The following is a 288,358-nucleotide window of genomic DNA, read 5'->3' on the forward strand; positions in this document are numbered from 1 at the left end:
CACAACAACAGAGATGGGTTTAACTAGGATGTAATAGCGGGGGCAAAATAATAGTAATTATGATAGTAATTATGATAGCATTTTAAAAAAGTGTCCTGAAAGTTAGTGCCTAACCCACAGTTTGGTAGAACAACGGGAAAAACAGGAATTCATTCCTTGGCGTTCTAGGTGAGCTTCATCTTTTCACTTATTATTTCTTCAGTATAAATTTCTAGTATAGCTTTTCTGGAGTATATGTTCATATTGGACCATCTTGATAACCAATAAATTATATATAATACTCTAATGATCATTGGATCATAATCAATAAACAGTGATCAAATATGGTGGTGTAACAGATAGTATTGCTGCTTACAGCTCCAGGGTCCACGCTTCGATCCGGAGGTCGGTTTACTGTCTGTGCAGAGTTTTGCATGTTCTCCATGTGTGGGTTTGTTCTGGGATCTCCAGTTTCCTCCCACCTCCCAAAAATATGCCGGTAGGTAGATTGGCTATGTTAAATTGCCTCCAAATCCACCACAACCCTGACCAGGATAAAGCGGCTACCAAAGATGAACGAATGAATGAGTGAATGGTCAAATGAATGAATGAACTATTTTTAAAACCATTAAATTATTTATACTCTAACAATCATATCACTTCAATCTTATCCGCAAACGGCCGGTGTGGCTGCAGGCTTTCATTACCGGTAAATTGGAGGCACACTTGATAGTTGATTGGAGACTAAGATGAACTGATTAAACAAGTGAAAACAAGTGAAATCAGAATGCCCCAACCACACTGGCACTTTGAAGATTGAAGACTCCTGATTTAAATATCATCAATACACAGTGTTGAAACAACTGGCTATCTGGACTTTATCCCTATGGTAACACTGAACTAGCCCAGGTTCAGTAATACCCAGAAATGATTATCTGAAATCTATTAGAAGTCATTATTATATTTATATTTAACTATGAATCTATTCAATCTTGTACACTTTGTAATGATGTAACTCATTAAATGTAACTCATTAAATGTTCTTCCAAATATTCAATATGAATTCTCCAATAGCTGTTGATATGTTACAGTGACAATCTAACACATTTTTTTCTACTAGTCAAAGGATATCATCAAGCCAGCGTCTTAATATGCATTGTTTCATATAAAATCTGAGATGGCACCCAGTCAATCACTCATAAGACTTTTATCATTGATGAAAACATGACTCTAAGCGTTTTGAACTTTTCACACAACTTAATCCCCCATTAATTCCAAATTCCGGTCCTACATGCTGACCACAGCTCTGAACACATGAGTAGCCAGAGAAGCTATGAAATTTTATTTACGTCTGCAATAAGGCTACAGATTTAGAAGGAAAAAATAATTAAGGAAAAGGGGAAAATTACAAGCAGGCCTGCCATGTGATTTTTTTTCTAACAACAGATGTTTGGGAACATGATAGAAAAGGAACTGAACTGAAAAAAGCTCCGAGCGAATGGAAATATGTTCATGGTAATAAAACAGCAGTGGAGTTTTATAAACATAAATGCCTTTCACCATTTCCCATGTTCTGTTGCTACTGTAGATTATCACACTATGAAGACCACAACTGAGAGTCTGAGGTGATGTTTCTAGAAATCAGTCATAAAATAGATTTTATGGCCATGTGTAGACAGCTGAAATCTCTCAAACATCTCAAATCAATCTCAAATCACAGGTTTTTCATATAGGAAAGTTTTTGTATAGGAAATAATGTTGCTCAAGGGATTTATCTGTCATATTAACTGACTTCTCTGTTCTTACAGTAAGCTGAGCCATAATAACTGTGTCATGTCAACATACTGTTTGCTTTTACTTTACTCAACTCATCATGTAATACTTTGAAGACATTAAAGCCAACATTCTACAGATATATTATCATGTGTAATCTTGTTTCAAGAGAAGCACAAGTCTTTGTCTTAATTGCCCAATTTTTATACATAATTGCCTAACTTAGTATAATTTGCCCCAATTTAATGATTACTGTTTCATCCTGGAATTCGTCTACTGTCAAACAATGTCATTAAGACTGCAGACCCATTACATCACCTTCATTTCAGCCTTTCATTCCTCTTCACATTTTAAACCTTCACCATCCCCTGTGTTGATTTTGGTGAATTATATACGCTGACTGATCAGAAAAAAGGATCGTGTCACAGCGTCACATAGTCTGTAACGAAATCCAACACAAGGCCCATGCATAGAGAAAAGGAAGAGGTTTTTCCATCAGTGAGAATGAGTTTTCAAGACTACACAACCTGGCCAGAATAATGTCAATCCTATGCCTTCCAATGAGAGGACTTTTCAGTCTTTTTCACTCTACTCAACAGCGGATAGCCGTAATCCATGGCAACTAAATGAACCCTGGAGGACTCTGGGTGCTGTTTTAATGAAAAGGCCTCCCAAGGACTTACAAAGGGGTTTCTTTGAACGTCCTTAGTTGATATCCACAGCAAGTCAACACACCACTGTTGATCACATTTGTAAAGTAACAAAGCATGAAAAGATGTGTGGATTAAATATTCAAAGCAAGTAGCCTAAAGCTGGGCAGAAATGGGAAATACTGCAAGTTACCTGGAGACTGTAATTCTGTGGGTGTTTACCCCAGTGCATGAGACCTTCAGGGCAATATATATACTATGTTAAACATTTAAAAAATGTAAATCTAGCACCATAAAGTGTTTTAAATTCCTCTAGGGGAACCCTTCAAGGCTCCATGTAGAACAGAGAGGTTTTGCCTTTTATGTAAGTTCCAAATGCAACCCATTTAAAAGCTAGAACCATTCACTATGCAAAGAATCCTTAAGAAACCCTTTTTCTAAGAATGTAGACTTTAATGACTGTAGGCCATTTTTCAGTGCACAAAGTATCAGAACTTTTGGCACCAGAAAACCGGAATATTGCAGTTTCCAATGGCCAAGGGCATCTTCACTTGTATTACTGCATGCTATGATGATGACGTAGTTAATTTTACTGTCACCAGTGTGATCTTTTCAGTTGTATCCTAAGTTGGTGAAACATGAATTAAAACCAGAACCCCAGATTCTGTTCGTTCCCAAATTCTGTTGTAGAAACAACTAATCCCTTCAAATCCCAATGACGTCACAGCCATCCATGGCTGGAAGTCCTGTGCACTCTGCCATTATAATGCCAGGGATGGAATTACTCTTATGCCCCTGTCAATCATAGTGACACTAGCCAATCATGGATCTCTGTCAGCTCATGTATGTGGAAGAGGGCAGATTGCTTTCCTGAGTGTGTTCAGTGCTGTCCTGTGATGCAGCATGAGAAGCAGTTAAAAAAAAAAAAAAGATGAGGTGGCTGGCTTCACATGTCTTGGAGGAAGAACATACTAGCCTGCACCCTCCCAGTTTAGTAGCTGTCACATCAGAGGGAAGAGCTGACCTGATCCTGACCCCTTCTGTTCCTCCTCGCTGCCTGACCCATCCTGATGCCCTACTTCTGGTTGGAGTTCTTATCGGTTGAGCTCGCTCACTGCTGCTGGGGGTGGCCCCATATGGACGGCCTGAAGAACCATTTGGTTTGCTGGGGATGGTGCCACCTGGGGGCTGTGGAGATGGCTTGGGGATCACATATGGGGAGCTGTACTGTAATGGCTTGGGACTGTGATTGTTGTAGTAGCTTTGGGGCTGCAGTTGCCACGAGCAGCTTCGTACTCAGGACTCCATCGGTGGACAGTGGATAGATTTCAACCAACCGGACTTCTTGCAAAAACTGTGATTAACTTATTGGTTGCACAATTGCACTATTTGTCCATATAGTACACAATAATAGAAGTAATAATAATAGATTCATTTATAATTGCACTATCCATTGCACCCAGATGAGGATGGGTTCCCTTTTGAACCTGGTTCCTCTCAAGGTTTCTTCCCCATATCATCTCAGGGAGTTTTTCCTTGCCACCATCGCCTCTGGCTTGCTCATTAGGGATAAATTCACAGGGATAAATTCACATATTTACAATATTTTTTTTGTGAATCCATTTATTTCTGTAAAGCTGCTTTGTGACAGTCCATTGTTAAAAGCACTATACAAATAAAATTGAATTGAATTGAATTGAAGAGCTAGTTAATGGGTGGGAATTGGCAAATGACCAAATTGGGTTTAAATAGGGTTAACAAAAAATATATGCACTCTATAAGTATTTGAGCCTTTGAGGAAAACCTGTTAAAGAATTTGTGTAGATGCTACAACAGTACATCCATGGAGAACCTCTATATAAAGTAATGAACTCTTATGAACTATTAAAAGAACCATTCAGGAACCCTTCAGGAAGTAGTCAATCTTAATGGTACTTCTTCTCAAATATGCAGTTGTCTAGCCTTTTTGTCACAGTGAACTATAGTCACAGTGGGACTGTCACAGTGAACTATGAAATGAGTGATCTCACTTTCAGGGAAAATCCCTTCAATGAAAATAGGATCTGTTGTAATGTTTTTGCTGCTGTGTAACATTCTAACAAATCAGCACACTCAGCTGCAGGGGCAGTTTATTTTAGTGACAAGCTTGACCAAATCCTCTATAGCAGCATTGTCTAATTCTCTTTGCAAAGCGCCAGTGTGCTAGCATGGTTTTAAGCAGCATCCAAGCCGAAGCACCTGATCCCACTTGTGTAATAATTTGGATGTGGTGTTAAAGTGACTAATGTGTTGTATTTGTTGAGCTCCTGATTTGTTGTGATAATAACTTGCAGCCACACTGGCGCTTTGCAGATAATATTGAAAACTACCTCTTGGCTACCTCTCATGTAGCAATGTACCTGTTATGAAATAATGAAGCAATATGATTGTTGCTCAAAGAAAATAATAACTGCTTATGAAATTTAGAAAAAAAAAATAGCTTGAATAACGTGTGTATTTGACAAATTTTAATGTGTTTTAGGCCAGCATGTAGTATTTTTATAAAAGTAATATGAAAAAAAGAAGTTCTGTTCTGTGTAGTCTCTTTTAACGTATTCTCTACTTGTGACTGCACTCAGGGACGTTTGGACAACACGTGATAGCTCGGTTTCCATATAATCATTCAGGTTTATGCATTCGAGGGGTTCTCCTTAGGATCTACATATAATACTTCCTCCAGAAGAACCTCCAAGTCTTCTAGATTTAACCTTGTATAAAGAGAAAGGTGCAGCTTCTTACCCTCTTCACATCAGACAGTGGACTTCCTCTACTTTCTTTCTCATATTTGTGTTTTATTTCCCGCTCTGCAGATTGCCAGCAAAAAAGGTTTTCATCCAGATTGCGTCTCTACAAAAGATATTTTGATCACAGATTCTCTTTAATAAACTGTAACTCTCACCCTTTTTCACTACAGTCACTCATTGCATTACAAACCACAATGTTTGGTGACTCTGTAAAATGTTGACTTAAAATAGTTTTCAAAATATTTCGTACGAATGATTTCCCAGATGCAAGATTTCTACAGTATGCCAAAGAATTTTTTTTTTTTATCTATGACTCTGGAATGAGGTTTGATGGTCCAGCAGGCTTCATGTTCAGAACCTTTGCTGTGGCTAATTTTCCCTGATTTCTCATCTATAATCCACTTTCCTTTCCCAGACCTCTTTAATTTTGTAACCCCTTATTATATGGACATTACATCTAGCCTGATTAACACTTTCAGCAAAATGAGACCAAGTCTATTAAAAGTTGTAGGGCTGTGAGTGACAGAGAATATTTAAATTTTGTTTGGTTTCCTTTTTTGTGGACAACTTCTCTTATTTATTTTGGTAAATGTTATGTAATACTTCAAATTCTGTGTTTTCCCTTATATCTTCACTGCGCAGTTATTCGCGTCTCTCCCTATATGTCCTCGCTCCATCTTTCAGTTTGAGGCATAGACAGAGAGTTGCCGCTGTCTGTTGGCTTGCTAACCGAAGCAGCTCTATTTATATGCACTAGCTGGGGTGGAAAGCGCAGGGCTGAACGCTCCAGGATCTCCAAAGCCGCCCGCCAAAGCTGAGTGGCAGGGAGTGTGCCACCCATCCCTGCTAAATCAGACCTGCAGCTGGGCGAAACACTCCGACTCGCTCCAAACCCCACAAAATTAAAAGCGTTTGATGCATATCAAGTTCATTTCATTTTTAAACTCCATCCTCCTTCACCAGGCTTACAACATGTGGCTTAAACAGATGTCTCAGAAACTAATTTTACTCAAAGCAAAAATGTTTGGCGGCGGCTGTCTAGTCAAAGTTTGAGACCGTAATCATGAATCGAAATGTTCTCAGGCTTTTTCCTTTGAAATCAAAGTATTTGAATAGAGTGAATATATACCGAGTGTAATAAGTTCTACTGCTCTCCTGTGTATTGGATCCGAAATTTACAATGTCGGTCTGCTAATACAGTTGGAGAGCAATGTGCAACCAAACACAAAAGCAGAATACGGGCTGCCAGAAGCATATTTGTACAGGTGGTTTGCATTGCATTCTTGTGATTGAACATGAGAGAGTCTGAGCCATCTGCATGGGAGGGCCTGATCTAATGTCCATTTCACAGCACAACCCAGAAGTCCTTCAGGAGAAGCACTGCTATAAAAGGAAATGGTATGCATCACAAACCACTGGCCATTTGGTGCACATGCCACAAATTGTTTTGCCTATATTTGTATACATTGATACCATTATATCAGTAAAGCACCAATAAACTCAACTTTAGATGATATATTATGAAGTTATGAAGATTATTCAGTAGCTTATCATCCAAATTATAGTGACATACATGAAATCGAATGCTAAGCTAAGGAGAGGGACCGATTTTTCAACAGTGCCTTACGTAATTGCTGAAGCTACAGTTACAATAAGTAAACAATAAGTTTGTTTATACAATGTTAGCTGAATGCAGTCTATCCAGTATTGTCTATTCTGGTGCCTCAGTTTGTATGCGTATTGAATAAAAGTCATGTCAACGCATTTGTTGGGCGTAGAATATAAATCTGATATGTCTGATTTTATTCAGTCATCTAAAGATTTTGGAAAATATAGATTCACACCCACATTCACCCTTACTGATTTAAAGGATTGTGATTTCAATTTAAACTCCATCCTGCAAAGCATAAACTAAGTTTATATTGAAATATTTTGTGATGTGTGTAGTGATTCTGGTGCTAACTTGTTGCTTGTTATTCCCATAAGTCAGCGGGCGTCTGATGCTCTGACATCACAGGAGGACATTGCTAGTGCAGTTACAATGGTGCTTATTATGAGAAAAAATTTTAACCATTTCAAATATTAGTGATAACGATCAGGTCTCTGTTAGTTTCTAAAAAAAAGACCAAGAGCTTATTTTCTCACTTATCATTTTTCATTGACATTCAACATTACACTAATGAGCAAATCCAATGTAGATAGAGTGGAGACAGCAAACACTGGACGGAAAGCCCCAGAATGCAATGAAGTGAGAGGACGCAGTTGTGCTGAGTTAGGGTAGAGACACAGCTTGGCTAGTTAGCGATTTGTGCAATGGCATTGATGGCGCTATTAGAATGAAAGTTGAAGCTTTGCAACCTTATCTGTTTGAGCAGAGTGTATAGATGAGAAGGTGAGTGAGCTTGACAGACTAAAGCACTAAAGTGCTGCTGCATCGATCTCTTTAGGTAGAGATAAAACGAGTAATATTTTCACTGGTGCTGCTATCAGCCTGTAGTCCAAGTTATCTATGTAGTTGTGGGTGATGCAGGAAACCAGTAACCAAAGTGAAAATAGAAAATTAGACCAAACCTGTAAATCAACTCAGAATTTCATTACCAAATAAATCTTGGGTGCCAAGATCAGCTGAAGATTATAAAGATTAATATGCAAGCAGTTCAGGGTGGATTTTTCCATTAATACTGTGAATTTAGTCCTCTTTCTTACACGTGTCCACTACCCTGGTGGCAAGAGAATGTGCTGATTTCATACCGCAAAAGCCCATCCACTTTGTGGCCTCTTTTGAAATACCACAATAACACATCCAGGCAGACTATGTTACTCACTCAGCAGCACAATGAAAGCTCACAGCTATGGTCTAGACCGCCATGCCGCTGGGACACCAAGCAGGACTGTCCTTCTTTGAGTGGAGTGACGATAGGTCATGACTTTCCGACACACGTCATCCGAAAGCTCTGTCATCATGGTTTAGATGAAAGACGGTGGCCAGGGAAGTCACCACTAGGAAACATTGACCACCCGCAATTTAAGACACCAACTCAGAGAATTAATGACAGAGCATCCGTAAAAACACTGGGACAACAAAAACTCTATAATGTGTGTATATGAGCAATCATTTTCTCCTGCTCTGTAATATAGAAGTGTTTATAAGACAGAGGCTTATTCTGCCTATTTGAAGGGTGGAGGAAGCTCGGTTTCATGCTGGATTGATTAGGATACAACCTCAGAAGCTCTGTGAAGATGCACAGTGAGTGCTTGGAACCATTAGGGTCAATATATTTTCCAAAACCTACACTTGATCTAGGTTCTGTGCCTCATATGTACCTCATATTTATACTTTGAAACATGCTTTTATTTTGCTTAATAGTAGTCTTAATGGCCATCATGCAGTTTTACTTTCCCACTGCTTTTGTCTTGTTTATTGTGTGGATTACTAAACGAGGGTTCATGTTTTCCATCACACCGCATTAATAGGAATCCATGAATGTGGTGCTAATAAGAGCCCCGCACAAAAACACAACATGCTCCAAATGACTTACGGCGAAACCCAGTTAATCAAATTCTTCAGTGTAGCTGTGTCTTTGCCAGTCTATAACCAGGAGCACAACGCTAAACTAAAAAAAAAAAAAACTTGGCACAGGTAGCTGAACAAACGAGTTTGTTCTTCCCCATGGCTGTCTGAGAGCCCAGTGTTCTTGCTTGCCTTGGTTCATTTCAACTTTAAGGGTTATCCAGAGTACATTTTCTGGTTAGTCTAATAATCCACTGATTAAAATGGAAATATAAGCTTACTACAACATGTAGATGGATTTAACCATCACCTTCGATTTATGTTCTTTTGCAAATTGACTAAAGTATGAGTCATCAGAAGGCGTTTCTATGGCAATCTTTTTTTTTCCCCATTAAATGTGAAGCATTCTTTTTTAGTGAAATGTGAATACAAACTTCTGTGAATGGCAGATTCAATTAAATTACTACACTCTTGATGTTTTCAGTCACGTAATTGTTTTGCTATGAGACAATTGTGTGGCTTGGTTCCCTGGTTCCAAGCCACAGGCACGGTAGCCTGCAGGTGAAAAAAACACTGAGACGAGACCTCTGAAATGAGATCTGATACCTGCTATGAGAGCCTATAAAACTGTAAGAACAGCTTCATTTCTGAATGACAGCCTAATGAAGGCAGATTAAAATGGAGAGGAAAAACCTGACACCGACTGAGCCGAAAGTTGTCACAAGTCACAAGTTGTTGTGACAAGTCCTTTCATGTGGGACAGTCTCGCACCATCATGCATAGCGAATCTCACAATACCTTGTTCAGTCAGTCAGCACTACCTGGAAGACGTGTGGCATTCCATACTACTGATTCACATCACAAACTGAAAAGGACAGTACAAACAGCATACGCGTTTCACTTGCACTTTGTGCATAGGGAAATATTTCCACAGATTAGCCTGTTGAAGAAACCATACACTTTGTACGTATCATTTTTCTCCAGAGGTGCTAAAATTACCCAAATTCTTTACTCATGTCAACATGCAATTACTCATCTCAATTAAACTTCATATTCTTCATTCAAGTTAAAGTAGAAAAGTATAGCTTAAATTTACCCAAAGTGTGAAAGTAAAAGAAAAGCATAAGAAATATTTGAGAAATTGCCTTTTTAGTTACTGATGATAAATTAGTGGCCCTTTCACCAAGGAAAGCTGAACAACTAACCTAACAACTAACAACAAGTGTTATTCCTAATCTCCAGAACATCAGCTAGCATGATACTAACTCTGATGATACCAACTAGATGAATGCTAATCGCTAAGTGCTAAGTGTATATAGCAACAAATAGATTACACACACTTTGTATTTATCAAGGGAGTTTGTATTGTCACAGCTAGTTATAAGCATTCAACTAGTTTATATTGTTTATATTGTTTATATTTAGAAGTATTATCATGCTAGCTAACATTTGAGAGATTAGGACTAAAGCTGCTGTTAGTTAGCATGATAATCTGCATGATAGATACAAAGTGTATGTAGCAGCAGACAGGTTTAAGGAGTTGATCTAAATTCCTAACAAATCTAAACTTCAGCATCTAAACTTCAGCTTAGATCTAAACTTCAAGAGTGAGACCTGTATACCATCACAGTTCTCTATCTGTTGCTATGTACACTTTATTGATCAAGGTAGTTCATTTAGTGACATGTATGTATTAGTATTCAACTGTCAGAGTTAGTGTAATGCATCTGAAAAATTAGGAATAAATTTTTTTTTAGTTAGTATATACAGTATAGTAGATAATTACTCTGCTGATACACACTAGCTAAATTATAATAGCTAGCTATCAGAAAATAAACTGCCTTGATAAATTCAAAGTGTATATAGCAACAGATAGATTATATTGATTGACATTACATCTGTTAAAGTTAAGATTTTTTAGGAATTTAAAGAAACTCTGAAGAAAAAACTCTGAAGTACGTTTCTGTTGAAATGTATTAAGTAAAAGCCAAAAGTATTAGGTGAAAGAAAAACTCAAATAAAATACAGATACTTATAAAAACAGACTTTAGTCATTGTAATTGGACTTTGCTACTTCCCACCTCTGATTTCGCTATATGAAGGTGAATGATTAAAGTAGGAAAGAAAAATAGAATGGTTAAAGTGAATGTGTCTGAATGATGTATTATTGGGAAAAGTGTGTTTTGCTTGGTCATGAACAGAAGCACTGTTTTTTTTCTGCCAATGCTTTCAGAAATGCCACATAACTTCATGCCACACTGTGTGTGGTTCTCAGGGTGTTGCGACACACATGGATGCAGAACTGCAGAATGATCAGTGCCAGAAATATAAAGTGGCATCTGGATATCAAATACAAATGCATTCTGATCTCAGCCAAAAATCCCATAGTGACAGGTTTCGGAAATTTGTAGATGCTGGAATCAGGCGATGATAATACTGCCATAAAATCGAGAATTTCCATCTGTATGGTTCAGTGTATACTTCAATTCTCATCTTGTCCTAGGGAATATTTTAGCTCAACCTCCTCTCTTTTTAAAGAAAAGGCTTTAAATATTTGCTTTGAGCAATTAGTAATCACGTGGCACTTCTGCACCAGAGTGTAAAATTGAGACTTTTAAGTATAATTAAAGATTTATTCCTAAGTGGAAGAGTCTAAGTTGAAACCTGAGTGCACCCACACAGATACGGACCTACACGCTCTCAGAGCAGTGATAAAGGCACAGTGAAGTGAAACATTAAGACACAGTAATAAGCATTTTACTGTACAATCTGGTACCGTTGTGGCAAACCACACACCACATCATAATTTAGTCCAACTTAACTAATATGGTACAACTGGGTGTAGCTCCCTATATAGCATGCTATTTCTGGAAAGAACTTAACATTCTAGGAAAATCTCCACACTAATACTGAAAGTATATGTCTCTGGTCATGCCTCGTAACCTTGTGGCTAAAGAAAATGTAGCATATACTGTCTACCGTAGTGAGATGTCGTTAGTGTTGGTCCCATGTGTATTCTGGGTGTATGTTTTGTAAGTTATACTTACGTCTATTTCAACCAGACTATAAATGTTTTACAGTCACCTGCAGCTGATGCTCTGTACCATACTCACTCATACACAAATGTACAACATATTCTAGTTTTTTTCTACAAATATGAGGTTGATGGTTGGCAGTCTATGGTACAGACTTACATTCCTCACTTTTGTAACTACAAAACTTTCCTAACAGTTACTGGATCAGTCAGTATTTGCTGAACAATATGTTTAAGACAAATGAAAGTAGAAAGAATCTTAAAGGTTGTAAAAGAAAACAATGGATTGCAACCGTACTATGGTGTGTCTGTCATACTGTTACTATTACTAACATAACGGTTAACAAAGTACCACATTAAAGCAATGGGAATAACATGGTCAAAAATATAACAACCACAGTTACCGTACCACATATACACCTATCAGTGTGGCAGGGTGTATTATCCTGCTGAAAGAGGCCACCGCCATTAGGGAATACCGTTGCCATGAAGGGGTGTACTTGGTCTGCAAGAACGTTTAGGTAGGTGGTACCTGTAATATCCATATGAATGCCAGGACCCAAGGTTTCCCAGCAGAACATTGCCCAGAGCATCACACTGCCTCCGTTGGCCTGCCTTCTTCCCATACTGCATCCTGGTGCCATCTCTTCCCCAGGTAAGTGACGCACACGCGCCCGGCCGTCCACATGATGTAAAAGAAAGCATGATTCATCAGACCAGGCCACCTTCGTCCATTGCTCCATGGTCCAGTTCTGATGCTCATGTGCCCATTGTAGGTGCTTTTAGCAGTGGACAGGTCAGCATGGGCACTCTGACTGGTCTGCAGCTATGCAGCCCCATAGCCAACATTAACTTTTTCAACAATTTGTGCTACAGTAGCTCTTCTGTGGGATAGGAGCAGACGGGCTAGCCTTCGCTCCCCACGTGCATCAGTTGTGCCTTGGGCGCCCATGACCCTGTCGTTGGTTCACCGGTTTTCCTTCCTTGGCCACTTTTGGTAGGTGCTAACCACTGCATACTGGGAACACCCCACAAGACCTGCTGTTTTGGAGATGCTCTGACCTAGTTGTCTAGCCATCACAATTTGGCCCTTGTCAAAGTCACTCAGATCCTTTAATGTTATGGCTGATCGGTGTAAAACTCGTGCAGTGTCATATTTGAGAATTCAACAGCACTAAGGTATAAGTACAGTATATAGCAACCAAAGGAAGTCGTGGTAATATTACCAATGTACTAAAAATAGTTACCAGGAAGTATTCACATTTACATTTACAGCATTTAGCACACACCCTTATCAAGATCAACTTACAGGAATGCTTTATAGTCTCCATCAAAAATACTAGGTCAGGGTTTAAGAATAGCATCAAGCTAAAACCCTAAATTCACTGTAGTATCATGATTCAGAATAATTGATAAGTTACATTAAGGTAGATTAGTAAAAGCACACAGTATACTAGGAGAACCACAGTAAATTATCATGATTTTTTTAGGTTAGTGATTAAGTAATTTATTCTCCTGACTCATGGCTTTGTTACCTGTAAGCATAACAAAAGGACTGAAATCACAATGCCTAAAACTAAGTAACCTACCTGATACCTTCAGAGTTTGATTTGATCTTCTTTCCTTGTTTCTGGCGCTTTAATTTATACCGTCTCTCCCACAGTTAAGACAATAGCGTTAAACTGTCGTTATAGATGCATACTTACTTACAAGATGTGGAAGGACATCCTATCCTCACTCCATTCAATAATCCAGTGCTCTAAACTGAGCAGCAGATGTACAGCACTCTCTCTCTCTCTGTGGCAGTCTCTGTCTCTCTCTCTCTCTCTCTCTGTGCCAGTCTCTGTCTTTCTCTCTCTTTCTCTCTCTCTCTCTCTCTCTCTCTGTGCCAGTCTCTGTATCTCTCTCTCTCTCTCTCTCTCTCTGTGGCAGTCTTTATCTCCCCCCCTCCCCTCTCTGTCTGTCTCTCATCTCTCTCTTTCTGTGGAAGTCTCTGTCTCTTTCGCTCTCTGTCCTTCTGTGGAAGTCTCTGTCTCTTTCACTCTCTGTCCTTCTGTGACAGTCTCTGTCTCTGTCTCTTTCTCTCTGTCTCTCCCACTCTGTATTCTATTTCTTTCTGTTTTTCTCTCTCTTTTCCCAATTTTTTGTATACTAGTACATCAGCAGTAGATCAGATAGTCAGATAGGCTTTAGGCATCTATAATCAGATGCCATCCAGCCCATGAGGCCAAAGAACTGCTGTTTGATATGGTTATTTCACAATATATTGTGTTTTTTTTAACGTGTAAATGTTGACTATAGACAAATATTGTGTCACTTAGTGGATAAAGTTTTAGGGTTACATTTTGATCCATTATGGTCAGACGGATTGACTATACTGTGCTATTTAGTGGTCATACAGGAGTGCCAAAGTTTGCATGGGTTCTGAGTGGAAAAGGGGGGGGAAATGTGGGTGTATCCTACAGTAAGACAATAATCCAAAACTAAATAGTTTAAAAAGAATAAAAAAGAAGGGAGAGAATGTCGCTGAAAAAGATATCAGGAAGGGAGTAGGAAAGGGGGTTCAAATATTACAACTGAGAGAATCCATAACCTGCACAGTATATGAAGAAATATGTCTTTATCTTCTTGATTTTATCTCGATGGTGCACAAATGTTCTGGATTCAGCTGTAACTAAGCAATGATTGTGGTGTAATTTAGCCCTTATAACTTTTTTTAACGAGGTTTCTTTGCTGACAGTGGCTGAATTTTGTTTTTAAAGGAGTATCAGAGATGAAAGTAAAAAAGATTGAGTGTTTTAGCAGAGAATTAGCAAATGCACACAATACAAATGCATCCATGTTACTGGACACAAATATATAATAAGGTTATTCTAATTATTCACTTAATTTTTTAAATAATCATAATAGCTTGTTTTCATAATATCTATAATATCTGTAATTTGGGTAACATTGTTGTACCTTCTCATTTCATCAGTCAATATAATAATATTACTGGAAATAATATAAAAAATAAATAAAAAATTACTGAGAAAAATTACTTTTCTTCTTCCTATGATCTTCAGGAAAACCAGATGATGTCATTTCCTGTTGAACATGTGACTTGTGGAAGATTCCAGCTATTTCACAGGGGTGCATGTGTTCAGGTTAAAGGGCTGTTGTGGGACTGTTGCACGACTAAAGTGTACATTTTTCATAACCTATAATGAAGCATAGATTCACACACAAACATAAAAACAATAAGATGTTTGAAGTAATTTCATTTCATTTCATTTCAAGGTAAAGTGAAGTTAGTGTGGGCTAGAAGAGGCAAAAAACCCAAAATTTTTAGCCAAAATTAGCATTAACATGCTGTCTACAAAGAATAAATACCGTCTAAAAAGAATAAATAAAGAATAAAAAAGAAAAAACAAACGTATTTTACTCGTATTGCCGCTTTGTCCACACTTTTTTTTTTTGAATGGAATATGTGACCATTCTGTTAGCCGTCTTATAGCCAATCACCTGTGAATGCCACGCCCCCATTTAGGAGCAAGCCAATCATCTGTCACGTACTGAGCACGTGATGCTCCATCGCTTAGCAACCCGTACAAACAGAGGAAGTGGTCACGCAGTCGGAGAGGAGAGCTAATTAGCGTGCTTTATTTAATTTCTTAATTATTTATTTTTATTTAAATGGTGAGAATGGTGAAGCAGACCATACAGATATTTGCTCGCATTAAACCGACCAACAAAACAACCGCGGTGAGTAACGTGACCTGGTTGCGAAGAAACAGAAAAGTAAATGAAATAACATAATGGTTGCAGTAAACAGCTTTGCAGTTGTTTACATCAGTGTGCTAACTCTAAAGTTTAAACAGCTTATAAAACTGTCTCTAAATCTACTTACAAGTTGTGTTGTGCCTCTCCAGAAAACACACAAGTCCAACATTTATTCATTTGTTTATCAAAAGCATTGCACAATTCAGTCAATCCAAATACACAGAATAATCCATCAGTCACTGGCTGGGAAATGGAGAGATTAACAAGACAGAGTGAAAACTGCATACATATTCTGAAGTAGGTTATGTGTATAGCATCATGCACCTCTTTTCTCTTCATATAACATCTGTGCATACACAAATTTAAATATTTAAGCTGAGTAATATTGGAACCTTACACACCACAGCCACAGGAATTTATTATTATTATTATTATTATTAATTTTTTTTAAAATAGCTGTTTCATTTTATTTTATATATGTGATGTACGAAGTAACTGACTTATAGTGTCTTATTCTCTGTATACGTTCAGCATCATTAATGCAGGTTGCATATCTTGTCATGTGAGGTTTCCAGGAGAAAACAGAGGAACACCGAAAATCAGAATAATTATTCAAAGTGCCTTAAATAAGTATTCACACCCCTTGAACTTTCCCACATTTCCCAAGAACTGTAATGGACTTGCCAGGAATCTACACAACGTTGCCCCTAATATTGAAGTGCGAGATCATCATGATTACCTCCTATTATATCAAATTACTTTCAAATTAAAACAGTAAATGTTGTGATGCAATTGTGAAGTATTGGAATTGGTTGCTTCTCTGACTCTGACCCTCTTTACCCAGTCACTGACTTTTGGTGGATGGCTTCCTCTAGGCAGAATCGCAGTTATGCCATATTCGTTCCATAATGTATTTAATGGTGTTCCACTGGCTGTTCAGCGTCTGGGGTATTTTTTAACTCCAAACCCTGAGTGATAGGGTGACCTACATTTCCAGAATTTTGTCCCAGATTTGTTTGGATAGCTATTTGGTCTTCATGATGCTGTTTGTTTAGGTATCTTCTCTAACAAACTCTGTGGCCTTCCAGGAACAGGTGTGTTTTTATTAAGATCATGTGACACTTAATATTATTTGCAACTTCATTCAAGTAATTATCCAACTTGTGATAGCATCTGGTTGCACCAGCACTACTTAGGCATTTCACAGCAAAGAGGGTCAATACTTATGCACTCACAACTTATGTTTTTTATTTGTAAATAATTTTGAAAAATCTGTAGACTTTCTTCCTCTGACTTCGATATGGGTTATTTTTGTATAGATACATGACAAATAATCCTAAATAAGTCCATTTCAATTCCAGGTTGTAACACCACAAAATATGGGCAAATTCAAGAGGGGTGAATACTTATGCAAAGAAGTTTATCCGTGTCAGGGATACCAGCATGCTTATGGGAGATGGCAATTTTTTAAACAAATGCCGTGAATTTTAAAGAAAACATGATGGATAATTATATGAACATGAAGTATTTGTTGTTTTAGTGTATAAAGTATAATTTTCCTATTCCCACAACGTTATTTCTACAGTGTAACATCGATATTTTCAGATATTAGCAAACACAAGCAGGCTCTCTGATAGTCATATCAGATAGAAATGACCTCAAAACCACAAATCTGTGTAGTTCGTACAAAATCTATTATGTCCTGAGCTAGCCGAGTTAGGTGTATTAGCAGCGAAAGCACAAAAATGTGCACAGTGTCCTCAGTACAGACGGCCATTGATGTGTAGCATGTGTGAAATTGTTCTGTTCTCTTGAATGATGAAGCTTTGCGTGTCCTGCTCTTGCCAGGTGTACTCTGTGGATAATGAGGAGCAGAGCGGAGGCAGCTTGGAGTTCATACTTCCAAGGGATCTTGCAGATGGCTTCATCAATAACAAGAGGGAGAGCTACAGATTCAGGTGAAAAATGGAAATACTCACATTGCAGATAGCATAATATAAATTCAGTGCACATCCATGAATCTAGGGTCACGAGTACAATTAAATAAGTTGCAGTCCTAAACATTGAGGCTATCACGTTTTAGTGAGCTAACACTGACATCTGTGTATAGCTGGACCATTGACAGACACTCTTTAACTTACACAGTGAGATTTACAGTCAGACATTCGGAGTGGTTGTCAAGTTACACGATTTGAATTGATTTCCCAAATCCCCTCTGCTCATGGACGATTAAATTATAGGATTGAGAGTTTATTCCCATTTTAATCCCAGTAACATCTGAGATTCTCTTCATTTAAACGCAGTGAGACACGGTCAGACTCTTGTCCAATATCAACATGCTCTCACACGAAATTGGCTCAAGTCATATTGAAAAGTTACAGGGAGAAAATTATGGTTAGCATTTGTTCCTTTTCATAGAACTCCATTAATATCTATAAAAACCGAATAAAATCCAGCCTCTTGATTGTTTGAATTTGTATGGATTTGTTAAGAGATCAGTTGCAAATATGTAAGGATAAAACACAACAGGACATGCTGTTATAAGAAAAATAATGAACAACAGAGTGATGTGGCCTAATGTGAAGCAGAATTATTGATTGTTTTCCAATAACAGCATGTCCTAAGGTGTTTTATTCCTCTTATACCACAGCAATTTGCCTTTTTTTTTCATTAGTTAATGGATGAAACATCTTTTCTTTTTCTCAGTTTATAGTTACATTAACCGTTGTGGAATGTATGCAAAACAAGTTCATTCCTGTTATCACTTATGTTATAGCAGGTATAAACAGTCATTGTTGCAAAGACTGACTGTTACAAAGCTCTGACACTGGAGACTCCTTCCAAAAAATCTTAAATTAAACGACTCCTTACTTAAAAACGTCACGCTTACACTCTGTTACTATAGAAACAATAAGCAATTAGAGCAAGTGGATTAATATAAACCTTGCAGCTGGAAATAACATCAGAGCTACTGTTATAGGAAATTATACCACAGTTAGTTCTGGTCCACTGATCTGATTGGACAAGCGACATTTCACTGTTTGTATCGCTCCGCTTGTCTGTGTTCGCTCAATAAAATTCCAGTTCTAGCAATAATTCATTACACTGAAACTACACTATATGTTACTACACTTACTATAGGCTATCAGTCAGTCCGTGTGTTGGAATGGCAACAGTCAACACTCTATGCAGCTTTGGCTTCTTTGGGAACTATTTTACTCATGCTTTAGTGAGCAACATTAAAAAAGAAAAAAATTGCCATATTGCTTTTGAAATGTCAGTAAATAAATATTAATTTCTTGTTTATAGAACAGTTGTATAAATTAATTTCACACTCACAATCGTGCTCTTGTACTGAATATCAGCGCTCTTGCTTGTACTATATTGCTAAATTAATAAACTTCTCCTGTCCAGTCAGATTCAAGAATTCAGCAGCACCGTGATTCAAAATTTGATTCCAAATTTTTCAATTTTACTTCGAAGTAGTCTTCCTCCTTTCTAGAATTCTTGATCCTAACAGTCCTAGTGGATATTTTATTATGAGGACTCACGTAAAATCTGTAAAAACGGGACTCTAGTAACATCAGGCATTTTATATTTACTTGTTTTCTTAAATCACAACCTGAATGAAAATGGGTTTAGGTGTTATCAAGTGTGGTTTTTCAAAACTTTTTCTTTAATTCTGTAGGTTTCAGAAAGTTTTTGATCAAACAACCAATCAAGAGGGAATCTTTGAGGCAATTGCAAAGCCTGTGGCTGATACGTAAGTAGAGCTTGTTCTTTAGTTATACAGACATTATGTTTGCTGTTTGCATCATTATCATTAAACTCTAAGCCACAATAGTCATATTTGCATGTTAATGTAAATGTACACAGACAATAGCAATAGTTTGCAAGTTTAAGAAGAGAAATTAAGCCTGGATTGAGCATTACAGCCTGCTTAAGCTCAAGTGTCTGTTTTTGAATCTGATGAATCTAAAAATGTTACACATAATAACTTTTTGTATATTGTTTAAAAACCTAGTCGCATAGAGATTTTGGAATTATTGTATATGTACAACTTTATATACAATGCTTGATTATATATAGGTTGTAAATTTAGTATTTATTATTTTATCATTGTGTTGTTGACCGATTCAGCTTCGTCAGTGATGAATATTTCTGATGTATAAAATCTGCCTTTTTATACAATAGGGAATAAACATGTCTGCATAAGCAGTACAATGAAATAATACTTTGTCATGGAAGCTAGAAAGCTGTGAAAAGATCATCACTAACTTAGATTCAGGCAGGTCCGGAGAAGAAAAGGGGTCAGGATCACTGGCATCTCAGGAATGAGGCAATCGAACAATTAGATGAACAATTCAGTGGAAAATAAATAATAAATTATTTAGTGAGTATCCATGGAACCTGCATGAATTAGCAACTTGAGCCTATGATTTTTTTTTCCACATACCCGTAGAATCAGAAATGTAACATTAGGTTTTGGCCAAAATTTGGTTTATCTGCCTATAACAAACTTTGACACTTCAGCTTTAAGAAACCATGAATATATTTCAGCTGAACAATTTTGAAATGATTTGTCTACTTTTTACCCTCAGGCTTACCCAACCTAACATTGGTTAAGAAGCCAGTTGAACAAATGTGGTGGCAAACAGTCAGTCTGTCTAAAACATTGCTAGATAAGTGAGATTTCCTCACACAGTTACACTTTGATCAAGTTTGTCGGATAACTACATGTCATAGGGAAATGGATGTAATCAGTTCAGTTTGTAATCTGATACAGAAAAGTCAAAATGTCTGTGATGCTACTGTGCCACAGTCAGAATGAACTCTTCAGATGGTAATGCATTAGTGAGATCTAGCACTGATGTTGGGAAAGGGGGTCTGGGGCACCGTCAGTGTTCCAGTTCATCCCAAAGGTGTTCAGTGGGGTTAAGGTCAGGGCTCGAGTTCTTCCACTTCAGAAGAACTTGGCAAACCATATCTTCATGGAGTTCTCTTTGTGCACAGTGGCATTGTCTGCTCCAGAGAAGGGAAATCATAACGCTACAGCATACCAAGATATTCTATACGATTATGTGCTTCCAACTTTGTGGCAACAGTTTATGGAATGGATGTGATGGTGAGGTGTCCACATACTTTTGGCCATATAGTATATTATAAGCAGTATCCTGAGAGGTCCTTGCTGTGCAATAATTAGTTGCTGGTTGTAAATGACGCATTTTGCCTTAGAGGTAAGACAAATATGTTCATCTGTGTATCCATTAAAGATGCATTTTGTAAAATCTAAAATCTTTCATTAATTCGTAGCTGTATGATTCCACTGCAGAGCTTTGCCTTTGGGAAAGTGTATATCATTTCTCAGTTTCTCCATAGCAAAACTCCATTTCTGTTCAACTGAGATTTAAATGGAGGTCTCTTTTCTGCTTTTCTGCTTTTACCTTCACAGACCAGATCCATTTTTCATCAAGTGTTGGCCAGGTGTTACTCACACACTAGATCAATAGATCATTTAAAAAAAAAAAAATATATATATATATATATATATATATATATATATATATATATATTTATATATATATATAAAATGATATGCTACAATCTTGTGAATAGTTCTGGCTTGGGGTTGGACCACACAAGCTTCATGACTCACATCATGGGCTGACTCGGTGCATGGACAGTAATGATGGAAAGCTGTGATTCTTGGCCTGTCTCTGTTCTCCAACCACTACATGAAACATTTACACCACATGCAGTGCCATGCCAGCCATCCATTTGGCATTTCCATCTTTTCATCATATTGACAGACTTGGAATTTCAAAGCGCATTGAAGTGTCTGATGATGGAAAATACCATTTGTTGATGATGATGATGATGATGAACTAGTTTTATGATGTAGGCCCAAGGTTTTGGATTCAGTGCTTTGGAGATGTAAGATGACTAGTTTTCATATATTTGGTAGCCGTGATTATGACAAAAGGTCTAGGAAAACCTTCATGTTTAATTTACTTTTTTTTTCCACTTTAATTTGTCCTCTTGCATCTTAAAGCACAAGAACACCATTAGGTACAATACATGGGAATAAACTCTATAATACTAGACTATATTGTATATACTGTGCAAAATTTGACCAGATGAGGCAGATAAATGTATTTAATGTGTGTAGTGCAGTGTGTGTCTTCATTATACAAGAAATAAATACAAGAAGTCTATGTTTATGTAATAATAGTGAAAAAATATTCAGTTCAAAAGTTTTCCTGATAAGTTTTATTCTCCCAGCTTTCGTCTCTTAGTTAGTAGTATTCACCTCAGATTCTTCTCAATATCTCTGTTCTCACTGATATCTCTGCCAGGCATTGGCAAGTTTTCTTTAACATACGTATCTGTTAAAACTAAACTCAGTAATACATTGCCTTTTTTAAAAGTCTGGAGACCGAGAGGGTCATGACATTACTGCGACTTTTTTCTTTTGGTTCTATTTTTCTGCTGATGTTCCCGTATTGCTGTCTTGTCGGCAATACACCCACATTTCATTTTTAACTTTTTTTTTTGGAAACTTTTTATTTGTTGATAAATTGCAAGTTTGAAGAACATTTTTATTTTTTCCTTTAAAAAAAACCATAGAGGATGCAAACTTTTGCCAGCAACCAAATGCGTGATGGAAAAACATGACATTAAGAAGCAAATTCTGTTCCTCTTACTATAATAAAAGTAGTTCTCCCTTGCATTACTCATAATCTCAGTTTGGAGTATTCTTAAAACTCCACCCTTCATGTGGTTTGAAAGACCTTTAATTAACATGACGACATAGGATAAGGACAAAGCAGCAGGACTTCGCCCTTCGATCTTACCAGAGAGGGTTTTTTTATGGACTTGTGCATTTATAAATTTCCATTAAGAAGGGAGGGACACACTTTATGAGGAATGTCTCAAGGCAGAGCTTTATTTGACTGATTTTTGAGGATTAGCATACTTAAAACCTGAAATAACCCATGACCTTTTGGTGTCTAGGCTTTCCAAAAGGCAATTACATGTGTTTATTTGTCAGCGAGCACCAAAAATGCACCAATAATTGAATAACTTTCCTTACCAAGAATATTGGATAATATTTTAAGTCTTTTTAATTCTTGAGCCTGTTTTATAGCTAGACATGGCCATAATGAGAGATTTACTTTTACGATATGTAACGATTACGATCTGCAAATAGGCTTTGGTCTAAGAATATCCTAAGGCTAAACCCTGTTACATAGGAGTTAATGTGAGAGTTATTACAGCAAAGACGATATTTTAAAATAAGGACATTATGTGGATTTAGTGCTCATTTGGTGAAGTTCTTGGTGAAGAGGAAGGTCTTCCAGTGACTCAGCTGGTCGGACAGCCAAGGGAAGTTCAGTCCACCATCTGGGTGCCAGGACAAAGAAAGAACCTTGATGAATGTCTTCCTTGTATCTTGAGGGATGGTGAGTTCAGTTGACTGTGGCTCGTGCTTGTGGCTCGAAGGGAGTGTGGTACAGAGCGGGCTTTGATGAGTGATTGCAGATTGGAGGGCTCTGGTATTTTTTTTTTTTTGCCTGTGTAGGCATGTCTCAGTGTTTTTCAATTCAATTCAGTTCTATACAAATAAAATTGAATTGAACTGAATTGAATTTTAACAGTGTCTTTTAACAATGGACATTGTCACAAAGCAGCTTTACAGAAATTAAATTCAGGATATAAATTTTAAGTTCATGAATTTATCCCTAATGAGCAAGCCAGAGGCGACGGTGGCAAGGAAAAACTCCCTGAAACAACATGAAGGAGAAACCTTAAGAGGAACCAGACTCAAAGGGGAACCCATCCTCATCTAGGTGACACCGGATAGTGAGATTGTAATTAATTCCCTTCTGTGACTTTATACTATATGGTCAAAAGTGCAGTTGTGTAACCATGAAAGTTCATTATAGTTTACACATGAAGTCTGTATTGTTGAAGTTATCAGCTATTCACTGATGAAGACTTGAGTGCAAAACTGTTCATGAGAATTGCAGTCCTAAAGCTATCAAAGCAATTGTATCCCTAAGCCATCGTAGCAAACTTTTCATATCCATTGAAGTCCAAAGCCATCTTCATGGTTTCTAAGTGGTACCATCCACAGTGACCTCATGTAACTTTAGGCTGTCCATGTGGGGCCATCCTCAGCAGCAGTGAGTGGTTTCCAAGTGATGAAAAATCCAACCAGTGGTAGGGCATAAGGATGGAAGTTGTTGAAGGATGTTTAAATTCTGAAGTAGGCAGCTACAAGGAGCCAGTGGAGGGAATGCAGCAACAGTGTGATGTGGGAGAACTTGGAGAGGCTGAGTTCAAGTCTGCACGAGATAGAGCCTCACCCTGGTCTGAATGTTGTTCTAGTTGTTTCTTGAGGGCAGTGCCGGTCTTTTGCCATTGCCTGTCACCAGTCCCAGCTCCTGCTATGATTATTGCCTCCCGTTTCTCTGGCTCCCGTGTACTCTGTCTGTGAAGCTGTCTGTAAGCACTTAGGACAAGACCTACCTAGAGGAAGAGAGACTTATATATTAAATAATAAAAAACTGTTTTCCTGCTTTACTGACTCAGGGTTTTAGCTAGACAGCATTCTCAGACCCTGACCTATTTGTACTAACAGGATTAGATGCTTCTGGAGGAGACTACAAAGCACTTCTGTAAATCTCTCTGGATAAGGATGTCACTTGTTAAATTTAAATGCTGTAAATGTAAAATTCATGTGTAACACATATTTGCTGATTTGTGGTATGCATTATCTCTGGCCTTACAATATCAAGCACATGGCTTTTGTAAACTCTAAAGTCTTCATGGAATTCAGCATGTCAGTCTGATTACCCCACGTTTTCATTCTTTATGGCCCAGACCAAGCTGGATTCAATGATTTGTGGATGAGTAGCGTGATGACCATTTGCTCCATAAAGACAAACAGCTTCCATTAAGCTTCCAAGTGGCTGTTTATGCATGTTTATGAGGAATACTTGCAACACATAAGACATTCCTGAGTTTAGTTTTTCCACTTGTGTCAAGTTATTCCAATCTGGTTGACATTAAACCAAAGATGATGGTTCTACGAATCAGGCTCACTAAAATAGTGCTAACTTCCAAACTGCCAAACCGCATTATGACCTTTAATGGGATTTGGTGAAAAATAACATGTTTGACATACAGTAGTTCATTTAAAAAAAAAAGAAACAAAACATATCATTCTCACTGTATTTAGTTCCACAGTGAAGCATCACAGCACCACAATAGCAGTGGCTAGAATGACGATTATAGAGCAAGGGCGTCAAACTCATTTTTAGGTAACAGGCTTGATTATACGTAGTCCAGTGTCAGGTGGGCCAGACCAAAATCAGCTGAGTAGAGCAAGAACACATCAACATGCCACCTAAAACCATGCTTCTCAATATGGGGATTATATGTCATGAATCTACACAAAATAGCCCATAATACTGAAGTGGGGTAGTATATAATATAATAAATCAATATAGTGTGTGAAATTATTTACAAGTAAAAAACATTAAAAAGTGCATAAGTATTCACCCCCATTACTGTGAAACCCCCTAAATTAGAAAAAGAGACGATTACGGGGTCAATTTTTAGCTTCTAATGAAGAATTACATCTAATTAGCACATTTTCTCAGTAGCTGTCCCTATGTTTATTGCTCTCTTTCGCCCCCTAGTGGAATAGGACAGTGACTAGATCTTACTCAATTCAATTACAGTCCATAAGATAATTTTAATTTTGAACACAGATTCTAAATTCATTTGGTGAACTAGATTACAACTTTCTTCAGGCCAGTCCTATTCCATGGGCCGTATGTTTGTCACCCATGATATAGAGGAATTCATTTGTTTCATAGTGAGAAAGAAGTGGCATTTTAAGGGCAGTACAGTACAAGACAGTTAGTAATATGATGATTCAGACAAGGCATATTATTTTTTCCTCTGAGGAAATAGCATATTTATTTCCAAATGTCATTCTGCCTATATTGGTTTCATGTCATTCATGATCAAGAAGATGTGATGATATTTTAGTAATAGAGGTTCCAGGATAAAAGCCAAGATTCTTGGAGCTCTCCTTGTATAGTTCCTCCAAGAGCTCTGTGAAACATCATTATGTGATCCAAAACCAAATTCTGTCACCCACAAGGTAATCGTTACACCACCTATACAGATACTAATCACGAAAATCATGAGGTGTTTTTTTGCCACATTGTTTGAGAGAACTCGCTGTATGTTGGAAGGGGTGTGTGGTGCTCTGGGAAGAAAGTGTGACTGCTTGTAATTTCTTTGACTCTTCAGCAGTGTGCCTTCAAGTGCAGTTCAGATTTCCAGAACGGCTGTTGCAGCGCCAAAGCAAAAACCGCTCTCTGCAATCCATGATTGTTTCTGACATGACGGCTTCTGCTTACGTTCATACGTTTGTCTCTGGGAGCTCAGGCTCTTTTCCTTTCCTCGGGTCATTTGGAATGTCAGGTTTCATTCAGTCAAGGTTTACAGACACTGTGTGAAGTTGTAAGCAATTTCCGAGGTCCACGTCAGCTAGTCATGGAAAACACTGCATTTTTGGGCTGATTGAGAACTGGTTGTCTTTTTTTTTTTTTTCATTTTTAAATGTTCCATGTTGTTTGTCTCAGTGTGCTGGCAGGGTACAATGGTACAATCTTCGCCTATGGACAGACTGGCAGTGGAAAGACGTTCACCATCACAGGTGGCCCTGAGCGCTACAGTGACCGTGGAATCATCCCCAGAACTCTGTCCTACCTGTACCAGCATTTCAGCCGGGTTAGCGAATACATCAGCACTGTTATATATTTTTAACACAACTATCTATGGTTTTCTAGACTCCAGACATTATATCTTACAGAGTTTATTACCAAGGTTTATAAAATGGAGTTTGGATTTAAAGATGAAGCTGATATAAAAGATGTAGCCCAGCCTATATTATACAGTCCATTATTTGTACTCTACTTTCTACCATTCTACCTTGGTTTATCTCACAGCTAGATATTTAAACCTTATTTAAATTCAGTGTGTCCTTTCTCACTTCATGGATGCAATTATTTGCCAATTGTATAGAAGCATATACTGTAGCTGATGTGACTGGTTTAGCTATAGACAACTTGCAAGTTGTCCTCTTTTTTTATGAATTTATCACACTTATTACTTAACTAAATTATTAGTAATATTAACAAAAATAACTAAATTGTTTAACTAGAATTTATTTAACACCCAGGGCCATGGCCAGTTTTCTAAAAACATTGGGAATTTAAGGTTGTCTTAACTGCAGAGAAAGTGTTCAGTGTGATGCTTTCTCTACTATTACATAATGATCTTTTTGTTCCAGTGCCTTTGGAAAAAAATAATGCAGTTTAGCAGAACTGAAAACGGCAAATACTCCTTACAGTAATTAACTGCTGCATGTTTGTACCAATGACACATAATAAATTTTGTAAGGAATACAACACAATAGGGCGTGCTGTTATTGGAAAATAATCACTGACAGGGTGGTGTGATGCGGCCCAAGGCAAAGCGGAGTTGCTGTTAGCCCCCTAAAGTTGATTATTTTTCTATGAAAGCACATCTTGAAGTGTTTTATTCCTTATTCCACAGCAGTTTGACAACAATTACATTTTTTTTATTTATTAAAGAACAACATGTTGTACTTTGGACCCATTTATAGTTGAAACAAGTTATTTCTTTACAATATAGCAGCTATAAACAGTCATTCCCTCACTTTCACTTGAATAAGACATGCAGCTTATAACCAAGAAACTGCAAAACATAAAGTTTCCCGTGGCAGAAAACATAAAGTTACACTTTTACCTCTTACTACAAAGCACTGACACTGGACACTCCTTCCAAAATATTAAACATCTCCTTACAGAAAAGTTCACCATATCAGCAATTACATATAAATATCTTTCTTAAATAGCGATTTTAAATCTGTTTATTATTACTCTTAGATTATGTGGAGTGTCACAAGTCCTTGTGAATAACTTGTTACTACGGAAATGATAACGTATTAGAAACAGCACGTTAATAGAAACCTTGAATCCATAGCAACCATTGTTACAGAAAATTAATCAGATTTGAGAATTCAAAAGGGCTGTGTGTAATAATAATTAATAACAACATGATTTATCAAGACAAAAAAGTCAGTTTTATACCAATAATATATTTAACGTGTCGCGTATATGAAATGTAGTGTATGTTAAAAAAGATTTATAGTGCAAAAATCAAAATGATAGTGTAAAAGTTTGCATTTCCCTTTCTGAATGTGATATAAATATTCTCTAATAACTTGTATGTCAAGCCCTTGCCTTTCTAACTGCTTCCAACATCTGAAAAGCTGAACAGCTTTTTCATTCTTTCAGTTGTAAAATTCCCCTTTTCTTCCTGCCATCTCTGTACTAAGTCTGCCAGATTGCTTGGCAAATCATTGCCCATTTTTCTTGACATGGCTGTTAAAACTCTGCCAGATGTCATACAAATGTCCTTCCTTCTTCAAATCAGGTCTGGGGAATGAAAGGGACATGAAAAAATGTCTTTTCAGACTAATTTACTGTTGATTTTGCCATATGATTTGGATTTTCATTTTCATTTGGTCATCCAGAAACCATGGGAGATACAAACTTTTGCATTCAGCTGTATACATTTGTGGTGGCAATGTTTTGGCTAGTCTAATGTTTTGTCTACAGATCTAAACTGAAGCTGTGGTATAAACCTTTTGTCTTTTTATACGTTTATAAGTTACTACATTTCCAAGTTATTAAAGGTATCATAAAACTTGAAACCATACTGAAAAACTTTGATCCTTGTTTTCAGGACAGCAGCATGGTGTACACCACGCACATATCCTACCTGGAGATCTACAATGAGGTGGGATACGACCTTCTAGATCCACGACATGAAGCATCCAATCTGGAGGACTTACCGTTAGTATCTCCCTGTGTTTCACTTTATACAAATACTGCATAGGACAATTACTGTATAATGGTAGCGTCCAGTCTTATCACAAAGAGCCGTTGTGGCTGCAGGTTTTCACTCCAACCAACAGATCTACGCCTGATACTTGACTGAAGACCAAGATCAGCTGATGAAACGGGTAGAAACAGGTGGCTCCTGTGTGGTTGCAATAAAAACCTGCAGTCACACTGGCCCAATGAGGGTCAGTTTGTACACCACTGCTTTACGTTATATAATAATTTAGTTAGATGGACTAAAACCCATTATATCACAGCAATGTTGAATTCCCCAATCTGATTGGTCAGAAGGTGTTGATTAATTTTCTATAAAAGAAGCTCTGACAAACCACAGTTTTTTTTAATTAATATATTTGTTCTTCTAATACATTATCATTTCTATAACAACCACTGATTCACCTGGACACAGGAACTCTAAGCCTAATAATAAACAGATTTGAAGAACGTGTTGTTATTTAGCAGACAAAAATATTGTTGAGATGGTGAAGCTTTCTTCACGGAGCTTTCTTCAAGGAGTCTCTAGTGTCTCCAGATGTAAGATTGGTCCTTTAAGTTTTCCACCAGGACAGAAGACTTTGCACTTTATTGTCTCTCTGTAACATGACAAGCCGCATTTTGTCTGTCTTATTAGCTTCAAGAGAAAGTGAGGGACTGATTATTGATAGCTGTTATAATATACAGTAAGTGATAACAACAAATATCTTGTTTTGTGACACTAAATGTAACCTATAACCTGATAAAAAATAGTATGATATCAATCTTTAATAAATAAGAAAATGTAATCATTGGCAAATTGCTGTGGTATAAGTAGAATCAAATACTTCAGGATGTGCTGCTATTGGAAAATTATTAACTTTTGGATGGTAACAGTAGCTCTGCTTTACATTGTGCTGCTTCACACCTCCCTATCACTGATTATTTTCCTAAAACAGCATGTCCTGTTGTGTTTTATGTTTTACGTATAGCAGTGGTTGTCCTAAAGACCTCAAATGTTTTATTAAAGGAAACATATTTTTTGTATTTGCATATTTTTTTTACCTTTGGGTTTTACAACAGTGTCCCAAATGAACAGTAAATACAGTAGTTGCTCTTATTACTTCAGCATATGTAATATTTGAGTGAAGTCACATCTTTAAACAGGATTGTAGAATAACACCACACTTCAGGGACTGAAAGAGACGATACTTGTGTCAACTGTAGGTCAGAAGATTTCATTTAGATGTGCCTGTGGGCTGTAATACACATAGCAAGAGCTGCTTCTCAATATATCTGCTGTCTTCTTTTCCTTTTATTGAAGTCTTTCTGAGTTATGTTACCTCTCTGCTGTAGCCCTTTATTTTCATTCTCTGTCTCTTATTTTCTTTTGGCCTTAATTTATCTTTTTGATTTATTAGTTAATAAACACAGACCTTTTTGTAGTTAACTTGGATCCATGTGTGTTACTGTTGGTCCTCTATTTTTCTTTCATTTTAACTCTCGTTCTTCTCCCTGTCTTCTCTCATTGGGGATCCAGCTCAAGGCCTTGCGTCCCGCTAATTACATGCTGCTGAAAATAGACAATGCCCACTCCTGACCACACAAGCTAAACTTTCATGGAGCTATTTGAAATTCACTGTCACAAGTAGACTGTTTTCTCTTTTTCTTCCTTTTCTCTCCATGTCTTTATTCATACTGCTGTTGAGCCATCAGAAGCTGTGGGTGTTAACAGTTTAGACTACAGTGTGGATGGACCCACTGACAGAATCCCCTTACGGAAATTGAGCAGCGGTGGCGCATTTTATCGCTTACTGTTAAAAGCAGACCTCATTTGTCATATATGTTTAACTCCTATTTGGGTTTTCCTATTCCAGCTTTCCAGATTTTCCAGGCTCACAATTCAATGATAAACCAACACAATTATGATTGCAATATGCAAACATTCAGGCATCTGCCATTTTTCATCAAGCAGTTGGATGCCACTAAAGCCATAAGTTCAAAGCCACTTTCTATCATCTGTACAAACTATCACTCAGCACTGAGCTACTGCACAAGAGCAGGAATTTATTTGTCTGTTTCGACAAAGCTAGTCAGTTTATTATCACACTGTATAAGCCTTCCAGTTGATACATATGGGTGATTCCATGATTCGGGTGCTGTATGTGTGATATTCATATTACATTTTACAAATATATTTGTAAAGTAAAGGTAAAAGATATTTTAAACAAAGGTAAAGTGTGCTTCACAACAACATATGTGCATGTCTCAGATAAATAACTTAAAACATTAATAAAACCTCTACGGCACTTAGAAATAAAAAAAAAAAAAAAACATTTTTTTTGCTTCCACTATATCTACACTTTACCTTGAAATATAATCAATAAAATACTCCAAAAATCATATTTTATATCAATGTGTAAATCCATGTAATAACTCATTATTTATTTATTTATTTATTTATTTTTGCATGCACCATCCATTATATGTTATGAAAAACCACATTCACCCCTATAAAATATTTGGAATATTCCACAAGTTTTGAGTTTTGAGAGCAATTGTAACATGGCAAAGCAGTTTCCCCCAGGGATTAATAAAGTTCTTTGAATCTCGAATCTTGAATCTTGAAAGTCATATGTGGAAGTTGCACTAGCTGAATTTCCTGGAGATCATGAGAAGAAGAAAATATCAATAAGATGGTGATATTAAAATTAAATTGAGTAAGTGAGAAAGTAAATTAAGAAAGTAAAAGAAAAAAAAGGAAAAAAGCAGTTTAAGTAAATAATCAGAATGTTTCAAAAATTACATTTTTAAGAGTTGCAAGCCCACGTGGTGCCCCAGTACTGGAGTCACCACGAAGCATGTGTGTTGTAAGTTGCGCACTTGGGGTTTGCTTGAGCTGAGTTTTATCTTTACACCCCTGTTAAAATGGCAGGTTTTTGTGATGTAAAAAAAGGAAACCAAGATAAATCATGTCAGAACTTTACAACATCTAAAAATGAAGTGAAAAAACAGACAGAAACACTTTAGGGGAAAATAGGAAAAATAAAAAAACTCATAATAAGCTAATTGAATAAGTGCACACCCTTTAACTAATACTTTGTTGACGCACCTTTTGATTTTATTACACCATGCAGTCTTTTTGGGTAAGAGTCTATCAGTGTGGCACATCTTGACTTGGCAATATTTTCCCACTCTTTCTTGCAAAAACATTCTAGATCCATCAGATTGTAAGGGCATCTCCTGTCCACAGCCTGCTTCAGGTCACTCCACAGACTTTTAGTTGGATTTAGGTCTGGGCTCTGGCTAGGCCATTCAGAAACATTGATCTTCTTTTGGTTAAGCCATTCCTCTGTTGATTTGGATGTATGCTTTGGGTCACATGCTGAAAGGTGAAATTCCTTATTATCTTCAGCTTACTAGCAGACACCTGAAGGTTTTGAACTAAAATCGCCTGGTATTAGTAGCTATTCATGATTCCCTCCACCTTGATAAAAGACCCAGTTCTTCCTGAAGAAAATCAGCCCTAAAGCATGATGCTGCCACCACCATGCTTCACCATGGGTATGGTGTTCTTTTGTTGATTTTTATTTTTTTTTTTTTGGACCAAACATACCTTTTAGAATTATTTAATTATTAAACCTTTTGGAATTGGAAGCATCAGACCATAACACATTTTGCCACATGGTCTAGGGTGATTTAGTTGATCTTGGATGTTTTTTGTGAGAAAGGGCTTCTGTCTAGCTACCCTACCCGATAGCCCAGACATGTGAAGAATATGAGAGATTGCTGTCACATGCAGAGATTAAGCAGTACTTGTCAGATATTCCTGCAGCTCCTTTAATGTTGCTGTTGGTCTCTTGGCAGCTTCCCTGGTAAGATTTTGTCTTGTCCTTTTATAAAATTTGGAGGGACGCCCTGTTCTCGGTGATGTCACCGTGGTGCTCCATTTTCTCTATTTGTTGATGATGGCCTTTACGGTGTTCTGTGGTACATCTAATGTTTTGGAAATTCTTTTATACCCCTCTCCTGATCGATCTCTTTCAACAAGTGAGATACAGTAAATGCTTTGTAATGGCTTCAGCAGTCGGATGAAACCAAGAAAATGTGAAGGAAAGAAACAGCTGATCTTTATTTGGGGTTAATCAGAACAATTTCATTAATGACAGCTGTATGATAATTACTTTTAACACGAGACTGAATGTGATTGGTTCATTTTGGACACAGCCACATCCCCAATTATAAAAGGGTGTGCACACTTACGCAACCATGTTATTGTAACTTTTTTAGTTTTCCTATTTTTCTCTAAAATATTTCTGATGTTTCTAAAATGTTTCTGATGTTTCTAAAATGTTTCTGATTGTTTTTCACTTAATTTTTATACATTGTAATTTCACACTGAGGGTGGAAAATGTTCTGACATTATTTATCTTGGTTTCATTTTTTTACATTACAAAAACCTGCCATTTTAACAGAGGTGTGTAGACTTTTTATATCCATTGTACTTCATGACTCACACCGTTCTACGTTTTGTCCTTGACAAGGAAGGTGACAATAATGGAAGATCCTGAGCAGAACATTCACCTCAAGAATCTGTCATTACAACCATCAGCCAATGAAGAAGATGCTCTGAATCTGCTTTTCCTGGGCGACACCAATCGCATGATTGCAGAGGTAAAGACTACCAAGAAATGCAGTGTTTTTCCTCAATGAGTGCCAGAGAATCTAGGGATATATATTAAATGTACTGTCTGTACTTACTGCTGCTGTAGCCTGGAGCAAAGCACTGAAAGCTGAACTATCACAGCACTGTTACATTATGTCTGGCAGTAAGTTGCAACATTCTCCAGCATGGTGGCCTCAGAAGAGACAAGTGCTCATTGGTTCTTCTATGACTATAGTTAAGCCTCCCTCCCTCACTCACTTACTCACTTCCTCTTTCACTTATTCACTCACTCACATTCTCACTCACTCATTCAGTTATACTCACTCACTCACCCACACACTCTCACTGACTCAATCAGTTACACTTACTCTGTCAGTCACACTCACTTACTCCTTCCTTCCTCCTTCCCTGATACTTGCTCACTCACTCAGTCCTCACTTGTTCCCTCCCTCCCTCACCCACTCATTCACTCACTCATACTTGCCAAAGGACATTTGAACATATTTTTGTCATTCAGGTGACACCAACAGTTTACTACGCTGATTAAACAAATGCGCACAGCCAGGATAATTTCTCACGTTATACCTACAGAGCTGTCAATCTTCTAAAACTATCTATAAGCTTCCTTGTAATGGTGCAATTATTGTATTATCATTGTTGTGCTTTCTTTATAACATAATGAAGCAGTGCTACAAGCTCTACAGCAGGCTTCACTAAAAAGTAGTCTAATATAAGACACACAGGGATTTCTTTTCATGCATTAATTCGGCTCGGCATACGCCTCTGATCAATCTTGAAATGAAACTTTTATAAACGTCTTATGATGGGTGAATACATTTAATGCTAAAACTCCCAGGATCCATGGGTGGGTCTAGACTTAGATTCCTCAATCTTATAACTACATTTTATGTTAGTTCACTTACTACTGAGTGAATAATATGCTTTAGTACTCCAGCAATGCTGAATTCCTGATTCTGATTGATTCATTTTCTATAACAGCAGCTCTGGCAGTGGTTCCAGCTATAAGCTTGGTTTATATTAATGTGTTTGTTTCGGTATGTTACATTTTTATAGCAACAACCATACAGGGACCGAATTCTAGGTAAAATGACAAGCTGCATTTTTTTGTCTTATTAACTTCAAGAGAGAAAAAAAGAGAGACTGATAAAGTGATAATAGGAAGTAATTTCTATAAATGGATAAAAAGTACCATGTGTTGTTCATTAATTAAATAAAAAAGGTTAATACTGGCAAGTTGATGTGGTTTAAGAGTTATAAAACACTTGGATGTGTTGTTATTGAAAAATAATCAACTTTATAGTAATGGTCCTCAGATCACATGATGATCACATCACCCTGTTGTTGATTATTTTTTTATAATAGCGTGCAGCACTGTTTTATTCCTTACTTATGAGGCATTTGAGCGGTGTTGATTGGGCGCTTAAGCGGTGTCTGGAAGCTCCTTCAGCATTTTTTATTTAATTCCAGCTAAACCCAACAGCTGCAGTCTCATGTGAATGTGTTAACAACACAAATAGTGACCCCATAGTGCAATGATTTCAGCATACTGAGAGGATGTATGATGAAAGTTGGCCAATTTTGAAGCATTTGTGTTTTTTTTTATTCTGACTTTGTACTTGTTTCAATACCTTAAGGATACCAAAACATCTTCGATACCAAAGGATCTTTGTTGCAAAATTCCTTCAGGCCTTTTTGTTTCCAGAATCACTGTACTATAAGGACCTGTGGTGCTCCTTCAGTCACCCCCCTGTTATCTAACCCTTCACTTTGATGAGGAAGCGATGAGCTCATGAGCCTCAAGGCTTAGCCACCCACTTCTTACCAGGTCAGGGAACGACCCCCTGTTCAGGCTGTGAATGCAATCTTTTCTCTTCTTCTCCCACCTGGTTGGAAACGTCCAGGGCCAGCTCCACACGCAGTCCCCTCTGTTCACCCCTGATCTTTTGTCCGGTGTCAGCTGATTGCTGTGGCTCGTTGGGGTTCTTGCTGAATCAGGAGCTGCTCTTGGTGTGTGGCCTGGTGGGCTGGCCAGGGTCAGGCTTTTTTTTTAAAGTGTAAACAAGAACTGTGGTTTAAACCTCTGAACTTCATAGGATTATCCAGAAAAATTGAGGATAATAAAACCATTGCGCAAATAAATGTTCCTGTCAGCTCAGATTGATGTCTGCTGTTTTCTTCATGATTTGGTCAGTGTTTATTCAGATGTTTGTGGTGTAAAAAGCCACAAGGCTGTCGGTCTGTGGAGTGCAGAAAGTTGATGTGGAGTACATAAATGGTATATAGGATATGGGCTAAATATGTTTTCTGAAAAATTATATTATGGAAACACATTTTGTTCAGTGCTTAAAGCAGTACAGTTACAAGGTTAGCTTTGATTAGATGTGGGTGTACATAAACTGTATATACAATTTCATTGAAAAAAGGCAGTTTGTTTTCTTAAAAACAAGAAGAGAGTTCAAAAAGTGCGTTGAGTGCCAAATTAATTTGATTCAATTTAATTCTAATATTGTACATGCTGCATAAAATGAAAATGTTTGAAAGATTTTGTTATACAAGGCAAAAATGGGACAACATCTGTGGTGGTTTGGGAAATCGTGTAAGATGTTGCTGAGGCCAAATTCAACAGCCAAAAAGATGAAAAATCAGGTTTTGACTAAAATTGGGTGCATACTTTGACACCTCAACTTTGAGAAAGTATAAATATACAGTTTTTCACCAAATCAATGTGGAAATATTTTTATTAACTTTCTAACCTTGCCTAGACTTTCTGCAAAGATCATGTTGTACAGATGTTAATATTTACATGTTCAATATTATTGTATTTCATTTGTTTTTCAATGGATTTGGGTGACTTTCTATGGGGTTTATGCTTCCCATAGGGGGTTTATGCACATGCATTTTTAGACCAAACACAAAATGAGAAAATTGAACTTGTACCCAACTACAATAGCAGCACATTGGTTCAAAAATAGAGACTACTGAGGACAATATTAAACATATATGACACTATGATAATCATTTTCATCCCTCCCTAAGATTTACACTTTCTGCTACTGTTTGTACCAAACAGTCCTTGCAGTGCTTACTGGACATTTTGCTGGTTGGACTTCTAGTTCACGTGAAAAAAATTGTTTTCTTTCCTCGATCAGCCTATATCTTTTACTAACATGGTAATATTTAATAGACTGGTCAGTAGGTAATTTAAGTGAAGCTTAAATGGTAAAATTGAGACAAATGTACAAAGATGACTGAAGTGTCTGACTCACATCACCAGCTCAGAATACGGCCCTAAATCAACAAGGCATTGAATCAGTGGAGATGTGTGCTGAAAGTCTTGTGAGCATGTCAGCAAGCACGAACTTCATCAGCAGAGTGCTGTGTGTCATCACACTGCAAATATAGCAGGCCTTTATCTGATTTAGCTGTGGGGTTTCCCTTTGCTTTAATGTGTCATTTGAGGCTACACACAGTCTCTCATCTTTTACTCATTGAAGAAAAGATCCCGTTGAGTTGGCGCAGGACCAGGCCGCTGTCTCTGTGGTTTGGCCTGATGTGACCTGGTTATTTTTGGCTCTTGTGAAAGAACCTCATTCAGATTACTATAGTTTACCAGTCATTAGTCACACATGTTGCCTATCGATTCTAATCTGTAAGGATACTCACACATGGTTCTGTTTTTTTTTTTTTTTTTTTTTAAGATGTGAAGCACCTCATTAACTTTGCTTGTCTCTCTCACTCAATCCACTCACACAGTCATCTACTGATAAGCCGATGTCTTAGCTTCCTTTCCTCCAAGCTCCACTTTGTGGAATTGAAAATATGATATAGTCCAACTTTTCTTTTTCTGTTTAGCTGGACTTTGAGTTTAGGTAGCTGTCAGCCTAGGTTTCAGTTCCCTTCTTGATAAATCAATCGTGAGACAGGACAAAAGAGGGAAAATTAAGCAATTAAATTTACTAAATATGCAGCAATCACTTCCAGCAACACAGCTGCTGAACCCAGAACAAGGTCCACATGTTAGGAAGGACAGGGTCCAAGGCTGGAATACAACCTGGGTGGGATGCCAGTCAATCTCAGAGCACCATTCACACACATTCACACACTCACTCACACCTAAGGGCAAGTTTTTATCCACCATACATGTTTTTGGGGTGTCAGAAAAAAAAAAAAAACAGAGAACCCAGAAGAAACCCACATGGACACAGGGAGAGCTCTGTATAGACAGTGACCTGAGTTCAGGGTTAAAATGGTGACCCTGGAGCTGTGAGACAGCAATGCTACACACTGCATACCACCATGTGATTTACAATTAGTACATCCAATTAGTGTTTATTAGTTCTTAATAATGAGCAATATAACTTTCTATACATTGACTTGAAAGTTTAATTGAAACTACACTTGATCCTCATTTAAATATATAAATATTACTTGTACATCTAAAATCAAAATAACATGTTGCTTGGCACCACATGGACATCTCTTATAGTATACCTTGTATACCTCGATGTGGTAATATATAAAAGTAAACATACAATAAAACTTAGTGGACTTCTTTCCTATGGACAAACCAATATATTAATGGTACACTGTAGGCAGTTATACTTCATATTTATTGCACTTCTCCATTGATATGTTTACTAATATGAATTCAGATTACTATAGTTTACCAGTCATTAGTCACACATGTTGCCTGTCGATTCTAATCTGGGAAACTTTTTTTTTTTAAAGATGTGAAGCACCTCATTAACTTTGCTTGTCTCTCTCACTCACTCTCCACTCACAGTGTCATCTTCTGATAAGCCGATATCTTAGCTTCCTTTTCTTGAGATTGGGTTCTCAATCTGAATAGTAAGGGGTAAGAGTGTCCATGATTTATCTTAAATTTTTTCACACTTGCTTTGATCTGTGAACTTTTGTCCTCATATAGCCTTGATCCTCAACCTAATACAAAAGACCTACAGTATAACTGAATTACTGATGGCCATATCTACTGCACTTTACAAACAAAATATTGTTCACACTTCACGTATATATGTTTAGTGTCATGCTCTTCTTTTCACCTGCACTGTTTGTGTTTTCTGGCTGTCATCTCTCAGACCCCAATGAATCAGGCCTCCACACGCTCTCACTGCATCTTCACAATTCACCTGTGCAGCCGTGAGCCAGGATCAGCCACGTTACGTCGCTCCAAGCTACACCTGGTGGACCTGGCCGGCTCCGAGAGGGTGGGAAAGACCGGTGTGGGGGGCCAGACACTCACCGAGGCCAAGTACATCAACTTGTCTCTGCACTACCTTGAGCAGGTCAGAGGGAACACTGCTGTGTTTCTAATGGTTTCTGCGATAATGTCTGTCAAAATTTTTAAACCTGTTGAATTTCTTGCCGTGGATCGTAAGTGCGAAACTCATTAACAAACCAAAAACACAACAGCAAATCTGAAAAGATAACAACAGAACCAAATTCATAAACACAAAAGCACAACCAAACACACAACAACAAATTCAGAAACAACAGCATCAACTGAAAACAGAAATGGTTGGTCCTTACTTGATGCTTGGTGCTGATTGGACATGGTGTATAACTATCTCAAAGTATTGTAAAGTAAAAGTATGGAGCTTTTTCTGATTGTTATATATTTAGCTTAGAAAAAATGACTTACTGTGAATTTTATATTATTATAGTGAGAAATAATTCTTTTTTTTGAATAACCAGGCTTCTTTTAGGTGAGTTTTCAGCCTTCTCATACTCATATTAATGCAGTGCAAAGTTTACTGTATAACTAAATTAACATTATATGAATGCCCTTGATTAAAAATAAGTATGAATAAAAGCATCAATAGATTCATTTCTGCTTGTACATCCTCCAGATCTCAGTTTTCTACAGTCTCTCTGCCTGACACACGCTGTAGCCAATCAGCTAGGAGCATGTGATATGAATAAGGACATACCATTTCCGCTTTGAGTAAATTTTGTTGTGTTTTCAAATTTGTGGTTGTGTTTCTCAATTAGCTGTTGTGTTTTTGGTTTGGTAACATGTTTTACACTTATGGCTCCCCATAGTTTTTATGATTTATTACAATATATTCACTATTGGTATAATACACTCTACAAAAGGTACACAGTGACATTTAAATAGGGAAAAATGTTGAAAAGGAAGTGTTCCACTAAGACCTAAATCTAGTATGTTTTTTTTAAGGGAAGTTGTTCTTGGAGAGTAAATCAGTTAAGATTACAGTGTTGTTATCATTATAATATTAGTAGGATTGATCAAGATCTAGACCTTTTCGGTTTAAATCTACATTGTTTCCAATCAAGTCAAAATGCATGAACATATCCGTCAAAAGGCATGAACATATCTCAATTCACTCACACCTATTCATATTTTTTCTAATTATAGAATATTTTAAGAAATCCCATAACTTGAGGTTTAACCAAAAATGTTAGCATGGGGTGTTCCTTTTTATAGGCAGTGTAGACTGTGAGCAAAATTTGCACAGTCCCTTTAATCCAAATAGAGAATGTTAATTAAAGATAAAGGTGTGACAGAGTGCTGAAAATAGACACTGCCTACAGTGATGTCCCTATTAATGGCTTTATTACAGGTCATCACAGCTCTGTCAGAGAAGAATCGCTCTCACATTCCTTACCGAAACTCCATGATGACCTCTGTGCTCAGAGACAGTCTCGGGGGCAACTGCATGACCACCATGATCGCCATGGTGTCAGTGGATAAGAGGAATGTCGATGTAATGCTTTATGACATTTAACACCTACTCACTGTTTGCCTTTTTTTTTTTTTGACTTACAGCCCATTATAAATACAAATACTGCAGTGTCTCTAGAATCTCTTGGTAGTCCTAATTTATAAGAGGAAACTGATTTGATAGAAGAAGAAAGCATGTCTGTAAATGGTTTCAGTTATACAGGTCATTCTGAATTTCTAGTAGCAGCATGGGAAGGTATGCATAGGTTGGATCTACACTCTTTGGTCATTTTGTCATCTCTGATGTAGGTGCACTTTGTAGCTTTACAATTACTGACTAGTCCGTGTCATTGTCACTACTGGGTTTTCGACAGCCCAGTAACCAAAAATATCCAGTCATCATTGGTCCTGTGGTCAGAAACTGACACTTCTAAAGGACTATAATATGATTAACATAGTATGCACTGGAAAATGAGCTATAGTCTATAACTGTTCAAGTATAATAGGCAGGTGTGAACAACTCTGCTGCCCCAGATACACATCTAACAGCCCTTCCATGATGAGGGACAAGCAGGGAAGTTGCCCAGGCCAGGTTGAGATCCATAAGCTTATTTGATCCAAATATAAACCCAGGCAGGGTCCGCTACCATGTTAGTCATGAACTGAGAATGTTTGGGGTGAAGATGGGAGGGGGGGAGATGGGGCCCACAAACCACACATAGCAATAGATGAGCTGCAGTCAGTAATTATATACCTACAAAGTGACCTATATAGTAGGCACCTTGATAAAAATGGTCAGTGAAAGTAGATGCAATGTACCTTAATAATCTGGATCTCAAAGTAAAAGAATGTATCGTCTCAAATCTCATGTGTTAACATCTGGCTCTATCTCAGGAGTCAATCTCTACCTGCCGTTTTGCTCAGAGAGTGGCCATGATTAAAAATGAAGCTCTCCTCAACGAGGAGCTAGACCCATCACTGGTGAGTCTGAATGCCTGTCCTTTTTCCACTTTGTCAGTATATTTTTCTCCTGTGTTTTGTACTTGCACGTCATTTCAGATGCTGTGTGCATCACATTTCCCTCATTACCTAACATTTGCTTAGAAATGAATCATAAATCTGGAACTCGAAACTGGCAAATAGATGGTGCTTGGCTGAGTGGGTGGAACTGGAATAGAGTCCTCTTCTCCTTCACACCTGTGCTTACATGGTCCTCATACCATCATGTCAGCAGGACTGGCTGCAAGTCTTTGCACATAGAGAAAACGAGGAAAAACAACATTTGAATGTTTTCAATAGCTTGCATCATACTTTCATTTCATTTTGAAAGAAAACAGAAATTTTGTTATGGCATTTCACTCATTGGCATATATTGTGCCGCAGGCACGCTTACTAAATAACACGAAACCACCATATAGCAAAGACGGCTTGCTGTTGATGCTGGTTTAAATGGTAAACAGCTGCTTGTTAAGTGGATATAGTACTCTTTAGAGAGCCAGATATTTGCAAAACCAAACCCACTTGGCTTGTGTGGTTCCCCAAATTAGCGTGAAGCTGATCTCTAAACCCTGGCTGCGTTTAGGGATACAGTGGGCTTCCCCAGCCTGCCTGCATCTCATCCATCATCTCCTGAGTGTGACTGTTGACTCTATTGAGAGCGAAAGTAAACATTCCGCAATGAGCGAATGCTCCTGATTTGTTTTCACTGGAGGAAAACTATTGAATCTTCTCTTATGGAACATTTTGTGGGGAGGTTAAGGCAGGAAAATCTTTTTTTTGCATCAGAGCTGATAGAGCTTGTTATCCAGTTTAGCATAGAGACTTTCCACATGAAGGCATATAGACAGAATGTACCTTTCTCACCTATGGCCAGTAATCATCTCCACTCTGAGCTACCCTCTTTCTCCTAGTTCTTTTCCATTGGTACAGCTTTTAGAACTTGGCTGCCCAGTTTCGAACCCCAGAGAGGTATTTTTAAGAGAGTCTGCGGTTGCCTGTTAATTGAACTGGTGTCTGCCTGGGAGAGATTGAGGCACAGCTCATATCCTGCAGCTACCGTTTGACTCAGAAGCTACTACCCAGTCACCCACTCGTCATAAAACAGCCATGTAGTTAAAAAGAAGGATGCTAAAGCAAATTCAGGAACAAAGAGACTATTTTCCCCAGACTAGAGCCCATTTAAAGCATGTCTTACGAATGATGAATCTACTCAGTTTATCTTTCTCACCTATAAGAACTTATCTCTCAGTTTATCTTTATCGCATATAAGAGCTTCATGCTTCACAGTTATTTATACTAAAGTAAAGCACATATGAGCAGCTGCTCTTTTTCATGGTCTGCTGCTTTTCATTGTTCTTAGGCATAAACCTACATCTCCTCAAGGAGTCAATACATGGATCAGTGCTCACTAAGCACTTACTGATCCTCCTTGATCCTTTCCTGCAGAGGATCATGACTCTTCAAAGCCCTGAAGGACCAGAACAATTAGATTTGTACAGATATTTTGACTTGACCAGACAGCCAAGGGCTTGTTTTGGATTCGTTTATTTAGCTAAAGACTAGTGCAGTGAACCCTAGATAGTCCATTATTCCTATTCAAAAGAGTGCTTACACATAAACATAAATGATATCTGTTTTACCCTTAATCTTGTTTGCCTAACCTCATTTATTTGCCATTTATTTACTTAGGATCAGCTATCTTTAAATCTACAATTGAAAACTAAGTAAACCTATAAATCAAGTCAGCCTTGTCAGTGTTTTGGGACCATTTCAATTCTGTAAATGAAGACCATGAAATCAGAATCTACCACAGTCCTTTTTGTACAGATATTGATGTCATTGGTCGTTTGCAGTGCCTCACTCTGCATGCACCGCTAGTTTATTCTCAGACACTTGGAGCTGATGCTGCTCCTGTGGTTCCTGTGTGGTTTCACAGTCCAGAATAAAACTCCTGGCTCACTGGACCCGGAGCCTCATCTTGCATGAGCCTCAGGGCGTGATGTATGCTGGTTGCCGAGATGTAGTTTCTGGGTTCGGGTAGAGCCAGACACCCAGAGGCGTGACCATAAAAAGTCCTCAAAACCACTGAGCAACACACACAGCTGCGTTAGTGGAATCTGGAATCCAATTTCTTTATGATTGACCATAATCAACTCAAAATGTAAATTTAAATGACTGACTCTGGCAAAGTGGATGGGCGTACTTGTCTTCTGTATGCCACAAAGTCTATCTAGTTTGACAAAGTGTGACCTTTAACCTTTATCACCTATGTGGCAAGAATTGTCTGGATGCTAGTATATAGTTGTTTCTCTCAGCGGAATTTCTCCATCCACTTTGATTCGGTCTGCGTCAGTGTCCATCTGCCTGACTGTATGTTTATGCAGATCTTTCAGATGTGGAAACACAGGGAAGGGAAAGTTGAAACGTTTAAGGACACGGTGAAAAATGTAAATACAAGAAAATATGCGAGCACCCCGTCTCCTGACGCCACTGATGCTGTCCACTATTCCATTTATAGTAATGACTCTCGGCTCCCCCATCAGCAGGGGCTTTTCCCTGTTTAGCTTCCAAAACACACACAAAGTATCAAGTTCAGTCTGCAGAGCCCAGGAGACTTTCAATCCCCGGCCATGACCGTCCATGATCAAAGTTAAGAGGATGTCTGGATGGATGACCTGGGACCCTGGCTTGGGAACCCCATAGATTTAGCTTGATCCTCTTTGGATGTTTACGATGAAAGCAAGCCATAAGCTGTAGTGGGGTCATACCTAAGCTGACCTTTTGACCCTGTTTCAGAGAGGCTGTCTGGATATTAGTGGTAACCTGGTAGTGTGTCTTTGAAGACTTTACTTTGCTTGTCCTTTCTTTTATGGCTTTGTGAGATGTCTGGGAATTGGGTGACTATGTGAAGTCCCTCTGAGTTTGGAATGACAGTTTTAGATTCTCCCTTGGCTAAACTAAATTTCCAAGTGAAAATGTTTGTTTCATGTTAGTGTAGCAATATGGGGTTCCTGTTTCATCAAGAGATCTATCATTCACCACCAGCTTTGTGGCTCCTTATCTACAAGCTGTATGTAGCTTGGGCCTGAGGTCATGTGTTGTTTAGGGGTGATTTGAAACTATGTCTACATGTTTTCACTGTAAAGAATATGTACAATATGTGTTTATGTAATTAATTCTTTTTTAAAATAAAACCTAGTCTAAAAATGGCTCCTGATTTACTAAGATCCCAAACAGGGCTTATTTACATGTGCAATCTGATAAATTGTGTGCAGAATTAGAATGAATTTTGTACCTGCCCTCCGGTTATATTAATTTACAAAGAGATTTTCAGTTTGCACGTTTTTAAAATTTTTTTTGTGAAGCTGTTATCAAGTTTGCATGTGTTTTTATACAAGCAATCGTTTAGTAAATTAGGGCTTCAAGTATATTCCTTGACCTAGCATGACTTGTTTTGTTTTATTTTCAGAGACTAGACAAATCCTATAATAATGGCACAGCAGTCCTTCCCCTAGGTATATATTAGGTTTCTCTTTATTTCTTGATCCGTGAGTAATGAATTGTGCTTCTGCTGGGAAACTGCTTAAACCAACATGAATTCCATGCTGGCCTAAGCTGGTTTGCACTGGTTTGTGATGGTCTGGTGCTGATTTAGCCAGTTAACCAGTATAGCCTTCTGACTGTCTAGCAAACTGGTAGAAAAGCTGATCTTGTTGGTTGGTTATGTTAAGGACAGTCCATCTTTTTTGGGGGGTCTGGTTTTGCTGTATTATATGGCCAAAAGTCAGGACACCTGAACATCATACTGTATGTGCTTGTACGTTGAACATCCCATTCTAAAGTTGGTCCCCTTTGCTACTATAACAGCCTCCACTCTTTTAGGAAGGCTTTCCACTAGATTTTGGAGTGTGACTGTGGGAATTTATACCCATTCAGCCACAAGAGCATTAGCAAGGTCAGGCACTGATGTTGTGTGTGAAGACCTGGTGCAAAGTTGGCATCCCAAAGGTGTTCATTGGGGTTGAGGTCAGGGCTCTGTGCAGGTCACCTGAGTTCAACACCATCCTTGGCAAACCATGTCCAATGGACCTCGCTTTAAGCACAGGGGGCATTGTCATGCTGGAACAGGTTTGGGTGCCTTAGTTCCAGTGAAGATCTTAATTCTGCAGCATACAGAGACATTCTAGACAATTGTGTGCTTTCAGCTTTGTGGCAAATTTGGGGAAGGCCCACATATGGGTGTAATGGTCAAGTGTTCATATACTTTTGGCCATATGGTGTAGATGGATGGGTGGATGGATGGATGGATGGATGAATGGATGGCTCGATCCCACAGAGGGGAAATTTGGGACACAAATTGTGGTAGCTGTCATTACAATAGGGAGACAATTGGCTAACAAAGGAATAGGCTATATCAGAATTTGAGGAAAAATCTGTCAATTGCCCTTTGCTATATCATGAGTAGCAAGGCAGTTATAGTAAAGGACACACACACCTTGTTGGCTAATAATGCAGAAAAGAAGGACAGGGGCCCACATGAATCATTGCTCTCTCTGTCTTTACAGTTGATCATTCGTTTGAAGAAGGAGATCCAGGGCTTAAAAGAAGAGCTTGCTATGGTGACTGGAGAGCAAAGAAGTGATGACCTGACTCAAGAAGAGATCCAGAGGTACTGACTGACCTAATTAGATGCTTCACACAGTAAGGCAGTCTTCTGTCCAATGATACTAATAAGTCCAAAATTTGATAGTTCAAATTATAAATATCTCAAAAGAAATATATTATTATGGTCTTTTCTCTCTACATAAAAAAGACTTGTTCTCCACAGTCAAACTGACTTTATGTTTTCCTAAGTGGAAAGGCTGCTGTACTGATATGCCATTATTTTTAATTCAGTTAACGCTTACTATCTTCCAGTAACCCGTTTTGGCATGTGGGTTTAAATTAAAATTAGCAGCCGTGACATGCCGCAAGTCAGATTCAGCAGTTCAGCAGGTTCATGTGGCCAGCGGCCGCTGTGTGTGTATTCTGAGCCTGAGGAAATGTGTGTAATGGTCAGAGCAGCAGCGTGCTTGGATGCAGTCATCTCAGGTCAGCGGGGAATCTTGATCTGCTTAAGGCTGTTTATCACTAAGAGCTAATAGAGGATGGAGATAAAACAGCTCCAGGATATGTGATATGTTTGTTGTTATTTCTAGGCAGTCAGCATTAAATCATGATAATGAGACTGTATCTGTAGTGCATTTTTTCCTAATTTTGTTATTACAGTCTCACTGTTAAATTCATTTTCTCAACCAATTCTCATCTATTTGCAAAAAAGACCCATAATTTTAAAAAGCATAAAAACGGTTTTCGCAAATATTTGTAAATTTATTCCAAATAAAACATTAAAATATCACTTTTGCACAAGTATTCAGTTCCTTTGCTATGATACTGCTATGAAAATAAGCTCAGGTGAATGCCACATTCACACCTAGGGGAAATTTAGAGGCACCAGTCCACCTACGGGCATGTTTTGTGTGATGTGGGAGGAAACCCACACAGACATAGGGATAACATGCAAAACCCCAGGCAGACAGTAACCGAAGCTCGAGATCAAACCAGGGACCCTGGAACTGTGAGATGGCAATGCTAGCTGTTCCACCGCTGTGCCACTCCAAGTGTTATTTTCTATTATTTTTTCAATAAAGTTGGTTAGCTCTATTAAAAATATAAACAAATAAGTAATTTAAACCACAGTAACCATGACCAAGATGAGGTCATTACTGGTGAGTGAGTGAGTGAATGCGTAAAGTACACACCTATGGTCCTGAGATTTGTATCAGTAATTAAAAACGTTTCTATATTAGTTATTCCTTGATATCTGAGCCAGCAACCACTAAAAATGTAGAAGAAATGTCCAATTTACTTTTTATTATGATAGCTTTTTGCACATGTGCCAGATTCATGCTTCTGCGCTGTTACTGGGAAATAACCATAAAACCATAAGCCATAAAAACAACACTATTAAGATGGGCCTTTAAAAATTCCTTCATAATAAAAATAACACCAATACAATGGGCTTTTTTTTTTTTTTTTTAAATTTAAAATTACTACCGAATCAAGGCAAAATTTACAGCTCAGTATTTCTTCCAATTAAAGTAAGTTTAAAGTAAGACTGTTGCTGGAAAAGTGCTTTTTCTCTGTGTCTCACTGTCTCTGTATCTAGCTCCCAGCTCTTATGATGTTTTTGTTGGGTCCTGCAGGATCCCAGTCCCATTACATACCCACAGCTGATGGTACATATTAGTGAAAAAGTGACAAGCTGCAAGGTAAAAGGAAATGTCCATGACCTCAAAGATGAACATAGCAAATGTTCATCTGTAGCAAATGGTCACGAAGTCAGAAGAAAATAAATAAAGGGAGAAATGCATGGCAGATATTTTCCATAGGGTTGTGTCAATGCACAGATCTGGAAAAGGGCATTGAAGAACCAAAATTCTTCCAGAAGTAGACCTAGCTATGTAGTTACATAGCTATGCAGCTATGGAGATGAGTGCACAGGCCAAAAATAGTCTGAGAACAGAGGGTGTATTTGGAGGTGCTTTGAATATATTAAACATAAAGATAAGTATAAATGAGGAACTTACCCACCTTTGCTTTACACAAGACTTTTAGCTTATGTCATAATTTTATAGCTTCTTTTGACACTAATTTTTTGTGTCAGCATTTTAAGTCGGATTAGATTTCTACACATACTGTGTCTAGAATTAACTGTGAAAAACAGTTGCGTGCTTAGGTTGGCCAGGAACCCGCCCTCAAAAGTCTTGATTCCCCATTACATTCTTCCCACTCCTTGGACTGGTAGAAGTGCTGGCATGTGTTAGGGAACATGTGGGCCTCAGAAATGCTTGCCTCACCTCTTTCTAGTGCTCTGATGTCTTTACCTGTGGCTGTATCTCGATTTTAAGGTTTCCTCTCTCCTCACTGATGATGACTCCCATTTTCCCCATCACACCACACATTAACTTGTCCTCCTGACCATGCATGTTGTCCCACTGAATGTGCCAGTAGCAGACAGATTTGATGACGGTCGTGATGGATATTTTCTTTATGAGGTGGCGCTGTCCGGTGGCCAAGCGTACAGGACTGCTGAAGCAGAAAAACGGTGGTCTGGACACAGCACGCTTATACCTGTCATAGTCATACACCATGTACACCATCCGAATATTTAGAATACCTTGAAAAAACACAGCTATAGGCACAGAAGTCAGCGGCTATTCACTCCAACACCCCGCGTGAAGATGTATTGGATTCGGATTCCAGCTGAATGAACTTGATGACTTCCAGGAGACTGAAATCCAAGCACGGGCTTTTGTTTAAAGTTTTCATTTGTGTAAACTTTGTTCCTATTGACACGAGACATGCTGGAGTGGAAATCTGGAGAGAGCTCGTTCATGTCTGTGTTTGGAGCAGTCTGGCCTCTCAGCCGTCTTTGATTCCAGTGGCTCTGTCCAGGCCACAGAACGCTATTGTTTGGAGGGTCTTCATGCAGTAGTTTATCAACAGGTCATCTCTGTGGAAGCCATGATCATGCTAAAGTAAATAGTTTTGCTTTTACACAAAGCAGAATTTAAACATTTTGTAGCATAGAGCTAAACATTCGTGTTGGCTGATTAAACTTATGTGTTAAAGGGTAGGAAGAGGGAGCGTGCAGTCTTTCGTTTTGTGTATTTGTTTTAGAGCCCTTTTCGTGACAGGGGTTTAGGTTTTGAGCTGATACTCGATGGACGTGGTGATAAATCAATCACCGAAACCGCAAGTATTTGTGTTTAGTGCATGGAGTAGAAATGTGTTTGCCTTTGTGTATCTTGTTAGTTTTTATATCTTGGTGTGGACCAAATGTCCCTACTAGGATAGGAATATGTGACAGTTTTTAGAAAAGGTTTTAATAAGTTTGTGTGTGTGTGTTGCTGTAGGATTGAAAACCAGCTTAAGGTGTTTCTCGATGATCCTGACCCTGAAGTGACTCTGGAACTAGGACCAGATATGAGAAAAATCCAGCACTGCTTTTCTTTCTTAAAGGTATGCCTTCTCCAAGTTTGTTCCAAGTGCTTTTTGTATCCTGCTGTTTGGTTATTGTTCTAGCTTTCAATTCCTTAACTGAACGTGAGTGACTTGTTTGAGTCTTATTTTCCAAAACTATAAAAAATGACATTCAGTTAATAGAGGAATGCCAATTATTGTCAGCATTTTCCCTCTTTTTCTCAGTAGAAGGCGAAAACAAAAAGAAACATTTTTCACTAGATTACACTTCAGCTTTGCCAAAACCAGGTTATTGTTCCTTGTTTGCTGTCTTTGTGGGGCATTTTGGAAATAATAAGCATAAACTGAATGTACATATGAAGTGAATAACATTCATCCTCAGCCCATCCACTGACCAGCAACCCCTCCTCTATGACAGATAAACCAGGGTAAGTGCATCTGGCTGACCTTACAGCTGCACTGGATTCCTATCCTGCCATAAAAACCACTGCATGTCCAGTTTGTGGTGGAAAACTGGACTTCGCTGGACCTCACATTCTAGCACTTGTGTATTGTTTACTTGACCAATTAGAAGGGAGGAGTTAAGTATTTGAAACACTTAAACTCAAAAAAGACATCTGCTTAAGCTAAAACTCAAGAATTGCAGTAATGGTCAGCAGATTATTCCCTCTGGTTTCACAATGGTGAAGAATTTGGATAACATGCTTGAGGTCTGGGTTTCAGATGCCTGTAGTTTTTTTGACACTTTGACACTCAGATCTGACTCATAGTTTCTCTTCTATTGGTAGTCTTGTTTTTTGTGATATATATATCACATTCTGTGCTGTCTTCATGTTTCCACTCACCCCATGGCTGCACCTTCCCAGCACCACGTTTTGCTACCTGCTACTTTTCCTCTCATAGCCAAAAACAGGAACTCTTCTCCTGTGAAAGTCCGTATCCATAATGCACTCTCACAAACGCTATTCAGTGTTCTTAATGTTAGTCAAGAATACACAACACTAGCTGGCAGGTTAAGCTGCATGTTTGCACACACACTGAGACTCTAATTAACGCTCTGGTTGGCTATAGTCTGCGTTTCCCTGACCACATCGTCCCTTACACAGTTTAAATTAGACATGTCTGCTTTCACTGCGGACCAAGCACAAGGCATTGGGCCAAGCAGTTTCCATTTTTAATGAACACTAAAAATGGGTCATATAAGTTGAGATTATCTGTGTTTATATATCCTCTGTCACAGCCAAGGCTAGTTATTATCCGAATGTGTTTTATGGTTCTTGTTCCTTCTTTTAAAGAAAAGATTAGGTCTTGTTACAGAAGAACATGTATACAGACGTGAGGGATTTGGCACGTCCAGTAGCCATGATTAGGAGTTCCCTCTGTGTATTCCATTGTTTGTCCAGACTAGCAATGTGTGCTTTGAGTTATTTTGTAGTACTTTTTTGTAGCACAAAAAAAAGAGTAATCAATTACTTGGTATTTAAAATAAACATCCAGATGCATTAATTAAATTAATTCCTTTATTTAACAACAAATTAATAACATAAGCACAACATTTCCCTTTTTTAGGCTGATGAATCTAGAGAGCTAGTTGAAGAAATTAGCATTGGAATATTATTTAGCCTATAAGTTTATACTGCCACAGACAGATTAGCAGGAGTGCTACACTTTGTATTCATGCAAACTATACAAGGTGAAAACTGTGTCACTTTCTTAAGAAAAGAAAATAATGAGGAGGAAATGTCATAATTTTTTCATAAATGTTACTGTTTCATATTTGTTTTTTATTTATTTACGAATGGTAATGTTTACTTGTTGCTAGGTTTTGGCATTTCTTAGGTCACCCAGGATCCACATAACTTCAGGTCATCTTTGTACAGGAGTCTTTTTTTTTTTTTTTTATGCCTCCACCGCACAATTGTGTGAAATCCTGAATGGCCCTCTATTCACACTATGTGTGCTTACTTCATAGGGTATAATATAATTGAGTTGTAGAATCTATGATCTTAGGGGGAAAAAGTGTTCTTTGTATAGTTGAGGGTTCTACTTGGAACCCTTTCTGAAAGAGAAACGTTTGTCTGGCTCTTGATAATAGAACCTTTAATAGTTAGAATTGCATGGAATGACACACGAATAATACACAACGGACCATGCTGTGAAATGAAAATCATAAACACCGGGGAGTACAATGCACAAGCAAAGTGCTGCTAACCCCCAAAGTGCATTATTTTTGTGTATCTGCACGCTCTGGAGTGTGTTATTCTGCTTATACCACAGTGATTTGCGAACAATTACAGTGTTTAATTTATTAACAAATGACACATTGTGCATTTTACTGATGTATGGATTAATTGTTGTGGAACGTCTGAGAGACGTTAAGTTAGTTCCTGTTATCACTTATGTTATAGCTGCAATTAAACAGTCTTTCCCTCACCAGCTCAATCCATCTTTATCTCTCTCTCTCTCTCTTTCTCTCTCTCTCTCTCTCTCATAGCCTCCCATTTTACTGAGAAACCAGATAGCATAAACTCCACTGTCCTGAAGACTTTACTGAGCTGGAAAACTTTGACTATTACAAAGCACTTACAATCAAGCCTCCTTCCATAAATGTTAAATAAATATCTCCTAACAAAACTTCACCACTTCAATGATTATAGGTTTTACTTTGTTAAATAAAACATTTTTAAATCTGTTTATTATTAGTCGTAGATTACGTGAAGCGTCTGCCATACAAGTCCCTGTGTATCAGCTGTTACTATAGAGACAATAATGTACTACAAAGAGCGCATTAATATTATCCTGTCATTCATGTTACATCCGGAACTACTGTCCGAGCCGCGCTATTGTACGAAATAATCCACACCTCCTGACCAATCAGCTTCGAGCATTCAACCTCACTGGTTTAAACTAGTCACTATTTGACATTCATATGGCATGTGATTATACTTAACTATTGCTAAAGATCTTGCATTGTTGTTGTTCTTTACTTCATCTGACACTTACATGCACACATTCTCTATTTTTATTAAGAATAAAGTATTGGCACACTCGGGTTCGAATGGGTCACTTAGTGCTTGTACTGCAGGCCAACACACTTTCTATGCCTAATACTATATCTATTAATTAACTACTTGTGCTCATTACTAGTTCAGACAGTATCACTGATGCATCTTACATATTGAGGTTCAGATGCTTTCAATATTAAACATCACTGTATATTTTGTCAATGAGAAACAAATATAAAGCTATTTTTGTTAACCTTTCTCTCATTGTTTATGCGTTTATATGTTTTTTCATAGTAAAAAAAATGAAGTAACACAAAAGGCTAACAGGTGCTTTGCTGTTTGCAGGCGAGGCTGCGGGAGGAACCGAGTACTCAGAAGGGATCTGATGATATTAGTCCTCTCCCATCATCAAGCATCACAGACAGGCCAGACAGCCAAGCCAACAGAGAGCTTCTCAAACTGAAGGACATGCTAACCCAGCGTGACAATGAGATCAGTATCCTTCATTCAAATTACATATCCCTGTTGAGTGTGGTTTGAGTACAATTCATCCTGTTGTATGTGCTGGATACTTACAGGTGCAAATTAAAAGAATAAACCAACATAAAGTGTCCTAGTAAGGTGTCACCACAAGCCTCCAGAATGGCTTCAATACACTTTGGGATAAATTCCAAAGGTTCTGGAACTATGCTGGAAAGATGAACCCCATTCTTCCAAAAGATATTCCCTCAGTCAGTGCAGAGTGCTGTCTAAGATATTGCTTCATAGGTGTTTAATTAGGTTGCAATCTGGTGAGTGTGAAGGCCACAGCATTTGATTTACAACATTTTCATACGCATGAAACCATTCAGTGATCCCTCAGGCCCTGTGGATGGGGGCGGGGTCATCCTGGAAGAGATGAGTCCCATCAGGATAGAAATGTTTCATCAGTCAGAAGAAGTTTTTATAGATTTGCAGTGACCCTTCATTCTAAAGTAACAGGGGGCCCCAAACCATGCCAGAAAACTAAATGCACAGAATAACAGAGCCACTGATTTTCCTTTAATTTGTCTCCATCTGTGTAGTCTCTACCATTCATCACACAGTAATTACATCTAAGTGTGTAAAAATGCAAGGTACACTCTTAGGAAATCCTCAGGCTTATTTGGATCAATCTAGCTCCATCGAATGTTTAGGAGTTCCCCCAGAGGGACAAATTGAAGAACCCTTTAAGATGTGAGATTCAACCTTTGTTTCTAAGGGTGTATTGAATGGCAGATTAATGGTTCAGTATGTACATTATAAATGACTGGGGTTCTGACATGGTCTAGGTGACGATAGTAAATATTTTGAACAAGATCAACATAAAAATCCCCCCAAAATGACTTTCTTTTTGCTGCTGTAAACTGGCCAAACCATGCTCCTTCTGCAAGACCTCAAAAAGCACCATGGGATGTCTGTATTTCATGAGAGAATAATGAATGGAATATAGGAAGCAGTTTCATGAAGTTAAACCATGAATTATAAAATATAACGTGGTGTGATTTATGTGTAAATAATCAGGGCTACATAAAATTCCAACATTACATCTCCTTCCTGTTGAAAGTTCTTATACCTAGTTAACCATAATTTTGCTTGTTTAAGGGTGAAATTTCACATATTTGGGGTTTTGGGGGAAATTAGCATGTCAACCGCATCGCCCTGTGTCGTTACGTCTGCCTCCGTACGGTGGAAAATTCAGACGGCGACTCGATCGTCTGTTGGTGCAAGTTTATCTCCAAAGTAAACAGCAGGTTATCGTGCTGACATTTCAGATTTGTGTATTTTGGATGGAGAGAGGTAATCTGAAGTTCATCTTCTGCTGCTATAGTGTGGCCTTGTCAAAATGACACACTAGTATTCGAAAACATCTGCATCAGTTTCAGCCGCACTGAACCGAATGATAAAACCATCAGTCTGCTTCTTTGTGATTTTATGATATTATCATGCACGCTTTCTGGAACAACTTAAACAAGCTAAATGAAAGTAGAGACAAGACAAATTTAACCTCTTGTATATGTTGTGAAGTTCTCATCAGGAAGTCCTAATATACCTTTAAAAACATTTTAGAGCTGTTTCCTCTAGCTATTTGACAAGATTTTTAAGGACCTTGGCATCAATTTTCATGTTACTGGTGCAGTCATAGTAATTTGAACATATTGGCAGGGCTCTGAGACTTGCATGTCCCCTGATGCAGACCTTGCTGAGGGATATACTGTACTTGCAAAAACATTTGCCCACTTACTCTATAGTTGGAGTACATCATCACTACCAGTCACTACCAGAACATGTGTCCGAATGTTCTGATTTTTTAAAATTTATTTTTATTATTTTATTTTTTTTTTTTAATTATTCTGGTCCACCAAAATTAAAAAAATATATATACTTTCATAATCTTATATAAATATAAATTGCAATAAATGTGTTGCAGCATGTTTGACTTAATAAAGAAGCAGTCAGATGACCTCACTGTCCCAGGATTTTGTTTCCACAGAAGACATATGAAAATGTTTTCTGCCCTAAAAATACTGAGTCATTTATCTTAATGTTGAGAGGCAAGCTGTCTTACAGACATGGGGAATTATGAGTTTGTGTTTGCTGACCAGCTTCGTTTTTTGGGAGCCTAAACTAGATGCTGTCGTGTCCCACATGATAAAATAAGAAAAGAATGTGGAAGCCATAAAACAAGTGGTTTCTATAAGAGTCGTGATTAAATATCTCCTTCTATGGTATAAAAATGAAAAAGTTGTCCCTTGGCTTATTTTACAGCTTTTTCTGCTGTTTCTGTAGAGACTTTCGTCTCTCAAAATATTCCATGTAAGATTGACCGAGGCAGCGGTGTTCAATCTTATCCACAACAGGCCAGTGTGGCTGCAGCTTTTCATTCCAGCTAAGCACCTGATACAACAGAACAGTTATTTGAAGATGAGGACATTGTATCTGTGTGGATATGACTGAAAATATCTGGTCTATGGCAGGACTTGCGTCCCATCCAGGGTGTATTCCCACTTTGTTTCCTGGGATAAGCTCAGGATTCACCATGACGCTGAGCAGGATAAAACAATTACAATGAAAAAATCTGTTTCCTGTTAACATTTTTCCAGAGTATGATTCTTAACCAAAGCTTTTTAGGTATTCTAGTGAGCATGCTGAAGAAAGAGAAGCGGAAGGTTCAAGAAGCCAACGCTCAATTGGCAAAATTCAGCGGCTCACAAAGCTCACTCCAATCATCATCCTCTAGCATGCACGCTGAGAAAACATTAAAGCGTGAAGCTTCACAGGACTCCATACATGCTGAACATGTAAAGTGCAAGCAAAATGGTGAGCGATCAAACACACTTCTACAAAGTTTCTCTGCATTACATCACTACATTTACATTTAGCTAACCCAAAAGCTCACTAAATGTCATTGTGTTTAATCTGAAGGCCTGATGACACATTTGGTGTGAATTATAAGAGTAGGGTTCATTGCTTGACCTGACTGATCTTCTGTGTATTGTTTGGTAATTGTTCATGCTCGAACAGTCTATTCTCTCTGAGCCACAGTCATGCTCTACATCTTCTTGCAATGATTCTGGCCACCCAGTCGTACTCATAAACAAAAAAGTTCCATGATCATAATGAAAACTTAATGGAATGTTCACAGCTTCATGGATTTCAGTTTAGAGCACAATAGATTAAAAGAAGGGAAGCAAATGGTCCGGAAATATTTCAAAAGGAAGTCCCAGTGCGTCGTCTCAGGATTGTGAATGCCACGGCATTCTTCTGGTGTTAGTTTGCATTTGCTTATTTTCAGTGAACACATGCAGGCCGTCTTTGTGAAAAAAAAAAAAAGCCTTTGTCTTCAAATTTATTATTTTTTGTGTATGATGGACAACGCCACAAAGGCAGCACACTGAACCTCTGCTTCTGCTGTTGATACCAGGGCCTGAAAATTCCTACTACATGACAATGCAAGGGTTCCTTTCATTGTGTTAACTGCTGTGAGAAGCAATAGACTTGAAGAATTTACCCAGAAACCTGACGGTTGCTTAACAGAGCCATTTGCTCAAAGCTAAAGCCTGCCCAGCTAACAATTTTAGGTTAGGAGAACGTTTTCTTGGTGTTATGGTTTTAGAAACTTAGGAAGTTTGTCGTTTATTCCAGGTGTTCTGAGAAGAAGTAAACATTTCCATTTTGTATGAAGTTTATTAACACTAACATTGTGTGAGCAATATTCTAAATATTGTGAAGCAAACCATTAGATATTGTTAGAACTAGTGTTATTTCTGGATTCTGATTGGTCATAAGGTGATTCATTATCTATAACAGCATCTCTGACATTAGTGTCAGCTGTAAATCAAATCGCAGGTTTATATTAATGTGCTCATTCTAATACTCTATCTTTTCTATAGTAACAAGATACAGGGAGACTTGTATGATGGACTTAATCACATAAATGGATTTAAAAAAATGTGTTTATATGCTGAGGTTTTCTCTGAGGAGACATTTATTTAGGATTTTTGGAAGGAGTCTCCAGTGTCAGTGCTTTGTCATAGTCCAAAGTAAACTTGTTACTTTAAGTATTCTGATACAGGGAAGGTCTTCAGGATGGAGGGCTTTGTGGTTTCTTGGCAACATGACAAGATATATTTTGTTGTCTTACTAGCTTCAAGAGGGAGACAAAAGAGGCTGGTGAGGGAATGACGCTTTATAGCTGCGACAACATTAAATATAACTGTAAATAGACTAAAAATAGTGTGAATAAATTTTTAAAAACTGTTAACAAATTGCTGTAGTATAAGGTGAATAAAATACCTCAGGGCATACTTTGATCAACTTTGGGGTGGTGTCAGCGTCACACTGCCCAGTCGTGTTTTATTCCTTACTTATTAGAGGCTAACCTTCTAAGAACCTGTCGACATTTTCCATTAGCTGGGTGGAGTATGAAATTGGAACAGCAGATCTTCCTGCTTTTCAGAACTGCAGTGAAAGGAGCCAGAGGCATAGATCCTCTTCATCAACTGCCATGTGTTTGGCTCTCCTTCTTTCAGTGTGGTTTGGTAGAGCCTTTAAAATAATGATAAACCTCAGCTCTGATAATTACCATGATCATGGCTTTGGGGATTCAGTGCAAGCCAGCAACTCCAGAACCGAGCCGTTGCTCCTGTGTGCTCCACCACAGGCCCTGGATCACCCAGTTTTTCCTGGACATTTTTGGCTAATGATGCCCAGTTCGGTAATAGGACCAGTAATTGCAAGCAGGGCTCAGAAAGAGGAGATTATTAACAAACAAACACATGCTTGGATGCTGTCCAGTTCTAGTTAGGAGAGAATCAGTCACTCATCAAGCTGTGATGCATGGCAGCTAACGGACAACGCTGAAGTGCTGTGTTTATAAAGATATATGTGTGGACATTGTGTGTGTGTGTGTGTGTGTGCATTCTGCTTTCTGCTGCACATTTGTCTCAGATTTCTCTCAAGAAAACTGTGCTTGCGTTATCAGATATCATATCATGTCATTTCATAGTTACCCAAGTTTGCTTTAAACATTCCTCCTCTGACTGCATTCCAGCTGTTGTCCAATGCATCACAGCTAATACAGAGGTGATCTTTACAGTGCAGCTGTTCAGTAATTTGCTTAGGAATTTCTAGGTTTTCTTTGGGTTTTTTTTTTCCCTTTACACAAAGCCCTCTGCTTCTGTACACACAACCTTATGACACATCATGAATTAGCAATGGGTTGCAGTCTAAACGTTTTTGACAACAGTGGTTTATTATTGAACGTACTGACCAGGTTTCCCCTGAAATGTATCAGCCATATTTCTTTCTAGTTTCCGCCAACACGTGCAGTAATAAATCGCAGTGAGGCCAGTGTGGCCAACTATAAACACACTTGTGCCGACAGAGGAAGAGCGAATGGTCGAGACTTGAAAGTATAGCCTTATTTGACATGAATGAAATATGGAGATGTTTAAATGTTGACCATTAAACTGGAACTCTGGGGTTTGTTTAACACTTAAGAAGTGTCAGCCTTAGAGAAAAAAACATGAAGGAATCCGTAATATTGCAAAGTCTGCAGAATGCTGTTGACTTGGAACATTCAGAAACCTACAGGGCTGCTTTTTGGCAAAGGTCCTTGGAGGCAAATATGCTCTCCTTAAATGACATTTTCAGAGACATTTCCCTTCTCTGCAAGTGATGGATATTTACATGGTATGTCCCACTGCCAGAAAATGCTTCACCAGATGGTAAGCATTCTGCTTTTGATTACGATATAACGATGCTGCCGTGTTGTGTTGGAGATCCTGGTCGCGTAGACCTCACCTTGTGGTTTACAGAAGGTTGAATTGCAGAAGAGAGCATGGCTTGCATGTTAAAGAAGAATATATCTCTTTATGCAAACGAGTCATTCGTTGTCCATGACCATGTTCCTTTTGAATTCTAGCAGACTTTGTACACTTCAGACTGTACTCCTTTTTATAGTTGTGTCTTTAACATGCATCCCAATACACCTTCACCGCAGTTCTAATACTGACATTTTTGCCATGACATTTTTGCCATGAGAACGCATACAGTTCCTTATAAAATCCATATGTATACCGTAACATATGGAAGTTTTAAATGAGCTTTAGGTATGTTTTAACCTTGCAGGTTTGTTTCACTGACCCTCTTTTCACCCCTAGAACTGAATATCTAACTTACTTTATTTTACCATGACACTTGCTACAGAACATTCAAAAATCTTTTCATATGTACATGCAACGAGATAACATAATTTGTCATTCCTGACAAATAGTGGATATATCTGCATGAGGCATCATGATAGGCTTTCTAAGACAAATAGCTATTAAGGGTGGGAGATGTGACCAAAAAATTCATATCAAAATACTTGAAGACATTTCTAAGACACAATATTTATCGTGATATATAGGTTTGCTGAGAAATGGCCATGAAAACATTGATCATGTAAGCAGAACGTAGTCATTTTCTTTAACTGCATTTCAATCATTAGAGGGTCTTCATCTGGCATAGAGAACACGTTATCACATAGTGTGTTCATCCAAGATTCTGTTGTGATCATCTCATCATTCTCACACAACAGAAAAAATGTTTGCTCTGTTGGAGGGAGATTGCGAGTTTGAATCCCAGTAGTGCCACAGCCATCTGTGGCCAGGAGACTAAAGAGCAAAATTAGTCATGCTTTCTGGGTGGGAGGGATGATGTTACTCTGTCCCCTGTCAATCACTGCAGTATTAGCCAATCTTGGGCATCTGTGAGCTCCTGTATGTGGAAGTGGATTGGAAAATGGGGAAAACATTTATCCAATTCATGTAACATTTTTTACTTAAGAAAGAAGTACTCAGTTACTAGGGATAACTTTAATGTCTGAAATGCCAAGACATCAGAATGATAGATGAGCAATACTGTGCAGAGGGTTCGCACAAGGTGCTTGATGTACCTGAATGTACCTTTTGGCTTTTTTGACTGTAGCATTTGTTCATTATTCTTCCACCTTTCCTAATGGATGTCACAGTGGCAACAGGCTAAAGATGTCAGCCCAGACGTCTCTATCCCCATCCATAGATTTCAGCTCCTCTTGGTGGATCCCCAGATGTTCCCAAGCCAACTGTGAGACATAACCTCTCCAGCAGGTCCTGGGTCTGTCCTGGGGTTTCCATGCAGTGGGATGTGCCTGATACAGCTCTAGCAAGAGCCAACCAGAGGTGGCTTGTAAGGTGCTTGAACCACCTGTCGATTTGAAAGAGCAGTGGTTCTACTTCTAGGCTGCCCCTGATTAGCAAGCTCCTTTTAGAAACAGAAGCAATGGAAAACCGGACACATTGTGGCAAAGTGCTTAAGAAACACCAGAATTAAATAAATGCATGTAATACAAAGGGTGGCATGGTAGCATAGAAGGTAATGTTGCCTCTTCCCATGTGGATGTGCATTTTCTGTAGGTTCTCTGGCTTCTCCACCTCCCAAGAAAATGCTGGTAGGTGGATTGGCTACACCGACTTGCCCATAGATGTGAATGTATATGTACATGGTCCGGGGTGTATTCCGACCTCACGCCCAGGGTTCCTGGGATTGCCAGGAACCACCGTGACCTTGACTAGGATAAAGATGAATGGATATAATACTAGCATATTATTGAAGATAAATTTGTAATATATTAATCTATTGATTTTGCAGAGAAATGGCTACACAAACTACATAAAAATGCTTGAACTTAATACTCACTGCTCTAGTTTGTAATAGCTAACTGACTGATGAACTAATTCTTGGTGTCTGAAAACTGCAAGTGAATGACATCTTTTGTGTACTGCTTCAAAACAAAATATTAGTGCTTGAGAAGTCCTTGAAAGCCCCAGAATTTGATTTTGAATCATCTTCGTCTGCACTGGTTTTTGTAAAAACGTTTTACATTAAACCATGTTTACAAAGGGATTTAACAACACCATTGCGTACAATATGAATCACATTTGCATACTTGAATGACCAAATTTGGACGAGAACCTCAGTGATGGAAACACAGGCTATGAGCTCATGAGCCACAGCTAGAGAGAGAGGAAAGACTCCTCTCAGACATTGCTTATGGATGCGGTGATACTAAGGAGTCCTTGGCCTGGACCCACTGTTTATCTCATTTGTGACCTGGCATAATTGCTGCCATACTGCAGGATCTGGTAAAGGAGCAGTGAGTCGTTGGATGCCCCTGGGCTTTCTGCCAGCTGCTTCTGCTGTGCTATCATTTCGGAAAATAAGCTCACCCTAAATAGGATCCATACACATTTCTCCTCTTAAATGTTGCTGTGTGCTTTAATGCATTACATGCTTTGCCATAATTGATACCAAGATGTGTATCAAAAGCAAACTTTTCCAACCGTCTGCTAAAATACCATATCCAGGGGTCTGTAAAGATTTTTTTTAAACCAGAATAGGATAAAGATTCAATTTAAAGGTTTAATCATATCCAAGCTAGATGATCTATACTTTTCGTCGAGGTTTTGTCTTACACACTTTGTCTTGTAGGACAGCAGGAGTTCTCCTCTCAGTTGCAGCACTCCTGTGTTGTTTCGTCTGTCTTGCATGCAGCATAAAACAGAACGGATGGACCTGATGTTATCCAGAAGTAATTTGCTTCAATCTAATCAAAGGCCTACATCACGAACGGAGCAGCTGGCGAAGGAATGTGTGTTGCTTTTGATTGTTCCCAAAAGATTTCATTCTAGTTTAATCTCTCATTTTGAGAAATGCTAAAGAAATGTAAATGTTTTGAGTTTAGAGAAAACTCATCATGTGCAAGCTAATGCAATAGTGTGAAAAAAGGAGATGTGGAGATTTTTACTAAAAAAAAATACATATAGGGCATTTTAGTTTATTCTTTTGTGTTTATCACATTTTGTCACATAAAAGCCAGCAGCAGTACATTTGGGTTTATAGTTGCAAAGAACGTGAGCAACCCAAACACAAACAGCCATCTAGCTATGTGAGGATTGTGGATAACCAAGTGCTGTTCCATGTATAAGCTTTACTGATGTAGTGAGTAGGCCTTCATCCTCCACCCTTAACCACAGTCATATATACTGTAGGCCACATGCCTGCTACTTCCTGTGCTCATGCCATAGAAGCTTGTTTATGGTCATATAAAGTCATGACACGGGTTTATCAGTGAGGAGACACGTTCTGTTCGACCACTACAGCAGTTCACATTTCATCTTACGGGGTTATGAAAGTGTTTTGTATGGTACTTATAGTAATTATGGTATTTATTAAAATTTCATAACTACACTTTTTGGTTGAATCCTAATGGTTAGCTGATCAGCATGTGCATGTATTTTTTATGGGTATTAAAGGACTTAAAGGAAAAGTACACATTAATTGAAGAAACACATTAACTGAAGCACATTAATTGTGTTTACTTGGTGCTACATAAGGGATAACAGTCAGGTTTCAGAAGAGCAAAAAAGAGAAGGAGCTTCTTTCCTCACTCACCATTTTCCAGTGACATGCTGTGTTATATTAATGAGAAATAGTGTAGAAATAGTGTAGGCAGCAAACATTGGAGTCAAAGTTCCAGAATACAACGCAGTTGTGCTGAGTTATAGTAGAGACTCGACTAGTTAGCGATCTACGAGATGATGAGCATGGTGGTGGTAGCATTGGAAGCTGATGTGTTTGAGCAGAGTGTACGGATGATTAGATTAGGAGATTAGAGAGCTGGACAGACTATAGGAGGAAAGCACTGCTGCATCGCTCTCTTTAGGTAGAGATGAATCAGGGGCTAAATTCCACTGGCAGGTCTATCAGCAGGTAGTTGAATGGCATTGTGGATAATGTAGAAAACCAAGGTGAAAATAGATCAACATATTGATTAAAGAAGCTTATACAAAAAGTCAGCTCAGACTTTCATGACATAATAACTCTTGGACACCATTGAAGATCACTTGTTAATTAGAATCAGAATCAGAATTATAATATAAATATTCAAATTGTTCAGGGTGGATTTTCCTTTAATGTTGCTGTAAATGATTTTTAACATCCCGGTAGCTATGATAAAAATAGATGCTTGGCAAAAAACTATCTGTAATTGTCCTGTCTCTGTATTCAACAACTAAACATTTCAACTTGGTCTCGTCCTGTATTAGCCAAACAGAAAATATTTGCCAGAAGGTTGTTCTTTCTGTTGGGAATTATTTTGCATGTACACAGATATCGCTTACAAGGGTAAGCTATAAATAAACAGAGAGCAAAGAGCTAGTTTAATGGAGTCACAGATACACTGAGATTATGATGTTATTGATTAAGCGAATGGAAGTAAGAACAAAAAAGGCAAAAGCCTTGGGAATGAAGGGAGGTGTGAGGACTCCTTTGGTGACTTAGTTGGTGGTAGAAGTTTTCACATTTGGACACTTTGGCTATAGGCAACATCATGCCATTCAACTTCAGGTTTCAGACACAGTTATTATCAGCAATCACAACAAAAAAAACAACAACATGGCACCATGGTGGTGCAGCAGGTAACATTGGCGCCTTACAGTCTCAGGGATCCCTGTTGAGTTCTGAGCTTGGGTGGCTATTCACATGTTCTCCCAATTTCTGTGTGGATTTCTTCTGGGTTTTCTGCTTTCCTCCCATCTCCCAATAACATGCCAGTAGGTAGATTGGCTACACTAATTAGCCCCTAGGCATGAAAGAATGTGTGAGTGAGTGTGTGCATGGTGGACTGGCATTCCATTCAGGGTGTATTCCCACCTTGTGCCCAATGTACCCAGGATACACTCCGAATCCACCGTGCCCCTCCGGCTCCAGATTGCCTACTGAAAATGAAAGAATGAATGAATGAATAACAAAAAAATATGGTATAGAAAAAGTAAGAAAAGAAAGTAGAAAAAAAGAATAGCAAACAAATGAATATGACCGTGTGCTACAGGTAAAACTCTTTTGTGATATAATTCGTCCCACATCTGATTGGCCTACTGACCAACTCATTTCTTTGATCTAAAAACGAGAAATGATAAGTATATTATTACGAGATCCTTGATGTTTTCACCAGAAGTAAATGCAACCTCAGAAGGTTAAGAAGTGATGATCAACTGACTATAAATGTGAGCCATTTTAAGGTCTGGAGATGCTTCCTGTAAGCCCTGAGGCCAGTATGGGTTTGGGTGGATAATTGCAGGCCTCTGCTCTTCCCAGATTAACAGTAAGAGTACATAATGAGGGTGACCTTTACGTAGAAGCCATTCCGTCTCTGCAAAAGTCAACTGAAAGAGATATTTTCTCCCCTTCTTCTATGCATGAATTGTTGGCGTTTTGTTATTATATCCATACAAGATGTATTGCACTGCTACGGTAAAGAAGTAAAGAACAACATCTGTATTCCATAACAGGTGTACCTGATTGACGTTGTATAATGATTCTTTTACGCAAACTGCCTTTTCCTTTTTGTAAACACAAAGAAGCATTCCTGGCTGACCATGAACACTAAAACTGAAGAGCTTCAAACATTCTGTGGGCCTCAGTAACTCTATATGCCCTCTAGAAGTGTTACATCCAGGAAACTGTCTGAATCTATTCATGGTTCTCGTCTTTGGTTGTCTCGTGGTTTTGTAAATAACATCTTTATTCACTCTAAACGGTGTGCTCTTGCAGGGCAAGCTTGAAGAGAAACGCAGGTTGGTCCTCTGACACATGGGCCCATGGCGCTCCCTGTCACCCTGATGTGATACAATACATGTTAAACGGCAATGATGACCTTCCTTTACTGTGAACAGAGCTCCAACTGTGTAGTGTAAAGCTAATATGTATAGCAGACCCGGCTGTCTAGACTGTGAATAAGGTTGCTCCTGAGGATATATCTCCTAAAGGGAGAGATTTATGAAATGTAAAACAGGTTCATAAGATGGATGGGTGCTGTGGGATGTATAGGATGTAGGTCATGCCATCCCGTCAACTATCAAATCTATAATTCATGCCTTCATCCTCATCACTTTTCTAGACTCTTAAAACATCGAAGCAGATCCTCTGGGTACTTTCTCCTCTCTCTGGATGTGTTTCCTATTAAACACGGCTCTCTGATTACTCATCCGATTGTCATCTAGGTTTACGCCGATGAAATACCGAGAAATTCAAACCTGACATTTGTGGCAAAAACATGTCCCCCCACCATTCCCCCCAGAGAACATTTATGGTGTGATGTCATGTTGCTTGTGGAAAACTATTTCAGGAATGCTCTGTTTTTTGGAAGAAAGATGAGGCTGTTTTCTGAGCATGACTCTTGTGGAATTTTGTTATGGTTGACTATCGCAAGATCATCTTCAGGGGATGTTCTGCTGGTTTCAATCAAGATTTTCCAAAAAAAAAAAAAGTAAAAAATCCTAAAAAGCCTGACAACTCAGCTCACATGGGCTTGTTTGTGTAATTGAAATTGTGTGATAAAGGTAGGAGTTTAGGCTAAAAAAGGCACAATCTGTAAATGTGGTAAAGGAATTCACATTGCAGTTGGATTTCCATGCCGAAGGCAAAAGCAGCACGAATGAGTAAACAGCGTTAGATGTCCAACATTTAGGCCAGTTTGACGTGTTTCTGTTTGGCATCCATGGGAGGTTAAATGTTTTCTTAATAAGTCAAAGCATACCACATAGCCAGCAGTGTGGAGTGTTTCAGCATGCTGTCTACTGGGATTGAATGATCGCCTAACTGCAAATAATTATCTCTGTTTACAAGACGCTGATTCATAGTTCCAATCTAATAGCATGTTTGTCGTAAAATGTTCCTATAGGCACTTGTGTCTGTAGGAAGTAATAAAGCAGTTTATGCCACAGCGCTGTTTCTATAACAGCAGCTCTGATAGTAGTTCTGGCTGTAATTCAAATCACAGGTTATATTAATGCACTCGTTCTAATACGTTACCATTTCTATAGTAACAGCTCATTTAAAGAGACTCGTATGGTGGAAGCGCTACATAATCTGAGGCTAATGATTAAAAAAAACATAATTATTGATATGTGAAGTTTTCTGTTAGGAGACATTTTTATAATATTTATAGAAGGAGTCTCCAGTGTCAGTCCACTTCAAGTTAGAGAAAAAAAGAAAAGCTGATGTTTATAGCTGCTATAATGTAAGTGGTAGCACGTATCAGACTTTCTATAACATTAAATGTGACTATAAATGTTTAAAATCTGTGATATGTTGATCTTTAATAAATAAAAAAATTGTAATCATTGGCAATTCATTGTGGTATAAGAAGAATAACACACATCAAGAATACAAAAGAGCCTCTCTTAAAGGAACTCCTGTTAATAGCTGCTATAATATAAGTGATAACAACAAGTGATCTAACTCCTTAGAGTTAAGTTGAATGAAAGTCAATATTTATATCACATTATAGCGCAGCACTGTTGAATTCACGAATCTGATTGGTCAGAAGGTGTTGATTAATTTTCAATAACAGCAGCTGACAGTAGTTCTAGCTGCAACATAAAATGTTTCTGTAGCACCTTACGCAGGGACTTGTATGGCTGATGCAATAATGGCTTGTATGGTTGACGCATGTAATTCTTGACATTATGACGTTTTCTTTGAAGAAACGTTTATTTGTTACTTACGTAAGGAGTCTCCAGTGTCAGGGCTTTGTAACAATTAGAGGTAAAGCTATAACTTTCAGTTTTCTGACACCAGAAAGTCTTTAGGATGGAGAGCTGTAGGTCATACCAGGAACTTGTTTTGTAGAAGTTCCACATTAGGCACAACTATAAATGGATAAAACGTACATGTCATTTTGTTTTTGATCATGAAAAAAATTGTCAGTATTGGCAAATTGCTGTGGTATTAAGAGAAATAAAACCGTTTGGGATATTTTGTTATTGGAAAATAATCATCACACCACCCTATCATTGATTATTTTCCTATAACAGCACACCTTGCCATGTTTTATTCCTTACTTCAGAAATGTAATATCGTAACATACACTTCTTCACCAGTTCTGTTACTTACACTTATACTATAATGAACAAACATCTTTAAAACTTAATTCCCAATAAACTCCTGGCTTGTTTCAGCAGGAAAGGGAATGAAAACGTTTGCAGTGAACTGTACATAAGGCTACATACTGACCAATAATTTTTCAAGACCAGACAAATGTAAGCAAGTGTAGTGTATTTGGCTGTGCTGTTTAAGATCTTCTTATTTCACCATATTTTGTGGATGTGAGACGTAAGGTCTGTATTAGTTTTGCTTTGTGCATTAATCATCTGGCTGAAAGAGTGCTTTACCATCCCATATGACGTACATTTGGGCTACTGCGGCTAACTGTGTTAAAGACGTTGAACTTTTGGAGTATGTTTCCTGTCAGCGTTTAGAGCATGGGTTTCAAATCCAGCCAGGTCACGCAACTCAAATAAAAAGAGATGTCTCATGTTAATGATCTCAGATTGCGAACTGCTGAAAGGCTCTGTAGATTCATCACTGAGCAAGTTGAAGGTTTGATTAATACTTATTGTCATATTAATGGCCATATAATTCTGGAAAGCATTAGATGCTATTAGCCATTTTGAAAGTTTGTGTTATTGGTTTCTTCTGCACTTTTCATCAGAGCACTGTGACTTCACTGCTCCAAATGGCTGCCTAGATAACGGACAGAGTTTTCCACACTGAGTTAGACACTGACTCAGTCGAATTGCAAAAAGATTCTTCTATGCACTCTTCAGTTGTTTTGTGCATGGCATGTTTTCAGGTCTTACACTGAGGTTTGTTGAACTATTCCAGAAATACACTAGCTTAATGTGGTGTGATTCAGAGGAGAGCCCTGTGGTTTTTCTTGTGTTTCAGTGATTACATGAATTTACACTTCACAGTGTGTAAAGTTGCTCCCATCCTTTCACGTCACAATGTCAAAATTAGAATATGAGCAGGTGCCCTATTTATTTATTTATTTATTTATTTATTTATTTAATTGTAATAAGTTATTGATTTAGGTCAAATCTAGCGGTACATACAAGTATGCATACCACAATAATTTGCCAACAATTTTTATTAATTAAAGAAGGATACCTTTTTTTTTTTTTTTTTTTTTTAGTTCATGGTTACGTTTAATATTGTAGGAACATCCGTGAAACAGGTTAATTCCAGTTATCGCCTGAAATAACAGCTATAAACATTCCCTCACTTTCTCTTGAAAGTATTAAGTCATGCAGCTTGCAAAAAAATAAAAATAAAATAAACACCAAACACAATGTCCTATGATCAGAAGACTTTCCAATGTTGGAAAACCTAAACTCAGAACTTTACCTCTGACTGTTACAAAGTACTGACACTGGAGACTCCTTCCAAAAATACTAAATGAATGTGTCCTTACAAAAAACTTAGAAAAAATTAGAACAAGCTCATTAATATGAACCTGTGATTTGTCTTGGAACTAGTCTCAGAGCTGCTATTATAGTAAATTAATCAACACCTTCTAACCAATCAGAATTGAGAATTCCTGTGGTATAATATGTATAATGTAGAGGGTGTTGTTTTGTTAGCTGTCTTCTGTCTTCATTTGACAGACTCACACTCCACAACAGGCCAGTGACACGGAGAAGGTTATCTTGCCAAAAGTGGCAGCTTTTAGTATATTGTAGTGAAATCTTACAGGAAATAAAGTGTGAAATGAAAACATTCTTTGGACTCCATGATTCTTCCCACATCACAGAACAATGTGGGAAAGAGGAAACAGTGTTAATTTTGTGTTTAAATACCATGGAAAAAGGAAGCAGGATGATTGTGTATGCCTAGGGGTTTACAAACATCAGCTCATACAGAAAATCGAGTTTTAAAAATTTGGTAAAAGTTTGGAATGGATGTAGATTTTCTCACGCCTCTATTAGATCGATTAAAATTGCTCTTTCCTCTTGGGATTGTAGTTGAATTCTCATAAACTACTTCTCTAGAGATCTCAATCTTCCAGTTTTTAAAGAGATTGGTTTTGCCTCTTGTATAAAAAAACCTGATTAATGTTTTATTTCTTGTGAACAGAGGTTAAGCTAGAGGTTAAATTTTCAAATGGTGACACGAAACACACAGCTGCTCAAAGACCATGGGTTGTTTGTGTCATTAACATGATTTTGCAATCTATCCAATCCTCAGCTGGCGTTGTGAGCGTCAGTGTAAATTAGCTTTAACACAGTCTTTCCATGCTTTCTTTGCTGGTCACTCTCTCTTTAGTGTGTATATACTGCTACATACCTGGTATTACATGCCCTAGTGCCCTAGGACATTAATGGAGTCCAATTGTAGTGAGTGCCTGTCAAATATTATCCAGTAATTCTTTTACTGTATCTCCTGAGAGTCCTAAAACAGGATTTCTGCATCTCTTTACCGTTTATAATGCTTACCTGCCAGAGTTTGTTTTGCACCTGGATTCGTTCATCACTGACAGCTGTTTTAGCCTGGCCTTTCCAGGGTTTAGGGGGGGTTGCAGGCACCACCTCTTTCTTCTCTGAAGGATTGTGAAAGCTCTATGCTGACAGCATCCAGCACTCCTCAGGAGAATAAAATCCCTCAAACAAACATGACAGCAAACAAGGAATGTCTAGAGTTTGGGGATCGAGCCAAATAGTGCTTTTAATGTCAGATCACCATAAAATAGATTAATTTTAGTCCCCTATTGACCAGGACCATCCCTGAACCCAGCTGAACCCTCTCTGAACTGTTTATTCATTGTTTATATATCTGTAATACGAGTGGTTGGGTGACAGCAGAAATGTAATGAAACACTGAGAAAAAAAATTGGACAATATGGACTATAGATTGTTACCATGTGTACTGCTTTGGTTGCTGTATGTGTATGTTTGGTCTCAGGTCTCAGGTCTGGTCAACCTCAGTGCCTGACCTCAGGGTTTTGCCTGTTCTGTCATGTCACATACACCGATCAGCCATAACATTATGACCACCTGCCTAATATTGTGTTGGTGCCAAAATAGCCCTGACCCGTGGAGGCATGGACTCCACTAGATCCCTGAAGGTGTGCTGTGGTATCTGGCACAAAGACGTTAACAGCAGATCCTTTAAGTCCTGTAAGTTGCGAGGTGGGGCCTCCATGGATCAGACTTGATGGCCAGCACACCCCACAGATGTTCGATTGGATTGAGATTTGGGGAATTTGGAGGCCAGGTCAATACTTTGAACACTTTGTCATGTTCCTTGAACCATTTCTGAACAATTTTTACAGTGTGGCAGGGTGCATTATCCTGCCGAAAGAGGTCACTTCCGTTAGGGAATACCGTTGCCATGAAGGGGTGTACCTGGTCTGCAGCAATGTTTAGGTAGGTGGTATGTGTCAAAATAGCATCCACATGAATGCCAGGACCCAAAGTTTCCCAGCAGAACATTGCCCAGAGCATCACACTGCCTCTGCCAGCTTGCGTTCTTCCCATAGTGCATGCTGGTGCCATCTCTTCCGCAGGTAAACGATGCACACGTACCCGGCCTTCCACATGATGTAAAAGAAAATGCAATTTATCGGACCAGGCCACCTTCTTCCATTGCTCCGCGGTCCAGTTCTGATGCTCACCTGTCCATTGTAGGCACTTTTGGCAGTGGACAGAGATCAGCATGGGCACTCTGACAGGTCTGTGGCTACACAGCCCCATACGCAGCAAGCTGCGATGCACTGTGTGTTCTGACACCTTTCTATTATAGCCAGCTTTAACTTTTCAGCAATTTGTACTACAATAGCTCTTCTGTGGGATCGGACCAGACAGACTAGCCTTCACTCCCCACGTGCATCAGTGAGCCTTGGGCACCCATGACCCTGTCCCTAGTTCACTGGTTGTCCTTCCTTGGACCACTTTTGGTAGGCACTAACCACTGCATACCGGGAACACCCCACAAGGCCTGCCGTTTTAAAGATGCTCTGACCCAGTCATCTAGCCATCACAATTTGGCCGTTGTCAAAGTCTCTCTAATCCTTATGCTTGCCCATTTTTCCTGTTTCCAACACATCAAATTCGAGAACTGACTGGTCACTTGCTGCCTAATATATCTCAACCCTTGACAGGTGCTATTGTAACGAGATAATCAATATTATTCACTTCACCTGTCAGTGGTCATAATGTTATGGCTGATCGGTGTAAATGACCTCACTTTTATTCTAATTTACCACATCCAACAACACAAACCTTATTTAGGAATGATTATAGGTTTTATGTAAGGAATAAAACATTTTGGGTGTGCTGTAATAGGAAAATAATTAAAAACGGTCTGGTGATGAGGCCTGATACGAAGCAGAGGGCCATTACCACTGTGAAATTGATTATTTTCCTATAACAGCATGTCCTGAAGTGTTTTATTCTTCTTATACCTCAGCAAAGTGCCAAAGATTACAATATTTTATTTAGTAAAGAATGACATGTCTTACCTTATAACTATTTATAGTTACGTTTAAAGCTGCAGAACAAGTTAGTTCCTGTTATTACATTATAGCAGCTGTAAATAGTCCTTCCCTTTCCATTCTCGCAATTTTCCCTCTTTTGAGTCAGAAACCAGAAAGCTCTTTGTCCTGAAGACCTTCCTGTATCTGCAAACTTAAATTTACAGCTTTACCTCTGATTGTTACAAAGCACTAGAGACTCCTTCCAAAAATGCTATATAAGCTTCTCCTCACAGAAAACTTCACCATATCAACAATTACACACATTTTAAAAATATGTTCATGTCTGCCATCCAAGTCCCTGTGTGACTTGTTACTATACAAATGATAACATTAGAATCTCACCGTGGATCATTTTATTATAACAGCACACCTGGTTATGTTTTAGTCCCTACTTAATCAACACCTCCTGACCAATCAGAACTGCGAATTTATCAGTGCTGTGGTATACAATCAGATAACAATAAATGGAATGTGATGAGGTTGACTGAACAACTGTATTTATCCTTCATGTAGCAGACTGTCCTCTTATTCAGAACGGTTTCTGACATGCTTTATCACTCTCCTCAGAAGCAGAGTTGTCTATGGGACGACAGGAGGCATTTGAAATATTTAGGAGTGAGCATGAGGATAATATAACTATTGAAGACAACAAGGTCATACTGAAACAGAGGTCAGTATCTTTTTACAGTATCAGTGGGCTCTATTTTTGTGCAGGTGAAAGAGTAACTGAATGGTATAATGTCAGTTTTCTTCCCTTTTTGTCCAGTTGGTCACAGAGATTACAGTGATGACAGTGAAAGTGATGATTGTGATAAAGTTACCACCTATTAACACTTTCAAGTGTCATATCAGACACATTTGAAGTGTCATATCTTACAACCTGGTTTCATGGATATACACTAATTATGTCACACATCTTCATCATTAATAAGTTACTCTTAACTAAATTCAACTGACTGTATTATTTTATTTGTATCAAATGAAACCAAACATTTCAACTGTTAGTACTAAATGTGAATCGGTTGATGTGTCTTTATGCTCATGAAATCATACAAATAATAGAACAGAATGTCCAAAAAAAACTAGGTCAGTTGCAGAGTGGTAAAATTTTTGGCCATCACAGAGATGAGGCATTAGCCTATAACAGCAGTCTTCTATCTTATCCACTGCAGGTTTTCATTCCAGCCAATCAGGAGCCAAACATGACTCCACCTGTTTAATCAGTTGATCTTGGTCTTCAAACAACTATTATTTGTTGCTCTCATTTGGAAGAATGAAAACCTGCAGCTATACCACAGGATTGTGGATAAGACTAAAGACCCTTGGCCTATATAAATAGGGGTGTATTGATACATTCCAGTCATGAATCGTTTCGATTCATGACACTGGCATCACGATTTTGATTTGATTCAATTCTCAGTATATTTGGAACAAAATTTGAATGAAGAAAATTATGACCGAAAAGACTCCTTTTTATTTCTGAATTGTAAACAATGCAAAACACTGTGCATTTTTATCTATATAAAACTAAATAGATCATAAATTGCTACGAACAAAGGTTTTCTATCATAAACAAAATGTACTACGGGTTCACCATATCTTAAAAATAAATTTAAAACTTTATAAATTTTGATTGAATAAACAAAGTATCTGACCTGGGGATCGACTGAAACATAATGGCAGAAATAGAGCTCCAAAGTCAGTTAAAATGCCCGTTTTAGGCAGCCTTTGGTGTTGTTTGAAAACAACTAAAATGCTCTTTTTAACCATTATAACATGGTTGTGTAACCGTATAACGTATGATACGTGTTGGTTATTGTAATCCAGAGATATCAGGCTATCGGACTCCACAACTTCAGAAAAAATGCGTTCACATGACTAGCGAATAAATTACAGCTATGCCAAGATGTGGCAACACTGTGGTCCTATTTCATATTTTTGTGTTATTATCAAGAAACTAGGACTTGGTAAGGTAAATCCATAAAACATCCCTTATATGAGCTACTTTAAAATGCAGGCTGCTGTTTGTATACAGACCAGGGCAGATAATGCTCTCCTCCAAGTGTGTTCAGCTGCCTTATGATGGTACATGAGCAGCAGTTTAAAAAGATATAGTGGCTTCATGTCTTGGAGGAAGTCTGTGTTAGCCTTCATTTTCCTGGATTAGTAGCTGTTAGACAAGGAGTTGTTTTTGACTACAGTGCCTGAGAGAATTTGAAAAATTTTTTAAAAATGATACGATTTTACTATATAGGTTTCATATTCTTCACAGGTTTGCAGAAGCTAAGGAACTGGGTGAGCAGGTTAACCAGGCCAGGAGCAGAGTCAGTAAGTCGTTCACACATCTAACATTTTCCCTTAGCCACCCAGCCATTCACAGGCTGCTAAAACAGCATACAGTCCAGAGTTGTGAAAATGTAAACCTCTAACTTCCGCAAACGTTACTCTTATTATCACCATTACCTTGATCAAGAACAGTCCTAAGATGGCCTCATGCTGGTTCTGCTCTGCTTCTAATGCACCATGATTCAAAACCACACTCTTCTCTAATGACCCTTTTCCCTTACACAATTGGCTTCTCACTGGGACTCTGTTGTCCCTCCTGGGTAAATCCGTGTCACTCAGCATATTCCAGACCTGTTCCTGAACACAGGAGATCCTGGGAGCTCCACTCTCATCTGAGCTCTTCCGCCATGACGCTGTTTTACAGGTCAGGAGCTGCTGCTTTATGAGGGTGCTGAACACACACCTCAATGCACTTCTACTACTCCTGTGGAATCTTTCTGGCAACGTTCTCACAGTCGGAAGACGCCAGTAACAAGAGCATGCTGACACTCAGTTACTGCTGTGTTCTACATCCTGTTGTGAATCATTTCAAAAGCACGCTAGTGCATATACCTTTAAACTTATAGTTGTCACACAAGCCAGACATCGAGCTTTCCTTAAAGAGCTTTCACCATGGCCAAGAACATTTGTAAAGGAAGATGCCATTAGACATTGCTGCCACTGACCAAGGACTGTGTTGTCCCTTATGTATAGGAGACACATATACATAAATGTATGTTATAAATCCCCTCCCCCACACACAAAAAAGTCCAAAATACATAAATAATGAAAACGATAAATCCAAAAATAATAACAATTAAACAAAAACAATGACTAGAGAATGAAAACCCTGGATTAAGTAAGGAATATAATAAGGAATATAATATGATAAGTAATCAACACTGGGTGACATACTGTACTGATACCACCCCAGAGTTGAATATTTTCCAGTAACAGCTCACAAGTGTTCTTTTTTTTTTTTTTTTAATACCACAGCATTTGATTATGATTACAATTTTTAATTTATTAGGGAATTGCAAGTACCTTTTATCCATTTATAGCTACATTCAATGTTGTGGACCATGCATGAGACAAGTTAGTTCCTATTAGAACTTATATTATAGCAGCTACAAACAGTAGTTTGAAGCTTGCCATCTTACCAAGAAACCACAAAGTGCAACTTCCTCTCTCCTGGAAGAAAAATTAAAGGATCTGCTTTACCTATGATTGTTACAAAAGGCTGATACTGGAGACTCCTTCCAAAAATACTAAATGACTCCTTCCAAAAATGTTAAATAAAGATCTTACAGTTCTTCTGGAGACTTTGGCTGTCACACTTGCTTCTGGATTACAGTAATCCCTGACAGCCTTCATTGTTTTTTTGTCTGAAAAGTGGTCTATTATGTAATGTTACTTCCTTTACTGATGTCTTTACATAATTTTTTCTGTACTTAAAAAAATATAGATCTCTTTTTTTTTTTTTTTTTACAGATGCAATAATGCAGAAGACATCAAATAAATATCTAAGACAACATTTATTTTAAAAAATAATAGGGTGTCTAAGACTTTTGCACAGAACTGTGTATCAAAGAGTCTGTAGGCAGAGTGCCTGGTGTTGAAATTAACATGATAGAATCTTTGTTTCTTAATGTCTTCGAATGAAGTCCTGTGAAATACAGTACTGTCAGCATAGGGATCACCCTTGTCCAGTCTGATGAAACTTTAAATCACACGAAAAAAATAAGTAAACTTTGTGACATTCCCAGGCTGAGGAGAGTTTCAACAGCCTACCAAAGTACAATGAGTGAGCTGTACAGTAACATTAGCAAGCTTTCTCCTGCCTTTTTAATGCAATGATATGTGAGCTTCTCTGTTAACACCTAACAGCACGACATAGATTTTTCCAGCAACAGTGATGACAAGAGAGAGGGGAAAGCCAAAACAGTGTGGCTCGAGTTACTGTGTACATCACATTTTTTCTCTCACAGACTGTAACATTTCACCAGGCCTGTGTAGAGAGATAGTTTTTTTTGTTTTTTTTTTTTGCCAGAGTTCCTAGTTTACTTCATATTTTCTTTTTGAAGTGTTGCCAGTTGCTTCTTCAAGCAATCAGTCACTAACAATCAGTAGCTCTTTTACTACAGTTACACAAAAGTACAGTTTTCACAATCAAGCAGCCACAAAACAAACCAAGACTTGCTTCTGTTCCATCTGTTTAAAAAAAATGTCTCAACCGCAAGTCTCTCCCAGCAGCATAATTACTCATCGTACTTCTCCAGCACCCAGTTCATATTGTTTAAGTGTGCTGAATCTCCCACACTGTTCAACTGGTGTTTGCGGTTTCGGCTCAAATTCGGATGAAATGGGGCACCTCACCTCGCAGCAGACTCAACTTCCCTAAAGTCACGCATGTGGGTTTGAGTGGCATTCAACCGGCGCCCAGAGCGCAGTGCCAACAAAGACATCATGCGCTGACGTTTTACTTCTGTGTTATGCTTCAGTGAGGATACAGCTAAAGCCCGGTGTTATTATTGTGCCTGTAATCTTGAGTGTCTGAATTAATGCCTCTGCAGACACTGAGAATGATGAAGGCATGAAGGAATTTATGCCTCAACATCAGCATGTCTACATCAACCAGCTGTAATTTTTTCATTTTCTTCTGACTGGCACTCAACAATGTGAAAATCTAATTGAGAATTAGCGGAAAATTGGCATGGTATTTAATTGAGGAGAACTTGAAGTACCTTGGGATCATAGTCACAATGATGGAAAAAGAGACCGCGGGATTGACAAATAGATCAGTTCAGTGGCAGCAATGTTACAGTAGCTGTACCAGCCTGTGGTGGTGCATCAGGAGCTCGGTTTACAGATGAAGCTCTTTGTTTACTGGTCAGTTTACATCCCTTTCCTCACCTATGGTCACAATCTATGGTAATGACCAAAAGAATAAAATCATGAGTACAGATGGCGCAAATGAGTTTCCTTCAAAAGGTTGCAGTGCTTACGCTGCATGATAGGGTGAGGAGCTTGACAGTCTGGGAGATCCTCAGAGTAGAGCTGCTACTCCTCTGAACTGAGAGGAGCCATTTGCAGTGGTTACAAGGATATCCCCTGGTTGGCTCCTGGGAAGATCAGGCACCTCATTGGATGGAGGCCCCGGGGAAGACATTTGGAGAGATTATATCTTATAGTTGGCTTGGGAACCTGGGGAATCTGGTGATCCCCCAGGAAGAGCTGGAATCTGTGGCAGGGGATAGAGAAGTATGGACTGGACCTGTCAGGAGGAAGGAAATGAATGAATGAATGAATGAATGAATGATTTGTATAGGATGACTGCTGATCTGAACAACCTATATACGGCTGAGTGCAAAAAATTTGCATACTCAAAATGAAGGAGAATATTTGTTTTTAAAGATGATATGATGAAATATTGTTTAAAAGTTTAAAAAGCATCTGTCATTCTGAATAATATAAATATTTTCTAGTAACTTGCCCACTATTTGACCTCATAACTGCCTCCAACTTCTTTCTGAGAAAGTTTTGGACCTCCTTTGCCTGATATTCATCTTGAGACATCTGTTCAAACTTGTACAGATTATTAGGGTAATCTTGGCCCATTCTTATCGATATATCTATTGTAACTCTGCCAGATGCCATACGCTATCTTCTTCAAATCAGGTCTGGAGCCTGGCAAGACTGTGACTTCTTTCTTTTGGTTCCTCTAAAATGTTTTTATTTTGATTTTGTCATATGTTTTTGGAATTTATTTTTAAGACAATCTTGAAAATCATGGTAAGCTTTCCTTTTTTTCCAGCAATAAACAATGGGGTGAAATCTTTTGCACTCAACCATACATAAGTAGTGGTAGAATCCGAAACATAGTACTTAATGTTCAGTTTAAGGACAGTGACCTCAAGGAGTACAGAATGTCTTGCCAAGTGCATGTCCAGCATCCAGCTTCACTGGCTATATGAATAAGAGAATTGGATTTTTGCTCTGTTAGTCAGCAGGCATGGCTACTATAATTTGGATTGTGATTGGCTGGTATGTGGGTAAGCTTTGTCAATATAAGACAATATTTTGAGTTAATCCAGCCCTTTGGCTTTGTTAGAATATTTTCCAGGCAGTTTTGGTACTCGAAAACTTCCCACATGCTGAAGTGCTGGCCATCATGTACTGATGGCCAAAATGAGGTTCCAAAATGAGGTTCCAAGCAAAAGCTTGGGCCCAGATGTGGTCTGTGTGTGATAGCACCCTGTGATATTTTTCATCATTGTGGGCCTTCAGTTTCAAAATTTGGTGGGCATATGGGTCTTCACATTTACATCCATTATCTCTACCCAACAGAAAGTCAGCCATTTTTGGATTTTGACTTTTAAATACTTCTAGAGGACTCACCAGAATCAAAACAAATTGCATAATCATATAAGCATAATGTCAGGATAGCCGAGATGCTAAAGGAAATGTTAATACTGTATCTCAAATGATGTTGCCATACTGAGACAATAAATTAATGTGATGATGCTCAGAAAGGATGTGTGGCATAATTCCACTATATATCATGCAGTGTTGCACATACTTCTCATGTGTGCTCAGTGATGAGGCATAATAACATCCACATGCCAAAAGTGGCTCATGAAAAAGACATTGCTGCACCCTTGGTGCTTGGGCCCGCCAGTTGCTGCCTGCAGCTGTCTTAGGTTCTTGTTCCTGTTTTTTAAATTATTTGCAATTGTTAATACGTTTAACTTTACCCCATTTGATGAGTGCAACGCCAGCACGTGCCTGCCCACATTGAGTGTCCACATGTCCATGTGATATCTGTTCAATAAACTGCTAATGAGCACCCTGTGTAGATTCTACACAACAGAGTTACAAGTTCAACCTGTGAGGTATGTCCTCGGTTGGATGAGAAGCAAAATGCAATTGAGGTCCCCAATAGACTTTCCAGATGTGTGGGGATTTAGGGAGTCCTCTTGCTCCTGCTCCATGTACAGCATCTGCTATCCTCTTTGCCCACCCTCCCACCCCTTCCCAAGAGCCCATCTGTCCTGTCTGTATCTGTGGCCCACGCTCCTGGAGCCATGGCTCACAAAGCAGGATCCAGATGAGCATAAATATCATCAGCATGTTTGGGGCATTAGATCTGCATGTATTTATTCCCTGAACTCAGCAGTTTCCTTTGTTTGGTACGATTGCTCATAGATGTGCAGATTCTCGGTAATGTTACTGAAGCATGAGGGACTGCTGTAAACACCTCTATGGGATGCGGATGTACTTTGTAGAGTCAGTGTGTTCATGCCCAGCCATCACAGCTTCACGTGTTTACTGCTGGTGGATGTCAGTTCAAAGTCCCAAACTTTGAACTGACATCCAAACGCACACATGGCTTGTGACTGTGGTTTTGTATTGGAATTTGTCTACGGCAGAAAGGTTGTCAACAACATGTAAGAATAGAATGTTAAATATAATATTCTATCACGCCCGCTCACACTCGCATGTGAGTCCTTCAGACTGCTTTGTGACGAGTACTGTATTATTTTGCGATCTCAATGACAGGCATTCACTCAGTCTGTCAGGCAAAGAAAACATGAAGGGGATGATATTGGTCTCTGTCCCACTTGGTTTAGTCAGCAGTGGTTTCTGTTGCGATTTCATGAAATTGGGTGACTGCGGCGCAAAGAGTCCAAGGAGAAGAGCATATTTGTGGGTAAGGTGGCGCCTCTCTGCTCACGTGTACAATTATTAGAATGAATCATGCACATTTCAAGTTTTGATGTACCACCATATAAGTAGCTTATAGAAAATATGTCAAAGGATAATACTTGCCAAGATTCTCTTTACCCTTTCTACTTGGCCATAAAGAGACATATCACATGGTCTGGCTAAGCATGAAATCGTTTTCATGGAATATCCATTGACTAAAAACATAGTGGAAAGCATCATCCATGAAGGATTTAAGTATAGTTTTTATTGTGTTCACTGAAATGAAAATAGTTCAACTCCTGGCAGAGTTAGGGCACATGGGAGTCTTGTCTGGTAAAGAAAGTGCAGCAACAGCAAAAGTCTTAAATATATATATTGAAAGTAAATGAGTGATTTGCGTTTCTCATCACCAGTTCATACACCATTTCGATGCTAAATGGAGCCTATATCATAACACTTACTTGATCATTGAAATTTGTGGTCAACATGGCATGAACATAAAAGATGGACCAATGGGTGGAGGATATTATTCACATTTCGAGTATACAATTTACCAAGCTCTATTTATGGTGTCAAATTATCTACTTAAAGAAGTACTGCAGCCAAAAAAAAGAGATGGATTTCATACATTATTAGCAGTATTTGAAATTTTAAGGCATGTCTGAGCTGAGATTTAAACAAATAATGAATGGATAACCATCCTCATGTGATCCTTGGTGAATCTGAAAAAAAAAAAAAAAAAAACACTAGTAATATGGAAAAAAAAGTTTTTTACCAATAAGGAGTTTGCTTATTGAGCCTTTTTTCAGCTATGGAATACAAGCATGGTGGACTCAAAAGCTGTTTTTGCTCCAACCATGAAGTTATGCTGCTGATTGAATATAAGCTCGAGCCCACAGGAATCTCAGAATAACTGTCAAAGCCGTTTAGTGGAAACCAGACATTTACAGATTCTGAAACATCTTGTGTCGCATACACGGGTTTGGAAATAATCTGAGCAGCAGCGGCTAGTGACTATGGATTTTGGTGGGGCAGGATGACATTAATAACAACATAGTCTCAAACAAAATTAAGTTGAGATGCTATCACACTTGACTTTTGCTATAGGCTAATATTTATGGAATTTTTAGAGCAAACCTTAATAAGCAGTTGAGAGTCGACAGCATACAGTCATCCAGCATACAGTCATCCAGCATACAGTCTAGCAGCTCGATTTCAGGTGTTTTCGATGTACCTTTGTTCAACTGTATTTGGGAACACGTTTCCCGAAGAGCACATGTTTCCATAAGAACTATTATTATTAAACCAGGGTTACAAGGTTTCAGCAAAATTTACAGCCCAACTATATCTCAAAAACCAGAAAAAGGACCTGAAAGAACTGAAAAATAGGAGATATTCGGTAGTTTTCTTCTTTCTTAGCATTTGCATGGGAAATAAGGTCACCATGGTGCACATGCATTTCTGATGTACAGACATTATCCACCTCATAATCTCCAATAGAAATGGTTCTGTACATCATAGACATACTTTATGCACTTAAACTTTGCTTTTGTTTGTGGAAATTTATTAGATTTAATACAGATTTGCTATAAAGCAATACCTTGACGGCCTCTGAGGATTTTTAAACTAGCCCAATTTGGCTTAAAAAGGCAATCCTGGCAATCATTAACTGTCCTATCTCTGCTCCTCCTCCACTGAAAATGTTTTTAGAGCTAGCATGGGCCAGCATGATTCCTGCCCCAATGAACCTCTATTAGCGCCTCTAACAGCGCTTTATTAGGGCAGACCCATGTCCCGCTGGAGATGTTATATCTCACAGTGGGCTTGGGAACATCTGGGGACCCACCAGGAGGAGCTGAAATCTGTAGCTGGGGATAGAGCATTGAGATTAAGAGCATTAAGCACTAAGTCTTGGCTGACCCAGTCTTTTATGACCTATACCAAGAAAAGCAGGCAGAATGAAATGAATGAAGATTATCTTAAAGGCATAATGTTTACTGGAGAAGGAACGACATGGAACTTGTCTTGCCAGATGTGTTTAGGAGGTACAGAGGAATGCAGCTGTCAGCAATGAGTCTAATTAGAAAAAGCACCACACTATATTACAGTTCAGTTTACAACAAAGATAAGCCATAGTGCCACCATCATTGTCTTAAATCATTGTTGCTTTTTTTTTTTTTTTTTTAGGGAAATTTAGTGACAAGTTAGTATTATTTTAACAGTATCTTCAGAGAATATACATCTTTATTTTGGCAAACTATTTCATCTGCTCAGGAAACTATTTATAATGTTTCTAGTGGAATTTGCCCATATAGTTACTGCCAACAATACAAGCTAGCTAAATCATCATATACTGTCATTATCTGTAGTGTTATCTGATGTTGTGTTACAGAGCTATGTAGATGTTCTCCAGTGTTTTTATTTTGGCTGATTTTGCTGCCGTGTATCTACTCAGAATTAGTGCACTTTGGAGAGTTTAGTGCTCTAACACACTAAGTATGCCAAGTGATTAAGCCTGTGGGGTGAATCATGTGACTTTAAAGGAAATAACCAAATTGTTCTGCACTCTGGCCTTCTAGGACTGCAATTCATGATCCCTGTTCTATACAGTAGGCCACACTTGTAGCTGTCCCATTCTGGTTCCTCTCCAGATCTGCAGCTTTCTCATTCTGTCAGCATAGGCAGGTCAGACAAGGTTCAGACCACTCAGCGCTACTGCTAAGTGTTTCTTAATCCCGTAGCTTTATGAGTTAGTTATGACCAGGCTGCAGATCAAGCAACTGGAACCACTCTGTTACCCCTTGAGAGTATATTTTCTCCATAGTTTTGTGTTAACAAGGGCACATGGCTGAGTGTGTCAGGCAGGGTCCTAAGGTGAGTTATGAGTAATAAAAAAAATCCTAAAATTGAATGGGCATGAGTGTACTCTTATGTGTAATGTAAACAGTTTTTACAGAGCGTTATCCTATTTCTAGCCACTCAGCTTGTCAGCACTGTCTACTTAGCGGACTCATGGCCATGTGGGTTCCTCATCAACACCATCTAAACAGGACCAGATGAACGAGTGATATACAGTTCAGTAACAAAGACTGAATGTCAAGTTGGCTCACATTTTAATTCCTAAGAAAGTCTAATAGCATCACTTTTGAAAGAGAAATGGCAGGTTTTCATTTGGCGTCTTTCTGTTCAGATGTTCTCAACACGGTATGTGCTTCTGTAGAACCTTATCCAGCAGACCTTGCCATGGATATTACTTTACCATGGACAGAAATGGGTCAGCAGAAGTACGACCTGATATCAGAATCCCACATGTCCTGTCATATTTTATCCCTGTACATCCTCTGGGATGAGTAGAAGAGGTCTGCAGACAGCAAGGCGACTAGCTGTGTCAGACATTTGCCCCACAAGTCAGCTGGGACTTGTCCATCATTCTTTTTTTTTTTTTATTTTCCACCATCTTTTCATTAATGGCATACTCTTTCCCTTAGGCAGTTTCAAACTGCCAGCAAATCTATTTGCTACCGTTTGAAGCCCAGGCACTGCTACACCTCCTTTATTTCTCTTTCCAGAGTTAAGGCTGTTACACATGGGCTGGATATTTGAGGGATAAATAATTTCTACTACAATTAAAAAAAAAAAATAGAGATCACTATCTGGAGCACCTTTTGTGCTGAGATAAAAAATGCACCTCACACAACATGCACAATGAAACTGTAATAACACTCTTATAGGTTCTAGCTAGTATTGGCTAACTACCTACCCTACTTTGTTATATTGATTAGATGTATTATTATCAGTAATAAGGATTAAATAGAGACTGGTTTAACTCTTCTGATGAAGATTGTTTGCCTTTGCTGTAGCTTTGGAGGCAGCAAATAAAGAGAAAAAGAACTGCTTATACAATTTGACTGTTAGTGGGACGTCACATCACATACTGGTGAATGTCCCAAAAATAGCCATGTTGTTATTTGTAGATATATCACAACTTTGTAATATTAACAATGGAATATTTTTTGAGCATTTTCAGTATCTCTATATATTCACTCCTTATATTCGCTCACCACCCACAACTTGCAATCTGTTGGTTCAAGAGGTTAAAAAAGTGCTTGACTTCACTCTGCACGTTTCTGGACTTTCTTTGGAAGTGCTCCAGGTTTGTTGTAAAAAAAATTTTTAAAAAAGCTGGCAGCAGAATTTGGTAAAAGCCATGTAAAATGTGTACCTTAACTGGTCAGTCAGTTTTTAACACTCCATTTTTTCCATTAATCTGGAAAAAGCAACAACCTATGGCCTTGCACACCAAGTCAGAAAACCTTGTTAATTTTTAAAATGTATGTTTTTTCAGAAGCATTAAAAATGGACTGATTGGATAGAAAACAGGTCAGAATCACATGATCTCTAGTTACATATGAGGTTTAGTTAGCTTCTAGTCTGTATTTTCCTTTCCAGTGTCTTTTCCAATGTCAGTCAGTCAAGTTTAAACTCAAATGAGCCAGTGCAATTCGCTCATTGTTGTACTCCAAAGTCAGGCCAGTCCAGTAACAAAACTACTGCTTTTTAAGTGATTTTGTACTTCTGAAAAAGCATGAATAAATTTTTGGGTGCAGAGCCTTTCAGAATTAGCAATTTTAGTAATTACAGCAATAATTTCGCATATGCTACTGTTATGTAGAAGTACAGTCTAAATAATGTATAAATAATGTGGTCTGTCATAAATGTATTACAGCATAAATAATAGTATACTGTAAATATAATCCAAAACTCAAAATATTTGCCTAAAAGCTGAATGCAAAATGAATGATCATCACACTACCTGTGCAATTTAAATACCTTTCTGGTCATATAGGAAACTGAGAGCACTTCAGTAGATCTCAGCGACCCCCCAAACTCTCAACCACGTTTTATTAGCGATGTCAGTGTTTAATCTGGCATATCAACACCACCAGCACCCTACACTAAGTCCGCATTTTTCCATTGTAAATGCTCTCGTATAGTCACGCACCAGATATGTATGTTTTTCTATGGCTGCTATAAATTGTTAGGTCTTTGCTGTGTGTCAGGCATAACAGATCTGTCTGGGGCCCAGTGTTGTGTCTGTGTTTATGTGAAACACACACAGCCTTTTAGTGTCTTCCAGCTATACTAGTAAACTGTCACTGGTTTATAGCAAATCCTTGCCAGGCTCCAGTCATCTGCCTCTACAATGTAAGATGAAAACTACTCCGCTCTGGTTAAATAATGTTGTTAAAGTTGTGTCTGTTATTCTTTCTTTACCTGTCTGCTATCTATCAGATGAGCTGAAGAAACAGTTGGAGACAAGAAGGATGCAGATGGCAGCACAGGGTAGGTGATTAAACTGCACTTCTTCTTCTCTCTAATGGCTGTACATTATATCAGCATTTCAGTCATGAAAGGGATTGAATTTTGAATTAAAAGCCTCTAGGGGTTTCCTCTGTTTTTTTTTTAAACATTGGGTGGGTGGCCTGGCCTTTACACAAATGTCTTCCTCCTTCTGATAAACATGCTAAAGGGTTTCTACAAGTTTACAAACCTAACCTACACTGCCAGTGGGCTGTCTTTTAACTGCATCAAAGAGGAACTTCAGAGGAGCCTGCTTTTTATTACGCGGCAGCATGCACTCGAAACACACCCAGAAGCCCTGAATATAGCCATTCTATATTCACGGGCTTCTGAAAATCATGGTGAAATGGGTGTGCGACTCTGAGACGAATGCCCTGTCCACAACGACATGTGTGCAGTGTTTATGAAAGACTGCAATGTTTTGGTCCTGTTGTGCCTAAAATGGCCTGAATTCTAGAGTCGTGTGTGTGGCCTTAGCCATTCGGCGTTAGATGTGGAGTTTGTTAGTGGCGACGAGTGCACTGATTCTGTGTCTTGGCTCAGAGCGCTCTCAAAAAACACACATAGAGGGAAATGTCCTGCTGAGTAGAGCAGGAACTGGAGAACAAATCTATGAAAGGAGAGCTGGATGCACAAAACAAGAACATTATTCAGGCCAAAAAGAACATAGGATATCTGTGAAGATATTAAGATATTTGATTCTTCGCACAAAACAAAAATTTGATGTGATTCTGAGAACTCCTGTTATGGCACTACCAGAAGTTTATGGTTTAGCCGTAGCATTTACAAACGGTGATATGGGAGATGCCGAAGAACTATGTCTTTTGTTTTGTTTTTTCAGATAAACAGCAGTGAGACCAAACGCAAATCAAATTTTGGCTGGTGGAAAATCCAATTTACTGAATGGGAAATGACATGCATTTAATTCTGGTAGTAAACTTTGACCTGTGGATTCACAAGGTTCTGTCTTGTGAGCCAATTGAAACCAAGTGGGTGGGACTGTGGTCTCTTTGGCCAGTAAAATATGAAGGCGCTGCTTATCATTAAGCAGCAGTCATACCAGACTTTTGCCTCACTGTTTTCTTACTGTTGCTTGGCACACATCTGCAAAAACAAACAAAAAAAAGTTTAGCCATCTTGTCCACCAATAAATGCTAGTTCTTTTTTTTCTCTGTCTGCTACAATTTTCTTGTTATCAGTGTTGGGACCTCTGCACTACTATTAGTGTCACTGAAAAGAGAGAAAATTGTTTTGTTCTGTTTCAGGTGTAATAGGGAACCAGCCAAATACAGAATCAGATCCTGTAGAAGAGAGACTCCGTAACCAGATCGAAGACGAGAAGAAACAGTATGTATTTATTTTTCAAATGCTTTTTACCAAACTTTGAATGCCCTTCGAATGCCTGTTATAAAAAACAATTTTCAGAAATATGTCTGTGGTATCAGTGCATATAACATTAACATTCTTTTTTAATTATAGTTATAAGAGCACTTTTGAACGTTTAAAAGGCTTGAAGACTGAGATTGAACATCTACAGCACCTGCTTCAGAAGTCAAAGATCAAATTGCAGAAGGACTTCCAGGACTGGTGGAATCAGGAGGCAGCAAGGCTGCAGGTACGCTATTAAATTGCATTTAAAGTAAAATTGTAACCCAAACCCATGAACGCGACAGTCTCCAGATGGCTGATTCTGCACAGACATTTCTCGGATCCAGTGCGGTCCACATTTTAATATTATGCAACAACAACATCTGACCAGCAGACTGGGCTGGCGACACTGTTTTGATCTTGTCAATAGGAAATATGAATAGTCCATCCGGATGCATGAGCAGCTGTGCAGCATTGCTTGGTCCTTGAATCTTTCCAGAGGAAATGACTTGTCTTTCACACTAACTTAGGATGTTCTGGTTTGAGTTTTCTCATTAACATTGAGGTTGAGTGAGCTGTATTTAGGTCTGGCTGTAGTGAACAAACAAGCTTTTAATATTCAGTGGAAACATCAGCGTTGGTGTAGTGTATAATTTGGAGAATGCTTTCTTCTAAGGAACAGGAAACTACAACTTTAATACTAAAACACATAATTGTTTTATTTTTCCAAAATGCTGACATGGTTCCAAGGTCTGCTTTGAAGTAACAGCAGCCTGGCTGAAAAAAAAAAAGCTAGGCTGATTTTAATGTTCTCTCTGATTTTCATGTTCCCACTTATGTCATCAGGTACAAAAGGTACTCATATGTTTAGCCTGAACAATGAGGCAAATGCATTTATGGTATTTGTGTGTGATTTTCCAGCAGAGTCAATGCTCAGAGAACACAAGAGCAGGGCGGAGCCAGGACAACTCTCCCTGCCCTCCCTCATCCAGGTGAGACATGGATACAATTATATATGGTTATCAATATGGACAGAATGAATAAAAAGAATAGTGTTTTTATCAATTAACACTATTGACAAATTCATCTGCTTGGAATATTTTTTTCAATTTAAAAGTCTGGGGCTGTTAGCGGAAATGCCTCTATTTTTCTTTCCTAGTTTAATATTAAATATAATTTACAAATTATATTCTAAGCAATAAGGGGCATGGTGGCTTAGTGGTTAGCACGTTTTGCCTTGCACCTCTGGGGTTGGGGGTTTGATTCCCACTTCTTTGGGGGTGCCTCAGTCCAAAGATATGCACTGTAGGCTGATTGGCTTCTCTAAATTGTCTATAGTGTGTGAATTGGTGTGTGTGCGATTGTATCATGTGATGGGTTGGCACCCCGTCCCCGAGTCCCCTGGGATAGGCTCCAGGCTCTCTCCGACCCTGTATAGGATAAGTGGTACAGAAAATGGATGGATCGATTATCAGCAATAACTAGTGTAAAATGTAGAATTTAGAAATAAGTACATGAATTTTATGACTCCAAAAGTTAGTAAAACCTGAAGATCCATGTTCGATCAAATCCATGGAAGTGTCATCTGAACACATGCTTCAGTGCAACAGATTGACTCAAGGAAAATCTGACCTTTTGTACAAAGATACATCATTGTCTATATCAAAAAATCTTAATTCCTCACGCTCAATGTCGGGTCCATAAATATTTGGACATCAAATTATGAATATGATTTTTAGCTTTAATTACAGCATTTTTATATGTGCCCCCACCCCCTTCTAAGGGACCAAAAGTATTTGGACAAACTAACATAATCATGAATTAAATTGTCATTTTTAATTCATTTTGGCTTCAGTTTTGGGGCATTTTGGCTTCAGTTTTGGGGCATTTTGGCTTCAGTTTTGCCTTTCAAAGAAGCTTTCAAAGTATGCTTCGTGTCATTGTCCATCTACACTGTGAAGCACCGTCCAATGAGTTTTGAAGCAGATAATATAATACAGATAATATAGCCCTATGCACTTCACAATTCCTCCAGCTGCTTTTGTCAGCAGTCACATCATCAATAAATAAGAGAATCAATTCCACTGGGAGCCATACATGCCCACACCATAAGATGAGGTGATATGCATCAGATCATGAGCAGTTCCGTCCTTTCTCCATATTCTTCTCTTCAAATCATTCTGGTACAAGTTGATCTTTGTCTCATCTGTACATAGGATGTTGTTCAAGAACTGTACTGGTTTTTTATTTTAGATGTTTTTGGAAAACTCTAATCTGGTCTTCCTGTTTTTGAGGCTTATCAGTGGTTTGCATCTTCTTGTAATTCCTCTCTGTATTTACTCTGGTGAAGGCTTCTCTTGATTGTTGACTTTGACACAGATGCACCTACTTCTTGGAGGGTGTTCTTGATCTTTAAGAGAAGAGAATATACCAAATAGTTGATTTGTCCACACCAAATGTTTTTGCTGTCTCTCCAATGGGTTTATTTTGATTTTTCTGCCTAAAGATGGCTTGCTTCACTAGGAGTGACAGCTCTTTGTACTTCATATTGAGAGTTAACAGCAACAGACTCCAAATGTAAATTCAACATTTGAAATCAACACTAGACCTTTTATTTGCTTACTTGTAAGTGAAATAGTAAGGGAATAACCTCACTATTGTGTGAGACCACATATATAAAGCACTGTAATTTGTACACTGTTCTCCCGATTTGGATATAAATACCATCAAATTAAAGCTGAAAGTATGCACTTTCAGTATTTAATTCTGACTCTAATATACTGTGGTAAGACAGCTAAAATAACAACTTTGTCAATGTCCAAATATTTATAGACTTGACTGTATCTACTACTTTGCGTCAGTAAGCTCATACAGAATCTGAGATTGTGTTCTCCTTTGATCTCTATTAAACCGTTAATAACCATTAATGGCTGTGCTCCAGTATAAATGGTAGGGAAAAACTTTCTGATAAGGCTTATTGTACAGTTTTGTTTCAAAATTCCAGTTCAAGGCACGATCACCACATCAATAACCAAGACAGAGCACGCCAGCCTACTCCACCTACAAGAGAGCTCAGGTAAACAAACACGAGACTGCACACAAGCCGGTATGGACATTTTAGAACCTTTCCAAATACCATTCCTTGACAAAAGGACACTTCTTTTTTTTTTTTTTTTTTTTTAAACTACTGTCAGTCTGTTCCTGAGCAGCAAGAGATTATTTTGCTGCCAAGATCGCAGTTAAGAATGTGGAATATTGCTTTGGTAAGAATGAGAATGTCCAAGTCATACAAATGGCTTTAATTCTAGAGGGAAAAGTAATACCTGATCAAACGAAATCACCAGTAATGCCCTCTGAATGCTCTCTGTGGTAACTGCTAACATTTAGAAGGTTCAGATACAATTAGTAATGCAACTCTAATCTCTATGCCAGTTTTAGGAATGATTTAAAAAAAAAAAACAAACAAACAAAAAAACCTTTTGATAAACTTGTGCAATTCCTCCTGCAGAAAAAAAATTATTAAACAGTTCACCCAAAGGTGACAGAGAGTGCCAAAATACTTTTCTTCCATGTATTTCTTCCATACATGCACCACCTACTGTCACTACCTACAGATTTTGTAAGAAAGTGAGAGGATTGGCGAGATCAAGTGGTTGTGCATCTCTGTGACCATGTTATTATTTACAGTAAGTTCATGTGTATCCTTTTCAGAGCCTTGTCCTCTGCTGGCCTTGCCTCAACATCTATCCCACTGACTGGAGACCAACAGACTGATGCAGATATATTGGCCTTCATCAAAGCCAGACACAATCTGCTCAGCAGAACAGGTAATCTCATTCACACACTGACCAAACTGGAACTGAAATGGAAAGACTGTTTAATATTTACAGCAAGTTTTATTATACAGTTTAGTAACAGCCCCATGAACTGCCATATGATACATAAAGGGCAAGATATCTTCCCTGAATCTTCAATTTAGATAAACAATAACCACTGTATAGGAATACTAATACAAAGCGCAAAGTACGTAAAGGTTTTAATACACTTGATCTGGCTGAGTTGTTTTTGAAGGAAGTGATGTGAGTAAAGTGGCGAGTTGCTCTTTGAGAATGTAAAACTCTATAGTTGGTTGTTTTTGCTGCTTGTGGGGTTAGTATGCTGGACTTAATTGGACCTGCCCCTTGAGTGAATGGTACACTTGCACATAGTAGGCTTTCTGCCTAAGCCTAGAACCTGTGTTATTCTGGGAGTGGCTGAGTTATGTTTGTGCTGATGGTATGTTTGTGTTGATGGTATGTAGCTGCTGATAATTGGTTTAGCTATCTAGCTGTTGAGCCAGAAATGCTTGGGTTTGGGTAGTAGTACACTAGAGTTGGTTGCATATGCTGTTTGAGGTGATGGAAGTTGTTGTTTGAGAAGGTAAAATGCTAGCGCTGGATAACTTTTCCCGCTTGTGGTTAGTATTCCGTGTATGTCAGGACCTGCCCCTTGAGTACATGGTACACTTTCAGATATTAGGTTTTTTGTGTGAGGAAGGAATCCATTAGAGCTGATGAGACAAGCTGCTCACTGCGGTAGTTCATTAGAAGTGGCTGAATTTGCTGGATTGAACGGATAGAACATTTGCAAAGTTGTGCGTGTGTTATATTGTTTTTTTAGCTATCGAAGGTTGGATTTACTGGTTGATGTAGTACTACTCTTGCAGATATTAGCTATCTGGGAAATTATCCTTGAACATATGGGGATTGGTGGCTTTGGTATGCTGGAGTTAATCAAGTGAGCTACTTTAAATACTTGAGTTTGCTGCTTATTGTGGTAGTACATTAGAATTGTTTAAGAGTGTTCTTAGGGGTGGGATGATAGAGTTGCTGTTTGAGAAGTTAAAGTGCTGGACAGATTTGCTGCTTGTGCTGGAGGTATCGACTTGTCTGCTTCTGCACCTTGGGGGGATGGTACACTTGCACATTTTAGAACTGCTATTTGCGGAGGTACCACAGTAGAACTTGCTGGTTCTGCTGCTGGTAGAGTTAGTACATTATAAGTGGTTGGGTTTGCTGCTTGAGGAACTAATACACCTGCACATATTAAGGGTGCTGCCTGATGAGGTAGTACACTAGAACCTGTGTGGTTTGATACTTGTGGAATTAGGATGCTAGAGTTGGTTAAGTCAGCTACTTGAGGTATTGTTAGTATATCAGTGCTTGAGATGCTTGGGTTTGCTGTTTGAGGCAGTACTACACTTGCAGGTATTATGCTTGGATTTGCTGCATGAGATAGAAGTGGTAGGCTAGCAGTGGTCTGGTTTGCTGAGTGATGGGCTTGTACTTTAATGTATATGAGTTTTGTGGTTTGAGGATGTGCTACATTAGAGGCTGAGGTGGTTGCTTGAGGGAGTAGTGTTGTTGTAGTAGTGGCATTTGCTGTTTGAGAAAAATATATAATAGGCTTGATGAAGTCAGTTGCTGGAGATTGTATTACACTGGAGCTGGTAGAGTTTGCTGTTTGAGATGATAGTTCACTAGATGGTGAGGTGTTTGTTGACTGAGGGGATTGAACACTTGTGTTGTTTGGGTTTGCTGGTTGGGGAGGTAAGACAACTTTCTTCCAACCATTTTTAGCTGCCATTTTCTTCTTGAAAGAAATCCCAGCATTTCTTACAAAGTCTCTGATTTTCTGTATAGTTCTACCATTCAGCACAGGTTGCTCCAGCATTTGGCAGCGTCGAGATTCCTTTACTGTAGCCAGTCTTCCATAGTAAATGTGTTTTTTGAAATGCTTCATGATTGCAATCTTCTCTTCTCTTGTCCAGAGTACTTTTTTCTTGAATACCTTGAGTTTTTTTTTCTCAGTCTGCTCCTGAGCAGGTTTCCCTGGGTTAAAAAAGTTAAAACAAAAGCTCTTTATGTAACATTAAATGTGACACACCCAAGGATTGTTAAAGATCAAATCACACAAATCTGTATAAACATACAAAATATTTACAAATCACTGGGTAGCAGTCAGCTTAAAACTAATTAATGACATTTCTAGAAGTCTCCTATGGTAGACTCAGTAGATATTAGTTTTGTCTTACTGTTTCCTTACCCTTATTGTTTTGTATTATTATGTTATTTTATGTACTTTTTTTTTGACTTGGGTTGTCATACAACCTTGTCTGTATATCCTTGTATAAATTTGGGGGGAAAAAAATTTAGACATCAAAACTGAGTTTTTTTTTTTTTTGGTTTTTTTTTTTAAACACTCACCAGTGGTTATAGCAGTGCAGCACCTTCTAAAGACATACCTTTAGGCTCTTCAGTTGTAGATTTTTTATCCTGCTCCTTAGATGTAGATTCATTTTCCTGTTCCTTAGATGTAGATTCATTATGCTGTTTCTTGGGTGTCAGATCAGGTACACTACAATTTTTGTTAGAGGTTTTAGGTTTGGTCATCTTCTTCTTAGATAGAAGATGTAATGCAAGTTCATGTCTTGCCTCCCGATCTTTGAGAAATGCTTTTTAACAGGAAGCAAAAACGTAAGAACAATATAATGCATACTGGAATGGGTTAAAAATGGATTCTCTATCATTCCCTTAAATTACACAAGATACGATTGTAAACATTTATGAGGAAAGCATGAACATAGATGTCAAAGTCTTAACCTCAGCTTACTAATTTACAACATTTTTTTGGCTGCTTTCAGTTGTTTTTTTAATATGATGGCACATGAGACAAAAACATCGCTCTTGGTTAATAAAAAACATATTCCCCATGTGCAGCTATGTTTTCTGTACTGGTAGAGATAGTGGTAGGGGAAAAAAAAAAAACCTACCGTCGTCTTCCTCGAAATATTCATCTTCACTGTCACTCTCCCTGATCTCATCTGAAAAGGTATTTTAATTGCCTTTATTTACAGTTGTTTCGTGGAATGGCAAATAGAAATTTTCATAGAAGTAAAAAAAAAAACAATCAAAACAAACCAATAAAATAAATATGTATCTTGATTATTTTGCATTATTACAGGCAAACATTAATTAATAAAAACAGGTACATACCTGGTAATACAATGTCATCTAGAGACTGTCCAAGCATCTCAGTTGCACTTCCTTTCTCTATGGCCAAAATAAGTTTGCAGATTTTGGCCAAGCGAGGCGTGGCCTCAGTTTGCCTGTAGTATTCTTTACGCAGGCTTATATCATGGCCAATGAACTTGGCCAGCTTCTTTAGCTCATGGTTCTTCAAGGTGAGAACTTGGCTGAGTGTAGAAATGTGTCTGCTGAATCTGGTGGATGTCAGCCTATCAGGATTCATCGCACCACACTCGTTGGCACAGATTCGCAGGGCATTTTCTCCTCTGTAGCACCTGTTACTTCTGGGTTGGCCGAACACATATATGTTGCTTTTGGAGACGCTGCATTGGTCTCTCTTTTCAGTCAGGAGCATAAGTGCATTGATCATGTCTGGAGTTAAAATGATCGGTACTAGCGCTCCTATTTTCTGTCTAACCAGGATTTTACAGTACTCTTCACAAAACACCTTTTCCAATTCTGTTAGTGCCTCAGAGATTTCAGAAGCTTGCGCTTGGTCTCTCTCCTGCAAGCTTTTGATGGTCATCTGTGAGACTTCTCCATGTCTGCGATTAAACATCAGGATTTGTGCCAGGGTCACTTTGCAAAGGTCAGCGTAACTCTGAGCAGATGGTGTTTCCCTCAGTTCCTTCATTGCACACTGTGCAGCCTTTTCCAGATAGCAGTGAAATATTCTTACATCGTTGACAAACGGCAGTAAAAAAGACTTGGAATGTATGCCTAAGCATCTTTTTTCACATAATGCAAACTGAGATTGTGCATTATTAAAAAGGTCCATAAATGTGCCAGTTGCCTGTATTAGTTTTTTATCTCCAACTGCAAATGCTTTCCGTGCGCTCAAGATGCAATATTTCCTCAAAGCCAATCCAATTCTGCGTGCAAGGCTTGGTATTGCAAAGCATTTTTTTTCCTCATTAAATTCAGCAATTTCTTTGACTGCTTCAGTAACCAGTGAAAAGCTGGATGGTTTTATAGCCTCTGCTAGGTTCCTCATCGCAAATTTATTGCGCAAAAGGACCAAAAACTTTCCAATGCACCTAACGGTTTGTCTAACAAATGCATGTCTTTCTTTGCTATTGCCCTTTTTGTCAAAGAAATCTTGTGCCAGTTTCAAGACGTACTCATCATCTCTGATGGTCTGTGCAACTTCATCCTGATGCATATCACACAGCATTTTCTTTACGTCGTCTGAAATATGTTTTAAATGCGGGCATTGTGATAAAGCTGCCAAACCCAAAACAGATCTTGAAGTCTTCTGCATGTCTCTTTCAGGGTTTGATGTGCAGCGTTTCACATGCTTCCAAAGTTCTTTACGCATATAGAGCCCTTTACAGTACATGCAGTATTCAAACTTGTGTGTGTCAATATCATCTTTTGGCATTCGTCTCGCTTTTATCAGGCCAGTGCCATTAATGAGAACCAATTTGTTATGTTGGTAATTCCCTCTGTTCCTTAGTACTTCAAGGATGTGTGACCTCTGTTTTGATTTCTTCGGTAACTTAAAAGCAGTCTCGATCTCAATGTTGTCTTTTCTGTGTAATTTTAAATGCCTTGCTATTTTTATGCAAGCCTTTCCACAAACAAAACAGAAGTTAAGCTTTGTAGCCTGTGTGACTAAATGGTTCTGAACTGGTGCCTGTTCCTCTATTTCCTTTGAGGTGACTGAAGTTTTAGCCTTTTTAGGCTTCTCTATGTCAGAATCCTCGTCTGAGTCTGTGTCAGAGTCAGGTAGGAATTCTTCATCTGATGAGACCGTTTCATCATTACTGTCCTCGCTGCTAAGGTATGACTCTTGATCAGCTTCAGATGACTGAATAAATAAAAGGAATGCTGTTAAATTATGTGTCATGTCAAGCAAATATCACAAGATAATATAAAAACTCTGTATTTATCTTATACTACAAAACTGTTGAATTCTCAAATCTGATTGGTCAGAAAGTGTTGACTAGTCATCTATACTAGCACGGCTCTGACAATAGTAATTCAGATGATGTGTAACCATTTCTACAGTAACAGTTCATTCTTAGGTTATGGCAAATATTTAATATTTATGAAAGGAGTCTCCAGTGTCAGCACTTTGTAACAATCAGTAAGTTTTCCACTATGGGAAAGTCTTCAGGACAGAGGACTTTCCGCTGTTCAGTCTCATGGTAACAAACTGCATTTTTTTTGTCTTATTAACTTAAAGAAAGAGGAAAAGAGATGCTGGTGAGGGAATGACTGTTTACCTCCTATAGCATAAGTGATAACAGGAACTAGCTTCCTCTCATCCACATTCCATGACATTAAATAATAAACTGTAAACAGTTAAAATCATAACTGGAAAATAATCAACTTTGGGTGGTAACAGTAACTCATGTTGCACCACATCACACCACGTCAGTGTTGATTATTTTCCTAAAACAGAATGCCCCCAAGTGTTTTATTCCTTACATATTACAGTCAGAAAGGAGCTCAGTGTGTGCTGAAAGTCACTGCTAATCATAAAATAAGTGATTCTTGTGCTAAAGGTATTAATAATATTGAGTATTAACATATTTAACAACCAGTCCTGTGAGTCACACAGTACACTGAGACAAAAAAAAAAAAAAAAAAAAAAAAAAAAAAAATTCAGTTAGGCATCAACAGTCATACCTGTGTAGCATTCTGAGTCTGAGATGAATCATTATTGCTCGGCTGCGTCTCTTCACCAGCCTGTGTCTGCATGGGAAAGACCTTCTTGAGTTACCCTGTTCATGTGCACCCCCTTGTGGCTGCTCTGGGTTTTGTTGGGCTTGACTGCCCACACAGATTATTCTTAATTTAGACTTAATCTCTATCAAGAGATCTGCACTATAGGAAAACATATATATATATTTTTTTTAAATTCAGGTCCAGTACTTTATAGATAATCACTAATTAATACCTGTTCTGCTAGCTGCATTTGACATGGTTCATCCTGACACTTGGGCTGCTCTTCTTCACTCATGCTCTGTAGGAGAAAAAGAAAATAAGACATTAGACTTTTGCTGTCTGTCACTTCTTACACAACTGTTTTAGGCATACAAAAAAACTTCCAAAATGATTATATTCAGATCTCTACCTGTGCAGCTGACACTGGACAAGACTGTCCTTCCACACTTGGTGCAACTTCCATACTAGTCTGTTGCTGTTCCAAGATCTGCTGTAAAATTAAAAGTTTGGAAAATGCAGGAAAACCAGCACAAAATAATGGCTGAATTTCAGTTTGTAAATTAAATCATGAGAGATTGTGGCACGACACTGTAAGCAGATGATTCAAGTGAATAGTAACCTGTTCTGCCTCTTCATTACACTCCATATTTCCCACCTCATCAGTCAACTGCAACACAATACAACATGACTTCTTTCATAAAACATGCTTCATAGGTCGTTCATTGGTTCTGAAGCAATTAAAAAAGTGATTCCTTTTTTGTTGAACAGTTTCTTCTAAATAAAGGACAAGAACAGCTTTAGATCAAACCTGATTTGGTAGCTGAGATTCAGATGCTTCTTCATTATTAGATGTCAGCTCTACATCAGGCACATGCTACAGTAAAAATAAAACAAGAGGAATGATTTGGAAAAGTGGCATGACACTTCAAAGTGCTACAGACGTACTTAGTGTGTTCGAGAATTCATTTTGATGTGCTCTCAATGTCACTTCTCACACAGTTAGGGCTACAACTAGCAGCTGTTTGGATAAAGCTGTCTAAGTTCCTGTTGGACTTTTTAAGAGCACTCTCCCTCAGCAAAAGTTGAATCTCACCCGTTCATTCACAGCAGGGGAGTCCTCATTATGCAGAGCTTGATTTTTCTCCTCATTCTCACAAGGTAGCTGAAAAATAATGTGAGAATCATGAGGTTATCATACTGGTGCACATTTCATACACTGAATTATTCTACCTACAGTTAAAAGTTCATTAGGCTTGCACTTCCGAATCTTTCCGTTTCCCTACACTGCACATTAAATCAACTCATCAGCAAGCTCTTCAGGAAGTTAAAACGGGTTTGATAGAAGGAAAGTGGTAAAATGTGTGATGTAAAGAGTGGGACTGTGAAGCACTGCCCTCTGTAGCATGGCGATGAACACAATATGCAAAAAAAAAAAAAAAGTGTGGAGTGGAGATGAAATGACAGTTATGTTTCAGTGCTATGTATTAATGTAAACTGTTCACACCTCGTGCAAAAAATTTATATTGTACAGCAACATATACATAAACTGGTTTATAGTTCTGGCTGCAAGGCAAAGCTTTATATTAATGCGCTCATTGTAATACATAATTGATTCTATAGTAACAGGTTACACAGGGATTCGTATGGTAGAAGTGCCACAAAACCAGACTAAAAACAGGTATAATCATTGATATGGGGAAGTTTTCTGTCAGAAGACATTTATTTAGCATTTTTGGAAGGAGTCTCCAGTGTCAATGGTTTGTAACACAGGTCAAGATTTTACTTTATGTTTTCTAACACAGGAAACTCTTCAGGATGGAGTGCTTCTGTTTCTATGCAACCAGCTGCATTTTTTTTTTTTTTTGTCTTAATAACAAAACAAAACAAAAAAATACTGTTTATAGCTGCTATAATGTACGTGATAACAGGAACTAACTTGGATCATGGACATTCCACTCCCTTAAACCTAACTAAACAGATAAAAATATGATAAAAATATAATCAGATTGTAATCATCAGCATATTGCATATAGTTGTAAGAGGAATAAAATGTCAGGTAGGCAAAGTAACTCCACTTTGCTCCAGAATGCATCATACTACACTGTCACTAATTATTTTCCCATAACAGCATGCCCAAGTGTTTTATTCTTTACTTAACCCATTTCGTAGTCAATCTCAGGGCACATGGGAACACTCATGCAAAAAGCGCATGCAAATACAACTAAATGACCTAAGGCCTGTTTTAGGGATACAAAAATCTTTCAGAATGATTATATTCAGATCTCTACCTGTGCAGCTAACACTGGACAAGCCTGTTCTTCCACACATGGTTCAACTTCCATACAAGTCTGCTGCTGTTCCAAGATCTGCTGTAAAATAATAATTTTTAAAAAATTACATTACACTGCAGTTCAGAAAATGCAGGAAAACCAGCACAAAATAGTGGCTGAATTTCAGTTTGTAAATTAATTCATATGAGAGATTGTGGCACGACACTGTAAGCAGATGATTCAAGTGAATAGTAACCTGTTCTGCCTCTTCATTACACTCCATATTTCCCACCTCATCAGTCAACTGCAACACAATACAACATGACGTCTTTTATAAAAGAATATGTTCATATTAATATACTGATCAGTTCTGAAGCAATCAAAATAATCTATTCTTTTCTTCTACATTACGGACAAGAACAGCTTTAGATCAAACCTGATTTGGTAGCTGAGATTCAGATGCTTCTTCATTATTAGATGTCAGCTCTACATCAGGCACATGCTACAATGAAAATAAAACAAGAGGAATGATTTTGAAAAGTGGCATGACACTTCAAAGTGCTACAAATGTACTTAGTGTGTTCGAGAATTCTTCATTTAGGTATGCACTCAGTGAAGTGCCGTGGACTTAAATTAGCGTGTTTCGTGTGCTTCCAGCTGACAGAAAGCGAAAAGCAGAATGGGATTGCTAGGAAATCTAAATAGAGGACAAAAAAGGATGCAAGGAGACCTAGATGAAAGCCTAACTAAGTGCCAGTTCATCTACTTCACAGAATAAGTAGGACTTACAATGTAGTAATAATGTAACCATTTAGTTTCCAGTTGGTTTGCAAGCTTATACATACACATTGACTAGGCATGAAGTCAGTGAACTGGTGTTAAACTGGCAAGGGTTTAAACCATACTTTGATGCCAATGGTATAAGTATAAACAAACTAGGATGCACCAGAGAACCTCTCTAGAATTATACTAATAAGATCAAATTGAAATTAAGTGAAGATATATAAATGTTTTAAACAAGAAGCAATACCTGTCCAGATGTAGCACGGTCTTCATTTATCCTCTTGTCCTCCTTAAACAGTTTCTGTAACAAAATAACGTATATACAAATTTCTGTTTTTTTGTTTGTTGTTGTTTTGCTTTTGTTTTTTTTACTAAGATGAAAGATGTAGTTGGAAATGAACTGAATTTCAATGTGAGGTTTAATATATGCAGAATTCTGTGGTATACGAGTAAAACCATGTTCATTCATCTTCAGTAACCGCTTTATCCTGGAGGATCCGGAGCAAATCCTGGGAATGCCATGCACACTGCACATTCAAACTTAGGGGCAATTTATCATCACTAATCCACCTACTGATTTTGTGTTTTTGGGAGGTGGGAGAAAATTGAAACCCAGAGGAAACGTGGGGGGTAAGAACATGCAAAACTTCAGACAGACAGGAACCTGAGGTCAGGATTGAATCAGGGACCCTGGAGCAATGAGGCAGAAACACTACCCACTGCAACACACTGTGTTAATTCATCAATATACTGTAAATAGTTTTGATAGCTAAGAGACTTAAGAACTACCTGCTGAGTTGCCGGAGTTAACTGGATCTGGAGCAGTTGATTTTCACAGATTCTCTGCAATAAATTGACAAGTTTAATGAAATATAATTAAATACCAAGACAAGTCCATTTTTATAGACTTTTATAGCTATATAGCTATACAGAGCTTTCTTCTGCCATGACTGTATTAATGTAAAGACAGGAAATCAAACCTGATGTTCTGATGTCAGACACTGATATGGAATATATTTCCAGATCATCTGTTCCACAGATGTATTCTGCACACAAGTGACAAGTAAATACTAACGCATTACATCCATTAATTAGTGTAAAAATGATTATCAAATGACCAGAAATTAAACGTCTTACTTGTTCTGTTGTCTGAGTAGCTTTATCAGCTCTCACTGGCACTTCTTCTTCACACTCCTATAAATCATTAACAATTAGAATATATCTGCTTAACACTATGAACATATTAAAGAGATGTCTTGTAATTTTAGTGCCCACTGCTGCCTGTGAGGTGAATTATGATTGCAGTAGAAACAATGACAAACACCTTTCCCCCATTCAGTTCCGTAAATATAGACAGCATTATGAATAAATATAGAATAAAAGAAACATTACAGAAATACAAAAATCAAGAATTTTTGAGCAATTTCACAGAACTGAAATGTAACCTGCTTGTTACATTTGTACTTATTACAGTTGTTACTTATTTGTATGGCTGAAATTCCCTTAAAATATACTTTCAACAGAACGGAAGCTATTGAAGAAAAACTATTTCAGATGCTTGACCAGGCTGTAACCTTGACCCTGGATCAGTTCAATAATCTAATCAGTTCATCTGCTGTTTACAATGATAAATCCATAGAAATCCTACAAAAAAAAAAAAAAAAATCACCTACTCATTCTTGAGATGTCTCGCTAACAACTATAATACACTATTCATTCTGAATCCTAACTCCTGCTGCATTGCACATTACTGAGCAGCAATGCACAGGTGACAGATGATCTTTTCAGAATCAAGAACACACAGGTACGCATTTGCACTGTTGAAACCGAGCAAAATAAAGTCCAACACAAAACTGTCATAACTCTCCTGTTCAACATGCCAGTTGAAAATAAAGCCGCTAGCCAGAATCGAATAATATCTTTATAAAGGAATGCAAGGACGGAACACCACATCTCATAGCCAAAACCCAGGCCACCGGCTTGCAGACTTTTTGTGGAGGGGGCAATATGAGCCACATAAATACACAGTATAGTTATTTGTTTCCTTTAGTTTGTTGCACTTAACTCCTCACCAAATATTATTACATTAGGATTAGCTAAAATACAAAGTTACATTTGTAAATAATGAGCATTCTTTTTTATTATTAAAAAATTATCATGCACTTTGAAGAAAGCAGATGAAAAGTTGGAAATGGATTCAAGTATTTATGGTTCTGGTTTCCTTTTTTATTACCAATGTTATGCCATAGCTCCAAAACTAAAGAAGTAAAACTAAGGAAGCAAACTTCAGACAACTGTCTACATTCGGGGTGTGTGGAAATTTTGGGGAAGGTAAAATTCCCTTACCTCGTTTACTGTCTGTGACGGCGTTGTTCCCTCTGTACATTCTTCCTGATCTTGCTGACCTATTGTCTGACAGAATCAACATTTGATCAGCATTTTTCAGCACCTAGAACAGAAGAGCTTTTATACCATGTACAGCCGACAAATTGTCCAGCAACCCCACTGCTTCCTCTGCAATCCCTTTAGTGTCTTGTTTATTACCACAGCTCAAGGCTAGAATGGTGACAACCCCCCCTTTCCACACAGTGACTTCTTAGTTAAGAAATCAAACAAAACGTTTCAGATTCTTACTTGTTCTGTAGTGTCCGATTCTGATGGCGGCTCCTCACACTCCTGCTTAAGATAATCAAGTTATCACAACGTATGATCATGTTCTCAACGACAAATTCACACGATGAGAAAAAATATTACCTCTTTGTTATTATCAAGGTGAGAAGGGTTCCCCATACACAGCCACTGTAAACAAATAATGTGGGTATATTAAACATATAATCAACTTTTTCTGAAACAGATCTATGGCAAATATTAGTATCACAAACAAGTTTTTGGTACATGCTTCATAGATCATTTTGACAGAATCTTGAATTCTACCTAGGAATACAAACTCAAACAGACTTGAAAGAGAATAAATCATTAAAGTCACTATATTGTTTAAAAGAAATTACTGAGAAAAAGTGAAATCGGTGCAGTTTCATCAGTTCAGTGGCAGCAAAACACCACTGTTCATTAGTCACGTAAGAGATTAACATACAGAACACATTAAAAAAATCCTCAGTACCACCAATCTAAAGAGTAGTCTACTATAATATATGAAGTGATGATGTAAAGTTTTGACACGAACTGTAAAATCAACGACCTCACAGGACAGATTTATTTATGAGTATTATTATTTAAATGTGTACAATAATATTCAGGCTATTTATTAGAGCCATAGAGCTTTTTTATTTATGAACTTTCCACTGACAGAACACATTAACACATTTGTTTTTGAGTTATTGAGGTTTGGATTAAAGACATTCAGTTCAATAGAAACTCAATAAATATTGTATAACAACTTTTAAATTAGTGGGATATAATTTCCACAACTGTAACAAAATAAAAAAATCACAGACCTTCACAGTATGATTCATGGACCCCTTGGGACCACTTTGAGAACCACTACACTTTCATGTGCCAGTATGTGAGTTGGGACACACAGGGCATACCCAGTAGCCTGGTGTCTCATTTGTGCTAAATGTTTATTGCGCTAACCCAAAATGATGAGTGAAAAGAGCCTGGAAACATATACACTTCCTGCTGTAAAGTGGCAACTAAATCCCTTCATTTGTTCCCCAGAGACAAAACTCTTCCTAACCAGTGTCAAGTTTGTTTCCAGCAATCCTCCAACTGCTCTCCCAACTCGTACTGACAGACTAGCTCATTTCTCTCAGGACAGTATTAAGAAAACAAGTCAGCAGCAGTGCAAGCAACTGACTTATCTTGTGCTTCCATGAAATTAAGTAATGAATCAGGATACTCCTGATCAGGTTTTGAAAAGCAACAGGCCACAAAATACAGATTTCAGAAAACCTGTTTGCTTGTACCGATGTCCAAGATGCTCCTCCCTTTGTTAACATTGCTATTAGCTATAAAATTCATCAGGTTAAATTCACTTAGCTGACTTGCATGTCCTGCAGATAAACTGTAGTAACTCATTGTTGAAAAACTTTCTGCTACCTTCTTTCTCTCATTCTGATCCATTTAGGCTAGCTGAGACGTTAACAGCACTGTGGTTTAAATATAAGTAAAATATAATATTATACGAGCTGATAAAATTATGCCTTTTTAGTTATCTATGCATTTCACTCACAAAATAAGCAAAGGTTGTAGGTCTTGGCCTTGTTGTTCCCTGTGGTGTTCATTCTCCAGTGGTTTGATCATAATATTTGTCCAGGTTTCTCCCTGTTTATCCTGATGCTGGCCCTGTCCTGTGGTTTCTTTGTAGTGAAATATACCATCCTGTATACGTATTGTAAACTTCTGCACTTGTTTGCACTTTATCTAGTCGTGCGTAAATTAGCCCCTGTATTGTCTTGGATCACTACAGTCTCACTGTATCTACAATACAGTATATACAATATATACAACACTGTATATACAATAACACCTGATTAGACTACACTCACCGTGCCCCTGCGCCAGGGCAGGTCATAACCCCCATAGTCGTAAGTGATCTCCTCCCCTGGCTGAATGTTCCGCAGTGCAAACAAACATAAATGTGGGATGCGGCTGATAGAGATGACCTTCACCTTCGCATTGGGATTACTATCATCATTAACGAGCCGTCCGAGAGATCCATCATCCACTGAAGCGTCGATACTGCAAATACAGAAAATATCCACACTTGTGATTAACATAGGCATCATGCGTACGTACACACACACACACACACATATATATACAATCGCAGGCAAGTGTGGCCCAATCAGATAAAGCAAGGTTTCCTGACTATTCCTGCACAATTTCAAGTTTTATTACTCCTAACACACATGATCCAGCTCATAAAGAGCTTGAGGATGAGCCAACAGTGTCTGGCCATAAATCTAACCCCTTGGTTCACTTCCCCTCTGAGACCTGCCTCTGTTTACAAAAGACATGCAATTAAAAATTCTATATACCTGTGTGCATTGTACAAATATTAGGCTCTCTATTGCAAGTGAAATGAAGTAAGTACATTGCTGTCTGTACATTTTCACATTAATTTGTAGAACACCACCATTGCTAGGTAGTGATCTAGTTCTCTAGCTATATTACCAAGGCATATGCTACTGATATATATATATATATATATATATATATATAGTTATATATATATATTGACCACTCTTTAAATTTTAGCAAATCTTGACTGGAGTGTATAAAGCACATTGTATGTTACAAAGTAAACAATTTGGTGATTAGTATAATAGTTGTAACTAAATGTGCCATACTGAAAAGTATATAAGACTAAAGACATATTTTTTCCAAAATGATTAACTTATTTAAAAAGTTTGGCATTAAAAACAGAAAATAATCTAGTATAGACACGTATACCATAGCCTTAGCTCTTAAAAAATTCTCTGGAACATTTAACAATCTTCAGTTCTGCCAGTAATCTAGCAATAAAGCCCCAATACAGGAGATAGCAAAGATGTTACTGCAACAGTAACATCTTCCCTGGCTTCTCATATAGGTACCACAGGAGACGTACACCTCACATATTGGATCTATGGTTTGGATACTTTTGAACTGCTGCAAGTTGTTTTAGGTGACACCTCCAGTTTATTACATTTTTACTGAAACACATTCAACTCCACATTCAAGTGAAATATCAACCCAACCCCAAATCCTGACAAACACACACTGCCACTGAAAAAACCCTTTTCAATTTTGGATGTCAAGGTTTCTCATTGTTCACAATGTTGTCTCAGAGAGATTCCCTTCACTCCCGTCACCTCTAGCTTTCTCATTAGGGATTTATATCTACCTCTGGATTTCTGTACAGATGTAGATATGGCTGCTTTGTGAGAAGGTCTTTTGAGCTACACAAATATGATTTATTACAACTGGCAATCCTAACTGTTGGCCTCCTTTCTTAATTGAGCTTCTTGATCCTATTCTAAGTTAAGGAACCTGCAGGTTCAGTAAAACTCTACTGTACTGAAGTTACTTTTAAATGTTTATGGAAACAGAAAAAGAGACCAAATGTTTTAATGGTAAAAGTCGTTGCATTCTTTTTAATACCATAAACATGGCTGAAGTCATAGCATTGAAATATAGTTGAAAACTGAATTATTCACAAATCTACATTTGTGAACACTGAAACAAAACTATTTGAGTATAGTTTTGATTATTTTTGAAAATGTGAATTTTGAAAAAATAAAACTACTATAAACTTCAATACAAAAAAAATACAGATTTTTCTTTCAAAGCAATATTTCATTGCTATGAATTCAAATTAAAATATTCAGCACTTTTCTGAGTTCATAAATGTTACAATATAAATGGCAATGAGATACATAATGCTTGACTTTAAAAAAAAAAAAAAAAAGTGTATGGTGTATTAAGTTTTTGTATTTGGCTCTTTTTTTGGGCTGGTTTAGAATTACCTTTGGCAACCCTGCTTACAGCTCGGTCTTGCTACATGTCCAGACCCTCTACAAATAATCTGGACGAGGTGCCTGTTAGAGTACTTAAACTGTTCAGAACACTGGGACATCTGGACTTGAGTTGAGAAGTTCTGACATAAAGCAGCCTACGACTCGTAGTTCATAGCCTAGTGCACTACATGCGGAGTATACCTACCAGTAGCGTGTGTTGTTATATATAAAGTAGTATGAATAAGCATCAGGGATGCATTGGCCTGCCTCTCACAGAACACCTCTGTACTCCACTATAAATCTTCCCTCCTCGATCCAGGTGGTAGCAAACACTCCGTATCCTACAAAGACAACATCTCGCTTGAAAACAGCTCATGCACTAATGATTAGCTGTGTTCAGTAAAGTTTCAGTAACATTAGGAAGGCACTCTCTCTACCTTTAATGACATTTATAAATCTGCTTTCCAGATTGCTTTTGTCTCTTCTTGCACACACATGCTGTTTAGCATCCAGAATTGGATTTATCCCTTTGCCCACTGAAAAGAAGAGTCCAAAGTATGCTTATTAGGGTCATATTAGATATTTGCCTATAAAATGTTTGCTTAAAAGACATGAAATTTAACTTAGCAGCTAAAACCTTTCCAAAAGTCAAACAAACAGCCACTGCTAAACAGTTTAGCCGAGCCTGAAACCTAACAAATCCTCATATAATTATAATTATAAATATAACAACATGTTTACTAAAAGACAACTTTGGTTGCTATCATTTTATAACGTTTCTGTGAGACTTACTTGCGGAAACATTCAGCACGAAAACACCAACCTCTTTCAAACAGTAACCAAGAGTTGTAGCGAGCCTCGGGAGTTTGATACGGATTAGCCAATCAGCGGCGTCTATGTAGGCGCGTACCAAAATCGCGGCTTCTCATTGGTCGTCTGTGTGTTTCCGTTTTGCTGAAAGGCTCACGGTTAGAAATGCAGCGATGTAACCGAATCGCCGTATTGACGCTTTTTGTGTGTATGTTCACATCGCTCGCAGAACCAATCACCTCAGTATTTATTCTCGTAAATGCAGACAACTCTCGCTCACACACATACCGGGCGGTGAAGTGTGTGTGTGTTTGTGTGTGTGTTTGTGTCTGTGTGTGTGCGCGCGTGCGTTTCTCTCCTCGGCCTGTAGGTGCTGTAAAGTACAGAGTGTGTAAGATAAAGCACAGCTCACTCCCACTCACGCGCTCCCACACTTCCGGGTTTCCATTTCAGAAACTCAGAACCGGCTAGAATAATAATAGAAAGTAATAGACTTATAAGATTCATTATTAGATTATTAATACTAATTACAAATAAGATTCTGTTTGTGAAGATTTTAACATTTACCTGCAATCATGTCTTTTTAACACATTTATTTATAGTGCTTTTTCATAACTCAAAGACTATTTTGACATATATCATATAATTTACTTTATGCAGGATGAATTCAGGTATTATGGGAAGAATTTCCGAGTTTTGTTCCTTAGCAATATCGTATATTTGCAATCCATTAGCTCTAAACCTTTTCATTCTTAACCAATATAGTATAACTTAGAGTTATTGACGTCACCAGAGGGGCGGGGCAGTCCATTGAACGGCACCATACACACACATGCACACACTCATTCACAGCTAAGGGCAGGTTAGAGAAGCCAGTCCACCCACGGGCATGTCACTGGGAGGTGGGAGGAACCCGGAGTCACAGGGAGAACATGCAAATCTCCACACAGACAGTAACCTGAGCACAGGATTGAACTGGTGACCCTGGAGCTGTGAGGCAGCAGCACTAATCTACTGTACCGCCAAGTAGAAATAAAGAAATATCTAAAGGGTACACACCCTCAAAATATCACGCTGATAAGCAAAAAGTGCATCCTTACAACTAAATTCATGCAGATGTTGTCCACTGATGTTCCAGTATTTATTATCCACCAATTTTCCACTTGTCCCATTTTACAATTGCAAGAAAATTACGTTATCAACTTACTATATATTAAATTCAAGAGTAAAGAGAGGAATAACAAAATATGTTACTGCCAGTCCAAAACAGTTTATCACTAAACCAGTATCACCTGCTTACCAACACATCTTACATAACATATCTGGCAGAGATCGTTACATACATTTCATTTTATTTTATTCTGTCTTAATCTTAAACTAATTTGACTGTACTGTGTAGCACTTTGGTTGACACTTGCTGTCTTTTAAATGTGCTATAAGAATAAAGTGACTTGATTTCCATAGTCAAGGACACAGTGTATGGTATAAGGATACAGTGTGTACTGCACACAAAGTCTTTCTGCTTTGTGTGTGTGAATTAGGTGTGCTGTGTTCTGTGCAGTCTTTAGGTGACACTTGCTGTCTTTTAATTAAATCTGCTATAGAAATAAAGTGACTTGATTTCCACAGTCAAGGACATAGTGTATGGTATAAGAATACAGTGTGTATCGCACTCAACCTCTTTCTGCTTTGTGTGTGTGTGGATTATTAGGTGCGCCATGCCAGTGATCAGGGGGAACTGTAGTAAAACACTGGATTGACATTTGTGATTTCCTATGATTGGCTTAAAACAGTATATGTGAACCAAATGGGTCATTATGTTTTTTGCATTGAAAAAAAAAATAGAAAAAAAAACAAAAAAAACGATGACTATCAACTCCTATATAAGGATATTTCTAAAAGCAACTCTGGGATTACCTCATTGGAATGGAAAGTTACATTTGTCTGAATATCGCCCTCTAGGGCCTAAGACTTAAGGCCTAACCTCTCATTTATATTAATATTATTATTATAATAATATGTGAATTATTATTAGAAATAATTTGACATTATTTCACTCTTCACTTTCACACACTCGAACACTCAGGTTTGGTATTTCACATTACCTCATTATTTTGTCTTTCAAATGTTATATAGATTGTCCTGTATGTGTGTATGCATTTGTGAGTCTGTGTGTGTGTGTGTGTGTGTGTGTAATTTAGCCAGTGGCCACTGAAGTCATGAGGCTGAGGTTTGCTGATTGTACCTGCCATGTGCCATATACTTTATTATCTATTATTGAATTCATCATGATCACTAGGGGACAGTGTGGTGCTTTAGGTATCATCTTTGTGGAACATCTTTGAGATATTATTTATTTATTTATTTATTTTCAAAATAGGTTCCTGCCAGTCCAAAACTGTTTACAACATTCATAAATACCATGAACACAAATGAATATTACCTGCTTACCAATATGTGTTTGGCACAGATCATTACATAAATGGTAGATATTATTTGGATTTCCATTAAGAGTGTCCTGATAATTCATGATTCATCTTTTTCCAACTATTCTTTTATCAATACACTATTTATTTGATAAAATAAAGTCCTTACCTCCAGTCTTTACAGTCAGGAATTACCTTATTGGAGTGGAAGGTTACAATTGTGTGGATATCGCCCTCTGTTGCCCATGAGCTAAGGTTCAGCGTCTCATTTATCCCAATAAGTGAATTATTATTAGAAATAATTTCATCATTTCTTTCACTCTTCACTCTCACACTCTCACTTCAACACTCAGGTTTGGCATTTTGCATTACCTCATTATTTTTGTCTTTCTTCAAATGTTATATAGATTGGTCTGTGTGTGTGTGTGTATACATTTGTGTGACCAGATGGAGTTTAAACCACTGAAGTGCTGACAGTGTCTCCAGTGCACAGTGAACTCTTTACACTTTCAGAGTGTTTAATGGCCTCTCTAATGCACATGTGCACACACACACACACACACACACACACACACACACACTCGGTGCCCCCTACTATTACTGGCTATCATATCCAATTCACACAGCTTCTCTGGATAAACATTAATAGTTTAAACAGGGACCATCAGAGTCAGGAGGCTGAGGTGTGCTGATGAACTTGTCATGTGCCATATCATTTATTATATGTTATTATATGTTATGTAATTCAACATGATCCTCGAACACCAGGGGGCATCGGGTTGCTTGTATTTCAGTTAGTTGTTCGTTAGTTGCCCCCCGTAAGGTTTAGCCTCTCATTTATCCCAATATGTTAATTATTTGAAGAAATAATGTGATCAGCTATTTCACTCTTCACTCCAAAACTCAGGTTTGGCATTTCACATTACCTCATTATTTTGTCTTTCTTCAAATGTCATATAGACTGTCCTGTATATATTTGTACATTTGAGAGTCTGTGTGTGTGTGTGTGTGTGTGTGTGTATGTATGTATGTATGTATGTATGTGCTTTTGTGTGTGTCTCTGTGTGTGAGTGCATTCATGCGTGCGTGTGTGCACTAGAGAAGACATTAAACACTGAGTGGAAAGTACTATAAAGAGTTCGCTGTGCAGTGGAGACATTATATCAGCACTTCAGCATTTTACACGCCATCTACTCACACACACTCTACTCACACACACTCAGTGCCCAGTCCCAGAGATTCAGCCCTACATTCACTATTACTGGCCATCATATCCAACTCACACAGCTTCTCTGGATAAACATTAATAATTTAAACATTGTGCCATATAATTTATTACACATTATTTAATTCATCATGATCACCAGGGGACAGCGGGTCCCTTGTATTTTAGTTAGTTGCTCGTATTTTTCAGATCATATCTTTCATCACTACTTTATTTATTTTATGATAAATAACAAAACTGATGTTTTTTTTTTAAATGTACGAAAATTGACCTATTTGAAATTTTTACCTGTGGTAATCACACAAGGGGTAGGTGGAGGTTAGGTTGAAAAACTCTAGAGTTCTGTTAAAAGTGGCAGGTGGCAGGTGTTCCTATAATACTGCTAGGCCACAGCTTAATTTTGTGAGGTAAAGTATTTATAATTTCATGGACGATTGTTTATCATTTCCATTTTGTTCAAAACATTTACATGGTTATTACATAGTCAGGTATAAAGTATAGTGTATGGTATACAAATACAGTGTGTCTGAGTCTGTGGATAGAAAGCCTTTCTGCTTTGTGTGTGTGTGAATTAGGTGTGCCATGGCGATGGTCAGTGGAGACTGTAGTAAAACATTGGACTGACGTTAAGGATTTCCTAAGATTGGCCTAAAACAGTAAAATAGTACAAATGAAGCAAATGAGTCATTATGATTTTCCCACATCAAAAATAAATGAATATTAATTTGAAAAAGACTGTGTCCTCCTATATAAGGATGTTTCTGAAAGCAACTCTGGGATTACGTTATTGGATGGAAAGTTACTATTGTGTGAATATCGCCCTCTAGTGCCTATGACTTAAGGTTTAACCTCTTATTTATTCCAGTATGTGAATTATTAGAAATAATGTGATAATTTATTTCACTCTTCACTCACACACACTCCAACACTCAGGTTTGGCATTTCACATTACCTCATTATTTTGTCTTTCTTCAAATGTCATATAGACTGTCCTGTATGTATGTATACATTTGTGAGTATGTGTGTGGGTGTGTGTGTGAACAGATGGTGTTTAAAACACTGAAGTGCTAATGTGTCTCCACTGCACGATGAACTCTTTAAACTTTCCACAATGTGTCTAATGGCCTCTCTATCACACACACACACACACACATGTGCACAAACACACAGTATTAATTATTATTATTATTATTATTATTATTATTATTATTATTAATATTATTAGTCCTAGTTACCATTGTGTCTCTGTTCCTTTCTTTTCAGGAGTGGCACCGAAATAAGGTTCAATCGAATAGATCAAGATAAGCACAATGCACAAGGGTTTGTCTAACAAATGTGCTACAGTGCATTACATCAGCAAAGGTCACAGCTATCCATTGAGTTTCCAACGCTGTTTTGACTTGGACTGAATTGAAGTCAGAATATACATGGAGACAGTTATTTAATAATATATATATTATTTTTTAGCTTCTTGGTCTAAATGATTTTCCTTTAAAGTTCTTGCCACTAATGGACAGGGACATTCTGCAAATAAGCTTGAATGTCTCAGCAATAGACAGGTGCCTAGCAGCACCATATATCACTGCTGAAGGCACTTATCCGAACTGAGCAAATGTTTTCACAAGCTATCACACAGCACTAACTGGATCGGATGTCTGTCACCCTGCCAAGCTCTGTGACCTGTTTACTCGAGTCATCAAATCATGGATTTTATTTGTGTTTTCTTTTCTCAGCATGTTCTTTAATCGATTTTTTTTTCCATCTGCTCGGTATAAAAGTAATTCCTGTAAAATATGATTAGCACTTTCCTTTACACGACCTGTTCCACTATAAACTGCCTGTCAGGTGAATTTATACCCACTAACAGATGTGCCATTTTACAGTGTCCTCTTGCGCCTTATTACCAGCTTTACATTAGGGCCCAACTTTGATAAGGCTATACTGAGAAACACCAAAGCTGCTTTATTTAATAGTCAACAAAAATAACTTGTTATTATATCAGTTGTTATTATTATATCAGTATTGTTGAAATAACTGATGTTGTAGCATTATACAGGGAAATTCAACAAACCTCCTTTTTGTAGTATAGTACAGTTTCGGGGAAGCTTAAGAATTTCCAGGCGTTTTGCATTTCTGTGAACATATTTGTTTGAAATCTAGACAGCTGAAAAGAAATTTGCATTGTAAGGCACTTTCCTCGGGCTCATGCTTTCAGGGTTTATCGAGGCCATATTAAGTCAGGTCCTGCTTTTTACTTTATTTTACCTGCACATCTTTGGTATGCTCCAGTGGCACTCTCTGTTTTCCATGTAAATAGAAAGTAAAACAGTAACATCTTGCTCTTTGTGGGATATTTTATTTGCCAATTTTTGGAATTTTTACCTCTAATCTATCTAATAAACGTGAATTCACTACTCTTTATTTTCAGTGAAACCAATCCTCAAACCAGTTAACATGTTTATATAATTTTGAAAACTGCATTTTACAGACTGTAGAGTTATTAGATCTCTAGTTACCGTTTTTACATTAAATTATGCCATGTTGGTGAAAAATAAAGGTGTGTTCTACATGAAACCTCCATTACTTATAGCCTTGGGTTAAGTAAGAGTGTAACAACTTCCCCGGAGGTGGCTGCAAATGCAGACAAATATTCTTTAAGTGAAACATTAACCAAACAAATAATGACAGTGAAAGTACCAAAAATTAGTACTAGAAATGTAAGCTAGTCACAATAACAACCTAACAACAAGCCTCAGCAACAAGGGGAAGAAATGCAGAGCTTATACAGGGGACCAATTGTGGGGAACATAACAGGTGTGCAACAGAACAGGAAGTGTGTCAGAACACAGAAGAAGAAATTCAAATGAACTCTAAACTCCCTCCAGCCCACAAGGCGCGGCTTCTGGCGGGTACATGGACACAAGGAGATCCTGAACCCCTGGGCCACGCCGGAGCTTGAAAGGGGAGCAACGTCCATGGCGAGGCCAAAGGGGGGGAGCGATGAGTGACATCCTCGGCGAGGCCAGTAGGGGGAGCGACGACCATGACGAGGCATAGGTGGGGTGGGGGTGGGGGGGTAAGCTGACAGGGGTCTGGGTTTGGGGGCGACGTCCTCAGCCGAACAAGGGGGCGGAGCGACATCCTCAGCTGAGCAAGGGGGTCCTGCTTCAATTCTTTTGTCTCTGTAAGTAAAATCCTTGCTTTTTTAACAGTCAATAATTTTCTCACATGGAAGAGCTGTTTGCACTTTCCGGTTTTTTTTCTGTAACATAAAAATGTGCATTTTTTGCCTTATTGACTTCAAGGGAGAGAAAAAAAGAGAGGCAATGACTGTTTATAGCTGATGTAATGTAAGTGATAACAGGAACTACCTTGTCTTGTTGATATTCCACAACATTAAATGTAACTATAAACTGTTAAAAAAGTGTGACTCGCTGTCCATTAATACATTTAAATTATCGAATTATCATTCTGGTATAAAAGGAATAACACACATCAGGCTGTGCTGTTCTAGGAAAACAATCCACTTTGGGGTTTTAACAGATAGATCATGCTGTTCTAGGAAAATAATCCACCCTGGTGTCACATGACCTGGCCTGTCATGTGTTATTCCTTACCTATGTTCTATTACTTAACAAAATGCAACAGTCTCTGTAACTTTTTTTTTTTTGGAACTGAGAGTATCATGAATTTATACCTTGTTCATAAGGTCATGACTTGTTGTTAAGCTTTATGCTCCATGAAATGCTCTGTGTGATGTCCATCCAGAAGGAATAACACCAGCTGAGAGTGATTAATCTCTCTTCTACTACATTTAGTGCGCTTGACCAAGCTGCAGCTATCAGATGAAACATTAACCAATGTTCTGCTGACATGGTGGTACTCCTGCGTTTTTAGCAGTGATAAATGAGCTTGTGGGAGACAGCTCCAGGTCCATATTACGGGGATCATGCTCAGTCGTTGTCACAGGAACCACTGACTTACACGCAGCCCTGTCAAACATCCGTTTAAACCTTCAGTGACCAATGAGGATGACGAAAACCACCTCACATAGGGATCCTATTCTTTCGTCTTACTTTGGACCTTTTCCTTTGAGAGACTGACTTCTCAATTTATGAATCCATATCAGGCCACTTTAGAGCCTGACCAGGGTCTCAATTCATTTTTTAATCCAACTTTTGAATATTATTTTTGGATTTTTCAGCAAAGATGGACAATTATTTTGCATTTTTAGTGCAGAATACTGACTGATCATAAGATTGATTTCAACCAAGGAGGTTTTACGACTATACTCGACAAAATCCCACATTAGATTGGGTGTTATCTGATCCACAGCGGGATCTCTGGGCCTTGTGTCTCTCATGCTTGTGGGCATACATGGCTCAGCTCCAGGTCACAGGTACGAGGTTTAGCTGGACCACTCTTCTGGCCCTGTCTCAATTTACCTACCTGCTGTTGGGGGCCACCGTTTTCCAACTGCTTGAGAAAGAGGCTGAGAGCCAAAATCGTAACCACTTTCAGATGGAGAAACTCTACTTTCTAGCTAATTACACCTGCCTGGACGGACAAGCCTTGGAGAAGTTTGTACAGGTCATTATTACCACTCTAATTGGATGCATGTCCTAGTGTTCACGTGTTTTGATTTGTCCTGATAACTCTATGAATCTCTTTGGATTACTGTATTGTTTTCCTGCAGGTGATTTTAGATGCAAGGGAAAGTGGGGTGAACCCTTCAGGAAACTCCACTAACCCGAGTAACTGGGATTTTGGCAGTTCTTTCTTCTTTGCAGGGACAGTTGTCACCACTATAGGCAAGTTAATATAATAATATTTGACCATGTTATGCTAACGTACCATACCATGTCAGTTGGTCTTTATCTAATCAGAAAAGCATGCTTATGATTGTGAGAATTAATGTGGATATTGTGCTCCCTCCAAAGGCTATGGAAATCTCTCACCTACCACATACCCAGGGCAGGTTTTCTGTGTGTTTTACGCCCTGTGTGGGATCCCCCTTAACCTTGCCTTCCTCAACCAGCTCAGCAAGTGTCTCAGCGTTCATCTGGGACGCCTGGAGCACAGGATGATGTCAATGGTGCCTCACAAGGTATCACTGGAAGCCTTTCTCTAAAATGTGTCATCCTAATCACTGTTGAAATATCACTTTACTCACTATTCTAGTCTCAACAGGGGAAAAGATGTCATCTAGCATCCTACAGCGTTATTTGATTGTGTCCCACTAGAGGAATCTTTGAAAGTTCAAACTTCTTTGTAGAAGCCTAAAATAGAGGGTTTGTGTTGTACATTCCCATCCAAATAACCATTGAGGAACCAGTAGGGACTGTTTTGGAAATCCTGTTTTTAGTAGAAATGCTAGAGTAAGAGTACGGCAGCAATAACTCAGTGCTCAAGGCTCTGGGCTATAGCTGAAAAGATTCAGAGGGACTTAACCCTCAACTGCTCCAGGGCACCATATGATGGCTGATCCTCTACCCTCTATATTCCTTCCTGTATATGTACACTTGACATGTACTAAAGCATACCTTTCCTTGTCTCTAGGGTGATACCCTCAAGGGTGCATCTTTCGTACCTTTAGTATGTACCTTTTACCTGGTATGGTGTATCTATTGCATCTTTAAAGCTTTACTCTAAATGCTAATTAAAGGTGCTACAGTGGTTGTTAAGGTCATTTTATAGGCACTACAACTGGGGTATCATTTAGCTCGTAAAAGTGTTATTACGTTTAAAAATCATTTTTTTGACATTGAATCTAATAAAACATGTATTTAACCATTTAGAAAATGTGTTAATCTCAGGCAACAATGTCATTTTTTTCTTACTGAAAATGGCATTTTGCTCTTAAAAGATAATGACCAGTGTTGAAAGTAACAGGGTTAAGGGTTATTTTTGGCACAGAATTAGCAAATATACAAAATGTGGTTAATTAGCATCCATGATAATTGTATAAGGACATTAGGGACAATCTAATGATTTACTTAATTATTTTTTTAAATTAATAACTGACTTTCAGTCTATAATTAAGCAGTGTTGTACTTTCAAATTGAGCTCAATCAATCCATATCGCAATATGATGGAAAATAAATTTAAAAAAAAGAATGACAGAACTTAATTTTAATATTTGCATGATTGTTTGGGGAATTTTGGATGACTTCCCAGTGAAAATGCGAATTTTGGAATATTCCAAACGTTTCACAGGAATGAATGTGTTCAGGTAACAGGGTTGAGTGAATGATGTGGGACTAAAATGTACATTATTCATAATTGGTAGTGAAAGATTCATGGAAAAGGACATTTCAAGCATGAGATTTTACATGGATTCACAAATCAAGTAAGGAATAACACACTGTAGACGGTGCTGTTATACAAAAATAATGCACACCTTCTGACCAATCAGATTCAAGCATTCAAACAAACTGCGGTATAAAGCAAAAGGAATTTTTGTAGTATTTTAATGATTTCATATTCAAGGTAAAGTTTAGTTAGGCCTGTAATTGGTCTGGACAGGCAAAAATGCTGTTTTCTAAGTGCTGTAAAGAGGTTTTCAATAATGTTTTACGTACTTTTTTTAAAATAAAAAAAAAATCAGAAACATGCACATAGGGTCCTGTGAAGGAAACTTATCTAAAGGTATATTCATGTTTCCATGTGATATATATATATATATATATATATATATATATATATATATATATATATATATATATATATATATATATATATATATATATATACATATGTAGATAGATAGATAGATAGATATAGATATAAATATATACATATATATTTTAAAGGTGTAAATGATGCATCCCATCTCAGCAATGATGAAAGGTACAGTTTAGAGAGTGTATATATAACGGCTGTCTTCGTCATCAAGACACACGTAAATTGTTTTTAGAGCACAACTGTCTGATACACACTCGTGTACAGCTTAGTTATGTACAATGAAGACTTCAATATAGCTCCTTCTCAGAAGATGTGGATGTTTTGAGCGCAGCAGTGTATGGAGGTGCTGGCGGTGGCCTTATTCCTGCTCATGGGCAGTATGCTCTTCCTGATCTTCCCGCCGGTGATCTTCAGCTACGTGGAGGGCTGGTCATATGGAGAGGGCTTCTACTACGCCTTCATAACACTCAGCACCATCGGCTTTGGAGACTACGTGGTCGGTGAGTACCACTTGATTAGTGCTCCAAATATCCATATCTGTATTCGTCTTTAAACCTGATGTCTAAACTGGAAGGGTCTTTTAATGAACCAGTCTGCCTCTGGCAGTTCATAATTGTTTTTTTTTTTTTATTCTGCTTGTGCTGTGTGTTTTTTTGTATGTGCAAGTGCTATTTTCTAAGACCTCTATTCTTAATCAGATTCCGTGTGAACCCTTCTGGCAAGCTGTCAGAAAAAAATCTGTTTAGAACACATAATGTTCAATCCGCATTTGGTTCTATCCCTACACTGGATGTGTGAAAGGACAATTAATTTGCTCTTATGTGTACTGTACTTAGTAGTCTTTAGGTACGTCTAACTGTGTACAAGGGTCTGATGTCGAGTATTATTTTTGGCAGGAAATGGGCAGGACAAGCAAAACGTCTCTGTGTACCGCTGCCTAGCAGCAGTGTGGATCATCTTTGCCCTGGCATGGCTCGCCCTTCTTCTCAACATAGGCGCCAGGATCATGGAGCATTTTCTCTGCCTCAAACAGCCCCCCATCACTGTGAGAGACGAGCGAAAGTCTTCAGTAAAGAAGCAGGAGGAGGGTCTGAGTACACCAGAGAACCAACCCCAAGAGAGGGAGAAGAGGGAGAAGAAAAAATGCTTCTTCAAAATCAGAATGGTTTAAGCTTTGTGGTTTAAGACTCTCAAGAAATGAGCTGTTATTGGCTGTAAAGTGTACATGTCAACCATTTTGTTTTTTCAACATCTTTGTACATATAATGTGTACATTATATTCTAGATGTCATACATCACTTGTTGAAATTTGTGCCATGTTAATGTCTTGTAACAACAACTTCTATTAATTTCATGCCATACAATGTTTCCATTTAAAAAGTTAAATTACATGGGATAAATCAGCAGAGCCCAAATATTTTGGCCCAATAGATTGTGATTATGGGTGCTATATGAAACCAATATCACAACTAAGGGGTCACCCCCAAAGGTTGTTGTTTTCACACTTGTGTTTTTTCCCCCTGATAGTTTGGTGCATTTGTTGAAGTGTGAATAGTTTTCAAGCCCAGGAGTGGTCCAGAGAACCAACCCATGGCCCTCTTAAAAATGGTGGTCTGGGGCTCGGTTCAACCAAACCATGGTGTGGTCTGCATCAGGTGTGGAAGCTAACTGCTCTCTGCGCTGCATGCCCAGTTAAGGGACTTGTTCAAGTTGTCATGTTGCTTCCTGTTTTATGATGGTAAGGAAGAGTTGTTATGGTCAGCAGAGGAGATGGAACACCTTACTGTTAGCGTTGCAGTGAGAGCATCATAAAAATGCACAGCTCATGCTAGTCTGCGTGGCTAAAACTCTTCTTATGCATCCAAAATGTGCTTTTCTTCACTTCTTTAGTGTTGGGAAGAGAAACGGATGATCCTAGTACTTACAAGTTTTGCAACAAAATTAACATACTGAATTGCACAATCAATCCATGGATCAGAAGGTATTCTTCCATGTGAAACCAAAACTGCAATGAGCCCCTCCTCCAAGAAAGCCCAGAAGCAGTTCTGGGAGTGGACTCAAGTGTTTGGGCCAAGTGTGAAAACGCCCTTAAAGTAATTTGTGAGTCAAACACACCCAAATTAAAGTGTGGATGACAGCTCAAAGTTTTGCTGATAGTCATATGACTTCTAAGCACTTGTATCTACACAGTCTGCTTGTCAGTAGTGCATTATGCATTTGCATTTATCCTTTGAGTATTCTTGTTGTGCCTTGGTATTTGCATCCACTTTTTGTTTTTTACATAGCTCAGGTTACATCCAGGATGAGCATGCATTCAGTCAACTATCAAAATACGTTAGACATTTTACTGAACTGCTTTTCATATTTGAAGACCACTGGTATGACAATTATTCCTATATATTCCCCTTTGCAGATTTTCAATGACTTGTCAATTAACATGTGCTTGTATGTGTGCGTGTGTGTGTGTGTGTGTGTGTGTGTGTGTGTATATATATATATATATATATATATATATATATATATATATATATATATACTATTTTTCTAATATATATATTGTGGAAGAATAGTAAATTAGGTATCGAGTTATAAAACAACACATCAGAATGATTTGATGATCTGGTGATGTGGTGTTTCCTTTCCAACAGCAGTCACTACAGAATGAAGACGAGAGACAATTTAATCAAGACACTTGAAATGGATCATCATAATACTGCCTATTTGCTGTGTCATTGAATTGAGTTGAAAATCTCTGCTATCATGTTTATTATGTATTTACACTGGTACCCACTGTGTTATAAGTAAATTTGCAATTAGATTGTTTGATTACACTTTAATAACATTTTTGGAGTGCGTTGAAAAGCCAGTCTTTACCACTCTCCCTCATTCCCTCTCTATGTGGCTTGCTAAATCACAGTCAGCCATTATTTGCATAGTATGCCTTAAAGGACGTAGCTTGATTTGCCTGTCACACAAACGTGGGTAAATCCACACCCAACACCTCTGCACTGTAGAATATCCACAAATTGGTAAACCTAGGAAGTAAGCCTCAGGAGCCACTATGGCCTCCATACGGTCAGGAAAGCTTTTCAAAAGGTTCAGTTTTGTCAAGTTTTTTTCTCTGCTGTTGCTCGGAGCGGGGTACTTGACATATGTCCTCATTGGAGGGATCGTTTTCTGGAAGCTGGAAGGAGACCAGGTAACGAGTGACATTGCTCAGCTAGAGGTGAAGAAAAGAAAGCTTCTCCAGGTTTATCCATGTCTTGGACAAAGTGGTCTTGAGGAACTGGGAGAGGTGAGTCAGGAAAAAAAGCATTTTTATAAAGATATTATAAAGATAGTAAAACAGCGTTAGCTCATTCAGTCATGCCATGGGCTCGCTCTGTGAGTATTTTTATCCTTTATAACATATAACAGAAGCAATCACAAGTGATCAGATATTGGCCTAGATTTTCAAAAGGTCTGGTCTGGTCTAGATGGGTTATTTTATAGATAGTTAATTGATATCAAAATGGTGAATTTGATCAATTGCTTTTAAGTACCTCATGAATTGGCTGAAAACCTAAAGGTCTGTATTTATATGATGATGTATATATGAAAGCATGTCTTACACAATATACGTGCACTTTGAATCACTCAGACCTGTGATATTCACTAGTGGAAAACATAAACACAGAAACCATCATAGACTCTACCACTCCCTGTGCTCAAGTCAGTACTCAAACTTCCATGCAAATGACCAATAGATGGAGTTAGGGTAAAGTTCATATGCTCCTCATACACTGACACAACAGAGAGTCTAGATAATAAACCAAGGATTTAACAGACAAACTAGTGTCTATGACGTCTCATGCTCAAGGTTAGCTTACGCTGCATATTTCATGAGCAACTATAGGGTTCCTTGATGCTCAAGAACCCATTCAAAGTCATTTGCTTCAAATAGCTTGTGGCCATAGACTAAAAACCTGGATATAGATTAAATTGAAGTGTTTTAGAGTTAAAAAAATCCCAAAGGCTGGACAAAAGTGAAAGACACAAATGTGTGTTTAGTTCAATAAAGGGGAAAGTATAGTATACACTACAATAGGTAAAGAATAGAAGAAAACACTGCACTAAAACCAGTCTGAGGAAAACAATTTTCTTATTGTTTATGTTTATTACATGAAACATAATTGTACATGCTTAGAAAATATAGAACCCTACAAAATAATGTTTATTATTTTTAATATATAATAATATACACACTTTAACATTTTAATATATAATAATAACATACTATCATGGTTTCTGCGGCCACAGTTATTCAAGCTGTATCATATTTACATGCTGAATTATATTCAAGCATGCGATTTTATATTTACATACAGCAGCACAGTTGTACATATGAGCTGACATCAAGCTACTTTGAATGTTGTGGAGTCATTGCCATCATGACGTATTTTGCTTTGCATAAAAATACTCTTGCATTAATATAAAAGGAGTATACATCATATCATTCTATTTCAGCAAACTGACATGCAAGCACTAACAAATCAAATGTTCTGACAAAATTATCTAGTTAATTTTTAATACTGTCTTTTATTCTTACCATGTTGTCATGTAGAGTTCTGGCATGCCTTATTAACAATTCAACTCAATTGTGAATCAGGGCTATATAATATTTTTAGATGCTACTCTGAGTCTAATAAATCAAAACTGAAGGAAACTCATACTGGCCATCACTATATTTCAAAACACACCTGCACTCAGTTTTCTTTAATTATCTTCCCTGTAAATAATTTCTTAGCACTTCCACAAAAAACACTATGGAATGCTAAGGATAAGCTCAGTTTGTCACTATATTATCACTTACTTATCACCGTCAAAACTGCACATATATCATGGTTCAATATGTATCATGGTGCAAAATACAAAGTATTAGAGAATAACGTTGTAATGTTATATACCAATAGCTACAGAGCCTGCATTCCATGCCAGATAGCTAACTGTTATGGTGCTTTGATTGGTTAAACTACTGTTAATCACTGAGAATATGATAATGTAAAACCCAGACTCAAATACTGAAATCTTGCTTGTGTTTACCTGTGACATCCTGCTCATGTTTACCTGAAAGCTAATTTACTAGTAGTTACCTAACTGGCTAGCTTCTGTATTAGCACATAAAGTAAACTAAACTAAGAGCTTAGCATCACCAGGGTAAAGAGGGAAGGGTGTGGTAGGGGTGTAGACCGATATAGGGGTATAGAATATGCATGAAGTTAAACATTCATGCATATTCATAAATCATTGCATACCTTATAAAGGGAAAATGTGTAGAGATGTGCCTAATTAATTCAATTAAATTTTATTTGTATAACACTTTTAGCAATATACACTATCAGATTTACTGAGATGAGGAAGAATCCTTCAAAGGATTAGAAGGCCATAGATAGTGGGCTTATAAATCATTACAATAATCAATTGTAGAAGAGTAAACGTAGAAGAGCAATGTGTGTTGAAAGGATTTTCACAGTGAGTAGCTATGAATAGGAGTCCTGGGAGTGTTTATGATTACAGCAGCAGTTCTTAGAACAGGAGTGTCAAGCTCAGATTCTACCTGGTCCACATTGGCATTTTGGTGAGACCCTGAAGAGATGTATTTTTTAAAACTTATTTTTAAAAATTGAGTTTATTTTAACTTAATTTATTCTATTGATCAACACCAATAACCTAGGCTCTGAAATTAAAATAGAATGTTTCTAGGAAAAAGATGAGCTAACAGAAACTATTCAAGTGTATGCACTATTAGGTGATAACGCATATTATACAGATTAAAGTTTGTTTTATGAATGCTTTACTTTCTTTAATTAAACAGGATCAACCAACTGGGATCATGCAATTTTCCCATTTCTAAGCTACTAGCCAGATAGCTACACTATAAGCAGAGAAATATGGAGATGCAATTTTCCCCTATTACTAACATGTTACCTTGATCATTTGATTGTGGAACTGTCATAAAGGCGTTTTATGGAAATGTTATTAATATAGCAAGATTGGATGATGGTGGATTGTACCTCAAGTTATTAAATAACAAATTTGTGCCATCACCACTACTACCATCCATTCAAAAAATGAGCACATTGCACTCATCAATATAATTGTTCAGATCACGAAAACAAAAATGAAAACCAAAAATTAAAAACCAAAATTAATTCCTAGATACACCAATACCAACACCTGACGGGTTTCAGAATTGGTTAGACAAGAGTGTGACGTTGGCTTTAATAAGTGTGTCAGCTATGTGAGATGTGAGCCCACGAATTCTAGATAGTGTGAATGTTAAGTAGTAGTTTTCACAAATTCATTAATATTTTTGAGTCCAACATATGTCTTAGAAGGTAGCAGGGGAGATTATCCACTGAAGCAAGAGTGAGTTTTGGGCATAAACTATTTTTGGAAAGTGCAAATCTTTAGGGAATCCATGTGGAACCATCCACATCAGCAGAAGGTAAATCACAAATACAGGAAGCTTTAAGCAGAAGTAAAGCATCAGGATGAATCAGGTAGGTCCAGAGGGTGAGAGGAGCCACAGCAGCAGATGCATGTCAGGATCTGGCACAACAGATTATTAGCTATGCTCTTATCATACAGTGGTGTAGGCTCTAAAGTGCGATCAGAGCGCAAGCAGGAACTCCAGCACATCTAGCTTTTACAACATAAAGAAAAGGGAGAGCCAGAAGGTAACACAAGAATGACGGCACTCTGTGACATTACTAAAAAAATGACATCTTAGCAAATGAAAATATCTTGAATATAGTCATATTTATCTAGTATCTCCTATTATAATATTACAATAAACCAAATATATGATTATTTAAATATATAGATTATTAAACCTATTTCTAGACACTTTTACTACTTACAAGCTTGAAATAGTCTTGTAATATTGGCAGATACAGTAATTTCACCAATTTTAAGCATTTATTTCTAGAAAGAAGCAAAATTATCTGCCAATACAATATGAGTAAAAAAGTAAACTAGAAAAGGTTTAATACACTACATGTATATGTGGTTTATTGGAATCTTACTATAATAGGAAATACTAAATAAATTTAACTTTTTTCCAAATATTTTCACTTGCTAAGATATTTGAGAAGTTGGGGAGTCAAAGTAGTGTCAAAGTAGTGTGGATAAAATATCTGGTTTGCACAAGGGCTGCTTCATTCTGGACTAACTTGGACTGGCTTTACAATAGTCCAACCTAGAGGTAGCAAAATCATGAACTAGTTTTTCTGCATCATGTAGTGACATTATATTTCTTAGCTTCAAACGCTTCTGAGATTAAAAAAAAAAACCTATTATAATAATATTATCTACATGGGCTTCAAATGAGAGACTGGAGTCTATAATCACACCAAGGTCTTTCACTGCTGCACATGATGTAACTGAAAGGCCATCTAGAGTTACTACATAATCAGAAAGCCTACTTCTAGCTGCCTGTGGTCTTAGAAGAAGACTTCTGTCCAGGGTGTGATTTTCTTTACATATTCCTCAACTTTATTAAGCTGCTGTCTGCCAACTAGCTATGCTGAGTGTCATCAGCTAATACCATGTTTATGAATAACTGTACCTAGTGGTAGTATATATAAGACAAAAGCAGTGGCCCTAGAACAGAGCCAGGTGCAATTCCAAACTTTATTTTGTATGCAAAAAAGTCGCCATTAACATTTAAAAACTGATAACCATCAGTCAGATAAGACATGAGCCAGAAAAGAGTCATTATCTTAACTGTGAAAAAAATCTAATAGTCTGTGTAGAAAGGTGTGAGCCATAACAAAAGCTGCACTGACATCAAGCAATTTACATTTACCTTATTTGGCTGACATTTTAATCCAAAGTGACTTACAACTAAGACAGGTTACTGCACAAGGTTAAAGGTTACCACTTACCACTGAGCTGCCACTAGTCTTGTAAGTGATGCAAAAAAGGATAGAGAATCCTGATTAATGGCTAGAAATAGGGCATTTACTACTTTAACCAACACTGTTTCTGTATTGTAGAGAGGCCTAAATCCTGACCCTATGCACATATTAGTTTAACTGCTGATCTTGAGATAAAGGGGATGATTAACACTGACCTGTAGTTTGACAGCTGACAAGGATCAAGGTCAGGATTTTATCAGTTGATTGATAATTGCTAGTTTTAAAAAAAATTCGGGAACATAGCCAATGCTGAGGGAGGAGTGTAATAATTTTAATGGAGGTTTCATTGCAACTGGTATTTATTTAAGGAAATGTGTAGGTGTCAGATCTAGCAGATAAGTTGATTTTGAAGAGGAAATAAGTGAAATTAATTCAGTGTGTTGGATTGGGGTAAAGGATTGTAATTGCTGTGCTGATATAATTATATTAGTCTCTACAAAACTGGGTATCAAATTATCTGAAATTAATACTCAATTAATTAATCCAATTAATGAATTTCCCTCAATATCCTACCCTGCATGACATAATAAATTATGATGATGATCAAGATTATGAGGAAGATAGTAATAATGATAACATTGGGAGAGTATCATAGGGTCCTGGAATTGCTGCACATTCGCAGTTCAAAATACAACTGCTGTGTTGATGTGAAAAACCACACAGATATTCAAATGCACTTTGCAATGCAAATAAGGCAATAGATTGGCTTCCCAAGTTCTTAGAATATGGTGGTTTGAAGCAAGCATATTTAAAAATGTTTGTCTTGTTTCAACAATTAAAATGGCCTATTATATGACTTCCAGGTCTAATGCAGCTAAAACATGTTTTCTGTTCTATAGAAATTTTAATAAAACCACAGGATAAAACTATAAAGATAACACAGTAATACACACTACATCAACATTATGATTTACGAGTACAATGGCAACACAAAAACAGATCAAATATAAGATAAAACAATACAAATGTGCTTCAGTGTGCAAAGAAATACTGTATAATCTAATAATTTAATGTTGAATTGCTTCTCATCAGTAATATTACATCAGTCTTTGAAGCAGAAATTATCAGTAATGTGACTAGTAGTTCTAATATGTACCTCTTTTTTTTTTGGAGGTATGCAATGTAATGTAAATGTAAATGTATGAATTAACCCTAATGTTTTACCAGTTTTTGGAAACTGTTACAGCATTTTGTTGATATAAATGGTGCTTGGGCTGCATTCTAGTGTTATGTCTTGGTACTAACAGAGGAAAGAAACTGACTATATTAGAAGTGAAAATAGACCATTATAAACATTTTTATAGCTTTGAAAGTAGATAGGGGTTTTAGAATAAATTGCAATTTAAATTGCAAAAAATTGCAATTTAAATTGCAATTTTTATTATTATTGCATAAAAACAATTTGTAGTAATAATATGTTATATATGTGCTGAAGACTGATATGATGTTGCTTATTACTGTGTTGAAGTTTATGCTGGAGATATCTAAGAATGGGATGAGTCTGAAAAATAACCACACAGCCGGAGGTTTCTGGAAGTTCACCAGCTCAGCAGTGTTTGCTGCCACAGTGGTGACAACTATTGGTAAGACAGTGCAATAGGGTTGATCTTGTGTGTTTCATGGTTGATAATATGACTGCTTTTTTATAGTGCTTAGTACAAGATATTAACCCTTTGCTGGGCTTAGTACAGCCTTGCCCTTTTAGCCTGTCCACATAAATATATGTTGTATTCTAGCAGTTGAAATATGTAAATTTTTGATTACCAATGTGATTGGCTGTGGGTACTGTTGTGTTCTGCAAAGGCTATGGGAACATCAGCCCTAGTACGATGCCTGGTCAGATGTTTTGTGTGATCTTTGCCATTTTTGGAATCCCACTTAACATGGTGGTCCTGAACCAAGTGGGCAAGTACATGCTGGCCATCGAAAGAAATTTCTGCACTTCGATTGCGAAAAAGACCAGCCACCAGGTGAAGCGTTAGTCCATCCATAATATTTAACATCAAACATTAAGTGATAGTCTAAATAAATGTAAATAAATGAGCAGTTGGAGCAAATAATACAAACCCTCTAATGTAAATAGATTTCCATGTTACATTCTGCTTTTGTGCATATGTTTCTCTTCATTTCTCAGAAATGTGTTCTGGTGTCACTCCACTTTGCATCATTCATTGGCTCGGCAGCCCTCTATTTGGTGGTCCCTATGTTATTTTTTCATGCGTATGAAGGCTGGACCTATGCACAGGGCATCTACTATTGCTTTATCACACTCAGCACAGTAGGTTTTGGAGATTTTGTTGCAGGTAAGGCTTTGAAATCCACACCCACATACACAAACTACGGACACACCACACCCAAGAGCTCATTTACTTACGTGCTTATCCTCATTTTCTTTTTTCCTTCATACCCTGCTTTTCAGATTATAACCCTAACAAGGATTACCCTGACTGGTACGGATGCATCTTGGGAGTTTGGATATTTTTTGGCATGGCTTGGCTGGCTTTACTGATCAATCACACTATTGACCTTCTGGGGCACTTAGATGCTTACCTTAAATCTGGGAAAAACAGTGGCAAGACAAACAAGTCACAAGACCAGGAGCTACCAGAGACACAGCAGAAAGATCCTGAAGAAGAGAAAACAGATGATGTCTGTGAATGATCTGTTCATGCAGGACACTTTGGTCAATGCCAACATGCGCACACACACACACACACACACACACACACACACACACATACAGATCAGACGTACTGTATAATAGGATGTAAAAATCTCACTTACAGTCTCTACAGTTTGCACACTTGGTAGATAAGACAATATATTATATTATACTGTATATGTGCTCTTTGTCCACAAAGATGTCTCGTCTAGTTTTAAAATTTTATAAACAATGAAGGATCATTCCAGATTTTGTATAGTTTAGTCTAAGCCACGTTTCTGGCTCCCTCTTATTATTTTCCACTACCACTACTAACTGTGTTCTTACCACTAACCAATGAATCAGATGTCACTCTCTGGCATTGACCAACACATTTACATAAACAGCTAAGTAACTTGCGGTCAGATATGACTTTATAGTTATTGCTGCCGTCCACTTACAACTGGAATGTCTACAACTATTTTTGGATTACAGTATCTTTTTTAAAGGCTGTGTGTGAATGCTCCCTAAAATTCTGTAGATATTCAGCACCAGTAGCAGGACTGACTGGTGACCTGTATCGCCAAATAGCAACAACGTCCACAAGAGGGCATAGCGATTTCAGCTATTCTTACATCCTCTTTAACTCCTAAGGATGAATGTATTTTAAGGTTTAAGGCTCATTTTTCTTTGTATCAGTCCGTGTTCTATATAAAATGTTAATTTTACTCATACATTATTATTGTATTATTTACTCATACTTTATTATATTATTATTATACTATACATTTTATTAAATGGCATTTATATATATATATATATATATATATATATATATATATGCACACACACACACACACACACACAAACAGTATATACATATATATATATATATATATATATATATATATATATATATATATATATATATATATATATATATATATATATATACACACACACACCACACACACAATAGCAATATAGGAAATAGCAATAGTTTTATAGAGACGGTTCACAGTCTCTGAAAAATGGCCAGTCCCATATATCACATAATATAATCACATTTAACCACTGAGTCTCCACTCAGGTTAAAAACAGCTGGCTGCACAGCGCTACTGCACATATACCTTCTGGAATGTTTGGATTTTTCATCTTCAGCTTTTGTTCTTAAGAACCACACGCACTGACTTGTCAATGAAATTAATCACTTTGTCATTGTGTAGGAATGTTTCCTTGAGATTTATCTCTTTTGTGAAGCTGGCCCATGCACAACAAGAGCAAGTCTTTACAATAAACTACAAACTTGATGCGGAATTGATAATTCATTTGATTGTGAGAATATTCCACAGAACTAAATGCTGTTTTACACAATGATCAACACTGCTTGTGTGCTGCAGAAAGTAAAGCATTATGCTGTATGTAATTCATATTCACCTGCAAAACTGTGCACACTGAGGTAGAAAGTTCATCTGCTGACTTCCCACAACTTTTGAGAGTCCAGATGGAAATCCACTCCAATGGACACACAGCAGGACAAGCTGCATATCTGCATCCAAGTGACACATTCATAACACTGTATTGTTGGCTAGCATGTAAAGATGGCATTACGTACATGAACTCTATAGAATGTAATGTACTGTATATGTACTATGACAATTAAATGAATATGTCAGAATGATCAAAAAACATAACAAGTGCTAATTGTTTAATATTTTAATCCATACAACCCATAGAAATAACTGAGTTTAAAGAATGTTCATATTGTAAATGGGAGTCCTGTGAAGGTACAAATCTACAGTATCCAGGTGAGATTATCCACTGAAGCAAGGGTGAGATTAAACCTGTTTTTGGAAGTGCAATCTTCAGGGTTTCCATTGGGATGAATCAGCATGTGCATCACATCAGGCAGCAGGAGTACACATACTGCTCAAAAGAGAGAGAGAACAGGTTATTAAGTATACATTTATCCTACAGTGGTTTAAAACGGTGTACACTGTGATCAGAAAATGATGTAACCAAGCTTGATATCCAGTACGTATTGTCTCATAAATTTTTACTCCAGTCCAGTATATCAATGTTCAGATGTTTTGCTCCAGGCCATTGTTTAAATATTTTTTTCGTGGAATGACAAAAGGCCTTGCTCGCAGTTATTGAAGCATCACATTGTCCCACATATTTAGCCTTAAGGTAAGTGAGTGAACTCAGCTGATGTTAACTCAGTCACTGGTAATTAGAAGCAGCATTATGATACATGATCTTATGGGTGAAATGTGTCATTTTAATACGCACTTGCTGAAGCCCATATGGGCCTGAGCCTGTGGTGCTGTAATAATGTGAAGTACAATATTCCTGAGAGTTGGTGCTTATGCAGTAAGACTAGGTATAGATGTGCTTGTTGTATTAGAGCAGCTCAGCACTCACTCTCATACACTCAGAAACACACCCACCTTCATTTCAGCCTATCATCTGATCCTATTCTGGGGGTCAGTCCTAACTGTGTTTATTTTTCACATGTCCTCTTCCTTTATCTAACCAGTCAGGGAACATAATTCAAACCAACCTCTCTCTCTCTCTCTCTCTCTCTCTCTCTCTCTCTCGCTCTCTCAGCCTTATGTTTGCGTGTAAAGATTCAGAAAGGGACTTTCCTCACACATTGTACTCACACTGCGTCCCTACAAAACAGATCACGCTATAGAAATAAAACATTATCCCCTAAACCTCCTTAAACCTATTATTCAGTTATTCATAATCATTTCGAGAGTGTTACAGGGCAGAGTAACACCCTCAGAGGAACATGCTGTCTGCCCTCTTCCAAATACACGAGCTCACAGACGCCTGCGATCGGCGAGTGTCGCTGTGATTGACAGGGTATGGAGAGTATGCCACCCCCCCAAAAAAATAAATAAATAAATAAAAAAAATGGTTCAGGTCTTCTGTTCATGTAATGCAAAAATAATGACCCATGAAAGTAATTCCACTGTATATAATGCCCAGGACAAAACTAATTAAAGCCCTATTGCACATATTAATGGATTTCTAGTGCCAGCACAAATTCCATGATTGTCCCTCCATGAAGGCAAGGCCACAAAAAAAAAAAAAAAAAAGGAAAATACATGAACCAAGAAGTCACATTAACCACGGTTTCATGCTCTGACCTCAAAGCATGGCGATTCTCTTATCAATGATTAAACAATCTGAAACAATCTGCTGTGCACCACCACAAGGCCATCTGTCCATTCCACAATTGACGTGTTTCTTCTCTTGCTTACGCATATGCTGTTGAGTGCAAAAGTCTGCTTACCCTTAAGGCAAAATTTATAAGACAAATAAATGTAGTTGATATTTATAATAAGTATGCATGTGCCTGTTATATTATAATGAAAATAAAGCAGTTACACCAGTTGTTCTTCCTCATCTCTACAGACTTGCTAATTGTTCCTAGACACATGACACGGTTATGATCTGTCGCTTCCAGCTAAAAAAAAAAAAACAACATAGTTTCAAAATGACATGCGCCCAGATCCATTGTGGAAGTTACTGACATACAGTCAGCTATGCATGCAAGTACAAACCTCTCATGAATGCCTGGCAAGCCCAGTCAAATATTTCATTTCCTTTTTTTAAAGCTCTTAGTTTTATTGGTCTTACAGTTAGTTAATGGCATAGTGGTAAAGTCGTTACACACCAAACAAAGCAATGAAGCATGACGATGCCTTTATATATTTACACAAGAAACACAATTTGCCTTGTTGCTCGTCTGCGTCCTGAGTGTATGTATTATGGTTATACTGTAATCATACTGTAAGTTATTTTACATAATGCCTTAAAGCAAAACTAACAGAAATTGAGCTTTTATTCCCACACATAATATTTGCATACCAGCACTGTGGCAGGTGCCCCATGAAAGCACATCTTTTCAACTGTGGATAGACTGAGAATTCCTTGAGAGCCATGCACACTTTACAAATGTCTGCATTTGTCTGCAAGAGCAAGAGCATTGAAAAACATACACAGTGACTCATTGAGAGCAGTGCGTTTGAAACGTGTACCGGCACATAACTGCAAGGCTGAAGGGAAAACAAACACGTGTCATTGTTGTCATAACATTAAGGCCAATATCCAGGTGGCAGGCAGAACTTGTTTTTGTAGGCAAGAAAAGCCCTCTGGCTGGGTGGAGGGCCAAACCATTATGTAGTTCTTTATTTTTTGAATGACTCGATGTGTACCGTCAGGGGAAGCAAGAAAGACTGAGCATCACAACACACACACAGCTGGCACAGTTGAACCTGCAGTCGTTGACCTCAGAAGCAGCGTAAAGAGAAACAAAGTGCAGGTCAGATTATTCTTATAACAATAGAAGGCAGGATTAGCAGTGATCAAGTGACTTTGTTCGTACTAGCTGGTTTGTCAGGATATTATTCTACTGTACTACCTGTGAGCATTGCACAGTTGGTTATGAAATTGTCATTTATACATAATATGTAAGCATATTGCATACAGTCCATTCCTCATATCCTTTATGATGCAAATACTTTTTTTTTAAGTTAGACTTTAAATCCTTATCGGATATGACGAATGCCTCAAGCGACTATAAAACAGTTTGCACTTTGCCACTTGTAAGCAGCAAAATAGCACATTAAAGCCTTCATAAACCTTTCTATGACTGCTTACTTTGCATCAATACATCATCATAATAAAGTGGACAAATGCCTTGCAGTTGAGGCCAAAAATTTACACACAGCTAGGCTAAAGATATTCAATCTGTTTTTCTACTTGCTTTCAACTCGCTGGATTCATCTTACCATATATTTCTTTTGGCAAGTCAATTAGGTTATCTACATTGTTCACATCAGAGGTAATTTTAAAACAATCCATTAGAGACAGATTTATTTCAACTTTAATTCACTATATCAGGATTCCGGTAGGTCGAATGTTTACATACATGAAATTGACTGTCTGTTGGCTGTTGTGTAAAAAAGAGAAGCCCCTACTCCAATATAAGCATGAAAAAAAAGCCAGACTGAAGTTTGCAGGTGAGCATCAGGGCAAAGACCTAGCCTTCTGAAGGACAAAAGTTTAACTGGTTTTGCAACATCATGTTGTGGGGGGGTTTTGCTGGAAAATGGACTAGTGCATTTCAGAAAATAGACAGGCATCATGAGGAAGGAGGATTATCTAGAAATCCTCCTCAACACATCAGCCAGAAAGTTAAAACTTGGTTGCAACTGGGTTTTCCAGCAGGACAGTGATGTTAAGTCTACCTCCAAGGTTGTAACAAAATGGCTTAAATACAATAAAGTGGAAGTGTTGGAGTGGCCATCACAAAACCCTGACCTGAATCCCATAGACGATTTGAGGACTGAACTGAAAAAGCATGTCCAAACAAGGAGGCCACCAAACCTGACTGAGCTACACCAGTTATGTCAGGAGGAATGAACAAAAATTTTGGCAAAGTATTGTGAGAAGCTTGCAGAAGTCTACACCAAGAGTTTCATTCAAGTTCAAACAAGTAAAATGCAATGGCACCAAATACTAACAACTTTGCATGTAAACTTGACTCAATGAAAATTTAATATAGTAAATAAAAGCTGAAATAAATCTGTCTCTCAGTTACTATTGTGAAATCTCTTATGGAAATAGAGTAGATACCCTAACCAACATAACATAGGAAATGTATAGTAACATGAAATGTGTGGAGCTGTGAAACCTTGAGGTTGAATGTCTTTAGTCTAGATATAACTAAACCTTTGGCCTCAACTGTACTTCCAATCCATTGATAATTCGATATATCCTAATGTCAGCACATTTTCAACTGAATGGTTCCTAAAGCTCTTATGTAACACCGAAACGGTTCATTCTTCGTTTAAATAACAGGCTCTCTTCCACTATGCCATTAACTGATTCTATTGTGTGACTTCTATCAGGAACAGTTAATCCCAACAAATACAACACAGAGTCAGCAGGAAAAGGACTGAGACAAAGACTGAGGTGGAGCCAATACTATCCTGCAACACAATTCGGATGAAAATTCATCCCATGCTTCCCTTACAGTATCCAAAAGTAGAAGTTTCTGCATGATTATCAGAGACCACATGCTTCGTCCACTCCTCTGAATCTCCTTTACTGACTGTAGATTTGGTCTCAGTGTACAGAAGGACAAAAGAGAATGAATGAATGAATTGGGTCTGAGGAATACTGCATGATTCCCAGTGTGACCCTGAAATATTTATAACAAGAAATTTCAAAACATTTATTCACTGATGCAGAGGGTTTTGAAATGTGGCATTTCTAAAGATGCAAAAGGAGTAAATGGAGGAAGGAGGATAATAAAATGATAATTGGTCACACACAACCCACTGTTTGGATTAAAATAGACTTAATTATCTTTCTACAGTGTGTCTGTGGTGGTTCTATCCCACACACTGCTACCATGCTGGTTCATAGTGATGCTTAAGGGTTGAATGACAAATATTATTTTCATGTGTCCCCACCAGGGATAACTGTAAGCTATAACAGCTTTTTCACCCCACAAAACTGCTAAACATGCATATTGTTTTTAATAAGATGTTGATTTTTAATATGGATACCTGCCAAAATAAAATGCTGCTAGACTGCGGAAAGTCACCTACTTGCTTACTGTATACTGTGCATATCCAGTTACAAATCATAACTTATGTGGTGATTAAGAAAGTGGTGGAAAAAGTAAGTGGCTCCATTTTTTTTGTAAAGGAAACATTAATTTATTCAATTATTTATTCATCTACAGTAAGAGGTTTCTCCTGGTCAGCGTAATAGTGGATGTGGAGCCTATCCAGGGAACACTGTACACCCTGGATGGGACATCATCACACGCATTGCATGGCTTCACACACATATTCACACACCCTCACTCACTTAGGCGTAGGTTAGCATAGCCGGTCCAACCACTGGAATGATTTTAGGAGGAAGACTGAGTGGACACGGAGAACATGCAAAACTCCACATAATAGTAACTCAAGCTCAGGATCAAACCCCTAACTTTTGTTAATTATTATACAGTACTTACAGTGCATATATCTACATCAAATTTACACACATAATACCTTTTGACTTTGTACATAAATAAAGATATGTTTGAAAAACAAAACTGGTAGCGGAAAAAGTATTCTGACGCTATATTTAAAAAAAAAAAAATGGAAAAAGCTACAGAGCCGTAGCAATGCCGTTACATATCCCTGTCACTACAATTGGTTTGATAATATGCAGGTGGAAAGTTCATGGGTCCACAACTAAAGATTTCACACACAACTAAAGTGCTCGCAGATTAATAAAGAAAGTAAGAGAGAAGCCAGCAGTCACTCAAAAAGAGTTGCAGAACGACCTGAAAGCAGCAGGAACAACAGTTAGACAGAAGGCAATAAGCAACGAAATGCACCGCAGTTACCTCTGTTCCTACACCTCACACAAAACTCTTCTGCTAAAAAAGAAGCACAGACTCGCACATCTAAAATTTGTACACAAGCATTTAGACAGATCAGAACACTTTTGGAACAAAGCACGAAACAAAAATAGAACTCTTTGGCAATAATTCAGCTCATCATGTTTGGAAATGGAACAATTGTGCATATCATCCAAAAAGCCTTGCCAATTTCCTGTCTTTATTTATGGAGGATTTTGATCTTGTCAACAACAGCTTTGCAAAAAAGAAAAAAGTGCTGTTGAAAAAAAAAGTTGTTAATTTGTGGTGTCTGAATAGTTTTTTTTTTCCTATCAATGCTTGTGAATACATATTTTTTGTTCATATTTATAAGTACAAAATCAAAAGATACCCTAACTTATGTGTTGTAAATTCGAAGTGGATCTGGAGTTTGCATGTTCTCCCTGTGCTTCGGGGGGTTTCCTCCGGGTACTCTGGTTTCCTCCCCCGCCCAAAGACATGCGTTGTAGTCTGATTGGCATTTCCAAATTGGCCATAGTGTGTGAATGGGTGTGTGAGTGTGTGATTGTGTCCTGCGATGGGTTGGCACCTCACACACAGTGTCCCCCGCCTTGTGCCCCGAGTCCCCTGGGATAGGCTCCAGGCTCACGGCGACCCTGTGTAGGACAAGCAGTACAGACATTGGATGGATGAATTTGAAGTGGATATATGCACTGAAAGTACAGTATATTAATTAACAAAAACAAAAGTGTCTGAATACGTATTTCCCCTCACTGTTGTATTATATCAATAAAATCCACTTATTCAACCCCATTTTTCTGCCATTTGACAAAATCATTTTAATCACAATAATATGGCTTATACAACAATGCTGTTGAATTCTCAATTCTGATTGCCCAGAAGGTGTTGGTTAATATTCTATAACAGTAGCTCTGACAATAGTGTTTTTATCCTAATCTAGGTGTGCAAAGCTTGTAGAAACCTACCCAAAGCTGTAATTGCTTCCAAAGATGCTTCTATAAAGTACTGAATAAAGGGTCTGGATACTAATGAGAGTTCGGTTTTTGATTTTTAATAAATTTGCAAAGATTTTCAAAAACCTGTGTGTATTATGTGTAGATTGGTTGCCAAAAGTGTCAATTTAATCTTTTTCTTTTTTAATTAAATCTACAACACAATAAAGTGTGCAATAACTGAAGGGGTCTGAATATTTTCTGAATCCAAAGTACATTTCTCTAGTCTCTAGTTTTCAGTCTGATATGGATCTCGATGATCTTGCCCTTAGAGCAAGAGTTTCCCAGTATAGATTTCCGAGGAAAAGTCATTAGGGAAATATTATCCCACTATGGGGCAGTAGCAAGGAACAAAGGCAGGCCTATTACAGCCCCACTTCACTAACAGCAAGTTACACACTATTTTCTAGGATAAAATAACAATGATTATGTTAAAAAGCAATTATTTGGGAATATTTACTGTAACAATTACATAAACACAGAATTTGATATATGGATATACCAGTGCACAAAAGCAGTGTATCATTCTCAAGCTTGGACATGATCAATTTATTATATTATATTCACATCAACATGACATCAAAGCAACATAACTGTGAGAGGAGTGGTTTAAGTTTGACAAACCGAAATAGCAGTGCTGTCTTTCTTTTCTTAAGCCTCTATAGGAGACCAAACAGAGGACAACTAAATAAACATGACTACAATGATGGAGAGAACATAGCTTCCCCATTCCCGGGAAAACAATGGACCTGGGCCAAGTACAATTAGTCTGGAAAAGTAAAGATATTTTGTGACCTTAGCATTAGTATTAGTATTAGACCTAAATTCTGTCTGCCATTTGGTCTTATTCCAGATAGAACCTTATAAATATTAGTTCAAGTTTTGGGTAATGTAGTAGTGCTACTGTACACCTTTAGGGATTGAAGACTAACCAACCAATCACCATATTTCCCCCTTCAATAATATCATTGTTTTTGTGACTTCCCGATGCCCCAAGGATATTCCTCGGTAGTCTGTTTGATCAGACCGATATTACTGGTGGTATTATTAACAAGCATGCAGCGCTCTCTCCAGTTGGATTGCAGTAAAAGTTGCGTGCAGCAGTGTTGGATTGCAGTAAAAGTTGCTTGCAGTGTTAAAATTTTTGTGGAACCAGTTAAACTGGCTTTTTTTTATCTAACATGCTTGCAAATATTCTGATATGTATCTATCTACAATTTACAAAATAAATGGTAACACTTTAATTAAACCCTGGGTCATAACCACGAGTTATCATGACAGTTTGTCTAGTGATATAACAGTATCGTGTTACTATTATGGGTAAGTTGTCATGATATTTGTGATACACTATATGGCAAAAAGTTTGTGGACACCTGACCATCACACCCAGATGTGGGCTTATCCCAATCGGTTGCCACAAAATTGGAAAGACACAATTGTATAGGATGTCTTTGTATGCTCTAGTATTACAATTTCCCTTCACTGGAACTAAGGGGCCCAAACCTGCTCCAGCATGACAATGCCCCTGTGCCATGAAGACTAGAAGGTTAGAGTGGAAAAGCTTGAGTGGCCTTCACAAAGACCTGACCTCAACCCCACTGAACACTTCCTGAGCACTTAAAGAACAGACCTCCTCATCTGACATCAGTGCCTGTCCTCCCTAATGCGCTTGTGGATGAATAAGCAAATCCCCACAGCCATGCTCCAAAATCTACAGGAAAGCCTTCCCAGAAAAGTGGAGGTTATTATAACAGCAAAGGGAGACATACTCTGCAATGGGATGTTCAAACAGTACATATGGGTGTGATATATGATCAGGTGTCCACAAACTTTTGGCCATTTAGTGTATGTTATGACAGCGTTTACAGCATTTGTCATGTCTTTATCCAGAGTGTTTCCATCAAAACCATATTCTCATGCTAGTACAATAGATCACGGTCTAAGAATACAATCGACGAGTTAGTACAGCTACAAAAACAGTAAAAATCAAGGGTCTTGATCAAGTCCTTGGTGAAATAGTAGGTCTTTGGTCTTTTGGTCGTTTGAAGATAGCCAGTGACTCAGCTTTTCAGACACCATCTGGGTGCCAGTACAGCGAAGAGACTTGATACATGTCTTCCTATTATTATGAGGTATAGTGGGTAAAGTCGAGCCATCAAAAGTGGTTATATCCATAATAATACTTGTTATTGATATAACCATATTCCCTTCAATTTTTTTAAGGCAAAGAGTTGAAGAGAATGTGGTTATAACCATAGCAGGTGTTATATTCATAATAACACTTGTTATAGATATAACCATCTTCCTTTCTATTTTTAAGGCAAAGGGTTGAAGGGAACATGGCCATATCCATAATAAATATTATATACAGTATATATGTATATTTTATATCCATAATAATACAGATCTGCCCTGGCTTCATAAGAAGTGTCACTTGACATGCAGAATTTTCTCAGAAGGTAATGAATGTAATAGTAATGCAGACATGACATAAAACAGAAAGAAAATAATTTACAACAATTTTTATCATAAAATATGGCATAACTAACATATGCTAACTAAACTATATTATATATATTATATAGTATATTAGCAGATAACATGAGCTGGCATGTCATCAAACATGACAGTTATATCTGAAAGTCTCTTTCGAAAACTCCATCAGATCTAGCTTAATTTGCATTAGGCCAGTTTTGATTCAATAAAGCATAAACAGCTGATGCACATCTTCTCAGAATGACCTTCCGCATTCAAGCAGTGTTTAGGATTCATCTATTACGAATGGCTGCATATCGTTTTGAAGAAATGTGATAGAACAGTGTAATGTGGACTTTGAAGAAGGTAATTGTGGCCTCTGGGACCAGAGCTCTGTCCTTTCTGTTTTTCTTTCAAAAGCCAGCCATGGTGGCCTGCCGGTAATTACCCTTACTGAGGCAGAGGACCCAGGGGGATTCACATCCTGCAAGAAGAAGGAGAGAAGCATGGAGAGTAAAGGGGCTCCCAGCTCATCTCTCATCAGCATGCTGGCTTCCTCAGCGTTGCTCACCACAGCTTCTCTCGAGTACACGTTCTTTACTTATTCGACTTAATCCTGCATTTTTCTAAATGCAGGCTTATTAATTTTACTCCTTGAACAAACATATGGCAGTCACCTGGAATCTGCCCTTTCTGTTTTTCCTTTAAAAGCCAGCTTTAAAAGCCATGATATCTATATTCCTTTTCAAAATGTTAGTGAAAATGTATGTTTTATTCTTGTAACTGGTGGTGTGGAAAACTACACAGTCAACAAATGCACCAATTGATCAATTAGACCCAGTTATTTCAAAATATTTAAAACTACACATTACCTTACATTTAAATTCTTTGTGCAAACGAAATTTATTTTCAATTTGTATAACTTTGTTCAACTTAAAGTAACAGTATTTTAAAACATAGTGCAGCATCAATATCTATTCACAATCAGTTATATTCACATTATCCCACTGGTTACAACTGAGACCTTATCATGTTTCCATCTCTTGTGAGAATGATATAAACACGGCAGTAATAATCTTATATTGTAGTTTTATCTGCAATACTACATGTTTTACTTCACTTTCTATGTTACTACGATGCAGGCATCGTCAAGTAAATGCCTCTGATCACGTGACACCAAGACAATATACAATTTAAATTATAGTTTGCCTTTCAGTAAAAGCTTGTAGAGCTTTACAATCTCAAAACAAAGCCTTGGATTCCTGTTCTTGGCTGACAGGAGTGGAACCTGATGTGTTTTTCAGCTGTTGTAGCCCATTTGCCCCAAGGTTAGGGGTGTTGTGGGATCTGAGATGCTTTTATGCTCACCATGGTTGTAATGTGTGGTTATTTGAGTTACTACAGCCTTCCTGTCATCCTGAAACAAGCTGGCCAGTTTCGGGAATACTCAAACCAACCCATCTGGAACCAACAACCATGCCACGGTTAAAGTAACTGAGATCACGTTATTCCCCATTCTGATGTAAACATTATCTCAAGCTCCTGACCTGTGTCTGCATGCTTCTATTCTCTGTGCTGCTGACACGTGATTGGCTGATTGGATAATTGCATGAATAAGCAAGTGTAGAGGTGTTCCTAATGAAGTACACAGTCAGTGTATGCTATATACTATAATACATAGTTTTAAGTGTGTGTTTTTGGAATCTAATCCCCTGTATGAAATCAGAGCAGGGATTTTAGTGTTATTTATGGTATTATAGCTGGCCTATAACTTCACTAGACCATTCCTGAACATTTTTGGGACCTAACAGATACTGGAGTGTTGCTTTACATGAATATGCTCAGGATGTTTACCTACATTGTCAAAAAGGGTTCTGCGTAGTTACACTTCTGTTCCCTGAAACACAAGCAATGCAAATAAACCCTCAAAGTTGCATCAGTGGTTATTAATGTCCAATTATGTGGCTTAAAGTTACTCCTCTAAAATTGTGGTTGAAACAAAAGGTACAAGAGCGTCATCCTTAAGGGTGCAGGCCCAGTGACGAGGGTTTGTACCTTAACCCTTAAATGCATGGGTGTTTCTCAACCGTTCATTCGTATCTCAAGTTGTTAGCAAGCCATCAGGTACTGTACATATAACACAATTTTCTTCCACAAATTCAAAGTACATCCATTTTACAATGTAAAAAAAATTTTATATATATAAAACAAACGTTTTATTATTTATAAACAAGTACTAAATTTTTTTTATTATTATTATGGATTGTGCAATGTGTTGCTGAGTATGTTTGACTAATACCAAGACTAATTGTCTATTACCTGACAATATGTCTGTCTAGCAATTATGAACATGTTCTGAAATGAACATTATGAACATGTTCTGAAATTTCTAGCACAATCTACATTACACAAGTAACACACTAAATATTAAATGCTTCACAACCAATTTTACCTCATTATTTTGTCAATCACTTATTTGCAGAAATTGAACATTATTTCTGATTACTTTTTATTTTGGGATTTTGGTACTGGTGAATTGTTCAGGTTAAAGATCGCTAGAAAGGTGTGTGTGGGGGGGGTATGAGGTCATAGGTCACTAGTGACCCGAGGTATGCATTTAAAGGTTAAAACCCCAGTATACCCTTTTCTGAAAGTGTAGAAGCAATGATCTTGTCTGAAAATAGTGAGACAGTACATTTCTCAGCTAAATTGAGTGCATTCAGTTCATTTAAAAGCTGAGCTATTTTACTCTGTTAGTGATGTCACCATTATATTTAGACTCTGTCTGAAATGTTTCCTCTGAAACAGCTGGCATTTTAGGTGTTGTATTCGTGAGGTGCCAAACGCCCAAACATACAAAAATCTGCCTCTCCTGGAAAAAAAGAGAAAACACTCCAAATCAGTCAATGGAAACCAGTGGTGTGCCGTTTAGGAATATTCATTCCTTAGTAGTTTGAAAGGAAAGAAACATTCACGACACAGAAAAGGAAAGGTTTTAGGATTTAACATCATTTCAGAGGCAAATATGTGTGGGTTACTACTGAAAAAAACAAAACAAAGGTCTTCTGCTCTGAAAATAAAACATTTATTTTTATGCATGTTTCTGTATAACCTCATCCTCACATTCATGTTGTTTTAAAGATTACACAATACTGGAAATATGAACACAGACTTAGCAACAGTTGAAAAGGTATGACATGAACATAGTCTTCTGGTTATGGGAGGAATCCAGACAGTACAGGGCATGCCAACCTTATTACCTCCAGGTATGCAGATTAGTAAAGTAACGTCTTAAAACCTGCCATTATTTGTTGTTCAAATAAAACTATAATTATACTGTCAGTGCCTGGGAACATTTGCCCTGAGCACAGCAGATTTCAACATGTCCTTCTGTTTTTTTTTTTTTTTCCTTATTCTATTTTATTTTGTGTGATCTAGCTTGCAATGTATATCATCCTTGGAAACTGTTCAAGATATGGTTTAAAGTATATTCTTTGTAATGCTAAAGCTGTATTGTTTAATCTTTCAAGCATTTGCCAAGGTTAGATTTAATTCTATTCAATGCTATAAAAGTATTTTCTGTCTGATCAGAACTCTGTGGGCATGTCAGATCACATAATGATTGGCAATGATGACATCAACACCTTGTCAACATACTGTGAAAGAAAGTAGAAATTACTGGGGTAGGGGTAGGGGGTTTAATACAAAATTGAAGTCTTGTATTGGTGTATTTTGCACACTGTTCATGGCAACTGGTGAAAATAAGCTTTGCATGGGGTTGACTGCTGCTTTACCACTTCAGGCTAGTTTAGAAAAGATGATCTTATTAGTATAGCACTGAGTCACACTGAGTGGTACAGAAGTGACACTGTTGTTACCTTGGAATTGCAATGAACTTTATGGTTTTCACACTGAACTGCTTACTATTACACTCACAATAGATCAATACATAGTACATCTAGGACCACTCCTCAAAATTTAGATTATATTTCACCCATTCTGGACTCCTTTTCTTTGTCAGCTTGAGGTAGAAGTATTTGCCATGACCACATGTAGGAGTACTACAGTGCAAAAAAGGTGTATATACAGTAAAATGCAAGCTAGATGCCTTTTCTATCTACAGGCTGAAAAAGCCTCTCCCTGTGCTTATGTCAAATACCCACAACCACAGAAACTTAGGTGGTTGTGGCTAAGTGAGTAGTTGACATAACCACATTTCTGATTCTGATTCATACATGGCGTTAAGAGACATCGCCTACACCTAATATTGTCCTGCCCAAGTCAAACTAACTAGGAGGAAATGATGGGGGGAAATTCAGAAATCTCCCAACAGGAGAGGCCAACATTCTTTTGCAGTTGACAATAAATTCACCACTAAAGCTATAGATAATAAGAAGTGAATCAAGTTAACATGGGCTCTATGTAGTAGTCAAAATTGACTTTTGTGTCACTATTTTCTTCGCTGTGATGGAGCAAAACTCAGGCAATTACAGTTCTGGTCCTGGTGTCATGTGAGTTTGAAGGGAAGGTAGTGCTAACATACTAAAAAACTAGTGAGTAAATTTGTTTTTCCAAGTGTGACATTGATAATTAAAAAAAAAAAGAGTAAACATCTGCTTCTTAATAATAAGCAGTTCATAAATTTAGCTTTTTATTTTTAAAGAACATTGTACATAAACTGTAAATGGATGTTCGTTGTATTCTCACATTTAGTGCCCTTTCCTCTTTTGCCAGGCAAATTTTTATGTGCTTTTTCAAACTCAAATGTCTCCATAATGATGATCAGTGCCAATTGTACAAGGGCATTCCTTCAGGGTGATAGTGAAATTTATATTACAACTATGCTAGAAAGCTAATTAAGAATAAGGTTTAGTCTAGAGACTTATAATTTTCTATTTACAATAAATGAATATATAAAATGCAGTGGGTAGCATTGCCATCTCACAGCTCTAAGGTCCCCGGTTCGATCCTGAGCTCGGGTTACTGTCTGTGAGGAGTTTCTGTGCATGTGCTCCCTGTGTCTGCATGGGTTCATCAGCGTTCCACCTCACCAGGCTCTCGCCCAGGATAAAGCACTTACTGAAGATGACTGAAAGTCAATTCATTTGTGACCTTTTAACACAAATTAATTCCAGACTGCTAATTGTAAAATGACATTTCTCTGAGTGATTGTAAAATAGTTCAGGTGCATTCACGCTTTAATTAAAGGTGCAACAGTAAAAAAAAAAAATTTTTTTACTAGTACAAGTAATGTGGGAAATTATGCAGAAAAGATGAAAAATAATAGTTTAAGCCATCGTTTCAAAACGAGTGTATTAGTGTCTTAGCTGAAAAAAGCAGTTTGGAAACCTGCCTTCTGGTCCAGAATGTTTGTTTGTATTTGGATTGGCCTCTTGTCAGTCATTTTATAGCCACGCCCACAACACCCCTTCACATCCTCATAAACCATTATGAAGAAAAGTTGCATGTTGTAACTTGGCTTCCGAGCAGTTGAATGCCCAAGAGCACTTAAAGGTTATCTCATGACAGTCCTTACTAATTACAACTCTAGTTAGCATGCTAGTTGAACCACCATAAGTTTTGGGGGAGGAGCTTTGTGTACATGGGTGAAAATAGGGGGTGGACCCAATGAGTAAAAAAAAATTATTCAAATCTTACACAACTCCACCCATTTAACCATTAGAGAGCTATCTTTCACAAATTTTACCTAATGCACCTTTAACACTAACTGACACTGTCTAGGTTTTCTGTTTTCAGTGAATGAATGAATATATGAGGGAGTCAAGCTTGGGGTAAGAAATGGTATGGCCTGTTGTAGGGGTGTACAGAACTGACTGACTACTCTTTCTGGCAGCTGAGGAAATGTTTGGCATACATTTAAATATATTCTTAATACAAGTTAAGTGTATTAATGTATTCTTATTTTTAAGTCTCTAGCCTTTACTTTTTTCTTAAATAATGTTATATTTAAGGGCCCCCCCTGTGACCACCACACCCTTTCTCAATCCCCTCCATAGTTCACGCTCTGCTCTAATAGCTGTTACATCTGTTACATCTCTTCAGACATGTTACCCTCTGTCCTGAAACTGTTTCCCCATACTCAGCGGTTTCTTTTGTGCTTCAGGGTGTCGTGTTGAGGGTTAATGTTGTGTTATCAGGCTTCGCTAATCAAGTAGTGCTTTATTGTGTATTTCTGAGCTACCGTAGCAGACCGCGCCCCCTTTCCCTCCTGCTTTAGTCAGGCGCTTTAATCAAGCGGTGCGCTTTTAGATCCGCACGCGCACATGGGCACGGACATGGACACTGACGGGTGCTCATACACACACACTCACACACACTCACACACTTCTTCAGCAAGCGCGTGAACAAAAGGTGCACATGTAAACTGGAAAGTCCTGAAGTGCTTCTGAAAGAAAGAAAGAAAGAAAGAAAGAAAAAGCGTGGGAGCTTGGAGCAGAGTTCCACAGCTGGGGAGTGCTCGGGCATGTTCTCATAAACCCTACACCCTATTTAGGGCAGCTCTCCCTGTGCTTAAGGATGGTTGATAAAGGGCCCTTACTGACCTCGGCTATCATCTTCTACCTGTCCATCGGGGCTGCAATCTTCCAAGTGCTCGAGGAGCCAAACTGGAAACTGGCAGTGAATCAGTACAAAGAGCAGAAGGAGAAGATCCTGAGAGATTACCCATGTCTCACTAACGCAGATCTGGACAGGATCCTAGAGGTAAGAGATTTTGGAGATCCTCTCTGTATTCACATGCTTTTTTTTTCCCTTCCTGTGTGTAAACATTTGAAGAGCTGGTAAGTGTTTTATGGGCTTTATATGGAATAGGAATTGTGTTGAATCCTCCAGGGATCATGTGTGAGGTGCATTAATTTGAAAAAAAAAAAAATTCTCTCTTATTTTTACTTTATTTTATCCCATTTTTAAAAACCTTTCCGTATCTACTTTTGTTTCAAGTCAAATTCCTTGAAAGTGAAATGGTACTTATAGTACCAATAAAACTTTTTTTTTTCTTATTTTTGATATTTCTGATATTAGACACTTTTACAAGAAATTATGTTTATCCATTTGTTAAACACTCTCTCTCTCTCTCTCTCTCTCTTTTTTTTTTTTTTTTTTTTTTTTTGAAGTTCCTTGTTGCATCATGCTGTTCAGGGGCTCAACAACAATACACGTGTTGCAGAACTTAATATCCGAGTATCCAGCAGCAAAACAAAAAGGGGCATGTTTATACCTGTTTACAACTCATTATCGCTCTTGATCTCTTATGCTTGACGTTTTATTAAGGACAACTATTTCCTAACCTACACAGCAACTCATTCTGACAAGGCACCTTTAGGAACTGCAGTTTCCCCTTATGAGATTAAGTGAATTAGCCCAGGAACTCGTGCCATTATAATCTAATAGATCTCATCTATTTAGTCACTACTTATGGTTTTTTGAATAGTTTTATTGTCTGGGCTCTGAGCCTTCCTGTCCCTGTGGTTTCTTGTCTTTTTTTTTTTTTTTTTCTTTTTAATGGAGAGAAAAGGGGCCGGTGGTGTGCAAATATCACATGTTTAATGTTTAATTATAAGCACTTTTATTATTTCAGTAGATAGCTGATTCAAAGTTTTGCAAAAGTTTATCACTGCTTTTGATTGCTCTGATCAAAACAGCTGATTGTGTCAGCTTTATTATGTAACATTGACTGTATAAAAGTGCCTAAGCTACTTTTAGGGCAACTTTGGTGGTCTAAATGATGTGGCTTAAAATGTTGAATAGGTGGGTAAATGTCATCTGTGTATTCCATTTCACATGCAATAACCCTTTACACATTTTTTTTTTTTCCGCCTAGTGTTTTGGCTGCAATGTTTGAAAGATATCAGAGGCTAGTGGAACATCAGTAGAGATGCTCTGTGTTCACATAGAGGTCATTGTAGAACCTTGAGGCAAATAGTGTGGTTGCAAATGAACTGAAGAAATGCACAAATAGGGACAGAAATGCTTTGTTTTAGTGCATTAGTGGGAAAACTTGAATTCCTAGGAATTCTCCTGATCATAGGGCAATTTTGTGATATTTCGTGATATTTCAGACAAGTCTACATGTACTTGTACTTTTTTTCATGTATGCACTTGTGAGTACATTGAAAATAATACTCTGACACTCCATATCCAAGTCACTCTTAAGCCTGAATAAAATGTCAAGGGATGTAAAGCTTTTTAGCAGGTGTATTTGAGGGCAAGAAAACAAGAAGACCAGAGGAGACATGCAGAGACATGTTTAAGCCCCCGATCTTGCTGAGCCATTGAGTACCCTCAAGTGTCTCCATAATTCATGAATCCTTACACCACGCCCCTTTTTCCCAAACTAACGTCCATTCAGAGAGAGGAGGAAAACATGTTGGACCCCCATCCCCCTCTTCACTTCTCTTTTGTCACGGTTCACTGACGGCAGATTTGCTTGGAAGTGAAGGTTGGGTATGAGTAGGGGTGGCTTGGGGGTGTCCTGAGGGCTCCTTTGTGTGTCTGCTTCAGACATCTTTTACCAGAAGCACCACATGACAGCTGGGACGAAGCATATTAAACACGCCATGCGGTTATTGCAAAACGTCTCAAATGATTACGGTGTGTTCTAGATTTTTACACAAGTACAGACTTAATTTTTTTTAATTTCCAAATGGCTTGTGGCTTTATGACTTATGAAGCAATGTTTTCTTTTATCATGCAGTATTGAACAAGCAAACTTCTTCAGGTTAAAGTCCAATGTCATGTCTAACATATGCAACCTCATACTTACAGGTTTTTATAGTGAGACTCCATGCAGGTGTTTGGTAGAGCTTTGTTTTCCATTAACACCTGCATTCTTTGGAAATGGCAAATAATTAACTTGTATGGCAGTACTTGTACACCTCCTTCAGAGGGAACATTCTTGTAAATGTAACATATTAGTCTTGTTATAGGATTGTTGTTCCTTATGTCTGATTAACCAGAACACAGGAGCTCTGTTAAAGCTCTACAGGGTCATTACATGTGGAAGAATGGATGCACACAGCCCTTGCAGTGGCAGTTACTTCCCATGTTCTAGCAAGATCTTTTTATGGTCTGTGCACTTGAGGCTGCACCTTCTCTGAAATGGAAAAAAACATGCTTAGTATCATTTCCTTTTTTTGCTCAAGCAGTCTGAAATGTGCAACGCAGAGATGCTCAGAGCAGCTGTTAACATTTACACTGCAGTGAGTTTCAGAGGTTAGGACACACTCCCGGTCTGTGGTTATAGATTATCTGTCTTACTTATGCATGACAACAAAGCAAACTAGCCATGGATGCCCATGTCCAAATTCCTCTGAAGATCATTAACTTTGCAAAGATATGATAGCGTTTATGACGAGCACTGAAACTGAAACAGTGCCAAAGACCTTTGTGACCATTTTCTGTTATTTCATAATTGACCCAGATAATGATGTTCTGGAGGTCTGCATCTCCATCTGCACGCAGATTGTGTGTCTTATGGTCTTGTTGTGTTCTTTGAATTTCTTCTTACACGTGTCATTTGTTATGTAAGTTTTACTCTTTTCTCTTTGTCAGTGACAAAGTGGTAATTTGCATTTAATTTGTGACTGTTCATACCTGTTGGATTTGACACCTTGGTGACCCGGAAACTCCGCTCAGACCTTGCGTTAACATCAGTTTCCGGTACAGGTGTAAGTGGGATCAAATGTCTTGCGATCTGATCGCTCAGAACATTTCTCAAGATAGTCAGGGACCCTGATGACTTTTCTCAAGTGAAGGGATCTGATAAAAAATGATGACCTAAGTACAAGTAAAAGCCGTCATCAACTTGAGTAAGAGTAGAAAAGTACCCAAAAATACTACTAAAGCAGAAACACAAAAAAGCAAAAGGTTTAATATTTGACTAAATGAATGTTATACTTCATCAGAGAGTGTGAACATTAGTGGTAGCACTGCAGTTGGTGAAGACGTTGCATAAGGGAAAAATTTCTAAAAGTTCTTTCATTGAAACGTTGGTCTATCTTTACTGATAGACAGCTATGCAGCAGTGCATTATTCCTTTTTAGTCTGTCCGGCTCTCTCACCTCCTCATCTCTACACTCTGCTCGGATTCCAAAACGTCAACTTTCATGCTAATACCGCCATCAACACCATCACGTTTGTCATCTTGCTAACTCACTGAGCAGAGTCTCTGCCAATGTTTGATCTCTTCACTACTTCTATACTGGGTTTATCATTAATAACGTAACATTTAATGTTGCTGGAAAATGGCAAGCGAGAAAAGAAGCCCCTGTGCTTTCATTTTTTTAGGAGCTAACAATGAAATCTGATTATCTCTGATGTTTTAGTTAATTTTTGTTCCTATGAAACACCACTGGAACTGCGCTGGCAATGTTCCCTGTGATGTCAGAGCGGAACACAGCCACTAACTTCTCACAGGAATAATGAAAATACAGCACAAACAAACAAATTAGCACCAGAATCACTACACACATTTGGTGTTTCATGTAGCACCATGGTCCTGGAGGAACGGTGTTTCGTTTCACTGTGTACTAACTAGCTGTATATGGTTGAAATGACAATAAACCCACTTGACTTGATTGACACATCACAATAATTTCAGTAAAAACAATCTGTTCCAGAGTGGAGTTTTTGTTTAACGTCTCAGATTCGCTTCATTTACCACAGTAGTCTGTCAACTTCAGCTCACCCTCATCCTGGTTTTTAAGATCCTAGAATGCACAGCTAAGCCAAATCCCAAATATTTCTATATTCACTACATATTCGGTCTACATAGGATGTAATATTGTTCTAGGACCTGCAAAGTGCACCGTTCAGTTAACTTCATTTGTAGGCCTGAGCCAAAGGGAAAAGCAAAATCATAATGTAAAAGTATGTTTTTGTCTTTACAGATTCTCTCCATTAGAACTGCTCTTACAAATCCAGTTTGCTAAAGTTAAAAGTAAATGTAGCAGGTTATTAACTATATGTGAACACCATTTACGCAGTCTGATCTCAACGCATGCCGGGTGTGAATGGCTATCCATCTCGCCCATCCACTTGCAATCAGATCAGTTGATTGCATGTTTAAATAGGACCAGAATGTTTTTCACAGCTCCCCAAAAATAGAAGAATTCATGGAAAAAGTTTTCGCTGGAAACACTGATATGTGTGTGTTTATACTTCAGGGAGTTCCTTCTTCTTGAGATTAATATAATTATCTGCCAGGAGCGGAATCAACATAAATCACTAACGGGATTGGATCTTGAACCTGACCAGACGTGCCGTCCTTAAGCCCGGTGCTTTGGCACCATACAGATACAAACATAAAAGGTCATTTTAAGAGCCTTCAAGAAGAAGCTCATTGTGATAATGATAGGAGATGCTATGTGAGAGTCGTTATGGGGAAACTGAAAATATAACTCTTCAGTAACGCTTATGCAAATATGCAAACAGTGTGATTGAAAGAAGTCTTCACAGAGCAAACACAGCAGATGGGGTGATTTGGATGGTTTAATTTCTCCATACATGAAAAAGGAGCTTGTGCACAGTCAGCCCTTTGTTTGGCTGACTCAGTGGCTGACTTCTCGTATTTTCACAGCCATAATGAGAGGACGGCAGCCGATGATTGTAGTGAAATTGGACACTTTAGAGATGTGTGTGTGTGTGTGTGTGTCTGTCCATGATGTGGGTTTGTAGGGTGTTGGTGGATGAGCTTTGTAATATCAGTGCCTGCAGGATTTGTATTATTACCGCTGTGTCCATTTAGAAAATCAATCCTGAAGTTGTCTTGAAGTTGACACATCTGTGTGTCCAAACTTGTCAAGATCAGAATCCTGTGTATGATAGTCAATTCCAGTTTTTTTAAATAATTTGATTATGTTTTTCCACCACATCTGAAATCTGCAGTTAAATCGTTTGCATTTCCAGCAGCCTGCTCCTCTTAACAGCTGTTTGGCTTTCTTAGGCACCTTGCGCTCTCAACACACAGAGGAATGTAAAACTACACACAGTTTCTATCCCTCAGCCACAGAGTCAGCCCGCCTGATAACAGTTGGAGTTTGTCGTTGTGGTTTTGCCACATGCTGTTTATCAGTACAGGCACTGTGCTACAAATTGCCCATGTTAGTGAACTTTCACTTCTCCTGACGCAAGTTTGCTTTGACTTTTACTATTCCAAATACTAAGAAAGACCTGGAAAAGACTGAAAAACTCATGGTGGAAATTCCTGGTGAAACTTTGACACGTCATACATGTCTCAATTCTGAAAGCTACAGGCTTTCCGGAACTAAAAGCTGCAGGCTTTCCGGAACTAAAACCTGTTTCTCTTTTGCATGTATCTCAACCACAGGTAAAGTTATGTAAGGAATAAAACACCTGGGGGCATGCTGTAACAGGAAAACAATAATCCACAGCAGGGTGGTGTGAAGTGACCTGAAGCTAACCTTGTGTGGTTTTATTGAGAAAGTGTACCGAGAAAGAAGTCCTCTCTATAAATGTTAAATAAATATCTCCTCACAGAAATCTTCACCATATCAAGAATCATACCTTTTTCTTTGTTAAATCACACATTTTTTAATCCCTTTATTATTAGCCTTAGGTTGTGTAGATTGTGCCCAATAAAAATCGTTACTATAGAAACTATACCGTATATAATCAACACCCTCAGATTTGAGAATTCAACTGCGCTGTTTTAGAAAGCATGTCTGGTTAAAGTGAAAAGGGAAAAAATTTCATTTAAAGATTTCATTCCTTCTATCGAGCAGGAGCAGACATTTTAACAGCCGGGTAACTGATCATAACCTGAATTGATTCCGCGGTGGTTTCATTATGACACAGAATTCTCAGAAACCTCCAAAGTTTGATAGTTACTGTGTGAGGAAATGAAACTTGTCTAGCAAGGTTTTAGACATCTTTACTCAAACTGGCTGTTTTTGTAGCCGTGTTTGTTAAACTGGCTCCTTATCCAGTGTGATCTTCGCAAGAAGTTAAGATAAAATTAAACGAAAACATTTTGTCATCACTGGTTTTGCCAGACCACTATGCATATCTATTACTAGTGGTCATTTTTGTGTAATTTCATTGTAACATTTGTAGTTTTTTGTGCTAATCATGAATACTTGGGGTGTGTGTGTGTATGTTTATGATCTAGTACATTTTTCTAGTTTCTAGCTAGCAACCAAACTTCGAGTGCTAAACATCAAGCAGTTGGATTAGATCTACCAGATCTGTCAGGTCCTTCTCTCTCCACATTGGTTTCTGCTCTGCTGTCTTCCCTCTCCCTCTCTCTCCCCTTTCCTCCAGCTCTGACCCTGAACTTCAAAACCAAAATGTGAGTTTTTTTTTAACAGGACAAAAAAAAAGTACTTGGATGGCTGTTCATGTATTTGGGACGCCTCTCAAAGTATAACCTATAATGTGGGGAAAGTGCTGAAGTTTCTGTAGCAGCAAATAACTAAAAAGTGCATTGTAGTGAAGTTCTTTGTTGCCAACCTTGAAAGACTGACCTTATTGGTACGCCACATAAGGAAACGAACGTTTTAGCTTTACCATTAACAACAGAATGATTACTCACAGACCAAACAATGACTATTTGTCTTGATACAGAGACAAAATCATTACTGTTCTCTTGTTCTGTTGGACTTTCCAATCTGAACTAAGGCTGCCTGGAACCTTCCAATCACCATATCTCATTTTCTGTAAATTTGCCGTAAATGCTGTGCTTGTGGTGGGTTTTAAGGAGGCCAACAGAAGCTGGTGGTTAAGCAGTGGTAGTTAAGCAGCTACTAGCTTTCCCAAAGGGGTTTCAAGGATCGTGCAGGAAACCTCTAATTTTTGACCGGCGATGGCAGCGTGATGCTGTGAAAAACCAAAGTGTCTTGATGACTGAGGTTGTGCTGTTTGCTTGCGGTTGGCAGCACCGCTGTGCCACGGTGATTTAACCCACATGATGGTGTGAGTGCGTCAAGAGAGTTCTGGCACTGGGTCAAGGTTATGAAAGTGACTGCATACAGCCTATGTGCAAGAGCACAGCAGCTTCTCATGGAGCTAAAACAAGACACGTAGCACTTGTTTTCAGCTTCGTATTTGTGTGTGGGTGTGAGTATGATGTGGTTGGATGTTGTGAAATTTCCAGGAACTAAAATCATAAGATATGAATGTATGAATGCTAGCTGTACCCCTAACTTTCACTACATATTCAGGTGTGTGAATCATTGCAGTTTGCAAGCATGAAACTACTGGATTGGTGATATGAAGCCACTGTTTTGAGGTGTTCTGTTTTCTAGAGTAGAGTGTTTTTAGAGATATTTGACAGGAAGGCCAGGTAGAATGTTCGTTACAGTAATCTAGGCAAGTGCTCACAAATTCCTGAACTCATCTTTCTGCATCATAGAAGCTGTTGCTGGTACGTTAGTCGTTGCAGAGACAGCCTTTGTTTGCTCATCAAATAGTTGCAGACACGTCTACTTATCTATTAAAATGAACCTTTATTAAATGAGACACCAGTTAATCTTCAGTTTATCAAGCCTGTTATCTCCAAAGTTCTAAACCGAGGCAGTTATCATTGCTGATTCAGGTGTCATAAGGAAATGTTTACTCATCTGTCACCCTTTATGCCTTGAATTGTCTGATTAGATTTGAAGATTTACTAGTGGCCTGAGGAACTTCTGATGATCACATTCCACAATAACAGCTTATGAGAATTTTGTTTTTATTTCTTAGTTGTGGCGTTAAAGGGGAAAAAACTGTAAGAACCAGTTTCACTTTTAACCTTGGAATGCTGGTTTAGTTTCAGAATGCTCTAGTATAGCGTGAGTCCATTTAATATAGAAACGCAGTCAGACCAGTGAAGGAACGTTAAATGCAATACCGAAACTATACTGCTTTTCATTAGTGGCATGCAGAAAACATTCCACACTGAAAAGCAAAACCTCCACTGAATGGCTCTTGCTTCATCTCTTCGGGGAAATACAGTCAGCAGGGGGATTGCTTAAGAATTAAACACTGATTGCATGTCAGAAGTGAATGTGACTCCTGTTGCATTGCAGTTGACTTTCATCAGCCCGTGAAAATTGACACACAAACGCAGGGATGTGGTTGTAATCAGAGAAGGGCATGAAAGTGTCATTTTTCAGGGAACGCCTTTTATAGTTTCTTATTTGAACATTCTTTCTTTATTCCTACTGCATTGATCTTAAATAGAATTGCACAATGCAGTGCAGCGCTGTGGATTGCTTTTAAAGGCTTTCACTGGTTTGAGTGCTTTTTACTCGGTTATGGAATCTTCTCCATATGGTACCTAATAAACCCTCAACTGGACAAAATCTCAAGCTATAGACAATACTAGAACTGTAACTGCAGAACCAAACGCTAGTCATTTGAATGAAATGTGAGACAATCTTTGATAAGTGGCAGTCATTAAAACTCAATGTGATAAAAGTGAGGAAGAACATTCAGATTGTCATGACAGTATTTATTGCCCACCTTCCACTTCAGCTCAAGTTAATTAGCAGCTACCGTTGGAGCAGGCATGGGACATCATACAGCTTTCACACACAGTTGTTGCCTCCATGTGTCTCTCTCTCAGGGTGAGCAATGACCCTTTACAAGTGTGAAGGATTCAAAGATGACCTGCCCATGACCTTCTCTTGCTACACGCCATTGTCTTGGCTGCGTTCTGTTTAATCAGTTGAGCAATGCAAATATGGTGTTGATAAACATGGCCTCTGTAAAATCTTCTTGACAAATTGCTTAATGCAAGAAGCTGAAATCATACAGACCGAGGAGTGAGAAAGTGTTTAGTTATGGAGGCAGTGTAGCCAAACAAGCGAACTTGTGCACCGATCTTGGCCTTGATCTCTGGAAAGGTTTGGAACAGTGTGTCCATTTTGCGTGTGTTTTGTGACCTGCACCTAATTCTCTTTTCTGTCAGTTCACATGACTTCTGAAAGCTGTGGTATGGCTCTATATGTCATTTATAGGGATAGGTAAAAAGAAGTAACACAATCAGGAGAGATAGATTAAAGGTTATAAACTGCCATTGGTCTTAAATTACATTGGTCGTCCTTCCTTTCAAGGCGGATAACCTCTGGTGAAGGAAGCACAATTGCGGAAGTTAGTTTCCAGATGGTTCATCATTTGAGTCATCAAAATGGAACTTTCATTTTTCCTCTGCTGAAAACTCTCAACAGGTGTCTCTTCTTCATAGCTCTGTTTCACAGAAATTGTAACACACACCAAATGGCGACTCTCATAAAGTGTAAAGTCTGATCCTAATCTCCTTAGCAGATGGAACAAGTAGCCTGCAGTGACACAGCAGAGATGTGGAATGGCAGGACCAGGGACAGCATGTCATAACTTATTACTAGGTTTGCTAATGTTGGAGTGTAGGATGTAGATGGATCCTACAACTACATCTACAATCGTTGGCCAAAGATTTCGGATCTCTGGTGCTACAGCTTCAGAGATTGAACAGAACTGCACTGAACTAGTTGCCACCATTAGTGGCTTAAAGACATTATGATGCCTTCACTCTACAGTGTGTGAAAAATGTTGTTATTGAGAAAGGACAGTCCATTCACACTTTTGCAGTTTTGGTTTTGGGAGGAAAATTTCAGTATAAGGAACAAAGCAGTTTCAAGGTCCTCATCTATAGAAATTAATTATTTTGCAATACTTTCTTATTGAAGTATTAATAAAAATTCCTTTAATTGTTGAAGTTATGATCTTGAACATGTATAACAGCAGGAGTGGACAAATCATTAACCCAGGCACCTGGGGTAATCAGACTTCATGTCTGGGCTGTTGGCTGTGACTATAGCATGTGCTCCTACTAGCTACTAGTATGATTTTTACTAGCGCGATTAATTAGCATGCAGATAATCTTTTTGGAATCAGGAACACACATGTACGTGGAAACGCTAATGAAAACAAGCAAAAGAAAGTTCACCGCTATAACTCTCCCGCTTGCACCACATGGACGTACCTCATCGTTAAACATCGGGAGAATATAAAGAGCCAGACTTAATAATCCTGCGATTAGGAGAACCACATTCATTAGCTGAAATATCGGCTAGCTTTTTTGTCGAGGGCGCAAATATGATGTGCAGATATTCGCTAGACTTTATGACATCATGCTACCACATTTTAGCCTACTCAGTGGCAACCGAAACATGGGACTGCACAGCACATTGGAGCTTTTACTTAAAATTTATTTATTTATGATTTGTCCACCAATGTAACGTAGGCTGATTCGAGTTTATACAGCTCACATATAGAGTTTTATGTGATTTAATCGTAACAATCAGAAAAGTTTAATTTTTTATTTCAAATAATGTAATAGTCTGCTGTGAGAAGTGATTTGTTTATCATAGACTGGAAGCAGCTTTGAAGCCCAGCTGCTCTTTTCATCTCTGATTAGCCAACTGCTGAATAGCTGTTTAAGGACACGTTAAAGTTTAGTCTGCCGCATCTTGGCAATAGCATTGCATGCCGAGAGCTCCAAGTCACTGCCAAAAGCCCTCCAGGTGAGGGAGAGTCCACTCATGTCCAAGGGTGGCCTGTTTGACTGCAGTATCATCATCAAATACCGGCTTATAATCTCGATCAGTCACAGGAAGGATGTGAGAAAGTTATAACTGCTGATCTTGAAATTATGTGAAATCATCTTAAAATCATGACTCTTCAATCTGTTTTAATGTAGGTGGTGTCCGAGGCTGCAGGACAAGGAGTCACCATTACAGGAGAAAAAACCTTTAACAACTGGAATTGGCCGAATGCTGTCATATTTGCTGCTACAGTCATTACAACCATTGGTAAGAGTCAAATCCTTCTTTCACTGTGAGAATCCCTCAATTTGTTTATTGTTTGAGGATAAACAGAGGAAGACGGGTTTATCTAAACTAATCACAAAGGGCAGGAAGTAGTTGACTTTATTTATTTTCCCTGTGGGCCAACAGATTCTGTTTGGGAGTTATTTGGTAAAAATATGTATAAAACTCTGTTAAGTAGGTCTTGTGGGCTGATGGCACACTCAGGTGAAATTCTTGCCATTTTGTCAGAATGTCCAGAGTCTAAACGTTCAGTACTGTTGTTCTCTGATAAGAAGAAGTTACTTGAGAAGGAAAAAGAAGATTAGCAGAGAGTTTGATAAGCCAGTGGTGTCAGCAGAGACATTAGAGGCCATTTCCTTCAAGAACAAAACTCACATGAGGCTGTTCAAATACAAAATAACATGTCTTTTTGCTAAATTAGCGACCTTGGAATTATTTCTATCTGAATTAATTCAATGATTTTAATATATTGTGCCATAATGTTTTGATTCTCAATAAGGTCAAATACAACATTTCAGCTTTATACTGTATGTTTTTGTACTTTTAAGCAATATGTTGGCAGGGGTGGACAAATCAGTAACCCAGTGTTAGCAGGTTTTATATCCGGGCCGTTTATTTGTAGCTGACGGACAAGAAAAATAGAAACCCCTACCCCTTATTAACCTTTTGCAAAATAAAGGTTTTCATTTGATATAAGCAGTATAGGCTTAAACTTCACATTAAACTGGATGTGCTTTTTACTAGGATTAATTAGCTTGTATGCATGACAGATCATCTTTTCAGAATCAGGAACACTCGGATATGTAGAAACACTGACAAAACCCAACAAAATAAAGTTCAGAGCAAATCTATTATAAAACCTCTCCTGCTTTCCACACACAGTCACCCTGCAGTTAAACATATCAAGAGAAAATAGAACATCACAGCTAATAGCCAACAATCTACTGATTTTTTTTTTCTTAGTTAATTTGATTTTAGTTTTTATTAGTTTTTTTTTTTTTTTTAGTTAGCTGCCACTTTATGGCATAGGCAGTTTCCAGGCAACCAAAACATGGGGCTGGGAAGCACACTGGAGATTTTACATGACCAGCTACTAAATTTATTGCTTGTCCACACCTGGTTGGTATAAAACTCAGATATATTCAGTGGCATGTAAATAACATGAGCTCACGTTTGCCAGATAGGACCTTATAATTCCGAAGTGTTTAAATAAAAGAAAACTCACCTAACTGTCTGTTTTTATTCCATTAGGTTATGGCAATATTGCTCCCAAAACCTCATCAGGGAGGGTTTTTTGCATTTTCTATGGACTGTTCGGTGTGCCACTTTGTCTGACCTGGATCAGTGAGCTTGGCAAGTTTTTTGGTGGAAGAGCAAAACACCTTGGACAATATCTTACCAAGCGAGGCGTTTCATTGGTAAGCACCACCCGCTTCATGTACTTACAGTTTTGACCATTGGTGCAACGCCTTTAACTCAGTGTTTTCAATATCAATCCCTAATTTGTCCTTGATACATATTTTAATATTCTATTCCAATATCTCTCTTTATCCTACCAGAGGAAGGCACAGTTCACCTGCACAGCCATCTTCCTGATATGGGGTGTACTGATTCATTTGGTTATTCCTCCATTCGTTTTCATGTCTCAGGAGGGTTGGACCTACATAGAGGGCTTATACTTTTCCTTCGTCACTTTGACAACTATTGGATTTGGTGATCTTGTAGCAGGTGATTGTTGCATGTGTGCATGTGTTTGATTTGTAGATTAACAGATAACTAACACTGTTGAATTTGTTGAGTGGAAAAGAAATTATACAGAGCTACTGTTTGCAAAGATATCAGGTTACGCTGGGAATGAATGTGTACTTCTGTTATTGTTGGTGTATAAATATGATTACTGGCATTGCAGTAATCAGTGTTTGATTACAAAGATTCCATTTTAGCGCATATCACCTTTACCAAGCTAAAACTTCTCAAACAAATATGTGCTCATGCCCCAAACCTTGGGCTTATCTGTAGTTTCTATTACTGTTGCTTTGTAGATGTTCCGTTTCTGGTGTTTCTTACATGCATGCTCCACTTCTGTGTTTCTAGGTGTTGACCCCAATGCAAACTACCCCACTCTGTATCGCTACTTTGTTGAGGTATGGATATACCTGGGCTTGGCCTGGCTCTCCCTCTTCTTTAACTGGAAGGTGCGAATGGTCATCGAGGCTCACAAAGCTCTGAAGAAGCGGCGAAAACGGCGCAAGCTCTCACTGGATGAGTTCCAGCACTACAGAGAGACCCACAAGGCCTTGCAATTACCACCTGCCGGCAATGATGTCAACATCTTCAGCTTCCTGTCCAAGAAAAAGGAGGGCTACAATGACCTCATCAAACAGATCGGTACCAAGAAAGAAGGAGATCAGAGTGCCAGTACGATTAGCGCTAAAAGGCAGAGCGAATTCATTCGCTCCAGGAGCTGCAACGATGCCATCTCCATTAATGGCAATGCAATTCTCAACCTAGAGCAATCGCCTCGCCAGAAACGCCGCTACAGCTTCAGTGACCGTGTCACGGTGGTCTTCTCCAAATCCAAAAGCTATCTGCTTGGCACAGAAGAGGGTCCGCTGCTAAATGAGATGCAGGTTGAGGGTGAGCTGGATGCAGACATTGAGAGAATGTATGAGAATCAGTTGGATAAAGAGGCAGGAGAGGAACACAGGAACCTCGGGCCTGGGGGCTGCGGTCCTGGCCATCACATGTGGGACTCCAATGAGTATCAGCCTGTTATTTTTCAAAATGCCAACATCACCTTTATCGATGAAGAGAACCTGCTGAACAACAGCCTGGTGGATGAGAACGAAGATGAAGACATCAAGATCAAGCTCTCGACTTCGGATGAAAATGGTGAGTCTGAGACTGATTCCAAGGAGGAGCAGTGCTCCGAATCGGAGGGATCCGTGTTCACAGACGGATCCGATCACTCTCATTCCTACGAGCAGCTGGTAGAGGAGTATTCCAAAGAAAACAACACTGATACCTGAAGCATTGACCCATCAGTGTTTTTTTTGTTTGTTTGTTTGTTTTTGTTTTGTTTTTTCTTTTTTAAATTATGGACATTTTGTGCATAACAACTTGAAGACATTTGTGTGTCCAACTTGATCAAAGACACATACATTTATAATCCATTTCACAATATTTGTGCGGCATATCTTTTGTTGATGGAGTCTGTGAAATGCATCTCAATCAGTATTGAGTAGACAATGTAGGTTTTGCAAAAGAACAAGCAATTGTCTTACTCCACAACACCCCAATTATTGGGGCATGACCAAAATGACCAAAATGTTATTCAGTCTGAACTCTAACTCTATGGACAGATTTTTGGAAGGTTGAAATTAAGACTGTTTGATAGTTCTTCACTTATTCTGTGGTTTTTTTTTTTTCTAGTTTTTGCCTAATAGAGTTATAATTTATTAAATTATGTGGGGGAAAATGAGCTTAAGTGTAAGGACAAGCAGAATCAGTTGCAAACTGGTTCACTGGATATGAACAGTAAGGTGATTCCTTTAAGAATTGCTCCTGGTTCTCACTTTTATTCACCATATTGGTGGTTTTATATCAACATAATGAAGGACAAACACATTCCACTTGCATTATGTTTTGAACCATTTTTATAGGTTTTGGCTTTTTCATCACCTAATTTCTTGATGTAATTACCAGTCTCTGTTATCATAAAGTCTGAGAGCCAAGGCTGCACATGCTTCCTCTGAGGCGTGTTAAACTTTGTTGTGTCTTTTTAGGTCCCTGATATTTACAACTTTCCATTTTATTTGTGAATCACTGCGAATACAGTCAGTCAGTTGCAACCCCCTGTCTGTGGACAGCATATTGCACTAGTCTGATTCAGTCTGAGCCATTAAAGACAGCTCTGTGCTGTCGGTGGTGTTACTGCTGCTGGTGTCCTATTCAGAACCCAGCCTGAGTCTCTTCCATGCACTGTATCAAGCTGATAGTTGGATTGGATTTTTGATCAGTTGATGATGGTCCTGGATTTTTCCGCTGTCAGACAAGTTTGTAAGCTTGGATCTGCTCAGGCTTATTTAGCATAAACAAGATTAAATCATGCATTTTGACATTTGTGCTCATGTTATACTACGTTTTGTGCATGAAAAAGTCTTTTTTGTACTGTACGGATTCTTTCAGCCAGTCACTGACTTGCCAATCCGGAGATATTATTTCAGTTATCCCAGATAACTCAATCCGGTTATACTAGTTCTGGGGCATGTTTGAAGAACTGAACTGTCACTAATAGTAGTCTAGTATATGTGATATCATCTTACGTTTGTGAAGCATCGTACAAAGAAAGGAACTGAAGCTAGGTCATTTTTCCCAGCAAAGGTATGTGAAGTTTGTTGGCCTATTTTGTCTTAAGTTAGAGGTTATTATTATTGGTTAGAGCAAATATTTATATGCTTAGTCTAGACGTGTCTAAAACAAGGACAGACATGGAGTTGTCATTTTAGTAGGCACTAATAAACAGTTCAAAAATGGTGCAAAACTATTTTACATAAACCTCAAAAACTGTATTAATTATTCCTAGTTATTCTTGATTAATATTTCATTGAAGGTAATAAATAAGCGTTTTTACTATGTCTTATCAGACATATAGAAGCATAACATGGTGATGTTATTAAATGATACAGTAACGACCTGCTTCTCTCTCATCTGCACTTGAGAATTGCGTGTTGAGAATGTAGAGTTATGTATGTAACATTTTTGCATAATGCCAATCTCAATACTGTAGCCACAAGAATGTGTGAGGCAAAATGTGGATATCCTGCTTGTAATTCCCTCGACTGGGGAGTGTGTCTCACATAGGCCTCTTGCGTCATGGTGCTAGGCAGCACCAGTGCGAGGAAAACAGCTTCCTGAGTGGGTTTCCTGTCTTAGATTAATTATGCAGTGCACATCCCTGGGTCAATTCGTTCTAATTCTGTCTCCTGTTCCAAGATTCTTTCTGTTCACTAATAGTCTGGATTAATCTAATGATTTTTGGGTTAGTACACTGGCTCACTGTGTTAAACTGTTATAAATGCACTTGCTGCCTGGATATTAATTGATGTCCATACGCCAAAGCCTGTAATAGTCAGTATTCTGTGGCTGTGTATTTGAGCACACGAACCTCTTCTGAACTGCAGTGAGATTGTAGGATCACATATCCACTTAGGCTTGTTTGGATTAATTATCAGTGATTTAGCTTTTTTCCAATGCTGTGTATTAGTGAAGCAGAATTGTTCCATGAAGTGCCTGCAAACATCCTGAACAAAAATAGAACCTCTTTAAGTTCTTGCCCAGATATTTGGTGAAGACTCAGTCTCGCTCAAGAGTGTGGTGTATTTTGTATGTAAACACTGGGGAACTGCTCGAATGTAGCCACCACTTTGTTCAGGCCATAACCTTGTAGCTCTGTAATCTGTGTTTACTTTTCCTGCACTCAAAGTGACACGAGTGGCCATAAACTTTACGCAGGTGACCGAGTTTAAAATGTGACCGTTTAAGTGTGTCGTCTTGATGCCAGACAGGAATGTTGGAAATGTAGATTCTTGCCTTAATGACATTTACAAAATATTGTGTTCCTTTAAAACTAAGTGTTACTGTAAATGGATATTCAATTAACTCATTAATTCATTAATGTCTATTTTGTAATTAATGCAGGTGATGTTATTTACTGACTCTTTCAGTGCCTTATCACCTTCCCTGTTTGAAGCTTTGTGTTCAAACCACATGTGTTCAAATCATAAAGATGATAAATTGAAAAATATTTGCCTAGGACATTTCTGTCCTGTAGTCCTCTAGGATCAGGTACTGTAGAAGGTTGCCTTGTGTTTCACGCACAAAAAACCCGACTGAATGCAGACAAAAAAGCTTTGTTTTTGAGTCTGAGGTACTTCTGTGGCTTCTGAAGGATTTGCAGACAATTAAAATCGAGTGAACTCAGAATTTCCCTGACTTGTATTATGCACACTCCAGCATGTTGTAAAAAGTCTTGTTTTTAATGTGAAATTTTTTGCTTCAATTTTGTGCTTTTTTTTAAAGAAATAAAGATTTGAGAATACACTTGTGTGTTACCAGATGAATGTGTGTGTTTACCAGAGAGTGCGAGGTGTTTAAATGTGAGGTATGCATGTCAACATGGTCTTTTTTTAAGAGCTCAAGGGGTTATGTAATATCTGTCCAAACACATTTGTCTCACATGTGACATATTTTACACTGCACGTAGTGTTTTCTGCATATCCTCTGGTGTTATATCATGTGCAATAGTCCATAAAGATCTGCTTGGTTTGAAATGACCAATATATTCTTCTAAATAATGAGTAACTATTCTGTGTGTATTCTGTAATGTGTCACAGTTTTCCCCTGGTTCAGCCCGCTTATCACTTACAATCCACAGCTGGAAGAAAACCGTCAGAGCATTTGCACTCTAAATGTTTACTTTTCCGACACATTCCTCCTGAACTGAAGTGCCAGAGATTAGAGTCTACATACCAGCGGTACAGCGCAAAGCCACTAGGCTAACTGGACACATTGTCCAGATGTGGTCAAGTGAGAAATCCACATCCACTTCTGCCTGAACAATATACACACTCTGCTGAGACCTTGAGCCCCGATTGCATAATCTAGCAAAATAGGGGTGGGTTTATGTTTAAAGCCGAAACTGAACCATTGCCATTCTGCTTACATTGGAGTGAAACCTGTTTCGGAGGCAGGAGGTCAAAAACAGTGGCTCTTGTACAACAACGTGAACTCAGAATGGAGCATAAAGAAATCAGTTGAATACTCAAGAGCATATCAATATACACTTAAATAACCGAAATAGATAAGAAAAGAGGCCAGTGAGAGTGTATAGGTTTTTGTATTTTGCCAATTTACTCAGCCTTTGCTATTTACTTTTGAATCTCTATTGAAAAACTTCATACATTTACAGCTGAATTATCTTTACACAGCCATTTCACCATCCTCTCTCTCTCTCTCTCTCTCTCTCTCTCTCTCTCTCTCTCTCTCTCTGTATGCTGCTGGTGTGTATACTAGCTTAAAAAGAAAAATTAAAAAAATTTAAAATTCTAGCTCACGGATGATGCGCAGCTAAAGCATGAAATAAATGCTGACGCATGTGCTAGTCACAAGACTCGTCATGCTGTCTCTCTGCAATGAGGGCAAAACTGTAAAGAGTAAGTGAGAGCGGTTCCAGAATTTTTTTCATGTGTATTTCCAAAGGCATTTTAGAATAAAAAAAATTACCAGTGTCTTTTAAGTCTGAAGTCTTTTAGGTTTGATTATACGAGTGTATACTCAATCTTCAAATCCTTAATGATTCTTTGTAGAACTGAGGGTTTTGCAGTCACACAGAATTCTAGGTAGAACCTCTTTAGGAAGCATCCATATAACCCTTGAGGGACTTTTTTTCTAAAAATGTCAAGATGAAGCTTGATCTGTCTCAAGCAATAAAAACACTTTGTGCATGGTGGCGGTTGTAGAGTAATGACTCATAATGGCACTCCCCGGGGTCGCCCAGAGGAAGATAGGTTCAGTTTTGAGTCTGGTTCCTCTCAAGGTTTCTTCATGTCATCTCTGGGTGTTTTTCCCTGCCACTGCCACCTCTGGCTTACTCATTAGAGATCTAAATCTAAATCCATATCCAGATTTCTGTAAACCTGCTTTAGACAATGTCCATTGTTAAATGTACTATATAAATAAATTGAATTGAATTGAAATTGGGTACCAAGCACAATAGTAATGGTAAGGCATTTCCAATACATATAATTACATTCATTCACAGTAATTTTTTAGATTCAAAAACCCTTGAAGACCCACTGAAGGAGTGAATAAAGAGATAATATGTTAATGTGAACAGCAGAATCAGTAATTATGATCTAAATATTAAGCACAATAATGATGATCATGATTATCTTTAAAGCCTTTATCATGCAGCCTTGGCAGAGAAAAAATACACCCCTATTCAAATGATAAATTCATCTAAACAACTCTTAAATAGGCTGCAACTTGGCCAATGTGCTGTACTGTATTTGTAACCAGATGGTAATTCCATATGATAATTCCAACACACCACTGATCACCTATAATGCACCAGCAATACATTTACCAGGGAATGTAATCTTCTCCTTTTTTATACGGATTGAACTGGGTTCTTGTGCATTTAGCACCATCTAGCATTGTCTCCAGTGTCTCCAAACAGCACCAATTAGCCGATTGTCCTGCAACAGCATAAAGCACCATGACAGCAGACTGCATCACCAGTGACGCTCTGAATATTTTCCATTCTTCCCCCGCAAAAAATGATTAAATGAGGTCTAAATAAAGCCCTTATAATTATGTTTCCAAAAGCTAATTTTTACACAAGTACTCCAATGACCTTATTGCTGTGAAAAATTATAACCATAAAATTCTCTACCTGTAGGCCTACTCATGCTTTTTCACTGGGGATGTAGTGTTTTATTCAGGCTTTGCTTTTACAATGTGCATTCCTCACAAAAGTATTATTCATATTGTCTCTAATAAAGTACTTTCATTATATTATTATTGCATCCTATGAGTCTATTTAATAATGTAGTGATTTTTATAGCTATTACATCAGTGCTGTGTTCTAATGATGTCAGATTCTAATGAGTCCATCGCTGTCATTTCACAGTAGTATGTGGGCCAACTCTGGGCCATCACTCTTTTGCTACACATTTACATTTAGTAAATTTGGGCAGATGCTTTTATCCTAAGCGACATGCAGTTGAGACAGGACACAACTGAGCAGCTGTGGGTTAAGGGCTTTGCTCGAGATTCCAACAGTGACAGCTTTCATTGAGGTTTAGGAGCTCACAACCTTCCGATCCATAGACCAAAACCTTAACCACTGTTTGGTGTCAAAAATAGGTTGTAGTAGTATTTTTGACCATTACATCCAGTTTAATCACTGTTTTTCCTCTGTGGCCTCAATGCTCTGGCAAATTCATTAACAAACAAAGCAAACATGGTCTAAATTAGCTCTTCTGTTTTTTTTTCCCCTTTGGGAGTAATTCATGACACGCCATTCCTTTGGAAACGCTCACTCAAAACATCCACCTTGGCACACAGAAATACCAACTTACACCAAATTCCCTTTCCCGTATAGTAACAGAGGATGAGGGGAAAACAGCTGGACCCTTCTTGCTAAAGCTTTCGTCTTTCCTTCACATCTCAGGAGAACCTGTTGTGTCACAAAAGCACCCCTGTGACACCAATTGATTCCTGAGTTTGAGAGGCTGACCTTTCTGAGCGGAAACTGTTGGACACCCCTGGTTAGAAGCTCAGAGACCTTGAAATGACATGGCAGCGGGCCATGACGTTGTTTATGACTACAGGCAGAACAATAGCAGGAGCTGCAGCTCTCATGGCATATGAGTATTGTATGAAGAGGAAGGACACGGAGGTAATCTGAACCTGCCAAGGCTAAGACACAAGTGCTGTTCCTCAGAAACGCTGTGAGAAATTCTATCACAGTAAATTCTTTGTAATTAGTGAAATATTTATGTTAATAATTGCAATAATGATTCTCTACATAGACACAAAAGTCCTGCTATATCATTACATTATTTAGCAATTACCACTGGATGCTTATAGATAGAACGGTGGACACAGGAGATAACCATTATTATTGATCTATGTCCCCAGAATTCAATGCATGCAATTCAATTCAATTCAACTTTATTGTCAATTTACCTTACAGCATAATGCAAACTTTTTTTTTTTCCACTTTTGTCTCTGGTGCAGCCAACCATTAGAAACACAGTAGCACAACTTAAGAGACAGGATGGTCCATTAAACACTAAAGACAATACACACTGAATGTATGGCAGTTCACACAGTACAAGAAATATTATAGCAAGCGTATACACTTTAGTGGTGCAAGCAGAGGTAGAGTTAGATAATTTAATAGCTTACAGTCTATGGATAATTGGATAGCTAAGCATTGTATCACAAAATACAGTCCCAGTGTATAATGATAAATATAAATAATCCAGACTGAATGTATTACTTCATTATAACAGGCCTGTGTGTGTATGTTTTTGTGTGTGAGAGGGGGGAACCACAAGCATAATGAGTCAGTCAAGTAAATGAAACCAACCACAGAGCCTCCAGGGTCACTGAGAGATACAGGCCAACCTCAGATAATGCAGATTTGATGGCAGGGATCGTTGCAGACTTTACACAACAGTTGGAATTAGCTACACACAACAGCAGTGCCAGTTGTCCAGTTGTGATATTGTGAAAACTGTAGTTTGTGATGATATGACGCCTCCTTGTGGACAATCCAAGAACTCTTGGAATCTTGTACATCACACTGGTTTTCGCTCATAAAAACCTATAATTTATATTAGAAAAATACTCTGCTGTTTACCTGTCATATAAGCACTTAACAAAACATGTCATCTAAGTGTGTTTATTCACAGGGGGTAGAACTATATGAGCTTAGTTCCACCCCATGTAGGCCAGGTTTCCTGATTTCCCCAGGATATTCCATCTCTTGCTGATACAATAAAAACCTTTTGCAATGATTATCTAAGTGGATCTGTTAATTAGTGACTAAAAGTAATTTATCAGTTGTATGCAAAACCCTCAAAACTTCCCAGGTCAATCCTGAGACTTCCTGTTTTAAGCAAACTAAACATTAGATATGTTTTTTAGATAGTTAATGACCAAGAAAGAATAACTATTTTACATTTTATAATCCAAGTTCATGTACTTCTATCATTTATTCCCTTTTTCCCCACTAGAGGCCAGGGTTCAACAACATGTAGTTTCTGCTTTTACCAAATTTAAGGAGAATTTATGCCTGTATCTTTTCCTCCACAGATAGAATGAACATATGAATGTTCTGCATGTGAATGTGAATGAACACATTATTGTCCCAAGAGCTGTGTTTTTGATTTTCTTACCAGATATATAGTGTCAACAGTGCAGTCTAAACATGCAGAACCAACACCAAATCACTGCATCTTCATAATGTTTGTTTCCTCAACAAAAAGTAATGCTTAAAAAAACCATAAGCCTAGGTATGTTATATACAAGAGATATAAGCTGGTAGTAAACAGAAGAAAAATGTTAAATGTAATAACATGGTTATGGCTTGTGGCTTGTTAGCTTGAAAATTGCTCTTACTCCCAAAACAATACTGAGCACAGTGGTAGTTAATTGTAATGGTATTTATTAAAATTAAAGGTTAAAATGTACACTTTTTTTTTTTTCCGTTTTGATATGCATGGTGGACTGCTGTAGCAAAGCTACATTTATGTAATGACATTTCTCTGTACTAATACGAATATTAATTTTGTGTTTTATATTCTGTAACCTTACATTTCCACACCATTTGCACATGTCAGAAACTTTAGAGTGTCAGTATAAATTGATTTGTTGTGAATTCCAAAAATTTTGATTTTGAAATTCTGAAGATGCATGTGCAAACAGCATGCAGTTGCCTTTTTTCAACCTTTATCCAAATGATAGTTGTGACAGACACAGTAGGAGGATGGAAGGTTTAATTAAGCACCCTGAATGGAGATGCTGACAGAAACCCATACACACAAGCAAACATTAATGTTCTCTCTTAAAGTGTAAAAGAATATACAGGCATAAATTAGATTTTAGATTTTAAAAGCAGAAACTATGTAACTTGCTGAATCCTGGCTCTTAGTAGAAAAACCGTAAATGGCAGAAAACCTATATTACAAAATGTTATTTTGGTTTCTCTGATCAAGAACTAAAAACAAAATATATGAAAATCATGCAAGTTAAAAATCAGATTAATCATCATTCATTAGATGTCATTTATTGACAGTTTACTCTACAAGCACTCTGGTTGGGAAAAGTGTTTGGAAAGCAAGATAACGGTCAGCGCTCTTTGGTATGTCTGGGAACTATGGGTGTGTTGTCTGGGCCAGATTGTTTGAGATTTCACGAGGTCAGGAGGCAGCAACAAGTCAGTCAACAAGTTATACACCGAAACCATACGACACTGTTGTTACCAAGTGTGTGTTTGGTTTCATTCACACTATATCCACAGCTGACCGATAGAAGAGACCTTATATAAATCTTCAGTGCCAGTATACAGTCAAACTCTGGTGTGGAGAATCCCAGTGCTTTAGCTGTTAATTAGTTTTGGACTTACATTTCCAAAGCCTTAACTGCACCAAGGGGGAAGGTTGATCAGCTTTAGTGAAATTTCTCTGGATTAGCTGGAAAAAAAAAATTATGGAACTGGGCCAAGTTCAGAAATGAAAATATGAATGCAGAAATATGTTAACCCCCTTGAACCATGTGCTGGTGGCCCCACTCTGTAGCTATATACCTATTAGTTTCACTGTACTTACTAGTTTTAATATAGGTCAATACAAGGTACAAGAAAATGAACAATAAATAAATAAAAACAAGGGAGAAAGGGCAAATAAAAATAAATGGATTAATTAAATAATTAATTTTAAATAATAATAAATAATAATCAGTGTCTGCATTTCACCTGCACTTTCTCAATCACTGGTAATGACATGTTGCTGATGTCAGCCCAAAAATATCAGCCCAAATGGAGTTCATATCTAGGGGGCAATTCCCGCTGTGTAATCACCTGACACACGTCACTGACAGACTGCATGAATCTACAGTCTGGGCTAGAAAGAAATCAGACTCGCTTCTTCAGACCATTCTGTGTATTTTTCTGATGACCACTGTTGCTATTGTACTTGATTTCACAAAAATCCAAAATTAATCCACCTTAAAACATTAAAACTGATTTGTTAAACAGCAAATAATCTGGTGTCAATGCCAGAAGTTAATCTTGCAGCATATCAACTAGGATTACCTCCCACATACAGAATTGCACCATCATTTCATGTTTCCTTGCTCAAAACTGTTTCTCCATCTGCCCATAACCAGGTCATGGGGCAACCTTGTGGACTGGGAGGAGTACATTCCTGAGGAGAGAGCTTTCATCATTGCCCAGTGACATTCTGTGCCATTTACTCAATGCCCTCGCCTGAGTAGACATGTCCTGTCTTGTAGCACTGCTGAACTAGTCCCACGATCTCTCAAGGTACAAGGAAGGAATGCATCAAGACTCACCTTTGTTCTGCTGTAGGTGGTGGAATGAACTTCCTCTAGACGTCCGGACAGCTGAGTCAATGCCTGTCTTCAAATGACGACTAAATACCTACCTCATCATGAAGTGCTTTTTTGTGTGTTTTTCTTACTACATTACCTCCCCAGCATAGTTTTTTAGGCTAATAGTACTCTTATCAAGATGTACTTATTGACAGAGACTTCAAAGCACTTCTGTAAGTCGCTCGGGTTAAGGACATCTGCCCAATGCCATAAATACAACATCTTGGACTATTTAAGGACTTGTTCATGGACAGTGGTGTACAGTACTGAAGTACATTACTGTATGTCACTGTACTTAAGTACATTTTTCAAGCATCTGTACTTTATTAAAGTATTTCCATTTTTGCAGATGTTATACTTTCACTCCCTTACATTTCAAAGCAAAATATCATACTTTCATTCCATTACTTTCTGCAGCATGCTAATCATTACTAATCAGAACAACAACAACAACAACAAAACAGTACTCATTTATACATATAGATGAATCACATATGGCTCCATCTGGATGACAACCCTCTTCTTTCTCTGATGTATTAGCATGCAGCTAACCTTTGAGTGTTTCATCTCATGTTTTTCAACAGAAGGAATGCATATCATTGAATGCCACTGTAAATAGACAAAAAAAATAAGGAATATACACTGCCCAGCCAAAAAAAAGTAGCTGTTTAGATTTTAATAGGCAAATACATAAGAGTCTATGAATGGATCATTATTAGAGTGATTATAATGTTTCTAGCATATTATATGTTTGGCAACAGTTCTTTTAATCTTAAAAGATGAAGTGTGTAGCTTTTTAGAGGTGAGCACTCTGTAAAGTCTCCTCCAGCACATCCCAAAGACTTTCACTGAGGTTAAAGTCAAGACTGAGAGGTGCCAATTCATGTGTGAAAATGGTTCTTTATGCTCTCTGAACCATTCTTTCACAATTTTAACCCTGATGAATCTTGGCAGTGTCCTCCTGGAATATGGCCATTATAGGTCTTTCTACATGGTTATTAAAGAACTAAAAAGCTACACACTTCATCTTTTAAGATTAAAAGAACTGTTGCCAAACATATAACATGCTAGAAACATTATAATCACTCTAATAATGATCCATTCATAGACTCTTATGTATTTGCCTATTAAAATCTAAACAGCGACTTTTTTTTGGCCGGGCAGTGTACTTCATGCAAGTCTATCAAACTTAAAAAAATATTTAGCTCAGAATGCTTTTTCAGAACTAAGTTTCCAAGCGTAGCTGGCTTGAATAAGAAGATAATTTAATCACATCCTTCATGGTAGACAAGACGCCCATCAAGGGCACAGACGGGGATATTTTTGCACCATGTGCAGTGGACACGTACTGTCTTGTTTTGCTCTGCAGTATAACTAAAATAACTTAGTATGTTTATTTTTTATACTTAGGTACAATAAAAAGCAATGGAAATAGAAGACTTACTTTTATTCAAGCAACAGGTTAGCAAATGTATCTCTACTTTCACTTGTACTTTGTTCACCACAGTTCATGACCACGAGGTCTTGCCGATTCTGAGCTGTTGTTCCCTGCCATTGATTCCTGTGTACGACCCTTGGTTTGTTTATTATTGATCTGTTGGATTTTGCCCTTTCATTGATGTTTACACAGACAGTCAGTGCCTTGACTTCCTGTCTGGTTTCTGACTGTTTTGGATTTGTTGATATTTCATTAAACCCCCAGCACATAAACTCTAAACCTTCCCTTGAGTATCTGTGGTTACAGTTACTGGATATAAAAAAATTGGTTAAACTTCAAGCAGAGGGTTTGTTTTAAATAGGTTCATTTAAAATCCAACCATTCTGTAGCAAGAAGCACTACAGATAGTAACTTCTACCTCCTGCTATAAGACTGTACAGTTCATCTGAAGGAAATCTGTCTCAGACAAGTGCAATATCATACAGTAAATTACAATGATTATTCAAACATTATACCTGGTGGTTTCATCATGTATAATCAGCTGACCTGAGGCTGCATGAACCTACAGTCTTGGCTAGAAAGAAATCAACCCCAGACATGCTTCTTCATACCATTCAGTGTATTTCCTTATGGTCATTGCTGTTGTGCTTGGCTTCACAAAAATACAAAATAATCCACATTAAAACATTAAATATTAACCTAATGTCAAATGCAAAAAAATGAAACCATATATCATTTATACCAGCTGTAATGATCCTATACTTAAAATATATATCCCAATACATGTCCAAATAAAATTGTATTTAAAAACAAACTGAATGCATCCATGACCTGTAACTCAATGTAAAAGTCTACTGGCTATTAAAAGAATTAAATTATTACATCCTGATGCAAAAGTATTAAAATGGAAAGATCAGATTCAACTTTATTGTCACTGTGCAGATTACAAGTATAAAGGCAATAAATGGAATTTAGAAAACCTTGTGAGATGCTCAGCCTCGTGTTGTGCATGTGCTGCCATCACGATAATGCTTTCCATTATTTACAGCATTAGCTACCATGAACAAACTATAAACTTTAGCATTAAGAAACTTTAAATCACTGCACTGTTGAATTCTTGGTCAGTCAGAAGGCATTGATTAATTTCCTATAACTGAAGCTCTGAGCCAGCTGTAATTCAAATCACAGGTTTATATTAATGCTATCATTCTAATACATTGTAATAACAGCTCATTCACAGAGATATATAACAAATGCGCCAAATAATTCTAAGACTAATAATGAATGGATTTTAAAAATAGTCATTATTTAACAAAAAAAAAATAATAAAAAATATCCCAGGATCTAAAGTGTATATAAAATGACTAGAAAGTGTCTATAAAATACAAACAAGCATTCTGGATCAGAAGTCAGCTTTCCAAAAGGGTTTTCTCAGCCACCTAACACACTTGTGCTCAGGCTGTGGCATAAACAATCATTTTTCATCATGTTCTACATATTTTCCAGACTATTGTACAAGTAAGAAATAAAAAGAATTTGACTATTGCATCTTTAAAAAGGTGTCTCCTGTGCATGAAGGAGCATCACACCACCCCATCACTGATTATTTTCCTATAACAGCACACCCTGTCACATTTCATTCCTTACATAGGTCATATTTACCTAATTAATTAATTAGGTAATTAACAGTAATTAACACTTGTTAATGAATTGATTTAAAAAGAAAAAATCAACCAAAAAAACCATTAACACCTGCATTAACCAATGCTTAGTGAAAATTAGTAAAAATGGATGGAATAAACAAAAATCAGTTAATAAATCTTTTACTGTCCTATCATTATCTATGGTCTATTGATGCCAGAGATGTTAACTAATGTAAATAAATAGATAAATAAATTAGTTAAGGGGATCTAAAGCGTTTAATAAACATTTCATATTTCTAATATAACCATTTTGGCCCAGCAACGCTGTTTATTATGGCTTTTTATTGATCTAATAACACGTGGTGCGCAGCTGCCTGAAATATGATGAAACAGCAAATAAGGCGGAGCCACGTTCCCTTGGTAACGTCACTGCGGCGTTGTCCAATAAAAATGTAGGCGTGAAGGAACACTGGAATCTGATTGGCTCAAAGTTCTTCCTACGAGCTGGCTTCCGTATATAAATAATAACAGCGAGGCTGTGCACGGTGTATGTATGCGCCACGTTAGGAGAGCCGGAAACAGGCGATTTGTGTGAACAGATCTGATTTATCTCACAAGTCCAGTTAGTGCAGTATAAAGGCAGGATGGTGGACAGTATTTACCGCACGCGCTCTCTCGGTGTGGCCGCTGTCGGCCTGCCGGATCAGTACGCGGACGGTAAAGCGGCCAAAGTGTGGCAGCTGTACATCGGAGACACGAAGAGCCGCACGGAGGAGTACCGCAGCTGGGTGGTGTCTCTGCTCAAACAACAGGGCTGTAAGACTGTGCTGGATGTGGCATGCGGCACGGGGTAATTCCTGACACACACACACACACAGACACACACAGACACACACACTAACGTTTCACCGATCCTGACCTTTCCTGACCAATCCCTCACACACTGATTGTCTTGTCTTGCTCAGCCTTCATGTGATAGATTAGAAAGGCACATGAAACATTCAGTGTAGATTTCCCCAGACTGTGCTTTCTCTGCATGTTGCTGATGAAACCATGTTAAAAACAGCATTGCACTGCATTAACAACTAAACTGACCAGCTATATAAGCAGGAAAATAATGCAATAGTGAAGAACATAGAAGAAAGCCACATGATGATGTCACATATACAGTGTAATTCTTTTCTTCGCATATCTCAACTTGTCAGGATGTTGGGGTCAAAGCACAGGGTCAGAGCCATGTTACAGCCCCTGGAGCAGAGAGGGTTCACGGCCTTGCTGTTGGACCTGACCGTGGACTTGCACCCTCATGATCATAGCCCAGAGCCTTAACCACTGAAACTGGAGATCCTACACTTTAGAATCTGAAACTCCTCTTCTGGTCTTGTGTGTTACATGTATATGTATTTACCTGCTCCTAAATTGGTCCTGCATACTTCGTTGTTTTCACTGCGCTGACATACACTATATGGCCAAAAGTTTGTGGACACCTGACCAGCACACTCATGTGCATGCTGTTCCAGATTAAGTTCCCCTCGATAATAGCCTCTAGTCTTCTGGGAAGGCTTTCCACTAGATTTTGGAGCGTGGCTGTGGGGATTTGTGCTCATTCAGCCACAAGAGCATTAACGAGGTCAGGCACTGATGTCAGGTGAGGAGGTCTGGGGTGCAGTCTGCATACCAGTTCATTCCAAAGGGGTTCAGTGGGGTTGAGGTCAGGGCTCTCTGCAGGAGTTCTTCCACTCCAGCCTTGGTTCACCATGTCTTCATGGAGCTCACTTTGTGCACAGGGGCATTGTCATGCTGGAACAGGTTTGCTCCCCTTAGTTCCAGGGAAGGGAAATTGTAATGCTACAATTTGTTACAATTTGCTTACATAACATAAGAGGGGCGGGGCTACCAGGCGCTGACGCCGGCTCAAATTTGCTCAGAAACAAAAAAGGTTATGTTGGGCATAAAAGGTAACATTGACAAACCGTAAAACGAAGAAATTCATTTTCCTTGACTCTGGGTATTCGGCTTCGCATTGTGTGTGTTTGCCATCATTTGCCATCGACCGGCTTATACATACGATTAGTAAAATACGTTAGTGCTCCATTAGAGATGATATTACCCTTCCAAAATTTATACACTAGACAGTAGAGTACATAGTGCATAGTGTAAGTGCATAGTGTATAGTACATCATTTGGGACACAACTTTGGAAACCACTAGATAGGTACACTGCATGAATGGACTATGAAAATGTCAGGTTTTGGTAAACAAATTGCAGTATAAACGTCTTCCACAAACTGCCAAAATTTCAGAGCTCTTGGCTGTAATTGTGTGCGAGCCCAAAAAAAAAATGCATGTATTGAAGGATGTTATGCACTGCAGAGCTGTCACTGTGTGGGAGACAAGGCCAGCAGCATGGGCGAAGAGTATCTCTCGGGATGTAGACACCGATACACCGTTCTCGTCATCAAGGTCTACTGTGGGAGCTGCATTAGTGATTTATATACTTTTTTTTTTTACTACTTTTTGACCACTGATGGTAGTGCCATGCAGTTCATACCGTAACAATATAGTTTTATTACAACCAATAATCTGATGTGGATGCATCAAAAATTAATTTTAATCTTTGAAAGATGGTTTAGCCCCACTAGCACATTTATACCAGCTATCTCTGAACCGGAGTATTTCTAACAAATCTTCAATGCAAGTCAAAATAGCATCAGCTGTTAAAAATCATGTCTTTCTATTTGATTAGCTAAAAAAAAACAGTGCATTTAGGAGGTCACTAGAGTCTTCTGCATAAGTTCCATCTGCATAATATATGCAAAACACTGCAAAACATTTCCTGGTACCAGAGTCTCACACTGGAAACACACTGCCCGCTCCAGGCAAAATAATCATTAGCAAAGGATTAGCCAATCACTGCACAGGTTCAGCACAATTTGTGTCGACTGACAGATTACAGAGTGAAATAAAAATGTCATTATGAAATAAAAGTGTCTTTACAAAATAAATGTGCCATTATGAAAATGAAGATGTTATATTAAAAATGAGTATGATGAGATTTTATAATAATGAGTACATTATTGTTTATATATTGAATTGTTTCCTAAAATACTGTACTCATTTATATATTTATTGCTGCACTTACTGATTTATTATTTATATAGGCATATTTATTCATTTAATTTGAATAATATGAAATTCCATATTCTAGGGTCTTCATCACGTGAGAAGTTAGAGCTACAGAAGTCCTGAAGTCAGAAGTCACTGAAATCTGCAGGGCACATTTTCTTATTATAGTGTTTATGAAACAGAGCAAGCCAAAACTGTCACCTGTGGTTACCCACAGTACGCAGATAAGGCACAGCACTGCCAATGTCAATAAACCACTGGCTGGGCCTTCCACTGTCTATGACCAGGAAGCCAAACTCTGCTCCTGTAGGTCTGGACTCCTGGAACATTTGTCAAATTTCTGTTTAAAGACACCTGATTCAGCTTATTATTTCATGACTTGATTCTTAAAGCCGATTATTTCATCAGTGGTTCATAAACCTGGAGCTGGAGAATCTGCACTGTAATACTTACCTTGCTTGAACACACCCACATGGTCTGTTAATTTGATCAGATACATTATCTGGCCACCTGACTATCACACCCATATGTGGTCCTTCCCCAAACTGTTGCCACAAAGTTGGAAGCACAGAATTGTATTGTACCCCTAAGAGTGGGTGTGTTCAAGCAATGTAAGCATTACAGTGCAGATTCTCCAGCTAGCAAAGATGGGTGGCAATGTTTTGCAGTGTTTTGCATATATTATGCAGATGGAACTTATGCAGAAGACTCTAGTGACCTCCTAAATGCACTGGTTTTTTTTAGCTAATCAAATAGAAAGACATGATTTTTAACAGCTGATGCTATTTTGACTTGCATTGAAGATTTGTTAGAAATACTCAGGTGCAGAGGTAGCAGGTATAAACGTGCTAGTGGGGCTAAACCATCTTTCAAAGATTACAATTAATTTCGATGCATCCACAACAGATTACTGGTTGTAATAAAAATATACTGTTATGCTATGAACTGCGTGGCACTACCATCAGTAGTCATGTTACAAGCTCTGTCATGGGTGTAATAAAACATGAATGAAGTGGAGTATTTAATCTATCGTCCTTTTTTCCCCCCAAAATGAGTTTGCAGGAGAAACAAAAAGTTGATGAGCTAAGTATATATTATCCAGCCAAAATACAAATTACACAAAAGGATAAATGACGAAACTGTAAGTTTCTTTTTTTTTGGTTTGAATGACATGTTCAGAGAAAACACAACATAAAAACAGTCGAGCAAGAAACAGTAAAAAAAAAATGTATATAAATCACTAATGTAGCTCCCACAGTAGACCTTGATGATGAGGACGGTATCTACATCCGATACCACACTGATGGCAGGCTGTTCACCCTGAGGCACCTAAAGGCCCACACCAAGACAGTGGAGCAACCCACCCGAGAGGTACTCTTCGCCCATGCTGCTGCCCTTGTCTCCCACGCAGTGACAGTTGTGCAGTGCATAACATCCTGCTTTCACGAGGCTGCCGAGCTCTTCGGACTAGAAGTCAGCCTGAAGAAGACAGAAGTTCTCCACCAGCCTGTACCTCAGGAAGATTACCTCCTTCCCTGCATCATCATTGGTGAGTCAGAGCTTTCCACCAGTCCACCAGTTCAGTGTGAGACAGTCCACCAGTTCAGTGTGAGACAGTCCACCAGTTCAGCTACCTGGGGTGCATCTCCTTTGCAAAGTCGACAAAGAGATTGACAACAGACTGGCAAAGACAAACAGCGCATTTGGCTGACTGTACAAAGGAGTCTGGAGCAACAAAGATCTGAAGAAAGGCACAAAGATCAGTGTGTACAGAACTGTTGTACTGACCCTCCTGAGTCGTGGGTCACTTGACTTACCGTCACCACCTGCGAGTCCCTGAGCGCTTCCATCAGTGCTGCCTCCATACCATCCTCAACACCCACTGGAATGACCTCATCACCAACACTGAAGTCCTCGAACAGGCGAAGGTTACCAGCACCGAGGCCATGCTGCTGAAAATGCAGCTGGGCAGAACATATCTCCAGGATGGAGGATCATTGCCTACCCAAGATTGTGCTGTATGGCATACTCACAACTGGCGACAGAGGGGCACCGAAGAAGACGTATAAGGACTCTTAGAAGAAATCCTTCGGTGCCTGTCACATTGACCACCGCCAGTGGACTGATCTATCCTCCGATTGCGAGGTCTGGAGACACACCATTCACCAAGCTGCCTCATCCTTTGAGAACACAAGCAGGGCTGGTCTTGAGGACAAAAGGAGATGGAGGAAGAACCATGACACTGCAGCACCAAACCCAAAGCAGACATTCTCTTGCAGCAGCTCTGGCTGGATCTGCCTGTCCCGCATTGGCCTCGTTAGCCAGCAGCGAGCCTGCAGCAGACGTGGACAACCCCCCCTCCAAATCTTCGTTTGTGAAGTCAAGCCATGGAATGCAACTCCCTATCTGCAAAAGTGTGTGTGTGTGTGTGTGTGTGTGTGTGTGTATGTGTGTGTGAGCATAATACTTTGCCCCAACATTATGCCCTCAAAGAGACCTCATGACTTCATACATTGCTCAACACTAATATTTTTATTGCCAAGATATTGATAGGTTATTAGATATTATTAGATTTTATCCTCCCATCTAATATCACCACCAGCTGCCACTGCTCTGGCAGATAAGTGAGCTTCAAGATATAAACATTGGCAATGAAGTTGTCATTCATTTAGGACTGACTGATGATCGTTCACATGGAACTTCCTGTGGTTAGAGTTCCTATGGAAGGTCCTAAGACTGCTGTTGCAGCAGTCTTTGAGGCTGAGCTGAAGGAATGCCATCCAAACAGTTGGCCGCCTCTCTGTGAAGTTCAGAAATAGTCTTTTCAGCCATGTAGTCAAGCAGTCTACACTTTCCCTGTGCTTCAACTTGAAAAGAGCACAGGCTATATAATGATTGGTATTTGGTGCTTTGGCCTGAATGTTTGAGCAATCATTGATCTTCTCTGACCCTCCCGCAGTGGTGTTGACAGACAGATTACAAAAGAAATGGAAAAAAAAAGTCATCATGAAATAAGTGTCTTTATGAAATAAACATGTCTTTATGAAATAAACATGTCTTCATGAAATAAAAGTCACATTATTAAATGAAAAAAGGCATAATGAAATAAGCATTCTTTTGAAAAAAGCCATTTTGAAATAAAAATCTGTTATTATGAAATAAAAAATGAACTGAAATATTATTATGAAAAGGACTATGATGAAATCATATTTGGGTCATTCCATCTCAATTGGTCCAATACAGGTTTCTTGAGCATTTTTAATTTTCTTACTCTTTTTTTTGAGTGATTATCTTTATGTATTGGCATTGCAAAACCACCAGGTTTTTTTTAATTAAAAAAAAAGAACAATAAGTGCAATAAATATATAAATGAGTCAATATATTGTGAAATAACTATATATATAAATAAATAATACTGTACTCAATATTATGAAATGGGTCAGTCCATCTCAAATGGTCCAATAATTGTAAAGTTGGTTGCTTGACCGTTTTTAATTTTTCTAAATTTTTTTTTTTGAGTGATTACCTCTATATACTGGCATTGCAAAACCACCAGGTTTTTTTTCACTTGATTTAACCATGACTGCCATTTTTCTGTCATGACACACAACAAATTTTGGTTACAGCTGTTTACAGAAACCTCAGTATCTTGGCTCAGGATGGTCTTAGTTCTTTGGAACAAAAACTAATCTCTAGAACACATTATAGTGTGCATGCAGAACATTTCAGGTTTGAGACTTCTCTTTTTTCATGGGAGCGAGAAAGTGCAATGTTTTAAAATTCCCCTCACTGGGGAACCTCGAGGGCTAGATTTGAAGAAACGTGATCTATTATGTTGGTACAGGTGTACAGTTGGTATGCATGAATAGATTTTATCCAAATATGGAATTACAGTATTCAATTGGGTGTTTTACAAATAAACAGTGTCATAAACAGAGCTATGGTGTTGCTTCTCCTGTGATAAAAGCAGTAAGTGACTACAGCTCAGAAAAAAAGGAGTTACTGTGTTCAAGGGCAGAATGTGATGTTACATCAGTTTGTAAGTCCCGTGAAAAGAAATTTCTATCAAAATATAATCACCTATTTGGTAACAGCTGTTGTAATAAGTTGGAATATCACAAAAAAACAATTATGAAAGGACTTCAAGAAATTCAATTAGTGCACATATCAAAGGAAATGAACTATCCTCTAAAATTGTCCCTGGTAGGTCATTGTGTCTCACTTGACCAAAAAAAAATTTGTGATTGGAAAAAAAACATGTATGAGCAGAGTGAGGACTATATATTTACCAACTGTAGTCACCATCAATGTAGAAACATTTTAGATCCCATTGACAAGCTTAAGCTATTGTATGTCAATCATAAACATAATTACTGTAAAATATTGTTCATTTTTATTATTTGTTATGCTCATATTACATCCGTTCATTTCTCAGAATGCATGAATGAAGTAGGCTATTCTCCAGAATTCTACTGGCCCTAGCTCTGTAACCAGTGGAATCTTTTACAGCAGAATGGTACTATAGAGGACTTATTTCTGTGAAAATTTCAGGGTTATGTCTGGTCCCCCACCAGAGATATTCAACCCAAAAGTGAGGGGGATTTTAAAAAAATTGCATTCTCACCCCCATAAAAAAAGAGAAGTCTCAAACCTGAAATGTTCTGCATGCATGCTCTACTTACCTAGGTACCCTCTAAAAAATTAAGACTGGGACTCGAACCCTTCTCATTCTAAACCCTAATTGTGGAACTGTGAACAGTCTTGAGCATTTCATTAGTAAACAGCTGTATAACCAAAATTTGTTGTGTGCCATGACAGAAATATGTCCATATTTGGTGGTTAAACCAAGTGGAAAAAAAAAAAAAACTGGTGGTTTTGCAGTGCCAATATATAGAGGTAATCACTCAGAAATATAAAAAAGAAAAGAAACATTAAAAACAGTCAAGCAACCAACTTTACAGTTATTGGACCACTTGAGATGGACTGACCCATTTTATAATATTGAGTACAGTATTATTTATTTATTAGTTTTTTTTTGACAACATAGTGACTCATTTATTTATTTATTGGTGCATTTATTGTTTATTATTTATATCATAGGCATGTGTATTTATTTAATTTTGACTAAAATGTCATTCCATACTGGAGAGGTTGGTTCTTGCCTGTCTCAGGCCTAAATTTGGCTCATCACTGGACCCCCTGCTGTATGCAATTTCAACACCAAGTCAGTGTCGATGATGCCATTATCTGTCTGCTGCAGAGGGCCTATTCCCACTTTGACAACTCTGGCAGCACATGTTCTTTGAATTTTCCAGTGCTTTTAACACTATAAAGCCCTCTCTGCTTGATGAAATGCCTAGGGTGATGCAGGTGGATGCTACCACAACCTCCTGAATCACTGACTACCTGACAGTCAGATCCCAGTCTGTGTGTTTGAGGAAGTGTGTGTGGAACCAGCTGGTGAACAGCACAAGAGCTCCACAAGGGCCAGTCCTACCTCCTTTCTTGTTTACGCTGTACACCTCAGATTTTAAGCATGACTTAGGTATGTGTCACCAGCAGAAATTTATCTGATGACTCGACTGTAGTGGGTGTGTCAGTGATGGGCGAGAGATAGAGTATAGACCTGTGATTGACAGCTTGGTTAAGTGGTCTTGAAAGAACAATCTTTCAGTATTTAACATTTTTATTTACTTACTTCCAGCATTATGTGTATTGTAATCTGGGTCATATGTGCACTGTAATCTGTAATTTGCTGTGACAAAAAAATTCACTCAGGGATCAATCAAGTATGTACAGTCAGGTCCATAAGTATTTGGACAGTGACACAATTTTCATAATTTTGCCTCTGTACATTTGAAATGAAGCAATCAAGATGTGATTGAAGTGTAGACTTTCAACTTTAATTCAAAGAGATTAGCAAAAAATATTGCATTAATCGTTTAGGTATTAAAGCCATTTTCACAGGCTCAAAAATAATTGGATAAGCTTTTCAGTTGCAATTTGTTTAACAAAACTTGACATTTTCATAATCCAATCATGCAGTGTACCTATCTGGTGGGTTCCAAAGTTGTGTCCCAAATGATGTACTATACACTATGCACTTACACTATGCACTGCGTGCTCTACTGTCTAGTGTATGAATTTTAGAAGGGTAATATCATCTCAAATGGAACACTAACCTTTTTTTACTAATTGCATGTATAAGCCGTTTCCCAGTCAATTGCAAATGATGGCAAACACACGTAATGTGAAGCTGAATACCCAGAGTCAACGAAAATGAATTTCTTCATTTTACTGTTTAGGTAAATGTTACTTTTTATGCCCAACATAACCTTTTTTGATTCTGGGCCTGATAGCCCCGCCCCTCTTATGTTACATAAGCAAAGCTGTGACTGTTGAGAGCATGAAGTGTCCGATATTCCACACTTCATTTTTCGCTGGAATAAGTGCATCATCCGGCTACTTTAAGTGCGCTTCTTCTTGTTGGAATTTTCAGTGTGAACACACTACTCACAGTATTTATACTACCAAATGGCATAGAATAGCTCATAAGTATGCGATTTGGGACACACCTCAAGTGTTTCTATCTGATGATTTCAGTTGTTATGTACCAATGGCAGTCTAGGACAAACTGTCTAAGACTTTTGCACTTAAGAGTAAATTTGATTGTGAAGTTCAGTGAAGGGTCTAATTAGCACATGTCTTTGTTGCTTGTTTGTGTTTTTAGTTACAGTATCTTTTTTCCCTGACAGTAGACATCTATTTTCATCTCAGCAGAGGAAGTCGGCAACTCTTTTTCTTTCTCATCAGGGCCAATTTCTTTCCACTTATTGGTTTATCCTTTTAACTTGTGTTTTTGTCGATTTGTTTTCTTTCTTTAACCTTTACATTCATTTTGGATGTGTTTTTTTTTTTCTCAGCAGAGTCCATTTCCGGTTTAGCTATTTTCCTTTCCCTGTGCTTTCGCTGGTGTTGCTTCCGCTTCTGTCACAGCATTCTGCTGTTCTGCTTTGGACAGCTGACTGACTGGAGTTTTTATTTTAGTATTTTTCCTTCACTGTTTCTTGATAACAAAAACCATATTGTCATGGCTAGTGGTGATTAAAAGGAAATAAAAGTTGCCAAATATTCTTTTTTGCACAAGAATTCTGACTACTACAATGTAAGGGACATTGTAGCCTTATATAAAATGTCCAAATGCCCTAAATCTAAACCTTAATCCAAATCTAAACTTACCATAAACTGTATACCAGTAATACACAATATAATTGCTGTCGGTATTAGACATGCTACTTTCCTTTTCTTTTGGCAAGGTGCTCACTTTTTCAAATATAAAATCATGCCAAACTATTTTATTTAGAATTTTATGTGAGTAAATTACACTTTTTAATAGTTCATTTAATCTGCAAGTGTTGGGTGGTTGCACCGCCTGACATTTATAGACTTTGGGAGTCTGCATTGAAAGTGTATTCACATAAAGGCTATATTGTAGATAAATGTGAGATATGTTATGTATTTATTAAATTATATTGTAGGAAAATATTGAACTTGCGAAAAAATGCATGTCATGTCATTGAACCATAGATGTCTGTGGAAAATGATAAGAAATTCTGTTCTCTGATAACCTTTAACACACCTAATTCAAGCAGTCAGATATACTGACCACCTGGTACAATGTGTTAGGAACTTGATTCTGGATTACAGCATAAAAATATGTATAAAATATCAGATGCAAGTGGAACAAGAACCTTTTGATTTTTAGTTCTCCCAGTATGCAAGCCAGTCTTTCAGAAAAAGAGGGTGGAAGAAGCTGTAATACAATACCAGTGGCAGGATCACTGCTACTAGGGTGAAAGATGGTGACAGTTCAGGGGCCCATGAAGACATCTGAATATACTTAATACATGTAAAATGCAGTAAAATGCAATAACAGCACATTCTGAAGTGTTTTATTACAATTAAAAAGAATGACATCATGTTTTTTTATCTAGTTGTAGTTACATTTCATATTGTAGATCATCTGTGAATCAAGTTAGTTCATGATTTCACTTTCTTTAAAGCAAAAAAAAAAAAGCGGTTTGTCATGTTAAAAAGTGTAAAGTCCTCTTTCTGAAGACTTTCCCTTGGTGGAAAATTGAAAGTTACAGCTTTACTTCATCATATCAAGTGCACACATTTTAATCTGTTTATGTGGAATGTCTGTCATACAAACAAAGATAATGTTTTAGAATGAGTGCATTAATATACACCTTTGATTTCCCTTTTGGAAGGGAATACATTTAATTTATATTAAGTTAGTGGTGCTCATGTGGCCTGCTGTGTTAAATTATTGTGTTGTAATTGTTATAATTTTTAGTTTTTCGAAAGTATTCCCTGGCGTCAATCAACCAAAGGCAAACACGTTTGTAGATTCCTTTAAATCTCTATAATTTCATGAACACAATATGAATAGGAAATATGAAACTAACTTTCAGAATAAAAACAAACAGCAAATTATACAATTTCCCCGTTATAGAAATGTTTTAGACTGATCTGAAAACGGGTTTCAACTGGTTTAACACTGTTAATTTTTATTTGAATCTTTATTTTTACTTTAATGTACCATCATGGAAAGTGCTGTCTATACTGAAAGATATCAGTAAAAATGCACTTTGCTTAGTCTGTTCTACAAAGTGTATCACATTTTACATGCCTTACGTTGTCAGCATCTTTCAGGAGGCATAAGGAGGAGATGTATTACTCGCAGCCCTTATCTAAACATAATCTAAAGGAATGCTGTTTTCAGTGAGAGAATGAAATCGTTTTATAGATTTGCTACAGCTCAAGCTTGTTGAACTTTACTCTTTCTGCCAGTGAAACAGTGACACACTAACCTGACCTAATAATAACTTGTACTCCTACTGTTACCCACATACAGCAGCTGTTTGAACGGTAAAATACACACACACACACACACACACACACACACACACACACACACACAGTGTTTATTCAGCACACCAGGCACCTCGCACCCATATTCATACTGCAACGATTCTCTCATTCACACTACCAGTACAGTTTCTTCATGAAGAAAAGCTTTAACAATGCTTGGAGTTGAGTTTACAACACAGAGTCAGTACTGAGCTGTTTATGGTGTGATATTTGGCTAAGTGGACCATGTACATATTCACAATTTACATTTATCCTAAGATTTTTCTAAGCATATCACTAGCAGTGGTGGCTCGTCCATAGGGGAATCAGGGGCAGAGCCGCTGTTTATATCAACCATTTAACAAATATTGATCTTCACATAGCCATCATTCACAACTCCAAATATTTTAAATTCTGTTGAAGTACTAATTACCTCTTTTGAGTCACCAGTGATATAAAAAATTATGTTATTTGATAGATATAAGCTGAATTTCCCATTGATTTGCTCACCTTTCTAGATGTTGCGCAATCGTGGGGCAGCATGCGCAGTGCCCCACTTCTCTTCCGTAGAGTTATTATTACATCTAGTAGTCAAACCTGAGAACTGCGACAAACGCTAATAGAGATCCATATGGACAGGATTTTTCTTGCTCCCTCTATGAACATTTTCAGTGGAGGAGGAGGAAGAGCAAACAGTTAATGACAGGGTTGCCAGTTTTAAAAAAAAAAACTCTATTGCCACCAAGATCTTGTTTTAGAGCAAATAATCTGAATTGAATGTAATAAATTTCTGCAAAATGGCAAAGTACAGACAGTGGACTGTGATGTACAGACCCAATCCAATTGTAAGATATACTGCAAAGATTGGGAGAGGGAAAGGTGGAGTATGGTGTGGAAAAAATTCGTACATCAGAAATACATGTGAAATTCTTTTTTTCCCCACTCAAAGGCTGAGGAAAAGAAACATCACCACTTTTCAATGCCCAATTTGGGCTAGTTTCAGGTCTTTTGTGTGGTTTTTTTTTAGATGTAGCTTCTGAAACCTCTTGTTCTTGTTTCAGCCGCTCCTGTTAGGGGTCACCACAGCGGATCATTGGTCTGTGCATTTGATTTGGCACAGTTTTTACACCAGATGCCCTTCCTGACGCAACCCTCCCCAATTTTATCCAGGCTTGGGACCGGCACTAAGAGCACACTGTTGCATGCAAACCTTGTGGCTGGGGTTGATTCCCTGGCCAGGAATCGAACCCGGGCTGTAGCTTTGAGAGCGCTGTGGCCTAACCACTAGTCCTCCAGGGACCCCAAATTTTCCTGAAACCTGTAAACACTGGTTAATGATATCACCTCAAACATAGTTGAACAAAGGTACATCCAAAACAGCTCAAAACGAGCTGCTAGATTGTATACTGGATGACAGTTTGTTGGCTCTCAACTGCTTATTATGGGGTTTCTCGAAAAATTCACTAGATGGGAATCTATAGCATAAGTCAAGTGTAATAGCGTCTCACCGTCATTTTGTTTAAGGCTATGTCGTTATTTACGTAGGCCTGCCCCGCCAAAATCTATGGTCATGAGCCACTGCTAATAACTAGGTATGTCCCGATAATCGGGTACATGATATGTTGCTATGTTTCGGAATACCATCACTTTCCTTGTGTCCCATAAATAGAGAATTCTTTCCTTCTCAGATGAAAGCTGTCCGATTTGAAGTACACCTGTCTTCTAAACGTTATTATTTTGGGCAGATTTGAAACATGTTTTCTCCACTGAAAAAGTCAAAAGTTCAACTGGTTCAAGTTTGATAAACACTATGGACAGAACTGTCTATCCGATACAATATTATGATATGAGCTTAAGCAGTTATCATGCTACAAATGCCTCCACAGCACTATTACTGTGTTCCACGTTAAACATTCAATGTATGTCTGAGACTTTGCATGTTGAACCCTTCTTGGGGTCAGTTTATCACTATTTAACTAAAATATCGCAACTGGTTCAATATTCAAGGTTTAACTGATAGGTAAAGAAGCTGAAGCAATAATTGGTGGAAGGAATAGTTTCTCCGTTCTTTAGTGAACTGGAGATATGATACAGAGAGCACTTAGTTTCGCACAGCATTTAATTTGTTTGTTGAATTTAATTGGTTAACCGCTTTATTCATGGTTAAATGTGCAAATTGTTGTGGTCCGGGACGACTTGGTTATCACGGTTGTTTTGGAATTCACACATTCCCAGTCCACAGACACACAAAGTTCCTTGATAGAAAAGCATATCATCTGTGTCCACATTCCTTAAAATATTTTGCAGCCATGGGCCCCTTTAAATGGTAAATAAATTCCAAGGACCCTATAGTACAGATTTTTTTAGGCTCATTATTAAAATGTTCTATAACAGCATCTGAAAGGAGTTCCAGCTACAAGGCAAATCACAGGTTAATATTAATACACTCATTTAATACATTATCGTTTCTATAGTAACAGTTTACACAAGGACTTGTATTGCAGAGACTATTTAAGGCTAACAGTAAATTTTATTTATTGTGTTACTTAACAAAGAAAAACATAATCATTCATATAATGAAGCATTCTCTAAGGAGACGTTTATTTAACATTCATGGAAGGAGTCTCCAGTGTCAGAACTTTGTAATGGGCAGAAAATATTTACAATATGGGAGAGTCTTCAGGACAGAGAGCGTTGTGCTTTCCGGTTTCTTGTTAACATGACAAGCTGCATTTTTGTGTCTTGTAAACGTCAACGAGAGAGAAAAAAGAGGGGAGTGAGGGAAGACTGTTTATAGCTGTGATAAATTAAGTAACAGGAGCTAACTTGTTTTTTTGTGGATATCGCATAACATTACATGTAACTACTGGACTTTAAATAATAATAAAAAAAACTAAATGTAATTGTTGGTAAAAACTGCTGTAGTATAAGAGGAATAAAACATTTTGATATGTGCTGTTACAGAAGAATAATAAACTCTGGGTTGGTAACACTAACTCGGTCACATGACATGATGCAGAGGCCGTCTTCATGTACATTGGAGGAAGATGATGTAGATCTTATCCCAGACTGAACTCCAGAAACCAGTTGCCTCCCCTGTGACTCTGAAATCTCTGCCATATGGACAGTGCTGTTGTTTAAACCACTTGTTTTCGCAGTGTGGACTCAATCATGCTGCTGGAGGAGGGATTCAAGGTGGTCAGTGTAGATGCCAGTGATAAGATGCTGAAGTATGCACTCAAGGAGAGATGGGAGAGGAGAAAAGAGCCAGCGTTTGATAATTGGGGTGAGCAAAGAATCCTAATATAGCATGGAACAGTGTGCAGTCCTGTAAATGACTCTAATGTGATTAGTGGACTTTGTTTAATTGATTATTCCTCTGTGGTTCATCTTCCCCTCACAGTAATCGAAGAGGCTAACTGGCTCACCCTAGCCGATGATATACAGAAGCCAGGAGACGGATTTGATGCCGTTATCTGCCTGGGGAACTCATTTGCTCATTTACCGGATTTTAAAGGTAAAGCATATTCATGTCTAATTGAGCTTATTAATGGTTGTAGACGTTGACTGATTGAATATCTCTCAGGGGATCAGAGTGATCAGAAGCTGGCTCTGCAGAACATAGCCAGCATGGTGAAACCTGGAGGAATCCTCATCATCGATCACCGTAACTACGACTACATCCTCGAGACAGGCAAAGCTCCACAGGGCAAGAACATTTATTACCAGGTATTCCAGTGTTACGAAACGACCCCTGTATGACCCTGAGGAAGTGTACACCTTTTTCATGTCTATGGGTATAATCTATGGGTAGGCCTGTATGTAAGGAATAAAACACAGCAGAGCATGCTATTATAGTAAAACAATCAACGTCAGAATGGTGTGATGTGGTCCCGAAGATGATAACATTTCCCATGTGTTTTATTCCAAGTATACCACAGCACTATCAAACTTTTTTATTAATTAAATAACAAACACGTTAAATAACAAACACTGTTTATAGTTACATTTATATGATATTTAAAGCATGCAACCCCACGTTGTTTTCAAGCTTAGAATCTAACCCTAACCCTATCAGATTCGAGAATAATGTACAGCAAACTATTTTCAGACACACATTATTCATCCTGTCACACTTTGTTACATGTCTCAAATCAGTGTATGTGAGTAATGCAACAATGGCAGACTAAGATCAAGAGTTTAAAAGAGTTTAAAAGAGAAAGAAATAAACATATTTCAGCAAGCAAGTCCCAGAAATAATGTTCTAGTGAAATCTTACGCAAGATAAGCCTAAAGATTTCACACTGAACTCTGGCAGTTCCTCATTAGCCTACACCAGATAAAACATGAAACTACGGTTAGCAGAATCCAGCTGTAACTAACTCTGCTGAAATGTTCAGTATCGCATTATGACCAGAGAACGTCTGAGAGCTATTTTTCATAAAATGCCTAAAGAATGAAACACGATCAGAGTGCTATTATAGGAAAATGATCAAAGATGGGGTGGTGTGATGATTTTTTTTTTTAAAGAACAACATGGCATATTTTTATCTGTTTATAGTTACATTTAATGTGGAATGTCTGCAAATCAGCAAAGCAAAGCTCCTGTTATCACTCATCAGCTGTAAACAGCCATCCCCTCACAAGCCTTGTTTTACTAGAAAGTTAGAAAAACACAGCTTATTACTGAGAACCCAAAAAGCACAAAATCCTGAAGACTTTACCGTATTGGAAAATGTAGTTACACCATTACCAGTGACTGTCACAATGCACTGCCACTGGAGACTCCTTAAAAAAACAGAGGTGTGGAGATTACACATTTCTATGTAATTAACAGTTATACGTTTATCATTGTAAAATAGCAATTTTTGAAGTCCATTTATGTGGAGCATTCACTATACACATCCCTGCTGTTAGCTGTTATTAAATAAATGATAAAGTATTAGAACAAGTGCATTATGCTGTGGTAACAGTAACTCTGCTTCACATCAGCCCGCATCACACCCTCATCAATGATGATTTTCCTATAATAGCATGTCCAACTGTGCATTTCACAATTAACGGACTACACTTTCAGAAAGGGGTGGAGACGAATCCGGGCACATAATGCCTATGATTACAGACTTCTCTAGCACGTGTTAGTGTAACCGCTTCAGCTGATTCATTAGGGATATGCTTTCATCCAAAGTGACAACTGAATCCAAGCCTGGAGCTGTTCAGGGGTTGTGGGATTTTAATTTTCAACATTCCAGACACTAGTACACAATCTTCACCATTGTTTAGAACCAGTTTAGATCCAAAAGCTTTTTTTTATGCCTCTGCTGGTGTTTGTACTCTAGAGTGATTTGAAACAAGCCATCGACACATCTGTACTCTGGGTGAACAACAGGCCCACCATGGTGACGTTGGACTACTCGCTGGAGATCCCACAACCTGAAGGATCGCAGAAAGCACCTGAGATGAGGTACTGTAAACTAAAGGAGCTGAACTCCAGTCCTACAGAACCAGTGTGTAGCACAGTTTAGAGATTTTCCTGCCCAGAGACTTGCTTTCATACATACAGTCTTTAGTCAATTTGAATGGAACACTAGTGCATTTTCCTCTTATTAGAGCCCCCAGGCACCAAGGGGGGGAAGGGCCCTACTGTATCTGTTATTATTATTATTATTATTATTATTATGAGTTTTTGAAGTTTATGAAGTGTCTGGCACACCTGAAAACACAGATTTTCTTAAGACAAACAAATTTCCCTATCACATCCATTAAACTTCACCCAACAGGAAGTCATCCATTTTGGATTTTGTTGTTGTGTTTTAATGAGTATCATACTTTTAAATACTCCCCTCCTAGGGGAGGAGATTCATCAGATTCAACACAAATTTGGTCAGCATGGTGTCATGCTAAATGGCAGAGAAATGTTTGATAACTTAAACAGCGCTGCCATGGCCAGGTAATCAGTTAACATATTGCGCTGTATAAAACAGGAAGTGTGCAATAATTCCACTGAATATCATACAGTGTGGCCCGCAGTTCACGTCTGTTCAGTGATGAAGCATACACTGATTGAATTTCATAGAACCACCTCTGGCAACAGGAAGTGAGGCTCATAAACGTTAATACCCCCTTTAGGAGCTCCGTTATGATTTCAAGGTATGGGATGCAAAAGTGTGATGGTACTTTTGATATTTTAAATGGTGTTGCGTTTAAATGAATAAATTTAAAGCAATACATTAAAGTGATAAAATGTGAATGATCCTTAAACAGGAAGTGCTGCATAATTCCACTGTACATCATGCAATGAGACTTGCTGCTCAAGCAGAATAAAATGTTTTCAGAAATCATTTTGTTAATGCCACCCAACAGTATCATTAACAGATTCATACACCTTGTGAAAGGGTTGCGTAATTATTCTGTATGCCATGCGACATGGCTCAGAGTTCACATTTATGTTCAGTAATGCAACATAACATCCACATGCAAACACTTGCTCATGAAACTGACATTGCTAAACTCTTGGTGCTTGTAGCGCTGCAGAAATGCCATGTGTCCTAGATAATTGGCCCAATGAAAAAAAAAAGAGAAAATAAATGCTGCATATGATATACACAGTGTTTTTAAACCAATTATTTATATAATTCTCTAGTAGTTTTCCATAGCTGTATTCTGACCAATGAATGAAAGTTTTATGAGTACGTTTTAAGCCCTACGTACCCCTCAGCAATTTTTTTTCTGCTTTTTGGTTTGATTAATTATGTGCAGGGTGAAACCAAACACCCTAACTTGCGAGTATTTGAGCAGTGAAATCACTCCACTGTGCTGCACTCCAGGTCCTAATATGAAAAACAAGATAAAGTGAGGAGCAGGCCAGAGAGATGATTGATGACGTGTGATCAGAACACAATATTGATTATTTCAATACTACATTTTATTTATTGTGTCATTTATGTATGGTGCTCAGGTTTGCTATTTTATGAGATTCATGCACCTAAGAAACTAGCAACCCAGTGTATATGGGTCAAAAAAGAGTTTTTAATAGAATAAAAATGTAAGAAAATGTTCCTTTTATCACCCTTAAGCCTTCTTCAGTTTGTCTTTTGACAGGGTTATAGAGTTTCTAGCAGATCATGTGGAACCTTTTTTTTTAATATACCACAAGAATTAAATGTATTCTATCTTTTAAGTAAGGAAATAAAAAAATAATCCATGCTGGAGTGGTGTGATATGGCAAGACGTGAAACGGAGTGCCGTTAAAACCCCAGATATTTATCATTGGATTAGTTTCATACAACTGCATGGTCTGTGTGTTGTTCTGCTTATACCACAGTGATCTGCCAACAGTTACAATGTTTAGTTTATTAATAAGTGAAACATAGTGCATTTAAGTTTATAGTTAAGATTTATTGTTGTTTAATATCTACGAGACAAGTTAGTTCCTGTTCTCACTTAAATTATAGCGATAACCAGTCGTTTCTCAGCAGCATCTCCTCTCTCTCTCTCTCTCTCTCTCTCTCTCTCTCTCTCTCTGTCTGTCTATAGAAACAATAATGTATTAGATTATATTTATGGTACAGCTGGAACTACTGTTAGAGCTGTGCAATTATACAAAAATCCTGCGCATCTTCTGGCCAATCAGATTCGAGAATTCCACTGTGCTGTGATATAAATTTTTTTTAAACATTTAATTCTAGAATTTTACTGTGGACCGTTGTCTTTATTCTGAATGACAGTTTTGTACTGTAGCATGTTATAACTATATTTTTCCCCTATGTAGTTTAAGTGAGAATATCTATAAATTCCTGTCAATTGAACAACCAGATGTATAAAACACATGTCCCGTCTTTGACCCATAGGGCTACACTGGTTTTCCAGGTATATCCGTCTAGTAACTGCTAATAAACTCAGTATTGTTATTTATAGGTATTAGGAAGAGCAGGAGAGCATCCTACATTTGCATTGTAATGCTGATGACTGATGAATGATTCACTTTTGCTGCTGTTTCTTTAGTAATCCTGCACATTGTGTGTCTTATAATATGAGGAAGGAGCTCCTAATATCCTGTGTATGTCTTACAGTAAATTCCGCCTGTCGTATTACCCACACCAGCTGGAGAGCTTCATGGAGCTGCTGAAGGCCGCGTTCTTTGGAAAGTGCAAGCAGAATGTATTTGGTGATTTCAAGCATTATACTCCAGGACAAGGAGAAGCTCCTCGTTACTTCATCCACGTTATTGAAAAGACTGCTTAAGGCAATCTTTATGACCCAAAGAGCTCTAATTTTTATTTTATCTGTACTTTTGATTCATCCGCATTATTTCTGCTTCATTTGCTGTTGTTTTAATGGAGGTCTGACCTTGAAAGCCTTCCACAACAACAAAGGCTGAGCTGAAGACACAACACAATTGCACAACTGCAGATCATGACTTCACAACAGAATGTGTGAAACCCAAAGAGTATTGGGGTTTAAATGCTTATTCACCGCAGTGCAGCTCATGTTCGTGTGTGTGTGTGTGTGTGTGTGCGTGTGCCGCTGAATATTTTGTCCATCATTCCACTCACCCAACAGCATGATCTGGAGATTGAAGGTTATTGCTTATCTGTGCCAGGAATTTCAAACTTAATGATTTCTATGATCCTAAACTTTTATAATCTTGTTTTAATTTTAAATGCATAGATCTGCATTGCAAAATTTTAATCCACAACCACATGCCTTAAACTGAAGCTGACAGAAAGAATAAAGTTGTGTCTAGTCATCCAAATCCTCCATTAAAATTAACTAGGAAAATCTTTTACACATATAACTGGCTTACTTTTTACTTTGCTTTTCATCCAGCTTTACTGGTAGCCATCTTTTGTTTAAAAAGTCGTTGCTGAACTCGTCAATGCCAGACTGAGCCAGAGACCCAAAAGTTCTTATTAGTCCATGTAGTCTGAATAAGGATGGAGTCTGTACAGTTGTATTTTTTCAAATTGGATGCCGTGTGTATTAATTCAGCAGAGGCCTTTAAAGGAAACTCCACCCTGATTGACTTTAATGGTGCCTAAATGACTTAAATGGTACTGAATGATGTAGTGAAATTCTGAGTGGACTTTTTTATTTTAAACTTTTTTTTTCACTCACTCTATTTTGACCTTGGTTAAATATTTCCTATTTTACCCACTGATAGTGGGGCCAGTGAGATTTATCTCTCGCTTCATCTCTACCTAAAGAGAGTGATGCAGCAGCGCTTTAAGCTCTCTCACCTCCTTATGTGTACACTCTGCTAAAACAGATCAGCTTCCGAAGTTTTAATACTACTTTTAATACTAATACCACTAGTACTAATTTTAATACTAATACCATCGTCAAAGCCGTCATACTCGTCATCTGCGACATAAGAGAGGCACACAATCGATAACTTCTCACAGGGTTAACGAACTAAACATATATCTAAACCTGTTTAATGTTTTTGAGGGTGGAGCTTACCTTTAGGACTGCGACAGTATTTACAAAGCTCACAGTCTCCATCTGTTGAACTGATCATAGATGTGAAAATGTTTGAAGGTGCACTACAGAAAAATGTAGTAAGTATACTACTACAGTATAAAAAGTATACAGTTTCTTGTCCAAACCTTTTGTTGATATGTTTTAATGGTTCACTAGCTGAATTCTGTGTGTTTGTTTGGTTTGTGCTGATGGAACACCAAAGTGCAAAGTTCGGGTACAATTTGTATAACCACTGACTGTCCTATGGTAACCTGAAATGAATGATTTGCAATTTCAGGACCTTTTCAAGATCATTTGTAATTATATTGCCATGTGTCAATATATTGTTATTGCTAAAGTACTGTTTATGTGTAGGTAAGAATCTACATTATACTGACGTAGTACTTTGGGAGCCAGAATTGCAGTATAACCACATATCATCACGTGAATGTTTATTTTAAGGCAGCAACTGGTTTTGAACCCTGATGAGTTCAGTTTGGGTGAAAGTGAATGAAAAGAGCAGGCTTGTTATCAAAATGCTTTTAAAACCATGAACAGTGTCATTTTTTTGTTGATTATATGAAAAACAATTGCTTGTAAATAATAGACAAGTTAAAGGCAAGTCTTATATTACAAAGCTTTACAGACCTTTATTAAAATTGCTGTGTTAAAATTTGTCTTATTTTCTGTTGATTGGAATACATAAAAATCTCATTTTCTTCTCCCTGATTTTAATAAGCATAAAGCATATACACACATATATATTTTGTACACATAATCAATCCTTTAATCCCATATTATTGTGCACCATGAAAGCCAAAATGGCTGAATCCCAAATGGCTCACTGCTGAACATACAATGTGCTAGAAAGCATTATTTTATATGCTGTGTAGTGCAGATCAGGTGCATTTAAATTTTAGTCAGTCAGTAATGTTTGTCATTTAGGTTTCAGTCAGTCATTGATATATCTCATTTAGGTTTCAGTCAGTCTGTGATGTCTGTTATTTAGGTTTCAGTCAGTCTGTGATGTCTGTCATTTAGGTTTCAGTCAGTCAGTGATGTATCTCATTTAGGTTTCAGTCAGTCAGTGATGTATCTCATTTAGGTTTCAGTCAGTCAGTGATGTATCTCATTTAGGTTTCTGTCAGTCAGTGATGTATCTCATTTAGGTTTCAGTCAGTGATGTACAGTACTGTGCAAAAGTCTTAGGCACCCTATTTTTTTAGTGCAAACTTTGTTATAGATTTTTATTTTATGACTTCTACATTATCGAGTCAGTAAAGAAAGCAGCATATTATGTAAGAGTCTACTGTTTAGATGAAAAAAAAGAAGGCTGCTGGGTTTTGCTGCAAAAATAAGAAGCAAGTGCAACAAAGTCTCCAAAGAACTGTGGCTGGTTCTACAAGATGCACAGTAAAAACGTACCAGCAAATTGTACCCGAGAGTACTAACTGTTTTTTTTTTTTAAAGCAAAGAGTCGGCACACCAAATATTGACTTTGTTTCATTTTATTACAGTGTATTGCCCTTTATAGCATTGTTTTTAATGTAGAAACATTTAATTTCATTATTTTGAAGGCATCTGCATTTCTTTGCATGTGCCAAGACTTTTGCACAGTACTGTATGTCATTTAGGTTTTAGTCAGTCAGTAGTATCGTTTAGGTTTTAGTCAGTAATGTATATCATTTAGGTTTCAGTCAGTGATTTATGTCATTAGGTTTCAGTCAGAGATGTATATCCTTTAGGTTTCAGTCAGTCAGGGATGTATATCCTTTAGGTTTCAGTCAGTGATTTATGTCATTAGGGTTCAGTCAGAGATGTATATCCTTTAGGTTTCAGTCAGGGATGTATGTCATTAGGTTTCAGTCAGGGATGTATATCCTTTAGGTTTCAGTCAGTCAGTGATTTATGTCATTAGGGTTCAGTCAGAGATGTATATCCTTTAGGTTTCAGTCAGGGATGTATGTCATTAGGTTTCAGTCAGTGATGTATATCCTTTAGGTTTCAGTCAGTCAGGGATGTATGTCATTTAGGTTTTAGTAAGGGATGTATGTCATTAGGTTTCAGTCAGGGATGTATGTCATTTAGGTTTTAGTAAGGGATGTATGTCATTTAGGTTTCAGTCAGTCAGAGATGTATGTCATTTAGGTTTTAGTCAGGGATGGCGTTACCGACTCAATTTACTGACTCGACTCTTAACGAACCTGTTCAAATGAATCGAAATATGCAACTACTGATCATGTGATTCACCAACTATCCCATCACCTTTTAAACCTTGACCGCTAAAGCAAACCACATTCGCACTTCCATATTTTATATCCGTTAAATATCCTTCCATATTTTATCCGTTAAAAGTAATAATAGTAATCTTAGCCTAAGACCACATTTAAAATTCCTAGCAGAGTAACATTACAAATAAAACAAACCAATCTGAATCGGCTCGCTTGAAGCGAGTTGTTCACACGGAACCGATTCGTGCGCGAGTCATCTATATCTACGCTCTGATAGGGGAAAATGGCGTTTTGAGAAGAGCTAAAGATTTTAAAAACGTCCTCATCTACAAACCGGTGTTATACAGGGTTTCCCAATGTCCGTGGCCAATGCGAAACAGGCCATTTTCAACCCGGTAGGTATCATCAAGCCGGGGCGGTACCGACGACTCGTTTTTAGCATTTGTAGCTCCAGATAAAGCTCAGCTTTTGGACCAAATGTCCTGATTAGCTTCTGATATTCGGTTCAGGTGAAAGCAGATGAAACACTCAGATGTACCTCGAAAAAAGAGGCTAAAAACAAGTAGCCTCTTTGCTGTATTCCTTGTGTGTAAATGACGTAGAGATGTTATTTGTAAACGCCGTCGTTAATGTAATCTGATGGATTTATTTCAGGTAATTCCTTTCACAGGACTCATCCCAGGTGGGCTTCAGGCCGGGGAGATGGTTGTAGTTCAGGGCTGTGTCCTCAATCATGCTGACAGGTAACACCTTCACTAACCACTAAGCCTGCTTCACCTATCATCTGTTAGTCTTTACTGGCATTTTATTACCTGCAACATCAACATGATGCCTCGAACCTGGTCATTAAAGTAAAAATCCACCCTGACCTACTTCCACAAAAACCATCAGAGAATTTTTAATGGTTTCCACTACAAATACCATTACAAACCATCAGCTAACCATCAGGGGTGGATTTAGTGATTTGGGGGCCCTTTATTTAGCATTAATAATTTAAAAATAAATTATATATGTGTGTGTATATAATATAATATATATTATGTGTGTGTATATATATATATATATATATATATATATATATATATATATATATATATAATTTTCATTTTTAGGGGCTCTTGGCTTCTGGGGGCCCGAGGTGGTTGCCTACCTTTGCCTAGTGCTAAGTCCGCCCCTGCTAACCATTAAAACCATAACCATTCCCCAGGCCCTAATGGTATCCACTAAACATAACATGCCACCAATAATAGAAGGCAACAAATTACCAATAGAGACCCAGTTACAGTTTCCATTAAAACCAATACAGTTCCCATTATAACCATTACAAATTCTGTGAGGGTTTCTATTGCCTTTTTTTTAAGCAGGGATCAAGGTTCAAGGTTCTTTATTTGTCGCATACTGTCCATATTACATACATGTGATGTAATATGACGATAGTGCCTCGTCCCACAGTGCAACAATGAACAGAACAGCAATGAACTAGATATACACATGCATCATAAAAACAATATAATAAAATCTAGTAGACTATGTGATAACGTTTAGCAGCCTTTAGAGGAATGTAATGTAGTATATGAATATGCATAAATAGAATATGTTTAAAAAAACATATACAGAGCTGTAGTGTGCAAAAAATTTTTTCCATAGTGCAGCTGTTCTGTATAGAAATATACAGAGCTGTACAGTGTAAGAGTTTTTTTTTTTTTCTCATAGGGATGAATCTTTATCATTAATATCTGTTCTCTAATGGCATCCAAGACTCATGAGTTGACTTTTTTTTGTTTTTTTTTTTAAACTTCTTTCATCAATATGATGGTCTGTTTTCACTTTAGTTATCAGTTTCTACATTACTACATTACCCACAATGCTGTTTGACAACCAGCTGATAGTGATGCAGTGGGATTGAACCTTCACTTCAGCTCTACCTAAAGAGAGCGATGCTGCAGCGCTTTAATTCTTTAGTCTGTCCAGCTTTCTCACCTCGTCATCTGTACACTCTGCTCCATAATTTTCAGGCTAATACCACTAGCAACACCATCGTAGATCTCTAAATCACAGAGCCGCGTCTCTGCCATAACTCAGTGCAGATGTGTTGTATAGTTGCAATGCATTCTGGAACGTTGATGTTCCCACTACTTCTGTGCTGGATTTCTCATTAATATGACAGTGAATGTCACTGGAAGTAGTGAGTGAGACAAAAACAAAAGAAGCTCTTGCTCTTTTCGGTTTTAGGAGCTAAAAGTGAAACCTGGTTATGATTGCTTTTCTTCTGTTAAACACCATTTTAACTGCACTAGCAATGTCCTCTGGTGACGTCAAGTTTCCAGTGGAGATCTAACCAGCAAATTGTCACCAGAATCACTAAACACATCACAAACCTTTCAGTATAAACATATTTAATGTGTTTCAGGGTGGAGTTTTCCTTTAAATGTTTTGGGTGCTCTAGATAAGTGATTCAATGACCCATGACATCCACAAGCGTAAATACAGGGTGTCCCAGAGGTCACCATACATAGGGGAAATTAACACTTTTTTAGCAAAACGGAAATTTATTTACAAAACATCATCTACATGACTGCCATTTCATTGTAAACACAGATGGACTCATCTCTCCCACTCGTGATGAACTCGTGTTAACACATCTGGTGTTATGCATGTAACTGCATGATCATCGCATGCTTGCGAAAGCTTCCCGTTCCTGCCATGAGAATGATCGTCCTTCTTCTGTCAAAGGCATTCTTAAAGGCTATCTGAGGAAAAAAATGTAATATGAACCAAGTATGAAAAAATTTGGAAGACAGTGGAGACTTTTGGGACACGCTGTATTTTAGTCAGAACAATCTGTCACCATGTCACGTCAAGATTTCACAGGTCTTTTATTTATATTTTATTTTAAGGCATAGCACAGTCATGATGTGAAGCAATTTAATTGCAAGTAATTGCATTTTGTTTATACTGTGCAGTTCTCATGTAAAGATGAACACGCACAGCTGCTATAGTAAATGTGATTATTAAGCAGCGTAGTTATATAAAGTACACCTCCACTTCCAGGTTCCAGTTTGACCTGACCTGTGGCAGCAGCACGAAGCCCCGAGCTGACATCGCTTTCCACTTCAACCCCCGCTTCAGGAGCTCTCCGTGCATCGTTTGCAACTCCTTACAGCAAGGTAGCTGGGGCAGAGAGGAGATTCTCGATCAGATGCCCTTTAAGCAAGGAGCGTCCTTTGAGACAATCATTCTAGTACAGGAAGATGTGTACAAGGTGAGTGACCTGATATTCACCTTGAGAGTCTGGGGCAGAGGTGGCCTCCCACCAGGGGGCATTATTGGGCCAAAAACTGATGTGACTTTATTTTGTTGCTTCTGATGCCTGTTCCAAACTAAGCTTAAATTAAGATCAGACCTTTTAAATGCCATCTGTCTTCTATTTCACAAATCATCACTGAAATAGCCAGGCTAGTTCGACTTTTTAATGTGTTTTATTTAAATCTTTTTTTTATTGCAGCTGTGAACTACTGGATAAAATTCTAAGCTAAAAATATCTGATTTGGTATCTGTCTGAGAGTGATTTAATATCTGTTCAGTTTTCCTAATTTCCTCATTTTCCAGCCAGCAGAGGCAAGATGTCCTACAACGTTACATACCCAATGCAATGATAAACAAGGAATTAGCCCTAATCTCATTTCAAAGCAGATGGAAGCTACCTGGCATGGGGTGGTTTGATTAATAAAAGAAGACCACATTACAATCACTGTTGTCTAGCCAACACATTCAGGTTACACTAGATCTCTCTCTGTGAATGAAGACTGGTCTTTAGCTTTACTAGACGTGGACAGGCCTCCTGAAAACATTGTGAGTGCTTCCAGCAAGAGGCTGAATGTTAACGTAGATATGATCTTCCACCAGGTAGGTTTAATAAATGTGTGGCGTCCTGGAAAAACCCTGCACATAATCAAATTTTAACATTTTATTCCACATATTAAAGGTGTAGCACAATGCTATTATCTGTTTGTGTCTGTATCTGTTTTCATATTCGGTTTTAAACTGGAAGTGGTCCTGGGTGCAGGGTTGCCAGGTTCTACGTGTGATGTCCGCATATTGCATGCAGATACTGCAAATCAGAAACATGCACCACTGTTCCACGAAAAGACTGAAAAAAGAAGAACCACGTATCTACCTTTTCTGGGCATGTTTCAGGTATTTTGTGCGATTTTTGTGCTGCATCAGGGACGGCGTAACACACTCGGAGGAAAGTGCTATGCGCCCACTTCTACATGCCATAATTGGCTACTGTCGCTGTGATTAATAGGTGAGAGAGTATGCCACATCCTCCTCCCTGAGAGCAAGGCCAGTTTTGCTCTCTTGGACTCCCGGTGACGGATAGCTCTGGCATCGTCAGGATTTGACCTCGCGATCTCTGGACGTGCAATTTTTGAGTTGAAGTTAGAGTTGGAGTTTTACCAAGACCTGGCAGCCCTCCCTACAAGCTTCCGAGAGAAAAAATGCTTCATCTACAGTTGGGATCTGTATTCGTTTAGGACATACAGTATTATCTATTCAATCCAAATTAATGTATTCATATTCGGTTATACCCTTACTGCAGATAGAGCTGAAAAAGTTTTCCTGAAGAATGTAAACTGAAATATAAAGTGTGAAATATGTTTCACTTTTGCATGTGTCTCAGTCAGAAGGAATGTTATAGCATTTTAGATAGTTTGATTGTCTAGTATGGTAAAATATGTTTCTTCTCAAAGTAGACACATGAAAGTAAATAAAAAAAAAAAAAAAAAAAACTTTTTGCAATTTTTGGCAGTTTTCTGGAATGCCACACGTAATATGTCTGAGTTTGGAGATAAATAGAGGGCACTTACTATAACTAAGGGTTCTCTGAACTCTCCTAATTCAGGCACAGGCTATCAGGATACAAAGACGGTTTAGCAGCTCGTAAAAACCTTAAACGTATTTGTGTTTTTGTACCTGAAGGTTGCTGCTGATCGCTGTTTCTCTCCTGCAGGTGGCAGTAAACGGAGCTCATGTCCTGGAGTATCAGCACAGAATCCCTCTGCACAGGGTCGACACGTTCTCCGTATCAGGAAAAGTTCAAATACAAGCCATTGGCTATGTCCCAAGCTCAGTAAGAAGCTCTGTCTCATCTCAACAGCCAATTATCTACTGATTTGTTTATTTATTTATTTAAATCAGGAGGGTTATTAATAATGATGATAATCTCAGCTTCATTTCCACAGGCAATATTTTCAGAATCAGGTGATTTGGTGAGTTCATGAGTTCATCTAACCGAAATAATATTATGAAAACAGAATGCCAAGTACACCAGTTACAAGTTACATATTTTCTTTCTCCCTCTAGAGTATACCCTACAGGGGCAGTATACTTAAAGGGCTCAGTCCTGGACAGCACATTACAATTAAGGGCCACGTCAGCTTATTTCCTCACAGGTACTTCAGCACTGCTCCTTTATTTTATAATTGTATGTAACAGTCACACTATAACAGCATTTTTCTTGTGTGTTGTAGTTTCTCTGTAAACCTGAGGTGCAGCGAGTCAAAAAACATCGCCCTACACCTGAACGCACGGATCAAATCAGGCACGCTGATCCGCAACTCTTTCTTAAGCGAGTCTTGGGGACCGGAGGAGATAGAGCTGACATACTTCCCGTTCACAGCTGGGAAATACTTTGAGGTATGAGTGTGTATTACAGCACAGGAAAGGGGCTCAGAGCACTTCTGACTTTCACATAACAGACTTTACTGAGTGAAAACATTACTGTAAGTAGAATTGCTCCAGCTCTGATGCAATACAATATAGAGACTTTCCCTACAGTTGGAACAGCATGTCATAGTTTCTGAAAATCTGAGTTATACCTTTAATGTTATTTCTATATGTGGCCTTGTCCTATAAAATCTTTATAGTAGTCTGGGAAAATCCTTCATATGGTGAAATTGTGACATTTTTCTACTGTGCAATTCTGAAAACAGACTTTCCTGGACAGAAATATGTTTCTCTTTTGCATGAAATTAAAATGTAACGTTATTGCATTTTAATTTCTAGTTACCCCCAAAATTAATCAAAAAAACTTGGAAAACTGAATTTAAAGATTGCATTACACCTGTGACATGAGCATTGTGGGTATTTTAACAGCTGATACCTGATTCACTAACTGAATTAATTAGGTTTATGTCCATTTTGCTGTGGCATGTAATTTTCAACCAATTTGTTCAATATGACATTTACTGAAATCACACTTAGTTAGTATGTTTTTACAGGCAGACTGTTTTTACCACCACAATTGCTAAACGTACCCAACATGATCCCAGAAGGAAGAGAAAATATTTTTTTGCCAGAATTCAGCCACAGTGACATCCAACAGGGTTTTCCCAGACCGTCTTCCACATCGTACAAGATAACCAAAAAAAAAAAAAGTAACGGATTTTTATTTAAAGCAATTTCTAGCTAAGTCTCCCCTATCACATAACAACTATGAGTTTAGGATAGTAAATGCTTCTTTCGAGACATGTGTAGCCACTTCATATTTCTAAACTGTAATATCTTAGGGCAGATGAACACACTTGGAGGAGAGCACTAACGCCTCTATTCTGATTGACAGGAAATATAGAGGTAGACAATCAAATTGATGATGACAAGGAGAACGCTTAGACTGTTGCATCACTGATTTTTAAAAACCCAAGTCAGCGAAAACATTATTAAAACATGTTATTACTCCTTAAGATCATGACATCATGACCACTCCTCTGAAAGGAATACCTCAACAAGTTTTTAACCTAATCTCTATCTTCCACATCTGTAGTGTATGTGAGATTCACTACAGTGAAGAAGTGATACTTTACCCTTAGTCTGGATTAGTTTGCTGAATTTTGTCCTCCTCATCAAACTTACCTTCAAGGTCAAAAGCACTTTCATTCCAGACTCGTTGGAATGATTCAACACTCACAAAGAATCACAAAGACAAGTAATTGGAGATAACATTTAATAAAAGTAAAAAACAGATTAAGAATGGCTTAGGTTAAAAAAAAAAGTACTTTAATATAACGAGCCATGGTTATTAGGTTTACATGTGAGGCTCCTTTATGGAGATAGAACCTGTAGTTCCCACATTATCAATCCTTCTCATGATGACTTACATAACATCAATTATTCACAAATGTGTTTGGTGATTCATGATGCAAAAAAAACAAAACAAAACAAAACACAAAAAAACCAAAACCTTCGTATGATACTTGAGTGTTAGAATAAAACAAGATGGGAATAATACATTGCTCAATAACAGCTGAGAAGTGACAACCCGAGAACTATCTATGCGCAGTAATAATAGTAAGAATAAAAATAATTACACTTGGATACTGTAGATTTGTACCCAAGAGCTGCTGCTGTAATCATGAAGACTGCCCTGTGCTCATCCCAGGACTCTTATTAACAGTCTGATCATACTGAACATCCTTTCAACACACTCGGTACTGTTTGTGTTTTCTCCTCTACAACTATACTATATACTGTAATTGCTTACAATCCCACTGTCTGGTGTCACCCAGAAGAGGATGAGTTCCTTCTGAGTCTCGCAAGGTTTCTTCCTCTTGACATCTCAGGGAGTTTTTCCTCACCACTCTTACCTCTAGCTTGCTCATTATGGATCTAAATATAAATCTGCATCCTGAAGTGATTTCCATGGTGATTTGCATAAAGCCCAATTGGAATGTAGCAAAACAAATGTTATTAAAATACAAATTATCTCACAGTATTTTATTGCTGTGTATTAAATTGAAACTGAAATTGTGTCCGATTTGCAATGATTTCTGGGATTCCACCAAGGGCATATTAAAACAGGATTAATTCAGTTACTAGATATTGAATGCTCACCAGTTGTTCCTGTCATTTTGTGGCAGAAACAACAACAACATAATTAGAAAGCACACAGATTTCTGGTTCTCCGTGGCTCTTTAGCACATTAACACACCTGTTCTTGTCTGTGTCCTCAGATCATCATCCTGTGCCAGACTCACCAGTTTAAAATCGCTGTGAACGGAGAGCATCTGCTGGAGTACAGACACCGAGTGCAGGACCTGAGCTCCATCACCCAGCTGGAGGTCCTCGGAGACCTGGACTTACAGGACATTAAGCTCTGGTGACTCTCAGATCAGTAACAGCACATGCTCACTTCAGCACTTCTGTCTTTCTTTCTTTCTTTTTTTTTTTTTTAACAGCCAATTAACGAATACACAGCTGTGTCACTGAAAGAGAACGCCCAATGCACACCACTGCATGTGAGGAAAGGGCTGCGTTTCCAAAACATGATCTGAGACCTGGATCCATGGAACTTTTTTCCATAGTGTTGCAATTAGCTAATCGAATTAAAAAATATATACATATATATATGTACATAATCAATGGCTACTTACTTGCCTTATGTCACAATGACATAAAAACATGTATTAAAAAAGTCAGGGTACATTTTATGAGACGAGACAGTCTGAAAAAAATGCACAGAGGATTTACTATCGACTCGAAAAGCTGTTATAAAAGCTATTATCTGGATGAGTGAAGATGCTGGACATGGCATCTGTAAGGCATAGTCAATAATTTTTATTTAAAGCTTTAAAGTGACATTACAGTGGTTGAGATGAACCACTATTAAAGTTGCTATACAGTTAAATGAGCAAGAACTGATTACAAGTGATTAATCTTAAACGTGGAAGTTGAAGAGTTTTATTTTAAATTGGAGTTGAAGTTGTCTCAGTTAGTGCATAATTTTATGCAAAACACTACTGCTTTTAAAACGATCAGTGCTGCATCAATCAGCCCTGATGTTACAGTGATGAAATTATAGTTATTATAGTTATAAGCCTAACTGACTGGTCATTGCATTGAATCTAAAACTCAATAACCTCAATGACAGTAAAATAAATATATAATAAAAATGTCAGCTTGAATCTAACAGCAGTTGTGATAAAACTAGACGGAGTGCTGCTCAGAGAATATCAAATGTTATGAAAGTGTAACTGGTTTGGGGTTTCTGGATAGAAATGTTAGGAATAGAAGTTGAAATGGCTCCAATAAATAAATACGAGGGTACATATTTCCCTAATGTGCCTAATATTTAAGTATGAAGGATTATACATATGAAAAAAATGTACTGCATTCTTCAGGGGGTCGGTGGATTTTGTTTAATACTGAATGCAACAACTAGAATAATGAACAAATCAGAATGCTGTTGTGTTAAACGAACATGGTGGAGAACCTGAGAAGAGTGAACAACATGATACGAATGGACTGCACTCACAATGAGGGATAATTCTACAGTTTTTACACCCATCATGTTCAGTTTTGGTTAAAATGGAGGACTGTATAAGCAGTTTGCAAAGAGTGCAAATGTATTGTTACGGAGTAACAGTATTATTATAATTAATGTGCTTTATACTTATGTATTTAATAAAGCATGTGATAAACACTACAGTGAACTTGCAGGCTTTATTCAGAGTTGGAGGCTCAAGTCCAATATTTACACAGGGAAAGTTCCTCATATTCAGACTCGGGTTACGCACGTCCTTAATTATTTTCTTGGCTCGTGATTCAGATTATGCAAATTACCTGCAGGCAGTTCATGTCTGTGAGGTTGCCCAATATTTATTGAGTAGAAACGTCAGAGACAGACTTTTTCCATAACATCTAGACCAACACCTTTAATCTGTATCTACTGTTTATTTGCCTGTACTGAGAAACGTGAAAATGTTTATTTGACACTCATGATAATACAATGTGGTATTCCTTTATAGAGTTGGTAAGAGAATTGGATGCTAATCTAACAGCTGAACTTGACCAGATTATAAAATATAACCATATAAATATACCATATACCAAATATACCATAAAAAAAAAAAAAAAAAAAAAAATATATATATATATATATATATATATATATATATATATATATATATATATATATATTTCCCCCTTTAATATTTTTATTTTACTTTTTATACATTTATTTACTCATTTTTTATTTATTGTTCCCCCCTTTTCTGTTTTGATCTAATTACAAATACATATTTTCTTTTACTTACTATTTAATTAGTAATATTCATTTTATACCATTTATGTACCATTTCCCTAAACAACTAATAGTGGTGATAGTGAGTGGGTGTGTGGGGTGTGGGGTGTGTGTGTGGGTGTGTGTGTGGGTGTGTGTGTGTGTGTATATAGGGGGAATTGTTTGCATGGGATTGGGCAGTGTTTTGAATGAGTGTTTTTTTTTTTTTTTAGCTTGTTTCTTTCTTTGAAAAAATAAAATAAACCTTGTTCAAAAAAAGAAAGTCATTATAATTGAAGTCTAGGGGCAGTCATTGAGGAGGTTGACGTTTATGTGAAAAATTTTTTATGAAACCTTTCATGAATCCTACAATCAAAGCTAATTGTAAAATAAGCTCCAAATGTGTAATTCGTCCTTTTTCAGCGGGATGAATAGTCACCACAAAATGTTAGCCTTTAAAGTAAGTTTTACGTAACAGGAATTACTTTTTATTTTACTGAGCCAAGGTTTGAACAGTGGAAAAGAAAAAAACATGTAACAACTAAAATATTTATATATATATCTATCTCATCTAAAAGATTTTAGAGTTTAGAGTGTAATGGTTGTGAATTTGCATCATATAATCACATTTATTAATAATGAAACAACTGCCCTTAGGCTTCTATCTGAATTTTGACTAAATAGGTTAGCAAATTCATGTCTGCAGTAATCACACACACACTACAGAGTGGTAGATGTTGAAAAACAGTGTTCTTTTAAGTTTATACATGTATTCGTTCAATAGTAACAAAATTCTTTGATTTTCCTGAAAATTAAGACATTTTTGAGTGGATCCTGTTATTTCAGAACAATAACACCAGTTTGTACATTTAAAACTGATTATATAAAAGTAGCACTTATGTAATTGTTGATCTGCTCTGGATGAAAATTTGACTAAAGGGCATGTGGTGAAAAGTTCTGGAATACAGAGACAAAATTAATAATGTATTTCTTTGAGATTAATGTACAAGCTGGTTATTGCAAAGCAAGTGTAACTAAAATGCATGGAGTTTTTTGTCAGTCCTAAAACAATGGCATCCTAATGTAAGTCTGAAATTAAGTAGGTAACTGGTGCTTGTAATGAATCAGATTTTATTGGGCAGTGTATTTCTTTCATGACACAGTATCATAGGTCATGTTGGTAAGACATTCACCACAGCCAATCGTCACAACATAACACTGTGTTTATGCAGACCAGGGAAGTTTGCAGCATACAACACTGAATCTTTAAAGATGCAGGAACAGCTTTTACAGAATCCCATTAAAACTCAGGGAATGTAGTAATATCCATGTGATATACACCAATTTGTTAAGAAAGGAAAACATTTCTTTTGTGCCACAACACAATACCATATTCTTTCCAAAATAGTTAAAAAAGAAAAAGTGTACGCATATGCAACATGATGACAACACCTCACGTTATCAACCGTGCAATAATCTCAAAAGACAGGAAGGCAAAAACTGTCCGTTCCCAGTCGTCAGGCAGAGATTCTGAGTTCCAAAAAACAAAACAAAAAAACCCACAAAATCAGCCCAAAATACAAAGTGAATCCCAGCAAGTGACACATGAAGCAGCTATTCAAGTGGAACATCCTCTTCTTAAATGGTTCGATGCACTGAGTTAGTTACAGCCCTTTGTTTTAGAAGCCACCCAGCCTCGAGGGCAGCAGCTCCTGTACAGACAGTCAGAGGAGCAAAGACAGATTTGGCAGCTCACTTTGTGACTAGGGAGTGTTGCAGATTGTGAGCTGGGTTTAAATGTGTTCAAGTCCACACTGAGTGACTCTGGGCTGCTCATATCACTGAGATTGTAGAGTTACGATGAGGAGCTAGCAGGCTCTTGGCACAGATTAAAGGGCAGTGTGGGGGACACACACAATGACCACGCATCAGTCTATTTAAACAGAGCTGAGTTTGACCAGGCCTCTGACCGAGTCCTCGTGTAGAGAGTCCTGGCTGGCAGGGTTGTAGAAGGGCGCCGTGTGGCTGTGGTCCAGCGGGTTTGTGCAGGGAAGCATGCCTGGGGGTGAGGGGGCATCGTCAGGTGTGAGGAAGTGGTGCTGGGCCTCGGGGGCAGGAGGGCTCAGACTCTCAGCTTCACAGCTCAGACTTGGGGTGGAGGTGGGTGGTGTGGGCTGGCCGAGAGGAAGCAACGGACACGGAGCGCCTAGAGCTGGCCTGCCAGGCACCGATGACTCATCAGCCATGACTGGAGTCTCGCTCTGCAGCAACGGCGTAGCGGCGGCCTGCAAAACGAATTTGGTGCTCTGAATGCACTGGTCTTGGTCACACTGAATAAGAGAGAGAGAGGGTACACAAAAATAAAAGGGGTGGGAGGTGAAAGATGTAATTTGATGGGATGAATAGGGAGAAAATTGGACAGAAATTGTTATCGATCAGGGTTGAAGTGAATAAGCAGAAATAAAAGATGTTAGTGTCATTATGTCAATACAAAAACGTTACCTCACTCAAAAGAGCACATCTGTTTATTCAGCCCAAATGAATCAATGTGTGTGAGCAACACTGAGCAGAGCCTTTCTAACACTACCATCGATCATTTTCATTAAGCATAACAACATTAAGCGCAGTTTTGGTCACAGGGAACAATTGATCACTCTGGGAAAACAGCTGTGTTCCCTTCAGGTAGATCTTTCCAAAACAATTACAGATTTTTTTCACTGCAGTTACAACACACATCGAAAGGCTTTTTAAGGACAATTACGACAGACTTTTGAGGTACCATTATTAGGCATGGGACGAATGATGGATAGTATCGGGAAACGCAGATAGATTCTAACTATCCTGATGGCTATCAAGTTGGCGATTTGAATGTCTGTGGGAAAACGTGGTGTCTGCAGCTTTAAGATCAACAAAAATAAAGTGTGTAATATCTCGTAAAGCATGTTGTAACTTGTAATGCCTATTTTGTCTCCTGTATAGTCCCTAATAACCTGCTGTCTGACAAAACATTTTATTCTGACGCATCTCAGCTTCCCTTGCCCGTGATGCCAAACAGATAACGCCGTGAATGTTTTCGCTCCCAAAACATGAACAGAGATTTTAATTAATTAAAAAAAGTGTTGTTTATCAGGGCAACTCAGTAATACAATTCAAGAATTCAATAAGTATCTCTGCTACTGTTCACCACCGAACACACGTACATGTAGTTTAAATAATTTTTCTTCATTTCATAATGAGTTTAGTTAGCAAATAACTTACTCTTATTTAAAGCAGCATTCCTGACCTTGTTAAAGAGTAATTAAGCAAAATAAAGCAACGACAAAAACCTGACTAAATGCTAAAGCTAGCGATTGCAGCTACAGCCGACTCGTAACAAGTGTCTGGTATTTTTTCCGCTGTAATGATGTATCATATATACGAAATGCGTTATGTATGTGTGGCCACGCCCCCTTCTTTTCCCCGTCAAGGCCACAGACAATACTATTATCAATTGGTGATAGTTAGGGGGCACAATATGGCAGATTACACACAATCTCGCAAACCTAACCACTGTATAAAAAAGTAACTGACATGAAGCTGGTGTTTAGTATGGATTACTTCAGATACACCTAATATAATTAAATTTATGTTCAGGTGAGGAATCAGTGCCACATGTTGATCTAATCAATACAGTGGAACAATGGGAAATGTAATGCACAGGAGGTAATTGAGAGCAAAATCTATACTACGTTGCTTTCATGATGCAAATCACAATGTTTTAGGAATGAGATACTGAAATGCAGTTCATTCCTAAAACATTGTGATTTGCATCGGTACCGTATTCCACTCTGTGGTGAGGTAAAGTGACATAAAGTGACATAACTAGAAGTTACAATAAGCACCTCATTGTATACCTCATTTCATTCAGCAATTATTTTACGAATTGTAAAATGATTATTTTACGAATTGTAAAATAATCCAATCACAATAGATGGGACTGAGAAACTACTCTTGTCTTTTTCTGGCTTGTCAACTAAACTTCAAATACCTTTTTTTTGGAATAAATTCGAGGAGAAGTAAACAGCGTGCTGCGTCAAGTGAAGCGTGAGGATGTAAGAGACACCTGAATTGTTGACTATTACAGCACATGGTGCAGGTGCTCAGTCACTGGGAATTTTTTTTTTTTTTTTGTGAAACAGCTCCATTAAATCTGTCTGTCCCAGTTGGTGGCATAACCATTTTCCTGACAATCATCTTACCTTGGAGGTGACAGCTCAAGAAGACATGCAGTTCTCGTTTCTAACATTATAGGAAGTTAAGGAACCGTTTCTGGCTCTGTGACAGACCCAGTCTTCCATTTCTCAGTCTCATAGCTACACAGATTTCCTTTTAGTTTTACTATAGTTATGCTGAATAATAGAAAAGAGCACTTCCATGAGGCTAAGCTGTCTGTGAAACTAACTTTAAAGAACTGTGATTACATTTCATTATGGCATCACGGCATTATTGCATTCAGTTATATGACTGACTGTAATGTGACTAGGCTAAGACTATGGGCTCATTTTAAGAAACATGCAGTGTGGTAGCTGAGTCAAGAATATTTCAAAGTAACTTGTACATGCAGCACTTGATTCTTTAAAATCAAATCTCATTTTGTAGCACATTCCATCATCAGTACCAGTGCGCTTGAATAGATCAACCTTTTGAGATTATCACTACACTCATTTTTATAACAGTACGCCTATAAAGTGGCCTGAAAAAAGAAATCGTTTTTCAGTGATGACATTAAGTACCATAAAAATGTTGATGTACTTTAATGTGACCAATTTCTCTTAAATTACTCTTAAAACTCAGCTTCACCCCTTTAAGTATGTTATCAACTACAGGCAAGATATAGGCAAGTTTGTAACTTTCTATACCTGTTACACTTGATGAATTATACTTTGTTGTTATATGCAAGTATTATTTTGGTGTATTTATACTTAAGTGTCATTGAAAACTCAATACGTGTATTCTCACTTGATTACATTTCCAAGGAAAAAAAAATGTGCACCTGAAGATGGAAGGATGAGTCTTCCTGGTCCTACCTCACCAAAATATTTCATTGTACTAGAATAAGAAAAGACTTGTATAAAATGTGGCCTTTCCTGTGTCTCACTAGAAGACATGAATGGCATCTAATTTTGAAAAAGCATGTTGAGGTAAGTTTCACTAATTTTTTTTAACATTAACCGGTGATATTTATCGAAGTTAGCCTGATTTCTTTGCTAATGCCAGGTTAGACTAGCATCGATTCCAGTAGCTAACATGAACTGGCTAGGCAGCAAGTCAAATTCTAGCAAATGGTAAATATCGGTTATTTACAGGATATTTCACGGCTGATTAATTCACTATCAAAGCATGTAGTGTTAGTCATGCATATGATCAGAAAATCTTAGGGAGATGAATGATGGTCTCAGGCAAAATATTGTAGTTGCTTTAAAATGGTTTAAAATGGTTTAGATAAGTAATAAAAGTCATGTTTAACACGAAAATATTAACAACTTAATCTCATTGGTAAAACACGTTTACTTTTAATACTTGAGTACATTTAAAAGTAGCAACTTTATTTATAAATAAAGTATATATTTTTTTTTGGTTGGATACTTCTACTTTTAATTGAGTACGATTTCGAAACGTTATCTATACTTTCACGTTAGTATAATTTCTCAGTACTTTTTCCACCTCAGCAGTTAAACTTCACAGCATTCAACAGAAAGATCAAAACCACTTGAACAGAATGCTCACTGGAAAAAACGTATTATAATAAATAGCATACTATCAAACTAAGAGAAGAGGGAAAAAATACTATGTCTACAAGACTACAAGATGTCACTGGGGTTTTTTTGTGCTCTTTGAGGTGCAGCTGCTTATAAGTAAGGAATGGCTCTTTGAAGGTCATCAATGAAAGTAAAGGAAAAATATGGCTGAAACTATGGCGCACCTATATGACTTTCAGAGTGTGATGTAAGTCAAGACCTGTTCGATTTAATTCTCTCTACAAACCTACACAAATAAAAGGGGATTCAGCAGAAGTCATTCCACTGAATCATACACAAAAGCACAGCTCATTGAATGCCACACAAGTCTTTAGTAGCCGTTAAAACATAGTCTAGCTTGTTTAGATTGCTTAGATTGCTGGGTTTTGCATTCCACAAAATGCATCACATACCTAGGACAATTTTTTTTTGTTGGTAAACTTAAGGTGATAAGAAATGCGAGACGAAGCATATAATCATATCTACATAAGTGCATTCAGAAAAAGGTTTTGGAGACCAGATTTCACGAGGCAATTTGGAAAAATAACAGGTCAATGATTATGGCTATCACTTTTCTCAAAACGCTGGAATAGATGACTGCTTTCATTATAAAACAAGCTCTAGAGAGAGCTCAGTATTGACAAAAATGAAAACAACTTTGTTAGAACTGAAGTGAAAATAAGGGTCTTATCAAACTTCAGAGATGACAGAACTCCTAAATCAATAGAGTCATTAAATATTTAACCACATGCTGAGCGATCGACAGTCCAATTTTTAGAACAGGAATGAATTTTACTTCCTGTTTTGGATTCTCTTCATTAATGTAATATTTCACAAAAACAGAGTCAAACCATATCTGCACGCTAAATTCATAAATACTACTATTATCATAAAGCAGATCTTAGGTTATGGTTAATCATCTTCATACCAATCTGAGATTATTTTTACTACAAGCTTTAATAGCATTAGTGTCAAAATAATCTTTTAAAGGCATTATTTTTGGCTTCTGAATATAGAGCCACTATCTCAGTAACTCTGCTTAGTGTTTTGGTAGTAGACATAAAGGGCATTCAGAGGGATTGGCCTCCAAAATGTTATTACTTTCATCACAGGATTTTATTTTAGGAACAACACAGAGAGGATGTTGAACAGATCAGCCTGTGGCAATGTTCTGAAATGTTTGTGCTCTCTTCACTCTCTCTTCTCCCCACTAGCCTCCAGTGTCCCTGTGTCACCCTGTCACACCTCATACAGGACAATGACATTGACATCAACAGTGAGAGGTTCACTGAAACTGGGCAGTTTTTTCCCTGACAGGAGTGAAACCTGATGAGGTTTTCTGCTACTGTAGCCCATCTACCACAAGGTTTGGTGTGCATTCGGAGGTGCTTTTTTTTTTTGCTCACCACGGTTGTAAAAAGTGGGTTTTTTTTTAAGGTAACTGTTGCCTTCCTGTCAGCTTGACCCAGTATGGCTATTCTCCTCTGACCTCTCTCATCAACAAGACATTTCTTCCTGCAGAATTGCCACTCACTGGATGTTTTTCACACCATTCTGTATAAACTCTAGCGACTATTGTGTGTGAAAATCCCAGGAGAACAACAGTTTCTGAAATACTCAAAGCTGCTCACCTGGCACCAAGAACCATTCCACGGTCAAAGTCACGGAGATCACATTATTTCCCTATTCTGGTGTTTGAACATTAACTGAAGCGCTTGACCTGTATCATGATTTTATGCATTGTGCTATTGCCACATGATCGACTGACCGGATAATTGCATGAATGCGCAGGGGTTCCTATTAAACTGGCCAGCGAGTGTATTCAGACAGCTTTAAGGTGCGACTCCCCTGCAGCTAACTCGTACATCAACAGATTCCATGCATCTTCCTTAATGAGAGTCTAAATGAGGACATCATGTCTCCGGGCATAGCTTGTAATTTCATATTTCTCTCCACATTGTTTTAGTAATGGCCCTTAATTATGAAGATGCGACTTAATTATCAAGTCTCATTATTAGGTTTTATGAGGTCTGACTCATTTTTCTCTCAGGGGGGACACAATTGTTTTACTCACTAGATTCCATGTTAATTGGAGCTGTATTCAATAGGCTGTGTATTATTTATTAAAGATGGATTCATTGTTCTACTGAACTGTGGTAAATCAAAAAAGGCATGCAGGTCTGTGGAAAGGAGCAAAGCAGCCAAGCAGAACTTCCTTTCGAACTGTCAACACGAAGCCACTTTAGAAAGAAGTAGTTACAGTGTGTGTGGTGTAATTGTGGTGTTTTGATAAACCACAATGTTGTCTTAAAAGGGTAAACAAGCTTTCCACAGTGGTTATTAACATGCTAGATTTTATGTAGTGACAAAACGTGGTGCTAGACTGTAAAGTGATGCTGCCAATTCTAACCCCAGTCTTTAAACTAGTGGTGGATGGTACACTCTCTGAAAACTACTTTTCCTCGGTACACCTTTAATGTGTCTTTCACCTGCAAATGTGGATATAGTGCGCCTTTTAAAATAGATTAACATGCATAAATGGACCAACATGTTTAGTATCCTTTTCTATAATGTGATTTCCCTTTCACAAGGACTGAAATTACTAACAGTATGGTTTTATATTATATTATATTATATTATATTATATTATATTATATCATATTATATTATATCATATTATATTATATCATATTACATAGTCTCAGGTACAGTTTGTGCAGTTTTATAAGGAAATGAGCTGTAAGTGTTACTGAGCATCTTGCAGAAGCAGCCACAGTTCTTCTGGAGACTTCGACTGTCACACTTGCTTCTTATTTTTGCAGCAAAACCCAGCAGCCTTCATTATGTTTTTTTGTCTGAAAAGTGTCTCTTATGTAATATGCTGCTTTCTTTACTGACATACAAACATTTTTTTGTAACGTTTAATTTTGTGCTAGAAAACTAATGTTTGGAAATCTAAAGTGTTTTTGTACTGAATCAATATTGTAGAAGCCATAAAATAAAAATCTGTAACAAAGTTTGTACTAAAATCTATATAAAAAATATATATATAAAAATAAAAAAAAGGTATATTGGATATTTGATTTGGAAAATAAATTTATTTTTGGAACTGGAAATGTTTACGTCTGAAGAGACTTGATTTTTTCTTTTGTTAGGAATGATTTTTTTTACATTTATACTTTATTATATTTTATTATATTTACAGTGTAAGTGATTGCGTGAAAGAGTTTAACTCTCAAAAAAAGTGCTTCTGTTCAAAAAAACATCTTAATGCCATCTTTAATGATGTACTAACAATAAATAGACAAGGCTTTTAAAGCTGCACTAAGTTAGACTGACTATAAAAGCATTTAAATGACAAGATTTTTTATTTTTTTTTCAGTTTCTTAGACTTCAAATTAATGCTATCCTTTAAATCCAACTTTTTGCTGAATATTTTGAGCTGGGAGGCAACCTTACATCCTGCAGGCCAGAGCTGGACTGATAAAAGTTGGGGAACTTTGGGGTTTCACAGCAACAGCAGAGTGAAAACTTGTGCAGACACAATTTTTTTTTTATTTGCAGATAAATGCAGATAAATGCACTCATTTAAGAGGAGTTGTTTATGTGTTATTGGTCTACAAATCTTTTCTCTTTTTTCTTTGGTCTGGCCCAATTGACATTGAATTGAGTGTAATGTAACCTGCTACCTAAAATGAAATTGACACCCCAATTAAGTATGAAGTATGAGTGTAAAGTATAAAAAGGCAAATCAAATTAAATTTAAGGTTGCAGTTTAGCAAATAATCATATCATATAACTTTATCATCTTTATCATCAGTGGTTATAAAAGAAATAGTATCTTATAAATAAAAATAAATAATAAACGAGTTCTGAGTTTTTTGTGGTAGATGCACACTCCTTCTCCATACGTGTTACTTTGTGGATATAGACATCAGTATGTTGAATGTCCTTAAACGTGATTATATAAGCTAATAATCTTACTTGCAGACTTTAGAGCAGGGACTACACTATTAGCAATAGTAATTAGCCTTCAATATGAATCCATTTTTTAAAAATATCTTTGTCTCTTTAATACCTCATTGCATGAATTTGATTACTGCATGACAAATGGCAGCATTTTGGAAGCGAGAATACTGAAAAGTGGTTGAAATGGAGACAGCGTGAGAGATATTCAGGTGCTAGTCATGCTGTGTTCACTGTCGCGCCACAATCAGTGTGGATACTCCAACAGAAAACTCACTCGGTTCTTCACAAATTACTACTTAAACATGATCCTAAACTAAAAGAAATCACATCATTAGATGAAGTATGACGACTATGTGCATTAAAGGCATATCTGTTACCTGATTAAGTACATCTGGCACCTGTATAGTGTCAGCGTTTCCAGAAATGCCGACGCAGTTCTTGGAAAAGTCCATTTATAGACACGCTTGTGGCATTGCCCCCCTTTATACGGCACTTCCTGCTGCCACAAAATACAGCTTTTGTGATCAGATGAAGCCATGTTGGAACTGTGAATGCAAAGGACTTCAAAAGGCCTTTATCATTTCCCAAGAAAGCTGGACCTTCTGGCTGTAGGAGAACAAAGAGCTACACAAGCTCAGCGCTGCGGCGGCTTTAAGGGCTAAAACCCAGTCAGGTCACAAAGTTCTGTCTCTCGCCAGTATCTTATTTATGTCACTGACAAAGATGCTCGTTTATCTGTCCTATGATGAACTTGTGTATTTATAGAACACCTAAACAGACTGACTGATCAGCAGACTATGCTGCAAGTTAGAAAAATTTAGCAAAACAAAGCACTACATTATAACACAACCTCGAGATGAACAGGCAGCAGGGGGAGAAAGGAAGGAAGAAACACAAGCTGTAGAAAAGTGGAAAAATATTTTCTTTATCTTCAGATAAATCACCAGCAGTACTGAGAGAATGACATCAAAATTATTTGTTTTGCTCTTAATAATAAAAATAATAATTATTTTATAAGATTTTAAATGGAAAGTACAGGGTTAAAACAGTGTAGGAGTATATTAATAAGGCGTAAAACACAACACGAAACGCTGTTATAGTTAAATAATCATTGATCACTTTCCAAAAAAAGCACTTCATGACGTGTCTATTCATCTTATACCACAGCAATTTGTCAACACTTGGTACTTTGTAGTTAAAAACAACATAGTTCTTGTTATGAATAATATTTTTAATAATAATTATAGCTCCATAGCTATAAAATGCTGCTTCCTCACCAGCCTCTCTTTTCTTTTCTTCTTGTCTCTTCAAGTTAAAGGTGCAATACTCAATATTTTTCATTACTTGCTGGTACAAATAAAGTGGAAAATTATATGGAAAGGATAAAAAAATATATATAGTTTTAGCCATTGTCCCAGTATTTGGATTGGCCTCTTGTCAGTCATTTTATGGACACGCCCCCAACGCCCTTTCACATCCTCATAAACCATTATGAGAAGAAGTTGCAAGTTTATAGAGTTGTAACCTGGCTTTCGAGCAGCTGAATGTCCAAGTGCGCTTGAAAGTGATGTCATGACAGTCTTTGCTAATGATAGCTCTACTTAGCATGCTAACTAGATTAACCACCATAAGATTTTGTGTACATGGGTGGAAATGGGGGCAGGCTCAGTGAGTAAAAATCATTCAAATCTTATTCAACTCCATCCATTTAATTGTTAAGAGACATTTTTCCCCTACAGATCTTATCTAATGCACCTTTAACAAGACAAAAACATGCAGCTCGTCATGGTACTGAGAAAACTGCTTAAAGGAACAACTTTGCCTTAGTTGTTTACAAAGCACTGACACTGGAGTCTCCTTCCAAAAAAAAAGCTAAATAATCATCTTTTAAATGTTTTTCTCTGTTAAATAACAGAGAAAGAGACAGAAATGTTTTGGAGCATCAATCGTCAAGTTCTTTGTGAATTACTATAGAAACGCTAATGTTTTCGAGTAAGTACATTAATATAAACCTGTGATTTGTCTTGTAGCCACAACTACTGTAAGAGCTGCTAAATTTATCTTGATTTTCCACGGCAAGCCACTAACACCATCATCTTTCCGTTACTTTGCCTCACTTTTCCCGCCGTGCTGCTGACGCCATAGTCAGCTGCTTCTTTTGCAGGGTTTCTAGCTTCGCTCTCCTTTCATTAAGTGCAATACGAGCCTGAGTAGATAGAAATGGGAACACCATATTGGACATTCCTCCCACTTTTCCCTTCTCAAGTTCTTGGCTGCTTTAGCAGTGTGATTTGAGTCATTTCCTTGTTTTGTGGTGATGCGTTTCCTACTAAGCCATTGCATTTGCATGTTTGTGAAACCGCTGCAGTGCTGCTAGGGAAATGATCAGTAACCTGTAACAGAGTGTGCCCTTGATCACTGGGTATAATATTTACTTCACCTTCTTCCACGTGTTCTATTTTTTTTTGCACACAAATCTGATTTATTTATTTTTAGCTTCTTTTCCTTTTCAACAGAGGCTAATGTACACTTATAGCTCTGTAGTAATGGGCTATTCCATAGCCAGTGCAAATAGAAACATCGATCCAATTACAAAACCAGTGCCCTAATAGTCCATCTTGATCAGGACATCAGCATGAGTATAAATAATCGTACGGCACAGAGGAGACGTGGTATTTATGGAAACAAAAAAAAAAAAAACAGTACAGGTCAGACAGAGGAGTAAAATACATCTCATATTTCACAAATCTCTTCCCTGCTACTAACCGACATTGGGTTTTTCTGTGGCATGGAATGAGATCTGGCACATTATCAAATCACACAGTATGACACGAAGAACTAGAGAGGAACACCCTTCTGACATTAGAAAAGTGCAGTAGATTTGCCCAAACAATAACTGCATAAAGGGGGAGAATTTAAAAAAATATGAACCTGTGATTAAAATGGTGTGACAAAATAATGTCTATAATAACTAGAGGGGTCACTGGACTAAAATCAGAAAGATTTTAAGATAAAAATCTTTGATGTTGAATTTAAGCCATGTGACTTAAGCAGTCTGAGTGGTCAAAGTGAACATTTCATCACCAGCAGTTATTTCTGCTCTTTATTCAGACTGCTTAAGTACTCAAAAATCAGTATAAAAAACATAACATCAGCTGCGTCCAGTCAGTTTGTAATTGCTATTTAAAAAAAAATATATATATATATATATATTATGGGAATTGTGACATTTTTATATATATATATATATATATATATATATATATATATATATATATATATATATATATATATATATATATATATATATAATATTTATAAAAATGTCACAATTCCCATAATATATATATATATATATATATATATATATATATATATATATATATATATTTTTTTTTTTTTTTTTTTTAAATAGCAATTACAAACTGACTGGACGCAGCTGATGTTATGTTTTTTATACTGATTTTTGAAAAAGGAAAATATTAACTTGCACTGATTTAAAAAAAACTCTCCTTTTCAGGGTTAAATAAATGTGTTTTTTTCCACTTAAATAAGATTTAATAAATTCACACGTTGTTCAGGGTTTCGCCCTGTTGCATTGCATTTGAACTATGAGGAAATGAGTTAAATAAAAGAATAAATAAAAGTATAGCTGTCAGATATATTTCTGTCATATCAGACTTTTTTAACTGCTGTTTTTTTTACATCCTGGTAATAAAAATGTTTTGTAAAATTCTATTTAAATATGTGAAGAGATATAAATAATTTATAGAGGGAAGAGTCGGTGTATTTTGTTTTCCTGATAGCTGGGAAGAGGCTGTACTAAGATGAAGCTGAGCTGGAATTTCTCTAGAGGATGTGATGAAGAGAGAGTATGAAAATGTGCAGAGACAAGCAAGGGGGGAAAAAAAAAAAACACTGAAAAATAATTACTGAGAACTTGCTGCCTCGATAACTCAAGCCCAGAATACAGCAGATGAAATCCTGAAACAATTACTAACTCAGGGAATAATGGTACGGTACATCCATCAGTATTTTTATATAAAACTCAGACTAAATTGCAGTTCAGTCTACAGTGTGATAGCATATTTCATACAAGGAAAAGCCATAAGGAACACAATGTGAAAGCCAGAAGTGTACTGTCACAGATAAGAATGTGCTATTTTTCGATAACGGAAGCTCTGTAATTCAAATCACATACATACACATATACATACATATCAAAATGTACTTGTTGTACCACAGTGTGGTCGAATTCTCCAATCTGATTGGTCAGAAGGTGTGCATTCTTTTCGTATAACAGCACGGCCTCGGACAGTAGTTCTGGTTGTAACATGAACGATAGGTAGATATTAATGCACTCGTTCTAATACGTTATTGTTTCTATAGTAACAGCTTATACACAGGGACTTGCAAGGCAGAGGCTGCACATTATCTAAGACTAATAATAAAAAATGGATTTTAAAAAACGCTTTGTTTAAAAAGAAAAACGTATAATCGTTGATGTGATGTGGTTTTTTTGTTAGGAGACATTTATTGAAAATTTATGGAAAAAGCTGTAAGTGCTTTGAAAGAGTCACGGTGCTTTATCAGTGCAGGAGAGTCTCCAGGACAGAGGAGTTTACGCTTTCCAGTTTCCCTGTAAAATGACAAGCTACGCTACGTTCTTTTGGGGGTGGAGGAGGGAGGGAAAGAGAGAGAGGCTGGTGAGCGAATGACTGTTTATCGCATGCACTATATAGGGGAATAATACAATGCTTCACACAACCCCCCGAGCACTATTTTTGTCTAACACTCATGTTTTATTCCTTGCTTGCCCTTTCTTACTTTGTTTCTGTAGTAACAGCTAATTTACAAGGACTTCTAAGCAGATAATCCACAATAATCTATGCCTAATAATAACCAGATTAAAAAAGACTTGTAATTTATCAAAGATGCACATTCATACATATGGTTGCGTTTAAAATACATGGAAGGAGTTTTGAGTGTCAGCATGTTGTAAAGATCTGTAAGTTGACACTTTCGGGTTTCTCAGTAACATGGCACCTTGAATTATTTGCTCTTACTAACAGCTCTTAAATAAGTAATAACAGGGTCTAATTCGTTTCGCGCATGTTCCACAACATTTAATGCAACTATAAATGTTTAATAGTATGACATGTCATTCTTTTAATAAATTAAAAATGTAATCCTTGGCAATTTGCTGTAGTATAAGAGAAGTACAACACTCTGAGACATGTTGTTGAAAAATAATCAACTATGAGGTGGTAACTGCAACTGCTTCACATTAGGCTGAACCAAACCAAACCAAACCACACTGTTGTTGATTATTTTCCTATAACAGAGCGCACCGTCATGCTTTATTCCTAACATAATATTTCCAATAGGGTCGGCACTGAGAAATCAGCTGTGACCAAAGTGCGACTGTGACCAGAAACCAGGTGTGACCGTGTGATGAATACAATTTGAATAATTTGAATGATAAGCCATGATCTCTATTAGCATAAACATTTACATACACTGGCATCTATATTAGGGATTTCAACAGCGAGGCCAGAGAGCGGGGACAGAGGAGTGACTAGAAGGAGTGTTTGGCACCGAGTGGTGTTTAGTGTGCCTTGGCACTGATTTGGTTCAGCTGAGGGTTTACTGAGGCTCAGCCCACAGCAGGCCATCAGATTCCTGGAAATGCTGCATTTTCACACATGAAGGACATCACAGCACGGCATGCAGTGGGCTGATGACTGACTACTCACTATACTATTCTGACATGGAGATAAATAGAAAACTTTTTTTAAACAAAATTTCTGGATACTGGGGATTAAAAAGAATGTCTCCATACACAGTAGTTCCAGCTGTGCTGGGGTGGGAATATCTTAAACCTCACAATTTGATTCAGTTTTGATTCAATTGGGTTTTCAAAACAATTCTTTGTTCATCCTGACTTTTGATTTATATAGCCTATGCTATTATTTTTATTCCTCATATGACCACTTTTTGATTTCAGTTAAAAAATGCATAAGTCTATAATGACATCTTCCAAGAAGGAATCGTGATATATAATATAATATTTTCCCCCACTGAGATGTGAAAACAGCTCTCTCTTTGTCATTCATATATATATATATATATATGAGAGAGAGATATAGATAGATCTCTCTATATTTTATACTGTTATTTTCACCTCATCTTTTATTTTATCCTTGTGCAGTCTATGATATTACTTACAATTTATCATCGAAAAGTGCTCTGTAAATGAAGTTTATTGTTATTCTTATTATTAACTAGAATATTAGTAAAACTAATAAAACATTTAATAAAATTCAAGTTATTATGATGTAAATCATGCAATTATTTTTTGTTCGTATGAAAATGAGTTAGTAGGAAGTATTTCTTTTTTTTTTTTTTTACAGGACATCTTTATCTTGTTATATTACCGCATTACACTGCGAAAGGGAAAAATTCAGCTGACAGTGCAGCTCTTTTGTATATAAGGTTGTTCGGAGTTCCATGTTGCTGCACATTGAGTTCACACTTACCATGCGGGTCTGGGACTGAGTGGCACCGTACATTGTGATACCATTCGTGGGTGGTGCAGGCTGCGGCGTATCGGGCAGGACCAAGCCCCTTCTGTCGATGAGACTGTGGGGACAAACACACAGACATTCTGACATGCAAACATGTAACAGTGAGATGCTGAATTAGCAGAACAAAACCCATCATCATCGTCATCATCATCATCAGGTTATCACTCAACGTGTTAAAGGTCAAACTACACACACAAAACAGCATTTTAAGAAAGAAATGGTACACAGTATGAGAGAACAGTAGACAAACAATGACGTGTTTCAGCTAGTAAATGGCACTGTGTGGTTTCTGTTACAGCATAGGACCTATTCAAAAGTCTTACACTGCAAACACTAAAATAAATCTGTAAAGAAACCTGTGTGGATTAAAGACCAGGCTTGTAGTAACATGCCAAACAATCCGTGAGTGTACGGTGAGGTTTGAGACTGGCACAGAGGGGTCAGAGCAGAGAAGGTTAATGAGCAACTGAAATCCTGTTTATCCACTGAGTCCACTTTAAATGAATGCCTGACAAATGTAGAGGTCACTCGACTATCACATCATTTATAATTGGCATCACACTGGGACAGAAGGGTTTAGTGTATATTCAGCATATTGGTGTACAGTGCATATTGTTGCAGTGCCACCAAAAGGTACAGCTTGAACCAAGTGCACTGTCTGAAATGACTGAAGGCAAGAGTATATATAAATGTGTGTGTGTGTGTGAGAGTGAGAGAGAGAGAGAGAGAGAGAGAGAGAGAGAGAGAGAGAGTGTGTGTGTGTGTGTGTGTGTGTGTGTGTGTGTGTGTGTGTGTGTGTGTGTGTGTATACACTGGTGGAACTGGTTAAGTCAGTCTAGTTTATGCTTCATGAAAGTTTAATGTATCAAGTTCAGTAGCAATGGGTTGGATGTGGTTACAAATAGAAACGTCTCACTTTAATCGAGGGAATTTAATATAAGTACTGAAAAATTACAGGGAGTAAAACTGAGTAAAAAATTTGGTGCTCATTCATTCATGCAATTATACAATTAGCCAATCGTGTGACAGCGGCACAAGGTATAAAATCCTGCAGATACAGGTCTTGCTTCAGTTAATGTTCACATCAAACCTCAGAAGTGGGAAAGAATGTGATCTCTGTGACTTTGACCCTGGCATGGTTGTTGGTGCCAGATGGGCTGGTTTGTGTATTTCAGAAACTGCTGATCTTCTGGGATTTTCACACACAACAGTCTCTAGAATTTACCCAGAATGGCGCAAACAACTAAAAACCATCCAGTAAGTGGTGGTTCTGTCGGCGGAAACGCCTTGTTGATGAGAGAGGACCAGACTGTTTCAAGCTGACAGGTGGGCAATGATATCTCAAGTAACCACTCTTTACAACCACAGTGAGCAGAAAAGCAGCTCAGAACACACAACACATCGATCCTTGAGTCGGATTGGCTACAACAGCAAAAGATCACACTGGGTTCCACTCCTGTGAGCCAAGAACAGGAATCTGAGTCTACAGTGGGCTCAGGATCACCCAAACTAAACAGCTGAAGATTGGAAAAACATCTCCTGGTCTTTCTACAATCTTCAGCTGTCCAGTGGATGTTTGATGTGAACGTTAACTGAAGCTCTTGACCTGTATCTGCATGATTTTATGTGTTGCACTGCTGTCACATGACTGGCTGATTGGATAATTGCATGAATAGGCAGGTATACAGGTGTTTCTAATAAAGTGGCTGGTAAGTGCATACAGAGCATGCGTGCTGCTCTGTAATTGGCCACACAGAGATTAGCTTGTAGAGCGTAGAGACAAAATTGGGAGAGTTACAATTCTGCATGAATTATTGCTAAGTACTAACCGCAGGGGTGCCAGTAACTGCAGGGGTGCCATAAATTTACTTCAGTTAAATATTAGATTTCTATGTTTCTCATGTTTTCTTTATGAAGGTAAACAGATTAACCACAAAAATGTGCCAATAATTCTACAGCTAACTATACAGTATGCATCAGTGTCAAAGATGACTGCTGTAAGACTGATATGACTGAAATCAGTTGTAGTGATGGAGAACTTTAATCCATGTAATTTTATAATCTACTTTATAATGGACAGACCATAAAGACCCCTGATTCCTATATGGACAGACAGACAGACAGAAAGACTTACATAACCTGAAAATAAACCTGACATTCTTTAATCTCAAAGTCACTGCTCAATACAAATCCACTGTGCTTCAGTACAGAGCCAAAACATGTGCCAGGATCATGCTGTATGTGTTTTAGAAATCGTGCCAGGATTTATTTTGAGAATTAATCTCTCTCTCTGTCTCATGTCCACAGACATGCACACACCACAAAAAAAATAGCCCACATTTTATATATCCACCACTTGTACTATATGAAACCAGGCCAGTTCAGGCAGGTCTTGCTAAATGATCCTTTCCGTGGACTTTTAACAGATATGTGACAGTTCAGGAGCACAAAGTGAAAGCCAGGACTTTAGAAATGCTGTGCTGAAGTGGAGATAAGAAGTGATAGGGACTATCTGTATGCAAAATGATGTAAAGCCGACGTCATGGGAAATGAGGAAAAGCACGTAGAGCATTCAGGCACGGAGCACACATGAAGGTCACCAGATCACCCAGGTCAAATTCCATCTACTGCACCACATAAGAATATACTAACATTCAGTTCAGTTTATTTATTTTATTTATATAGCACTTTGAACAACAGACAGTTGTACAGTAATCCAGATGTAGCTTTATTAGAATGAGGCAGGCTTCTGAGGCAGTAAGTGACAGAACCACTAGTCTTCACTGTAAAAGTTGTGTGGAAATGAGCACAGATTCGAGTCTGAATGTTTTGATGCTCCTGTATCTTGTTCTTCGCTAACAGCATTGGTGCTCAACATGCTCTTGCAGGTTTTGCAAATCAAAGTCAGATAAGTGGTTCCCTCCGAGATGACAATCTTCACACCGATGTGGAATTGTGTGCATGTGATATGCCTATCATGTAGGCTGTAATGATAACTGTAATACTGTACCACTTACAATCACATACAAGAATATTTTTAAAACCAATGTGATGGTTTGTTTTAAATTGTTTTTCAGAAAATGTTCTCATAATTTTTTTTTCCAGTGTTCCAACTTTGTACATTCAGCAAGCATTAATTCAAGAATAAAACAACGGGGTGTGCTGTTATAGGAAAAATACTCAACGACAGGGTGGTAAGAAGTTAATTATTTTTCCAATATTGGGACATTCCGAATTGTTTCGTTCCTCTTATATCACAGCCATTTCACAATGATTACTAAAGAACGTGATGCGGTATATTTTATTAGTTTATAGTTATATTTAATGTTGTGGAATGTCCGGGAAACAATTTCCTGTTATCACTTACATTACAGAAGATATAAAGAGTTTTTTTTAAAAAAAAGGCGGTAGAAAATGTGCAGTGAAATACAACAACAAATTTACTGACTGGTGAAAAAAAACGTCAAGAAGGATATCTCTAAAACTGTCTGTCAGAGTCAAGTGTGAAGCTGTTTTGCTATGGTTACTGACATAATGTGAACAAATTCGCTAATGTCTGATCATGGTGATTCTATGTGGTTACCCTGATTTAGAAGGGACAAAAAATACAGCGTACAATCACCACGGTCCAATCCAAAGCTCAAAACAACGACTAATTAATGTGTGAAATGCTGGTCTGCTGATTTACAGAACATGCTGTAGTCATGAGACTACTACTATTGCTGCAATGTACAATCTGTGTGAAGGTGAATGTCATTTAATGGCCGTACTCTGAAAGATAATAGGCATAATATTTAGATAAAGTTGTAATATAACCAGAGTAAACTATCATTTTAAGGAGCAAGTCATGTTTGATAAAATGTTCTCAAATTTACTAGCTCTCTGACCCGAGTTTAATCGTATAGATACACCGAATCTTCACATGATAAATCCCTACTGTGAAATCTACACCTTTCACACAGAGCAGGAGTGACCTATAAGTGCTAAGCACACAGCACATGTGAAATAACCTTTGTGCACAGCAAAACAGCTGAGAGAACGGTTTTGTCAGCCGCTCTGACTCTACAGGAGTGTTGTCTCTTTGGTGACAGTGAAAGCAGATGAAAATAGACTTGTTTCTCAACTGAGATAAGCTGTCAGATATGAAGGATTTCTCATTAAAATGAATGATGGAAAGACTTACTAGCATTACTGAAATGAGGCCCAGACAATATATTTGCTAAGAACACAACAGCCAAGGAGAACATCTGCATTTAATCTCTCTGTTAAACAAAATGGAAGCCTTAATGGCATAGCAACTCTTTCCCTGCAAGTGTATAATCACAAGAAACTGTCCAAACCGTCCAAAATACCTGTATATACTGATGGGTATTTATCAGATGAAATAATTTCCTCTCAGTTTATGTTAAAATGAAGTGGATTGTGCACCATTTGCCCCCCAAACATTCATGAAACTCTCGTTCAGTGACAAAACCACAAGATTGCAGGTGTTCAGTAAGAAGACAACAAGCAGTTCTACCTTCAGCTGTATTTGAAAGTACTGACTGTATAATTCACAATTACAGTATCATTTCACAATACACACTGTATGGCCAAACGTTTGTGGACCATCACACCCATATGTGGGTCTTCCCCAAACTGTTGCCACAAAGTAGGAAGTACATAATTGTCTTTGTATGTTGTGGGATTTACATTCCCCTGGAACTAAGGGGCCCAAACCTGTTTCAACATGACAACGCCTCTGTGCACAAAGCGAGGTTCATGAAGACATGGTTTGCTAAGGTTGGAGTGAAAGAACTCCAGTGTCCTGCACAGAGCCCTGATCTCAACCCCATTGAACATCTTTGAGATGAATTGGAATGCAGACTGCACCCCAGACCTCCTCACCCAACATCTGCCCAACATCTGACTTCACTAATGCGCTTGTGGCTGAATGAGCACCAAGCCTCACAGCCACGCTCCAAAATCTAGAAGAGTGGAAACTGTTATAACAGCATGGGGAGAGGACCAAGTCCATAATAATGCCCATGGTTTTAGAATTACATGTTCAAGAAGTACATATGGGTGTGCGTCTTTACAGTGAAATACTTTACAGTGTACTTCCAGAAGTGAACAAATGATAAATTCATTAGCTAGCCCCCAGGCAAGTAAAAGCTCCAGTGTGTCGCTCAGTCCCATTTTTGGATGTACTGAAACTTAACTGACCTGGCTAAAAAGTGGAAGCCAACTTAATGTAATGTAGCCAACATATGACAACCTAGTTAGCTAGCGAAATACATTAATCAAAGTATTTTTCTCAATATATGTTTAACTGCAAGGTGACATACTGTGTGTATTATGCTAGCACATAACACTTTGTGTTTGCACATACTCGGTTGTGCTTGATCTCAGAAAGATCTGTACACGCTAATTAACCTGCCTAGTAAAAATCATTCTACTGTCAGGTAAGGTAATGCAAAATCTGTTTGTCCCAGGCACTCTGGGACCATCCAATCCATCCCTGACTGGATAACTAATTGCCAGAATATGCAACAGATTATTTACATTATTGCAGACTAATCTGAATCACTTACATTGTTAATGAAATGGATTGATGTAATTATGCTAGGTCAGGTTACATTAACCACACCTGAGCTTCTGTAACTTACCTGGGTGGAAGAGGACCACAGAGGGCTGCACAACAGTTTGTGAAGATGTTTCCATAGCTATAAGGGTTGTAGTTATCTTTCCCTCTTTTTGATGACCATGACCCCTTAATCTAGAGAGAACAGAAACACAGTCAGCGTTAAGAAAGAAAATGAAAGAGAGAACAAGGGGGTCTAAAAGCGTGGTAGTTTAAGGATATACCATGTAAGATTTTACGATTATAAAAATGTTTGTGTTTGGCTAAAGAGACAGGACTCAATATAAAATAAGATGTGTTCAAAACTATACCCTATTCACTTCAAAGTGCACTATTTTTAGAATCTGTTGTTTTGTAGTGAGAATATTCAGCGCACTATTTTAATCTCTTAATACCTAATGATAATTAGTATACAAACAATGTACCCTAACAGCCACAAACTACCCAAAATACAATGTGTTGTTTGGTCTGATTCATGTGCACCCTCAGTCTTCTCCAAAAAATACAGTGGGTTACTATGGCAACGTCCTTTCTCAGACTTCTCAGAATTTTTACAAATAAAAAGAGCAGAGTAATTGTTTTCCAAAGATATTCCTATAGTCATGTGTTAAGTTTATATTCTGTTACTTTATTAACCTTATGCGATGGAAGGAGACTACTTTCACAGAGCTATGATCAATCCCTTCTAAGGAAATCATTTACTTCAATCTCTAATATAATAGTGTTCTATGTAGTGCTCTGAATTTTCCATTGTAGGAAATGGCAAGTGAAAGTCTTCTCAAGAAGTCACTGTAGATTGAACCATTACAAAATCTGTATGCTAGACAGTTGAGCATAGAATTCAAGATCATATGCCATGTGTGAACACCTTCATCCAACTGAAGACCGCTACATAAACAATCTTGTGGATGCAACAGTTAATGGACTACATGCACTTTAAGACATTGGGCTCACTGACTTTAAGTAATCAGTGACTTTAGGATACATGGAGTGAAGGGCATCACATGGGCAGAGACTATACATTTTCAACAAACTACCCAAAGTGATCTAAATTTAAAAGACCTATATATCATAAGAAAAATAAACTAAAATTAAAAAAACTTTAAAGGAATTTGTTGCTTTGGTGTATATACATGACTGAGGAAAATGTATTCTGTGGATGTGACATCTTTGTGTTATGGAAGTCACATTTTTGCAATACGGCTGTTACACTTTTGCGTTATGCATGTGACATTTTTTCGTTACAGCTGTTACACTTTTGGGTTACGACTGTGACATCTTTGTGTTAAGGCTGTGAGGTCTTTTCATTACAGCTGAGACATTTTTGCGTTACAGATATGACATCTTTGTGTTATGTGACATTTTTGCATTACGGCTGAGACATTTTTGCATTATAGATGTGACATTTTTTTTGTGTCACGGATGTTACGTGTGAAACAGTACTTCACAGTCAGCAGAAAGTACTGTGGCATAATAGTTCCATGAAACCACTGAATAATCTAGATAAGAGTGAGGCTGAATATAGTCCTATATTTTGTTTCCCTGTGCTTTATTTTTCCAAGAGGTTTACATTTGCATGGCAACGTGAAGCAAAACTGCTGGCTAAACACGGTCATGTACGTCTTATACAATGAATTCCAATAAAAACACACACATTCTTTACTTACATCTTCATTTGTGGTCTGATTGGATCCAATTAGGTAGGTGTGGAAGCCGGAGAGACCCACTATTGACCACACGGAGAAAAAACACACGACAACCTCCAGCACAGTAAACAAGGGTCAAGGAAAAAACCTCAGTGCAGATGTAAGGGAAAATTGTTGCCTTAGAACCTTAGAAAGTTGCACTATGCCCTAATTATCACTGACAGATTGCTGTGCATGCACACGCAGTGAGGACAGAGTGGACAAGTCTGCACATCTGATAACTCCCTGGCTAACACACTGACCTGTGAAGCTGACAGACTCTCATTTCACACTAAATCTAATGTGCGAATGTGGAAGTAGAAGCAATTTGTTGAATCTTAAATAAAAAATCTAAACCTGCTCAGATATTACATGTAAATAGTTCAAATTTTCTAATGTGCCCTTATTAGAGTCACTCCTTTTCTGTGGTTGAATCTCAGAGGGTATTCTACTGGGGGAAACTCCATTAGGTTGCACCCTATGTATTGAGCATAAATAGTGAATAGAAAACCATTTGCATATCGGACAACCTTAAATATTTCTATGTGGTTCTTACGTCTTTTACGTAAATTTATGTAGTCCCTTGTAGTTCTGTGTTGTTCTGTGTTTGTCTTACATAGCACCTTGGTCCTGGAGAAACGTTGTTTCGTTTCACTATGTACTAACTGGCTGTATATGGTTGAAATGACTGTTGGTGATTACTGTTGGTAAAATAAATAATTATTAATCTATAACACTGTAGAATTTTACTAGATGCTTGCTGACCTTGGCTTTTTCTAGCCTTAGGTAAAGATGATGCATTTGTAGGTTGAGGGTCCTCAGGAGCCATGTCTGGTAGTTTCTGTGCTCTTCTGAGGGGCTTTTTGCATGTAGTAGCCATTTTGCATGTAGATCAAGTAATTTAAAAATCAGTTTGAATATTAAGTGGTTATAATACACAGTACTTCTCATAGACTCTCCATCTATCACAAAATGGTGGATTGGTGACAGGTACTCCTTTCAGCCCGCTTTCTATCCAACACTGTTATTGACTGATAACATAAACAGAGAGCCTTTATCTGACTCTGCTGTGGCATTTACAACACAAACACACTCTGCTTTCATGACAGATACTTTACATGACCTGTCCTTTTGATGGTAGAGAAGAATTCTTCACTGAGCTCTCACAAGCAATGCTGGTATTTTCAATGTAGCTACTAAACCACCTTTTAAACTACTATTTGAAATGCTTATAGCTCATGACAAGAACCATAAAGACCCAAGATATATGGTGCCTATTCATAGGTAATCCTAAAGCTGAGAAATTCAGAAAGTTGGGCCACTTCGCATTCTGACACATGGAACGTGAATTTGCAGGTACAACAGCTTGGCAGGCAGAAAAGGTGGAGAGACGTGTTATAAACTATGCTGTAGCCAGAACAAGGCTCTGTTCAATTACAATGCAACAAAGAAGTAGTTTAAACTCTGAAACCAGCATTTACTACGTAGCCAAGGTAGCTGTCAGACTCACTAAAACGACAAATAAATGACAACCAAAATGGATCGTTATGCTGAAAAAAGGATATCTGGCAGGACTGTCTTTGAGTGCGCTGAGGAACCCGTTTCTGTGGGATTCTGTCAAGAGAGAAAAGATGAGATCTGGTTTAAAACCCAAGGCAATGCAGATTTCAACCTAATCTTAATCCATATCTGCATCTGCAATTACTACAGAGATAAATTTTGCCATGTTTCCCTGTAATGAAAATGAAAAGTTACTAATAATAGAAGTTGTTAGGTTAGTCAATAAACATTTTTTTTTTTTGTATTCATGTAAAGCGATTTATTACTTAAGCTCTTTCTTTCACCTAAAGCCTCCACTGTAACACTTGTACTTCTGAATTTGCATTATATAGATTTGTATTTTTAACCTTAATTGAAGCAGTTCAACGAACTGCCCTTAGACTCCCTTGTAAGTGTGCTGAATAAGCTTTTTCCCATTCTTTTTCCCAGGACAGGAACACACAGACACATTTTTGTCAGCAGCAATCACATAGACTCTACTTGTGTGCTGTCACTTGAAGCCCCATAAAATCAGTGTAAAATATTAAAAATAAAAGAAGCCTTTTCTTTCACCTAACCACAAATGTAAGCAAAAAAAGAGCTTTTTGGCAACAAACACTCAAGGTGGCATTAAACGAAGAATGTTTACGATGATACAGAAAAGTACATAATCAGCATTTTAGGTATGGTGGAGGATCCGTTATGATGTGGGCTGTTTTTCCATGAAGTCCCAGGAGATTTTAAACAACAAATCTGGGTCATAGATGGATCCAGCAAGACAATGATCGAAAACATACACTATACGGCCAAAAGTATGTGGACACCTGACAACCACAACCATGTGTGTTCCTTCCCCAAACGGTTGCCACAAAGTTAGAAGCACAAAATGGTATAGGATGTCTTTGTATGCTGTAGCAGTACAATTTCCCTTCATTGGAACTAAGGGGCCCAAACCTGTTCCAGCATGACAATGCCCCTGTGCACAAAGTGAGCTCCATGAAGTCATGGTTTGCCAAGGTTGGTGTGGAAGAACTCGAGTGTCCTTCACAGAACCCTGACCTCAACACCACTGAACACCTTTGGGATGAACTGGAACGCTGACTGCACCCCAGGCCTCCTCGCCTGGCATCAGTGACTGACCTCACTAATGCTCTTGTTGCTGAATGAGCAAATCCCATCAGCCATGCTACAAAATCTAGTAGAAAGCCTTCCAAGAAGAGTGGAGGTTATTATAACAGGAAAGGGGGACTAAATCTGGTACATATATGATTTGATGGTAGCGTGTCTACAATTTTTGGCCATATACTGTATATCCAATTCCACACAAAATTGATTTAACGATGACAGAAACAAACTTTAGACATGGCCATCACAGGTCCCTGACCTAAACTCTGTTGAAAACCTGAAGAGGAGAGGAGGAGAGGAGAGTACATGAGAGGACGCTGAACAATCTAGAGAGACTGTGTATTGAGGAGTGGTTTCTTGATTGCTCTGTATTCTCAAATCTCATCAAGCATTATAGCAGGAGACTATAATGTGCTATTCTGTTCTGTCAGCAGAGGGAAGCTACACAAAGTCCCAAATGCAGAAGTGTCAATAATCTAAAAATATATATTTTAATAAGGGATTTTTTTAAATTTCCTCCGAATAAATGTACTCAAATTAACGGTTTGACTTCTCTCATATTTTCAAACTTTAAGCCAATTAACCACAAAGACATTTTTTTCATAGCTCCAAGGGCACCAACATTTCTGAAGTTGACTATGTGGCAGGGACATATACTTATACATATACCAACATTAACCTCATTAGAAAGCAATCGTCAGTCTGGATTCCCTGGAGCTTTAAAATCACTACTGTTCCATTTTTCATTTAAAATGCACACTGCGCTCATGAAAAAAGTACCTTTCAGCTACACCCACAATTTGTCCTTCTGCAGAGTCTTTAAATTAAAACGAATGGTATTTTATTCACGAGGGGGGCAAGTGTCGTGGGATAATGAGGGCAGCTACAGAGACGTGCTTTAATAAGCAGCTGAGAGTCAGGACCCAGGTGTTCTGCGGTGGCACGGTGCCAGCGATCAGCATGTGAGGCATTACAAAGGAGAGTGCTGTAATCGACCTCATATTTAAAAAAAAAAAAAAAAAAAAAAAAAAAAAGGTTAAAGCAGGTTGTGTGTCAGGAAGCTGCCACACACACACACACACACACACACACACACACACACACACACACACACACACACACACACACACAGAGAGAGAGAGAGAGAGAGAGAGAGAGAGAGAGAGAGAGAGAGAGAGAGAGAGAGAGTTCCCAACCACACTTCCGTAAATCTGACACATTGTTTTGAGGTAGCAGCCTCGATGAACAATATGGTGTGATAAAACAAGTACTGCTAAGCTAGGGAGCAATTCTCTTTTTGTGCACATCGAAGGCGGTATGGACGCTTATTACTGCCTCCCGTGAAGCTCTAATATGGCGGTGTGCAGCCTGACGCAGCGCATATCAAGTCATAATTAGTGGAAACAGAATGGAAAGAGAAAAGAATGGATGCCGAGTGAGGCAGTACTGGTATCGAATTCCACTACTGCTCTCATCGTTTATGCTGCTGACTTCAGCAATCTCTGAATTTACTAGTGATGGTTAGACTGTTTCTCTCATCGAACGTGCACTAAATAATGTATGTGTAAATACTTGTGTTGTTTTAATGCTCTTCGGTTTCTGACTGCTAAAAAGAAAGGTAAAAAAAATTATCATTTTACTTTTTTTTTTAATTTATATATAATGTATATAGATACAATTACTGTTACACAAATCACGGCACTATAACAATAATTATATTTCCTGTAACAGTAATTTAAATCACAGATTTATGTTACTGCACTAGTTCCAACTGATAAAGGATTCTACTAGGGGTGGGCAATATAAATATATAATATTTTAATATATATAAAAATATATATTAAGAAATAATACAAATATAAAAATATTGTATCACGGTTCTCGAAGGCATTTATACGATTCACGATATGCAGCACGATATACAGGTTTTCACAAGGTGTCAGGTCAGCAATATATTAGTTTTGCATTTAAAAAAACTATTATAAAAATGAATAATTGTTTATAATTAATTTTATACTACAGTTACATTATACAATTTTATAACACATTTACTATTTTGAACTTCTAAAAAAGAGAGAAAAATAAAATATAAAAATTATTCAATTTCGTTAATCACAGCAGCTGCTTCCAGTCAGTTTGCAGATATTTAAATACGATATTAAATAATAAGATATCATGATATCCACAATAACTCCGAAATGCATATTGTGACACATTTATCACAATATTGACATTATATCATCATATTGCCCAGCCCTGATTTCTATAGTAATGACTTACACAGAATCTTGTATGACAGATGCTCTTCAAAACTGATTAAAAACATGTGTAATTGTTGATATGGTGATGTTTTCCGTGAGAAGATGTTTGTTTAGGATTTTTGAAAGGAGTCTCCAGTTCCAGCACTTTGGAACACTTGGTAAAGCTGGAACTTTAGGTTTTCCTCCACATTAAAGTCTTCAAGATGGAGGATGCTGAGTTTCTTGGTAAAGAGCTGCATTTTTTAATCGTATTAACGTCATGAGGGGGAGAACAAGAGAGGCTGGTACAGGAACAACCGTTTATAGTTGCTACAATGTAAGTAATAACAGGAACTAACTTGTCTCGAGGATGTTCCACTACATTAAATGTAACTATAAATGAATAAAGTGCATAATAAGAAAAATGTATTCGATTGCCATACAGTTATAAGTGGATGTAAATCAACTTCATGGCCACATGACCCCGCCCCATAGTTGATTATTTTCCTACAGCAGCATGCTCTGTCGTGTTTTATTCCTTTCTTAGCCTGGTGTCTGACTCCATATATATTTTTTAAACATTCATAGTCACACTGTGCTCAGCCTTAATTTAATTAAATCAAATTTGATAATAAATAGGCTTCTTGTACAAACCATTCGTCATTCACAGCTCATGCTTTCTCTCCTGATCTCTAAAAAAAGACCAGAACATTTCTAGCTGTTCTTACATACACACGACCTCTGTCTTTGTTCATTACAGCCTCACCCCACTCTGGCCTTTGACTAAACAAGCACAACAGCAGGGAGAAGCAGGTCTCAGGGCTAAAAACAGCCACAATCACTTACTCATGATTATGTGTGTGATGACGAAGGCGAAGATGAAGACTGTGAGGAAAGACAGTGACAGGATGAACATGTAGAAGAAGCGGTAGTTCCTCTTTCCGACGCAGTTCCCCACCCAGGGGCAGTGATGATCGAACCGCTCTGCACAGAGATCAAGAGAGAATCTATTTAATATTCAATAACAGGCAAAGAGAGTTAAACTTAATCCACTGCTGCCACATTTAGTGTAGCTACAAAGTACATTGATTAAACGTTTGTCACTCTAATGAGCAAGAAGGGCAGCATGCAAATCAGGGTCGAATTGAAAAACAAAGTCCATTAGCGAGAAGAGAAGTGGATGAGGGGAATAAGGGGCGTGGACTGGAGAGTTTGTCCTTGTGACTTTTAATGAGCATATCCAGCAAAAAAGGAACTAAAACATGATTTTAAATTGTATTGTCTCATTATAACACACTCGTTATTCCGACAATAGTGCAAGAACTGAAAATCAGGCCTTGTAAGTATATAGTTTTAGAGGTCAGGCAGTTGTGGGAGGTTTAGCGTCAGGCTATAAATGAGAAACCAGAGTTGTACTGTAGTTCTGAAAAACTACAAAGGCAACTGATGCATTTGCTTTTGTCTTGTTGCAAAAACACTGCATTTGAAGCCATTTTAATTTTTTTTTTCCCACTTTCAGAGTTTACTTTGTTTTAATGACTATGGCACGCAGAGCTCGAGTTTCGAGTAAGACTCCTTTAACATCGTTTAACATCAACCGAAGTTCACCAAACGACCAATATACTCTCACAAAAAAAAAAAATATATATATATATATATATATATAAGATATATATATCTTAGTGTGTGCAAAGCCTCTTTCCATGAATCGTGTTTAAAAGGTGAGTTTATTAAGCTGCATCGGTTATAACACTCCAATGTTTTAACGTTTTTAACTTCTTCACAGTGCTCAGTTGTATTGCATGTAAACTAAAGTAAGACGCAAGAGAGACAACACAGCCTAGGTTATAACGATAACAACCAAAAACTTGCTGGCATTAAGTTTTGTTGAGGCTTTATAAAGTTGTAATCAGTCCATGAAAAGTAAAAGACATGCTCATTTCTATCTTCCAGCAAATAAATAACCTGAAGTGTTATTCACTAGTTGAGCCGTCCAGTGATTACATCACGCTGTGCAGCGCCAGCGATACAGATGGTGTTTGGATACGTGGGCGTGACAACAGGAAAAAGCTCGCTGGATCTGCTCTTTAATTTAGTGCCTGGATAGTAGAATATAGTAGAAAGACCAAGCGCGGCCAAGAACGACTGTGCCCTTGGGCTTGGTGTTGATGCTACCAACACTATCAGACTTATCATTATTTATTGTCAAAAACAACATTAAAGGAATCAAAAGACTGAAAGACCTGAAAAGGAAACTGGGAAAAGGAACAAGCCAACAAGAAATTAACAAATTCCACCTTCTCAAAAAGAAATTAAATGGAAAGAGAGAATGCATTTGTAAAAGGCAAACAATTCAGTATGCTGCCTCATACTGATAGTTCAAATCTGTGCAATTATAAATAGATTCTGCTGTCTATGCCATGCATTGCTCAACATTACACAGCAAGTCCACCAAAATAGCGACTCACCCACGCAGTTATCACAAAGGCTGCAGTGCGATGCACGCGGTGGTCTGAAGATCTTACAAGTAAAACAGTACTTCAGCTTCACCGTCTGTCCCTTTACAGTAATCTCTTTTGTCCGTGGCGGAGGCCGGTATCCTGTAGTACTGGAACCATTGGCAACATCTGTTAGGACGAGAGAAGATTTGTAGTGTTAGAGCATCTAGAAAATATTCAGGCTTTGCTTGAAGACACAAGGAGGCAAGAGGATGAAATGTCAGGCTGTAGGAAAGAATCATATTAATCGGCCAATAAAAAGATAGATGACCATACACCAGGGAATGGTTCTATCCTACTGAAAAGGATCATTCCAGTGGTACATTTATAAAGTTTTCTATGGCCTAGTCTTTGTCTTAGATGCTCCTCCCACAGATCACGGGGCGTCTGATATCTTTTGTACACTTTTCTGGCCAGAAACTTCAGAATCTCAAAGTTTGCCATTCAAAGAGCTCTCTGCATTACCATAGACTGGTTTCAAACAAGAAAACAAACAGGGAGTTATGGAGTATTCATGTAATGGAGTGGGTAATATATGATGTTTCCATGTTTGTCGTGTGTATGTTTGAGTCAGCTGTATGTGTAAGCCAAATTTAGTTCCAGGATATCTAATACAGATCCTAAGTTTACGTTAATCTGTGTACATTCACTAGCCATTAAATCCTTTGAGCACAATTCATAAAACAGCATGAATGTCTCTATATTAAGAGGATTTACATAATGCACTGGACATCAATACTGTATGCCTTAAGATAAATATAGACTTAATGGAGCCTCATTACTCATCACCTCCAACTACAGCTCTGTAACTTTAAGACAGACACCACGTTACATGTGATAGGAAAAAGTGTTTTAAAAGCAGCGTCATCTTGTGCTTTAAACATTTGTTTTGCATCATATTATTTTAGGAGCTGTGGAAATGCAGATTTTGTGGGTGTACAAATGCAGATTTTGAGAAAAATGTTCATAATCCTTTACATATTCATGCGTTTGTATGCATTATTTGGATGAAACCATTTCTTGTGCATTATGCAAATGAAAGAAAGAATCAAGCTCCACATAGTGCTGAAAGAAGGTGCAGTACAAGCCTGGAAAAGCAACACAAAGGAAAGAACGCAACCCTTTGGTGATGCCAGTGGGTCGCCAGCTTGATGCAGTTATATAAAAAAATATAAGTGTTATTTATTTTAAGATTGTTCCAATACTTTTGCTCACCTAACTATTAGGTGGTCTGCCACCAAAGGTGCCATGTTCCAAGTTGTTTAACACGTCTAGATGTAAATATCCCACAAAGAAAGCTGAAATTCTGATCTATCGTCTCTTATTCATCTTTTGATCTCAAACCCAATTCTTCAGTGTATATCAAAAACAAAAGTATTGGCCTTGCTGTTCCAATACTTTTGGAGGGGGTTATATATGTTTATATCATGGTATAGTTTAAAATTAATACAGTAACAGCATATATTATAGTACAATGTGATGTCTTTTCAATTGTACATGGACTATATAGTGTTTAAACATTTTTCATAATCATAGTGAACAAATAAGAAAACCAAACTGAATATCTCATTTATATTGTCCTTAAAATCCTCTTTCTTTTTGAATATGAGAAAACTGCTTATATATCACCTTTTGCATTGCTTGTGATAGACACCAACTAATAGACATTTCCTCCTCCACACATGCTGCAAGCGAGCAAAAACTACTCTCAAGCCAGTCTCAACGTAACAGGTCCAGGGCTGTACATTTCTGATTGGATGAATATCTTTGCTTACCGCATTGTTTATGAACATTGTTTACACGATATCTTAATTATGTAATCTAACCAGGATGGATTAGCCATTACAGCCATTAGCTTTTCCTGTCAATATGAATAGATTTTGAAAATATTTCTGTCTCTTTAACACCTCTTCACATGAATCTGATTACTCATTCATGTTCCGTTTTACCACATTGTACAGGTTTTTGCTTGGTCTCATGCATTCTGTGTAATCCCTTAAGAAGAATTACAACTGGTATACTGAACAATCCAGTCACATTTTTTACTACTATTGCCGTAAGATAAATCTAAGATCTAAAAAATCTAAATCTAAAAATGAGAATCAATGTGTGTGTCTGTGTGTGTAATACATATATACATATACACACACACACACATACATTATTTTTATTTATATATATATATATATTATAAATAAAAATAATGTATTACACACACACACATACACTGTTCTGAGATAACGCGGGTATGCTGTTTAGAACCATTTGTTAGGATGTTTAAAAAAAAAAAAAAAAAAAAAAAAAAAAAAAAAAAAAAAAAAAAAATTCACTGAATTCAGTTTTGTTCACAGTAATGCAACTGTCTTGTTGGCAAACCTATATATCATGATACTAAGGGTGTACCGATAAAAACTTCAAATTCAATAGGATACGATACAGTGGTGTCTCAATAGGATACATTTTCAATAAAGCAAAAAAATTGTCTTGCCTGAATGTGTCTCTGGCCAAGCTTTTGCTGCTATGACTCTCAAGGGGGCTTGTCTGAATCACAGGGCTTTTTATTTCCCCATGCTAATGTGTTTTTCAACCCTGTGTTCTCTTCTACCGAGTTCCCAATCGCTGAGGTATTTTCTTTAGCCTCATAATACAAGCAATATTTTTATGACAAACAGCATACTTTATTATGTCTGTTGAATGTATTGTTTGATACACGAGAGCCTCGGAATTAACGATGCCAGATGATATGCTGCATCGTTACACCCCTACATGACTCATATTGTGAATAGTATAAAGTCTTCAGGTATCGTGGGATGATATTTCCCTGGGTGATCTTGTCCTCTAAACCATAAAGCATTTATCATTGCTCTTAGTTTGTAAATTGAATGCTGGAGCTAGTAGAACTTATAATAAAATAAAAAATGCATCACAATGAACTGCATATTCATAGATATATAATATATTTCACTGTATATTCTGTATAGAAGTCCTTCATATAACATTATGACCAGCACTAAAATCTGACAGTATAATAACCAGCAGCATCTGTACAGTTTATTATGTGCTTTCATCCCCTCCATTAACCAAACTGTTCAGCTATAAGATTACATATGATATAGGCATTAATGATGCTGTGAAAGAGTGAGAGGGTGATATTATAAGCTCTCCAGCACAGGCATGTGTGAAAGTTAGATAGTTAGAGTAAGACAGAGCAAAAGCGTAGGGGCAGCAGGTGGAGCTCGTAGGTGTGAAACAGATTACGGTGAAAATTCAATATATTTGTACTCTTACTGGTCTGTCACGATCAATGCACATTCTGTTCTCTTTATCTGTACGGCACAAACGATCTCTTTCTCACTCTCTTTCTCGCTTTCTTTGTATTTCTGCTGTCAGAAGCCCAACCCAAAGCAATAGACTGTGTAGGAGGTGAATGAATAACACAAGTTCCCACGAAAGGCAAAGCGAGAAGAAATAAAGGCTGCGTTCATTAATTACTGATTAACACAAGATATTAAGCCTAGAGCAAAATTGAATATCATTACCTTGATTCAAACAAAAGCTCATTCAGAGCAGATCTCAAGGCAGAGTCAGTCAATGCTTCTTTAAAATGTGGTTGAGCTTACAGTGCTTTGGGTTGGTTTTTCCACCGACCACATCATTTACCTGTTTTACATCATTTACGCCTGCATCCATATCCCAATATTACACTTCCGTATAATAAAAACCGCATAACCTTTATCACGGGTTTACAAATTACTGCAAGAATATATGATTCTGCCTTTGTAAAAAAGTATACGACATGCTTCCATATTTGGCCAACATAAAGTTGTATGACGCTTGATCAGTGATGGACAAATCAATAGCTAAGCCACTCAGGACAGCCCAGGCTACCACTGAAGAACTGCAATGCAATGAAGAACTGATAATTATTTAATTATAGCTCTCTGGTGGGAAAGTAGATTGTCTCCTCATATAATATTCAAGATAGTTTCAAAACAAAGCAAAACAAGTTTATACAACTTCGGCAACAGTACAAATCCTGCCTTTTGTTTTGGATTTCTTATTTTAAGTTTCACAACGAGATGTTTCCTTTCAACACATTACTAATCAAAAAACTAAAGGACATAACTCGGAATTTCCGACCTCGGACTAGTATAAAGAAAGCGCCCCCTTAACTTGGAATTCCTACTCAGCGACTCGGAGCGGAATCCTCAACCCCGAGTTCAGCAAGCGACGTCAAATCAACATGGCCGCTCATGATACACATAAATGCTAAACAAAGTAACACTTCTCAACACTAACGATACAATTCTCTGTTTGAGGAGGTAAATACACACTATGGCCAAATGTTTGTGCACACCTGACCATTACACCCTAAGTGCATTCTGAACATCCCATTCCAGGTGTTCAGTGGAGTTGAGGTCAGGGGTCTGTGAAGGACACTCGAGTTCTTCCACTCCAGACTTGGCAAACCATGTCTTCATGGAGCTCGCTTTGTGCACAGGGGCATTGTCATGCTGGAACAGGTTTGGGCCCCACAGTTCCAGTGAAGGTAAATTGTAATTCTTATAGTACTTATGGGTGTCCCCCCCCCCCCCCCCCCCCCCCCCCCCCCCCCCCCCCCACTTTGTAGCTCGATTGTATGAAGGTTGAAAATAACATAATTCCATTGTTCCACCTTCTCACTTGAGAGCTACGTCGATTGCAGCATATCTTCATCATCTTCAGCAGGATGCTACTATAAGAGGTTGCACATGTCTCCATTCCAGCCACCATTATACCACAGCAGTGGACAAATCAGTAGCCCAGGCGCCCAGGACAAGCCAGTTTCATGTACAGGCTGTTATTTAAAAAAAAAAAAAAAAAAAAAAAAAAAAGTTATAACTTATGTTGTAATTATAAGTTAGGTCATAAACAAGTTGATAGAAAACAAAGACGCTAGCCAGACTTTGACACTTGCAAGGACAGAACACAGTATATAGGACATTTTGTTGAGTGCACAAACACCATGCACCACATTAGAAACCCTGTTGGAAGAGGATAATGATCATACACTTGTTTCTTTCCCTTATTCATCCTAGTCAGGTTTCAAGGTAAACAAATCATGGGAGTAGACCGCACATTGGAGCTTTCACTTGCCCAGTGGGCTAGCTAATGACTATGATTTGTTCACCCCTGATGCCAGGTATGACAATTGAGTACATTTTTTTTTTTTAAACCCACTTCGATAAACAGTAAAGGCTTAGTCAGGTTTTAAAAAAAAAAAAAAAAAAAAAAAAAAAAGACAGACAGAGGAACCATGTGCAAGCAGACGGCACAGAGAGCAGATTTTAGTTATTTCAGGGGGAAGAAGAATGTAAACAAGGCTAAGGAAACTGGTAAGCAGGGCAGCCACAGAGGAAATGCTTTCTCTGAGTCAGTGGATTGGACCCACAGAAGACTGTATTTCCTTTCGCTTTCTTCCTCCATCTGCTGCACTTCACTTCCTGTACAGTCAGTCAGACCTCTATTCAGTTCACTCTACTCAAATAGAAAAAGAAAAAAAAAATGTGCAGAAAGAACTGCCAGAAAACAAATGAACCACAGTTTAGAAACATCAGAATTAGAAATCTGTGACTACAATTTGCCTGAAATTCATCGTCAGATCAATAATGACAAATTTCCTGTCAATCTACTGGCTTAATTTTTAAACCTGTCGTGAACCAACCAAACCAGCTTTTTTCTTCTTAATGCCAAGCATGTTACGACAATTTTCCCATCATGTTATTAGCTAACACTTGTTTGTTTTAGCAACACTAAGTATATTCCATTCTAACATTGGTAATGTTTAAGAATATATCACCACAGCACTGCCAAATTCTCGATTCTGATTGGTCAGAAGGTGTTGATTAATTTTCTATAGCAGCATCTCTGGAAGTAGTTCCAGCTGCAAGGCAAATCACAGGTTAATATTAACGGACTGCTTTTAATGTTACTGTTTCTTTAGCAACAACCTGCACAGGGACTTGTATGGCGGATGTTTCGCTGATATTTAATTGTTTTAATATGGCAACGTTTTCATTGAGGAGATGTGTATTTTACATTTTTGGAAGGAGTCTCCAGTGTCAGCAGGACAATATTCAAGATAGAGGGCTTTGTGGATTCCAAGTAACAGTTCTTTGACATTTTAACTAAAGCTGTTCATAGCTGCTATAACAGGAATTAACTGTTTCTTAGACAACAATAAATGCAATCTCAGACTGATTAAAAGTACAATGTTTCTTAGAAAATCATTGGCAAATTGTTGTGGCAAATGAAAGTAATTGCTGGGCAAATTGCTGTTATAAGAATAAAACACTTCACAATGTGCTGTTATAGGAATATAATCAACTTTGAGGTAGTAAAAGTAATTTCTCTTCATCTCATGCCACACGACACCACCCTGTCATTGATTATTTTCCTGCAACATCATGCCCTGTTATGTTTCATTCAATATTTCATTGATGTGTGAAAACCATCAACATTACTAAATCTTAAGAATGACCGTATTATCTTCCTGTTTCACAAACTGCACACATTGTACGCTAAGGCCCTGGTGAGATCATCACAAACTGAACATAAGTGTACACTAGGAGATTCGAGCAGTTAGACCATCACTAATCCTGTCTCGAACACAGGCAGAAGATAAGATGTGTCAGTATTTTAGTAGGTGTACTTGAATCAGAGCCAGAGTAAGCTAGGCATGTTGCTAAGTGGCTTCTCTTCTCTTTTAGCCACTATTTACATATCGACACAAAACACTATGCCAAGTCTAACTGATGAAATTATCCAGAGCTCCAAAGTGCAGGGATCAAGAGGTTTCAAAGCAACAGATTAGCACACTCTCACTTCACAAAGGGTTTCCCCCCCCCCCACCAGCACACACCAAAAAAAAAAAAAAAAAACATGCTGTTTTGTGAGATTTGGAATGTAGGCATCATGTAAAATTATCTGCCCCTGAACTCATTTAATGCAGCAGAGGACAAATCAGAAGCCTGAGCACTCAGGACAAGCAGATTCATGTTCTGGTTATCAGGTTTTTCTTTTTTCTGTATGCTTGGTGGACAAGCAGAAAAAGAAAAAAACATAGTCCTTGTAGACTTGGGCAAGACGCCATAGTCTTGCAAAACACATTTTTTTGATTTGGTACATAGCTATGTTTAAACTTAACACGTTTCATTGTGGCTTGACGCACTTTCAATGCTGTAACTATAGCGTGCGCTAGTCATTACAAATCCCACGCCTGCTGCACTGCACACATCTCGCAATCCATTTTTATTTAATTTATCAGTGTCCACAGATGACAGAGGATCTATTCAGTATCACAAACATTAACATATGTGTAAAGACTGACAAAACTAAGCAAAAAATAATATGATGTTCAGCACAAAGCACAAATCATAAAAATCTCCTGCTTACTACATGCAGTCGTCACAGTTAAACATACCAAGAGAAAATAAAGACGTTACTCAGATTCATATATCTTTTATGTGATTTGAGGACAGCGCATCACATCTCATATCCAAAACGCTGACCAATGACTTTTTGCCGAGAGAGCAAACACAATGTTCTACACAAATATATACTCGTTTACATGCCTTAGTCTGTATTAATGCACCTAACTAGCTAACTAACTCACCATTTATTACATAATGTTAGCTAGCGCTTTTTTTTTTTTTTTTTTACCTTATTCAATAAAATTTTACGGGTGACCAAAACATGAAACTGAAGCTTCTAATTGTCTAGTGGGTTAGCTAATGAATTTATGTCCACTGTCACTAGCTGAACTTATCCGCATTATATTATACACATACACAAAAAAAGATAATCAAGACAGAATGAATGTCTATGATAAAATAACATAACCACAGGTTTAAATAATGGGTTACAAAACCTGTTTAGTATCATGAATTGTCTATCAAATCACTATTCAGAAGTCTGGACGATTAACAGACTTACAAATTTAAGGCATGACCATGGTTTTACAGTGCTGACAGACATTTATTTATAAATGATTTCCGTGCTTTTGTCTTGTCTGTGGCAATTCTAGGAACACAAACTATTAACACATGGCAGTGTTTGAACACAATACCACAGGGAGATCATGTGTTTCCTACTCTCAGTTTCAGCCAGATTCATGCTGGAACAATCTTTCACTCAAGGGCTTACAGTAATTCAATCCAAAGTGGAATACAAAGCACAAGACGTTCACATATATACACACACACACACACACACACAAAAACGAGTTTGTTAGCAAACCGACACTCACTGGCCACTTTAACAGGAACACCAGTACACCTGCTCATTCATGTAATTATCAGTCACTCATGTGTCCGCAGATACAGGTCAAGAGCTTCAATTAATGTTCACATCAACCATCAGGATGGGAAAAACGTGATCTCATGGTTGTTGGTGCCAGATGGGCTGGTTTGAGTGTTTCAGAAACTGCTGATTTCCTGGAGTGCACATTTGCTAGATTTTATTCAGAATGGTGCAAAAAACAAATAAAAAAGAAAAATCCACTGAGCAGCAGTTCCGTGGGCAGAAATGTATTGTTAAGAGAGGTCAGAGGTCAGAATGACCAGACTTGTTCAAGCTGACAGAAGGCTACATTAACTCAAATAACCACTCTTTACTACCATGGTGAGCAGAAAAGCATCTCAGAATGCACAATCTGTAGAAACTTGAAGTGGATGAGCTACTACAACAGCAGAAGACCACATCTTCTTCCATTCCTGTCAGCCATGAACAGGAATCTGAGGCTACAGCGGGAACCAACTCACAAAAAACTGGACAGGGAAAAACGTCACCTGGTCGTTTTCCAATCTTGAACTGGATATTTTTGGTTTTGGCATCATTCTGAGTAAACTCTAGAGACTGCGTCAAAATCCCACGAGATCAGCAGTTTCTGAAATACCAGTCCATCTGGCACTACGGTCAAAATCACAGAGATCACATTTTCCCCATTCTTGACCTGTACTGGAAAGATTTTTGTATCTTGTAACAATACTGCCAGCTGTAATAAAACAAGATAACCCCAAACAAAAAATAAATAAATAAATAAATAATAATAATTTAAAAAAAAAAAAAAAAAAAAAAAAAAAAAAAAAATCAAAGTCTTGTATTAATGCTCTCATTCTTATGGTTCCTATAGTAACGGCGCATTCACAGGGACTGGTATAGCAGATGCTCCACATAATCTACGATAAACAGTTTTTTAAAAAATAATGCTGCTGTTTACAAAAAATCTATGTAATTGTTGATATACTGACATTTTCTGCAAGGTTTATTTAACATTTAGGGAAAGAGTCTCCAGTGTTATTCCACCACCATTATTATTATTATTATTATTATTATTATTATTATTATCATTATTATTATTATTATTAAGCAAGAGAAATAAGAGACTGTAAGTGTAATATTTGCTAAATGGATGCAGTATAAGAGGAATAAAACAATTTTAGAACAAGATGTTTTTGTAAAATAATTAACTCTGGGGTAGTAACAGTAACACTGCTTCACGCCAGCCCACTTGTCGTTGATTAATTTCCTATAGCAGCACGCCTGTCGTATTTTATTCCTTACTTACCACACTGACTAGCTATACAGTTGTTCAAAGTAACGAGCATGAGACTGGACTTTAAAATCCTTTTTTCCTCGCCTGGTGATTTTAAAGGGCTTGACTGGCAACGTGTGAGCACACACACACGCGCACACGCGTCTCTGACTGTGTAAAGGTCAGGACGGCCCTCTCAGTGTGTGATTTTGAGCGTGGAGTATAAATATTTCTGTCCCTCAGGAGCCAAAAGATTAACCTCATCTCACCCCGAGCTATCTAGGTCAGAACTAACGGTGTGGACAGAGCATTTTGGAAACTCCGTTATCTCTGCATTACACATGTTGGGGACTGATAATGACCATTTTGACAAGGCTTTACGTGACACGAATGTGATGACAAGGCAAACCCCTCTCTCACGTCCAACCAACCTGACACATCGAATAAAAATCCTACACAGACAGAAGACACTGCTAGAGGTTTTCTGATAGGGACAGAGGAGAATTGTGGGAAAATAATGGCAGACCTATCTGTCTCTCCAAGTCTGCAGCCTCATCCGGAGTGGCTCTGGGCAGGACGCCGGGGTCGCTGAAGCTTGTCCTGAGTAACGTCCCCAGCACGAAGAAGAACAGCACGCCACCAACCACGGGGATGGCTGGAGTCAGCGTGGCCGCCAAGAACGGACAGCTGCGGAGGAAATAACAGTTTAAAAAAAAACTCGTCAGAGCTGCAGAGTTATTCCCCTCAGTCTATAAGTCACAAGCACTCCACCAAGAATGAGCTCTGAGAAGCAAAGAGTCCACTGGAGCTGGGAAACAGGATATCGATATTGTAAATAAAAACTTCACAATACATTTTTAGAATAGTTTTATACTAATATCAATAAAGATTCAAATGTTTTTTTATCTCTAAAATTGTAAAAAAAAATTTTTTTGCATTTCCCCCTTCATGTCAATGTTAAATAATAAATTTTTGTAGACATTAAATATCAGTATTCAATCAACACTACCGTAGTGTTATCAAACCTATATATTGTGATACATTATGTATCGTAAAAACATCTTAAAGTAACCTGATATAACCTGATACCTGATATTTTGTCATACTGCCCACTCCAATTTTCAGGTTTATTCAGTACTGAGATAAAACTCCCTCATAGTAGCTATAGGAATGTACACAATTTTCTCTTGTGATATTCAAAAAATAAAAAAAACATAACAAAAAAAACAACAAAACCACAGTTGAACAATTCTAGTTTGTCTTGCTATGCAGATTTTTATGGAAATGCACTCTCTGACGTAAACCCTTCATTCTCCAATCGAGTTTCGAAGTCTATTAACAACATTAACATCAGAAATAAAACCAACCATATGTGTTGGTCCAATCACAATTATGTAGTTTTTGAACTTTTGAAACATTTGTGCCTGTGCAAGCGCGTTATCTAAGAAATTTAAATGTATTCACCCAATACACAAATAAGTTCCTGTATTTGTATTTGGCCTGGAATTTGGTTGACGTTTCTGGTTAGTTGGAAAAAAAAAAAAAAAAGTTTTGCATTTGCAAAACTTTGCATGTATTAATTCATTGTTTCTATAGTAACAGCTAATTTACAGGGACTTGTATGGCAGATGTTCCACACAATCTATAAGACTAATAATAAACTGATTTAAAAAAGTGCTGTAATTTAACTAAGAAAAGTGTTTAAGTGTTTATATGGTGAAGCTTGCGGATGTTTATGTAACATTTATGGAAGGAGTCTATGGTGTCAAGTAAATCTGTAACAGTCACTAAGTTTTCCCGACGGGAGATTCTTCAGGAAAGAGGATGTTGTCACTTATAGTTTGTTGATACCATATGAAAAGCATTCTTGGTCTTATTTTGAAGAGTGAAATAGAGAGACGGGTGAGGGAACGATTGTGTATAGCTGCTATAAAGTAAGCTACAACAGCAACTCTCTAGCTTTGTGGATGTTTGTCAAAATAAAAGGCAACTATAAACTCAAAATATGACGTGTCTTTCTTTAATTGTTGACAAACTGATGTGGTGTAAGAGGAATAAAAACTTTGGGATGCGCTCTTAGAGGAAAATAATTAACATCACACTACCTTGTTGTTGATTATTTTCCTATAAGTGCACACCCCATGGTGTTTCATTCTTTAGTTAGCGGGCTAATAAACTTCTTGTCGCTAAGACAGCCCTGTCTTAATCTTGTCCAGCAATAAAGTAACTGGGAGAAATTTTAGCCAATCACATCCACTGACACATACAGAAGATATTTCAAACACCATTTTGTTCTGTAGACTCACAACAAAAACACAAAACACAAGGTTGTCTTTGCTCAATCGTAACATTAATGATATTTGAACTTTTTTTTCCCCTGTATATTATTTCTACCTGCTCACCACCAGTGGAGGAAATATCAAATCTATTTTACTCTGCTTACTCCCCATTTAACACCATTATCTAATCTAACCGAGAGTTCCAGCTTAATCCTATTACTCCTGCACTGTTAGGTGCACATGACTCTAATCACATTAGTTTGGATGATGATCTTTCTCGCGTCCTGCGTCATTAATCCAAGCAGCCTAATAGCTTTCAAAGCAGCTGTTTAGTCTTTCTGGTGAATGGAATAAAACCATCACCGAATTTTCCACCAGAGACAAACACGAGTTAAAAACATTGTGGCAAAACACCCAGAGAAGCCAGCGCATAGACTTTTACTGCACAAAGTGCTAGAAATTTTGGCACCTGAACCTAAAACTGTAGAACTGGCCATCTGTCTAATAGAACAAACAAAAAGTAAATGTTTTTTTTTTTTTTGTTTAGTATCTCTGGGCTTTCAGCTCTTCCTGTGTCACTTTCAACTAATACCTCATGCTATCCCCTCATATTTAAAACAATGAAAAACAAAATGCTGACCAGACATCACCAACCGTCAAAGAATTTTTGTCAAGGGAACAAATACTTCAAGCTTTATAACATCATATGCAGATTGTCACATTAATTCAATACATCAGGGCTCTTCGTGGATGTTAATTAGCAGTTTTTCTTCCCATGTTTTCCATAATTTATTCTTGGCCAATTCCCACCCACCAGTCAGCTCTGCCCTATCATACAACAGCTAACAATCAGGAAGAGTGAAGGCTAGAACATGCTTCAATTTTGAACCATGCTGCGTCATAGGGCTGCATAACACACTTGGAGGAAAGAGCTATCTGCCCTCTTCTGCATACATGAGCTCTCAAACTGCCCTCTTCTGCATACATGAGCTCTCAAACTGCCGTCTTCTGCATACATGAGCTCTCAAACTGCCGTCTTCTGCATACATGAGCTCTCAAACTGCCCTCTTCTGCATACATGAGCTCACAAACTGCCCTCTTCTGCATACATGAGCTCTCAAACTGCCCTCTTCTGCATACATGAGCTCTCAAACTGCCGTCTTCTGCATACATGTGCTCTCAAACTGCCCTCTTCTGCATACATGAGCTCACAAACTGCCCTCTTCTGCATACATGAGCTCTCAAACTGCCCTCTTCTGCATACATGAGCTCACAAAAACAAACACTCCCCTCACTGCTAAACACCCCAAACCTAAAGATAAATACCCCCAAACTGGTAAATTCCCCAAACCTAAAAACAAATACACCCCTCACTGTTAATGCCAGAAACACAAAAACAAATACCTTCTCACTGCTAAATGCCCCTAAATGCCAAATTCTGTCAAAATCAAAAATAAATGCCCCCTGACCACTTGGAATACCATGGTAACACCCTAGCCTCAAATGAAAACACCATAGAAGCTATCTAGCAATACACTAGCAACCACTGGAATACCATAGTAACAACCTATCAACACCCTAGTAACCACCTGGGATACCACAGAAATCACCTAGCAACACCCTAGCAACCACCTGGAATACAACAGCACCAACTTTCTCTTAACCTTTCTTTCATTTCTACTTTCTTTCAGCTCTTTTCGAGCACTGTGTATTTCTTTCAGGAAATGCAAATTAGGTTTTTTTGTCCACAGTAGACAAGTTGTTTTAATGAAACAAAACATCACTAAGCCAACTGTAAAAATTTCAAACATTTATTCATGAATTTAGTTAAGTAAAAAGAAGACTGGAAAATAAGAGCTTGACCAGCTCTTATTTTGGCATGTGGGCTGAATATTTTAGAGCATTTTTTCAATGGGTTTTTGATGACCACCACACAAATAAATAAGTATTTCAAAGGGGTATCAGTGTCTTGTAGATTTTTGTGTCTGATATTTCAGCTCTTGTTTTTCCCCAGGTTAGGAAGACCAGTGCTCCTTTGCCAAAAAGCTTACTGTGAAATGCTCGTAAACACGTAAGGACAAGTCACTTGTTCTCATGACACTGTGAGTGCTGACACTGAGCACAAATTAGTTACAACTGCCTGCACTACACTAAAAATACTGGATCTTCTGAGGTCAAATTAAAGTGTTTTCCCTTTTTTTTTTAACAAAATATCATTATTGCACTGAAAAAAGTCAGAGTGAGAGTCAATATTATACTAGAAAAGCTAGTATATGCAAAATATATGAATTGAAGTCGATCAAGTTGAGGTTTACATTAGTCATTCTTCTTATGCATAAATTTACACACACACACACACACACACACACACACACACAAGCAGGAGTAGAATATGAACATTTTACTGAATTTACAGGATTTTCATGAATACCAAATTTCTTGTGCAAATGCTTGTACTAACGATTTATACATAAATCCGTTCGTATAGAGCTTGATAAATGAGACCCTGGTGTGTAACCGTTATTTCTACATTTTGCTCCCTCTACATTTCGTTCCATCTTTCATTCCCTTTTTTTTTATTTTTTTTTTTAAATCATTTGATCGTTTCGACTTATCATTTCCCTCAGTACAGCACACTTTATGTTCCCTTCTCGCTGCGTCTCCCCTGCAGTACTCTCACACTTTGGGAACCAATGGAACCTCTGGCTGCCAAGTGATATTTCTTACAGCCTTTCTCATTGTATCCTTGATTATTTGTTGATTAATTCACATGAATAATTGACTATCGAAATGTTCATTACTGCAACCCTAATTAACTTAGATGGAATTTTTAGACTAGCTTTTGTTGTTGTTGTTGTTTATGGATGAGTGCAGCTATTAGCAGCGGTAAAGATGAACACCATCATTCAAAGGTCGTTATACATCAATAACCCAGGCCTTCATTTTCCTAACATCGATCAATATGTGTAAAGCGTTGAGTGGCTCAGAGCTGTGTAGTGTACACTGCATGCAGAACAGCCCCAATTTTATCAGCAGCTGATATATGACTTATTTTGGGCATTAACAAAAAAACATGCAGCGTAAAATAAACACAAATATGCCATTTTTAATGCATTTCTAAATGCAAAGGCTTTAATTCAGTAATGCACAAAAAAATTGCTAATTAATTTACATGAATTGCACATTAGGTTCCACTGAACATGATTAATACCACTGTCTCAGTTTTGCTCTGCCTGATAATAGTTTGCATAGCTTCACACACAGCACTGTGTTCCAGTAGTAAACTGGGATTTTGGTTGCCATGGAAATACAAACTACCAGCGACACATGACAGAGCATATCGGGGTTGGTGTTACCATAGTAACCACTGCAGATATTACTCGAATTTTTCACTCTGTCCAAGTGCGGGAAGATGTTGTGAATGGAAAGTAGCACAGTAATCAATTATCATGGCATCGTTTCCACACTGCGGCGCTCAGCTCCGGCGATGGGACACAAGTCTAAGCTCTTCACTGGGGGTCACAATGTCTATAACGGACCCTCACGTCTTAAACCTACACAAATAAGTAAATTTTTTAAAATTTGTCATCATTTGAAGCAACCATCCTTTCATGGAGAAGGCATGGCATGAATGGATGCAGCTATTACTCTCTTTAACAATGCTTTTGGACTGCACTGGATATTAGCAGTGTTAGTTAGTTTAGCAGTTCACAGTCGTTATGTGTATTACTGTACTATTCCTCAGGATCAGAGACTAACACTGAGCCTAACAGCAGCTTGTTTCTCAAGTTAATATAACTGGTCAACATTCTAAAAGCCAAGATAAATTATATGGCCAAAAGTTTGTGGAAACCTGACCAATCATATAATAATGATAATAATCTCCATTCCTCTGGGAAGGCTTTCCACTAGATTTTGTAGCATGGCTGTGAGGATTTGTGCTCATTCAGCCACAAGAGCATTAGTGAGGTCATGTCAAGTGAGTAGGTCTGGGGTGCAGTCAGTGTTCCTGTTCACCCCAATGGTGTTCAGCGGGGTTGAGGTCAGGACTCTGTGCAGGATACTCAATTGAACTGGATTGAACATTGGAGGAGAAAAAAACAGAATTAAGTTGATCTGATCCTATAACAAATGAAAAAGACTGGAATTGGATTTGGAAAAGATTTTTTTATGGAACTGGAAATGTTTACATATAAAGAGACTTGATAAGATTGTTTTTTGTTAAGATTGATTTTTATTATACTTCTGCTTTATAATATTTGCAATGTAGTGATTTTTATGTGAAAGCTGTCTTTCTAGCTATGTATTGTTTCCTGTATTTTTGTATATTCATGTATATTTTATGTGTATCCGTTTTAAAAACATCTTAAAGCTTAGTAGTTTTTAAAGAAAAAAATATTGGATATTGGCTGATACTCAAGGTTTCAGTATCACTATTGGAAAAGTGGTAATGTACCACATCTAAATATTTTCCATTTTTTTAACTGGACTTCCTCGTTTTCTTTCCTTGTATTCTAATACACTGTATTGTTCAAAGAAATGTTCTTCATGAACCTGATGTTAGTAAGCAAAGCCAAACAGCTGTTTTGGTTTTGGTTTGGTGGGGCTTCTTGGGAAAAGTGGGACATTGTGTAAGTGACCATATGCTAAAACAGTAAAGAACAAAATGAACAGTCCAACCACAGAACTGGCACTCACAACAGAGCATTTCAATGACCTTTCTTACGCGGGTGGTTGAATATTTTACTCTGACCGCAAGCTAGGCTTGTTTTGTTCTCACCTTGATCTGGTAGCCATTTATTTATCATTTCTAATAATAATAATAATAATAATAATAATCTCTTCAATAAGACTAGGTGTAGGTGTTTCATGAAGAGAAATAGAAAAACAGAACTAGCACTGACAACGAATCAGTTCATCAACCCAAAATAAAGAACACACAAATTCCTGACAAGTTCGAACTTATCCATACAGGTCATAAAACACAGCCGAGAGCTCAATGTCTCTTCACAAAGCATAGCAGTTCATGACAGCATCCCTCAAGGATACATATACGCTTCAAAACAACATAGATTACCCAACATCTCCATGATCAAGTCACTTGAGCGATGTCAAGAGGGACAAAAGAGCCTCACCAAATCAAAAGAAAGGGAGAATGTGAGTCATCACACCCAAGTGGCTCACGCATGTTTACTCTGGGATTTCTCTCCTCCAGAGAAAACAGTTACACAAAAGTTTTGATTCAGCATCTCTTTCAACGGAAGTACAGGCTAATAAATAAAGCTCAACGCTGGAACATGTTAAAACGGAAAGTGATGCGTAACCAGGTAAGCGTGAAACATAAACTTAGCCTTCAACATGTTCAGGAAGTAACTCACAAGCAAATGAGCAAGAAAAAAAAAAGATGAACTTCAATATGAGATTGTTTGTGAGGTGCTTATGGTAGTTTTTTGGACCATTCATTAAACACTGGAACTAGAATTGTTAAAAAATTGTTAATTGTTGTTAAGAATTTAGTCCACTAAATTATAAAATTTAACAGTTTTTCATCTTGTATTAGGCTAATCTAAATAAAGTTATTTGCTAAATTTGTCATGATTTTAATTTCTATGCAACAAGGCACGCAACGTAATTACGGAATGTGCATTGCAATGATCATTTACAAGAAATGGAAGAAGAACCAGGCGAAGTCTTTACAAAGACCGGAGTGTGCTTTGCTAGTACTGTGATGCTGTTCTGAAATATAAGAACAGGAACAAAGTTGGCAATGTTAGAGCAGCTGCATACGTGCAATGTGGGATCCTTTGGAACAGGTATTTTCAGTGTGTGGTCTTACTGTAAGCTGGCAATGCACATGACTCAACCCTGAACGCGTCGACCTGCTTCTTTTCTTCCAGCAGAGCTTTTTCAGTTATCTAATACTACGAGGTGGTGAGTGCAATATAGCCTGTGCAAGACAAGTTGAAGTTGTATGGTGGATTTGTTTTAAAATTTCCTTTAAATTCAGATGTCACTAAAGATTTTAGGGAGAATAATACGTTTTGTATTTTCTGTATTAACATGGCCTTGCATGCTGCCTTGTACTTATCAATGATTAATCGATAATTGTGGGTCATGGACTCCTGGCATCCAATGCTACGATGTATTTCCAGTTTAAAATAGTGCAGCTCTGATGTTTCCAGCAGCAGTGTCTACATTCATCAGTACAGCGATACAGCAACTTGTCCTTCAGGTTTCTCTAACTATTATTCCTATATTTATATAAAGTAAGCATATAAGTGCTTGTTTAGGTTTTTATTTATTTTTTCCCCACATTTTTCTCCATAATTTGGTCCCTTCAAACCAGCCAGCTCTCCAACAATATGATATGGTGGTACCTCTATACGATAACTTTCGATACAGCAAAAATAAGCATTGCCTGAATATGTCTTAGATTTCCTTTTTCAAATCATTCAACATTATAAAAGCACAATAACTGGAACTTAATACAACTGCTACAATCTTTTCGAACTGCTGCTCAAGCTGCGTGGCAGTGCAGCGTAACACACTGGGAGGAAGCACTATCTACCCTCTTCTGCATACATGAGAGAGAAAGTATGCCATCACTCCTCCCACTGAAAGAGCATGGCCAGTTTTTCTCCCTCTGCGAACGCCTTTCTGTTGCGCCACTTGGAAACCCTCGTACTTGTGTATGCTTGAAGAAGAACAACAGTTCTCAAGCTTGCTAGAAGGGGCGCGGCAACTCTGCTTACATATCTGAAGAATGTCATTGATGTTCATCTTTGATAGCTCTTTGTTGCAAGACACCTACTTGTAAAATACCACCATTGCAAGTGTAGTGAATGACCTGGGAACGCTACCAAGAAGAACATGGGAGTGTTTGCGCAATGGAAGCATTGGAACAAATCATGACACGCTCCTCACTTTTGAGAGAGAAAGAAAGGAAAAAGGAAAAAGAAAAAGAAAAAAAAAATATATATATATATACTTACTACAAGGATAACCAATGACTAACCACATAATAAAGCCATGTGACCTTGGAAATAAGGGAAGGTCATTGAAAATGAGATAAATCCCCTGACAATACATTCAGTAAAAGCAATGCTTAGCAGAACAGAGGTCCATTCAATAGCCGGTGTCAGAAATCTCAATCCTGAAACTACACTGAGAATGAGGACCAAATGAACAGAAAGGTCAGGGGGAAAAAAAACTAATTACACTGTAGTTGTGAGAAAGAGGTGATATGAGAGCAGCTTTGGCAGTTATTCTCAGGGTAAAGGTCTGGGTGTTAAGTGATATTACACTCATACAAGCACCTTGTTATTTTAATGATGTTTTAATGCGTTGAACAAACTAATTGAACACTTCAGAGGCACTTTCTAATAAGTACGTACTAATCAGCTACACAATATACAGATATACCACAGAGGTGTTAAATTCTCAAATCCGATTGGTCAGAAGGTGATTCGTTTTCTAGAACAGCAGCTTGAACAGCAGTGGCAGCTATAATTCAAATCAAAGGTTTATAGGAATACGTTCTAACATGTAACATATGTTTCTAAAGTAAGTACTAACTCACAGCGGGTTTTATGGAAGACGTAATCTAACCCGATGTTCACGCTAGTGATTTGCTCGTGTCGCTTGTAGTTTGCCTCCCGTGGGCGTGTACCGTCCGTCCAGCTCTGACGAGAAAGAGTAATGGCCAAAATGTAGCTTACAGCACACGGTTTACAACACTATACGATGTATGTCTTTAAAATGTACTTAAAATTAAGTGTAATATTTTAATAAAGTGAAAAATTGTGAAAAAACTTTTTTTTTTTTAAATGTACGTTATGTGCCAGGCGTATTCATATTAGCTATTACAATCTACAAACATTCTCCAGAGACACCAATGATCTTCGCTATTTGCTTCCAAGTGTTCTTTTCTTCATAATGTCTCTATACACATTAAATGACAGATTGTATAAGACAGAATAAGATGAACAGACGGCTTTACATTTTTATTCTTTTTTTTTGCCCACGAAACAGGGAGTGCTTAGGAACTAAAAACAGGTATAATCTAAAGTTGTGAGGGGGAATGTGTATATAGCAAATATAGCAAATCCTAAATAAACAAATAATCAATGTTAAATCTTAAATAGATTTAAGATGTTTTTTAACATTTTTGGAAGAAGCCTCCAGTGTCAGTGTTTCGTAACAGTCAGAGGTAAATATGTAATGTTAGGTTTTCCACCGTGGGAAAGTCTTCAGAGTGGAAGATGCTTCTGAAAGTGAGGGAACCAATAACTATATGATATTAAACGTAACTAAACAGAAGAAAAAGTATGCTGTCATTTTTTAATAAATAAAACAATGTAATTGTTGGCAACCTTTTTTAAATAACAGTTACAAACTCTGACTGAAGCAACTCAATCTTTAAAATTGTAAAACATATATTTTTTATTTATTATTAGAATTTTAATTAGAGTTATTACAGTTATTTATTTTCCCCCCTCCTTTACAGTTTTAACTAATTTATTTTTGTAGACAATACATAAAAGAATATTCAAAATGGGTTTTTTTGGCAACACTGCTCCTTTACTAACATTTGTTAGCAGTCCTATATTTCATGATTCATATCCATCCATCCATCCTCTGTACCGCTTATCCTACACAGGGTCACGGGGGAGCCTGGAGTCTATCCCAGGGGACTCAGGGCACAAGGCAGGGGACACCCTGGATGGGGTTGCCAGCCCATCACAGGGCGTGTGCACACACACTCACACACACTCACACACACTCACACACACTCACACACACTCACACACACTCACACACACTCACACACACTCACACACACTCACAACGGACAATTTAGAGATTCCAATCAGCCTACTACACGTCTTTGTACTGGGGAGGAAACCAGAGTACCTGGAAGAAACCTCCTATGCAGGAGCAGAACATACAAACTCCATGCACACAGGGCGGAGGCGGGAATCGAATCCAACCCTGGTGATGCGAACACACGTGCTAACCACTAAGCCACCGTGCCTCCCATGGTTCATATCATGTATTACAGAAATATGTTCAAGCATCAATACATATTATAAATATTTTGCTCATATCCCATTTATCTGTTTGAAGAAATAAAAGTTAAGAACATATTTAAGTATTTGAAATGATAAAAAGATAAAGAGCAGTAACATTATAGTGCTTCATGTTAGATTATATCTTGTAGCCCTTGTACATAGACTTTTTTTTTAATATTTAAAAAAAAAAAAAAAAAAAAAAAAAAAACGAAAAGAAAAGAAAGAAAAAAAAAAAAAAAAAAAAAAAGGCTACTCACTCAAACACGAAAAAGAGTCCACTTGTGACGAGGATGAGAACAAGAGTCAGGTAGAAGACCCCGGTCTGTCTTGCCATCATAATCCTGCCATCGCAGTAGAATTTATTCCTCCCAGGGAAAACCTGCCACTTCCTCTTGACAGTCTTCCTCTTGTGCGGAGACTCCATTGGCGTCGAGCTGCTTGTGCTGATCTGACTGTATTCACGCCCTCGTATGCGCTCAGCTTCCCCGAGCTTCATGTGCTGTGCAGCAAGCCTGCAATCCTGAGCAGAGAAAAGGTAAAGCTATTATTACAAGGATGAGAACTATAATCCTTCTGGTTGTAACATATCTACCACAAGTGCTCATTAAGTATTTCGAAGTATTTTCAAAGTATTGGAGCAGACCGAACTGAGTACTTGGAAACATACTGTAGCAGAGCATAAATAAAATAAAAAAAAAAAAGGAAACTGGCTGTAGTTCATTGACTCTAGTATTCTAGACATGAACCATGAAGGCTTTGGTAGCAGATCCTCTGTTTAAGTTTATCCAATCACATGAATGTAAATAAATTATTTAGCTGAATACATCTCATCAGATCAGAGAATAGCTACAGGGCTAGAGATATTAGCTTAGAAAAGTTACTGTTTTCACAGATTTTTCATTTTATTTACTCTCTCTGGTCTGCAGGAGCAAATTTACAACATGGCTTGTATAAAGAACAGGATGTTTAAAGAACAGGAATGGACAGAGATGTACGAGTTTCTTCTCGTCTGTATCGCTAGTCTTAAGTGGTAACGTGAATCACCATTCACCATTCAGTCTTATTTATAGCTATGAAATAAGGATGAAAGGTTAAACATTAAAAGGTAAATGTTCTCACTGGTCAGTCATGTTAACTGAACCTTTACACATTTTAGGTGCTAAAATAGGGTAAAATTAAATATGAAATTAATTTTATCAGAATATCTTCAAAATTTGTGGGTATAAAAAAAAGTGGATATTAAAAAGTCTACACACCGCTGTTAAAATTTTTGTGACATACCAAAAAAAAAAAAAAAAAGATAAAAAGAAAAATCGTGTCAGATCTTTTTCCACCTTTAAAGTGAAAAGTGCTTTAAAAAAATATAGCAGTGAAGAAGTGTGCACATTTACACAACCAGGTTATTGTAAGGTTTTTCTTTTTTTCCCCCTAAACGTTTCTGTTTTTCACTTCAATTTTGATGCTTGCTACATCGCATTAAAGGTGGAAAAACATCTGACGTGATTTATCTTGGTTTCATTTTTCACATCACAAAAACCTGCAATATTAACAGGGGTATGTAGACTTTTTATATCCACTGTATAATTTTTTTTTTCTTTCTTTCTTTCTTTCTTTCTTTTAAGGAAAGCAGTCTGCACTCTTGAGGCTTTAAGATATCACACAGTTTTGGATCTTTGTTTCTACACTGTAATAAAATAAGTCGAAAAACAAATCCAAAAAATGTAAAGAATTAAATAAATACATTTATTTATAGATTTACGTAATCTATAGTGCACAATCAGAACATTCTATAAATTACTCAAATCCATCATTTCCTAACCAAATTTTTTTGTTGGTTTCTTTTTGGTGAGATTTATGCTCGATGGATATACACTGGGACAAGGGGGCATGGAAAAAAAAAAATGGGGTAGACAGTGTTGTTCTGTCTGCCAGCTTTTTTTTTTTTTTTTTTCTACAACCTTTGAGGACACTTTTAGACCACACACCGTTTCCGCTGTTCAAGCAACACGCCATACATTCAGCAAACACATCACTTACTTTTGTAGTTTTGCTCACACGTGATGTACTACACACATCTTTGTTGTGGTATGAAATGTAGTCTACACCGATTTGTCACTTTACACCTGCCATAAAGGTGCGCTTTGTTAGTATACGGTCACTGACAGTAGTCCATCTGCTTTGCACAATTTGTTGCCACAACACAACATTTTTCATAAGAGCATGTCTGGGAGTGTTTTATTCCAATTAGTCTATACCACAGCGGTTTACCAGCAATTATAGAGTTTTCTTTATATCTTTATATATAACATTCTGTAATTTTTATCAATTTATTGTTCCATTTAACATTGTAAAATGTGTGTAAAATAAGTCCCTGCTATTACATACGTCCCAGTTATAAACTGTGTCTCCAACAGGAAATTCAAACTGCACTGGAACATCTTTCATCCTGTTTCCTATTTCTTTTCTATGGAGACTGGTGGAAATCCTGAGCCGAGGATTGTGGGAGTGTGGAGAATGGTCAACAGTGGGCGATGAGGGCAGGAAAAAAGTTCAAACTCCATACAAATGAGAAGTGAATATCACCGGGGAGCAGTCAGTCAGAGTGTTAAATGTGGAACGATTCTCCTCAGGCAGTCCTCAGTAATGGTCAGGCCACACACTGAGGCTGAAATTAGTGCAGCATTAATAAAAATCAAATGAAACCTGTAGAATGAAGCCGTAGTTTGGCGAATGTGAATGCACCAAGAAGAAAAGGTGTGTCTGATAAAGTGGCCAGAAAAACTCCAGACATAACGGCTATGCGTGAGACACTCGAACCAGCACACACACATACATACACACAATGGTGATACTACCATGTTACTTACTGCTGTGTTGATGGTCAGCGGTGGTTTGTTTTCCTTCATCAGCATCAGTTTCAGTGTTGCCAACTTAGAGAATGTGTCGCTGGATTTCTTGACTTTTTAGGCCCCTTTAGCTACTTTAATTAAAAAAAGAGCCTAGTGACAAATCTAGTGACTTTTTGAGCAGATGTTAGTGACTGTCCTCAACCCGATATGGCTCTCCAGCTCACATCACAGCTGCTGATAAATGAACTGGGAGAGCAAGTTAGCTCGACCAACTGATCATCACTGTTCCCAATGACCAATCACTGGTCACCACAGTTTCCCAACGACCAATCATGGTTAACCACAGTTTGCCAATGACCAATCATTCATCACCACAGTTTCCTAACGACCAATCATTGATCACTCCTGTTTCCCAACGACCAATCACTGATCACTCCTGTTTCCCAACGATCAATCATTGATCACTCCTGTTTCCCAACGATCAATCATTGATCACCATTGTTTGTCCCACCCTCGCACTTCTTCGTTCTTCCTGGAGATATTTACGAAAGTAATGAAAGTAATAACTGTTTCTTTCACGACTACTCACTGCCACTGCTTCTTTTTGGCTGCATTCTTCATAGAAAGTATAGTATTTTGTAAATGCGTAGAAGTTTCTTTTGTGGTGCTATAAACAAAGACGACTTCTTTCTATGGCAAATAAATTATTTAAGAATCTAATCTATGATTTTCTACTCTGATATTGATTTTCCAATGATTGCAATGAATGAATCAATATGCAGATTAATATTTAGTCACTTTGCGTGTACGCTTTAGCCTCTTTCCTCTGGAACGAGTTGGCAACCCTGGTCAGTTCTTGACCACAGGATGACGGAAGTTGGACATTTTAAGCAGATAATTTTCACTCCAGGTGTTTATAAATCTCAGAAACACTACAGCACCTGATAGAGTCATACCAACACCACAAACCAAGCGTAGTATTAGATAAATTACTCTAACTATACACATACAATGTGTCCTATATGTTAGAATTAGCTACTAAAAGTAGATAGAAGGTAAATAATATATATATTATATATATCACTGGCTGATATAAACTCTATCACACAGAATAGTGAGATTTTTGTCTCTTAAGAGCTTTAGACCATTCACTTGTCATTACCAAACTGAATATACAATCTCAGCAGATATGTTTTAAAAAATATATATATGAAGTTTGGGTTTACTTGAAGTTTTGTAAAGCCAAATATATACAAATTAATCTCTCTGAAGCTCAAAATAAAGAGAGAAAAAGAGAAAGAAAGCAGAAAAGCAAACTGTGAAAAAAAGTGAAAGCTAGCTGAAAGAAGTTTGCAGAGTTTAATGCTAACCTGCTCAACGAATGAATTTAACCAACCAGTTATAAAACACCTATAATTAACTTCATTTTGAACACTGTGAAGTGAGAACCTGTTTATTGTCTAGAATAAAGTCAGAATAAACCGAAAAAAATTTGTTGGCTAGTTTCTAATGTGGCGGGCGACACAAAGTTTACTAGCTGGTGGATTGCTAGCAGCTATAGCTAAATGCAGACTTCTTTTAGTCTCAAACACTGGATACATCACACCACTGAGTGAGTGTAGAAATGTGTAGAAATGTACATAATGTTGATGTTAACAGTTTGTGGAAAATAATAGCACAGTGAGAAGGTTTGTTTAGGTAGTGAGCGGGTTTATAATGAAGTAAGTTAGCGAGTAATCCGCCCTAACACTCTTTAATGTTACTGCAGTGCACGAGAGAGAGAGAGAGAGAGAGAGAGAGAGAGAGAGCGCACGAGCACTTTATAGCTGCACTCAAACACATCTGTTTTCATTTCTCCAAACAAACACATCCTGAAACAAATACACACATACAAAACTCACCGTACACAAGAGGAAGCTTAATCTGGGCTCTTCTTGTGTTATCCGGGTTTGTTCCGAACAGCAGCTGCCAAAACTACACGAAGCATCTTTTTTTCTTTTCTTTCTTTCTTTCTTTTTAAATATATATATCCAGTGATGTTTACAACATTAAGTGCTCACTTCATAAGGTGCTGATGTGTGTAGGCTGTGGTCTGAGATCCTCCGTGTATGTGTGTGTGTGTGTGTGTTTCTCTCTCACTCTCTTTCTCTCTCTCTCTCTCTCTCTCTCTCTCACACACTCACACACACTGATCTCACACTGATCTCTCACACACACACTGATCTCTCTCTCTCACACACACACACACACACACACACACACACACACTGATCACACTGTAGGAGTCCACTGCAGCCCCGGCTTCGCCATCTCAGATCCTACACCACTAAACCGGTGAGAAATCACTGAGAATCCTGCGAATAAATTCAGTCTGTAAGATCCTCACAGCTTCCAGTGTCCTGTGCGAGAGGCAAGAACCATCAGATGAAGGAGGAATAGCAGGAGAAAAAGACAGAACTCCAGTCTTTCCAGCCGCTGTGCTGTGCTGCGCCTCTGCCGCTTACAGAAACTAATAAACAATCTCCAGCAACTTGAAGGCAGAGGGTGTGAGAATGTGAGCGCAGAGAATTGTGGGTAATGTAGGCAATGCGAACAAATAATAATAATAATAATAATAATAAAATTGACTATACTTACAATACTACATATAAAAATATTACTTATATATATATATATATATATATATATATATATATATATATATATATATATATATATAAACCTGCTTGTACACTCTACTTAGCCAAGTAGCTAGCTATAAAATACAAAGTAGCTTAAAATACTAGAAAAGCTTAAAATAGTTTCATATTTTATATTCAATATTTTAAATGTATATTATATGTCATATTTACTATACAATTCAGATATCTAATAGTTATATAATTATACAGTATATAATATTATTATATTAAATAAAGTAAAACCAGGAAAGATAATGGTTAAAAACTGTAAAATGTCATGCAAAAATAATGCTATAAAATGTTAGAATGATAATTTTATTCCATCTTAAGATGTGTTTAGGATCTGGAAATAAACATTGCTTATAAATATTGATTTTTTTTTTTTATTACTCTGATAATTATTGGAGATCATTCTTGTCTTTTACCCAAAGCCTTGATTTATTCAGTGTACAGAATTACACTTGCTGTGTTCAACAAGGCGGCAATAAGCGAAGCTACTACTTTGATAAGAGAAAGCTGGGCGCGTGGGATTGTGGGTAATGTAGGCTGAGTGCACGCTGGGCGGGGATTCCGGGCAAAGTGAGCTTGAGGGTTACGCTTGTGTTACTTGCTAGCTGGTGAAGTGCTAGTCGCATGGTACTGCTAACTTCCGGTGGTGTTGCTCAGTCTCAGTTTTTATTTTCCTGCCCTGAAGCAGCTTTCAGCTAAAAGCAGCTGTGTTGCTTAACTGCAATCTCACGTGATTCACTTTACATAAAAACACTTGGCAAATAAATGGAACACACTTATATGAACTGATAAATACCTGTCTTTATCATGTCACTGACAGGTTATTCCTGAGTATGCATGGATGTGTCAGAGCAGGAAATGCAGAGTACTATGAACTATACTAGTAGTATAAACAAACCCTGAAATAGATTAAATAGAGTGATACACAATAGAGTAACACTAGATCCAGTATATCCTGGGAACACCGTCTCACTGCTCCAAGATCTCCAGTTTGATCCTGAGCTCAGGTTCTGTCTGTCTAGGATTTCATCTTATCTGCATGTGTTTCCTCTGGGTTCACCAGTTTCCTCCCGCGTCCCAAAAACATGCCTGTAGGTCAACTACATTCACTAAACTGCCCAATGTCGGCATGAGTGTTTGAATGTGTATGTGCATGGTGCCCCGATATGGACTGGCATCCCATTCAGGGTGTATTCCCGCCTCACGCCCAGTGATACCAGGACAGGCTCACGATCCACTGCTACACTGACCGGGATAAAGAGCTTACTGAAAATGAAAGGATGATGAATAAATGAATGAATAATTTACAGATTTTTTAATGCAGGTCTTGCTCAACATCATTTATTTTTGAACTACATGGTTTTAGATAACAAATATGCCCATTTGGATCCCATAATAATAATAATAATAATAATAATAATAATAATAATAATAATCATTAAAAAAAAACAGATCTTGCATTAGCTGTCTATTTTCATGTAATCTTAGCATGTGATGAGCTGACCATGGCACTTCGACGTGTGATTACCAAAGTCTGATCAGAGGTCAGCTATTAAAGAGCGCATACAGAAAGGTTATACTGACAGAACACATTCACTACCCTCAATCCAAAACTGGACCTCATTTACAAAATACCAATAGTTATCATAGATGTAACAACAAGAACAATAATTTCATCTTTACAAACTACAATCACTTTGTAGTTACCACATTTCTGGAAAAAAAAAATTAAGAAAAAAAAAACAAAAAACAAAACAAAGAAAAGAGTACAGCATGGTCTATATACAGCACTGTCTTGGGGTTCAAAATGGAAGTAAGGTAAAGCAAGTCCTAAATACATACTTCCATTGTTAAATATAGCAATTGATATAACACCAAGGAGGCAAACGAATATTTGCAGTCCAAGATGATGTTTTTTTTAAATAACTGATACAATGCTGCCGCCTCATGGTGAAGCATGTTATTTGCATGATAGATATGGGAAAGAAATCACATCTCTCTTGCCTTCAGCAGGCAACTTGCACCATAATATTGCACAATTAATTTTCCAGATGTGGATATAACAGAATGGGTAAAAGCAAGTTTATCATAGCAAATATCAAACAGAAGCTACTATCTACAGTATTCTCAGATCTTAAATAATTCTGCTTTTAAAAACAAATCCACAGATACAGATTATGTACACTTAGAAAATTTCCAAAAGTTTATAAAGAGAGGGGGGAAAAAAAGATAATCGTAAATCTTCTGAACCAAAAGTCAGACATTTGGTTATTAAAATAAAAATGAAATAAGCAAGAGACAAACATTCAAACAACAATATTAAATATCTGTATTAAAATCATTTTCTAAAACCCTCAAACGAAAAGAGTTGGACACAGAAGCTGTTCATATTGATTTATTTCATATATTCATATATAAAGCAACTTTGATTTTAAATATAAATATGAAAGTGCCTCATCCGCATGATTGGTGTAATACAGTTTTAAAGGCGTTCCACCTTTTGTCATGACTTGCCGAGGTGAAAGAGTACGTCACAGATGATGGCCACCACACTTACATTAAGCACGGAGGAGATGGCAATATCCAGTAGTCTGCTTTCATACAGCACAAACTCAGGCCTGTTCTCCTCCACTTTGGCCAGTTCCAGCAGCGCCTTCGCAGCTCGACACATCATGCTCACACTGGGTTGCTCCATGGGAGGATGACCCATGTGCAGCAGACTGTGTGGGTTTTGGTGATACTGAGTCATGGCAATTCCATCCTCTAGGAAGCCTACGAGGTTGCCAACACTGTTTCTCTGAATGGCGATGCCACGTGCCGCTGAAGAATCCCCTCTAGCCAGGTTGGACAGCACGGCCACTGCCATCTCGCGGTAAACTTGCAGTTTTCGCTCTCCCACATGACGCACCAGTGTGGCAAAGAACTTCTCCTGACGACTAAAGGGAGGTGTGGCCAGGATCAAGTCTACGTTGCCGTCTTGAACGCTGAGCTTGCACAGACATTCCAGCACTAATCTTCTTGGGCTGAGCAGTGAATGTGGCCCTGCTGAAGGAAACGGGTCCTGGGCCTCAGCCGAAGGACACACCATCCAGTGGAGCAGGCCATCAAGGATGGGAAGGCAGATACTCTCTGGGTAGACTGACAGGTCTAGCTGCCCCGCAATGTTGGCTAATGTGACCAAAGTGTTCTCCCTCAGTGCTGCCAGACAGTCCCACCACCACTCATCCCTGCTGCAGGGCTTGATTTCTTCCTCCTTATGGTACTCATCTTTGTCGTAGCTAGGGACGGTTCTCTTCCTCTCTGGGTGCTCATGGTGCAACAGCAGCAATCGGCCAAGGATCAGAATCATGCCTGCATGCTTGGACATCTCAGTATCATTTCCAGGGATGAACGACAGGCTGCGAATGATATTGGAGACACATATGCAGCGTTTGGTCAAAGAGTCCTGCCAGCTGGATTTTGTGCACAGTGGAGGTTCATCTGGACAGTGAGGTTCATCCTCCAGTAGAGTGATCCCTTTCTGGTTCTCAAAAAGGCGTAATGAGTATGAGGAATTGCTCAAGGAGGCTGATGAGTTTTCTTCCTCAGAGAGAGCTCTCAATCTTGGGGACAGCACATCATCTATAGTTGCAACTTGGTTGTTATGTACCTCCTCTGATTTTAAAGCACAGCAGTGTTGTTTGCTCTGGACACTATTATTAGCACACTCCTCATGGCTGTCAAAATGTGTTAAGATGTAGCTTGTGGAGTCCCCACCACCTGCTTTCCAGTGAAGCAGTCCACTGTCAAACTTCTGCACATGGCCAAGCTCATCAGAAATATCCCTGATAAAGTCATCTTTGGGAACAATCTTGACAGGCAGCTTATCATACTTGCTGGCCTGTTTGGGTCTTGGTTCGGGCATTGTTGACGAATGGCTCTCAACAGGCTCATTAATATCCTCAGTTCTCTGTTCATCTTTCTCCTCTCTCTCATTTTTGAATATCTCATTCTTGTTCTGACCTTCCTGAATTAACTCTGTGTCTGTCTCAGAAGACCCAGGTAGAGAGTCCATGGAGTTTTTCTCTGGTTCTTGGCTGGACTCTGGCTCATAAGGGATGTCTGATTTGAGCAAGTCCTGCTCTCTTTCATCCTCAGCTGGACCAAGCAGAGTCTTCTGGCCGAGAGTCCCCACCTCATATTCCTCCAAGATGCCAAAGATCTCAATCAAGCATCTTCTTAAATACTCTACGATGAGCTCTAGGAATCCAGGCAACTAGAGGGGCAAAAGACAAAAATAATTTCACAAGCCAAAAACCTCTAATCTAGGCACAAATATGGCACAAAGATTTACTAATCAATCTCAGTACCTGAGCCAGGTTGAATGATGCTACAGTGCTGTCATCATAAAGGAGGATGTTGATTGTATCCAGAGCCCATGTGCTTTCTGCCAGAAGACCTGACTTGAGTGACATCATCACTCGCCAGGCTTCTGGGGTTCCTTTAAAAGAAATCAGTAAGTTAATGCTTGTTGTACAACACATATTTAACTGATATAAAAAAATATATCCTATGATTTATGAGCATTTTTATGTAATGGTGGTATTATGGTGCAGTTTCTTACCAGTGTCTTTTGAGGTCATTTTGCGTCGAGGTTTCGGGAGAGGTTGGGTCCCTTCCACACACCCCATTGGATAGTCTCTCCTCATGTTGGGTGGCATCTGACCTGGGACTCCACTCCCCGAGCCACTTGGCACTGGCATTCCGGGCTTGTGCATCTTCATAGACTGCATAAAGGCCATCTTGTTGGGTTGCATGTGTGCTTCCATAGAGCGCTGAAAAGACCCTGGGCTTGGTTCACAGGAGATGTGGTTAGAGGTCTGGTAGGAAGATGGAGGCCGTGAATTCAGAAGACCCATGGAGTTAGAGTGACCAGATATGTATGGTGTTTGGCGCTGATGCCCGGGCCACTGATTGTCTGCTCTGACTCCATCCATGTCATCTATGCGTCCCATCCCTGGGTATGGAGAGCTCTGACTAGGTGTCCCGTGTCTGTTAGAGTAAGAATAGGACATGTCTGTCCTTGAGGGCCACATGTGTGTTGGGCCATCTCCTGTGGGCACTGAATGTCCAGCACCCATCATGCTGTGTTGAACAGGATGATGCTGAGGCCCCTGGCTGGTGTTCTGTAGCCGTTCCCGGCTATATGGATAAGGAAAGGGAGTCTGCATGGGTCGGCGCTCTGGATAATTTCCTCCGTACTGACCATACATGTCTGTCTGTGGGCCTCCGTACTGCATCCCATAAACCTCTCCTTCATGCCTCTTAGCAGGGGGGCTGTACATTCCATCTAGGGGTCGCTTGTAGCCCTGTGAGAATGACAAAAGATTTAGCATTTTTTAAATAAATAGATCTTTTCAGCAATCAGTTATATGACATACACAACATTCAGCACACATTCTGTTGTTATCATGGAAAGTTTAAAATACAACCACTAACCTTATATTCCATTTGGAAGGAATGTAACTTGCTAGTTGGTGTGAGTTAGCTGGCTATGCAATACTTTGATGAAATATTGTATAGCACATGACTATACACTCAATTTATCATAGCTGTGTGCTTTATGGAAAACTATTCATTTATGGAAAAGACCATGTTTGAACATGCCCTGTCTAAGACTCTCACCTGTTGAGGGTACATCCCTGGAGGGTGGACGCCATATGGCATACCAGGATACTGCTGTCCATAGCCATCATGTCTGTGCAGGAGAAGAGATAGAACAGATCAAAGACCTGATATTAAATAAGCAACACTGCATTTATAAATACACTATATGCCCAAAGGTTTGTGGACACCTGACCATCACATCTATATGTTTTTTAACATCCCATTCCAGATAGAGTCCCCCCTTTGCTGTTATAATAACCTCCATTCTTCGGGGAATGGCATATTTTGGAGCATGGCTGTGGGGATTTGTCCATTCAGCCACAAGAGCATTAGTGAGGTCAGGCACTGATGCCGAGCAAGGATGTTTGGGGTGCAGTCAGAGTTCCACTTCATCCCAAAGGTGTTCAGTGGGGTTGAGGTCAAAGCTCTGTGCAGGCCACATGAGTTCTTCCACACCAACCTTGGTAAATCATGTCTTCATGGTCCTCGCTTTGTGTACAAGGGCATTTTCGTGCAGGAACAGGTTTGAGCCTCTTAGTTCCAGTGAAGGAAAATTGTAATGCTACAGCATACAAAGGCGTTCTAGACAATTGTGTGCTTCCAACTTTGTGGCAACAGTTTGGATAAGAACCACATATAGGTGTAATTGTCAGGTGTCCACAAACCTTTGGCCATATAGTGTATATCTATTGGTGTACTGGATAATCACATGAAAACACAAAAACTATAATTTTTTACCTTTGTTGATTATGGTATCTGTTAGGAGAGTACATGCTACCATCATTGTTGGCATGACTCATGCTGCCTTGATTTCCATGGGGACCCATACTCCCATCCATCCCCATTAAATGGTCTGATCTAGAAGAGAAAAAACAAAATGAATGTATATTACATATATAGTACAGTAAACTTATTATTAGTACGTACTAGCATGCTTTAAAATGAGCTCTGACACCTGGAGATGCTACATAATTACTGTTTTCAAATCTAAAACTTTTCTATTAAGTTGCATTTTTAGGGTAAAAATTAAGGGATAAACTGAATAGCTTTTAACAATTTTTAATTCCATTTTAAAATTGGGGACAAAATGTTCAATGATGACATACTAAATATAAAAACTCACATTTCTAGGTATTTAGAAAAGAACTACTTTCATAATAAAATTATTAAAGTTCCATAACCATGTGTGTTAGATAATCTACAGATACACAGCTGTAGTAATGCTTACTAGGAGAAGATCTCACAGGAAGCAGATAGCTTACAGAGTGGATAGCTCTGTAGTTTGAACAGAAGACTTCGAAATATGAAAGTACATTTCAACGCTTACTGTTATGACAAGATATTAAGCCTATTTAAAGCTTATTTTACACCAGGTGAGTTGCAGGCACTGCAGTGCCGCCACTTTAGATATGCTCCAATGTTAATAAATGTGGCCTTTTACATTAGATGTGTGCACATAAAGCATTTTTTCTGTCCAGAAACACTATAAAATGCAATATTTGTGCTACGTTGAGGAGTTCAGGCCCATAATCTAAACAACACTACTGTATTGCTGTAGTTCTGCTGCTATTTGTATTGTAGTAGTACTGTCACTGAGAATTGCCTAACCATACACAGCATTAAAATATATTCAAAATAATCTGAAGGTCCGTATGGCTATTTGCATGTTCTATTTACTAACCCAGTGCAGGAAATAATCACTCCACGCTCTGTAAATTAAAAAGCGTCTCAGAGTGTGCTTCGTCGCTCCTGGCAAAAAAGGGCTTAAAAAAGCTACGCTGATTTACATGGGAGTATATTAGAAGCGGAGCCACTGTGGTATAGCATAAAATTCAAGACCATGTATATTCCAATACTTTTTAATACTTTTTACGACATTCAATTTGCAATGTAATTTAATACAAATTAAGACTTGAGGTTATCAAAATTATGGGCATCCCCACAATTAATATCAAGTTAAGCCTCTTAAGAGTCTCTTCCTGTAATGTCTAACAAGATTGGGTACACTTATAGAGGAATCTTGGACTCCTGAGATTTTGCCACTGCAAAAATATTTACACCCCAAGAAAACAGCCTACAAATAGGCAACAGTATAAATGGAGAATGAGAGCATTTGGAAAAAATATTTAAAATATTTTATACTTTAGGGGTGAGTAATTTTGCCGCACACATTTTTGAGAAAAGGTCCTATTACTTAATAAAGGTTTTTGTGAGAATTATTTCCAGTTAGAAGCAAAGTAAGAAGTTTCTCTGATTTTTTGCAAATCTGAATATGAGTGAAGGGTAACAGTAATTCTGGAGTGGACTGTACGTACATATTGAGACCACATATTTTGGTTGAATGAGGAAATGGTTAACAGTGTAATGATTTAGAATGATTCATGGCTTCAGTGTTGTGTGTGTACATTTGGGGACGTGTCGAACCTGCGGTCATATCCTGGTCCATAAGGGTACTGAGAACGCTGACCCATACCAAGTCCTGCCATGGGGCCACTCGAGGGACTCCTGCCATAGATGTCCTGCATGCCAGCAGGGGTCATCTGAGCTGGCATGCATGGTTCTCCACCTACCGCTGAGGAGAGATACTAGTTAGTGAGTAAATTTTGACCACAAGGTGGCGGCATGCTCCTGAATATAACCACTTCTACTGGAAATAAGATGCTGAACAGGTGGAGAGAAGATCAGAGGAAAGTAAGGAAGGAAATTAAGAAGGAGAAACAGGCTAATAAAGGGAAAAAAGTTAATACAAAGGAAAGGATAAATAAAGCTAGATAAGCCTAGTGTACTTACTGAAGTATGATGTAGGGAAATTGTTAGTGCTGCTCATAAATAGACCTAAATAAAACACTGACCTTTCCTCATTCCTGCAAAATGGTCCTTATTTTCATACTGCATCCTCATCATGGAGTCCATGGGGTTCATGGCTGATTGATAAGAGCCTCCAGAGCTCAGTATATTCCTTTTTTGGAACGCGGGATCACTGCCGTCTGAGAACGGGTCTTGAATACTGACTGAATTATTGCTGTTGAACAAAGGCACACAGAGGCATTATGCAAATTCAAATATGAATCCAAATTTAAATGAGTACACATGCATTTATACAGATGAAGGGACAGATACACACTCAACGTAAATATGAAAAAGGAAATCTCTTACAAATACAGCACAGATTTTATAAATATAAATATAGAATAGGCTGCGACGTTCATCATGGATGTTGCATGTGGTTGCGTTTGCCTTTACAGTCATGTATAATACAAATGCTAGTTTTTATTCATCAGTAACATGCATTTGTTAGGCAACTGTGATCTTAGGAAAAATAAATCTATGGTAATAGATGTTCACTCAAGTGCAAACAAATAGATTAAATAAGCGGAACTGAACCAGATGAAAACACAAATAAAAACCTGAATTCAGAAACGTGTATAAGCTAGCAAGATCTCACTATATATAAGTACATTCTAGAGTAAACAGAGGTGAAGGAGGTGCAAAAATGAGGGATGAAAGAAGGTGGAGGTGTTCTATACAAGGTGGTGTTTTTCACCTGTTGCCTGGGATACTGATGTGCCCCTGCGGCGTGGTGGCTGGCGTGGGCGGTTTTAGCTCACCGGGCATCTCAGGCATGGAGCTGCTGCCCGTCGACTGAGGGGTTTGAGGGCCCTGTAGAGAGCCTGAGGTGGCTGAGATGGGAGAGACAGCAGGAACAGAGAAAATAACATGCAGAGGGGAAAGAAAAGGAGGAGAAATACATGGTTAAGATATTTTGTTTTTTTTTTGCACTTTTCAATTCTTGATTATGATTAATCAGCAGCACTGACAGCTGCTTTATGTTTTTTTTTTGATAACATGACATTAATTTCAAGAGAGAAAAAAGAAAGAATAGTGAGGGAATGACTGTTTATAGCTGCTATAATGTAAGTGGTAACAGGAACTAACTTGTTTCCCGGACGTTCCACAACATTAAATGTAACTATTAAGAAATAAAAAGTTCGCTGTGCCGTTCTTTAAAAAAATAAAAATTGTAATCATTGGCAATTTGCTGTGTAATAAGAGGAGTAAAACACTTCTTAACTTCTTCATAACTTAAGGATTCTTAACTTCATTTACTAAAAAAGTGGGTATTTATTGGGAACTCTGTTTTGTGGTCCCTGGAGGATTAGTGGTTAGGCCACGGTGCTCTCACCACCGCAGCCCAGCTTCGATTCCCAGCCAGGGAACCTACCCCGGCCACTGGGGTTGCACACAACAGTGCACTCCCAGTGCCGGTCCCAAGCCCAGATAAAATTGAGGAGGGTTGCGTCAGGAAGGGCATCCAGCGTAAAAACCGTGCCAAATCAAATATGCGGACCCCTAACGGGAGCAGCCAAACGAAGAAGAAGAAGAAGATGAGAGTAACTCTGTTTTGCATTGGGCCACATTACACCACCCTATCGTTGATAATTTCCATATAACAGCATGGCCCGACGTGTTTTATTCCTTATATATTCACCTTTATTCCTTATTCATTTCTTTAGCACGTACTACTACTAATAATAACATCAATATCAAAAGACAACAAAGGAATGGAAACAGCAAAACATTATCCACCTATGGTAGTCAATAATATGGATAATATAATATAATATAATATAATATAATATAATATAATATAATATAATATAATATAATATAATATAATATAATAAAATATAATATAATATAAGAAATAGAATATTTATATTATAATATAAATAATTTTTTTTTTTTTTTTTTTTATACTATGGTGCCAAGTTACAGCAAAAGGCCAAAAGCAAAACATAAGAGACAGAAACAAAGCAAACAATGAGACATTACACAATAAAATGTAAAATACATTTACAATCATTTACAAGCTAAATCAAGCGCAAGTAAATGTAGGCTAGTATAGAAACTGGGCTTTTTTTCTATATATACACCGTATAAAACAATGATGCGTGGACTATCTATATTGGAATACTTTCACATGCATTAAAAGAGGGTAAATAGGGTAATATGGCAGAGTGACTGATTTGTCCTACACGTTCTACACTCAAGCAAAGCGAAAGAGTATGAAGTGTTTTATGTAGAAAAAAAAAACAAGCATGAATAAAAAAGAGCAAGAGAGCTTTCATTGTGGGAATAGCTTGCCAGAGTGTGTGTAACTTGGACTGTTTTTGTCAGCCACTTGAAGATTTCTTTCTTTTTTTTTTTTTCTTTTTTTCACTTCTCCAATTTTGCCGTGGTAAACTCAGCGAGGAGTTGCTTCGGAGGACACACAGTCAGCAGGGAGAGAAAAAAGTGGCTTCTGTGCTAGACAGGTGTGTAAAAATGTAACGCCACATCCAAGTGCCGAAGCACATTTCCTACGAGACTAAGTCCTCTCGGTGAAGATCCAGGATTTATTCATATGAGTGACAGGTTCTACACTTTACAATGTAAAAATAGACTGAAAAAGCTAATGTCTCGGCTCTTATATCTAGTTAGAAATAGAGCGCATTTATGCTCAGGGATGCTGCAGTGATGAAGATTGTGGAGCTGACTAGCTAGGGCCCCTTGGTGGAAGGGAATGCTGAAGGGATTAAAAAAAATGTGCACTTTCAATATATAAATATATTTTCAATATATGTTGCAAATGCATTAAAAGCAATGGAAAGCATGTGTTATGATACATAACACTACACTACATTTATAGATTTCATCTGATTTATATTAGAAGACAATATGTGTAGTTAACCATATAATGTAAAACACATAATATGATAATTAATTGGAGCAACATTTTAGCAGAAACCTCTTCTAGTTAAAGGCCAGTTAAGAAGAATTAGAAGAATAAAATTCAAATGGAAAAATATCTATGTCGAACATCTCTATCCATGATGTTATAATTCTGTTCCCTATAATTTGGTATTTTGTAAATTGAAATATTGACATATTTTGTACTCAGTAGGAAATGCAAAATACCATGTTCCACTTACAAATGTAGTTGAGTTGTAGTTTAAGTTGTTTGCTGTCTTCTGTTTGCTTCTTTAATTTTGCACTAGAGTTACATTCAGCTCTGCATTTGTGACCACACATGGTAAAATTATTATTATTATTATTTACCAACCTATTCCTTTCTTTAATAATGTTAGTTGTATTGTGACTATTAATTGTATATTGTTTGAATTGTTACATTAAATACCACAGTATTGTTAAATTCTTAGTTCTGATTGGTCAGATGTTGATTATTTTCCTGTAACAGCAGCTCTGACACTAGTCCCAGCTGCAAGTTTTATATAAATGTGCTTGATCTAAAAGGTTATCATTTCTATAGTAACAGCTTTCACACAGACATGTACATTATGACGGACACTAACAGATTGCAAAGCATGTATAATCCTTGATATAGTGAAGTTCTTGTTGTTTCTTGTGGTTTCTCAGTAACATGACAAGCTGAACTTTTTGCATCATTAACTTCAAGAGAGAGAAAAAACAGAGGCTGGTGATGGAATAATTGTTTATAGCTGCGATAACATTACTGGTAACAGGAACTAACTTGTTTCATGGATGTTCCACAACATTAAATGTAATTATAAACTAATAAAAAGTATGATGTGTTGTTCTTTAGTTAATAATAATAATAATAATAATAATAATAAAATGTTGGCAAATTGCTGTGGCATAAGAGGAATAAAAGGCTTCCAGATGTGCTGATGGTAGAAATTATATCTCTGCTTCATAGCACCACGCTGTCAGTGATTATTATCCTATAACAGCGTGCCCCATTGTGTTGAACTGTCGAATCAGAATGTGTTGATTCATTTTATCTGACAGTACGTCTGGCTGTAATGTAAATGATAGATTTACATTAACGCCCTCATTCTAACACATTATTGCTTTAATTGTTTTTATTTGTTTTTATAAGTCAGTCCATATAGTGAAGGTTTCTGTTAAGAGACGGTTATGTACCATTTATGGAAGGAGTCTCTAGTGTCAGTACTTTGTCTTCAGGACAGAGGACTTTCTGGGTTTGCAGTAAAATGACAAGCTTTTTCCCTTACTAACTTCAAGTGAGAGAAAAAAAGTGTGCTAGTTTGAAACGACTGTTTATAAGTGTTATAATGTAAGGAACCTGTTTCATGGATGTTCCATTACATTAAATGTAGCTATTAACAGTTAAAAAGGGTGATGTGTTGTTCATTAATAAATTAAATATTGTAATCTTTGGCAAGTCACTGCGGTATAAAAGGACAACCAGGTGGTGTTAATGATTCACGTTGGGCCATATCCCACCATTCCGGTGTGGATTATTTTCTTATAACAGCATGGTCTGTTTTTTTATACCTTACATATTGCACTCCTGTAATCAAATGCAATCCTGATGACATACACAATGCTAGCAGAAACGTACAAAAACAGTAATAGATAAAGCAGTTTTTGCCTGTTAAACTTTTAAGTCATAGCAAAAATAAAATGTTTCCGAATGGTTAAACAATCACCATGTGGCTGCTTGTATGAGCCTCAGCTGGACACAGAGTAACAATGGAGTTGTTAATGCAGCGCTGTAAGACTTAATTCAACACTTCATTCAACATCAGGGTCTTTTTTTCAGTGTCCTGAGACACCAAAGCAGAAAAAAGAAAGAATCTGCAGCGCTCTGATTTGTCGCCCGGAATAGAAAGGAAGAAGTCTTTACTCTCTAACTCGCTAGCTCTCTGCTCGCTTGCCCATGGACACACGTGGATTTCTCTAAAAGTAAACAACTGAAGGGTTATGCAAGGTTAATATCCCAGAAATTCCTCTGTCATTTTCTGTCTGACTCACTTGGGAACTCTGACCCCAAGTGAACTCCAGTCCACTTTAGATTACCACTGCAGAGGGAGCGCGTGCGTGAGATACAGACAAAGAGCAAGACATGATGATGATGAGACTGATGATGAAGATGAAGATAATGATGATGACTCAGAGGAGGCTGAGAATGAGAAAAATGCTGCCTTATTGCTTGGCTGCTGAATTGAGGTTGACTGGAGGTCATGTTTGTTTATATCCCAGAATGCAATCCCCATTAATCTTGCTTGGGGGAATCCCATCACCCCTCCCCTACTCTCGCACGGCTGCTAGGCAACCATAACAGTGACATCATCGCCTGTCAGCTGTTCATTCGCAGGCATGAGGCATGAAACGGTGGGCTGACCAAAGACCAAAGAGTGTGTTTTTTACCCCAGCTATGAATTCGATTGCTCAGATAAAGCTACTGCACATCCCATTTCCCTGTTCAGTGATCCAAACAGAAAGCCCGGGAGCTGATCCTAGCATTCAATATTCAATAATAGATATAAGAAAACTGCCGAGTCAGCACACTTTGCCGTGGCACCAGAGCCGGCTGATATGGCAATAAACGTCATAATACTCCTTTCTGAGATATTACATGTATCCTGAGTACTTTTATGACTCTATAATTACTCAGACAAGGAGCTGATTTTAGTAGCTTTAACATCCTGTATATATTTGTACTAAATGTTTCACTTTCCCTCCTTGTCCTTGCTAAAAATATGTACATTTCTAATTAATTTAACACTGAACTCAGTTTTTCCACAGGTATTTTTTCCACTGTTACTCTAGTGTAAGTGATGTAAGATTTAAATTCAGCAAAGGCTTGAAACTGCAATATAGGTGCAAATCCCCAACAACTACACACTTCTTCATGAAAAGTGTTCAACATTTAGGCAGAAGCACACACACCTCACCGCTGTGGAACGTGTACGTGTGTACAGTATTTGCCTAAGTAGATCTGTTGCTATGCTTGTTTGCCATGCATTTTGAAGTGTTTCATTCATATGAATGGTTTTTAATTGAATATATAAAGAATAAAACACAGTGGGGTGTTCTGTTATAGGAAAATGATCAACAACTGAGTGGTGTGATGAGGCTGATGTGAAGCGGAGTTACTGTTACCACCTCAAAGTTGAGTGTTTTCTAATAAAAGCATGTCTCAAAGTTTTTTATTCCTCTTCCACCACAATCATTTGCCAAAGATTATTAATTTAAAAGAGCAACACATCGTTCTTTTTATCAGTTTAGTGTTACATTTAATTATCACTTACATTACAGCAGCTATAAACAGTCAGCCATTTTTCATTTTTTTTTTAAATCTCTCTTAATATAATAAGACAAAAAGATGGCCATGTTAATGAGAAAACTGCAAAGCCCTCTGTTCTGAAGACTCGAGTAATAGCTTCACCTCTGACTGTTACAAACCGCTGAGACTGGAGACTCCTTCAAAAAAATGCCAAATAAATGCCTCTTACAGACAACCTCACCATAGGAACATTTTTTTTAAACCTGTAAAACAGTCATTCCCTCACCAGGGTCTCTTATTAACTTCAAGCGAAAGAAAAAAAGCCAAAAAATGCAGCTTGAGAAACCAGAATGCACAAAGTCCTCCATCTTGAAGACTTTCCTGTGTCAGAAAACTTCATGGAACAGCTTTACCTCTGATTGTTACAAGGCACTGACACTGGAGGCTCCTTCCAAAATACTAAATAAATGTCTCAACATATCAACCATCGCACCTTTTCAAAAACATGTTTACATGGAGCGTCTGTGAGTAAAGTTGTGAGTGAGTAAATTCCTCTCGTGTGAATAATAAAAGTTAGTCCGACTGTGAAACATACTGTACATCACTGTTTTATATCATCCAGCAATAACTCAGCTTTACTAGTAGTTTTTTGGATAGAACTATTTGCCATTTAATTCAGTGTAGGCATAAAAACTCCTTCGAGTCAAACCTCATTTGTGGCTACAAAAGCTAAAATAAAACAAGTTCCCAGCTCCAGAAAACAAGGTTGCGCTATAGTTTTACTAGTTGTAATCCTGCACTGTCAAGAATTTGTTCAGAGCGGTAACCAAAACAACAAAAACAAATCCTCATGTCACGTCATGTTAACCTTATGGCTTTTTCAACCCCGTTGCCACTCACCAGGAGACGGCGGCTCGGTCTTGCCTTGTTTCTTGCCGTCAGCATTAGGGCAGGAGTCAGGCGGAGGCTCCTCTCCTCTCTCCAACTTACACTCATAGGCAAACAGATACTGGATGTAGTGTTTCTTCAGAGAGCTAGCAGAGTTACTGGACGTGCCTAAACCGAGCGTGGAGGAGAGCTCGCGCCATTTCTTATTCTTATTCACCTGCCACAAAGATGATACCAAGACAAACTTTAACGTTAGAGGATCAAATCCCAGCCCGGGACACATCAGTAAAAGGATGAAGATTATGTGTTTTTAGATTTTTTTTATAAGATTTTACCATGGCCAAGCCACCTAGCTCCTTTACAGCCATGTAGAACTTGCACAGATCCAGCTGTTTTTTGCCCACGACAGGGAGATGAGGAACTGGTGTCCCTCTGTCCTCCATGAAGGACAGATAGCGATCCACCCAGCTCTTTCTCTCTGGCTCACTTCCCATTTCGTACAGCCGAGAAACCTTGTCATTCGTTGTGGTGCCAGAGCCTGACTTCTGAAAGTGTGGGGCAGAGAAAGAGAACTCATCTCATTATAGAACTATTCAAAGAACATTATAAGTAAAAGATATCCATATGTTATGACTATCTGTGATTAAAATGTATTGTAGCAAGAAATGGACTGTGACATGTAAGAAATCTATGATCCCATCAAATCAGAGGACGATCATTTTCTGAAGGACGTTACAGTCAGTCGTTACAGTAGGCCTGAGTTAGAAATATTTAAGTGATGTGAAGACATTTGTCTAACTGATTCCCCAAATCTACATACTGTATAACAATACAAGAATCTGACCTTTTATACAAGCTAGCTTTTCAGCATTTAACCAATGTTTGCATAAAGACTTGGATATACAGGGAAATATACTGGGTAAGAGAAGGTGTTAAACAAAGTGGCATGATCAGGGATTAAAATGATCTATTTTTCATTTTGGTTTGTTCTGACCAGAAATGAAATGATTTTCACATTCCTGCTCTTTAGACGATTAAAACAAAAATAAAATAACACTTAATTAAATTCTTCACATATGATAACCCACTCTTCTTATAGGAAACCTAGGATAGAAATAAAACCAAACATTGCATTTAACAAGAAATGTGTATTTATTTATTTATACCATTTTCAGAGTGTCCTTCTGCTTTACAGTGTGATTTGTTGCTTGCAGCAGCATAAGAAAATACTTTCTGTACTGATTTTCCTGTCAATGCCCCATCTTCAAAAACCCGGCTTCACCAGCTATCTAACATCATATCTTCCTATAGCCAGGCTTTCAGAACATTACCAATTCTGGACAAAAGTTTAGGCCTATTGAGAAAATGTTTACATTTGCTGGAATGGAAAAATAATGTTATTAAGCAGTTAAGCACTTTTTTAAATAACATTTTCACTCTGGAACAATTTAGAGTGATTTTGTTCGCGTTTTCAATTACGCTCGATAAAACATTTCATTTTCGTTTTCATTTTCTACAAAACTTTCTAATCCCTAGTCATGATATTAGAAAATAATGCATATGGTGGGACATATTCGTTCTTATGTTCTTATATCGCAACACGTCGTAAAGTGCTATTCAGATGGGATAAGATTTACAGGCATATCCCTGTTAAGTACTGTTAAAGCAAAAAGGACATGATTATGATCGATACATGGGATAAGTGATCTGTGTATAAATCACAGAGATGGGAGAATCTTCACAATGTATGTAAGGTCATTACACCAAATGGTCCATGTGTACTACAAACACCTCATATCTTTAATACAAACTGATTGCGTTGACCTTTACTATAAACGCCTGTTGAATAAAGCTTGTGCAAGCTGCACTTGATCATTAATAATTTACATGCTCGTAACATGTGTGTAGTCTACTCCTGCGCTAGAAATAAGGGGACTAAAATTCCAGAGATTAATTAAATTACCCCATTTCTCCAGGTAAAGCTATTTCAATCCAAAACAGCGCTTTTATTTCACTCACAGCCACTTACTAGTGTTTAAAAAACAGGTTTTGTATGCTTTGCTCGCTTAGAACTTACAGCAGACATTCTGAACAAAATTAACTTTCCACATTTATTTACCGCTTTGCATATTTTGCTTACTCATAACTAAACTGAATGCAAACTGGAAACTCATTATTATTTTATTCAAAGTGTATATTTAGCTGTCGGATGGCATAGCCAAAGGGACTCAGTCACTCAGGAGACAGCATGCACAGCAGCATAGCTAGACAAAGCGCTTGTCCTTCAACTTAGTATGAATGTTGTATTTAATTAAAGATCGTTTAAACTAACGGAAAATAAAGCTGCAATGAGTTAATGTAATCAGTAGTGTGATTGATATACTGGACGTGTTCCGTTATTATGTTTTAATGAAAAGTAATCAAGATCACACAGCAAAGCAGGAAAAGTTGATGGTTCATTTAATGCAGCTGTGTTTAAATAATAGTTACTGGATTTGTTTACGTAAGAAGAAAATGGTAAAAAAAAAAAATCGTACATTAGAATTGTAGTCAGACAGAAATTTACTTTGGCCACAGCTTACGTTTTAGAGGAGCAACATTACAAATTGGAATTAATTACTCACTGCAATAATAATGTAAGAAAACATTACCGTAATCTAATCCACTGACCATTTGGATTTGGATGATGCACATGGCATAGAAGTTAAGAACAATAAACAGCTGTTCACATCCATTTTCTTTGTGACAAAAAGCTGTAGACTTCTGTTTTCTTCATGACTAAGGCTGTTGGCCGTTTCTGAACATTTAGAGGCCCTAAATGACAAATTATTCAGAAGCCCAATACATTTCATTATAGAACCCAGAAAATGTCCATTAGATCATTAAGCTACTTAGCACAGTGAAAGGTTTGAACTTAAGAAAGTCACTTCTTCATTGGTTGTGATCATCTGACTTTTTATAGTACTGTAGAGAGCTCTAGATGACTGATGTTTTGACCACCTAAGAGGTGATTATCATTAAAGTCAACAGACTTCCACTGTTGCAGCTAGTAGTGACAAACTATCACTTAACATGCGTTAGCCTAACACTTCTTACTCTAGATACTAGTCAGCTAGCTAGTCACTAACATTTTCTACCAAGAAAGCAAGAAAGCAGACAACGTGACTAACTCTAGTTAATTAGAATTAATTTCTTACCAGTGTTTTGGGTCTGTTTCTCTCTCTCTCTTTTTTTAAATCTCCCCAGATAGATATGAACACTCCATGATCACTATCATCAACATTGTGATCTTCTGATGTTAGTTACCTAATTTAGTTACATAAATTGCAGTTTCTATTCTTTCCAAACCTCAAGACCCCGCCATACCCATACTAACACCCTGACTGCCTGATACATAAACCTTTTCACCATATGATAGTAAAGTGTGCTTTTTTTGTATATCAGTTTTAAAAATCATGGCAGTGGGGTGGTTGGGGGGAACTAGGTGACAGCCTTGTTTTCTGTTAAACACAACTTACCGTCAGTAAGTGCTCTCAGCTGGCTGGTGAAAGTGTGTAAGCCTGTACTGTCCAATAATCTCACTCGACATCCTAATTAATACTTTAGCTTTGCCATCCAATGCATAAATATATGCTGCCAATTTAACTAGATTTCTAGTTCCCGTACTTAACTTAGCAGATTACTAATACAAATTAAATTTGATTTGATATGGAAGTATATTTTTGTATCTGTGTCAGTGGGTGGATTCTTCTCTAGCACTAGAGAGTGACCCCGTGTGAGGAATTGATGCACATCTGCCAGCTAAAACCAGAACATGGTATACTTTTATTTATGCACTTCCTGTTTTATTGTCTATTCACAGGATCTGTTCAGAGTGGAGTAACTGACCAGTATACACTACCCCTACTATTACAGAAGTACCTGGTCTAACATAAAAATGATTTAAAAATAAATAAATAAAAATAAATAAAACACTCTAGCTTGCTCCAGTTTGACTCAGACCCTCAGGGCAAACATTTGTTAACAACAGGAAAATCAGGACTAAAATGACGACGTGTGCACTCGGCATTAAACTGCAGCTTCACATTAGTGGGACTGAGTGAGTGATACTTACTGGACTGGAGGGAGTTTTGGGCCATGCAGGACTGCTGATGCTGTCACTGTCATCCCCGTGGTAGGAGGACAGACTAGCGGGGCTGGGGGTAAGGGCTGAGGGTGTGGGGGGTTCCGAGCCGCACTGAGAGCTGGAGCCATCCTGATAGTGTGAGAGAGAGAGAGAGAGAGAGAGAGAGAAAGAGAGAGAGGGAAAGATACAAAACACAAGAACACCACCAATTTAATTCCACCTTGCACAGAATGGACAGGCCAGGAGCTACAGACAGAAACACAGACACCATGTGCAACTATGTGAGTAAGAGCAGATAATAATGGAAGTGGAAAATGGAAAAAGAAGAAGAAAAAGTGGATGATGTAGAAATGTAGTAAGACAGTAGAAAGCTGAAGGCGCTGACAGCTCCAGGACAGCGTAGCTGCGTGTTCCTGTGACAGACTGCAAATGTCAGCAAAGGCTCACACTCCTATTTTCCCCAATTCCCTGTTCCACATTTCTTAAAGCACGGCCCGGACATGCTCTTTCAGCTCTTCCCTTCACTCCAGGGCTCTTTCAGGCTCTTTTGGCAGCCTAAATAATTCACCACTAAGCACTACTATCAGGAAAGATTCTTGTAATAAATGAAGGGAAAATAAACAAAAGCTGATCAGAGGCAAAGTGCTATGAGGATTCGGAGCTCATGCAGAGTAATGCTTTGTGTGTGTGTGTGTGTGTGTGTGTGTGTAAGAGAGAGAGTGTGAGGGAAAGAGATTGAGCCCAAGTGCTTTCTCTTAAAATATGTATTTTTTCCTTTAGCCAAAACATGAAAAAGCACAAGCTGTATGCAATATAATAACTCTTACAAACACATATTATTGGTTTTTTTAAATGAGTACTTTGTAATTTTTAGAGCACTGTAATGAAAACACTGACAGGCCTTTCACTTCCTCTCAAATAACCCACCCCATCCCCTCTGTTGAAAATACATATGCCTCATGAGCAGTCTTTTATAAAGAAACTCCAGCACTTTTTTCCTGTTGTCATGCCCCTGTGTTCATACGCCATCTGCATCACAGAAAGACACTACATCTCATTTACTTGCTGATCAAACACTGAGATGTGCATTTCGATCATTTTCACAGCTCAAATGCTCAGATTTTATAAAACCCTCAGTCAAATGGCAGCAGGTTGTATATCACAGACTGTGTTGTCTCTCTCATGTCTTAGTTTTCAATCATCATGCTGTGTTTAAATGTGAGGTGATGGAGCACTGTAAAGAAGTTTAAAGCTCATTGGAGTGTTATAACAGATGCAGCTTTAATAAACACTTCTTATAAACTTGACTGACGGAGGCTTTACTGATTTCCTCACGCTAATAAACTTTATTTACAACAGCATACAATGGTTCACATGTTTATAATAATCTGATGGTCTATAGACACATATATATGTATATATACATACAAATTCCTCTCAAATAACTCCTCTCATATATATATATATATATATATATTTATATATATGTGTGTGTGTGTGTGTGTGTGTATATATATTCAGCAATATATTTTGTCACTCATAGTGAGAAAGCACTGAAATGAAGCTCGACAATGTGTAAATGCTGTTGTGGACAGTGTGAAAAGCACAAAAAAGCACAAAAATGAATGAATGAATGAATGAATGAATGAAATGAAATGACTCTCTTTCTGAGAGATTTCATTTTTTGAACTTTAAGTGATGTTAAATGTGCTTTAAGGTGAGTTATTTGAAGCACACTACTTCCAGGTGTCCACACTGCAGTCATGAAAACAAAGTGAACCTATTGAACACTATAAAAGTGGGGAAAGAAAAACAGCCTGAAGCAGATTCTGATCCAGCAACGTGCAGCAGTTTTGCAAGAAGTTATGTATTTAGACAAATATGCAACTTTTCTCTACTGTGGAATAAAAATCCCCACTGTTTTCTCAGATTTCCCATTTTTAGCCTACAGGTAAACTTCTCACTACCTGACCTCTAAAACTATACATTTATGCATCCTAGCCTGGGATTGATGAGCATTTATCTCAGATAGACAAAAAGCAAAAAGATAGATTTGAGAGCATTTGAGAGGGAATGAAATAAGCTCTGTCCCCAGGACAAGTAGCTATCATGATGAGTCACTCTCCTCTAAGACCAGCCCTCTATTTTAGTAACAAAACATTACTTTTGAGTGAAATGTCAGAAATGATCAAAATAATGGAAAATACATTTTAAACTCATCCGTCATGTCAACGCCGGAATCGGCATCAGAATCCATTCCCCTGAATGTACCGCAGCCTACAAACATGGCTGCCACAGACTACCCTTTCAAACACGCACACACATCGTCATGCTCAAGCTATACTCTATATAAGCAAACATAAAACACTCACTCGACGCGAAGTATTGCTCAGTGCTGATCCGTTCACCTGACATACAAAGCCTTGGTGTCCTGTGCGAGTTTTTCTCTTTTTTGATCTTGTACTCTGGTTTTCGAGTCTGGGTTTGGCCCTGGTTACTGTGTTTGCTGATGGTCTATTGTCTGACAATTTTGAAAATAAAGCACTTTGTGCGACTGTAGCCGTCTCCGCTGCCTGACATCATGTTTTTATTACATATTTCAGATAATTTGCAGTTGCCCTTTAAGAAAAAAGTAGCAGAGCTGAGCAGCTCTGGGAGTAGCACTAATTAAAAAAAAAAAAAAAAAAAAAAAAACTAGTGAGACTGCATGACAACATTGTGACACACAGTTTGTCTAAAGCAACTGTGAAATTGTATGTTTATTACAGGTCTAAAAACCCATTTTAAAATGACAAACTCCACCTTTATTTCCACTAAGATGCTTAAATAAATGACAAACACTTTACACAATTTTACATAATGGACATAGCCAATATTTGCACTAAGCAATAACAAAAGAAAAGCACAGGTGTATTGGTGGTGTGAACAAATCAGTCTGTACCTTTGGGGGTTTGTGAGGCTCAGCAACAGGAATCACTTCCTCTTTACTGCTGGATTTCTGCTTGGTGTCTGCAGGCATCGCCACCTCTCCACCCTCACCCATGGGGCCTATTGAAAAAATAAATAAATAAAACAAAACAGGTATTAAAATCCAAGTATCACTATTTAAACAGCACGTCACATACCATATCATATATTAGGGTTTCTCAAATGTTCTGCATTCAGAGACCCCCTCCAGTGCAAAAAAATGAAATCACAAACCCCTTTATGATTGTAGCACATATTTCTTTAATATTCCTTTAATATATGCAAACTGCTAGAGCCTTTAGAGCTTTAATTCCTGAACTTTCCCCCCACAGAACCCAAACCAGTTACACTCTGTTAAAAGATTTAAGACATTTTGGCATATTAACAGTACTTTTCCTTGTGGTTAGATTCAAGCTGATATTATTTATACTTGTTTTTTTTTAAGTTACAGAGCTTTAGATTATAAAAAGAATAACACATAATATGGTAATATGATTATTTGGCTCCCATTCAATTCAAGTATTTAACTGTATATTTTATTCAATCAGTATAATAGCTAAATAATAACTATAACAACTGACACTTCCACAGTATCATCATTATACAATTTTCAGACCCGATGGCTAGATGTCATGAATATCTGTAGATCCCTGAATTTGATTCTGCAAACTACAGTCACATGTCATATGCAGAACACTAATTGGGGTGCAGCCATTATGTAGTGTTATCTGACTTCTCAGCGGAAAAATTATATTGCCTCTATAGTTCAGTATGTTATTACTCACAATGCACTGTAAATCCAGTGTACCACTGATGCACTGTACGCTACTTCTGCACTGAATAGTACCACAATGAATAGTGATTTCTTTTAGCTTGATATTTATTGGTCAGGATGAATACCAGAGCGGCCAACTTTGTACATAAATGGAGATAAAAGATATTGCCTAATGACCAATAAAGCCAGAAGGTACTTGCTAGTGGTGTATTAAATACAGAAATTCTTTTTTTTTCATTTGTTTTTGTGCTTTTAGGATGCTAGGTAATTTGTTCATTTATTTATTCATTCATTCATCTTCAGCAACTGCTACATCCTGGTCAGGGTTGCGGTGGATTGTGGTTGTGGCAAAGTACAGTACTTTTTTAAAGCACGGCATATCATCGTGTAGGAATATATGCAAACTGGGAGCTGAGCTCCGCTGATGCAGGCGGACTTGAGATGTGCCTACATGCTGCGATCTCAGTTCAACTGCTAGCTCCACAAAGGTGAGCTAATTACAGTGATCCAGTGATATGAAAGTCTGTTTTTATATATACTTTAATAACCATAATAACCATTTCTCTGGTTTCACAAAAGTCAAAACAGGAAGCAATAAAACAAGTTGAACCAATCGCATTACTCGGCCCTGACTGTGGATTGTGCTGTGGTTTGGTTGAAGAGAACACCAGACCACTGTTTACAAGAGGACCAAGGAACAGATCTCTGAACCACTCCCTGGCTTGAAAACAGCATTCATACTTCACCAATTGTATCAAATGGAAAAAAGTGTGAAAATGACCTAAATGGGATGCCGGTCCAATTCAGGGCCCCTTTCACACAGATATTCACTCCTAGGGCCAGCAACGCTTAGATCATTCGTACCACTGGCATTGTCTACGTCATAGTGATGTGTTTCCAGAGCACTAACTACCAAGTGTTGTCTGAATTCAATCTGGTGTCTCGTTTGCTTCTACCTCCTATATATAGTGCTCTATACAGAAAAGTCTAACAGTAAATAGTAAACAAGTAAGTGAGGATGTGATTTCAGACAGCGACATTTTCGATAAGGGCAAATGCAACAACTTCATTTACAACTTCATTTCGCGACACTGGTTTGGCAGTCAGAGCTGCTAACTCTGGAGAAATGGTGTCAGTGCCATGTTGGTGCCTCATTTCTCATTGGAGTGTGCAAGTGTAAGAGTGTGTGTGGCTCCCAGAGGGCCAGCTGGCAGAGAGTGTGAGCATGTTAATCTGGTCAAAGCTCTTCTGTGTTATCACCTCAGGGAGTGTGGCAGAGGCACTGTACTAGCACACTATCACCCAATTCAGCTCTGGCCTCTATTTATAAATGGCACTTATTCCTAGCAGAGTCCACGACTCTGAACACTCAGAACACTATCTGCAATGACAAGCGGCTATTAATCAATTAGTTATAGTCACAGTTCGGTCAGTTTTCTCTTACTACGAATGTAATCGATTAGCCAAACATGTTTGCTGTTTGAAGCTCATTTCTTTAGTTTTGTACTGGAGCTATGAAGCAGATTTAGGAAAGCTTAGGGCCACCAGTTTAACATCTTGCAAACTGCATGTATCAAAATGCATTAATGTGTTTAGTATCTTAAATACACGTCTAATACATGTCTGTCTCTTTAGTATCTTAAATACACGTCCATACACATATGATTTCTACCATTGTATACCACACTGCCGTCTATAACATTGATCTCAGCAGCCATTTTAAAGCATTGCATAATGCAGTACTAAATAACGCAAGCATCAGATTCTGATATTGCTCTGAGTCTTTGGTGGTGTTTACATTAGCGATACACCCCCAGTACAGCTGCTATCCAAAGTCTGAAAGTACAATGAGGGTGAGTCAAATGAAAACCTTAAAAGTGTGACATAAATTAGAATCAAATCAATTTTTAAGCTGGAGAAATGTTGAGTGCTGAAACGCTATCAAACGAAATGGAGAATACATAGAAAAATGATATACTTTTGTGACAGGGTGTTGAATTACCCTCGTACAAATATTGCTAC

At 37.8% G+C, this 288,358-nt stretch overlaps 9 protein-coding genes across 17 annotated transcripts in view; 6 read left to right on the plus strand and 3 right to left on the minus strand.

Annotated features, from left to right (window-relative positions):
- Window positions 1–15,317: 15,317 nt before the first annotated feature.
- On the plus strand, window positions 15,318–110,719 carry kif6 (kinesin family member 6). 2 transcript variants are annotated; one of them, XM_026944259.3, is made up of 22 exons: window positions 15,318–15,474; window positions 17,341–17,450; window positions 19,181–19,255; window positions 26,157–26,304; window positions 28,348–28,457; window positions 33,023–33,152; window positions 38,262–38,468; window positions 39,768–39,911; window positions 40,763–40,849; window positions 45,433–45,536; window positions 48,826–48,931; window positions 52,243–52,393; window positions 55,048–55,236; window positions 71,384–71,486; window positions 73,089–73,144; window positions 84,140–84,190; window positions 85,474–85,555; window positions 85,688–85,823; window positions 86,498–86,568; window positions 88,581–88,652; window positions 89,288–89,403; window positions 110,555–110,719. In XM_026944259.3, the coding sequence occupies exons 1-22, from the start codon at window positions 15,406–15,408 to the stop codon at window positions 110,569–110,571; spliced, it is 2,334 nt and encodes a 777-aa protein (XP_026800060.3). In that variant the 5' UTR covers window positions 15,318–15,405; the 3' UTR covers window positions 110,572–110,719. The 2 variants fall into 2 exon arrangements, with proteins under 2 accessions (XP_026800060.3, XP_034164034.2); XM_034308143.2 differs by lacking the exon at window positions 110,555–110,719 and having other exon boundaries at window positions 89,288–89,555.
- On the minus strand, window positions 89,437–107,341 carry LOC113545103 (uncharacterized). 5 transcript variants are annotated; one of them, XM_053237711.1, is made up of 24 exons: window positions 105,654–107,341; window positions 105,268–105,366; window positions 105,036–105,171; window positions 102,878–103,070; window positions 101,124–101,168; window positions 101,004–101,045; window positions 100,716–100,781; window positions 99,507–99,563; window positions 99,350–99,415; window positions 99,159–99,212; window positions 98,617–98,670; window positions 98,023–98,088; window positions 97,843–97,890; window positions 97,605–97,685; window positions 96,410–96,478; window positions 96,125–96,190; window positions 95,936–95,983; window positions 95,726–95,806; window positions 95,549–95,614; window positions 95,278–95,343; window positions 92,611–94,453; window positions 92,388–92,438; window positions 91,860–92,069; window positions 89,437–91,446 (listed from the first exon to the last, which is right to left on the minus strand). In XM_053237711.1, exons 5-24 carry the CDS (start codon window positions 101,157–101,159, stop codon window positions 90,422–90,424), a joined length of 4,095 nt encoding a protein of 1,364 aa, XP_053093686.1. In that variant the 5' UTR covers window positions 101,160–101,168; window positions 102,878–103,070; window positions 105,036–105,171; window positions 105,268–105,366; window positions 105,654–107,341; the 3' UTR covers window positions 89,437–90,421. The 5 variants fall into 5 exon arrangements, with proteins under 5 accessions (XP_053093686.1, XP_026800059.3, XP_026800057.3 ...); XM_026944258.3 differs by having other exon boundaries at window positions 103,001–103,070; window positions 105,623–107,341; XM_026944256.3 differs by having other exon boundaries at window positions 97,605–97,682; window positions 105,623–107,341.
- Window positions 110,720–113,015: 2,296 nt separating the features above from the next.
- On the plus strand, window positions 113,016–118,710 carry LOC113545099 (potassium channel subfamily K member 16). The gene is made up of 6 exons (XM_026944251.3): window positions 113,016–113,881; window positions 113,988–114,102; window positions 114,232–114,398; window positions 116,307–116,475; window positions 116,872–118,353; window positions 118,624–118,710. The coding sequence occupies exons 1-5, from the start codon at window positions 113,669–113,671 to the stop codon at window positions 117,144–117,146; spliced, it is 939 nt and encodes a 312-aa protein (XP_026800052.1). The 5' UTR covers window positions 113,016–113,668; the 3' UTR covers window positions 117,147–118,353; window positions 118,624–118,710.
- A 199-nt stretch (window positions 118,711–118,909) lies between these two features.
- kcnk17 (potassium channel, subfamily K, member 17) lies at window positions 118,910–127,376 on the plus strand. The gene is made up of 5 exons (XM_026944148.3): window positions 118,910–119,270; window positions 125,405–125,519; window positions 125,740–125,906; window positions 126,071–126,239; window positions 126,356–127,376. The coding sequence occupies exons 1-5, from the start codon at window positions 119,037–119,039 to the stop codon at window positions 126,595–126,597; spliced, it is 927 nt and encodes a 308-aa protein (XP_026799949.2). The 5' UTR covers window positions 118,910–119,036; the 3' UTR covers window positions 126,598–127,376.
- A 16,127-nt stretch (window positions 127,377–143,503) lies between these two features.
- Window positions 143,504–161,415, plus strand: kcnk5a (potassium channel, subfamily K, member 5a). The gene is made up of 5 exons (XM_026944248.3): window positions 143,504–144,208; window positions 155,184–155,295; window positions 156,565–156,731; window positions 156,873–157,041; window positions 157,408–161,415. Exons 1-5 carry the CDS (start codon window positions 144,023–144,025, stop codon window positions 158,340–158,342), a joined length of 1,569 nt encoding a protein of 522 aa, XP_026800049.1. The 5' UTR covers window positions 143,504–144,022; the 3' UTR covers window positions 158,343–161,415.
- Window positions 161,416–172,117: 10,702 nt separating this feature from the next.
- Window positions 172,118–193,759, plus strand: gnmt (glycine N-methyltransferase). The gene is made up of 6 exons (XM_026944157.3): window positions 172,118–172,429; window positions 186,779–186,906; window positions 187,024–187,137; window positions 187,207–187,349; window positions 188,960–189,084; window positions 191,693–193,759. Exons 1-6 carry the CDS (start codon window positions 172,224–172,226, stop codon window positions 191,862–191,864), a joined length of 888 nt encoding a protein of 295 aa, XP_026799958.2. The 5' UTR covers window positions 172,118–172,223; the 3' UTR covers window positions 191,865–193,759.
- A 1,771-nt stretch (window positions 193,760–195,530) lies between these two features.
- lgals8b (galectin 8b) lies at window positions 195,531–204,794 on the plus strand. Of its 2 annotated transcripts, none has more exons than XM_026944316.3 (8): window positions 195,531–195,708; window positions 195,968–196,056; window positions 198,365–198,575; window positions 200,328–200,447; window positions 200,560–200,586; window positions 200,681–200,769; window positions 200,848–201,013; window positions 203,326–204,794. In XM_026944316.3, the coding sequence occupies exons 1-8, from the start codon at window positions 195,670–195,672 to the stop codon at window positions 203,473–203,475; spliced, it is 891 nt and encodes a 296-aa protein (XP_026800117.1). In that variant the 5' UTR covers window positions 195,531–195,669; the 3' UTR covers window positions 203,476–204,794. The 2 variants fall into 2 exon arrangements, with proteins under 2 accessions (XP_026800117.1, XP_026800118.1); XM_026944317.3 differs by having other exon boundaries at window positions 195,551–195,708; window positions 195,984–196,056.
- A 1,312-nt stretch (window positions 204,795–206,106) lies between these two features.
- Window positions 206,107–262,706, minus strand: LOC113545037 (zinc finger DHHC-type palmitoyltransferase 14). Of its 3 annotated transcripts, none has more exons than XM_053237594.1 (10): window positions 262,091–262,706; window positions 257,598–257,860; window positions 246,517–246,677; window positions 236,387–236,545; window positions 234,765–234,902; window positions 230,580–230,628; window positions 228,997–229,099; window positions 227,355–227,464; window positions 221,659–221,761; window positions 206,107–207,703 (listed from the first exon to the last, which is right to left on the minus strand). In XM_053237594.1, the coding sequence occupies exons 2-10, from the start codon at window positions 257,834–257,836 to the stop codon at window positions 207,311–207,313; spliced, it is 1,455 nt and encodes a 484-aa protein (XP_053093569.1). In that variant the 5' UTR covers window positions 257,837–257,860; window positions 262,091–262,706; the 3' UTR covers window positions 206,107–207,310. The 3 variants fall into 3 exon arrangements, with proteins under 3 accessions (XP_053093569.1, XP_053093568.1, XP_034163662.1); XM_053237593.1 differs by lacking the exon at window positions 262,091–262,706 and adding an exon at window positions 260,208–260,557 and having other exon boundaries at window positions 206,107–207,658; XM_034307771.2 differs by lacking the exon at window positions 262,091–262,706 and adding an exon at window positions 260,208–260,556.
- A 636-nt stretch (window positions 262,707–263,342) lies between these two features.
- Window positions 263,343–288,358, minus strand: part of LOC113545107 (AT-rich interactive domain-containing protein 1B) — a 198,100-nt gene continuing 173,084 nt past the window's right edge. Inside the window, exons 10-21 of the mRNA XM_026944261.3 lie at window positions 285,536–285,642; window positions 282,583–282,723; window positions 278,804–279,013; window positions 278,481–278,685; window positions 272,070–272,205; window positions 271,378–271,547; window positions 270,950–271,097; window positions 269,264–269,383; window positions 268,544–268,616; window positions 267,483–268,227; window positions 267,229–267,359; window positions 263,343–267,134 (exon numbers count right to left, since the gene is read on the minus strand). Coding sequence (XP_026800062.3) covers window positions 265,383–267,134; window positions 267,229–267,359; window positions 267,483–268,227; window positions 268,544–268,616; window positions 269,264–269,383; window positions 270,950–271,097; window positions 271,378–271,547; window positions 272,070–272,205; window positions 278,481–278,685; window positions 278,804–279,013; window positions 282,583–282,723; window positions 285,536–285,642 — 3,938 coding nt within the window. The 3' untranslated portion in view covers window positions 263,343–265,382. The remainder of the gene's footprint in view (window positions 267,135–267,228; window positions 267,360–267,482; window positions 268,228–268,543; window positions 268,617–269,263; window positions 269,384–270,949; window positions 271,098–271,377; window positions 271,548–272,069; window positions 272,206–278,480; window positions 278,686–278,803; window positions 279,014–282,582; window positions 282,724–285,535; window positions 285,643–288,358) is intronic.

Source organism: Pangasianodon hypophthalmus, chromosome 10 (assembly GCF_027358585.1).
Source record: "Pangasianodon hypophthalmus isolate fPanHyp1 chromosome 10, fPanHyp1.pri, whole genome shotgun sequence".
NCBI lineage: Eukaryota > Metazoa > Chordata > Actinopteri > Siluriformes > Pangasiidae > Pangasianodon > Pangasianodon hypophthalmus.

Excerpts from the sequence above, each read along its gene's own strand:
- kif6 (XM_034308143.2), top strand. The coding sequence starts at position 15,406 with ATGGTGAGAATGGTGAAGCAGACCATACAGATATTTGCTCGCATTAAA. Across the intron at positions 52,394-55,047 it reads CCAGCGTGACAATGAGATCA|GTATTCTAGTGAGCATGCTG; the intron begins GTATCCTTCATT and ends AAAGCTTTTTAG. Across the intron at positions 73,145-84,139 it reads CCAGGCCAGGAGCAGAGTCA|ATGAGCTGAAGAAACAGTTG; the intron begins GTAAGTCGTTCA and ends GCTATCTATCAG.
- LOC113545103 (XM_053237711.1), bottom strand. The coding sequence starts at position 101,159 with ATGGGGAACCCTTCTCACCTTGATAATAACAAAGAG. Across the intron at positions 100,782-101,003 it reads AATCGGACACTACAGAACAA|ACAATAGGTCAGCAAGATCA; the intron begins GTAAGAATCTGA and ends TGATTCTGTCAG. Across the intron at positions 95,984-96,124 it reads AATCTCAGCTACCAAATCAG|TTGACTGATGAGGTGGGAAA; the intron begins GTTTGATCTAAA and ends ATTGTGTTGCAG.
- LOC113545099 (XM_026944251.3), top strand. The coding sequence starts at position 113,669 with ATGGCTCAGCTCCAGGTCACAGGTACGAGGTTTAGCTGGACCACTCTT. Across the intron at positions 113,882-113,987 it reads CCTTGGAGAAGTTTGTACAG|GTGATTTTAGATGCAAGGGA; the intron begins GTCATTATTACC and ends GTTTTCCTGCAG. Across the intron at positions 114,103-114,231 it reads GACAGTTGTCACCACTATAG|GCTATGGAAATCTCTCACCT; the intron begins GCAAGTTAATAT and ends CTCCCTCCAAAG.
- kcnk17 (XM_026944148.3), top strand. The coding sequence starts at position 119,037 with ATGGCCTCCATACGGTCAGGAAAGCTTTTCAAAAGGTTCAGTTTTGTC. Across the intron at positions 125,520-125,739 it reads CACAGTGGTGACAACTATTG|GCTATGGGAACATCAGCCCT; the intron begins GTAAGACAGTGC and ends TGTTCTGCAAAG. Across the intron at positions 126,240-126,355 it reads TTTTGGAGATTTTGTTGCAG|ATTATAACCCTAACAAGGAT; the intron begins GTAAGGCTTTGA and ends CCTGCTTTTCAG.
- kcnk5a (XM_026944248.3), top strand. The coding sequence starts at position 144,023 with ATGGTTGATAAAGGGCCCTTACTGACCTCGGCTATCATCTTCTACCTG. Across the intron at positions 156,732-156,872 it reads CCAAGCGAGGCGTTTCATTG|AGGAAGGCACAGTTCACCTG; the intron begins GTAAGCACCACC and ends TTATCCTACCAG. Across the intron at positions 157,042-157,407 it reads ATTTGGTGATCTTGTAGCAG|GTGTTGACCCCAATGCAAAC; the intron begins GTGATTGTTGCA and ends CTGTGTTTCTAG.
- gnmt (XM_026944157.3), top strand. The coding sequence starts at position 172,224 with ATGGTGGACAGTATTTACCGCACGCGCTCTCTCGGTGTGGCCGCTGTC. Across the intron at positions 186,907-187,023 it reads GCCAGCGTTTGATAATTGGG|TAATCGAAGAGGCTAACTGG; the intron begins GTGAGCAAAGAA and ends TTCCCCTCACAG. Across the intron at positions 187,350-188,959 it reads GCAAGAACATTTATTACCAG|AGTGATTTGAAACAAGCCAT; the intron begins GTATTCCAGTGT and ends TTTGTACTCTAG.
- lgals8b (XM_026944316.3), top strand. The coding sequence starts at position 195,670 with ATGTCCGTGGCCAATGCGAAACAGGCCATTTTCAACCCG. Across the intron at positions 198,576-200,327 it reads TACAGGAAGATGTGTACAAG|GTGGCAGTAAACGGAGCTCA; the intron begins GTGAGTGACCTG and ends TCTCTCCTGCAG. Across the intron at positions 200,770-200,847 it reads GTCAGCTTATTTCCTCACAG|TTTCTCTGTAAACCTGAGGT; the intron begins GTACTTCAGCAC and ends TGTGTGTTGTAG.
- LOC113545037 (XM_034307771.2), bottom strand. The coding sequence starts at position 260,252 with ATGCTGATGAAGGAAAACAAACCACCGCTGACCATCAACACAGCA. Across the intron at positions 229,100-230,579 it reads CTCAAAGACAGTCCTGCCAG|TGTGCTGGAGGTTGTCGTGT; the intron begins ATATCCTTTTTT and ends ACCCTTGTTTAC. Across the intron at positions 221,762-227,354 it reads TGTGGTCCTCTTCCACCCAG|TCTCATCGACAGAAGGGGCT; the intron begins GTAAGTTACAGA and ends TTGTCCCCACAG.